The 267,448-nt window shown below is 52.1% G+C and overlaps 3 protein-coding genes and 2 long non-coding RNA genes across 20 annotated transcripts in view; 4 read left to right on the forward strand and 1 right to left on the reverse strand.

The window, feature by feature from the left end:
• AMER1 (APC membrane recruitment protein 1) overlaps positions 1-1,381 on the forward strand; it is a 7,812-nt gene extending 6,431 nt beyond the window's left edge. Inside the window, exon 1 of the mRNA XM_040084076.2 lies at positions 1-1,381. This exon is cut by the window's left edge and continues 6,431 nt beyond it. The gene's annotated coding sequence lies outside the window, so the exon portion shown is untranslated.
• Positions 1,382-15,840: 14,459 nt separating this feature from the next.
• Positions 15,841-17,543, forward strand: LOC120762072 (uncharacterized). The gene is made up of 2 exons (XR_005703811.2): positions 15,841-16,072; positions 16,782-17,543. It is a non-coding gene; the product is annotated as an uncharacterized LOC120762072 (long non-coding RNA).
• A 658-nt stretch (positions 17,544-18,201) lies between these two features.
• On the forward strand, positions 18,202-225,290 carry ARHGEF9 (Cdc42 guanine nucleotide exchange factor 9). 16 transcript variants are annotated; one of them, XM_058423250.1, is made up of 15 exons: positions 18,202-18,218; positions 19,257-19,324; positions 42,617-45,336; positions 51,222-51,369; positions 53,741-53,850; positions 156,834-157,013; positions 167,859-168,050; positions 174,044-174,223; positions 176,225-176,457; positions 181,489-181,618; positions 189,559-189,690; positions 204,726-204,969; positions 205,617-205,685; positions 215,658-215,817; positions 224,774-225,290. In XM_058423250.1, the coding sequence occupies exons 3-15, from the start codon at positions 42,685-42,687 to the stop codon at positions 224,874-224,876; spliced, it is 4,533 nt and encodes a 1,510-aa protein (XP_058279233.1). In that variant the 5' UTR covers positions 18,202-18,218; positions 19,257-19,324; positions 42,617-42,684; the 3' UTR covers positions 224,877-225,290. The 16 variants fall into 16 exon arrangements, with proteins under 16 accessions (XP_058279233.1, XP_039940137.1, XP_039940140.1 ...); XM_040084203.2 differs by lacking the exon at positions 18,202-18,218 and having other exon boundaries at positions 19,208-19,324; XM_040084205.2 differs by lacking the exons at positions 18,202-18,218; positions 224,774-225,290 and adding an exon at positions 216,743-219,534 and having other exon boundaries at positions 19,210-19,324.
• On the forward strand, positions 111,256-111,435 carry LOC131378692 (uncharacterized). Its single transcript, XM_058423255.1, has one exon. It carries the CDS (start codon positions 111,256-111,258, stop codon positions 111,433-111,435), a length of 180 nt encoding a protein of 59 aa, XP_058279238.1.
• Positions 123,169-124,367, reverse strand: LOC120762129 (uncharacterized). Its single transcript, XR_005703826.2, has 2 exons — positions 124,271-124,367; positions 123,169-123,855 (listed from the first exon to the last, which is right to left on the reverse strand). It is a non-coding gene; the product is annotated as an uncharacterized LOC120762129 (long non-coding RNA).
• Positions 225,291-267,448: the final 42,158 nt, after the last annotated feature.

The following is a 267,448-nucleotide window of genomic DNA, read 5'->3' on the forward strand; positions in this document are numbered from 1 at the left end:
ACCACTGCCGTTGGGGTCAGCCTACCAAGAGGTTCTGTGTTGCGTTCTGGGGGCTCTGGGGTTTTCTTTCGTTTGTTTGTTTTTATACACATAAGAAAGCGGTCGATTTTTCTCTATTTTTGTAGAGTTTTGCATTTTATAATCATGGGGAAATTTTACAGACTGTTCTTTTACTTGTGTGTTTTGTCTTTCCGAGTGCTGTGGTTTGCTTTTCCCATGGAGAAAAGGCCATTCCTGCTGCTGCTGTGCCTGGATCTCACCCTGCTCCCTGGGAATGTGCTGGGGCCTCTTCCCAGCCCCTCACCAACACTTTGCACACACCTGAGACGTCCTTAACCCTCCTCTCTCACACTCAGCTGTCCTTTCTTTGCTTTTCAGTGTTGTTTTTAATCTGAATTTGTGGATTTTGGTGGTTTCTCCCTCCGAGTGTTGTAAAAAGCTCACAGGTTTCAGCTGAGGCTTTCCCTGCTGTCTGCTGCTGTTACTTTATCTAAAATTGGGGTTTTTCTTCAGTCCCTGTGCAGGAGATGCTGTTGGCTGGTGCCTGGAAATGCTCTTGGACAGGTTTCCTCTCCCCTTGGTGCTCCCTGGCTGGGCTGGGAGCTGGGATTTCGCCCTGGTGCCTGAGGATTGCTCCTTAAATAATCCTGGGATTAGCAGGGTTCCCCACCTCCTCCTCCCTCCTCCAGGGAGCTCCAGCCCTGTGCTCTGCATCACTGAAACATCTCCCTGGAATGACACTGCCTTGAACTTTGGGATCAGAGGAGAGGAGAGCTGCTGGAATGCTAAAATCCAGCCCAAAGCAGATTTCCCCCCCCTTTTTTCCCCCAGCAGATGTGACAATTGTCACTGATTTGGCTCGGCATAGATTTTTTTTTTTTTTTTGGTCTTTTAATTAATAACTTGTCACCTAATGGTGTTTTTAAAGTTTTTCTGGATTGGTTTGCCCCATTCCCCACAGGGTTGGACGGGAAGTTTTCTCATTGAACATTCCTGGGGCGCTCAGACCCACCTTCCACATTCCCTCTGCCCCGGGATTCTGGGCTCCCTCCTCTCCAGCTGGGGCTTCCTGCCCTTCTCACCCTCATGGAGTCACCCCAGAGCTCCATTTGGGTGCAGTGAGGAATTCAGATCCCAAAAAGCCTCTCAGTTGTAAGGAAATAAGGAATTAGCCCTTGTCCTCAGCTGCCCCATCCCGCTGCCAGGCTGGCAGCTCCTCCCAGCTGACCAACCTGGCTGAATTTGTTTTCTTTTTTTTTTTTTTGTTTTCTTCCTGGTCTCATTGCTACTAGTCCTTTCAAGTTTTTAATGTATTGATTGTGTTTTAAAATGAATGTTCCTTTCACCGAATTCTAATGAATAAACTGCAGATTTTTAGAGAACATTGGATTTCACTGGTGGTTTGGTGTTTCAGTGCTTATTTTATCCTTGATTTAATGTTTTTCTGTCCCCTCCCTCTCCTGTCTGTTGGTTATTTGCCAGTGAGGTGGAATTTTCCATGGGAGAAGGCAACAGAGACCATTTGGAACAGGGTAAGGCTCCTCAAACCCTCATTAAATGAACCCTGGGAGTTATCCAGCCTTTAAGGCTCCAGAGGCAGATTTCCCCTCCCTGGGCTCCAGCAGCGACAGGGAGCAGAGGTTCCCTGGCTCTGAGGTGACCCCAGCTGGCTGGGACATCCCTGGGATGGCAGAGCGATGGTTTTATCTTGGATCCTGCTGGATGCGTTCCTCAGGTGCCTCCCAGGATTTCCAAATGCTTTGGAAGACCCAGGGGAAGAGTCCTGCCCTCCCTGGGCAGAAATTGGATTTGTGAGAAGCCGTCATTATCTGGAGAGCTTGATGAGCTGTTCCCTTAATGAGAGCTGGGGAGGCTCTGTCCTCTCCCTCTCCATCCTTCGGAAATCCAGACAACGGGCAAAGCTCTGCCCTGCCCTGGGGGCTGTGAGCTCCTGCTCCTCCTCCTGCTCCTCCTCCCGTTCCAAACCTGCCTGGAAGTGCTCCGTTTCCATCAGAGCTCCCTCTCTGCTCCCTCTCTTCCCCAGTGCAGAACTTCCCCATGCCCAGCCTGATCCGTCCCCGTTTCCTTTTAGAGTCAAACGGGCTCTGCCATGGCCACGGATTCTGCTCCTGGACCAGCAGCTGGAAAAGCTGGAGAAGCCTCCCTGTGCCTTCAGATACTCTTGAGGCACCTAAGGAGCTTTTCCAACATCCCAGTGCAAATCTCCTCCCGCAGTGACCCACAGAGAGGACTCAGGGCTGCCCCAACCCAGCTCTCCCCTTGAGCAGAGGTTGCTTTTTAATACTTTTTAGTATTTATTAATATAAATATACTAAATATACACATTTACCTTTTTATTTTAACTACGCTTTTACATATTTCAATGTACATGCCTTTAAGTATTTTAATATTTATTAATACATAAATACATCTACAAAATACATAACGACGTACATTTATTTTTATATACGCGTGCTTTTACATATTTAAATGTACGCGCTTTAAATATTTTTAAGACGCTTATTTCATGATATTAAAATGTTCAGTATTTCAGCTGGGAATAACCCCCCTCCTCCCACCGGGGCTCTGCCGCAGAGGGCTGAGGGCTGGGCGGTGTTGCTGTGCCCCTGGCTCTGGCACTCTGGTTTGTCACAGCTCTGGTGGCTTTTACCCCAAGCTCTGCTTGTCCCTGCTCTGTCCCCAGGAGCTCTGCCGGGACCTGCCCGGGGTGGGGACAGCCAGGGACAGGGACAGCGAGCAGAGGGAGCAGCACGGGCCAGAGCCCCGGGCTCCTGTGGGGATGGGGCTCCCGAGAATCCCTCATTCGATTTAGCGATGGAAAAATTGCCCGGGCAGGGCAAGGGCAGAGAGCCTGAGCTGCGGAGGGATGAGCTCTGGTGATTTCCCTTCGTGGCGCTGGGGCAGCACGGCCAAGGCTGGAAAACTCAGCCAGAGGAGCCAAAAAAAATCTGTGGAAAGGCTGGGCAGGGGTGAGCGTTGTGTGCCTGGGGGGTCCTGGGTCATGAGCTCAAAACCCAGGCTTCAAATTCCCGCTCTGGAGCTGTGATCCCATCCAACCTCCCTTAGCCTGCTGCGCTGTTATTCCGAGCCCCCTCCCTGCATCCCAAACGCTTCCTGGCTTAAAGGACATTCCCCAAAGCCCCGGGGTTGCCTTTCCAGATCCCACTATGAGCTTTGGGCCTCCAAAAGCTACAGGGGCGTTTTCTCCCGAGGTGGTGGCAAAGCTGGGGTTCCCTGGCAGGGACTGGGGTTATCCAGGGGATTCCTGCCTCATGCCTGGGGGTGTTTAATGCCCCGTTTCCCGTGGTGCCCGAGGAATATCCCCCTTGGCTGCACCCCCAGCTCTGGCAGGGATGGATTTCACCTCGTCCCTGGGTTGTTTTCTCCTTCTCCCACCACCTTCCCGCTGCTCCAGGTGGCAGTGGAGCGTTGATGATGATGATGACAGTGAGATCAGCCCTTGGGATGGCCCATCCCACTGGGAAAGCTTCAAACCCTCAGCTCTAATTGCCTCCGTGTAAACACAAACTGACTCGTTTGCTGCAAACAAATTCCAGCTGACAAAACCTCGCTGGAAGTCGGTTGTCGTGGCAGGAATCTATCTCACACTTTGAAGTGTTTCTCTTTTTTTCCCCCCCGTTTTTCTCCAAGTTGATTTGAAAAGCGCCGACACAACAGCTCTGCTCCGTGCGAGGGAACACGAGGGGTTCGGCACTGCCGGGGACCCCCGGCCCCTGTGCCCAGGGGCTGCAGGAAAACGGCTCTGGCACAGCCTGGTGACCTTCGTGTCACCCCTGGGGCACTGATCTTCTTCCTTCCCTGTTCCATGGGTCAAGTGGAGCTTGTTCATCCCGTCCCGTCCCATCCCGTCCCGTCCTGTCCCATCCCATCCCATCCCATCCCATCCCATCCCATCCCATCCCATCCCATCCCATCCCATTATCCCATCCCATCCCATCCCATCCCGTCCCGTCCCATCCCATCCCATCCCATCCCATTATCCCATCCCATCCCATCCCATCCCATTATCCCATCCCATCCCATTATCCCATCCCATCCCATCCCATCCCGTCCCGTCCCATCCCATCCCATCCCATCCCATCCCATCCCATCCCATCCCATCCCATCCCATCCCGTCCCGTCCCGTCCCGTCCCGTCCCGTCCCATCCCATCCCATCCCATCCCATCCCATCCCATCCCATCCCCTCCATCCCATCCCATCCCATCCCATCCCATCCCATCCCATCCCATCCCATCCCATCCCATCCCATCCCATCCCATCCCATCCCACCCCATCCCATCCCATCCCATCCCATCCCATCCCACCCCATCCCATCCCATCCCATCCCACCCCATCCCATCCCACCCCATCCCATCCCATTATCCCATCCCATCCCATCTCACCCTATCCCATCCCATCCCATCCCATCCCCACCTGATTTTATGGGGGCAGTTCCCAGCTGCTGGCTCCCACTGGGTCAGCACAGCCAGGGCCAGCCCTGGGGTCCCTGTCTAGGATTCTTGTCCTGAGACTCCTGTTTGGGATCCCTGTCCTGGGATTCCTGGCTGGGATTCCTGTCCTGGGATTCCTGTTTGGGTGTACCCATCCTGGGATCCTTGTCCTGAGATCCCTGTCCTGGGATTCGTGTCTGGGATTCTTATCTGGGATCCCTGTTTAGGTGTACTCATCTCCTGGGATCCCTGTTCTGGGATTCCTGGCTGGGATTTGTGTCTGGGATTCCTGTCCTGGAAATCCTCTCCTGGGATTCCTGTCCTGGGATTCCTGTCTGGGTGTACCCATCCCGGGATTCCTGTCCTGAGATCCCTGTCTGGGATTCCTGCCTGGGATTCCTGTCTGGGATACCCGTTCTGGGGTCACAGCAATGCCCCCACCTCACCACAGCCACCGTTCTGGGGGTTCAACCACCATCCCTACAGCCCCATCCCCACAGCCCCATCCCCACAGCTCCATCCCCACAGCCCCATTCCCTCAGCCCCATCCCCACAGCCCCATTCCCTCAGCCCCATCCCCACAGTTCCATCCCCACAGCTCCATCCCCACAGCCCCATCCCCACAGCCCCATCCCCACAGCTCCATCCCCACAGCCCCATCCCCACAGCTCCATCCCCACAGCCCCATCCCCACAGCCCCATCCCCACAGCTCCATCCCCACGGCTCCATCCCCATCCCCACAGCCCCATGCCCACAGCTCCATCCCCACAGCCCCATCCCCACAGCCCCATCCCCACAGCCCCATGCCCACAGCTCCATCCCCACAGCCCCATCCCCACAGCCCCATGCCCACAGCCCCATCCCCACAGCTCCATCCCCACAGCCCCATCCCCACAGCCCCATCCCCACAGCCCCATCCCCACAGCCCCATCCCCACAGCTCCATCCCCACGGCTCCATCCCCACAGCCCCATCCCCACAGCCCCATCCCCACAGCTCCATCCCCACAGCCCCATCCCCACAGCTCCATCCCCACAGCTCCATCCCCACGGCTCCATCCCCATCCCCACAGCTCCATCCCCACAGCCCCATCCCCACAGCCCCCATCCCCACAGCCCCATCCCCACAGCCCCATGCCCACAGCCCCATCCCCACAGCCCCATCCCCACAGCTCCATCCCCACAGCCCCATCCCCACAGCCCCATCCCCACATCCCCACAGCCCCATCCCCACAGCTCCATCCCCACAGCCCCATCCCCACATCCCCACAGCCCCATCCCCACAGCTCCATCCCCACAGCTCCATCCCCACAGCCCCATCCCCACAGCTCCATCCCCACAGCTCCATCCCCACAGCCCCATCCCCACAGCCCCATCCCCATCCCCACAGCCCCATCCCCACAGCTCCATCCCCACAGCCCCATCCCCACAGCCCCATCCCCATCCCCACAGCTCCATCCCATCCCCACAGCCCCATCCCCACAGCTCCATCCCCACAGCCGCTCCATGCTGCAGGATTATTTCTAATCCCGCTATTTTTAGAACAATGCTGGAATCTGCTTAATGCGGGAGGGATTTGGGGAAGAAAAAGACAACAAAGAAAGAAGAGGTTTGCTGGGTTTTGTTTTTTATGGGTTTTTTTTTTCTGATGCAGGTGCTGTCAGTGAAGGGGTGTTTCAGGTTTTTTAATTTTGTTTTTTTGGGATGGTGTCTCTTTGTTGAATCATATTTGTCTGTCAGAAGGGAGGGAAGGAAGGAGGAATTGAAGGAAAAGCTCCGAGGGGTTGTCCTGGCTGTTCTGGGCATGGAAAATTTCACAGCAGCAGCAGTAGCAGCAGGACCAGGTCATCCTGCTCCCCAGAATGTGGAGCTGGCCAGGCTTTCCCCAGGCAGGGGGATCCCCGGGCTCGGAGCAGTCCCTGCACGGCAAGGAGCAGAGAGCAGCCGGGAGAGCTCAGCTTTTGGGAATATCCCCTGGCAGCAGGAGGGGAGCGGCTGCGGGCGCTGGGGACCATCCCCTGCCCACCCGGAGGGGCTTTGGTGACCAAACCCCGGCTGCTCGCGGGGATCGCATCCACCCGAGGGGAATTTCGGGCCAGTTTTGGTGCTGGGCTGACCTCTAAGGGAGAGCTCCGTTATTGCAGCTCATGGAATCCCAGAATCTCGGAAAACCTTGGATTAGAGAGACCTTAAAACCCATCCATGGCAGGGACACCTCCCACTGCCCCAAGCTGCTCCAAACCCCAATGTCCAGCCTGGCCTTGGGCACTGCCAGGGATCCAGGGGCAGCCACAGCTGCTCTGGGCACCCTGTGCCAGGGCCTCAACACCCTGCCAATTCCCGATTCCCAATCTCCCATCCAAATCTCTCCTCTTTTAGTTAAAACTGTTCCCCCTTGTTCTATTATTATGTCCAGTGCCGAGCTGGGTCTCCCCAAAATTCCCCTGAGGCAGCCTGGGGCACTTTTTGGGGACGTGACAGGGGAAAACCAGAATGAGCCAGAGCTTCACATCCCCTCCGTGCCCCGAGCCTTCAGCATCAACAGCTCCGAGTCACACCCCAGGGTGAGGTGTCAGGGGGCTGTGACACACCGGGCACAGACTGGGGGGGGGACAGGAGCTGCCAGAGGGCAGGGCTGGGTGGGAGATTGGGAATCAGGAATTGTTCCCTGGCAGGGTGCTGAGGCCCTGGCACAGGGTGCCCAGAGCAGCTGTGGCTGCCCCTGGATCCCTGGCAGTGCCCAAGGCCAGGTTGGATGTTGGAGCAGCCTGGGACAGTGGGAGGTGTCCCTGCCATGGCAGGGGTGGCACTGGGTGAGCTTTAAGGTCCTCCCAATCCAAATCAACCCAAATCAGTCGTTCTGTGACCCTGGAGGGCTTTGGTGGCTTTGGTGCCACCTGAATTGGCCCCTGGCTGTGAGGGCACCGCAGGCTGAGGGGGTTTGTGGGGTCTCACACCATGAGGGGACCCTGGGTGCCAAATCTTTGTGACTTCCCAGGGGCAGGAACCCAGGCAGGCAAAGCCAGCGCTGCAGTGTGCCCAGGAACCAGGGGCACCAGAGAGCCCAGTGCGCTCTGCCCCGGGGACTGGGTCACTCCCGTCGTGGGGGGAGCTGCAAACCTGCCCTGTGTTCAAGCCCCTTGACCCCAGAGCACATCCACACCGCTGGTGCGTGCCCGGCCCCCGTCCCACAGGACGGTTCGGGATGAGTTTGGGATGGTTTCACGGTTACGTTGTTTTTATCCCCCGTGGAATCTGGCGGAGGTTGGGTTCTGAGGCAGGTGGGATGGGGCGAGGACGCGGAATCTGACCCCACCCCAAAGCCGCAGGGTGGGACCACGGGCTTCACTGAACCCAGCTCCGCTCCTCCCAGTCCCACCAGTCTGGAGCTGGGAGCGTGTGGAAATAACCCGACGTTCACCCGGGAAAGTTTGGCTTCCCCGGCTGCCCCGGGACGTCCCGGAGCGGAAGCAGCGCAGGAGCTGCCGGGCACCGGCTCCTCGCGGGTTTCCTCCCTTTCCGTGCTGCCGGTAAAAGAGAAAATCCTGTTTTCCAAAGGAGGGCAGGCTGGGACACGGAGCGCCTGGGGCAGGGCGGGCTCGGCACGGATGGGAGGGAGCACCAGGAAAATCACAACGAGCGTTTGATGGCCGAGCGCTGCCCGTGGTCAGAGAGGGATGGGTTCAAGCTGAAATTTGCCATTAAGGACCCACCCCAATAAATGCGGGGCTGAGTTCCTCAGGAAACTGCTAGAGGAGGCCATGGAGCCCCTCTGGAGCCAGCCTGGGAGGGTTGGGAATGTTCACCTGGAGAGGAGAAGCTCCAGGGAGAGCTCAGAGCCCCTGCCAGTGCCTAAAGGGGCTCCGGGAGAGCTGGAGAGGGATTTTGGGTTTTAGGCACTGGTTCAAGAGCAGGAAGCAGTGATGGAAATCTCCCTGGATTTTCCAGGGCTGGAAAAGTCGCTGCAGTGAAGGTCAGGATTGTCTGGATGAGACCTGGAGCCTCCATGTGGGAGCCCTGGGAATGTTTTGTAGGAAGAATCTCCGAGATTAAGGAATGCCAAAGGCAGAGGAGACTCAAATCTGATTAAAGAGTGATTTAAGGCTGAGTCTGAAAAACAAGACCAGAGGAAGGGATTCCTACAGGATAAACAGAGGGAATTCCCTGCAGGGTCAGCCTGGGGAAAGGCCTCGAGCCCCTTGAGAGCCACAAGGACCCCAACAGTGGCCAGGCTCTCCCTGAACCCCAGCTTCATCCATTTTTTGGATGAAGCTCATCCACCAGTTCATCCATTTTTTGGATGAAGCTCATCCATCAGTTCGTCCATTTTTTGGTCATGGCATCTCCCCTTCCCTCCTTGCCCACGGGATGCCTTTGGAGCCAGCAGCCCCGAGGGCAGGGATAGCCCTGGGACCACCTGGGACCCCCAGGGATGAGTGAATTCCCGGCCTCACCATCCCTGATGTGCCCTGCTTGGCGGGGCCACCTTCCTTGTCCTGCTCATGTCCCCTGGCCAGTGCTGGGAGTGCCACCCCTGCTGCCCTCCAGCGTCCCTTGGTGTCACCACTGCTGCCCTCAGATGTCCCCAAAAGCCCCTCAGGGGTGTCCTGGGGCCGGGCCAGGCTGGAGCAGGGATGTCACAAGGGCAGGGTGGCAGGGAAAACCTGACCCTTCCCAAACCCCTGAGCCTGGCTCTGTTCCCGTGCCAGGAACCGGCTGAGGAAGGCTCCCTCCTCTTCCCCACGCTTTGGGAAGCACAGGAAGCATTCCTGGGCATCTCCCAAAGGTGGGCAGCGATTTTCCACCACCCTTTCCCCACTTCCCTCTGCTCCCCGTGGGATTTCTCCTTCACTCACTTTCCATAAATTTGGCTCTGCTCTGATTTGGTTTTTTTTTCCCCTTGGGAATACCCTGCCCATGACAGGGGGGCTTTGGAACCTGCTGCTTCTGGAGCTGTGCTGGGAGCTGGGACCAACCCCACCGGGACCAGTGCCACCTGTGTGTCCATGCTGAGGGCTCGGTGCTGGGATCAGCTGGGGATTCCTCCCACAAAATCAGGTGAGATTGGGCAGAACTCCCGTGGCAGTTCCCACACGTGTTTTCAGCACACCTGAGGCCTTCCTCCTCCTCCTCCTCCTCCTCCTCCTCCTGCTCCCAGTCGCTGCCGTGGGACAGTGAAGTGTGAGGCTGTTCTAGCTTTGATCCAGAGGTTTGTTCTGTTTGATCTGAGCTGTTTGATCTGATTCCTCCCCCCCACACTCTGCTGCAGCTTTCCCTGTGCTTTTGTGCAACCCAGGGAAGTTATTCCGTGTGCACATGAACAGCTGTGCCAAGGATGTGCCGCTATCTCCCATCTCCTTTTCGGATAAACTATTTGTTTATGATAATAAGGTGCCTCTTGGTGTGAAACCAGGGGGAAAAAGAAAAATCTGGCATCGAGCCAGGCCCAGGGAAGGAGGAGTGCTGCTTTCTGCTGCTGTTCCTTCCAAACCACCGCCAAGAGCCAGTCTAAAACACCAAACTCCCTGGCGTGTGCCTGTAGATTTTCATCAACGGTGACACTTGGAGCTGGGAAGTGCCAATGTTTGAGTGCCTGGAGCAGAGCTGGGTCTTGCTGCTCCTATTCCACGTCCCAAAGCCGTCTCCTGCCCCTGTGGGGTGTTGGTTTTGCGGGGTGGCTCCGTGCTCAGGTGCCCTGGGGAGGCTGGCACAGCTCAGCTTCTCTGGGCTCCTTCTGCCCCAGCCCGAGGCCCCTCTGGGGATGGGCTTGTTGCACTGTGCTGAGCTCCACTGGAGAAAATCCCTCAGATTCGAGCCCAAGCAGCATCAGCTCAGGAGTTTCTGAAGGCAGGAGCTCTGCAGGACCCTCCCTGGCTGGAGCAAGGATGGATTTGGGATCAGGGCACTGCCCTGGGTGTTTTACTGGCACACCTCACCTGTGCAGTGCCCATTCTCCATTTCTTGGTTCCTCTTACACCCCTGGTTGCCCTGGGAATAGTTTCTGCTTTCACACAGCATCCTCAGCTCCCTGTTTCGGGAGTTTTGAGGCTCAGGAGAGATCGGTGCCCTGGGGGTAGGGGATGCAGTGAGACCTGGAAAGAGAAGATCAGGCGGATCTGTGGGTTCACCTCTGCTCATCCATTAAACAAAAACTGCCCTAAAGTTTTCTGGCTTCTGGGTCTAGGGGGACACTGAGCTCTGTGGAGCAGGAGAGTGCAGAACAGAGGCTGTGACCAGGAGTTTTTGGGACCTGGCTGATTTATGGCTATGACCCCGCAGTGGGGAATTGTTCCCAATGTTCCCAGGGGTGTTATCTGTGCCTCAGGGTGTGTCAGTCACCACGGCTCCACACTGGGGGGCTGGATGTGCCCTGGGATGGGATGGGGTGGGATGGGATGGGATGGGATGGGATGGGGTGGGATGGGATGGGATGGGATGGGATGGGATAATGGGATGGGATGGGATGGGATGGGATGGGATGGGATGGGATAATGGGATGGGATGGGATGGGATGGGATGGGATGGGATGGGATGGGATGGGATCCATGGGATGGGATGGGATGGGGTGGGATGGGATGGATGGGATGGGATGGGGTGGGATGGGGTGGGGTGGGATGGGATGGGATGGGATGGGATGGGATGGGATGGGATGGGATGGGATGGGATGGGGTGGGATGGGATGGGATGGGATGGGATGGGATGGGATGGGATGGGATGGGGTGGGATGGGATGGGATGGGATGGGATGGGATGGGATGGGATGGGATGGGATGGGATGGGATGGGATGGGATGGGGTGGGATGGGATGGGATGGGATGGGATGGGATGGGATGGGATGGGATGGGATGGGATGGGGTGGGATGGGGTGGGATGGGATGGGATGGGATGGGATGGGATGGAATTACCATCCTGCTGGATGAGGGAGCTCCATCCATCACCTGCAGCCACCCCGGCTGCTGCAGCTCAGCAGTTCCCTTCCTCCACGAGCCTTTCCTGGGGGTTGTGGCTCCATCTCCCCATTCCAGGAGGAGCTGCCAGGACTGCAGGAAACCCTTCCAAGTGGGAGTGGTCCTGCTGCCACTGTGGCGTTGGAAAGTTTGCTCAGGGGAGAGCCAGGGCTGGAAGCTGTGGGGCAGGAACCTCCCCAGACACGAGGTACAGGATTTGCAGAGGGTTTTGGCAGCTGAGGGCGCTTCCCAAAGGGGGTGGGAGACTCCCCATTGCTCCCAAGGCTTTTATTTGAAATCAGGGGTTTTCTGCATCGTGGGTTCTACCTCCAGCAGCATCTCCAGGGCAGCAGTAGGTGAAACTCCACGGTTTCAGAGCGGGTTGGATAAATAAAATCATTTCTTCCACGCTTAAAACCAGCTGCAGTATTTTGCAGGGGTACTGGAACTTGCAGTTGTGAAAACCTCTTTTCCCTGCTGGAGCTGCACCACTGCAGAGCCCATGGAGGAGATGGATCCTTGGGGACATTTCCTGGGGATCCGGAGATGAAAGGGCTCTTTGCCAGCATTCCATTGTGTTTCCCACCTCTCTGCCCTCCCCCGGAGCTGGCCGTGCCCTGTCCCGAGCCCCGGTGTGCCCGTGCCCGGGCTGGGGCTGTCCCTGTGGCTCTGCCCAGATCCCGGTGTGCCCGTGCCCGGGCCGGGGCTGTCCCGGGTGTCCCTGTGGCTCTGCCCGGATCCCGGTGTGCCCCTGCCCGGGCTGGGGCTGTCCCTGTGGCTCTGCTCAGATCCCGGTGTGCCCGTGCCCGGGCTGGGGCTGTCCCTGTGGCTCTGCCCGGGTCCCGGTGTGCCCGTGCCCGGGCTGGGGCTGTCCCTGTGGCTCTGCCCGGGTCCCGGTGTGCCCGTGCCCGGGCTGGGGCTGTCCCTGTGGCTCTGCCCGGGTCCCGGTGTGCCCCTGCCCGGGCTGGGGCTGTCCCTGTGGCTCTGCCCGGGTCCCGGTGCTGCTCCGGAGGCACAGCGTGAGTCAGGCTGCAGAAATCTGCCCGGGGCTGCTGCCGGCTCCTGCCTTTGGAGAGAGAGCGTGCCCGTCTCCAGCGAGCTGGGACTGGTTGGGGCAGAGCCGCTGAACTGGGTTTAATGGTTTGGCAGCCCCGGCTCGGAGTGAGCGGGGCTGGGGAGAGCCCTGGGGGCTTCCAGCTCCAATGCCCAGCCCGGCTCAGCGGGGTGGTCCCACAAATGCCACCCCTGGGCCTGGAGGCTTTGGGATGAGCTGTGGCAGGAGGGTGTCTCTCCTCGCAGGGAGCACAGCCGAGGGTGGACGCCGAGGTGGGAAAATGGGGCTTTGGTGTCTCTGAGGGGTGGCTTTGGCTCCTTCTGCCCTGCTGGGTCCCAGCAGCATTTGCTTTGCAAATACAGGAGAGCGCAGCTTCCTCCTCCCCAAAGAGAAATGGATGAGATTGCAGGAGGTTTGATGTTAAAAGCGCCGTTCCCAAAATCCCGGGTGGAGGAAATGGGGAGAACTTGGGTGTTTCCCTGATCTTCCCTCAATGCTGTTTTCCTGAGAGGCGTTTGCGGGGCAGCTGCAGGAGATGTGGGTCGGTGAGTGGATCTCACGGAGGAGCGATTTGCTGTGAGTGCAGTGAGTGGATCCCACCAGGATCATCCCCTCCTGGCTACAGGGGGGTGTCGGGGCAGGCACTGGGATCCTGGAGCCCCAGCCACGGCTCTCATCCACCCTGTGCTATTAATAACCCCCCGTGAGGCTGCCAGGCCGGAGGAAACGGAGGAAATGAAGTTAATACATGGAAATGTTTCCTTGTTTTCCCACTTGTTGCTCGGGGCTGGCCTGTTGCTCGCTGTCACTCCCAGGCTGTGGCTGGGCTCAGGGGCTGGCTGGTGCTTCTGAGGGAACCCACTTTGGGAAGAAGTGTTGAGAATGGGGATTTGGGGATACGAGAGGGGAAAGGACAGTTCAGGTGTGCTAGAGCTGCTTAGAAACAGGGATGGGACTATTCCTTGGGGGGAAAAGGGGAAAAAGCAGGAAAAGGCGCCATTCCTTGTTGATTTGGGGCCAGCCCCGTGCGGGATGTGGAGCCTGGAGAAGGAGGCCGGGCTGTGCAGGGCCGGGGCGATGCTCTGTGAAAGCCCCGCTGCCAGGTCCCTTCCTGCAGCCCCCGGGACGGGCTGGGCCCCCTCAGCCCCCTCCCCACGTCTCGGCGCTGTTCCTGCCCCTCTCCAGCTGGGTGCTGTCCCGGGGTTCGGGGGCTCTGACCCCGGCACAGCTCGGGGCTGCGCCTCGGCAAAGAGCAGCTCCTCCCGCACATCCCCGAGCCTGTGTTTGCAGTCCATCCCGCACATCCCGAGCCTGTGTTTGCAGCTCCTCCCGCACATCCCCGAGCCTGTGTTTGCAGCTCCTCCCGCACATCCCCGAGCCTGTGTTTGCAGTCCATCCCGCACATCCCCGAGCCTGTGTTTGCAGTCCATCCCGCACATCCCCGAGCCTGTGTTTGCAGTCCATCCCGCACATCCCGAGCCTGTGTTTGCAGCTCCTCCCGCACATCCCCGAGCCTGTGTTTGCAGTCCATCCCGCACATCCCGAGCCTGTGTTTGCAGCTCCTCCCGCACATCCCCGAGCCTGTGTTTGCAGTCCATCCCGCACATCCCGAGCCTGTGTTTGCAGTCCATCCCGCACATCCCGAGCCTGTGTTTGCAGTCCATCCCGCACATCCCGAGCCTGTGTTTGCAGTCCATCCCGCACATCCCGAGCCTGTGTTTGCAGTCCATCCCGCACATCCCGAGCCTGTGTTTGCAGTCCATCCCGCACATCCCCGAGCCTGTGTTTGCAGTCCATCCCGCACATCCCGAGCCTGTGTTTGCAGCTCCTCCCGCACATCCCGAGCCTGTGTTTGCAGTCCATCCCGCACATCCCGAGCCTGTGTTTGCAGCTCCTCCCGCACATCCCGAGCGTGTGTTTGCAGTCCATCCCGCACATCCCGAGCCTGTGTTTGCAGTCCATCCCGCACATCCCCGAGCCTGTGTTTGCAGCTTGTCCCGCACATCCCGAGCCTGTGTTTGCAGTCCATCCCGCACATCCCCGAGCCTGTGTTTGCAGTCCATCCCGCACATCCCGAGCCTGTGTTTGCAGTCCATCCCGCACATCCCGAGCCTGTGTTTGCAGTCCATCCCGCACATCCCGAGCCTGTGTTTGCAGCTCCTCCCGCACATCCCCGAGCCTGTGTTTGCAGTCCATCCCGCACATCCCGAGCCTGTGTTTGCAGTCCATCCCGCACATCCCCGAGCCTGTGTTTGCAGTCCATCCCGCACATCCCGAGCCTGTGTTTGCAGTCCATCCCGCACATCCCCGAGCCTGTCGCAGGGCAGAGCACGGGCTCTGCCTCTCCTCGGCGTGGGGCGGGTTTGGGGGATGTGCTAACTCTCCGTGTTTGTTGTTTGCTCCGCCGCCAGTCGGTTTCTTGTTAAGACAAGATCCTCGGCGCGTTCCTGGGCGGAGCAGGGCCAAAGGATGGAGCTGGAGCCAAGGACACGCTGCGGGATGGAAGGAGAGCCCTGCAGTGGATGCAGCACGTGAAGAAAACCTCACAGCTGGAGCAGCACATCAGCCCTGCCGAGCCCAGCCGGAGAAATGGAGACACCAAGGAACACATCCTGCAAACTCTCTGCCGAGTTATGGAAAACCAGCCCGGAACTGCAGCAGGAAGGATCTCCTGGAAGCAGAGCAGCTCCAGGGATGTGCTCAGCTCTCGCCTTGGGGGTTTCACCCTTCCCTCCAGGTTTCCCTCGCCGGGTTTGTTCCGGGCTGTGTTTGTGTCTGGCGGTGTGGGTGAGGCTGAGATGGCTCCTGTTGGTCAGGAATGCTCTCCCAGGCTCTTTCCTCTCCCTAGAAAATCACCCTCGAAGAGAAGGAATAAGCAAAGCCAGGGCAAGGACAGGAGCACAAAGAGCCCTCATTTCGGCACCAAACCGGGCGATAACGAGCGTGGTTTGGTGGTGAGCAGAGCTTTTCTCTGCCCCATCCTGCAGCCATCAAAACCTTAAACGGAGGAAAAAAGAAACAGTATCTCTATCATGGGCCACTTAATGAATTAATTGGAGGCTCTGAAAGTGGTCCCTGCCTGCCTCCCGTGAGTGCACACACCACGAGCAGCTCAGCTGCTGCCTCCCCTGCCCGGGTCCAGGCGTTTGTCCATCCTGGGAGCCGGAGGGAGCACCAGAAGAACAGCCAGGTGGGAAATCGCCCGGTTTGAGGAGGCTGTGCTTGGGTTTGACTCCCAAGGTGGGGTGCTGGGGGTTCCTGGGATTGCCTGCCCGGATCAGGCCATGGCACCAGCTGCTCTAGCCGGGAAAAACTCAGGCTGTGCCCACCTGGGAGCTCTGATTTGATGCCCAGCTCTGGTGGGAGCGTGCTGGGACCAGGTGTCCTGCCTCAGCTGGAACTATTTGAACTAAATGTAACAGAAAATGAAAGGAGGCAAGAAACGGCTGGGACCCAGTAAAGGCTAAGGAATAAATGGGGAGTATGGAAGTGCTGAGCCCTTCTGGGCAGGGAAAGGAGCCTGTAGCACCTGGCCACGGGGTCTGAATTCGACATGAGGATGAAGGAGTCCGTGACCATGGGTTTCAGTGAACGCATCAGGTACGGAGCGGTGTGAGACCGACAGCGAGTTGAGAGTGGCAGCGACTGCAGGGTATGGGATGGGCTGACACCCTGGGCCCCTCCCTGTGGCACCTACGGGAGAAGCTTATCAACACCCATTTTCATCAGCCTGGGTGTTTTGTAACCCAATCCTGACCCGGCCCAGCCGTAAATCGGAACCCCTGCAGAAGCCCGAGGTCTCCTGGACAAGGCAGCTGCAGTTCTGTGGGGCTGAGCACCCCACAGGCGCCCCAGCAGGGAGAGGTGGGGATGCCTTAATCATAGTCAATCACATTTTCTGACTCTTCCATCGCTGCAGAAACGTTGTTTGGGTTTCCAAGAGGCTGCTAATTCCTTATCGCTTCTGTTTTGTGTTTTTTTTGCACTTGAGAGATATTTCAGGAGCCGTGTTTGGATGGCCCTGGGGGGGTTATGTCCTTGGATGGCAAAAGTGTCTTCTGGGGGAGAGGCGAGGAGGGAGGAAGGGACGGTGGCTGGGGAGGCCACCCCATGGGCTGTGGCCCCGTCTGGTGGATTGTGTCTGAAATTTCAAGGTTGATACCTCATCAAATTGGGGTTTAGGGAGAAAAAAGGGCTGGGGGTTGTGAGGTGTTACCCCCATCCTGTTGGGCACGTCGGTGTTGCTGCCCACGGATTTTGTGCGTACTGTGATTTTCCTTTTTCTTTGTTTTCTCTTTTATTTTTCAAGTGCATCCAAAGGTTATCTTCAAGCCCAGCTTACACAGCTGTGTGACCCCTCAGACTCTCCCCTTTCCTGGGAAAAAGGAGCTTTTAGCGGCTTCCCTCGAGGAGGAAAACGGGAGACGGCACAACTTCGTGTTCCAAGTGGGAATATTAAACACAGCTTGGAGCAGAGCCCCCATTTCCCCAGTCCCGGGTGCCTGATCCGCAGAACGGCAGCTCAGTGGGTGTTTATGGGATGGGGAGGGGGCTGGATGTGACCCCTGTGTGGCACCAGCAGGGCTGAGCTTTCCTTGGGGGATACCTCAGCCTCAGACGCTGCCCTGCCACGACACTGCTCCGGCAGATGTTGGTTCCTGGGAGGAACCGGGATGGAACTTTGCCCCTCAGATTAGCTCCCCATCAATGGGCCATTGACACAGAAGTTAAGGAGTTTCTTGCTGCCCCTGGTGAATTTCAAAGCTTTTCTTTGGTTTTGCTGCATCATTGAAGCCATGGGAAAAGCAGCCGGAAAACTCCGCGCCTGTGCTGCTCCAAAGGAGTGATTGATACGGCGCTCCCAATTACTTAATTGTGGTTATCCTATTAATAACAGCCTCGTTCTGTGGCACACACCTGCCTCTCCATGGGAAACGCTGTTAAACGTAACTTAAAACACCAATTACATGCAAAGGAAAAGCAGCAATTAAATCCACTAAGCCTTGTCCAAATAATTATTTAATTTCCCTGTAATATTTTAATGTTATAAAAAGGCCGTTTCTTCAAAGCAGTTCTTTATTTGTGTGATCTCCTATTTGTCCACGTGGGGACACGGATGGAGAGCCGGATGGGGAGAGCATGCCTGGATTTGCAGGGATTTATGGAGGGGCGGCATGCACGGTCAGAGTGGGGAAACTCTGCTTTGTCATTTTCAGCGTTCAAAGAATGTGTGGCTGTGGCCCTTGGGGACACGGCTCAGCGGTGGCCTCGGCAGTGTGGGGGAATGGTTGCACTCGGTGGTCACAGAGGGCTTTTCCAGCCTTCACAATTCCATGCTTCTGTGGGGGACAAGCTGGTAACGCTCAGCGCTGCTTCCCCAGGTGTTTCTGGTTCCCTGGAGTGATTTGAAGCCCCTGGTCAGACCCAATTCCTCAGGTGTTTCTGGCTCCCAGGAGTGATTTGAAGCCCCTGGTTAGACCCAATTCCCCAGGTGTTTCTGGCTCCCAGGAGTGATTTGAAGCCCCTGGTCAGACCCAATTCCCCAGGTGTTTCTGGCTCCCAGGAGTGATTTGAAGCCCCTGGGCAGCCCCAAAGGAGCTGGGTTTGGGGCTGTGCAGGCCTCCTCTCCCAGCACGGGAAAGAAGGGATCTCCCTCCCAGAGACAGGGAACACAAGAAGCTGGAAGGAAGATAATAGCCTGTGATAGCAACCCCATTCGCGAGTCAGAAACCTGGATAACATCAAGGTAAATTTAATTGCTGCCATGTGGGCTGCTCAGCAGCGATGGAAGAGTCGCCGTCGGGTGTTCTGGGTGTGCCCGAGGGAAGGCGTCTTCTTGTCACTCTGGAGGAGCCCTTAGGGATGGTTTGGTTCCAGCCCCCGGCAGGGGCCGGAGCGGCCGGGCACCTCAGGGGGAGAGAGCCCGGGGCCCCTCGGGCTCCTCCTGCGGCTCAGCCTCCGGGGGTGCCGGGGGTGCGTGGGACGGGCCGGGGCCGCGCTTCCTCCGATTGTTCTTCCCGCCGGAGCGGGGCGGGGACACGGCGGGGACACACAGCGGGGACAGCGACCCCCGAGCGCTGCGTGCGGGCATCGCCCCCAGCCCCGAGCAGCCCCGGCGGGACAGCGCGGGCCGGGCCGGGGCGGTGCCGGGCGGGCGGGGTCCGGGCCCGGCGGGCGGGCGGGCGCACGGCGATCCCGCGGGGAGAGATCCCGCAGCGATCCCGCGGGGAGAGATCCCGGAGAGATCCCGCAGCGATCCCGCGTGGAGAGATCCCGCAGCGATCCCGCGGCTCGCAGCGCGGCCCGCCCCGCACGGAGCGGCCGCTTTGCCTGGCGTCGCTCGCCGTCGGTGCCGTGTGCGCAGAGCGGCGGCGGCGGCGCCGGGCGGGCCCCGACGGGACGGGGCGCGGGGGATGCGCGGAGCAGCGCGGCCCGTGCCGGGCCCCGGCGGCCGCCCCCCGAACCCCGCTGCCCGCGGGCGGGCGCCGGGGACGGCCCGAGCCCGGCTCGGGGGGGCCAGCGCCGCCGCCCCCTGAGCGCTCCGCCGGCCCTGCCGGGGCTCCCGGGCCGGGGCCGGCGGGGAGCGGCCGGGAGGGCGGCGGGAGCGGGGCGCGGAGCGGCGGGGCTCTCCCTCGGCCGCCCGCTTTTGCTTGAGTCCCTCGCACCTTCGGGCGCTTTTTATTTTTTTTTTTATTATTATTTTTGGTGTTTTTATTTTTTTTTTTAATTTGTAAGGGTTTTTTTGTGTGTGTTTTTTAAAAACATTTCAACTTTCCGACGCCAGCGCGGAGTTTTTGCCCTGATCGCCGGGACCGCGTGAGCGTGCGGCGCCGAGGCCATGCGGTGAGCGAGGTAAGAGCGGGGCTGGCACCGGCACCGGGGCTGGCACCGGCACCGCCACCCCCGTCCCGGGATGGGGATGGGGCTGCCCCCGGAGCCGCGACTTTAACGGGAGTAAAGTGTCGCATCGCTTCTCTTTGTGTTCTGCGCCCACAAATCCGTGTCACCCCCGCGCAGGTACCTGCAGGACAAACCCTCCCTCCCGTCCCCCAGAACGGTCACAAAGCCGCGAAGTTGGGATTAGTTTCGCAAAACCTCCCTCTTTTTATGTAACATCACGTGGGAATCTTTTCTTTGTTGGGGTTTTTTGGCTGTGTTGGAGCTGCTGAGGAAGCACCGGCTCGAAGCTGAGCGGGGCAGTTCCTGCCGCGGGCCCGGGTCCGGGTTTATTTTCCGCCGCGTGTTTCGGAATCGAGCGGGTTTGAGCTCGGTTTACGCCCGTGTGAGCTCCCGGAGAACCGGGTCACTGCTGCCCAGGCTGATCCGAGGCGCGTTGGAGCGCAGGGGAACATTTCTGTGGGCTCTGGTGGGAGTTCCGTGGTTGGGAGCGTTCCCTTCTTACTGGTTTTAGTGGTCTTGGGGAGGCTGATGGAGAGAAAGTCTCACTCGGGTATTTACAGAGCCTGGCTGGAGGGTTCCTCTTCCCATCCCCCCCTTGGTGAGTTTGTTTTACACCTGAAAGTTTATGAGATGGGAGATTTCAAAATGCGGGGATTAATGGCTGCTATCACCTCCCTGCTCCTCCCTCGGGTTTTGTTACAAAACGAGGCACGGCTCCTTCCCCGAGTGACGCCCGATCCCGGCAGGAGCTCGGTGTTCCTGCGGCGCCCGGCTCCCCCCTGACCCCGCTGGGCTGGCTGGTTACGGGCTGTTAAACCCTCGCTCCGCTGGATCCCAACTGCTGTCACTGTTCAAATCAAGTATTTATGGAATGCTGCTCGCTCCCTCCCCGCTATCGTCTCTGATTGGCTTTGGGGAAAGTAAAATCGCCAAATTTAGGTGTGTTACAGTAAGTGCTGGAGCAGGTGGATGCCTTGCTGGAGCTCCTGCACGGGGGGTTTGGGTACCCTGCTCCGGTGCTGCCAGGAAGGCTCATTCCAGTGGCATTCGGTGCCCCGTGGACCAGACAGGGACTGGGAGTGCTGAATTTCTGCTGTGCCGCCTCGTTCTCCTGGAATTAATTTGATTTCTGTGCGTTGCAAGAGGAGCTGGCCGGGTGTTTGCGCTGGGGTGGAGAGGGGACGCCGTGCTGCCCAGCATCCCTGGTGTGCAGGGAGGTTACGGACTCAGAGCCGCTCCGAGTCCCCCTGTGTGACACCGAGGTGCCCACTGTGGCTTCAGGGAGGTGACAGTGACCTCCTCCTGCCGATAGTGCTGTCCCAGGGCTCAGGAGCTCGTCCAGGTGGGACTCCCAGGGGCTCTGGGTGGTGCCATCGCTGGCACGGGTGGAAAGGGCTGGTCCGGGGGGAAGAAGCCGCTGGTGGGGAGGAGGAAGAGGCAGGTGCATTATCACAAGGGGATTGAAAATCCCCTCCTTTGAGAAGCCTCCTGATGAATTCAGCTGGAAGTGCTGCAGAAAGGTCTGCTTTGGAAAGATGAGTCTGGAAACTACGCTTGAACTCGAAGCCACATGTGCAGCAAGTTGATTTCTGGTGCTTTGCTCCATTTTTGGTTCATCCCACACCTGCTTTAGACGTTGTTTCTTCCCATCCTGGTTCCCAAGCGCTGGAGGCTCCTGCCCTCTGTTACCGCTCCTTTTCCTGAGTGCTAATTGCTCTCAGCCATCCTGTTCAATGAGTTTTTGTTCTCTCCAGCTTGCAGGATCCTGTGAAACTTCCCGGTGAGGTTCAAGAATGGGTTTGCTTTTCAATTTACCTTACTAAGCCTCGGAAATAGTCTGGAGGATCTCAAAGATCTGAGTCCGGGAGCTGAAAACCCCACAGTCAATTACTGCAACCCAGCAACGCTCAGAGCAGTTATTCCTGCCCCTGTATTTTGTGTCTTGTGATCCCAAAGACTTCCCCAATTTTTGCACTGGTATCAGCTGATTTAATAAAATTCCTGTGCCTCGGGATGGGTGGGAGCTGCTCCCACCCGTGCCCCTCCACGGGCCGGGGATGTCACCACGTGTGCTGCCCCGTGGCCTCGTGCCAGCCTTGTTTCAGGGCATCAGCTTCACCAGCTTTGAATTCTGTGGGGTGTTTTTTTCTGAGAAGTCTGTTGTGCTTGGCTTTCTCGCATCCAGCACGCGATAGCCGTGGGAAGGAGGTTATTTCTGGGTTGGCGCTGACGTTTAGGACACAGTATTAATTTTCCGTTAAATGACAGATTTGTTGGAGTTTTCTTCGTCCGCACTGTCCGTCCTGAAAACCTGAGCTGGAATTTGCCAGAAGGGGGCATTTTGCAAACATCACAGAGGATTTTGGTGGCGGGGAGATGGGCAGGGTGAACCCGGCTGGAGAATCAGGGCAGCGATGCGTGTCTGGGAACCGCGGAGTTTGGGGGGAAACTCTTGTGCAAATAAACACTAACAAATGAATTTTGGGTCATTTAGTGCTGAGGGCTGAGTGCCCCTGCAGACCAGTTCCCAGTGCCACTGCAGCCTGCTGGCTCCAAGTAGTTGTTAAAATAAGAAATTGTGGAGTAGCCTTGGATTTTTTTTTTCCCCCGAAGAAACTCTTTAAAAATGCCTCTTCCAGTTATCTCCCAGCAATTGTTTCGTGCTGTAGGTTGAGATCTGAGAGCTCTGGGGGTCTTGTATGAGGTTTCTGTGCTTTTCCTCTCTGGAAGGAGGGTGTGGAGCCCACAGCTGTGTGTCCCTTCTGTTGGGAGGTGTTGCTGAGCCGCCCATTGCTCCTCCTGACCCAGTCCTGCCCAGTAAAGCCAGTCCTACACTGCGGCACACCAGGAGCTGGGCTGGAGCACTGGGGGTGGGTTTTTTGCGTGGGGGGTGTATTGGATTTGGGGTCCCAGGCAGTGTGTGCTTTCCAGCCTCACCACCTCTGTCCCCATGCCAAACCCAGAGCCCTGCTTAATCCTGGGGTTGAGGCTTGGCTTTCTCTGCCCTTCGACATTTACCTGCTGCAGTTAGAGGCTGCTTGGGGTCAGCCCTGCCCTGGTGCCCACAGCCTTGGGGAGACAAATTAGGGGAGCTGATGGAAGAAATGGGGTGAAATCCTTGTTTGTGTTTCCCTGGTTCCCTCTTTGATGTCCCAGCTGCTTGGTTACCGTTTGTGTGCTAAATCCAGTAGGAAGGGACTGAATTTGGCCAGTTGTGTTCATTCCAGGAGATCTCATGGAGGTGCTGGAGCATCCCCCGTTGTTCAGGATCGCTGCTAAGCTTGGCTCAGGTGCCATCACCTGCTTCCTGAGCTTTTCCCTTCTGCAGTAAGTGCTGATCTCTCTGCACATCCAGAGTGATGGAATTCCTGAGGTGATGAGGAAGGTGTGCAGAAATAAAGCCAAACCTTAAAATCACCCTCCTGCTACTCTCCCTTCTTCCCAGGCCTGACTTCTCTCCCAGTCTCTTCCCTTTCTCCCCCTCGGTGGTGCAGGGAGATGGAGAGTGGTGGCTGTGGCCAGCTCATCACACTTTGGCTCTGCCCCTTCTTCCTTCTCAGGGCGCTCCTTGTGCTCTCCCCCTGCTCCAGCCTGGGGTTATCCACCATCCCTGCTTTGCTGTAGGAGCTTGTCCTGGGATTTTCTCAGTGTTTGGAGCTGTGCTGATCCCTCATTCCAGGGAGAAGCTCCAGCACTGGAGCATTTTGGCCGCAGCTGCTGCCTGATGCCACAGCGGCTCTGTCCTTGCTGCCTCCTGTGCCACCTTTCCAGGAGAGATGGAGAGATTTCCATGAGCCTCCCGAACCCCAGCCCTGCAGGATATGAAACATCCGTGAGAGAAAAGCCAGGGCCAGATGTTGCAAAGGGCTGCTGTGATAATGGATTACCCACAGCCGGGGTAGGATGTCCTCTGTTCCAAGCCGCTGGGGTGGTTTTTTCCCCTGCTTCTCAGCCTGGGCCCGGTTGTGGTGCTTTCCCTGTTTGCAGAGGAGCATCCCAGCACGGGCAGGAGGCTGGAGGAGCTGCCCTGACGCCGTGTTCCTGCGGCAGAGCTTTCCCAGGGTGTTTTCTCCCGGGAGCTGGCGCGCGCCGCTGCACAGGAAATTCTGGTTGCACCATTATTGCGGAGCCTATTGTTTGGGGCAAGGGCAGGATTCGGGCTTGCTCACATCCTCCAGTGTCTCGCTGTGCTCAGAGGATGTGGTGGGGTAGCCAGGGCTGCAAGAGGAGCACAAAGCTCCGGGCTGGTTTTGTGCAGAGTTCACGCTTCGCCCAGATCCCTGCCTTTCTGCCCAAACCCGCCCCTCTGGTTTTTCATGGGAAACCTCAGGGTTTAGGGAAGCTTGGAGTGAGGATGGAGCGGGGCACGGTCCTTTGTTGCAGTTTGCAGCGTTTTGCTGCTCAGCCCGCTCCTGTCTGCGGATGGTGTGTGGTGGAGCAGGCTGAGGGGTGTAAAATCAGCGTTTGGGGGGATACAGAACCCACCGAGTGCTGCCTCTGAGGTGCCAGCACGTGGACCGGATCTCAGGGTGTGTGTAGGCAGCAGAGCACATGGCAGCTCTGTTTTCACCTCCTGGCTGCCCGTTCACCTGGCCTTGGTTTGTTGCTGCAGTGAGCTGCTCTGCCTGTGTTGGCTTTCGCTTTGCCTCTCTCCCTTCGCTAATCTTTGTGGCTTCGGTGGTTGGCAGCGATAGCCGCCCTTCCCAGGCTGGGCTCTGCTCCTCGCTCGCCTGTGCGAGCCACGGCTCCTGTCAGGCTGCCTGGGATGTTCAGGCAGGAGCAGGAGGATCCCACAGCTCCGCTGTCCAGACTGCTGCTCGCCCTCCTCAGGTTTCTCATTCCCTTTTGGCCGCCATCCCAAAAGAGGGCCAGCACTCAAGCGGGGCAGGTGTAAGGAGCGAAGCTGCGCGTGTGACGTTCCTGCGGTGCCACACGCCAGGGCAGCGTTCGGTTCGGAAGCTCCCGGGGCTGTTTCCTGAGCTCTCCCTCAGCCCAGCCCGTGCAGGGTGAGGCTGTGCTGGGTCTGTGCAGCAGGGTGCCTGGGCAGCTGTGAGCTGGCACGGGGAGGCCCCGCGGTCGGCTCTGTGCTGTGCCCGTGCTGCCACGTGCCTGGCAGAGGGACCGGGAGCCTGGCAGCAGCCGTGCCGTGTCCCTCAGCTGAACAAGCCGCACGGGCCGTGGCTGCGGCTCGGCTGCTGGCACCGGGCACCGCCTGATGCCGTCCTGCTGCCGCTGGGCTGGCATTGTGTGCCAGGGGCCTCCCGCACACTCGGGCCTTGTTTGAGAGGACCATTAATCAGTTTAAAGCTGCCCCGTGTCGCTCGTGGCTCTGAGAAGTGCCTATTGTGCGAGGGAACAACGGCGGCGATGTGAGCGGCTGCCCGGGCACGGGGACTGCGTCACTGCACGGGAGGGCACATGCGGAACCTCTGCTGTGTCACTGCACGGGAGGTCACATGCGGAACCTCTGCACCTCTGCTGTGTCACTGCACGGGAGGTCACACACACAGCACCTCTGCTGTGTCACTGCACGGGAGGTCACGCACAGCACCTCTGCTGTGTCACTGCACGGGAGGTCACACACACAGCACCTCTGCTGTGTCACTGCACGGGAGGTCACACACACAGCACCTCTGCTGTGTCACTGCACGGGAGGTCACACACACAGCACCTCTGCTGTGTCACTGCACGGGAGGTCACATGCAGCACCTCTGCTGTGTCACGGCACGGGAGGTCACACACACAGCACCTCTGCTGTCACTGCACAGGAGGTCACACACAGCACCTCTGCTGTGTCACTGCACGGGAGGTCACACACAGCACCTCTGCTGTGTCACTGCACAGGAGGTCACACACAGCACCTCTGCTGTGTCACTGCACAGGAGGTCACACACAGCACCTCTGCCGTGTCACTGCACAGGAGGTCACACACAGCTCCTCTGCTGTGTCACTGCACAGGAGGTCACACACAGCACCTCTGCTGTGTCACTGCACAGGAGGTCACACACACAGCACCTCTGCCGTGTCACTGCACAGGAGGTCACACACAGCACCTCTGCTGTGTCACTGCACGGGAGGTCACACACACAGCACCTCTGCTGTGTCACTGCACAGGAGGTCACACAGAGCACCTCTGCTGTGTCACTGCACAGGAGGTCACACACAGCACCTCTGCTGTGTCACTGCACAGGAGGTCACACACAGCACCTCTGCTGTGTCACTGCACAGGAGGTCACACACACAGCACCTCTGCTGTGTCACTGCACAGGAGGTCACACACAGCACCTCTGCTGTGTCACTGCACGGGAGGTCACACACACAGCACCTCTGCCGTGTCACTGCACAGGAGGTCACACACACAGCACCACTGCTGTGTCACTGCACGGGAGGTCACACACAGAACCTCTGCACCTCTGCCGTGTCACTGCATGGGAGGTCACATGCGGAACCTCTGCTGTGTCACTGCACGGGAGATCATGTGCAGAACCTCTGCACCTCTGCCGTGTCACTGCACAGGAGGTCACACACAGCACCTCTGCTGTGTCACTGCACGGGAGGTCACACACAGCACCTCTGCTGTGTCACTGCACGGGAGGTCACACACACAGCACCTCTGCTGTGTCACTGCACGGGAGGTCACACACACAGCACCTTTGCCGTGTCACTGCACGGGAGGTCACACACAGCACCTCTGGGCCGGAGCTTTGGCCAGGATTCACCACGGCACCCTCTGGCCTCCTCCGGTTCAGGGCTGGCACCAGGGTCCTGCCTGAGCCTGGCAGTGCAGCCGAGAGTGAGAGGAGGAGGAGAGCATCCACGGGGTGTTTGAGCAGCGGGAGGTGTTGGGTGTGCACTGGAAGGGCGCTTCCCATCAGGCACCCCCTGAGCCTGTTGCCACCTTCCCATCCCTCCCTCGCGCTGGAGGGAGCTGGGCAGCGTTCTGGGGGCAGAACGCATCCTGAACTGGGTTTCCACACCGTGTGCTGGAGCTGGGAAAAGGCTCTGACCACTGAGAGAGCAGGAGAGCAGCGCACCCCGTGTCCTCCTGCAGTCACCCCGGGAGCATCCGCTCACGGATAACGGGGAAAGTTGGGGGAAACAGCAGGGCTCAGGTGGAGTCTTGGCATTTCCGCAGAATGCTCTGTGCTGCACGGTGCGGGTGATGCCAGCAGGGTGAGCGTGCCCCCGTGATGTGGGAATGCTGACCGTGGCCATGGTGGGTGCCTGGGAGCCCACCTGAGCCTAGGGGATGCTCTCTGCACCCCGTGCTCGCTCTTTCTCTGTGTTTTCCAGGGAGATTTTCACACACCGCTGCTTTATGTGGTGTAAGTCCTGCCAAAACAATTTCTTCCTGTTATTGCTGCTCCGGTTTTAGAGAAGTGATAAGAACTATTTGCAGGGACCTGGTTTCTCCCAGGGGCTCTGCTGCTCTGAGGTGGGAGCTTTGAGCAGCAGCTCCCAGGGTGACTTTCCCTCGGTCCTTCAGTTAAATTCTGAGTTAGATTTAGTTAAATGGTTTAAGGAATATCTGAGTAGAGTGTGTGTAGGGTCTCTCCACAGCCAGATGGATCTGGTTCATTTTGGGTGATAACTCCTATAAATTATCTCTTCACATGCTCATGGAGGTGATTAATGAAGGGCAAAGACTTTGAAGAGAAGCCTTGTGTTAAAATGAAAGCTGAGACAATGTGAGGCTGTGTTTGAATCTGGACTGGAGCTGTGGGACCGTCCCAGGTCTCAGCCCTGGTGCCTTCAGCTGATGGTTCCTCTTGTCACACCACTTTGTTTCCATTCCTGTGAAGGCTGATTTTTAAGGCCAGACCTTAAATGTTCCAAAAGGAATGAGGGTGGATCTTAAAGCCTCCTTCTGCTTGGTTTTTAAATTGTTTTGAATGAACAAACTGAATATAAAGCAGAGCCACCAGAAATACAGAATCCTAGAATGGTTTGGGTTGGAAGGGACCTTAAAGAACATCTTGTTCTGAGCCCTGGCTGGGCAGGAACACCTTCCTCTGGCGGGTTTGTAGGGCTCCAGCGTGGGGCTGTGCCAGGCGCTGCTGGGTCAGCTGTGGTGACTTACGATAAAGGAATAATTCCGGGTTTCCCGGTGGCAAACAGAGCTGGGAGGGCTCCGGTCGCTGCCGAACAATCAGGATTGAGCAGGCTGTGCTCCTGTTCCTAAGAGAGGGCTGCTGGAGGAAGGAAAACCGGGAAAAGAGGCAATTAGTCACTGGGGCGAGGTGCTGCCCCTCTGCACAGGGCGCCAGTGAGAGAAATGGGGGCCACAGAAGCCCCTGGTAAATGCAAACATTGGAGCCACGAGGGTTCTGCAGGGAGGGAGGGAGCTGAACTCCTCACCTGAGCTGTCCACAGCGACCTTGGGCCAGGTCTGATGCTAGGAACTGTGTAGATGAGCTGGTGCTTGCAAAGAGGGGTTCTGCAGAAGGGATCTGCTGCAGCAATTCCCAAATCTTCACTTCTGACTCTTCAGGAGTCGGTTTTCCCACTCTGGGATGCAGCAGCAGTGTCTGGAATTCTCCAAGGGCAGGAACTCCTCAGTGGCCTCTCTCCAGTCTATAATTGGTCCCTGCGACTTCTTGCCACGATAATTAAAGCCAAGTATTCAAATAAACTTTTGTAAAGATAATGAGTTGCATTAGGTAGAAATATTTGTATAAAATGGAAGTAAATAGAGGACGTAACCCAGCCCATGTTTGACACAGGTAAAAACAGTTTTCTCCAAGCCACAGATTATTCCGTAATTGCTCCTTAATGAAGTTCTTGCCTCTTTCCTCTGAAGGGTTTGCCCTTGTCCAGAGCACAGGAGGAAGCAGCAGGTTATATATATATATATAAAAGTTATATGATCCAGGCTGGCATATTTGTACTCCTTATAGCTCCTCTGTGGTCGGTGGGTTTCGCACCCAGAGGGATGAGGGCAATGCCACAAAAAAGGTCTGTAGGAAATCCAGGGAGGGTCTGTTCCTGTGATTTCAAGGTGGAACACTTGTGATGATTTTGTGATGATTACTCTGTAATCTTTGCAGGCACCTCGCTCTGATTCCTGGAAAATCTCACCTTTACTTACAGCTACAGTGTAAGCTGTGTTAATTAAGACAAAGTCGAAAAATACAATTTTTTTCTTTTTTTTTTTGGGGGAAGAGCTTTACTGCAGGATGCTGCAGGATAGCTCCATGGAATGTGGATTGATTGCTGGATGCTCCTTGAGGCACCGCTCAGAAGATCCGAAGCATTTCCCGTCTTCCCTCAAACACGCAGAAGGAGGTGCAGCTTTGGCTGGGAGCAGGAGGGAGCCATGCATTTAGGTGGTGTTGGAGGATCTTCCCTGGCTCTTTCTATCCCCTCCACTGCATGAGGGTAACACGTGGCAAGGATGAATACTGAGATCCCGAATTTCAGTTTCGTTTGGGCACCTAAATACATGTTGGTGGGAAATGTGATTTTGGGTGTTCAAGGCACAGCTTTCCCCTGGGAGGGAGCTGGGTTAGGGGTGTCTGGGAGCATTTCCTGAGCGTGCAGGAGGGTTTCTAGAGAAGGAACAACCTGGGACAGGATCTTCTGCGGAGCCTGCTGGTAATCTGCTCTTTTGCTGGTGGTAGGGTTTGGATTCAGCCTCACGTGGTTTAAATTGTGATTTCTGACTGTGGAGGTGTGGGGACACCACATTTTAAGCTGGATAAATTGCAGCTGGGTTTGGTCTGGGGGCTGTGGATTGTTGTAGGGATGGGTCAGAACTTTGTGTTCCTGAGTTGGAAGGGACCCACAAGGATCACTGAAGTCCATCTCCTGGCCTTGCACAGGACAGCCCTCAAAATCAGCATATAACCCAGCTCCCAGGCTTAATTAATTTCTCTCTTCCTTTGCCCCTTCTCTGCTCATACACACCCAGGGCAGGGGCAGCTTGGGAGGGGAGTGCAGCACGGGCTTCTGCCAGGATTAGAACAAATGAAAGAAGGCTGATGCTTTGGGTGTGAGGGTCACAAAGATTTCAGTGGGTTTCACCGATTTTCACTGGCTACTTCATTCCTGCCTCATTCCTGCCCTCCTGGACCTGTGGGGCAGAGAGTCCCTGCCTGACCCATGTCTCTGTGTTGAGGAGCAGAGCTGAAGCACCCGCCTGCCCTGTGCCAGGGACGGCTCCTTGCAGCCCTGCCTGGCTGCTCTGTCCTCTGCCCTGTGCCAGGGACGGCTCCTTGCAGCCCTGCCTGGCTGCTCTGTCCTCTGCCCTGTGCCAGGGATGGCTCCTTGCAGCCCTGCCCAGCTGCTCTGTCCTCTGCCCTGTGCCAGGGACGGCTCCTTGCAGCCCTGCCCGGCTGCTCTGTCCTCTGCCCTGTGCCAGGGACGACTCCTTGCAGCCCTGCCCGGCTGCTCTGTCCTCTGCCCTGTGCCAGGGACGGCTCCTTGCAGCCCTGCCTGGCTGCTCTGCCCTGTGCCAGGGACGGCTCCTTGCAGCCCTGCCCGGCTGCTCTGTCCTCTGCCCTGTGCCAGGGACGGCTCCTTGCAGCCCTGCCCGGCTGCTCTGTCCTTCAGGGAGATTATTTCTGGCACGCTCTGTCAGGTTTCTTGATTTTCTTGCTGCGGGTAGTTGTGAAACGGCAGCTGCTCTGCAAGTGCCACTGCTGGGCTGGCACTCGTTTGCCTGCTCCTGTGGGGAAGAGGGAGTTTAGGACAGACAAGGAAAAAAGGGGTTGAATCAATGGAAGATCCCTCTGGGTCTGTGGGAGTTGAGTTTTGCTCAGGTTTTCTGCTGGAGGAGCCCATAATCTTCAGGGTTTTTTTGTTTGTTTAAGTCCGTCTGTTGTTTCCTCAGAAGGAGGAAGGGGTCACTTTTTCCACACTGCTGACGTGAGCTGTGAATCACAGTGGTTTTGGGAAAGTGCTGTCACTGGGACCAGTCACCTGTCAGAACATTTGCTGCCCTCACCCCGAGGTGAGGTCCTGAGGTGTTTTACAGTCCTTGTGCCCGATGGTTGGGTGTGAGCACAGCTCAGAATGCACTCCTGGTGCTTCTCAAGGACGGTGGGCAGGAGGAATTGACTCCTCAAAGGTTTGGATTTCCAGGCAGCGCTGGAGCCTGTGGATGGGAGGTGGTTTTATTCCAGGGTGGAAATGTGTCAGCACGTAGCAAAGGTCCAGCACATGGCCTGGAAGCCAAGGGGCTTTAGCAGGGCTCCAGCCACAAGAAAGGCACAGCTCTGGAGGGACATGCAGAGAGCTGAGCAGGTTTTGTGGATGCTGGGGAGCTCTTGGCAGCTGGGGCTGGTCCTGCCCTGCCTGTGCAGGCACGTGGAGCCTGCGTGGGAGTTCCTGCAGCTCCTGCAGCAGCTCAGCAGGGTTTGGATCCCAGCACTGAGGAAACACGAGCTGGGGTGCCCTGGCTCACTGCACCCTCCACAGGGTGCACATCCTTGCAGAACTCCTAGCCTTGACTTTTCCTAGGATTTGCAGCCCCGCTGTGGAGCTCCAGGGCTTTCCAGAGCTGTGGAAGGGGATCACTGCTGCTCAGCGTTGGCTGAACACTGTCACCTGTAAAGAATTTAGGTTTGTGTGACATGAGCTGGCAAATCGAGATGTTGTTTTTTTGCCTGATGGCAATGTTTGGATATCCACGCCGTGCAATTTCCTGCAGAAACTAGATATTGCCTGCACATGTTCCCAAACTATTTGTGTTTTAAAGCCTGGGTGAAGCTGCAGGTGTGCTGGGCTCATCCTTGGATCTGTACCTCGGAGGGGATGGGCACTTTCGGGGTGACTGGTCCGGTCCTCCCCTGCTTGTGGCTTTTGCAGAGACTTTTTTCCACACGTGGCAATTAATTTGTTTGCTGTTGAAAAGGAGTCATTGGAGAGAATAAAGAATGTAGAAAAGTGCCTAAGACTCAGAACACAATCCCCAGCTCCTCGTAAAAAACGCAGGGTTTGTTCCATAAATAGGGACAAAGGGAACCTTTAGCTGCTCCTGCTCTGCTGGCTTTTGATCCCTAAAAAAAAAAAGAGGTGAGCAGCCTTGGGGAGGGCAGGGTGGGCAGGCAGAGAGGAGACAGGGCTGTGGCCGGGGAGCACGGCAGGGCAGGAGATGAAGCAGTGCTGCTGACTTGGATGCAATGCTGGCTCCCTGCGTGGCTCCAGCAGGCGCTGGAGCGTGAGCAATGGGAGCTGCCAGCCCCTTTGGCAGGGCAAAGCCACGCTGGGGATGCCAGGCACGGCTGCGCTGGTTTAGCGGCCCTGTGGCATCGTCCCGTGGGCTGGCGTTGATCAGCCGGGGATTTGGAGCCTTGGGTTAGGAGATGAGGAGCAGCTGGGCTGCACAAATGCAGGATAACTCAGCCACAGCGTTCCCACCAAGTTTGGGCTCCAGCCATCACTCACCCACCTGCAGTTCCTGCACATCATCTCTGTGCCAGCCTGGGCTCAGGGTGTGCTGCTGGTTGGTGTGCAGTGGCTCTGGATGGAGATGAGGGTGATTTGGGGTTGTTGCTGTTAAGGGGGAAAGCAGCAGAAAGGTGTCAGCCTGGCCAGGAGGCACCTTTTGAGTGTTCTGCACCAACCTTGTGAAGGAAAAGGAAAGTGCAGGCAGGTGTCAGATCACTAAAAGTTCTCTGTGTGACCCCTAAAAGTGCCTTTCTGAGCTGAAAATCCCCAGCCTGAGAGCAGGCCAGGCACGTGGCAGTCACTGTGATTTTCTAGAAACTCCAGAGTAGTTTTTTTCACGTGCCTAAAGGCAATTTAGTGCAAGGCCACTGCCTTCCTGAGCTGGATGTCCCAGAATGCTGCGATGGACAGAGGCACAGCAGGTGTCACTGGCCTGTTTGGGACATCAAACCTTCCAACAGCCAGAAACTGGACTGATTGATGGAAAAACAGTGCAGAAAACTCTTCAAGGAATTGTTTGCTGCTGAGGGCAAAGACATTTGTACACTTGATACCCGAGGGTCTAAAGTGAGACTTGTCAGCAATTTCTAAGCAGGGTAGGGAGATCCCTCAGCTTGTACTCTAAGAGCTGTGCTTGATGAGTTGGGTTTTCCACAACGAGGTGTTTGGAGAGATGAGAGCCAGCCAGCCCCTGTGCTTATGTCCAGCTGCTCTGAGGAAAAAGGGAAAGGAGAGCAGGGTGAATTCCACCCATGCTGCCTGAGAGGAGCAGGTCACCTGGGATCTTTTGGGGGTGGAAATCGGGCTGGAAGTGAGACAGTGACGCAGAGGTAAGGTGTTTGACATCGCCAGGGCCGCGTCGGGGAGTTGCTGAGTAACCTGCTGAAATAACCCTTGGAGGTGTTTGAGCAGAACGCGTCGCTGCCTGAGTGCTCTGAGTCCCTGCATGTGAATTTGGGGCCGGCCTTGGCACCCAGCTCTTTGTTTCTAATCCTGATCTGAATGTGCTGAACCTACATTAGCGCAGAATCCCAGACTGGGAGGTGTGTAACTGTGGCAGTGTCCTCCAAACGTGAGCCTCTGCTCCTCATCTCAGCGCTGGCATTGGCGAGCTGCCCTGGAAAGGTGGCACTCCTTTTTTTTTCCTTGTAGTAAGTCCATGTCAAAGAGGAAATATAAATAAACTCCCCAAACAAAAGAAGCAAGGAAAAAATAATTCTTTCAAACATTTGAGCAGGAACAATAGGGTAGGATATGCACTCTCTGGGGAGGGCTAATGGCTGAAACCGATAGGAGCACAGTGCTGCCTTGGTCTGTACCTAACCCAGAGCTTGGCTCAGCGAGGATTATTTATAGCAAATGTTATGGCAGAAGCATGTGTGACCTGCAGGCTCCCAGCGAGGGGAAGAGCTTTCCTGTGCTGTCTCTGGGATACAATAGACAATTATTTAGACACTATCTTTGTCTCAAGATATAAACAATTAAACGCTGGCTACTGATTTCTGCTCTGATGTTCAGGCCACGCTTTCTTGCTTAGGGATTTGTGGAGAAGGCAAGGATTTTTAAGAAATGTCACAGCTGTAAAGTTCCTGAGCATCTCTACCAGACTAATTGGGAATGCAGAGTAATGCCACAAGCGCCACAAAGTTGTTGCTTCCCAAAGTATGGCAACCAGTGGTTCAGTGTTGTTCAGCTGACATTAAGGGGTGTGGATGGGTGTAGACCCCAGAATCTGCCTGTTCTATTGTGTTTTGGCTCATCACTGTGGTATTAAAGTACCTACAGCTGCTACTGGATAGTAATTAAATGTTCTTACGTATAATTAACTACTTTTAACTGACTGCTGAGCTGCTTAAATAATCTGCATGTAATGGCAGATATTTTGGTGTTAGATTGGTGACAGTTGGTGCCAAATAGCTGGAGAGGTTGGGGAAACAGCTGTTGTGCATCCAAAGAACAAAAGGTAGATGACTCCTTCTTCAGGCTCCTTCCTTTTCCTGGGGTCCCTGTCCATCCTGGGTGCCAGTACCAAAAGGATCCTTTTGGATCACTTCAGAAATCACCTCAGGTTTATTTTCCGTAGAGCAGAAGAATTTAGAATTGCAAAAAAGGGGAAATGTGGAGGAGCGTGCGAGGGATGATGCTGCCGTGGCGCGGTGGGCAGAGGGTGAGCCTGCAACTTCAGTTCCTGGGTCAGCAGTGTGAGTCTGGAGGAACATTTAGCACGGGCACGGTGCCAGCGGTGTGTGGGCTTCGTGAGAGGCTTGGTCTGAAAGAACCGATCTGTCACGTGTTCATTGCTTCGTTCCAGTTGTATTCCAGGGATTTTATATCTCTGTGTTTTTAACCTCGGGTTTCTCGTGCTCAGTTTTGCACAAGAGCTGGGTGCTGGCTCTCTCCCTTCCCTGTGTATGTAAAGCTGCTCCTGGCTTGGTGTGAGGTTTTAGGACTGGTGCCTGCTTCAGCTGGCTGGCACCTCCCTGCAGTGCCAGCCCGTCTCCAGCGTGGAGCTGTGGTGTTTGCAGTGAGCTGCTCCCTGCCTGGCAGCGCCAGCACCAGCCCAGTTTGTCTGACAGATGCACTGGAGCAACTCTCTCTCTCTCTCCCCCTCGGCCTCAGGCAAGATGAGTCTCCTGCTCTAATTTCATTGTGTTTAGCCACTGCACAAACTCTAAAGCTTCCTGAAATGGGAAGGAAGTAATGTTTAAATTATACATGAGTGAACTGATTTACTCAGCCTGAAGTTTTGAGTTCCGTCCTTATGAATACAGGGCTGGAGCTCTCATTCTGTGCATCCATCCGTCTGCCCGGTGAAGATTGAATTAGCAGGAGCACAAATGCAGGGCCAGGACTGTAAAAGCTTTGGCTTAAACCAGTGCAAACCGTGTGGGGCAGATGCTGCTGCCGCAGGGAACGTGGTGTGTTTGCCTGGGGTTATCTTGTCTGGTAGTCTGCCCTCAGTGATGGAGGAGACCATCGCTGCGGGGTCCCTTCTGCTGCTGCCAAGCGGTGTAGTCACCGTCCCTGGAAATACTACAAAAATGTGTGGGTGTGACACCTGAGGACGCTCAGGTTTAGTTGTCAGCGTGGTGGTGCTGGGTTGATGGTTGGAGTCGATCTTGGAGGTTTTATCTAACCTTGATGATTGTCTGATTGTAAAACTCAGTGTTTTGATAATGTCTATCCACTCCTGACTGGGAAGGGATTCAGACTGCTCCCCTGTCTGCCTCCTGCTCCTAATGAAGGGCTTTAGCTTCCTGTGGAAGGGATTTTGCAGAGCATGTGAAATGCTGGTTCAATTCTCTGGTCGCTTCCTATGGGCACGGGCCCCGCGCTCCTTGGGGAGCCCAGCGCCGGAAAGTCGTAACTGCGCTCGCTGATGGCCTGGAGATCCCTTTTGCAGATGTTTCACCCAGCTCTCTCCTTCCACCTCTATTGAAATGAGCAATCAAGCTGCAGTGCTGCCATGCCTGGCTGGGGCCCAGTAGCAAACTGTCCTCCTTGACCCAGAGACAGGACGCTGGGTTTTTGTGGGCGCTGCGGTGGTTTGTGGGGTAGCGATCTGCCAGGTGGCCAAGGACTTGATCATCAGGCTGCATCCTCAGGGTGTGCTCCGTGAGCAAACACAGCTCTGCCCTTGGTCCTTGGATGTGGCACCCAGCGAGTCTGAAATGTCTGCGGAGACATAAACAGAAAGGGGGAGAAGTCACGATTCTCTCCCTATTTGTTTGACCTAAATACACTGAAGTAACTGTACCCCCATGAAAGAGATAATTTCCTGATGCTGGAGAGCTTAACATCTGTTTCCTCCCATTTTTTTTCAGTGGTAGAACATGGTAACGGAAGAGCTGGCGGGGTTTTCTTTCCTCTTTTTCTTTTGTATAGCGAGAGGCGCTGCATGCTTGGGCTAAATACGCTCTCCGAGAGCAGACAGGTTTCTCTCAAGGGTTATATGATCATTTGTTCTCTATTTTCTCTCCTTCCTGCCTCCCCCCACCCCTCCTGGAGAGGAGCGGATACAGCGAAGCCCAGGCAGGACTTCCTTAGCTCAGCCATGCCTTCTGGCAGGCCGCGCCGCGTGCCCTCTCCCCGTCACCCCCCTCCCCCGAGAAACAATGGCCAAAGGCTCCTTCTTGTTTGTTATTTTGGATCCTGCAGAGGAAGAGCCGAGTGGAAGATCGCGTCCCCGGGGGCCCTCGGTGCATTCCAGCTCCGGCAGCGCCCGGCGAGGCTTTCGGCGCCTGGGCTGCGCCGGCCCTGCGCCTTTCGCTCCGGCCGCGCGGTGCAGGGGGGGAGCACAGGGCTTGGAAGCAAATGTAGCGCTGCTGAGAGGTGAGGGGAGGGATGGAGAGCCTTGGAGGGGTGTCCGGAGTCGCTGCTCCGCAGTGAGCGCAAATCCTGTCCTTGGAGCGTGCGGCACAGCGCGGGATGTCGCAGTGCCGGGAGGAGTTCTGACGTCGTTTGAACCCCCCAGCTTCTCATTTGCACGTGGAGTGCAGTGAGCCTTAGACCCTCTCCACCTCTGGCTGCAAACCCCTCCAGGACGACCTTGGGTCTCTCCAGGTGCGTTGAGCCCGTGGCTCTGTGGTGGAGAGCATGTTTCTGGCACGTGATCCTGTCTAGTCTGCCCCAAAGGCAACCCCACGGCCAATTTCCTCTTTGTTCCCTTCAAAGGTTTATTGTTTCTCAGGGCCCCAGTCAAAATAGTTCTTTCGGGTCACTTGATAGAGGGGATTTACCATTTGCCTGCAACTTGGAATATGTGTGCTCCAGGATCCCACAACACCAAGGGATTCTGGAATCACAGAATGGTTTGGGTTAGAAGGAACCTTTGAAATCATCTTGTTCCACCCCCTGCCATGGGCAGAGACACCTTCCACTACCCCAGGTTGCTCCAAGCCCGGTCCAACCCAGCACTGGAAACTTCCAGGGATTCAGGGGCAGCTGCAGCTGCTCTGGGCAGCCTCTGCCAGTGCCCTCCTAATGTTTAAGAGCACTAAATATATATTTTTAAAAAGTTACTTCTGCTTGTTGCCCAAAACCTGCAGTGATCTGAAGAAGATTTCAGGGATTTTGTGGTGCCTGCCTGGCAAACAGCCTGAACTGTGCGCTGTTAAATGAGCAGTTTCTTTCCATCACTGGGGTCTCTTGAGAAAACTCAGCCTGGTTCAGACCTTTCCTAATCTATGCTTCCTTTCTAGCAGGTCTTGCTACCCTGCTGCCTTTGGACCTGGTGTCGTGATTTAGCCTGGTTTAACAGCCTGGTTTTGCTTTGCTTGTGGATAACTTGTGTAGGGCAGCCCAGCAGCAGGAGGTTGCCTGTGGAAAGCGTCACTCCCTGAGGGGTGGCTTGTGACAGTCCTGATTGCTTGGGCTTGATTCAGTGTCCTTTAAGTCTAAGAGAACTGTCACCTTCAGTGGGTGTTCCCTGGGTCCATGCTGTTATTTCTGCAGGCTGTCTGCTAAATCACACTGAAAAGGAGCAAAATTGCTCTTACTCCCACCTGTATCATGCAGGAAGAGCCTGTTGCCAAGGGGATGTTGTGCAATCATGAGAGAGATACAGAGCACCTATTTTCTTTCTTAGAGATTGGGATAACACAAAAAATATGGAAAGAATTTGGAGGGGGAATCATGGCTGTAGATGCAGATGTTTGTGTAACACACCTGGTGCCCTTGGCTGGGGATTTTATTAATCTCGGTTTATTCATCCCCCTCAGTGACCTGGAAAGGGAAAATGATTTTTCAGAATGAAGGGCTGCTGCTTTTGTGACGAGGAGAGCAGAGCAAGGCAGGGACCCACCCAGCCCCTGTACACTGATTGCTGGAGTTTTATAAAACCATCTTCCCCTCCAGGTGAGATTCTGTGTGTTTTGGAGAGCAAACACACGAGCCTTTGGTCTCCAAACCTGGCTGAGCCACCCTCCTTGGGCTCAGGTAATCTGAGGGCAGTGGAAGAGGCAGAAGGTAATTGTGTTTTCTATGGTTAAAGCCCAGCTTTAGGTGATGATAGTCCCAGCTCAGCTGCTGGGTGGTAACTTGCCACGACTTGACATCTGCAACTGCAGCTCAAGGAGGGGAAAAATAAACATGTGGTTGACAAGTGGTGTGGTTTTCTGACTAATAGCTGTTCCCAAAGTGTTACTTCAAAACCTCTTTCCCCTGCACCCCAGAAAGGTGAGCAGCGGTTCATCAGACACTCTCAGGGCTGCTCTCTTCCATGCTCAGATTTCATTTTGTCATGATGGGTCTAAATGCCCCCAAGGCCTTGTGGTTCGGTTGGTAAGGTCACCTTTGCCCTGCTTGGCTGATGGGAAGCGCAGGTTTTCCCCCAGGCAGCTGCTGCAGGTGTTGGCACGGCGGCAGATCGGCGGCTCCAGCAGGCGGTGGAGCGTTAGCAGGTTTTGGCTCCTGCTCAGGGAGGACAGGAAAGCTGGCTGGAATTTGCCTCGGTGGTGGGAGGCTTTGCTCTGGGGGAGGCAGTGCCAGTCCTGGGGCTGGAGCTGGCTCGGGGGCTGTGCTGGGACTGTTGGGCACTGAGGAAGCTGCGGTGCTGGGAGTTGGCTCCTGCCAAGGTCACCTTGTGGTTTCAGTGTGTGCAGTCCTGCAGGGGTGGCTGAGGGGAATTCAAACACCAGCAAGGTGGTTTTGAAGATGAGAAGAGGTTCAGGTGAGGCTGTGGTGGAAGGGGAGATGGAGAGGAGGAGCCAGACACTGGGCACAGGATGGGTCTCCTCTGCTTAGAGAGCTCGAGTCTGGTTTCGTGGTGGCAGCTCTAATTTACATCTGCTTTAAAGCTGCTTAAAAAAAAAAAATAATACAACCCCCTCACATTTAATCTTAAAGCCACCCATGTGCCCTGTGATTCTGGTTTCTGTTGCTTCTCCAGGGCGGGCTGTGCAGGATCTGTGCCTTGTTATGGGCTCTCTTTTGCCTGCTACATGAGGAACAGCCTGTCTCCTCTGTGCTAGCATCCCTCCAAAGACTTCACAGGCAAGCCTCTTCCCTTTGAATCTTCTTTCCTCATGCAGGATCCACCCAGCCAAAAACAATAAAACATAAAACTGGAAAGAGAAAACAAACAAAAAAAGAGGACCATTTGTGATTTCTGTCTTTTGCTGCCAGTTGGCTGCACGACTTGAAACGACTGAAGTGCTTTTTTTTTTTTCCCCTCCCCTTCCAAGCCATTCCAATGTGTTAGTCTTTAAGTTGCAACAGGAATGTCTGGGAATAACTCGCATCCCAAAGCGACAGCCTGAGAAATGAGGAGCTGGTCTCCTCCTCAGGCACCAGATGGAGGAACTGTCCTGCTCAACCCTTGATTTTTTGGGAACAAAAGCTTCTGTGGTCTCTGCTGGGACCCATGACAACGCAGCTCCCCCATGAGTTTCTGCTGCAGGGTTTAAATGGAGGCAGGTGGTGCTGAGGCCCCAAAAGTGCCTGGGGAAGGAGGTTCTCTCTTCAAACCTCCATGGTGGTGGGTACAAGAGGCTGAGGAAAGGGATGGCTGAAGCAGAGCAGGACAGCACATGGAGCATCATCGCTGTGCTTGGGCTGGGTAACTCTGGGGTGTCACGGGGGGTACCGCTGTGGAGCTGTGTGGCTGCATGGGCTGGGGAGCAGCGGGGTCTGTGCAGCGCACATTTAGGGTGTGTGATTGCAGGCTGTGTTTGGCTGTATCCAGTGAGGCTGTGTGACTGTGGGGTGTATTTGGCTGTATCCAGTGAGGCTGTGTGACTGTGGGGTGTGTTTGGCTGTATCCGGTGAGGCTGTGTGACTGTGGGGTGTGTTTGGCTGTATCCAGTGAGACTGTGTGACTGTGGGGTGTGTTTGGCTGTATCCCATCAGGATGTGTAGCTGTGGGGTTTATTTGGCAGTGCACGTTTAGGATGTGTGATTATGGGGTGTATTTGGCTATATCCCATCAGGGTGAGTAGCCATGGTGTGTATTTGGCTATATCCCATCAGGATGTGTAGCTGTGGGGTTTATTTGGCAGTGCACGTTTAGGATGTGTAATTATGGGGTGTATTTGGCTGTATCCCATCAGGATGTGTAGCTGTGGGTTTATTTGGCAGTGCACATTTGGGCTGTGTCACCATGGGGTGTATTTGGCTATATCCCATCAGGATGAGTAGCCATGGGGTGTATTTGGCTATATCCCATCAGGGTGTGTAGCCATGGTGTGTATTTGGCTATATCCCATCAGGATGAGTAGCCATGGTGTGTATTTGGCTATATCCCATCAGGATGAGTAGCCATGGGGTGTATTTGGCTATATCCCAACAGGGTGTGTAGCCTTGGTGTGTATTTGGCTGTATCCCCCCAGGATGTGTAGCTGTGGGGTTTATTTGGCAGTGCACATTTAGGATGTGTAATTATGGGGTGTATTTGGCTATATCCCACCAGGATGTGTAGCTTTGGGGTTTATTTGGCAGTGCACGTTTAGGATGTGTGATTATGGGGTGTATTTGGCTATATCCCATCAGGATGAGTAGCCATGGTGTGTATTTGGCTATATCCCATCAGGATGTGTAGCTGTGGGGTTTATTTGGCAGTGCACGTTTAGGATGTGTGATTATGGGGTGTATTTGGCTATATCCCACCAGGATGTGTAGCTGTGGGGTTTATTTGGCAGTGCACGTTTAGGATGTGTGATTATGGGGTGTATTTGGCTATATCCCATCAGGATGTGTAGCTGTGGGGTTTATTTGTCAGTGCACGTTTAGGCTGTGTCACCCTGGGCTGCGTTGGGCGCAGCGGGTGCCACCAGCGGCTCCACCACAGCCCAGAGCGGAGCCAGCACCAGTGCTGGCAGCCCCTCACGTGGTTAATAAAGGGCAAAAATAGCCAGGAGGAGTGATGGGGGGATAGAAGAAGGTGAGAAGCACCTCTGTGAGCCCAGAGGTTGGTGAAGATGGTGAGGATGAGGTGCTGGAACAGGGGGATGATCCCTGGCAGGAGTTGTGGCCTGTGCAGGCCCCATGCAGGAGCAGATTCTCCTGATGGGAATGGGACCTGTGTTGGCTCCACAAGGCAGAAATGGGACAGCTGGAGGCTCCACACAAGAGCAGGGAGATGTTCCTGGTAGGAATTGTAGCCTTTGGAGCTGATCCCTGGCAAGAATTGTAACCAGTGGAGGCCCCACACGGGAGTAGGTTCTCCTGACAGGAACGGTGGCCGGTAAAGGCCTCACTGGAGCCTGGGGCAAGTATGAGAATTAAAGACAACTGCTATGTCCCAACCATACCTCTCCCAGTTCCCACTCCTCCTGCATCCCTTGGTGGGAGGTAGATCCCTCAGAAGGTGGTGAAATTGAGCCATGGTGGGAGGGGGTAAGACATCGTGTTAATTTTATCTTTGATTCTCGTTATACAGATCAGTTGGTGACAGATCAAATTGACAGTGGTTAGAAAGGGGTCACCCTATTCTTAGAGCTGCCCATCAGCTTTTTCATCTTATTTCTCCCCTTGCCTCGGCTGGCAGCACAGTGAGTGGACATCTGGCAGCCCACCACAGCAGCAAACGCTCATTTCTGCTACCCTAAGCACGGCTGGTGCCAAAAGTGCTTGGCACAACCGCTGTGATAGGGCTCATGGAAAGCCAGATGACTTGTCCATAAAAAAGAGGGATGCTGGTTGTTTCTGTTGGCTGTGCTGTCCTTTCGTGGTGTCTCCGCCATCCGTGGGGGTCTCACGGTTATCCCTTGTTGATGGCAAGGTATAAACGAAATTAGTTGACTGAATGCAAGGGTCATGAGATGCCCAGGGCAGTAGCTGCCACATTAATGACCTCAGTTTTGGCAGCAGTAGCAAGTTTAAATGTTTTTAGTAGATACGGGGACTGTTCACAGCACTAGTGCGGCTCTTCTGCTGCTTGGGGGAAGTGGAGACTTTCTCCATTGTCAAACCCATGTCTTGGGGGCTCACTATTTCTTCTTTCTTCCTTCTAAGAGTAGGATTGGAAATTAAGGGAAATTAACCCGACTGAATGCCTGACATGTAGCTCTGCTTTCTAGGCAGCAAACCCAGGACCAGCAGATGCAGCCCCAGGAAGCTGTGATATTGAGATAGAGCAGATGTGTTCCAGTGGAAGGGAAGCTTTAGGAGCTGAGCAGGAGTTTAGCTGTATTCTCACAGCTGGTTCAGGGTGGTTTCCATTGCTGCTCCGGATGGGGGAACCGTATTTTTAATCCTGTCCACTGGAACTCACTTGAGGGGGAGCGTGTTTTTCGTGGCATTGAGTGGTGGCCAAGCAGCTTTCATTGAGCAGACCGGTGCCAGGAGGGATTCCCGTGCTGGTGCCATCGCTGCTGTGTGAAAAACCTGGCTTGGATATTCCCTGAGTTTTCTGATGTAGTATTTTAGAGTTTAGAGTTGCATTGCTTCCAGGAAAAGGCTCATCCTGACTTCTCTTTGAATGGCTGCCTGGAGAGACTGAGCTGTTGGGAGCATGGTGCCAGCTTCTGGCAGATGGGGATGGTAGAGATGACAGCGACATGTGCAGGGACGCTCATTGGAATTTCCTCTCTCATCTCTGCCATGAACTTTGATGCATTTAGAATCTCCACAGCTTGCAAAATGACGATGTGATTCATGGGATTCTGAGCATACTTTGTGGTAACTTTATTAGTTCAGGAAGTTTATTTGTGGTCACTAAATGTTCAGTCGTTTAAATCAGATTTAAGTAGCTTTAAAATTTGTATGGTTTGGAAGCAAAATTTCAGCCTCCCCGGAATCAATGGGGAAAACCACCACAGCCCACTGGGAAAAGGTTTGACTTCTGATGCTTTAAGAAATGCGTCTCCTAAAAGTTTTCTGCTCCTAATTGCATTGCTTTGTTCTTTTCCCTTAAAGTCTTGTGAAGAAAGCAATCTGAAGGCCATGCATCCTTGACTCCTGGAACCAGCCTGTGAGCCAGGGCGATGGAAATTCTAGAGGGCCGCCAGCGTACTGCTTCCATGAGCATTCCCAATGGATATGCCAACAGGATTTTCCAAGGAAACATGGAGGCAGGGAGCACCGATGCCTTGGAGGCCTGTGGTGCTGAGCACTGCGCCTCTGGGGACGCGATCCCCAGCGAGCAGGAGGAAACACACAGGTATAAGAAGACAACCAAGGGCAATCGGATCTGGAACTTTGTCAGACGAAGGAAAGGACTCTCTACGAATAAAGACAGACCCCAGTCCATGATTCTGCTGGGAGTTGCCTCTGAGGTCTCAGAATTAAAAAAGCCATCCTTCATGGACAGGGTACGCTCATCGAAGAAGGGAAGATCCTCTAGGACACCCAAGAACGTGGATTTGAGAGCATCCAGAGCGCAGGATGTGTGTGACCCTGAGGAGGACCTTCACTGCAGCGGGCAGAGAGCTGTCTACAGGGTTAAGAAGCTGGGCGACGGCCGGAGGCCCTCCCGCCACTCGTACGCGGGCTACATCGAGGATTTGGACTCTTCTTTTGAGGACATAGAGCTGAACATCAGCATTCCTGAACTTGACGCCACTGACGGTAAATGTCTCAGGGATATCAGTGGCAGATTACACGGCGAGGATAATGATGGTAACTGCCACAGAGCACCAGCCAGGAAGAGCGAGTCTTTGAGTTTTGAACACGTTAAAAGTCCTGCGGTTACAGAAGGGGACAATCAAAAGAGGTGCGCTGTGCTCCCACAGGAGAGCAGGAGAGGAAGGAGCTCCGATGTCTGGAGCTATCTGAAAGGAATTTCATTAGCTAGCAAAGATAATTCAAAGCTCCCAGATCAAAGGGCTGAAACCAATTTCCAGAACTTAGAAAATACAACTGAGCATTATGCTTCTTACTTTGACTTTGATACGAGATGTGAGGAGAATCTCGGCCAGCGAAAAAAATCAAACGGTGCCGCCAAAGCCACTCACTTTGGGGGTGTTGTGAGGTTCTTAACCAGCGTGGCTGAGGCAGCTCGGCGCCTGCGAGGCTCCTCGAGGGCTTTTTCCCCCGATGAGAAGAGGCCGCAGCGCAGTTTCCGGGGCCGCAGGCAGGATGTGGCCTCCCCCAAAGAGGGCTTGGTTATCGAGAACGAGAGCGCCAAGGCCTTTTGCACGGTGGGAGCCTGTCTGCAGTCCCCGGATTCGGGCACGTGGGAGAACCTGAGCTTTGAGAGTTTAGCGGGGAAGGAGCCCGTGCAGCACTGCAAAACCGCGGACGGGCTGAAAGGCCTCGGCTCCTCTGGCCTGGACAGTGAGAGGCTCAATGAAACCTCACTTTCTCCCTTTGGGCCGGAGCCGTCCGTGTCGCAGCTGGCAGAGCTGGCAGATGGCCCTTTCACTGAGCTGAGCAGCAAAGACCCCTCTGAGGATCTGGCTGAACCTCCACGGGCGACTCTGGCTGAACCGATTCAGGACTTGGGCACGACTCCAGAGGAGACCCAGGTCATGGCCAGGGACCTGCCACCTTCTCATGATCTTCCTGTGACTAGTCTGGATACTGTGGACCTGGGCTGTTCTCCAGCTGCCAGTGGGGACTTTTCTGCCGAGAACGAAGTGCAGACCCACCTCCCACAGGCACCACCGACTAAACTTGATTCTGGGGACATGGCTTGTGCCCCAGTGGTTGCTAAGGACACGGATATGTCTCCAGCAGTTGCTCAGGAGCTTTCAGAGACAGAACTGGATAATCAGGACTTGAGAAATCCTGAGCTGCCTTTGCAAAACTTGCCTGGAGATGAGCTGGAGATTCAAGACACTGGCAGTACCCTGGAGAAGGTTGTGGGCAGGGACCTGCCACCTTCTCTTGATCTTCCTGTCAATAATCTGGATGTTGCAGATCTGGGCTGTTCTCCAGGTGCTGATGGTGCCTTTCCTGCAGTGACTGAGGCTCAGACCCACCTTCCACAGACATCACTGACTAAACTTGATACTGAGGACGTGGCTTGTGCCCCAGTGATTGCTAAAGACTTGCATCCATCTCCAGCTGGGGCTCAGGAAATTTCAAGGACAGAACTGGATAATCAGGACTTGAGAAATCCTGAGCTGCCTTTGCAGGACTTGTCAGGAGGCGAGCTGGGGATTCAGGACTCGGGCAGTACCCCAGAGACATCACAGGTTGTGGGCAGGGATGTGCCACCTTCTCCTGATCTTCCTGTGAATAAGCTGGCTACTGTGGACTTGGACCATTCCCCAGCTGCCAATGGCGACTCCTCTGCAGCACATGAGGCTCTGATGCACCTTCCCCAGGCAGCTCTGACTGAAGAGGTCCAAGACACTGTCAGTGCTCTGGAGAAGGGTCAGGTCATGGGCAGGGACCTGCCACCTTCTCTCGACATTCCCGAGAACATTCTGGATGCTGCGGACATGGGCTGCTCTGCAGTTGCCGACGTGGACTTTTCCGTAGTGACTTTTTTAAAGTGTTCCACAGTGAAGAGGCAGGGTTTGGAGCAGCCTGGTGGCCGCATTAAAAAGCGGGGAACCGCTTCATTTGTGGAACAAAACTCCGTGGAGGTCATGGACAGAGTGGACGAGTTTGACTGCAGCACGGAGCACAGGCCCTTCCAAGTGCACGTCTCGAGGATTGTCTCTTCCGGACGCCTCAAAAACAGAAAGGTAGGAGCAGCTCTGTAAGGTTTGCAATAAGGCCGCGCTGTTGTACATCTCAAAAAGCTGGTTTGCGCTTGAAAGCATTTTTTTCACATCCTTCATTGGGATTTTCACCTTGGGAGGTTGTTCTGTGAGTGGTGGCAGCAGACACAGCTTTTAGATCAGTCTGAGTCTCAGCTCTTAAACCTCCACAGCTGCTTCTCCTATGACCCTTCTGCGTATCAGTGTCTCTTGGAGAGGGTGTAGCAGTTTATGTATTCCTAGACACTACCTTTAGTTTTTTTGCTCTCTGCATTTAGGTTCATTTGAAGTAGAAGCTCCTAAGAAGAGGGGTTTTAGCCAACTGGGAGTTTTTAAGCGTGCTACGGGCCAACAGAATTCAGCAGTTGCACTTTGGCCTCTGCGTTTTCTTACATAAAATAGTTGTAGGAGTGATGGGGTGGATGATGAATGACAAGTGGGCAGTGCTAGTGGCTCCAATCATGGCAGGATGTCCCTGTCTGCTACAAGCAAGTCTTTCAAAGCCCTTAAAATCCTCAAAACATTTAAGTGGACGTTGCATTTTAGACTAGGTTCTGGGTGTTACAAATCTGTCTTGTCCAGTTTATTGCTACGAAACCTCAGCAGTCGTGTGGAGCCAGTGTGAAACCCAGCTTTAGGTTCCTTTTGGGTACCTCCTGGTAAGCTGAGGCTGGAATGAAGACTTTCTCTTTTTTTCAAGGTGTCAGGTAGAAAAATTAGGTTGATTTGTGAAGAAACTTTCTCTTTTCCTTTTGGGTTTGGAGAGACTAGAGATATTCCAGAGGTGGTGACACTGTTGTCTGGTGGAAAAGGGGTCACAGTAACTTCTGAGCCAAGAGGGGAAGTGTTTGAAAATTGGCAGCAGATTAGAAATGCTGGGGGGGAAAAAAATCTGAACTTCTGACTCGCAGCTAAAACAGGCGGCAGTATTGTTAGTTATTCCTGGTTTTGTTTTTCTGCTCCGTTTTGCGTAATGCAAAGAGTTACAGAAGCTCTCTGTAATCCCAGGCAGCCCAGAGGAGTGAGCAGTGGTTGGTCACTTCTTGGGGTTTCTGGAAGAAACATTTTTAGGAGGAACTTGAGAGGGCTGTGGTTTGATATCCCTTCACAGCGACCAAGCTGGAAGTATTCTGGGCAGGGGCAAGATGAGAGAGGCGCAAAAGGATGGAGCGGAGCAGAGGGGAATACCAGCACTCCTGTGCCAGAGCAGCCACATCCCTGCTGCGAGGGCAGGGGCTGCCTGTCTGATCCCAGCGCTCCCAGGGCACAATCCCAGCGCTTTCCCAGCTCAGCTGTGTGAACAGAAGATGCCCTAAGTCCCAGCTCAGCTGTGTGAACAGAAGATGCCCTAAGTCCCAGCTCAGCTGTTGCAGCTGACTTAACACGACCGAGAAACTTAAATATGGTGCTGGAGATAACTGGGCAGGAAACCTCCCCCGAGTTCCCGTGGAGCGTGGCGATAGCGCACGACCTCCGGGCTGCTGCGGCTTGCTCTGGCAGGGGAGCGGGAGCTGCAGCAGGGTGGGAGGGAAAGCACACAGCCCCTCCCGGGTTGTGGACACCCCCTGCACCCCAGGAACTCCTGCTGCAGGTTTGGAAATGCACAGCTATCTAGGGGTGGCACCAAACCCGGAATAAAGGGAGGCTGAAGAAGGGATCTCGTGGACAGGAACAGCCCTGGAGAGTCTGCCAGCAGCAACGAATGACCTGAGATACCCCAGGGATTTGCTCGCCTATCTCCCATCAGGGAGCGGCACTCGGAAACACTTCACCGAAAATAAACATGGAAGAGGAGTAGCTTCGGCCTGAGCGTGACAGTAGCAGCAAACTCCAGGCTCTTATTGTTTTAGGGCTCAATCCATCTCTGCTGGCACCTGTTCCTCAGGACAGTTGGCCCTGCTGCCTCCACTCCAGGCTGCTCTGATTAACTGTAGGGTTTGTATTTCAAGGGAAGTGTTGAACCACAGGCAGGGAAGAGGTGCTGCCAGGATGGGGTGGCTTGGCCAGGCCAGCTGCTCTGAGCAAGTTCCTCAGCAGTTTTACAGTGTGCGAGCAGAGCAGGGCAGAAAGCATTTCCCAAACAACTTAAACATTGCCCCAAAAAAAGCATAAAAGTGCCTGTTCCCACTGAGGCTCCTGTGTGAGAAACTGAGACTGGTGTAGCACAAGGGATGCTGGAGAAGGATTTAGGGCATCTGTGCATTGGTTCTCTCAGTAAATAAATCTGTTTAGTTGCATCTGCAATTAATGCCTGTAGTTTTTGCTTTCCTGGTTTTGCCGCTTAAAATTCTAATGTCTTTGGGCAGGAGCTGAGTGATATTATGGGCAAGTAGTTTGGCAGGATTTGATCCTGATGCTTTAAAGGAAATAGCATTGCAGCAGCATTTAATAAAAGCAGATGCAGAAAAGTAGAAAAGCACATCCCTGAGAGTTGTCTTCAGACCCCGTCCCAAATTCTCATCTGTTCTGGGAGCTTGTGAAACAGTGGAGATAAAATGTTTTGAAGAATTGGAAGGACACTAAAGGTCAAAACAAATTGTCGGTGGGAAATGCACGATTCCATTCACGCTGCTGCAGCTCTGGAATCACAGTGCCATCCTTACCCTGAGATGTGAGAAATGGAGTGAATGATGACATGGAGGTTTCACTACTCTTTGGACAGTTTCCATTTTTCATGTCTTCTCTGAAGTGAATTATCCTCCTCCAACCTCTGAAAACACCACAGCACCCCAACAGGGAAACTTCTGCTGCAGGAGTCAGGCATAGCCCCAGGAGTTGTCTTTGAGCATTTCCAGTAGCCTGAGGTGATGTTTAGATGGAAAGCAGTTTTGATACCATGTATTTTGCAATTCCAGCCTTCCATCAGGGTTCCAAACTGGCTGGTGTGTCCATGGACAGGGTTTGTGGGTGATTTGATACCCCCTTTGGAGTGACAGGAGGAAAGGTTGCAAAACAGGCATCTGATTTCATATTTCACCTAACAGTTTGGAGTTTTTAGGACCCAGAAACAAGTGTCAGGTTTATTTCTGGCAGAGAGATCTGCCATAGGGTGGGGTCCCTGCTTGTCCCAGGGCCACGACTGGGAGCATCTCGGAGTCTCTGGGCTCGTGTCACCCTCGCGGTGACAGAGCAGAGGGATTTCACCGCAGGCTTTCTGTGCCCTCTGCTGGCTTCTTTGGGAAACAAGAGGTTATTTTGGTGGAACAGAAAGCCTAATCTTTTTTCCTTGGGGTTCAGGATTTTATCTCCAAAGGGTTTGCAGGCTGCAGCTTGCTTCTGGCTGTTGTGGCTGCTCACAGACCCCAATTGGGTTTGTGAGGATGTTCTCTGGGGGAATTAGGATTGCCAGGAGTGTGAAAATGAGATTTCTACAGCCTCGTCAGCCTTGGTAAAAGCTGTGTGTCCCATAGGATGAGGTGCCATGCTGATGGGATGCTGTGCTTGGTTTCAGGGCTCTGTAAAGGACAGTGTGCCCAAACTCCTGCCTCACTTCAGATGTTCCTCCAAGCAGCTGTTGAGGTTGCTCCTCTGAGTCCTGGACTCGGGATCCAAACTGTCCCAGTGCCACAAAGGCTGTCCCTGGTGCAGAGTGTGCTGTTCTCCGAGCAGCCCACGTGGAGATGGGCGCTGTCAGGGCGTTAGGAGGTTTTTGGGATCCCTGTGCCGTGGCTGCTCCGTGTGGGAAAGCAGGAGCCTCTCCCTGCGGTGGGTCCGACTGGAAGTGCAGGATTACTGATTTGCCTGAGTGTGCACATGCCAGGGGATGGGTTTGCAGATCTGCCTGATAGCTGGGGCATGGCTCAGATCCTCCCACAGCTTCGGGGTTTGGCTTCAGTGCAACTCCGAGCGCCTTTCCACAAGAGGAAGATCCAGCAGAGTTCCCTTTGCTGTGTTCGCTGAGAAGTTGCAGGTGATGCCCACGGTGAATTTTAGCTTGAGATCGGTTTATTGTGGGAGCAGCTGCAGAGATGGGATTGCTGAGTGGATTTATCCCTCCCCTCACACTGCTGCATGACGCTGACCAGGAAATGCTATCTGTGAGAGTTGATCTTCAGAGCTTTCTTCATCTCCTGGTTATTCAGCTCCTGGGCTGTGTCTCAGCCTGCTGTAACAAAAGACTTTATAGTCCTTCCAGATTAAGAAATAGCACTTTACTTTCTAAATCCTGCTGTTTGCCAAAAGAGTGCTGTATTCCTGTCTGCAGCGAGGTGCAATTTACTTGCAGAATGAAGGTTTTTTTGATATTTATGGCTTTTAATATGGTTGTGTCTGACAATCATTTTATTTTTAGAGGAGATAAAACCTCTAAAGCCTATCTGCAAGCTGTTCAGATTCTTGTATTCATAATAACCAGGAGGTGCTAGCAAAATCCTTGAATTAAAGCCTATATTTAGTACTATCTCTAGTGGGGTGGGGTTTTTTGGGAAATGTATTTTTAACATTGTCAGGAAAAGGCAGGTCGAGTTTGCAAAGCTGATAGGCTTTGCACGTATATAGAACCAGCCATGGAACACATGGATAATTCAGATTTCCATGTGTTTTCTTTAACCACGTGGTGTGTCTTTTCCTTTATCCCATTCCCAGCCTCAAAAGTTAAAAACAAACAGTGCAACAGAGCATGGATGGGAAGGGGAACCTCTGGTCCTTATCCTAAAGGGACTCTGTGTCCAAAATTCCCTGGATGGAAGGTTTTCTTTGGATTTTACCTCCTCCCAGCTGGTTTGCAGCCAAGAGAAGTGTACTGGTTCACTGGATTTGATGCTGCTGCTGGGAGATGGAGCCTTAATTCATCCACAGCTTTCCTGTGGGGTAATTACAGCTTGTCTGCTTTGTTCTTTCACCTGTAAATGAAAATAACAGCTCATCAGTGAAAATGAGCTGTTGGAGTCTTGAGGATGGATCCACCAAACCGTCCCAGGCACCCAGTTATTAGCAGGTTCCTGGAAGTGTGACAGATGTGTCTGTGATTGAGCCTCGAAACCTCCCAGAGTGGAACACCTCCCGTTTGCTTCCCCTGACCTTTGTCAAATGATTTTTCTTCTGATTTCTTGACTCGATTATACACAAGTCTTCCATGGTGTCACATGTCACAGAGAATAAAATGAAAAGTAGGAGTTTGAATTGTGATGTTTTAAAAAGAACATTCCATTCTGCAAAATGTCACGGTATAGTTGTCATTTTCAGGAGCTTTTCCTCCTGGAATAGAATAATAAAGGCTGGAGTGAGGAAAACACCAACATTTTTCTCCACTTACCTGTAAATGCCAGTTCTTTGGATCAGTGCTACCAGGCATTAATTTATAACTGGGGTATTTGACCATTTTATGGGTGCTTCAACCAATTGCAGCTGTTCTATTCAAGTAAATATTTTGTAGGCCATAGATTCGAGGACGTGTCTGGTTAGCTGTTGTCATCAGCAAGCTGCCAACCCGTTTGGCTGCTCTTTGCTGACCCTTGGAAGCAGCCAGCCCTTGCTGGTACGGGGTCCTCAGCACCAGCTGATCCCTTCCCTGTGCGTGCTCCTGCTGGGACTCGGCAATGGGAGAGCAGCCTCGCCCCAAAATGCAGAGCAGCAGGTGGGTCTCCATCAGGGTTACTCCCAGAAGTTCCTGGGACACTCAGTGCTAACTGGAAGCGTTGGGCTCAAAGCTGTGCAAGGTCTGAGCCCCCTCAGGAGGGGAGCTGCACTGGGGGCTGCACACCAGGGCCAGCAGGTAGCGAGCCTGCAGCCAGCAACGCAGCGGGTGCGGATCGCAGCGAGCCGTGCTGCGCTGTCTTGGAGATTCTGTGCGTTGCCGTGTGTCCTGCGGTTGCTTCGCCCGAGATTTGAGTGCGGTCGGTAAAATTCTTCTGTGCCCCTTCTCTTGGCAGCCGACGTCCCGTGCTCCGCAGCCGTCCCCGCAAGCTGAGCCCTTCAAGGCGCTGGTGGAGCGCTGCCGCTCCGAGCCCCTGTCGCAGAGCACCCCCATGGGGCTGGACCAGCTGGGAGGGCGCATGCAGCACCTGCTCCGCAGACGTGGTGAGTGCCTCTTCTCTGCCAGCCTCGGCTTGGTGGGTGCCAGCCGAGGGCAGCAGGGGTGCAAAAGTCAGGAATGCGGTTTGCATCCGTGCTGGTTGCATCCCTGACACCAGGTGAGGGAGCTCCGAGAGCCGCGTGCTGAGGAGTTTTCTTGCTGGCTTATAGGATCTCCTTGTGGGCGGTGTGTTTATGCAATAAGGCTGTTTTCTCTCTTTAATGTCTCTGAACGTTAATCTGGTTACGAGAGGATGAGCAGGGTTAGGCACGTGAGGTGTGAAAGCTGTTCAGCAGCTGCCGTGTGAGTTTATGTTAGGCGGTTTTTCTCTTGAATTTGTGTCCTCTAAGAATCCTCTGTGGTGAGTACTCACCATTTGGAGGTGGTGAGTGATGGTAGATACTGAGCTCACAACTCAAGTCTGATGTTTGTTTGGAAACACAAGAAGAGGAGTTTTTTTTTTCCTCCGTGCTTGGGTACTTTTTGTGATGAAGGAGGGACTCTCATGAGCCAAAGACTGGGGTGACCTCTCTGCATTTGTCCTGCTCACAGTGCCACCAGAGAGAGCACCCTGGAATGTATTTGCTGGCAAGGTCTCGTGCTGGCAGGTAAATTGGCCGATGGCTGAATAGATGACATCACTTTTTTGAACCTCCTAATTAAAAAGATTGATAATGAGAGAAAGGAAATTATTTCCTGAAAGGCCACTGCTGGCATGAAGAATCCTGTGATTTAGCGATGGGCGAGCACGGAAGCGCTGCCAGATTGCGCTGGCATCGCTCGGGAGCGCTCCGGGGATCCGGGCGGCTGATGGATGGTGGCAGCACATCAGGGTTCAGCAGAACTGGGGAGGACAAGGCCAATTAGCTGCCTGTGCTGTTAATTGCAGGCTCTGCTGCCGGGGTGCAGCACAGGGGGGGTCACACACCCCTCAGAGTGAGCATTCCCCGTTTGCACGCCGCTCCCAGCGCTGCTCCATCCATCGCCTCCGGAGCCGCCAGCAGCCTCCCGCTGTCAGCGGCACCATGCTGCAGCCTGGCTCTCCAAGAGTCTCCAAAGTGAAACGTGGGCTGCTAAAAATAGCAGCAGGCTGCCTGCATCAGCATTGAGGAAATAGGTCTCAGTGCAATCTCTCTCCCAGCAACGCTGGAAGAAAATCAGGATGGCTGCCCAGCCAACCTGCAGCGGCATCCCAGCCCTGCTGCGCTCTGGCCTGGGCAGGGCAGAGCTCCCTCCGCTCTCCCAGGGCCTGGAAGCATTTATTCTGGTCTCAAACCCCTCAGGACTGACAGAGTCTGAAACCTCTGCCTGGTTAGAGGTACGTCAGAAGATAGGAATAGAGCGTTGTGCATCTTTTAGGGAAGGATCCCAGATTGTGGCTATTTTCTGTAGATCCTTGCTCTATGACTGTGATGAGGAGCCTCCAGGTGCTGGAAACACTTGTGGGGATGCATGTACCATGCATGTGCACTGCCTGGATCACATGTACCTGTGCTGGCAGCTGCTGTGGGGACACCAGTGGTGCTCAGCTCTGTTTCCTTCCCTCCAGGTCAGGGGATGTGGAGAACCTGATGGAAGACGGGATTAAAATCTAAACTTGCCAAATGTGGGAGGGAAAACTCCGGTCTCAAGCAGAACGGCAGCTTCACCCCAAAAAGAGAGGGATTGGATGTGGAGCTGAAAATTTCGGTTGATTGGAACAGTAGAGCTCATTTTCCTCTTTTCCACAAGCTGCCTTGTGCCTGGGTAGTGCCATCTGCAGGGCCAGGCTGGGCTCTGGTGTGAGTGGTGTGTCTGGTCACTCAAAGCTAGAGCAGAACTGCATCTCTGAGGGACTGGCCTGAAACACTGGGGGTGAGAACCAGCCCAGTTTCCTTAAAAAACTAGCTTTGATGGACTTACCCATTTCTGTTCTGTGTGTAAATTGGAGGAACAGTTTCTTTTCCAAGGCCTGGCATCCTGTGGACCGCAGTGAGCGTGCAGCTGGCATTGCTGCCGGTGCTGCTGCCGGAGCAGTTGTGTCCCAGGGAGCTGCTGCCCTGTGCACACTGGTGCAGGTTGATGAGGGTCTCCTGCTCCTGGCTCCACACCCAGCTGGGCTGACCCCACCTCGGGATGTGGCTCCCGCCTCTGCCTTTTTGTAGTATCCGAGCTGCACTACTTCTCTTGGATCCCAAGAGCGCTGAATAAAGCACCTAAATATACTCTGTGCTCTCTTTTTTCTAAAGGAGAGGTTGAATGAGTCTCTTGCAAACAATTTTGTTTCTTTCATTTAAAAGAACAGCCTCCGCCCCCAGCCTGAGCTAAAGCACAGCATTTATCTTTTGTCATTCCTTTTTTTTTTTTTTTTGTTCCCGTGGATTTTTCTCCTGGCAGCTGAGAACGAACAGGCTTCAAAGACCCTGAAGGTGCGCGGGAACTGCAGGAACGGTGGCCGTCGATGGAACCTCTTCAAGCCTGGAGCTGAGAAGCTGCAGATCAGTCGGGTAAGGAGCAGTGTGGAGCGTGCCTCTGCCTGCCTCCGGGCTGGGATTTGCCTGCTTTGGGCTTTGTGTTTGTAACAATCTGCTCGACTAACAGCTTCCTCAATCCCTGGGTCCTTCAGCCACGGATGGGGATTTTTTTGGTTTGTTGCTGTTTTGTGGCAGTAAAAGCTTAGGTGCGTTGTCTTCTCCCCAAATCAGTGTCCCTTCAATGTGCAGCAGAGGTTTTGGAGGGTCACTGGGCCTCCTGTGGCTGAGTGCCCCTTGCAGGTGGAGGGAGCTGTGACGTTTCACATCGCCTTCAGATCTGCTCCATGGTTTTGATGGGTTTATTTTTTTCTCCTTCCTTTTTTTAGCCCTGTGTCCTTTGGGTTTGGTGCTGCTCCCAGCACCATCTCGGCGACAAATTCATGTCACTGCTTCTTCCCCAAAGTGTTTTGCAAATATAGGCACAATCCACTCGGTTCTTTTTTTGTGAATGATGCTTCTAGTGGGGGAAGTAAAAGCTGTTGTGGGCCCGGGGATGTTCATTTTTTCTCTGAGCGAAATTCAGAAAAGATGGCAAAAATGGTATAATTTGTCTGATACGTTTCCTTGCTTGGGTGGTGGGTTGGATTTTTTGCTGTGCCCTGTGTTTGAAGTCTGGAGGCTTTGGTTATTTCATGGTCTTGTTTTGGTTTTGTAGCGCTGGTGGGTCTGGTTTCACTGGTACCCAGCAGATCCGGATTGTCCCAAACCCTGGAGATTTCCCAGCTCGCAGTGTGATGCGGGCAGAGTTTTCTACTGAGTATAGCAGGAGAGGTTTAGCCCTTGTTGTTCCTCTAGAGCATGGGAACAAAGGATGATCTGGGAGCCAGGAATTTCCCTGCTGGAGTGGAGAGGGGAACTGACCTTCTGTTGTGTCTCTGTGGCTCTATCCCGCCCCACCGCTGTCCTTCCTTGCCAGACCTGGATTGTATTCCTTTTCCCTTTGATACTTGGTGAACTGCCTTCCTGAAATGTGATTTCTACGGGGGCCCTGGCCTCTGTGTGTGTTTTTCCATCACAGGAGCAGTAAGTTGGCAGTGAGTGACGCCGACTTCTGCGTCCTCCTTGTGTCGTGTGTTGGTTTCCTGGGAACACGTGCAGGGATGCGCTGCTGGATTTTCAGTCGCTTGTGACTCTCTGGAATTCCATCTTGCATCACTTCTGTGCTCTTTGCTGAGTTTTTGTGGGCTGAGGTACAAAGGCAGAGGAGAGATAGGGAGTTGAGCTCTTCTTTTTCTCTTCCTTCCCTTTGGGTCTTACCTCGCTGCCAAGACACGAACTGCTTCTTTCAACTCAGGAAAGCTGTTCTGGTTTTAGACAAGCTGAACATCTGAAGCTTTGAACAAAGTTTCCTGGAAGATAAAATGATCCAGACCCAATAAAGCTGTTTGTCCTTGGGGCCAGGATAAAGGCAGGTGACTGCAGAGCAGCAGAGCAGTGAAATGTCCTGTTGTGCAGTGTGCTAGCCCTGCCTTGGAATGTCTCAGGTTTGTTATCCACCAGCTGTGTCCATGTTCAGGGTCTGGTACTGACCAGTGCATGGATCTGTTTGGTCCTTAATTAATCACTTTATTACACCTTAATTAATCACTTTATTCATCCTTTAAGAGGAGCCTTTTGAGCTTTCATAGCTGTCCTGGAGGCCCTCCTGGGAGCCAAGGTGCCGTTTTGACACAAAATTGCTCCCGAATTATCTGTGCCCTGAGCATCCCGATAAAGCCAGGCCTGTTTCAGATTGCAGACAGAGCCTGGATTGCATCAAAGACCCTTAGAGAAGCTGTGGGAAACTGAAACCTCAGCAAACCAAACACCCTGCTGAAGTTTGGGAAAGGTTAGCTAAGAAACTGCTGCTGCTGTGGTGATAGCTGGGAAGGATGTGGAGCTGGAAAGGGAAATGAGCTGCTCATGACCCCAGAGATCTGGGGGTGCTGTTTGTCTCAGACACGACCATGCCAAAGACCTGTGCACCACTGAGGCAGAGAATCGGCTTCGGGGAGTCCTGTTCATAGAGCAGCTTGTTTTTAAATTGTGGCAAACAGGCAGCTCTGAAAGCTTTGCTGGGGTTTATAAATCAGAGATGCTGTGCAGGTGCTGCAGGAGCAGATACGTAAATGTGGCTCCCAAAATCAGTGCTGGAAAACTCATCTGTCACCTCTGCCCCAAGCTCAGGGAAGATTTACTGGGTTGCAAATCACCTCTTGGCCAGAAAGAAGGTTCTGTTCTGGCAAGATGTGTAAATTTGGGTGAGATTTGTGGGCAGGGGTGTCTCTTGTCAGGTGCTTTCATTGACAGCTGACACCAGTGAGGTGGCAGAGCAATGCAGAAAGAAGGGATTTATCCTTCCAAGCAAGAGTGTGTGAAATCTGGGCACAAGCTGGAGAAGTTTTTTTATGAGGTATTTAAGGTCATTGTTCCCACTTTGTAGGTGGGAATAAGAAAAACTGAAGCACTGGAGGGTGGTACGTGTGGAGCCATAACAATATTTTATTCTATTTCTCTCCTAATTTAAGAAGCAGGTAAAAATAAACAAGGTCAGACTTCTAAAGTTTTCAGTCTTTAATTTCTTTTTTCCAGAGCACACTCTTCAGCCTGGAGAAAACTGTGTTGAAGCAGTTTATGTGCAGAGCATTTTGGTTTAGCACTGAGGTCACTTAGAGCCTTTGCTTTTACGGGAGCAGTCTGGCACAATCAAGCCCAACTTGCAGGAGACCTCAAGGTGCCCCGAACTGCAGGCTTTGCTGCAGCAGAGATTGCACAGAGTGCCCTGAAAGGCTGCCCTGGCAGCACCCTCAGCATCTCCATGCCTCTGATTTCCCCTCGGGCAGGTCCTGCCAGCTGGGACGTGGCTGATCCTTGGGGCTGGGGGAGCAGAGAGTTCCTTCCTGCAGCCCCACAGCGGCGCTGGGAGAGGTTTTATGGATGTCACAAGCAGAGGGTGACAGTCCCATCCTGACCCAAATCACTGGCCTCTGCTGCCCTTTGGGAGGGAGCTTTTTTGCTTCTTGTTAGCTGCCCAGCCTAAATTATCTCAGCTTTTTCCAGGCAGTTGCTCTGGGGATGTGCTCCAGGAGGAATCACAGAATCACCAGGCTGGAAGAGGCCTTGAAGATCATTGAGTCCAACCCATGCCTTAACACCTCAACTAAACCATGGCACCGAGTGCCACATCCAGTCTTTTTTTTAAAAAAGGGAGATTCAGCCATTCCTAAAACAGGAAGCCTCCTCTCAATGTGTGGATGTGTGTTAATTCTCTGTCTTACCAGAGAGAATTAATTTCCAGCCATTCAAGCTGACTGCAGTCATTCCTGTTCTCTGCTCCTTCCCTCCCTTCCTGCCCTGTGTGCTTGTGTACCAGGGACTAAAACCCAAATTTATATGCTGGAGGAAGCCACTGTTAATTAGCTAGACTGGAAACTTTGCATGAGAGGAGCTTCTTTGACATCCCCTATACTAATAATAGGCAGGCCTGCTGTGCAGAGGTGTTGAATATTCACAAAAGCCACCCCCCCAGCCCGTCCTTTCTCCTCTGGAAGTCAGGAGCTCTTCCCAGAGCCTGGTGGGGGGTTGCCAGAGCGATGATGGTGGATGTGCCAGTCTGCAGCTCCCCAGAGCTAAATCCCCACTGGCTGTGTTTATGAGGAATAGGAAATTCAGGCAGCGTGCAGCCTGCAGGAGAACAGACTGAAGGGGAAGTTGATTTGGGTGGGGAATGCTGCTTGATATTCAGGGCCAGCTCTCCTGCCTGCTATTTTTATCCTCTCACATAGTGCTGAGTGGGCAGTTTGGGCAGAGGGGGGATGTTTTTTCCCTTTACCAAGCGTCCTGCCCCGTGTTCCTGCGTACTTGGGCAGGAAGGGGGGTGTGCTGGGGGGCTCCTGGGCTGCAGCATCCCAGGATGTGAGTGGGATGTGATCACAGTCGTTTTGGAGCCCCCATGTCCCTGGGAACAGGCTGGGGGAAAAGCACAGTCCCGAGGCTTTCCTGGTGCTAATTAGTTTAAATATCAGTGTGCTGCTACAAGAGGTTTATGTGCATGTATGGAGGGCTGCCAGGAAAACAAATCCTCATTGAATCTCTCTTCCCTCATCTTAAACATTGAGTACTTTTGCTGGCAGGGTATGTCTGAGCTGTATGTTTAGGGGAGGGCTGCTTTATATCTTGATAAACCTATTATGTTGCTCTACTTAGCAGTGCTCTGAAGTCTTTATGGAGTTTTTTGGGGTTTTTATATATCCATCCATTTATGAATGGTTTTTGCAAGTTCTGAAAAACTCTGTCTGTGAGCTGCTGTTGAAATAAATCAAAATTGGCTTGCTCATTGGAGGGGGAAATGGATTGAGGTTCAGAATTATTGCAGTGCTGCCATCCAGCCCATCTGTCTGCGTGAGCCGTGCCCAGCCGGGGTCCCTGCACCCCTGGCTGCAGCTCTGCTGCCTTTTCAGCACCTGAGCTGTGTCTGCTCTGCTGCGTTTGGGAGCTGGGCAGAGCACGCAGAGCTGAGTGTGAACTCCAGGTCAGCCCTGAAGGGCCCTGCCCTGGGCTGCCTCCCCAGGGACTGGCACGAGGAGCAGTGCAAAGCACACCTCAGGAAGCCTGCAACTAGAAATGAGCGGTAGCTCCAAACTTACCACGCTCTGGGTATTTAGAAAAACATTCAGAAGTGCTGTGGTTTTGTACAGAGCAGGGCTGGGGGACACAGAACCCGTGGTGACTTGGGTGCTGCTCCAACAATGCCATAACACAGGTGTTCTCCAGCACTCCTGGGGACAAACAGGGCTTCAGTGACTCTGGATCTTGCAGGAAGGAGAGGGTTGAAATGACAAATGGTCACTTTTGGGTTGTGGGTTTATGTGCTGGGTAGCACAAGAGAGATTTGAAGTTCCAGACTTCTCAGCTCTTCAGGAGTTATGTGTAAGTCTATATTAAGAAGAATCTCAGCTCCCAGTTTGTGATGGTTTTTATAGTGCCATTGAACCTCGGGGTGTCTCAGTGCAGCTGCAGGTGGTAGGTACTGCATCCTACACGGCATTAAATGTGTGTGCAATGGTGACTGTACATAATCACTTCTATAGTTCAAATGGAGCTCTCAGCCTCACTTTAAATAGCACTTTTGGAGTGGCTCCTTTTTCCTATTGCTCAGTAGTTCCACCTTGATTGCTCTGCTTCAACTCATTACTCAGCTCTGTCACTCTGTTTCGCTCTGGGATATGGTTTATACAAAAGAAGCTTTAATGTAAACTCAATTTGTGTTGCATTGCTAAAACCTTAATGACATTTTGCTTGGCAGCAGTATAGACTCTGTGGTTTGCCCTTCCCCAGTGCACTATGTTCCCAATAAACTAAAGGCCGTGGTAGGTGTAGCATGAAAAATCCCTGAGTAAATATTGGAACAAATGCTTTTGTAGTGCTTCCTAAGCCCTGGCTGCGCTCGTGATTCGAGGCCACTGTGGTGGCACCAGTGTTTAGCTGAAAAGGAGCTAAATTGGGAAGGACAGGCAAAAAAGCACAGGTCAGAGCTCCAAAATATCTCCTCTAGCTGCTGAGATTGGATTCTGAGATGCATCGGGTTTGAGATGCATCACAGAAGTGCTGCTGAAGCCGCTGGGTGGGTGGATACAGCCAGGGAGTCACCAGGGGATGGCAGGGAGTGGTCGTGTGGGGTTCCCTGGACTCAGAGATGAGCTCAGAGATGAGCACCAGCCTGATGTGGCCAGGGGCAATTCCCTGGGGATCCTGGAGAGGCTCCTGTGAGGAGCTCTGTGATCCCACAGTGTCCAGAGCACTGGTTTGGTTCTCTTGGTGACCTTGGAAGGAACATCTGGGCCATCCCCTCTGCTGTTCACCCCCAGCTGTTCAAATGGGATGATCCTCATGCGGTTTTGAGGGTGTGTCTTCATGAACCCCAAATTCAGAGCACCCACCCACACTGCTGAGATGCTGGCACCTAAACATTTGGGCTCACAGGGAAACTGCAGCTGCTCTGACTTTTGCTCTGCCCTTGGCATTCAAGAAGCTGAAGTGGATTTGGTAACAAGCTGTGCCTGGTAACCAAAGGTGGCAATAAAAGGTCTAATTTTGTTCCTGGTTGTGTCCTGCAGAATGACAGTGGTTTTCACACCTGAATTGAACTGGGATATTGACCCAACACTGTGCTTGTACTCGGAGGAGACTGAAATGACCAGGATAAGAGGCTGCAGAGGGAACTTGGGTATTGTACCAGTGCAGTCACATGGCCTGCAATGAGCTCCTTGATGGAACAGGGAAAGCTTCATGTCTTAATGGACTGCACAGAACACAGAGAATAATTCCCCTAATAAATCTCTTTCAGTCTCTAATATCTAGGGAAATATATTATCCTGTTGTCCAAAGACCTTGAGAGATCAGTCTTTTCTGAACAAGAATAGACATTTCACGGTAGCTCTGCCGTGATAGGATCAGGGATTGCACTGCTGTGCCATTGGAAAAGAGATGGAATAACAACTGGCTGCAGTGCTGCTGTTCCCAGTGTGAAATCCCATTTTCCACCCAGGACCAGGACAGACTGGGCAGCAGCACATGCAGGGAGCATCCTTTGGGGAGTGGGAGGGCTGCAGGGATTGCACCGCTGTGAAGCAGCAGCAGAGACACAGCACAGAGGTTGTGGCCAGTGGGGACCGCTTTTGGAGGGCCTTTGGCCACTGGCCCTGGACCATTGTTGCCCTCAGCAGTGGCTTTGACTCTTCTGAGTGCAGAGAGCTGCTTGGGCACAGGCTGCTTCCCAGGTGAAGCTGTTTTCCCTGCAGATCTCCAAGCTCACCCGGAGCTGTCCTCGCCCCACCTTGCTGGCACTCCATGTGCTGGTGTCCCGTGCAGGGCTGTCCCCAGGGATGCTGTGTGTGATCTGGGGAGAGACAGGGAAGCAGAACAACTTCTGCAAGCTGCAGCTGGAGTGGGATGCCCAGGAAGCACCTCCCAGAGGGATGAGTCCCTGTGGGATGATCCCTTTCCACTCCTCCTTGTGCAAGGACTTCACCTAAAGGCAGGAACAGCTCCGCTGCTTTGTAAGATGGGTGCTCCTTAGCTCTGTCTCTTGACACGTTTCCAAATTCTGGGTTTAGCCTTGCCTGGGGACCCAAACACGTCCCACTGCAGTCAGGAAGGGATTTGTCTGCCTTTTAAAGGGGTCTGGCTGTGCTCTGGGGTACTTGGTGTGCCTGAGGTGCTCAGACGTGGCAGTGGATGTGTCACATCAGTGTCAGCATCGTGCTGGGAGGGGACTGAGTTGGATAGTGAGCAGCACAGTGCAAGCAGGGCCAGGCCTGCTTTGCTGCAGTTGTCTTCCAGGCACCTGAATAGGCTGCAGTCAGGAGAAATCCTCCAGCAAGCAGGAAAACAAAGTGACAGAGGTAGATGGAAGTGTTTGGAGCCCTCTCCGTGGCAGCGATGCCATGGGCTGCCCTGGCCATGCTGTGTGCTCTGGAACGGCACAGGCAGCGCTGGCAGCAGCTGTGCTGGGGCATTGCCTTTGCCTTGGGGTGCTGAGCTGTGTGTGCCACTGCTCCAGCACCCCTGGAGATTCCCAGGACAGGCCTGGACTCGCACTGGAGGCTTCCACCCCACAGTGACGCCATGGAATGGTTGGGACACCAAAGCAGGGCTCTGTGCGCAGTGGGTGTTCTGTTGCCATCAGAGCTGCTGCACCGTGTGCTGTCAGGTGTTTGCCTGGTGCTTGCTCTGTGATTCCCTGCTGGAATACAGCACAGCACAACGCTGTCCTTCCAGTGCAGGGCGAGAAAGATGTTTCTGGACTCCCCTCCCATGCCTGGCAGCTCAGGGATTAGTGCAGGTGAGAAATTCCTTCCTGGAAGTGAGGAGGGAAAGCTGTTCCCCACCACACCTCTGTCCCTGCTCTTCACTGGGCTTTGCTGGGGTTGAGCTGCTCTTGTGTGGCTTCCCCTCATTAATCTTCATCTTTGGACTCCACACGTTCACTCTGACTTCCCTGGAGCCAGTGAGTGTGGGAAGTGGGAAGTGAAATGCCTCAAGCCCTGTTCATGTTGGATGGAGGGGTGGGTGAGGGATGACGAGGGGAGACAGTCAAGGGAGATGTCCCACGTGGAAATGAGCAATAATCCTGCCCAAATGTGGTTTTCGTGCTTGGGCAGCACCATCCTGGGCGGGAAGGAAGAAGCTGCTACTTTCAAAAAGTCTTGTGCTAAACCAAAAATGGCCAATTCCCCTGGCTCAGTCGGCTGTGCAGACTGGGACAGCGTTCACCCCACCTTTACAATGTTTTACAGTGGCAGAGTTCTTGTAGAAGTGGATTTTGTCCCTCTTTTGCCAGGAGTTGGGATTTGGACAAGAAGAACCAGTGGCCGATTCCTTCTGTACGCAGGATTTATTTCCATACATTCTTTATTGGAGCCATCTCTTTCTTTTCGAAGATACCTCACATTTTATTTTTAATACTGGCCAAATCCCAAATATTCCTCAAGAGAGATCTGTGATTGCAGCTCAGTTCTGACAGTTGAGAATAGTCCAACAGACGTATTTGCCTCATCTGAAATGCTGCTATTTTGAGCTGTGCTTTTGTTTTTAGCCATCAGTGATAAGTTTGCATTTCCTGCAGATGATATTTTGGGTTGACGTGAGTTGTTAAGGCCCCACTGTGTAAAGTGGTTTTCTTCCTGTGTGACTTTGGGCTTGTCTTTTCTGGTTTGCTACCCTCATCCAAACCAGAAGCAGAATGAAATCCCCACATCCCAGCTGGTCACCACTAAATAATTTGTTTTACCTCTTGCTGAAGCGTTTTATAAGCGATGCTGCAGGGAGGCTTGTTTCCTGTTTTGTTTGTTTGGTTTTTTTTATTTTCCTTTATTTTGGGCCTAAGATAAAGGCGAACTGAACTTTGCAGGCACTTCTTTGGGAATCAGACATTTTCCAGCTATTATTTTGCAAGCTATTAGAGCGGCAGAGCATGAGGTGGGAACCCAGTTATGCAAACAAAGCCACGTCACTCCTGGCCAAAAATAGCTTCAGTACATGTGCAGTAAGGTGGAAACGAAGGCCTTTGGTGTACACAGAGCAAACAGGAAGGGAGGCAAGAGGGCAAGCTGCAGCTTTTTTTGTTTAGAGCCTCTCATATTTGGAGCAAAGTGTGTTTTCCAGAGACAACGAATTTCAGTGGGATAGGAGTTATTCTCTTCCTTACAGATAAAGGGGGCTGAGGGTTTGAGAGATGGCGCTCTGGTCCCAGAGGCGTTGGTAATTTTAACATCCAGGTCCCACATAGAGTGAAGAAATACTGCAGAAAAGTTAAAAAATGTTCCCTTTCCTTCCTCTGCTCAGCACATCTCCAGCACAGGGAGAACCTGGTCCTTGCTGTGTTCCCCTGGGATTCTGAGAGAGCTCTGAGGGCTGGCTTCACATCTCGTGCAGAGATGCTGCCTGGGCTTAAGTGTTCATCTCCTTTCATTTCAGCCTCATCCAGTACTGCAGTGCCCTAAATAATTTTGAGATCACCCCAGTGGCTGTTTCCTGTACACTCAGGGACTCGCTGCCTGAGAGTTTTCTGGGTGTTTGTAGCAGGGCTGGGCTCTGGCTTCCTTTAAAGTGCTGCGAATTACTCTCCACCAGGCTTAAAATAATTTTGTTTCTTCTTCTGTACCGTCAGCACGCCAAGCTCCCTTTGCAGTGATGTGGTTAATTGCAGTTTGTTATCGAGCTGTTAGGAGATTGTTTTGGGCCGAGAGGGGAGATAAAGCAGGAGCTCAGCGATGGAAAATGCAGCTGTAGGTGTGCAGATGCAGCTTCCATTGGATTAAAGCCTCCTTTGCGTGAAGACTTGCAATTTCTTATCTCACAATACTTTTCTGGGACGAGGCGGAAGGGGGCCGTAAAGTTGAGCAGAGGTTTGATGCCTTCTGTAATGGGCAGAGTTATTCCCAGGCTCATTCCCTGTTCCTCACAGACAGCTTTCGTCTCAATTAGAAATCGTGTTCAAATTATCTCTGTATTCATCCAGAATTGCACGTGCTTATCAGAACGTCTTAATGGCTTCAGACGGGAGTTCTCTGTTCCTGCTCCTCCCCTTTCCAAAGGTGTAGGTAAAGCTTTACTCCCGTCAGAATTCCCAAACAGGGATTTTTATTGCTCACCTTCCCCCTCCAAGCTTTGTCACGGGTTTCGAGGTTTGCCTGGAGTGTTTTCCACGCAGGATTCCCGTGCATGTTGCCGCTCAGGTTGTGCCGGTGGGACGCTGCTGTGTTCCAAAACAGCTGCACATCAGCGTGCACCGAGAGGGGAGATCGGTGCTGATTTATTGGCCTGTCAATTAAAGAGGAGCACGAGGATTCTCACTGCATGGCTGAGATGAAGCGTTGTGGTGGCAGCAAAAGATCAGCTTTCTTAAACCTAACTGCTGGTTCCTATACATTTATGTTTAATTAACGCGTTCCCACATCCTGCACTCCTCAACGTTAATTCGGAGATGTATTTTGAACCAGTGCCAGGGGAATACATTGTTATGGCATCCTCTTTCCACATCTATTAGCAGGAAGGGGATGATTGAGGAAATCTCACACGGATTTAATTGGGGACTGAGGGCAGGAGTGGGGAGGGGGAGAAACACGAGGCAGAAGTAGGTCAGAGGTTGGGTAACTCTGGCTTGGCACGGAGCAGTGAGCAGAGCTGCTGGAGGCACCGTGGGGCTGCTGCGCGTTGGGGGTGCCCAGGGAAGGGTGGGGTGCCAGAGGAGCTGCTCCCATGCTTCTTTATAGCACCCTGCAGGTCTGGGCACCTCTGCTGGGGTCCCAGGGGTGCTGGTCCTCTGGGGAGTTGTGCAGGATGGGGAAGGAATGGGGGCTGGGAGCAGGATTTTGCCATTTTAAGCTCTGATCTGGAAGGGGGACAGGCCCAGGGGAGCAGGGTCCTGTCAGGGCTGAGCCCAGGGGAGCAGGGTCCTGTCAGGGCTGAGCCCAGGGGAGCAGGGTCCTGTCAGGGCTGAGCCCAGGGGAGCAGGGTCCTGTCAGGGACGGGCCCAGGGGAGCAGGGTCCTGTCAGGGCTGAGCCCAGGGGAGCAGGGTCCTGTCAGGGCTGAGCCCAGGGGAGCAGGGTCCTGTCAGGGCTGAGCCCAGGGGAGCAGGGTCCTGTCAGGGCTGAGCCCAGGGGAGCAGGGTCCTGTCAGGGACGGGCCCAGGGGAGCAGGGTCCTGTCAGGGCTGAGCCCAGGGGAGCAGGGTCCTGTCAGGGCTGAGCCCAGGGGAGCAGGGTCCTGTCAGGGTTGAGCCCAGGGGAGCAGGGTCCTGTCAGGGCTGAGCCCAGGGGAGCAGGGTCCTGTCAGGGCTGAGCCCAGGGGAGCAGGGTCCTGTCAGGGCTGAGCCCAGGGGAGCAGGGTCCTGTCAGGGCTGAGCCCAGGGGAGCAGGGTCCTGTCAGGGCTGAGCCCAGGGGAGCAGGGTCCTGTCAGGGCTGAGCCCAGGGGAGCAGGGTCCTGTCAGGGCTGAGCCCAGGGGAGCAGGGTCCTGTCAGGGCTGAGCCCAGGGGAGCAGGGTCCTGTCAGGGCTGAGCCCAGGGGAGCAGGGTCCTGTCAGGGATGGGCCCAGGGGAGCAGGGTCCTGTCAGGGATGGGCCCAGGGGAGCAGGGTCCTGTCAGGGCTGAGCCCTGGGGAGCAGGGTCCTGTCAGGGCTGAGCCCAGGGGAGCAGGGTCCTGTCAGGGCTGAGCCCAGGGGAGCAGGGTCCTGTCAGGGCTGAGCCCAGGGGAGCAGGGTCCTGTCAGGGCTGAGCCCAGGGGAGCAGGGTCCTGTCAGGGCTGAGCTCAGGGGAGCAGCAGGGTCCTGTCAGGGCTGAACCCAGAGGAGCAGGGTCCTGTCAGGGCTGAGCCCAGGGGAGCAGGGTCCTGTCAGGGCTGAGCCCAGGGGAGCAGGGTCCTGTCAGGGCTGAGCCCAGGGGAGCAGGGTCCTGTCAGGGCTGAGCCCAGGGGAGCAGGGTCCTGTCAGGGCTGAGCATCCTTGAAGGGATGTGGAAGCTTGGTGCGGGCAGTGGCAGGGAAGGCAGCGCTGTGACTGGCAGACTCCGGCAGACACATTTTTGGTGTTGCCAGCCCACCCTGCACCATGCTGGGTGTGGGCAGGGCTGGGTTAGAGCCCCCACAAGCAGCAGATAATCACAGCAAATGGGGCTGGTTTTTGATGGAATTTTGCTGACTCACTGTGATACAGGAAAACTCCCGGCTTTTGGTGCCCTTGGGCATTCCCATCCCTGGCAGGGGCAGCGCAGGGCAGCACCTCCACTCATCCCAGTTTCTTACACTGAGAGTCACTGGGTACAAGATGTTTTATTTGGTCTGTGAGTTGGGGTTGTGGTGCTCAAGGCAGTTGTGTCCCTTGGGGATTTTTTGTGACACTTGAAGGAAGCACGGCACTGCTGGAGAGGTGAACTCAGGCCCTGCTGGCTGGGATCACCGAGCCCAGGGATGCTCCTGGAGCAGGAAGAGGCTGCTGCAGGATGGTCTGGGAGCAGGGGATGGCCAGGAGCAGAACTGGCCTTGGGAAGAGGCAGCTGAGAAGGGGATTTGATCAATCTGTCCCTGTGTGCAGGGAGGGCTCAGAGCAGGACCTTGGGCAGGCAGACCTGAAACAGAGCCTGGACAGAGCTAGAGAAGGAATCAGATATTTATTGAAAGGCTTTTAGGGTACACCTTGGGCAGGACAAGAGCCTGACCAGGGTTATACTCAAGATGGACCCAAAATGGTCACAAGGTCTGACACTTGGATCAGTTTTGGTCCATTTGCACATTGGGGTTTAATTGTCCAATTCCATCCCCAGGCTGTGAGGTCCCATCCTTCTTGTTCCTCCCTCCAGCCACCTTTGTTTGTGCTTTTGAGTTGAAAGTTGTCCTCGGTGTGCAGCAGGAACAGGATTTGTTTTGTGTCCCTGCTCTGTGCAGAGAGCTGAGTGACCCTGAGTGTGAGCTCAGAGCTGCACCGTGGGCAGCACAGAACATGAAATACAGCAAAGATAAAACTGAAGGCATCAGTAGCACCAAAGGAGCGGGCAGGGACTGATCCCAGCAAGTTGCACCTGGACATGAGGAGGAAATTCTTTCCTGTGTGGGTGATTGTCCAGAGTGTTTCCCTCCCTGGGGCTATTCCAGTGCAATCCCGTGCCCTGGGATGGCCCTGCTGGGGCAGGCAGTGGGACCAGATGTTCCCTGTGCTCCCTTCCAGCCTGAGCCACGCTGGGATCCCACGAGCCAGGTGCACTTTGCCGTTGTCCCCGTTACTGGAGGTGGGATAATTCCATGCCTGGTGCCTTCTGCAGGGCTGGCCCCGTGGTTTTGCTCCAGGCTGGAAGCAGAGCAGCCCACGGAGGGGTGTCCATGCTGTGTGTTGGGTTGGGCAGAGCTTGTGGCACCAGGTCTGTTGTTTTGAGCTTGTGCAAACAGCAAGAAGCAGCATTTGCCCTCAAGAGCCCACACTGCAAATACAAACACTTTCTAAGAGATAAAACATGAGGAAAAAAGAGCTTTAATTACAAATCTTGCCGTTGAATATTTTTACTGGCTTTCCTGAAAGCCTCTTCCATCAGCACTGCCAACCTGAAGCATCAACAAATACAGTTCTAACTTAGAAACTGGTGTAATTAGGAAAGGCAAACACACAGAAGAGGGTGGGGGCTATTTGCCTCTGAGCCTTGAGCGAGGCTCTTCTCAAGCTTTTACATCCAGTCACACAGAGCAGAAATATTTTCAGCTTGTATTAAGGTAAAAAAAAAGAAAAAAAAGAAAAATAATTCTCACAACAGCAGCAGGTCAGAGGCTGTTTCTCAGGCTGTACCGTGGGGCACAGCCCTTGTGCCGCTCAGGGCTGAGGCTGCCGTGCTTCCCGGCCAAGGTTTGGGGTTTATTCCCTCATTCCTGCTTTCTAGGATTCTCCCCCACGGCAGGGTGCTGCTGGGATGGGTAACCTGTGCATTTTCTCTGGGATGAGTTCTTCTCCCCAGCTACCGCTTGTAAAACCCGCTGGGGCTGCCCATGCGCCGGCTTGTGCTGGAACAGAACGTACAAAATAGCCACTCCTCAAGGACTTGGCTTTGTGTGTGCTCCAGTGGCTGATGTCAGAGGATGGAAGAGGTCTTGTTTTCTCCGGAAATCTTTATTCTTAATGTGCATTCGAGACGGAGAAGCGAAAAAAAAGTGTGTTCTTCTAAACCTAAGTTAAGAAGCTTGTTCAATTTTTAAACAGTTACATAAAGCCATCAAGGTCTGACAGGAGAGAGAGATGCATGTTGGTGCAAAAGAAAATGGGAAAAAGAAGCTGAAATGGAGTGTTAAACGAATTCCCCCAGGTTTATACCTAAAACAGCCTTAACTCATCGATGAACCTGCTCCTGTGCTTTCTTTTTTTTCCCTTCCTTTCTCATTTTTTCCTCTTTCTTTCCCACTGTGAACTTCACATTGCTGAACCTTGGCTAAGTGTGGATGCTTCTTGAGCCAACACTGCTGCTTTTAGCTGGCCAGCTCTGGGTCCAGATGAGCATTTCTGGGCTACTCTTGGGGAGACAAACCTGTGCACACAAGTGCTGGGAATGGGGTCTGGCTGGAGCACAGGAAAGGATCCTGGGCTCCTGAGTGGTTTTGCTGCTCAGCAGCCAGGTCTGGGTGAATTCCCTGGTTTTGCCTCTGTAAGGTCTGGGTGAATTCTCTGGTTTGGCTCCTGCCAGATCTGGGTGACATTCCCTGGTTTTGCTCCTGCCAGGTCTGGGTGAATTCGCTGGTTTTGCCTCTCTAAGGTCTGAGTGAATTCTCTGGTTTTGCCTCTGCCATGTCTGGGTGAATTCTCTGGTTTTGCTGCTCAGCAGCCAGGTCTGAGTAGAGATTCCCTGGTTTTGCTCCTGCCAGGTCTGGGTTGAGATCCCCTGGTTTTGCCTCTACCAGGTCTGGGTGACATTTACTGGTTTTGCTCCTGCCAGGTCTGGGTGACATTCCCTGGTTTTACCTCTGCCAGATCTGGGTGAATTCCCTGGTTTTGCCTCTGCCTTGTCTGGGTGAATTCCCTGGTTTTGCTCCTGCAATGTCTGGGTCAATTCCCTGGTTTTGCCTCTACCAGATCTGGGTGAATTCTCTGGTTTTGCTCCAGACATGTCTGGGTGAATTCTCTGGTTTTGCCTCTGCCTTGTCTGGGTGAATTCCCTGGTTTTGCCTCTGCCAGGTCTGAGTGAATTCCCTGGTTTGGCTCCTGCCATGTCTGGGTGAATTCCCTGGTTTTGCCTCTGCCAGGTCTGGGTGAATTCCCTGGTTTTGCCTCTGCCAGGTCTGGGTGAATTCCCTGGTTTGGCTCCTGCCAGGTCTGGGTGAATTCCCTGGTTTTGCCTCTGCCAGGTCTGGGTGAATTCTCTGGTTTTGCTCCTGCCAGGTCTGGGTGAATTCCCTGGTTTTGCCTCTGCCAGGTCTGGGTGAATTCTCTGGTTTTGCTCCTGCCAGGTCTGGGTAACATTCCCTGGTTTGGCTCCTGCCAGATCTGGGTGAATTCCCTGGTTTTGCTCCTGCCAGGTCTGGGTGAATTCCCTGGTTTTGCTCCTGCCAGGTCTGGGTGAATTCTCTGGTTTTGCTCCTGCCGGGTCTGGGTGAATTCCCTGGTTTTGCCTCTGCCAGGGTGAATTTCCTTGTTTTTGCTGCTGCCCAGTGAACATTTGGGTTACTCAGCAGCACCGAGAATCAAGGGGGTGGGGACCAAGTGCTGCTTTGGCCCATGGCTCAAAGCCAGCTGAGCCTTCCCAAAAACATCTGCCAGTTCCTGATGGAGGTGTTTTCTCAGTGAAAGAGGAATTTGGAGGGTTAGCACAGGGAGCTCGGTGCAGGGTTCACTCTGAGCGCTGCTGAGAAGGAGCTTGGGGCCCGTTGGTGGGGGTCCCAAGGGAAGAAGGAGGGATGGTGTGCAGGGATAACATTACAGTCACACTGTGGGAGTCCCTCAGTCAAATCTACCTGGGAGAGAGCACAAGGAGCAGCCATCCTGTGACAGTGTGTCTTTAGGAGTGAGGCCTCTGCCCAGGCCCCAGTGAACCTCTCCTGTGGAAAAGCTGCTTGGAGCAACTCAGGTGAGTGATGGAGCTCTCACATCCACACACCCCACGAGGCTGGCTCAGCAGAAGAGAGGCAAGAAGGCTCTTTGCATAAGATCAGCTTCCAGGAGGGTTTATTCCAGTTCCAAAGGGTGCAGAGAAGGGACGATCGTGTGCCTTGCTCAGGTTTAAGTGTGATTTGCAGCACCCAGTGACCTCGTGGCACAGGGCAGGTGTGCTGGCTTGAAGGCAAAACCAGCGAGAGACTCCAAGTCAGAAAAAAACAATTTAATAGGAGAGGAAAAAAAAGTAAAATAAAATAAAACACATGCAATGGTACAAAAGATCACTGACAGAGTCAGAATACAACCTGAAACCGTGGTGGTGGCAGTCCAGATGAAGTGGTCTTGTTGAAGCAGTGTTCTTGCAGAAAGGTCTGGTAGCTCTTGTCCTCTGGGAATCCAGTGGGTAAGGCTGCCTGTGCTGTCCCAAGGCCCCGATTATATCCAGGTGGGAATGCTTGGCTCCTCCCCCTGGGCGGAGCATCTCACAATGGACTGATATCATTTTATCAGTTTTGCAATGGGTCCTTGATTGCCTATTAAACAGAGATAGCTCCTGGGGAGAGTTATCTATGAGTCATGCAGGACGGTATTGATGGGCCATTAACAGAAGATAGTCTGGAGGGAGGGGGCACGGGAAACAGTGGTGCACAACAACATTTCATGTAGATGGTGATAGAATACATACTTTGGGCACATTTTACATTGTAACCTAGGACAGCAGGTAAGGTCAGTGTCCTGTAGGGAACACAGCTCTGGTCACCGGAGTCCCACAGCCGAGGGATTGACGAGGAGAGAAGAAACCAGGAGAATTTGGGTATCAGGGAGAAGAGGCAGGGGCAGAATTACAGCGTGTCCTTCCAAGGCCAAAACCTGGGGGTTATTTCAATTGGCTTTAGGGACTCCACACAATCACACGAAGTTTTGGTGCTGTTCTGCCCTCAGTAGCCTGGATGCACCTGGAGCTGAATCCCTTTGGATTCCCAGGGGCTCTGGGCACAGCAGCCTCCACTGGCACTGGGGAGATGCTGCAGGAGCTCAGCTCATGCCTTGGCCGGGCTGCTGGCTGTCACAGCATGGAAGAAGAATTGCTTAGGAGTTCAGAGTCAGGAATTCACCTGCTGCCTTTGAGGGTTCTGGAGCACAGCCATGGGCATCAGACCCAGCTCTGACCTGACATCAGGTTTTCTTGGCCACTGATGTGACTGGAGCAGTGAGGTTCCTCTCTGACTCAGAGGGTGGAAGGGCTCTTCGCCCACATTCTTTAGATGCCATTTCCTCATCTTTAAAGTTTACTGAGCTTCAGTTTTGTTGTTGATTCTGATGGTGTTTGTCACTGCCTTTACCAGAGCAGGAGAAGACTCTGAACAACTCCCCTGCACCCTTTGACCATTTTCTCCCAGATACTTCCATGGAACCCCAGAATGGTTTGGGTTGGAAGGGACCTTAAAGATTCCATTATCCCAGGGTGCTCCAAGCCCCACCCAGCCTGGCCTTGGACACTTGCAGGGATCCAGGGGCAGCCCCAGCTTCTCTGGGAGTTCTATCCCAGCAGCTCACCACCTTCACAGGGAACAATTTCTTCACTTTTCACTAGACAGCAGTTATTAATGAAAGGCCATAGGATCACACCTCTCTGGATAATGCATAGAGACGTTGCAGGCCTTTGAGTAATATTAATCTATTTGTATCTACTACCTTGATCCTAGAAATCCATTATAGCTGCTCCTGTCTAGACATGATCAAGGACATACTTTCAACTGCCATTATTTTTCGCTGGCATTAATATTCAAGCAGGTCTTTGTCTTAAAAAATGTCTTCTGAAAGCTGCGGTTATTGAGGAAATTCATGGAGAATAAAAAGAAGTCCTGTGATAGAAAGGATGTCACCTCACAGAAAGTATCCGCAGAGGGTGGCTGGCACGGCTGCTCTCACAGAGCTTTTCACCCCAGTGACTCTGAGCCATCATTCCTGCGAGGCTCAAGAGGCAAATGAAACTCAGAAAAGCCTGATGATTTCCTGCAGGTCACGGAGGAAATGAATTTCCTGCTCTCCACTCCTGCCCTCTCCGTAGGTTATGAGCCTTTTTATTCAGGTGTTGGCATTTCTGAGGTCGCATTCAATCTGGAGAACCTGGCTTTGGTTAACCCCAGCCACTCACCTCCCTCACAGGGGCTGGGAAGGAGATGTTCAGCTGAAAATAGCTCCCAGGGTGTAATTGTGCCATTGAATCTTCAGGGAGTCACGGTTTAGTGGTGCTTGATTGGAACTGGGAGCCCTGGTTTGCCCCTCTTGGGAGAGGGGAGCAGAGGTGGGAGCCAGAGAAGCTTCCTTACATAAAGAAGCTTTTGTCAGGAATGGATGCATCTCCTTTCTCATGTACAACAAGGCTTTGTTCTCTGAGAAGGATTCCAAGAGAAAGCAGCTGGGAGGAAAAAAAAGCTCAAAATTCAAGGTTTGCATAAGTCTGCCCTTTAAAAAAATGAGCAGCGTTGGAGACTCCCAAGTGCTTTCTGTAAATTGCAGTGTTTCCTTCCTGTGTTTGAGCAGTGCCTGCACCTCCTCTATGCTCTCCTCAAGCTGCAGGACATCAATGTTTACTTTAGGGTCCCTGACTCTCTGGCTCCAGCCTGAAGGTCTGACCAAAAAAAAAAAAAAAAAAAAAATCTGTTTTCAGCACATTCAGAGCATGAAAGCTTCTGTGTTCTCTGTTCTTCTGAAGAGCCACCCCTGTGTCCGCATGGCAGCGTCCCAAAGGCACTGCCTGGGCTGGGAGGACTCTGCTGAAGGTCTCGGTGATGAAAAGCAAGCTCTATGAATTTTTTCTTTTGCCTTCTCGTCCCAGGCTGGGAAAACTTCCCTCCTCTCATGCCCAGGTCGCTGTGTTGTGTTAGAGGTGCCACCTTGCATTGCTGAGGTGGCTGCACTTCGGGGATAAATAAAGTGCTCTTCACAGTTCTGGGGGGTTCTTTGGCATGGGAGTATAGAAACACAAGTAATTGTCATTAGAAAAACTCAAAATATTTCTGCTCACACAGCCTCAGGTGAAGGACTGATAATGAAGGTGGGTCACAAGGGAGCCAGTTTTGGTATAATTAAATCCACTGGTGTTTGCTGACACACAAAGCAGAAATATTTTATCTGCTCAATGTGGGTGTGGTCACTGCTCAGTCAAACATCCCGGGATCCTGCTTGGGTCTGCCACACAGACTCTCCTGCTTTCAAACACCACCAGTGTCCCTCATGCTGCTCCTGGAATCTCCATTTGTTTCCTCCTCTCTGTTTTTTCGCTGTTAAGAGGAAAAGGGGAAGTGTGGGGGAACAGTTCTGTGGCCTCAGTAATTGTTGAAGCATCAGCAGTCGTAAAGAAGAAGAGAATCTAAATGAAATATCTTTCTTTCCTCTCCTGCCATGGCTCAGTTTATCTCCTTTGTCACCTGAACTTCCAAGTATCCATCAGTTAAGAGGATGGAGATTTGCATAATTAGTGTTTTTGAGGTACCTTCTGAAGTGCAGAAGAACTCTTGTCTAATGAGGTGCTGACAGAGGTATCCATGGAGATGTCCATTATAAGACACTGTTCTGAAATTGGTTTTTTCCAATGCCTGTTAAAATGCCAAAGGGTTTTCTTGAGCATAATTTATACCATTTTTTTTGCTCTGTTTGTAAACCAGTTATGCCTAAATACGATGAGAACTGTAATTTCTAAAATGAGGCTTGCAAGCTCTTGTTAGGAAACAGGGATAGGAGTGGGTTGAGAGGAAAGGACTGAGGTTTTTAAGGTATCCTTCAGTGTACTGATCACAGAGATCTGCAAAGGGCCAGGCCAGGAAGCCTGCAGCCCCTTAGGCTGAAGTGCTGAGCGTCTCCTGCAGCCTTGTGGAGCTGCAGGTGACCAAATTCCACCCCTCCAAACGGGTCCATCCACGCTGGTCATGGAGATGGTTTCATGTGAGGACACCCAGACATCCTCCAGGGACTTCCTGGCCTCTTCCTGCGGGGCTGGAGTGGCTTCAGTCACTGGGTGTCACTTCAGTCACTGCCTGCTGGGGTGTGCCAGCCTGGTGGGAATGATGCAAGTGTTCAGGTGGGGAAATAATCCTCTCTTTGTGCGGGCTTGGCAGAGTGGGGAGGCAGGTGATCACACCAGCGTTGCAGTGCTGTGTTTTCTTGAATTTCGTCTCTTTACTCCCCTCTCTGCCATTGCTCCACTCACAGCACTTTGCACTTCCACAGCTCTTTCCAGGCCTGGAAAAGTTGCATGAGGAAAGCTGTGTGCTGTGACTTTCCTGCTGTAAGCCTGGAGTTCCAACCTTCCTCTGTCAGACACATCATTCCAGGCTTTGCCAGTGTGGTGCTCTGGGATCCTGACACTGCACAGGAGTTGTGTAGGTCTCTTACCTGTTATTACAGCCATATGCTGTAAAAAATGAAAAAAAAAAAAAAAATCAATCTAACTTCACCCTTTCTCCTTGCCTCTCCTGTTTTCTTGGAGGGTGAAAATAGGAGTTTGCATATCTGACTTGGTTATTTATAGGTTGAAGCTGTTGGGGTTTATTTTTGAGTTCAGCTAATGGGTTGTTCTTTGTTGGAGCTGTGAAAAGGATTGGAAAAATCTACAAAATGTTAGAAAGCAGACTGAGGTGCTGATTAAGGTGCGTGCACACCCCTTCTCTGATCCCTGATTCTGTGTCCACATGAATACCTGGAGTCGTGTGTTCATGAAATAATAAATCTCAGTCTCTAAAGAGGAGGATTCTCCCCAAGGGAAATCTGGCCCGTGGTTTAGGCAGCATTAACTGCTGCGTGCAGCTCACATTGTGCTGCTTGCTTATGTAAGGACTCTAATTGTGAGCACCCCCTGGGGAGGCTTTCCCAGGGATTTGGGGGCTGGAATTGTGCTCCTGGCAGAGCAGGGCAGCCCCATCACCTCTGCACGGCTGCTGCAGAGCCACATTCCACCAAATGCAGCGGCAAGTGGGTGAAATGGTCCTGCAGGGGTCTGAGGGGGGTGGGATGGGTTGTTCAGCACTGAGTTGCAGCAGCTCAGTGTTTGCACAGAAGGGAGATGTGCTCCTCATGAACACCCGGATTAGGGGGATTCTTCACCCAGGGGTTCAGGCACTCCTTGATACCTGAGCTGAGTGTTAGGAGATAATGGACATGACAGTTAGGGAGAAGTTACAGCCTAAAACTGTAACCTCTCCTCTGTCACCCCAGCATCCCCTCCCTCTCTCTCCTGGAGCTGAGGTTTGCTGGGCAGCCCTCAAGCCCTGGAAATCTGCCAAGCTCCAGGAGCTGGTGCCTCAGGTGAATAATTTCAGGCTGTGGTTCATGAGCTGTGCTCCCTGTGCTGCCTTGGAGGGATCTCTAAACAATAACCGAGAGAAGTGAGTCTAAATAATGGGCAGCTTAAATTCATCTTGGAGTGATCTGTTGCCCTGTGCTTCTCTCTGTGGAAATTTGTTAGGGCTCTACAAGCCAATTTGGCTGGATAGCACGAGGTGAGGCACCTGGAATTGAGCTGCCTGCTCAGGCATGGCCGTTGTGGAGCAGTCCAGCAGCTGGAAAGGTCTGGAGAAAATGAAACCAACAGCTGCCCGCCTCTGGCAATGGGAGCTTTGGGGAGGGTGGCACCACGATCAGGGAAGAGACAACTCCAGCACCTTTTCTGCATAAAGTGACTGCAAGGGCTCTTCAGAGATTGTCTGGTGGTGAAATTAGTACCCAAACCCCAAGTTATTTTTTTATTTTGGTGATCATATCAAAGGAGTGGGAAGCAGGGCTGGGGGGGCAGGGGAAAGGAACTTGGCTGTTGAGGAAAACCAAAAAGGACCTGAGCATCACTGGGCATTTGAAAGAGCTGGGCTTCTCTTTTCTGACAGTCTCCTTTCAGCACGGACTGGAGGCATCCCTTTCTGTTATCTGAGCTATCAGAATATTCAGGTTGCTGTGGATAACACAGACTTAAGTGGAAAAACAAAACCACGAAAACAACCGCTTCTGCCAGTAGATTTCAGCCTGACATCAGTCTCAGGCTGACACTTTGGATACTGAGCAGAGCTGGTGGAGCCAGGTTTGTGCTGAGCAGGAATTCTGGAAGCTCGGAGGAGCTGCAGCATCCCAGATCTTTAAATACAGTCTGACAAAATTCTCAGTGGGGAGCTCCCCCTACGCCAAAGCAGAGCCCGTGTCACCTCTGTTGTGCTTCTTCCCTCTCCATCCCTGCGGATGCTGTGGCTGCAAGGGCTTTGATGTGCAGATCCAGTGACGCACGTCTCAGTCCCTAATCACAGCCTGGATGGTTTTGGAATAGGGTGAATATTCAGGGTGAATATTCTGGATTGTACTGCGGCAAAGGCAGGAGGAGGGAGAGCGAGGGGGGCACTGGAGTGGGTGGGAGAGTTGGGGTGAGGGGGAGCAGCAAAATGTCACTGGAGACCCCTCTGGGGTGGTCCCCTGCTGCTCTAGAGGCTCTGCAGTTCTGTGCTTGCAGGAATACTCTCCAGAGTTGAGACAAAGGACATTTCATGGTGGTTTCCCCATCCCTGCAGCACTGCCAGCCTGAAGCATTCATGAGTCCTGAGTCAGCCCTCACCACCTACCCCCAAATTATAACAGTGAGGGGGGAAATTGCATCTTTGTTTTGAGTGGAAATAGAAAGAATATGTTAGTTTGGGGTTGTTCTCCACAGTGACCTTCGGGCTGGAGCTGTTGTGTTGGGTTTGGCTCGTGTGCCTCAGTCCTGTGCTTCCCTGCCTCGGGTTTTGTTCACATCAGGTTCATGCAGACGGGTGGCACTTGAGAGAAAGGAATCAAAAATGAGCACTCGGGAAATACAGGAGGTTTAGGGGATCCATGACTTGAGATCAAAATCTCTCATACCCTGAGACCCACAGGCAGAGAGTTGGGTGCTGGCAGAACTCAGCTGGGAACACCCTGTGCTGATAAAAGACTCCAATAACCAGACTGAGATTTCGATTGCGAGGCAGAGAATTACTACAGATCTGTGGGTTTGCTTGAGGCCCTTGATATCTTTCATGAATTAGTCAGACAGAAGTGTCAGGACTAGATGTACCACAAGGCAAGGTACTGTGTTCAGCACAGGAGTGATCCCTGTGCCTGCCTTCAGCTCCAATCTGCAGTCACTATTATTTTTTGACCCCGAGGAGTGTGGCAGAAGTGCTGTGGAGCACCTCGCAGGGGAAAGAGAGCTCCCTGTTTTCTTGCAAATCTGTCCGTAAATACAGGAAATGTCAGATTTTTTGACCCTTAGTGCTGCTTGTTATCTGAGCTCACAGCTTCCACGGGACTGGCGCGGCGGGGACTGAGCAGATTCTTGTTGCCCACATCCCAGAGTGGATGGCTTCGCTCCCCCAGCTTCCAGTGGCACGGGAAAAGGGATTTTCCTCACTGCTCAGAGCCCTTCTGCACCACCAGCTGATGGCTCATCTGTCTCTCACCAGCTCAGCAGCACTGAATGGGGTTTATGTCCCATTTGTGGCTAATGTTAATTTAGAACGTCTTTTCTCTCTCTGGCAGCTTCTGGTTTGGAAATGAAGCTAATAGCATTTCAGGTAATTTAAAGACTCTGTATGTGAGTGTATGCCTGGTGGGAATGTGCAGCAGGTAGTTTCCCACATAAAGAAGGTTAAAGGCCTTTATGAAGGCTGGAAATTTCCTCTGCTTTCAAAACAAGCTTCTCATCCAAAAATAGCAGCGAGCTGATAGCTTGGCTTCTCCTTATTTATTAGCAGCAGATGCTGCTGATAGATGCAGAGAGTTGTTTGGAGGAGTGATGTGTACCAGGGCACGGAGGTACCTTGCTGATTGCTGATCCAAATCAGACACTCATCAGAGGATCAGATCCACGCATCTCTTGTGGGATTCCCAGGCCTGCTCCCGTTGCAGAGATGATGCAGCAGTGACAAGCCGTTATTTGCTCTCAGCTGTCCAAATCAGCAAGGGAAAAATCCACCCAGAGAAGCTCCTTTCTTGTGTAATGGTGATTAGCTCCTAGACCTGTGCAGGCAGTTGTTATGCAGGAATTGGGGCCAGGGGTGGACTTTGAGTTTTGCAGAATTGTGCAGTTTGCAGGAACACAGAAATGAGTGAAACCAGGCTTGTGTTCCTGAACAAAGCTGCCTTTCCCCAAATGCCAGCAGTGCCTGTGTAGCCTCTGCAGTTCCTGAGGCTGAGGTCAGGGCAGCACCCCAGAGCTGGTGTGCTGTTACTCTCCATAAATGAACACTGTAGCATTGGAAGCTGCTGCTGTGCTTGCCGGGGTTTTTTTGGGGGGTGATATCCATGTTCTGCTCCGGGGTGTTGCCTTCCTTGGCTGCTTTTGAGGAAATGAGGGACACAGCACTGAGGTCTCATTTTGAGAAATTCAGAGTGTGCCGTGGAGTGAGCTCACCTTGCTCGCTGTGGTAGAACTTCCTCTCCTGGCTCCTTGTCCATGGATATAAGATGGAGTGTGGCCATGGATATGGGATAGAGCAGGGCCATGGATATAGGATATGGCTATGGATATAGGATATGGCCATGGATATAGGATATGGCCATGGATATAGAATAGAGCATGGCCATGGATATAGGATATGATCATGGATATAGGACAGAGCATGGCCATGGATATAGGGTATGGCCATGGATATGGATAGAGCATGGCCATGGATATAGGGTATGGCCATGGATATGGATAGAGCATAGCCATGGATATAGGATATGGCTATGGATATAGGATATGGCCATGGATATAGGATAGAGCATGGCCATGGATATAGGGTATGGCCATGGATATGGATAGAGCATAGCCATGGATATAGGATATGATCATGGATATGGATAGAGCAGGGCCATGGATCTAGGGTATGGCCATGGATCTAGGATATGGCCATGGATCTAGGATATGGCCATGGATCTAGGATATGGCCATGGATATGGACAGAGCATGGCCGTGGATCTAGGATATAGCCATGGATCTAGGATATGGCCATGGATCTAGGATAGAGCAGGGCCATGGATCTAGGGTATGGCCATGGATCTAGGATATGGCCATGGATCTAGGATATGGCCATGGATCTAGGATATGGCCATGGATATGGACAGAGCATGGCCATGGATCTAGGATATGGCCATGGATCTAGGATAGAGCAGGGCCATGGATATAGGATATGGCCATGGATCTAGGATATATGGCCATGGATATGGATAGAGCATGGCCATGGATATAGGATATGATCATGGATATGGATAGAGCATGGCCATGGATATAGGATATGACCATGGATCTAGGATATATGGCCATGGATCTAGGATATGGCCATGGATCTAGGATATGGCCATGGATTTAGGATGGAGCAGGCTCGGCAGACAAGGGGACGGATCCTGCCTGGGTGCCAAGCCAAGAGCACACCTCTCATATAATGGGATCCCCAAACCTTCCTTGTACCCCTGTTGGATGTCCTGACTGTTTTTGTCACTGTTAATGTCATCCCTTTCCACGAACAGCCATTTCTCACTCTCTTGTGTGGTTCCTGGAAAACGTTTTTGTGTCTAGTGGTCTTTCATTTTCCATTTCCTCCAGCTCCCTGCTTTATTAGCTGATAAAACAAAGCACCCTCTTAAATTCTTGTAATTACAGTCATCCAAGCAGACACATTCAAGATGGGCTTAATGTGTCAAGCCTTTCATGGAATCATTCAGGTTAGAAAAACCTCCAGGTTCATCATTCCAGCTTTTGTTTCTGAGAAAGAGGGAAATAAAGTCCTTTAGTACTTCAGTACACTTTATGATTATTTCTGTGTAATTTGCAAAGCATTATAGCCAGGCCTGGTGGTGGCCCAAAAAGTCAGAACGCGGTTGTGAAAATGGAACAAAATTATGCAATTATGCAGTTTCCTGCTCTTATCCAGCTCTTTGAAAATGAAACATTCAGGAGGAATTTTAACTCGTGGTTTTTGATGCTTTAACTTAGTTGTAGCAGGGCTTTTGCAAGGCAGGAGTTAACCCACTTTGTTTCTATTTGTTGTGGAGCTGAGTCTTTCCCTCTCCTGGCCAAGGTGAACCAAGAGCGAACACTGAGCCATCAGCTGATTTATAGTTTTAAAATTAAACAAATGGGTGCACAGAAAGGGTAGCAGTGATTTCATCCCAGGGATCCCGTGCTCAGGACGGCGTGGTGGGACCAGAAATGGGGACAGCAGGAGCCAGACACACCCAGAGATGACACTGGAGCTCAGGGTTCCACTGCAGCTGTGTGGGCTGCTGGGGTTTGGGTCAAGCCCACCTTTGTCTCTCTGGGTGGCAGAGGATCTGCAAATCCACGTTCAGTTCCCTGAACCCCCTGGGCATTTTGCAGTGAGGGCTTCCAGGGGAACACAGAGAGTTTCACCCCGTTGTTCCCCACCTGGGCCTGCAGTGATGTGTGGTCAGTAACCAGGTGAGTTAGGAAGAGCCACCTGGGCTGGCCAGAGGTTCTTCCTTCCTTATCTACACATCTATTTGGAGAAGGCCCAAACCCAGCAGCGTGATGAGCTTTGGCTGATGTGCATCACTGCTGTCCCCTCTGCCAGTGGGTGTCACAGGGCTGACCCAAGGGCTCTGTCCAGGCTCTCCAGCAAGTGACAGCTGAAGGCTTTTGAGGCTAACAGACAGACTGGAGGAATAAAACCTGCAGCTGCACAGACAGGCTGTTTTATCACCTTTGTTCTCTTTTTAGCCACTGAACTATTCCTGGAAGAGCTAATATTAGCTCCCCCATCTCTTTCTTAGAAGCTGGGAAAACAAGAATCCAACTGAATGTCCTGGTTTCCAGGTGAACTGCTGGCTGCTGGGTGCAGTGAGCTCTGAAAACCCTCACAAGCTCTTGCATCACTAGCTCATGGTGTGGGGAGCCATTGAAATCCGTGCTTGTGGAAGTGGCAGCATGAGAGGGATTAAAATTGTCGAGCACTGTGTTTAATCCTAGCAACAGACTGTTTGGGAGGCGCTTCCCGTGCCATCCCCAGCCGGGTACCGATAGTCAGGAACGCTCTTGCTTCGTTCTGCTGCACAGAAACAGGTCTTGAGATGCTTTTAGTCAAGGCTTGGTGCTAAAAGTCAGAATTTTGGCAGGATATTTATCCAGGATTTGCCAGCTTGTCTTGTCCTTACGCTCCCATGCCATTGTGTTCGGATGCTAAAGGGCAGATTAGAGACAGGGAAGCGAGAGCGGGAACGGATTGCAGAGGTTGAGGTTTATTCCCTGAGTGACGTCCACGCTCTGATTCCAGGGAAGGGATGATCCTGCTCACTGCTCACTGCCACTCCAGGCTCTGAGTGGGACCTGGCAGGTGAGCTTGCTCCTGCTGCATGTGCACGTCACAGTTAAAAAAAGCCTTTTTGTCATCCAGACCCAGGTGAAAATGAGCTCTGCTGTTCTCCTGAGCTGGGATGTTGCTGGGGACAGAGGGGATTGAGCAGTACTCCGCATCCCTCTGGCTCTTGGGGAGGTGGGAAGGACTCGGTGTGGAAGGGGGGATGCGTTGTCCCGGGTTTGAGGGAAGGACAGCGAGGGCTGATGTGAGATTTCCCTTCCCCAGAGCCAATGGGCTGCACTGGGGCTGCCCTGGGTGCAGAGGGACTGGGGCAGCACAGCCTGGGCTGGCCGTGGGCTCCATCAGCACGTGACTGTGCTGGCAGCAGTGCTGGAATGCTCAGGGCATATTCAGGGAGCCTCCAGCTGCGTGCAGAGAGCGCCAAACCCGAGGCAGATGTGGGACAGACCCGTCTTTGCTGCCTGAGGAAGGGTTGGGCTGCTCCCAGGGTGTGTGAGCTCAGGGGAAGGTGTTTCTCCTCATGAACGAATCATGAGTGGCAGTCAGGAGCAGAGGTTTTAATTAAACAGCTCCCTGATAGCTGGCACCTTGAAAAAACACAGTGTGTGGCATCCCTTGGTGAGCAGTTGGCATTGGAGCCACCTGAGGCACTGGGATCAGTTCTCAAGGACTCTGCAAAACCAGCTAAATAATTAAAACTAATAATAATAATAATGAAAAAAAAAAAATCCCTGACAACTCCGGTATTTAAAAATTCAACGTTTTGATGAAATATTAAATGCTAATTATTTCCTTGCACTTGTCCTGGCACCGCTTCTCTTGATGTTGGCAATTTAGCATCACACAGCAGTAATTGAAGTGTATTGTCAGCTTTCGTGTTACATTTGCCACCCAGGCCCCAAACCCAACTCTCCTAAAGGCTCTGTTTGATTTTAAGTGTTGAATACTTTGAAGTCTGCTTTAGTGGATTGGTCATACTGCTGTGAATACCAAAGCCAGCTGGCTAAATGGCTGTTGAAAAATGCCCCGGTGCTTGCTGCGAGGAGCTGCCAGGCTCATTTCAGCGGTGAACGCAGAGAGATGGGCTCAGTCGATACACCAGCCACTAAATGAGATGCAAAGTGAGAGGGCAAAAGGATATTTGGAAAGCGTTTTACTGCTTTCATGTTTTATGTGTCATTTTAATTTCCACTCGCTGTGGTTGAATTAATTATTTGACGCAAAAAAATGAAAGGTGTTGAACTCGGCTCGGGGTGGGTAGATGAAAGACGTGACTGGCAGGGGAAATGGTGCACATACTCCTTTGTTTACCTGCTTTCCTTCCTGTGCGAGGATGCATCAGTGCCTTGGTTTTTTGGAACGTGGAGAGGGCACAGGGTGTGGATAGAATCAGTCCAATCATAAAACTACAGAACTGCTGAGGCTGGAATGACATTGAGAGCAGTCCAACCATCAACCAGCACCACGCTCACCACGAGTCCATGTCCTCCAGTGCCACATCCACTTGTTTTATGAAGACTCCAGTTTTTTGAATACTCCAGTTTTTGGAAACTGGAGAAATGCTTGCATTTGGAGGTATTTGTCCTGCTGTTTCATTGTCTCTCAGACATCCAGGCAGCTTTCATGGGCAATAAAGCTTTTTTCCCTCCTACCGTATCAGTTTCTGAGTCTTCTGGGTGTTCTGGCATGCAGTTCCAGCTGGGCTTTCCAAAGCAGGCAGGAGATGCAGAGGAATGCACATCTGGGAATAAGAGTGAGAGCCTCGTTGAAGGAGAAGGACCTGATGCTTTGTTCGGATGTGCCTTGTTAAAGGCATCTCTCAGCTCTGCAAGAGCAGCTCCAGAAGACAGATCAGAGTGGGAGAGGCAGTGAGAGCCCAGGGACGCTTTGGGAATCCCAAAGCTTGGCTCAGAGTCTGGAAGTGATATTGTGGGACGTGTTTGCAGCTTGAACACTGAAGGTTGACTCTAAATGCTGAGCTCTTGGGGAGAGAGCAGAGGTTCTGGGTGAGGATTCACACTCAGCTCCTCCCGCTGTGCACAACACAGCAGGAGCAGCAGCTCCCAGCTGGTGGCACTGGACTGGGCAGGTGCTGGTCACCATGTTGCTGAGGAAAAATGCTGCTGAAAGGGAAAAGAAACAGTGATTTATTCTTGGAAACCCAAGTGGGGGTGGCACAGGTGGGACAGATGGCAGCTCCTCTGTGGTGGGGGTGGTCGTGCCTCCTGTGCAGATGCCCAGTACCAATATCTGTGCCCAGATGGGGACTGGCAGTGCTTTGAGGGCACATCTGCGTGCCCAGGGGCACTGGAGGTTTGCTCTCGAGGAGGGGCAGGGTCCTGCCGTGGCTGGGGTTGTGATGGCAGTGTCAGGGGTGAGGAATGGACTGGCTGTACTTTGCTTTTCGTGGGGGTTGGTCTCTCAAAGCCCTGATTAATGAAGGGTGCAGGGAGGCTTCTGGTGGTGTTGCTTACCCAGTACCTGCTTTGGAGTCTGGGGGGTGATTAAATTAACATCTCTAGCCAACTCTAAATTCAATAATAACTTTTAAAAGCACAGACAATTAGCAGACTCAGTGGGAGAAGAGCTTTCATGGAGAAGCAATTTAATGTGCTGCCAGCCTGTGTTTCAGTGGACTGTATGAATATACCAGAGGTGCTTTCCCAGCAAGCTTCACATACACTGAGTTTTCAGGGTTCAATAATCTTCCTGAACTCAAGAAAGCACTAATCTCCTTCAGGGACCAAAGCAAGTGAGGGGAAAAAAAAAAAATAATCTAATTTTATCAAGGATAAATTGCCCTGTTGTTCCTGCCTCTGTGCTCAGAGCAGCTGCAGTCACAGAGCTGATCCTCAGGGAGCTTTGCAGGTACCTTGGTGGGTGAGACCCACGAAGCTCTGCGACTGGCACTGCCAGGGATTTAGGAGTGCTGCTGGATGTATTCCCTAGGGAATGTCCCTGCTGGCACCATTGCCCATCCTGGGCTGCTAAACCAAGAGCCACTGGGTGAGCAATGCAACATTTTGGGGGGTTTGCAGTAAATCCCAATGTTAAACTCCTGCTGGAGGCAGTGGCACCACAGTGTCCAACATGACATCTGCCCATTTTCTCCTCTTTATTCATCACTGACACTGCAGGGTCAGACCAGTGGACTCCCAGGCTTTTGCTGCTGAATGTTTTCCTTAAGGGCTGTTTGAACATTTTCCATTGCGGTTTTTGGTCAGAAAGCCAGATTGACAATGAATTTTTGTTTTCATTCTGCTATCTGGAAGTTTTCCCCCTTATTTTTTGAGGGTGAAAGCTCAAATAGAAAAATCAGAAAGTTTTAAGGCTCTGAACTGTAATCAACTCTCCACACTTTGCTTTCAGGTGAAAATTTTCTTCAGAAAGCTCATTTAAAAAAAAAAATAAAATAAATCCCTCCACAACCAAAGGCAGCTTTAACGTCTGGGAGTGTTTTGTGCAAAAGGCACCATTTAGTGATCAGCCCTGTGCTGGCTGGGATACAATGGATGTTTGAATGCTCTTTACTTTGGGGCTTAATCTATTTTCTGTGGGCAGCCCTCAACAACCAGCTCTGTTTCAGCGAAAGAGAAAGGGGATATTGTAATTCCTGCAAATGAGTGGAAAAACGATTTGAGCTCTTACAGGATTGAACATTAAAATCATCACAAAGGAGCGAATGCTTGAAGAGCACTAAAGCTCAGCCCCTCTGCCTGGGCTGGTTTGTGTGGGAGCAGAGTTAATGGGGGCAGAGAGCTCCTGGGGTGTCCCAGGGGTTGGCCCCATCAGGGGTGGGGGAGCAGAGCTGTTAATGATGTTAAAAATAACACTGCAATACAAGAAAAGTGAAGGGAAGGGGAGAACAGAAAAAGAAAAAAACTCATTTGCGGGGGGAGAGCTCCTAACGAGCCATTTTCCCTCTCCATGCTTTTTTTTGTTTTTGTAGCCATCAAGTCCAAAATGTTCTGGGAAGTTTATGTATCACCAGGAAGCAGAGGCTGGGCATCAAGTAAGGAATGAAAGGAGTGTGGCTGTGAATGGAACAGCAACTGGCAGGCCATAAGGGCTGAGCCTAAATATCAAATCCAGGCTTGCTGTTCTGAATGTGAGGTGTGCAGGGCCAGCTGGAAGTTCTGTGTGAGTTTTCTGTGCCTTTATGACAAAAATTCCCATGTATTAGCGAGGGATTAAGAGTCATTTAGAGGAGCAGAGGAAGCTCCTCCCTCCTTCCTCTCCATGAATTGCATGGGATCAGTGTGTTCTTAATGCAGGAGACTCCATCAAATTCCCTTTCTGGCAGAGCTGAAAGCATTCTGAGCATTCCTAAAATGCACCTGAGCATTCCTAAAAAAATGGAGGTACTGGCAGAAATCAAGGATTTCTGAACCCAAAGCTGTGCTCAGCCAGACGCCGAGTGGGATATTAATATAAATATCTGAGCTTATTAATAGAACCCAGCAGCCAACATATGGCTGCGTAGTGGAAGCAGAGTAAAGCGTAAGCCACACGTTCCTTTTTCAGAACACGCATTCACACCTTTCCCTCCACGCAGGATATTTTTGGGATGCCTCCACAGTTAGTCTGCTCTCCCCAACAGGTTATTTTTATCTCCTCACAACACGGCTTAGTTAAGAAAAACGGTGTTTTAGCAACAACCCTGTACATTTCAAACCCACTCCCTTCCGAAATAACCCCGCCCCGGCAGATGCAGGTGGTCGATGGCAGCGGAGTGCTTGGATCAGCACCAGGCAGGGGAATTTTCTGGCTGCGTTTGTTTCCAGCCTCGGGCACAGCTCGGCTGAGCCGCCTTGTGCTTTTCATGGATTTCAAATGCCATTATAGGACCCATCTGGCAGAGTGCGAGCAGGCAAGGGCCACGCTCCCATCGTTTATCTCAGCACCTCTTTGATTCTGGCTTGGCTTTTTCACCAGCTGAGGCTTGAAGGAGTCTCAGGGATCGTTTTTAGCCACGTGAGCCGCTCGTGTTTCCAGAATCTTTTAGCTCTGGGGGGAAAATCTCGACACCTGATCTTGCAGCCTTGCCTGGCTTAGGCAAAAAAATCTCGGTTTTCTTTCTATGTCCGTCTGTGTTTTGTGCAAATTGAGGGTAAACCACGAAATCTGTTGTCGTAGGTGGAAGGCAGGGAAACTTCCAATGGCTGCCTGTATCGCTTATTTGTCATGCCATATTCTTAACAGGGTTAAAATTGGCAGTTTACAGGAGCTGCAGGCTTGGAGGCGTTAGGACACTCAACCTGCTTGCCAGCATCCCTTTCTAAGAACCTGGGAAGATAAGTGGAGCGTCGATTTTTCCCATGTTGGAGTTCATAAGGATGAAAAGCTCCGTGTGGAATATATCTGTGCAACTTCAGTGGCAAAAAAAATTGCTAAGCACGTTATATATAGATAGCAAAGTGCCTTCTTTAGGGACTGCCACAGACTGCTCCTGAGATAGCTAAGCAGACAAGTAAATAGTAAAATATGGGTATATTTAGCACTCCAGAAGGAGATGGATGGTGTTCAGACTTCACATCACACGGGCTCTTAAAGCCTTTACCTCTGTGTAATCCCTTGTAGTCAGCACTGATGTGGTGGCACGTTTGGGACCTAATTACAAGCTCTGCTGCCAGTGCAAGTGCCAAATGGTGAAGGACGGTTTTGGAAGGTAATGACCAGAGGCATCCTGACTCATGGATCATGAGTAGCGGGGAAGGAGAGGCAGGAAAAGGCCGCCGCCGTTTAATGGGATTTGGATTAAATGTGGTTTAATGGGATTTGGGTGTAATTGTGGCTTGGAATGCCTGCCTGCCTCTCTGCTTCGTGCAGGCGCTGCTTGGGTGGATGCATCCTGGTTTGCATCCACTTCAAAAATCCCACTGGAGTGCCTGTGCTCAGACTGGGGATCTGATTTCACAGGAGCCCCTGCCAGGCTTGTCACAGCTCATCCCCCTGGGCTGGTGGGAGAGCAGTGCCTGAAAGGATGGCCAGAGAGCTCTGCTGAGCTTTCCCACCTGAGTTCAGAACAGCTTTTTTCTTCTGGATTTTTTTTTTTTTTTTTTTTTTCCTTCTGGATGTTTTTTTCTTTCTGGAATTTTTTTTTTTTTCCTGTTTGTGTCAAACTTGAGGTCTTCCCACTTCAAACCCCTCCTGTTTTCCCGAGGCTGTGGAAAAGGCTCAGGTGTGTTTCTGACTGCCACGCCAGCCTGGAAAAACTGCAGAGAATATTTGCAAGTGTTATCTTTGAATCAAACCCACCACCTCACTTGGATAGCATCCATCTCCTCTTTTTTTCCCTTCTTCCTGGCTTTTTGTTAGAACATTTCTGCTGTTGTTGAGGGTATTCATCCACATTCATACCCACAAACAAATTCTGTGGTGATGGTGCATTATTGACAGAAAGTCTTGGGATTTTTAGCTAAAATCCATGAAATGGTAGAGCTGTATTGCAGTTAGTGGAAAGGAGCTGTGTTGAACTGGTTTTGATGTTGTTGTCTTCCTTCCAAGGATGATGTCCTAAAAACAGTGCTCAGTTTTGCAAATGGAGGTCGTGGACCCTTCTGGTTGTCCTTAGAGGAAGGGTGAGGCTTTTGTGGAAACAATCCCAGCACTCCCATAACTGGAGTAACCACATCACCAAATCTGGGAACTTCAGGTGTGGTGCAGAGTTTGGTGTTTCTTTAAAATCCTCCAGAAACAGTTGATTGAGGAGCTTCTCCTCCTGTGTCACACCAAGTTACTCCCTTGGTTTGTCTCGCTCTGTGATCTCTGGGTGACTTTCTGTGTCTCCTGGTTTCCTGTAAGCTCGGAGGTGTTGGAAGGGGTGAGCAGAGCTGGCAGCCTGGCTGGTGTGTGACACGGTGACAGTAATCCTGAGTGTGTTCCTGGCAGCGGGGCATGAACAAGGAGCAGTGGGGACATTGCAGGGAAGTGACTGGTGCAGTAACCCACAGGTGCCCGGTGAAAGCAGGGAGAGCTTCAGCCCCCCGCGGTGCTGAGGGCACTGACCATGGCACAGGCTGTGATCCCTTCTCTGGGCTGGCTCCTGGGGCTCTGGGAGACAGGCAGCCCGGGACAATCCCTTTTGTTCCCAGAAATTGCGGGGTCCTGTTCCATCTGTTTCGTTTCCAAGCCTCCAGCCACTAGAGGGAGAAAATGCCACATATTTATGGCTTCGTTTGCAGTGTGGGGATGTGTTTAATGAAGGAATTCACCAAGGCTTTCCAGGCAGTCCCAAAGCTGGGTTTAACCCCTTCATTTATCCGGGGTAGTTTTATAACTGCTCCTGAGATCTGACTCCCGGAGATCTCGGCCGGCGCGCAACCTCAGCCTGCAAACGCTCTGGGTGATCCCTGTCCGTGTTTCACACCCTGTGCTTTCTGTCGAGCATCCCTGCTGGGAAATGGCTTGGTGGGGAAAACCTTGGGCTCCCGCTGGAGGAGGCTGTCCGCTCGCGTTACCCACAGACACCCAGCCTCCTTCCCCTGCTTCCTGGTGTCAGGGAAATTCATCCACGAACACCAGAGGTTTATGTCCAAAAAGGAGACAGAGGAGTCCTTTTCCTTTATTCGAATAAAGGGAGAGGCCATGGGGCGTTTCCCCTGGGGTCTCTCAGTTTTTTGGAGGACGCAGCCTCCTTTTTATCCCAATTTCCCGGCCGCATTTCCCTCTCTCTTTCCCCATTGGCTGAGGCACTAGAGAGATGCAGACTTCCCAAAATGCCTAAGACTTAAGATTCCCCTTTTAATGTATAACCCCCCACTAATTTTTAATTTTATGGGATTTATGGGTTTTCCCCATTGTTGCTTTCATCTTTCAATATCCAATTTCATTTACAAACAAACTTATGGTTTGTTTGTAAAGGCAAGTATCTTCCATTCATCAATCAGTAGAATCCTTCCCATTGTTTCTCTTATCTCTCAGTGCTAGTTTTATTTAACAGCAGACCCTGGGCTTGTTTGTAAAGACAAATCTCATTCCTCTCACTGGCAGGCCTCACGCTCCTGGAGCCCATGGCCTGTTCCCTCTGACAGAATCAAACAAGCCCAGGAGGGATGTGGTTTCATTTGGAATTAAAGCACCGAGTCAGTAATTATTGCAGGCAGATGAGTTTTAACAATTTCAAAGGACACCAGCAAGGAGCTGTGGGTTGAGGGGAGGGAGCAGGGGTGGGAGCTTTAAGGCAGCAACGTCAAAGTGAATTTTATATGCTTTGGAAAGTGAGACAGGATTGAAACTTTGTTTTGCAGATTGAGCCCGGTGGGGAGGACCCGTGGAAGTCTGAGGAGGGGACTGTGGGATTTGGAGTGAGAGCAGCACGTTCAGTGGTTTGGAGAGCCACAGCCCTCTGTGGTCTGCAGTGCTGCTTATCAGGGGAATTCACAGCCCTCTGCACGTGGTGGGTGGGGAAGAGAAAATCTCTTTGCTTTGATTTCGATTCCAGAGGGTGACTCAAGGCCAGGCTCTCTCAGAAGGGAAGCCTCACGATGCTTTAGCAGCCTGAAGTATTGAAGGAGAGCATTTCTCTGAGAAATGTTCCTGGCTCTAAAAGTGAATGGTTCCAGTTAATGGAGAGGCTGAGCAAAGAGGTTTCCTTAGGCTGATGGAGCATCCATGCAGATGATGCCCCAGCTCAAAAAGCTCTCCTGGTGAGGTTGGGGCTGGTCTCAGCTGCTGCTTTCCCCTCCTGTCTCTCTTGCCCAGATGTGCCCTGGCTGGCACAGCTGATGGCACAAGGGGAAGCAGGGAGGGAAATGTGCAGGAGGGCACTAGAAACGTTGAGATCGACCTGACCCAGGCACACTGGGAAAATGGGCATGTAGGGACTAAATGCACATCACCCTGCTCAAAACACTCCTCGTTGTCCTGGGTGCCCATCACTGCTCACCCCACACTGGGAGGGCTGAGGTTGGGCGGCTCCAGGAGCCCTCCTGCTCTGCTCTGTGCTCCTCCCTGCACCCCTGGGTCTCCCCACACGTCCTGGTAACTCAGGCTGACTGAGGCCATGGAAACAGGGCTGGGAGCTGAGCTGCTTCAGCTCAGCATCCAGGGCCAGGGGTCACAGCTTGAATGAAGTGACAGAGCGAGAGGAGCGCTGAGCGAATGTGAAGGGCTCCTCGGATGGCTCCGTGCGTTCCCATGAACTGCAGCCATAAGTACGGGCTGCTTGTTAAGCCCTCACGTCCCTGGTGGGGATGAGAGGTCCTGGGGGAACAACCTCCTTGCCTTGTGCTTTGCTGGTGGAGAGCCAAGCTGTAAAGTTGTTTTTGAGGGAGGAATCCTGTGGGTTTGAGTGGGAGCTGTGCCATGCCTGCATCAGGCCATGTCAATTCACTGCTGTGCTTTCCACGGCAGGAAAATCAGCTCTGTTCCAGGGCTTTGTGTGTGTTTGTGGGTGTAGGACCAGGGGCTGCCTCCTCCAAAGGCACCCAGCTCCAGTGACATCCCCACGGGCTTTGGGTGGGGGAGAGGGGACAGGCAGGAGCTGTGTGTGAGTCTGGCTGTTGGGTTTGGGACAGGCAGGAGCTGTGTGTGAGTCTGGCTGTTGGGTTTGGGACAGGCAGGAGCTGTGTGTGAGTCTGGCTGTTGGGTTTGGGACAGGCAGGAGCTGTGTGTGAGTCTGGCTGTTGGATTTGGGACAGGCAGGAGCTGTGTGTGAGTCTGGCTGTTGGATTTGGGACAGGCAGGAGCTGTGTGTGAGTCTGGCTGTTGGGTTTGGGACCGGCAGGTTTTTTTGTAGGACAGGCAGGAGCTGTGTGTGAGTCTGGCTGTTGGATTTGGGACAGGCAGGAGCTGTGTGTGAGTCTGGCTGTTGGATTTGGGACAGGCAGGAGCTGTGTGTGAGTCTGGCTGTTGGGTTTGGGACAGGCAGGAGCTGTGTGTGAGTCTGGCTGTTGGGTTTGGGACAGGCAGGAGCTGTGTGTGAGTCTGGCTGTTGGGTTTGGGACAGGCAGGAGCTGTGTGTGAGTCTGGCTGTTGGGTTTGGGGACAGGCAGGAGCTGTGTGTGAGTCTGGCTGTTGGATTTGGGACAGGCAGGAGCTGTGTGTGAGTCTGGCTGTTGGGTTTGGGACAGGCAGGAGCTGTGTGTGAGTCTGGCTGTTGTTTTTAGGACAGGCAGGAGCTGTGTGTGAGTCTGGCTGTTGGGTTTGGGACAGGCAGGAGCTGTGTGTGAGTCTGGCTGTGAATTTGGGACAGGCAGGAGCTGTGTGTGAGTCTGGCTGTTGGGTTTGGGACAGGCAGGAGCTGTGTGTGAGTCTGGCTGTTGTTTTTAGGACAGGCAGGAGCTGTGTGTGAGTCTGGGTGTTGTTTTTAGGACAGGCAGGAGCTGTGTGTGAGTCTGGCTGTTGGGTTTGGGACAGACAGGAGCTGTGTGTGAGTCTGGCTGTTGGATTTGGGACAGGCAGGAGCTGTGTGTGAGTCTGGCTGTTGGGTTTGGGACAGGCAGGAGCTGTGTGTGAGTCTGGCTGTTGTTTTTAGGACAGGCAGGAGCTGTGTGTGAGTCTGGCTGTTGGGTTTGGGACAGGCAGGAGCTGTGTGTGAGTCTGGCTGTTGGGTTTGGGACAGGCAGGAGCTGTGTGTGAGTCTGGCTGTTGGGTTTGGGACAGGCAGGAGCTGTGTGTGAGTCTGGCTGTTGGGTTTGGGACAGGCAGGAGCTGTGTGTGAGTCTGGCTGTGGATTTGGGACAGGCAGGAGCTGTGTGTGAGTCTGGCTGTTGTTTTTAGGACAGGCAGGAGCTGTGTGTGAGTCTGGCTGTTGGATTTGGGACAGGCAGGAGCTGTGTGTGAGTCTGGCTGTTGTTTTTAGGACAGGCAGGAGCTGTGTGTGAGTCTGGCTGTTGGATTTGGGACAGGCAGGAGCTGTGTGTGAGTCTGGCTGTTGTTTTTAGGACAGGCAGAGCTGTGAGAGCCCCCAGGCCATGAGGCAGGACCATTCTGAGGGCCCTGGAGGCTCTGGGCTGCTGTGTGGAATGTCCCTCCAGGCACCAGGGAGGAGCTCAGCCTCAGGGTTTATGGATTTGCCAGTCCCTCTGACCTCAAAATGCACGACCCAGGGCAGCCTTTATTGTTTCCCTGTCAATCTTCTCACAAACAGCAATGCTAAGCTCTAGTTTTCTTTTTAAAAAATTACCTTTTTTTTGGCCACAGATCTCTTGGTACACAAATGAAATGAATTTATATATGAGCATTGTGCTGCCTGTAAAGCCCTTTCAGTTTCAAATTTAGTTTTATTCCTTTTTTTAATCTCCACAGGATTTTCCCTAAATAAGCAGAACTAGGGCAGTGCTAGTGACAGATGGATAGAAAGAAGACTTGGATGCTGGAGAGACTTTACTGGGCTTGGGGATCTGAACTGGGGTGCTTTCCTCATCACCCAAAGAGTTTAATTTGCCTGCAGGTTATTAATTTTCCCCTCTAAAGCAGAGGGCATGGCAACAGAGAGCGTTCCTTGGCAACAGACTCCTTGGGTTCATTATAGCAGAGGTGGGAGGTTTGCAAATGGAAAAAGTTGAGCGATATTAGCAAATCAAATGGGCTGAGACATCAGGAGCCTTGTCAGTCAGGCGGGGGTGACAGGAGAAGGAATAGTAAACAACATGCAAACCGTCTTGAAGGAGATGTTTTGGAAGGAGGCAGATGCAGGATTTGCCTGTTTTCCTGCCTTCCCAAGGGCAAGATGGACTGGGGAGTGCTGGGAGGAAGCTCTCTGTGTCTAGCTCACTGTGGGCAGCGAGCTGAAGAGGTTACTTAATAAAAAAATGGCTTTTTACAAACAGGTTTCCAAACTCTGGTTTCCCACGAAGGCTTTCATAAAAGTTCCAGTTTGTTTTGATCTTCTCCAAAACTGAAGCTGGCATTTTTTTGGTATAATCCCAGAAAAAGCCCTTTGAGGGGAGTCTGTGGGAGCGTGGCCATGCCCAATCCATGCCCAGTCCATGCCCAATCCATGCCCAATCCATGCCCAACCCATGCCCTCCCTCCTTTCCCATGGAGCAGGCTGTGTGTGTGCCACACACCTCTGCCTGGAGCCAGATGGGGGCTGTTTGCACTGTGACTGCTAAATATAAATACTGCAATTAATTAATAATGCCCAATGCACATAATTAAATTAGAAATAACTCAAGTTTTACCAGCATACAGAGCGTGCATACAACTGATCCGGACTGGAGAAGGGGTTTTGGAGCAGAGGCAGACGGGTTTGGGGGTTTGAGCTGCCCTGTCTGTCCCTGCCAGTGGCCTGTGTCACTTTGGGAGGTGAGGGGACTCCCCTGGTTCTCAGGTGGTGATGTCTCTCCCTTGCTGTGGTAAACAGCCAGATCCCAATCACAGCCATCAGAGCGAAGCATTTCAGGCACTAGTTCCAGTCCTGTGGTTCTATGATTCTGTAATTTATGACTGAAACTGTCTTTGTGTCGGAGTTAGTTCAGGAGGACACTCGTATCTGGGCTTCTGAATATGTCATCTCCTATTAAAGAACAAACAAACTCCCTTGTAATGTACCATAAATAATAATAATACTTTGCAAGAGCCCGAAGCGCTGTGTTATTGCTGTGCTAATCAGAAAGGCACTGGGCCATTATGAGAGCATTCCATGGGGTTTGGGCTTTCTTTTCTTGCAGGAGGGGACGTGTTTCATAGCTGTGTAGCGTGGCTGATTGGTTTATAAAGCCAGGCTGCAGAATTCCTAGTAGAGGTTAGACAAATTCCCCTCCTTTCTCATTAATTAACCTGTAGGATTTGGTGCCTGTTCTTTGCAGTTCAGTAGAGACAATGACTGCAGGAACATAATTTGTGCTCTCTGGTATGGAATGAAGAACATCTGCCTTCTGCAGCAGTGAAATACCAGCGTGTGACAGGGCTCTCCAAAGGGCACTGCCAGCCTCTCCTGCCCCAGTGAGGAAATTCCAGGCTGAAATTTCCATGGGGAGGTGTTGGCTGGGGGACGTTGTGCAGTGCAGCATCGTAGCTGGGGAGGGAAGGCACTGGGTGAAAAGCAAAAGAAGGGAAATCCTCTCATGAGAACAGCAGCAGGGTGAGGAGAGAAGAATTTTGGGAAAGGTTCCCACATCCAGAGAGTGGTTTAGAGCAAAACTCTGCAGTGGGATTAAGGAAGGGAGGCCTTGAAGACCTAAAGGAGATTTCAGAGGTGATGTAAATCAACAGCAGGAAGAAAAGACAGGAGAGGCAGGTGAAATCCTGCAATGCTGCTCTCACAGGCTGCAAGAAAATGAACCTGCATGTTTGGGAGCCCAGGGCTGTGTTCTGGGTGTCTCAAACCAGGGTTCTGCTCCCAAAAGCTGCCCTGCAATAGTGTAAATAATGGTGGGAGAGCAGGACGAGTCCTGAGGATTGGATTAGAAATTGGATTGCAGTGGGAATGTTGGTTAAAGTCTCCTGTGAGTTATTTCCATGACTCCAGATGTGTTGGATGAGGCACAAGGATGGAGGTTATTTTTGCTGTTTCACTGTGATGTGATACTGAGCGTCCTTCTGCTCATACCCACTTGCTTGGCTTTGGAGTGGCTCTCCAGCTGCAGGGAATCAGGAGAAAATAAATTACACGTGGGAAAGCGGCATTAATCAGATAATTTAGGCAGTCAGCGCTACTGCAGAGGTAAACACTGCCCCTTCCTTCCCCGCCTTCACTTCTCTGCTCCCCTGGGAGGTTCTTGCCCGTTACTGGTATCACTGGCAGTCACAAGGAGACTCCAGACTGGCCTGGGCTGTCTGAGGGTGAAGCACACCAGCTGATTTTGGTTCTCGTTCTGGAGAAAGACCAAAATTTTTGGAGGCTGTGACAGGTCAAATATGACCAGACCACACCTCTGCTGAAACTGCCTGCGTATTGTGTTATTTTTGAGCAATCCACAAGTTCTTCCTGGGGATTTCCTCGAGTGATGCCCCAGACAGACCACCTGAGGAAAGCCTCCTCCCTCCCTCCCCAGTGGGACGTGCTCAGGCGGTAGAAATCCCTTTTTTTTGCAAGCTGCACCCCAGGGCAGGAGCCTGCAGTGCAAGCTGTGTGCCCAGCCAGCACACACTGGAAGCTGCCCCCGTTTCCCTGTGGGCAGTGTGGGTTTTCCTGCCAGAGCAGTGCCCGTGGCACAGTCCCACAGTGCTCTGTGACTCACAGCCAGCTCGGGGGTGTGCTTGGGGATATTCCCTGCCTGGGGTGTGCTGGGTGGGCACAGACCCCGCTGGGCTGCAGCAGCCCCTGGCACGCCTGGCACGGGAGCCAGCACGTGGTGCCCTTCCCTGGAAGATGTTTTCCTCCAGTGTGGGGAATTGAAGAATCAGAGCTTCACTGAATGTGCTGAGCTGGAAGGAGCCCACAAGGAGCATCACAGCCCAGCTCCTGGCCCTGCACAGCACCCAGGAGAAGCTCACAGGTGGCTTTTCCCTGCTCCCCCTGCTCTGGCAGGGACTCTGGGCTTGGTCCCCTGCCCGCTGGCTGCCTGCAGAGCGCTTTGCATTGACAATGAGGCAGCAGAGGTGCATTTTCTTGGCAGGGAAATGCAGCTGGGTTCTCTCTGAGGTTCCCTGTGCCAGAGAGAACCGGCTGCCCCACCGCTCTGGGCAGGATGGGATTTGTGTGCAGCCTGCTGCCCATTCAGAGTTTTGGCTGCTCTTGAGCTTTCTTGCCTTTCAGCACCTTCGCAGGGAGCAAGAATTAACCTGGCAACTCTTGGTTTGCTTCTCAAATCAGCTTAGTGTAAACAAGGCATAGGGAGTGAAGCAGTGGAATGTGAGCCTTATTGACAGGCCTGATCAACAGCCGGCAGGAGGAGAGGAACTGGGATCGCTGTGCTCGTGTGTAACAGTCCTGCACAGAAATCCTCCTCTTCCTCCTCCAGATCCACGTTCCCAATTGGAGCAGCAGGGTGGGGGGTGCCAGACAAATCCCCTCCATTTGCACTGCCAGGGTGCAACTTTGACCAAAGTGAGTGGAGTTACTGGGACGATGCAGTGCGTGGTTTGAAGCTGAACTTGTGCTTGAGAGGGTCACTGCTGTATTCTCTGTGTGTGCTGACAGCAATGCAGATCTCATTTCATATTTCCTGGTAGAAAAAAATATTTACTCTTCAGTTAGAGATAAGCTGATCATTGCTGGTTTTAGTCCAAGTTTCTGAAGCAATGTCCATTCAGGATGTCTGTCTGTCAGTCAGTTCTGCTGTCCCAGCTCTCCCAGCCCCTGCAGCTTTTGATTCAGCAGGTGAGGTTGTGCTGGCTCTGTCGGACATCCCAGACAGGTGAGGTACCTGTGAGATCTGAGTCCCAGGGCTGTCCAAAGCCGTGGCCATCACCCGCTGCAGGAGACGGGGCTCTCCCTGGAGAGGACCCTGATGGACAACACATTCCAGAATGGCTGTCAGAGGTGGGAGTTTCCAACTGGAGCCCTCCTGTGGACGTAAATAACTCACCTGGTGTTTGTGTAACTCCAAACTTAGGCAGCATTCCAAAGTTTGGACAGCTATAGGCATTTATAGCCGACTCCTTCTTTTGTCAGCCATCCCTGGGAATAATGATGGCTGTCAGTGCCTGTGCAGAAGGTGATGGAATATGGCTTGATGGAACTGGAGCAGGCTGTGTGGGGCCCCGGCAGCGCAGGGATGCTGGGCAGCATCCCTTCAGTCCTGCCTGCACTTCTGCTCTGTCCCATTTCGATAAATAAGTGAAGACACCTAAGCTCGGATCCTGCTGAGTGGGCCAGGACCAGCAGAAAGTGGCAGTCACGAGGAGAGCTGCGTGTTGTTCCCTGACTCAAAATCTCCAGCTGCAGGAAAAATGTTGACTCCTCCAGAGGCCGGGAGCGGGAGATCCAAATGCCCTTGAGGCGTGGAGAAAAAACCGAAGCAAACACAACCCTAAATCCTCTGCAGCTGTAACTGAGGAGATTGGAGCTTCTCCCCAGATTTTAGAGCGTATCCTGTGCGTGGATCCAGCGTGTCCAGTGTCCCCAGTGTCCTGCCTGTGCCCAGAGCACGCTGCCAGCCCTTCCCCACGTTGTCTCCACGATTCCTACCTGCCCTCTCCTGTCCCTAAAGCCAGCTGCGGGCTCAGCTGCCAAAGAGGGGATTTTGGGAATATCGGCGGGGCATTTTCCTGTACTCAGGGGTGTGTCAGTCCTCCGGGCTGCCCCTTCCTGTGGGCACCGAGCCCCGGGATGGCGGCAGGGGCTGCGGCAGCGGCGCCGTGAGCGGCCTTGGCCAAGCGCTGCGGGCCCTGCGTCGTGTCCCCGCCATGGGGAGAACCATGTCGACGTGCGTGTCCCAGCTGGAGCATCCGCCAGGATTCAGCCCCGTTCCCAGTTGGCTCTACACATCCCATATGCTGCCGCCGCCTCTGCTACCCAGCGCCAGACACCGCGAGCTCCTCTCCCTCGACGTGGTGGGTGGCCGGATCGATGAGCAATGCTTAAAGGAGAGTGTTTGCTTTCTGAGCTGTGCAGGACGGCTCTCGTTTCCTGGCTGTGGCCAGAAAGTGGGGAGAATCCGGGGGAGCAGGCAGGGGATGAACCCCCCGAGTGGGGAGCAGGGCGCCGGTGCTGGGGGAGGATCACGCCGGGCAGGTGCAGCGCTGGGCTGGGCTGGGAGCTTCTCTTTCAGTGGGAAGGGGACTCATCCTTCATGTGGAGAGCAGAATGAGGACCTGGTGCCCTTTGAACGTCAGCAAAATCCCCAGCCCCTTGCTGAGCGTGGAGCATGTGCTGGCTCTGCAGAGCTGGCGTCCTGCGGCGCTGGGGGCGAGGGTGACCGGCCACTGGCAGGAGGGCACGGCGTGCCCGGGGTGCCTGCGGGGACCCTCCCCAAGTTCGCATCGGTCCCCCCTCCCACCCCTCCCTTCCACTCCCCTCCCCTCTTGCAGAGTTTCAAAGCACGGCAAGGAAAAAAGAAAAAAAAAAAAAAAAAAAAAAAGAAGGACATCCCCCTCCCCTCAAATCCCTCGGTCCGTGACTGAAATAAATAAGCACAATCCCAGGTAGTGAGGAGGCTGCTAATAACGTGCTCCTGACAGGCACGGGATTGCCGGGCTGAGGGATGGCTGACTGAAAGCTCCAGGCTAGGGTGGGGGTGGGGGGCTTCTTTTTTTTTCCTGCCAGCTCTCGCCAGGCAGTAGGGATTTTTTTTTTTTTTTCCCTTCCCCTCCCTGATAATAAGGACATCATCAGAAGCAAGATGCAGTGGCTAAGGGATGGAACAGGAATGGTGAGTTCAGGTAGCTATGTCTTTCTCTTTTCCTCTTATTGCAGTACTTTGACAGGGAAATGAACCTCCGTCCTATCTCCTGACTCCTCCTTTACTCCCCGTCCTTGAAAGCATCGATCACTCTGTAGCCATTTTATAGACTCCGCATTCCCAAACTGCTGAGCAAAAGAAGGAATTAAAAGAAAGGCAGGAGGGTGGGCTTGCCTCGGGGCGTGGGAGGGGGTTCGCGGGGCGAGCCGGGGGTCCGGGGGGGGGGCAGGCAGAGGGTTTGCCCGCTTCCCCGGCGTGTGGGGCGTGCGGTGGGAGAGCGCTGGAGCAGAGGAGAGCAGAGGAGAGAGTGGAGTGCCGGCACGGGGCTGGCTGGGGCAGGCGGCACCTGTCAGATGTGCCCCTCCGCCGGATGATGAGTTGCGGTGCGGGGGGAGCCCGATGTGCCGCCGAGCCCCAGCTGCCCGCCCGCAGCCTGGCAGACCCTGCTCCGGCGTGGGGAGCTCCGGCTGAGCCCCGCCGGCTCCAGAGCGGCTCCCGCCTGGCTGAGCCGCCTCGGGGGGCTGCGTGTGCCGGGGGCAAGCGGGGAAGTTCCCCCAGCTCAGCGGGCCCCCCCCCCCCCCCCCCCCCCCCCCCCGTCTCACTGAGAAACTTCCCCGGGAAGCGATGCGGTTGTTACCGGGATCCTCCTCCTCCGCCCCAGCTCGCCCTCCTTGCCCGGCGTGCCTTTGCAGCGCATTTCCCCCGCGGGGCTGGGCCGTGCGGTGTGTTGGGGTTTGTTTGCCCTTCCCTGCCTTCTCCGTGCTGCGGGAGGCTCCCGGGTCCGGAACCGCCTGGGCTCAGGCCGAGCCGGCGTCACCCGGCTCAGCCCCCGCGTTCCGGCTCCGGGGGCACCGGCAGATGCTGCTGGCAGCGGGGGAGCCTTTGGGAGGGATCGCTGCCCGTTCTCCTGCCGCCCCGCATCCCCTCTCCGATGCCCGCACAAATGGGCTCTGCGCTCCCGAGAGGCTCCGGCGCTGCCGTGTGCGGTGTGGGCAGCAGAGCACGCGTTTGTTCAGCTCCCGGCTGAGGCTTGTCTGGCACCCAGCAGCACCTCGGGGGCTCTGCTGCCGCCTCCCACCCTGGGAGCATCCGGAGGGATGGGATTCCTTCCTCCATCCTCCTCGTCCCGCACTTTGCCCCTCTCCGCCCGTGTCTGAGCAACGCCACTCGCCGTGAGCCGCTTCCCATTGCCAGGGAGAAAAAGTGGTGCTGGGAAGCCGGGTGAGGCTCTTGCCTCCTTTTCCCTCTTCTCCCAGGTGGCTGCCGAGCCCCGGTGGGGAGGGGCTGGGGATGGTGCAGGACAAAGTGCTTTTCTAATTGACACGACACTTTCTTGACCTCTCATCTCCCCAGATTCCTTCCTTGCTGCCGGCTGTGTTATTCTGTTCTCATTAGTCTAATCTTTCTCTTTGAGAGAAATTGCAGCGGTTACTGTAGTGGTGAACAGCCTGTAATATATTTCTAGGGGAAAGTAAAACTCCATTAGTTGATTTTGAAGCAGGTTCTATCCGGGAATTTCCCAATATTGCTCTTTCTAACAAGGGAAAAAAAATGAAAGAGAGAGCTGTGGTTCCTGTATTTCATACAGCAGTTCAACAGCCTCAGCAGCATTTGGAGATACTCCACGTATCTCCAGATATCTGAAAATAAAAAAAATATTTCAAACCAGCAAAGTAAAACTGAACCAAATAAGATAAATCCAGCAGAGGTGTTTGCAGTCCCTGGTGGTGAGGAGTCTGTTTCCCTGGGGATGGGTGGCCAAGGGTTCAGGGGCTCCTGCCCTTGGAGTGCAGGGATATTGGGAGCACCCAAAGCCGAGGTGCTGCCAGCACTTGGTCCCTACAAATTCTGCTCCTTTAGCAAGACAAGATGTGTTGGTCCAGGTGTCCTGGCCAAGTGCCAGTGTGGATAGCAATATTCCCTCCAATGCAGATTTTCCTTGCTGTCCCCGCTGGTAAGTCATTTGAAATTTTACTACTTTAGATGTGGATCATTTGGTGGACTGTGCTAAACAAGGGAGTTATTCCACACCAGGAGTAGCTGCGTTTCAGCAATTCAGTGGGAATGTGATTACCTCAGTCTGCTGGCTAAAATGTGCTGTGGAACTATCAACCAGCTCTGTTTGCTCCTGAGTGAAGGTTGGCTGCCGTGCTGTGCACAGCCTCAGCCTCTCATCCACAGCATCGCCGCACACATTTCCATGGGCACTGGGTCTCTGTTACGGTTTTCCAGGTGTCTTTTTTACCCCACTATTATTTTCTGTGTGCTGCTAAAGACCAGCAATATACGTTTATTCTGGCAGCATCCCTGGACTTTGTTCTGCTGAAGCACGTTGGTCAAAACCTAGATTTTAGCCTGATTTCCCCCAAGTTCTGCACAGCACTGATTTATTCAAAATGCTGTTTTCTGTTGTTCTCAGCTTGAGTTCGAGACTCAGATCTGCTCCCTTTCAGAGTTACTCATCTTTAAGAAGCGTGTCACTAATGCTTTACAAGTGATAGTACCTTTTGTTCTCGTGGCAGGTGGCTTTTCTTTTTTTCCCAAATCAGCCCCTAAACCCAAGCTATTATTCCATAATATTAAGCTGTCGGAGTTTCTTTTTTCTCTCCTTTGCATGTGCTGCTTCCCATTTTTTAAACAATTAATCTTTTGCCAATTATGCTGGCATCCCACGGGGGTGTTTTCCATGCTTCACTGGTACCACGTTGCTAAACTCTCTAGGATCCGTTCCTAACCTAGAAAAATTCAACTAATTGTCGTTGGTAGTGATGAGAATCAATCCGCACATCTGAGCAGTGTGTGAGTGCAATGATTATTTGGTTTGGCATTCTTCAGAGGGTATTGATCCAGCATGGTAATTAGATGAGTTGGATTAAATCAGGACAAAATATAGCCTCTTCTGGAACAGTTAAGGGCAGAGTTTTTTTCCCCAAGTCTTTGACTGTATTACAAGTAACACAAGTGGGAATGTTCTCTAGTATTTCCTCACAAAGGATCTCCTTTTGGGTTTAATGTTGTGCCTGTGACAGTCCAGGTGGAGTGCAGCCATCACCTTCAATAGATACAGTCCCAGCTTTTTTCTTTTACAGCCATAAATAGTGATATTTTTATGCTGCCTGTTGTTCAAATACTTAAAATCAAGCTGCTGGTGATATTTTCCATTTCCCCGCGCAAGCAAAAAGTAAACTCTTGTAAATCAGCATGACCTAAAATATGGTGAAAATGAATTCAGTGAATTAAAGGGCCAAATGCTGCAAGTGCTGGAGATGCCCGAGTGGGGCAGGTCAGCGGCATTGTTCCTCACTGATTCTTTTCCACTTGTCAGTCTGAAAATCACAGGGTATTGGAATTACAAAGTGCTCTTCGCAGTCTGTAATCCTAAAAACCTCAATGCGAAGTCTGGAAAAGAGAAGTAGGAAAAAAGCGCTTTGGGTTTGACTTTGGTTTTTGAAAGTTTTGGATAAGCAGCTGGTGGAGAACAGCCAGGCCAGGGCGGCATGGAAAGAGGAGCTTGTGGTATCCAGGCATTAGGGAAAAATGGGACTGAAGAGGCCCAGAGCAGTGTTCCTGCAGAGATGAAAGGGAGCAGGGAGCGCTGGCTGCTGCTGGAGCAGTCCCAGGGGTGCTCCTGGGTGCTGTGGGTGTCCTGCAGGGCGTGCTGCCCGGTCCCCATCCCTGTGGCCTCAGCACGGAGGGCTTTCCCACGGCAGAGTGGGAAGTTTGGAAGTTTGTTCCTGTTCATCCGGGTCTCCTGTCACTGGAGGTTGATGCTTGGCTTGCCTGAGCTCTGCATGCACTGGAGAATTCCGTGGAGCCCTAAAGCCCAAAGTCCGTCCCATCAAATGCATTTCTTTGTGGGATTTTTCTTTCATAGTTGCTGTTGTTTTCCATTTCTCTCCCGCTTTGGGGCTGCTTTAACCTTTCAGTTACAGCCTCCTCCTAGTGCTGCTGTGCCAAACATCCAGGTTAAGAAAGAGCTGATGTTGTGGTAAATAAAAATGTCTGGATAAGTCCCTGCTCCATGCTGATGGTTGTCCTGTGTCAGTCCCAGGAGGGGCTGGGAGGAGGCCTGGCTCCATTTCCATGGCTCTGGCCCCAGTTCCTGCTGGATAAGGGACACGCCGATAGCTCCTCTGTCTCTTGAGATACATCAGGGATGTCTGGAAAACCCCAGGAGGGTGCCATAGGCATGGGAAGCAGGATTTCATGGAGCTCAGAGCAGGCTGTGCTTGCTGTGAAGCCACACGCCCCATGTGGTCACCGTGTCCATCTGTCCCTCCTGCTCAGGGTTTCAGTGTTGGAGCACCTTTGCAAACCACAACGTTTTTATAACTGTCGAGAACCCGATTTCCTTCTATCTCATCAAAGGGTTTTTCTTTTTTTAAACACTTCTTGAAAAATCTCTGAAATGCTTCAAGCTGACATCTTAATGTATTTATGACATTAGCTGCTTCTGCTCTGGAATGGTTGCTCTGAATCTCTTTGAGCCTGGCTGTTATTTTGAACATGACTAATTCCCTGAGTGACTAAGCTCTTAGATAATAGGAAAAATTCATCAAGTTATCTCGGGCTCCAATAGTTTCTATTGTTATGAAAAGACGACTTACAAAAAAAAAAAAAAAAAAAAAGCTTATTATGTAATATGGGCAGGGAGAGCAAAGAGGAGTGTCAGTAGGGACTGGCCAGAGTGCTGTGTGTGGGAAAGGCAGGAGTGCCTTTTCCAGGAGCCAGGCTCAGGCTGTGGAATCTCCAGCTTAGTCTGGGTGAGAGGTAAAGAGTTCCTTGACTGGAGCTTTGGTGACTCCCACCGAAGCCAAGGAGTTGTGCTCGTGTACAGAAGTGTTCAGAGGGGATCCCAACCCCTTCCTCCCATTCTGCCCTGCTGCAGCATTCCTGGGATGCGACCCAGGGTAACTCTGGGCACGCAGTGAATCCCAGTGCACCTTCTCTGTGTTATTTCAGGCAGCACCTGAAGCACTCACCAGTCCTGCAGGGCAGCCCAGCAAACCTCAGCTCCATCCCATCGGATTTTCCCCTTGGTGCCGCTGATCACCAGCACAGAACTGGCAATGTGCTGCTTGGAGCAGGCAGCACAGCACCAGGTGCCTTCCTGTGCCTGTGTGTCCCTCACAGGGGGGTTTGTTTGTGTGATCCCTCACAGCCAGGGTCCCTCTGGCACAGCTGGGGTCCCCTTGGCACAGCCAGGGTCCCCTTGGCTGTCACACATTGTCACAAGCTGCAGGAGGGCAGCGCTGCCCGTTCCTGGAAGGCAGCAGCCTGAGCTCACTCTCACTGCAAGGAATCCCTCTGAGCTGGGAGAGGGAATGGAGCCTGCTGGCATTCACCTGCCTCACTTGGAGAAAGGGAAACAAAACAAAACAAAAAAACCCAATGTAGAAAAAGGCCATAAACTTATTTTTTAATGCTGATACCGCTGATAAAAATGAGTGCGCTATGTTCTATTCATACACCTACTGCTATCCATCTGGAATTCCGACTTCATTAGGTTGGCTTGCACTGTTGTCTTCATTAAAAGAGTGCCAGATTCAATAGGCTGTTCCCTCTCCTTTTTTTGGGAGGCAGAGAGAGGGGGAGAAAACGATTTATATGAAACACATCCAATTCTCTGGGTTAATTTGTCTGAAGAACATGAGACCCATGGGTCAGCTTCTTAATGAGATGGTTTTTTCCTTTTCTCAGTGTCTTGACAAGGAGAAGCCCAGGGAAGCCAGAGCCAAGTGTGGCAGGAGGGGGGTGAGGAGGCTGCAGGGAGCTCTGGCCGATCGCTTTTCGTCCTCATTCCCTTGCAGGTGCAGAAATGCACCCTTTGATTTTCATGCCAAAGAGTTTCCCCGTGCCTGTGCAGCTGAATTTCTCAGGGGCCCCACTGGGGACACTGACCCCGAATTCTGAAGGGTTTAGTTTTCGTTTCTAGCAGGTAATATTTTTTTTTTTCACACACCACTTTGCCCAGACATGTGCTGATGTGAAGATTCTGCAATTTAATGTCAGAGTGCCTGGAGGGAGCACTTCTCTTCCCACAAGGAAAAGGACTTGGCTTGGATTTTTCTGCACTTTGGGCTTTGCTTTCTTTACCTTTTCCCAGGCTCCACAGTGAGCTCAACAGCTGAGAAATAAAACTGGGGAGTAAAGGTCTCTGTGCTCCTTTAGGCCAGGGGCTGGGGTTTTTTTTCAGACAAGGAGAGCTTACATAAGGTTGAAACGAGCATCTGAATTGGATGGGTCCTTTTAAACAGAACAAACTTGTTGGCCCCTGAAGTCTTTCTCTGTGACCAGGGTAATTGGTGTTACCACATCTGATTTCTGCAGGATATGAGGGGGTTTTATTTTCTTTTTCATCAGTGGGAATCCGAAGATGCTTCTGAAGTGCAGGCTGGAGTGTGCGGCAGATGCAAGGAGAGCAGAAAGCACTTGCAACACCATTGCCAGGGGCAGGAGATTTTAGTCTGTCTTAATGCTTTAAGTTCAAGTAAACTTAAAAATAGAAGATTTGTTGTTCTCACTGCAATCCAGAGGAGCACAATGGACTCAGTGCCCCCAGACAGGCTCTGTGTGCCGTTTCAGCACAGTGGTCTGTGTAGTGTCACAGGGGCTGTGACACTGGTCCCGTCGGGACAGCTCTGCTGTGGCTCAGCAGCCCATCTCCTGGTGAAATTCTTGTGGGTTTTTCTCCTGGAATGCTTGGAGCAGTGACCCCGGCAATGCTCAGGTCCTCCCCCGTGGCCTCTGAGCTTTGTGCATCTCTTGGCCAGGTGTTCATGCAGGTGCAGCTGAATTCAACCTCCCTGTGTGCTCTAAACATTGCAGAAGTGGGCTTAGAAACTTAATTTCTTCTCCTTCCAGCACTCCCAGCCTTGCCACAAGGGTATCTTCTTCATGTGGTCCTTCCCTGCTCCCTCCCACTTCACTGCTTTGCTGGCTCTCAACTTACACAGTCCTTTAGAAAGAGGGAATACTGGAAAAAAACTCCCAAGTTCATGGGGACAGTGAGGAAACTTTCCATTTGAGGGATGGAGTGGATAGGCAAGGAACTGTGAGTGACTGGAAAGTTAATTTTTCACAGCCAAAATGAGGCCCAAATCCAGGTCTCTACAAGTATTCCTCCATTTTGCAGTTTGGGTAAGGAATTTTAGGGTGTTTGGGGATTTTTGAAGCTTCCCGTGAAGGCATTCCATAAACATACAAGATTATGGAGATTCTTGAGGAAAAATCTGCCCTTTGCAGCAGCTCTGCAGCTCGCAGGCTGGTGCTTTCCATCTGGCCCAGGATGAAAAACAGGGCTCTGTCAGGCATTCCGTGAAGAGAAAGGAAAAAGAGGCAACTCCCAGCTTAAAGAAATCCTCCTTTTTGGAAAGAGCAAATCATAATCTCACTGGCCTTTAATCTCTGAAACCCCCAGCTTAATTCCTGCCTAGATTTAGGGGGAAAAAAAATAATTTAATGGTTTTCTTATAATCTCTGATGGAGTCTGTGAGTCACCCCCCACATGGTGTCCGACGTCACAGCAGCGTTTGTGAGCGCCTGGCACGAGAGACTGGGACTGGAGGAGCAGGAGCCCTCACATCCCTGGGTACCCTGGCTGGCTGTTCCTTCTCAGGGACAGGATTAATTCAGCTGGGAAGTTTAAATTTCCCTCATGGTGCCATAAAGGTCTGGGGTGAGTGCTCCAAGGGAACACAGAGGAGCCAAAGCACTTTGGGCCTGACAGTCACCAGCAGTGTTTTCCCCTTGGCAATGGGTTTCATCCATGCAGACCAATTTTATTCCTGCTCAGTCACACTGTTTTGTGTGAAATTTCCCCCAGCTCAGTGAGACTCATCTCCTTTGGCCACAGGGTAGCAGGTCTGGGCTCCTCCTGTCCCATCCCAGAGCTCTGTCACACCGCAGCATGGTCGGGAATTCTCTGGTTCATTAAGGTTAAGAGTTACTGGTTCATTTTCCCAGTTAATAGAAGGTGGAGCTGGCATGTTGGGAAAACAGAGATGCCTCTGCCTGTCCAAGGGTGGGGGCTGTTTCTCTGCACAGGGATTGACAGCAGGACAGGGCACTGGAGCTTACACCCTGCACAGCCACACACCCCTGGACTGTCCTGGCACCTCGTGGGGAGCAGCGACCTGTCCTTGCACGGGGAATCCGGGAGCTGGACGCATTCCAACCCCAAACGCCGGCTGCTGAGTGCGAGCTGTGTTTGCTGAGCTGCGAGGAGTGAGATGTGCTAATTCCTGGAGACATCCATTGGAGGGAGACGTGGTCACAGGGCTGAGCCGGGTGCGTTCTGCACGGGAGGATTTGGCATCATCCGTTTCCTTGGCTTGCTCCAGAATTCCTGTCTTGTGGCTGATGTCGGTGTAGGGCCCCTCTGTTTGTTCTCTGGCTGTCCAGGATTCGCTATCCCGTCCGTGTGTCCGTAGATGGATGCGGATACAAAGCTGGATGGATGTGATGTGATGTGATGTGATGTGATGTGAGCCCCGGCTCCTTCCCTGACTGCTGTCCCTCCGGAGAGGTGCTGAAATTCCAACCTCCGTTCTGGTCCAGCACAAGCCCTCGCTGATCCTGCATCACAAGCTGTGCTCCCCAAAGCTGCCGTGGTTCTGCGTGTTCTGTGCAGTGAGGGACGCGGTGTTTTATGTAACTGGCACAAATATTCCCGTTCCTCGTTTTGCTCAGTACAGAACGTTAGACCAAACTTCCCAGGAAGAATTCCGTGAAGTTCAACTTCACCGTGGTTTTACATAAACCCCTGCTGTGTAGGTGTTCCTTTATCAGGAAGGCTTCTAAGGGAAGGTACCATCCATTTTCGTAGTGAAATTAACATTTAGCGCACGCAGAAGGCATGGGAAATTATATAAAGCAGCAAACGCTGTTGGGAGCGCTGCGAATATAATTTCAGTCGAAGCTTCTCTGCAGTGAATCTGTTTGTGCTGCGGTTACACACACAGAGCCTCCTCTGGAGCCCCAGACCTGTCTCTGGGTGAGGCACCCAGGGCTTTCCTGCATCTTTCCACAGGGGCTGTTTGACCTGGGGAGGGGGATGCTGCAGCTCAGCTCCCGGGATGCAGCATCCTCCGGACTCCCCGGGGCAGGCAGCCCAGCAGTGGGGTCCCCACAGCCTGCCGTGCCGGGGGTTTCGGGGCCGGCAGCTCAGGAGGGGCTGGCTCTGTGGCCGTGTTTGTGATCCGTGCCCTCCCCCGCGCTCTGAGTGGCTCAGCTCTCGCAGAATGCCAGCCCCAGCCCTGGCAGGCTCGGTGCTGGCAGCGAAACCCTCCCGCTGGGCTCCGGAAGCGGTCAGTGAGCATGTGTGAGGTGTGCACCTTTGTTCTGGAGGTTTCCCAGCCTCTGCTGCTCCCCCTGCCCTGCTCTGGCTCCGTGCAGAGGCTCAGGGCTTCTGCCTTGAAACCTCTCTGGCGCTTCCAGGAGACGGAGCCGGGGATGGGCTGTGCCTGCTGAGGGTCCCCAGGCCCTGGGGGATGTGGACCAGCAGAACATCTCCATTGGGCTGCTTCTAACATTTCCTCTGGGCTCCACACCCAGGCTCCCTCTGTGCTCCCTGCAGTTTAGAGGAAAAGATAAACTGGCCGTAAAATCCCTCTAAATTCAGGCTGCTTGTGTGTTCTGGGGAAGTCGTTGCTGCTTCTGAGACTGAAACTGGAATTTCCTGGCTGTTTCTGTAGGTTCAGGTTTATGTTTTGGAAAATTGCCTGTGTTGTTTTGGGAAAGGATGGTAGCAATAATAATAAATATCCCACATCTATTATGTGTTGGAACTAAACGATCTCCGAGGTCCCTTCCAACCCGAATCGTTCTGTGTTTGCTATTCTGATTAGTCTAAAATTACATCAGACAGACTGGCTATCCTAAAAATGGATCCTTGGTAGAAAATGCAGGTTTGGAAGCTGGGGATGAGGCACATCCATCACCTGGATACAGGCTTGGCATGTGTGCTCATGGGGCAGCCTGGGGCAGCTTTAAAGCAGCTTCCTGTGATTGTACAGGTGAAAAAGGACTTTTCACTGTCCTCCTGAACGAGAATCTCCCTGCCTGCACAGGGCAGGGGCCTCACATGCTGGAGAGAGCCTCTGGCTGGCACGTACCACCCAAAATAAACCTCCTGAGGAACCCAAACCGTTCTTGTTTCTACTGCTGCTCAACACGCCCCACCCTCTGCATCTCCAAACACGTCACAGCCCACACGTGCTCCAGAGCTGGTCAGAAATGAGCACGATGGTGCTGGCTGAGTGTTGGTGTGGCAGAAACCAGTGGCTCTGAGTGGAGGCCATCGAGGAAGATCCAGTGCTGACATGGGCTCTCCTTTGGTGGTGGTTGGGGTGGATACAGCACCCTCCTGTTTTTGTGAAGATCCAGTGCTGACATGGGCTCTCCTTTGGTGGTGGTTGGGGTGGATACAGCACCCTCCTGTTTTTGTGAAGATCCAGTGCTGACATGGGCTCTCCTTTGGTGGTGGTTGGGGTGGATACAGCACCCTCCTGTTTTTGTGAAGATTCAGTGCTGACATGGGCTCTCCTTTGGTGGTGGTTGGGCTGGACACAGCACCCTCCTGTTTTTGAGGGAGCCCTCTGGCAAAGGAAGAAAATGAAAACAAGGCTTGCTTGGGTTTAGTGTTGATGTGAGGAGCATCACGGGCTGCCCTTCCCCAGACGCTGGTGCCCTGGAAGGACGCTGCAGGACAGGCTGCCCCTCGTTGGTGGGGCTGAGGTTAAAACAGGGAGCTGGCCAGGTTTAAAGTCCTCCCCAGCTCTCAGTGTTTGCTGCAGGAGAGCAAACGAGGAGCTTGTGTGGTGCCTGTTGGCCTCGTGTCTGTGTGGGAACGTTCGGAGGCGCAGCTTTCCTGGAAGGTGCCGTGCTCAGCCCCCGGATGCACATTTTTGTGCGTTATGCATATGCATTGGCAGCATTTCTATATTTGTCTTTGTCTGGAAAATCATTTGCTTTTTCCAGCTGAGTGTATCTGGTTTGTGTGCACTGTGATGCCTCTCCGAGGTACCTGCTGGTTCTGGGAGCTCGGATTGGGATTTGGGAGAGCACCTGGCACCTGGACCATGAATTCTGAGTGTGTGTGTGTGTGATTTTAATGTAGGAATGAGCATTTCTGGCTGCTGTGGAAGGAATAAAGATCCTCCATCTGTCCTGCCCCCCTTTTATAGATCTGTCTGTAGAGTCAGAATTCAGTTTAACTCTTCGATGGAAACAGCGAGTGCAGTGCTGAGGAGAGGTTACAGGATTCGTGACGGGAGGATGATTGTACAGAGCTAAACCTAATCCCCCCTACCCAATTCCCACATTTCAGGCTCACGGCCAATTCCCAGGTTACCACAAGTCACCTTTTCGTTATTTTGGCCGCTCTGCTGCTGCTCCCTTCCCTGCTCCGAGCGGGCTCCGGGCAGCACCGGCTCTCGGGGTTCGCCTTTCCCAAGGACCGCATCCCGGGGCGGTGCGGAGCGGGATGTGCGCGGCTCGGAGCCGCCTGGCCGGAGCATCCGAGCAGCCTGGCCGGAGCATCCGAGCAGCCTGGCCGGAGCATCCAAGCAGCCTGGCCGGAGCATCCGAGCTTCCTGGCCGGAGCATCCGAGCAGCCTGGCCGGAGCATCCGAGCAGCCTGGCCGGAGCATCTGAGCAGCCTGGCCGGAGCATCCGAGCAGCCTGGCCGGAGCATCCGAGCAGCCTGGCCGGAGCATCTGAGCAGCCTGGCCCGGAGCATCCGAGCCGCCTGGCCGGAGCATCCGAGCCGCGTGGCCGGAGCATCCGAGCAGCCTGGCCGGAGCATCTGAGCAGCCTGGCCGGAGCATCCGAGCCTCCTGGCCGGAGCATCCAAGCAGCCTGGCCGGAGCATCCGAGCCTCCTGGCCGGAGCATCCAAGCAGCCTGGCCGGAGCATCCGAGCAGCCTGGCCGGAGCATCTGAGCAGCCTGGCCCGGAGCATCCGAGCCGCCTGGCCGGAGCATCCGAGCCGCGTGGCCGGAGCATCCGAGCAGCCTGGCCGGAGCATCTGAGCAGCCTGGCCGGAGCATCCGAGCCTCCTGGCCGGAGCATCCAAGCAGCCTGGCCGGAGCATCCGAGCCTCCTGGCCGGAGCATCCAAGCAGCCTGGCCGGAGCATCCGAGCCGCCTGGCCGGAGCATCCGAGCCTCCTGGCTGGAGCATCCGAGCAGCCTGGCCGGAGCATCTGAGCCGCGTCAGGAGCGCAGGGCAGAGCCGCGGCTGCGTGGCGCTCGCTGTCGCGGCGGGCGGAAGCCTCGCGTATTTATGGAGCAAGCGCTTCCTTCTGCGTTTGAGTGACAGCCAGGATGCCGTCGCTGCCTGGTCACTGGAGCTGATTAGTATGCGCCAGGGTCCGCCTCGCTCCGAGGGATGCAGCCGCAGCAGCTTGCAGAGCTGTCACACTCACACGGGCTCCGTATCTGCACTGGCTTGACGAATTAAAAAGCGAGCCAGCCAGCGAGAGAGAGACCCGGAGAGAGAGGGGGGACGAGACAGAGAGAGAAGCTCGCAGACAGCGCTCGCTCTTTTCCTAAAGGAAGGATTTTGCGTCCCGAGTGCTCGCTGGTTGTGACGATGCTTCACTTAGCGGGCTCAGAAATGAGCTAGAGACAGCAGATAGGGGAGAAACTAAAGGCAGAGCACAAAGCATTACGAACCAGCCCAAAACCGGGAACAGTTTTCTCCTCTATTCTAGCATGGTGGATGTATGGACAGTCTTACAGAGCAGAGGTTGACTTCTCCAAATCTGCCAGCCCCACACCTCGAACACTACAGTGTTCTGCATTGCACCATGACCTTGGATGTTCAAACGGTGGTCGTTTTTGCAGTGATTGTGGTGCTATTGCTTGTGAATGTCATACTCATGTTCTTCCTGGGCACTCGTTAAATGGATTTTTTCTCCTGAGCTGTTGGGGGCTACTACTACCACTAGCAATTCAACAAGAGAGCACGAGCGGGAGAGAGAGAGAGAGAAAGGCGAGAGAGAGAGAGAAAGAGAGAGAGAGATTTCTTACTGAGGGGGGAAACGCGTTGAGCTTCAACATGGCCTCGCTGTGATATGTATGACGTTGGTATTATTATCTCTCCCTAAATCTTTTGTTATGTCTTGTCTTTTAAGTATGCCTGTAAGTGTAGCTGCTTTTGCCGGGGTTTTAAATGTGATAAATAATAACAGCGATCCAGTCCTCCGTGATTCTGTGCTAGCGAGATAGAGCTGTGCTTCTTTAGGCAGCAGCAGAGTGAAAATGATCTGTCCGTGGTGAGCTGTGGCTGTGTTGTTTTGCTTTTCTTTGAAATAGAGGCTCAAGTTGATAATAAGTCATTTTGTGTGTGATTTCTAGCAAGCAGTTAATGTGCAGTGTCTGTGAGAGTAACCATGTAGGTGCCAGGTGAGAGGTGCCGGTGTGCGCGTCGGAATCGAGCTGTGGGCTTTTTTAAGGGGTGGGGGGGGTGTTTGAGAAATCCTATTGAAGGATTAAATCTTTGCTGAAATAACATTCGGCCACCAAAAAAAAAAAAAAAAAAAAAAAAAAAAAAAGGGATAGACAAATTCTGCTTAGTGTATTTGTGTATTTATCTGTGTTGCCTTGATGATCTGATTTGATTTCTCAAGATTCAGCCCCAAAGCCTCCAAATGCTGTGTCCACGCTGATGTAACCCAGCTGCTTTTCTTAGAGATGTGAGAGGGAGCGGAACATAACCTGCTGGGTTTTTATTCTGGTTGTACGTGGTTTCTGTCTCTGCAAATTGGGAAGGAAAGATCAGAGGGGGAAAGAGCAATGCAAGCTTTGTTTTTCTTTGCTAAAGCAACAGATACGGAGGGGTTGGGTTTTGCTTTGATTTTCTAGAAATTTGATTTTGGCTTTCTTTTCTTTCTTTCGTGTGTGTGTGTGTATATCAAATTTTGGGGAATGTATCTAAGAAAAATCTTTGCCCACCTCAAGGATAACGAGCTTTTAAGATGGGTTGCTTCGCATGACTTTATTTACATTGATTTTCTGGAAAATGAAGTGCTAAGTTGTGTATTATGGGCTTGCTGGAAAGGTGTCCAGCAGTTAGAGGTGCTTCTAGCCCGAAATTGCGGTGTTTACAGCTTGGAAGCTGGGCTGGCTGGGGGCTCCAGTGGCAGCACCAGAAGTTTGGAGAGAATACGAAGGGAATGTCTGGAAAGAGTAATGCCTTTTCCTCTGGAAAATATGTCTCTGTTCTGTGCTTCAGTTAGAGGTCTTAGGGATTTTTTTTTTTAATATATTATTTCCCCCTCCAGAAAAATCAGAATTGCTAGAAACAAACAAACAGAAAAAAATACCAGTTTGAAAATGTTTTTATCTTTGCTGATGGTCACTGGAATTTTATTGCCTTGATAATTTAATTAGTTCATGCTCATTCCAGCTGTGTGTTATTTATTTGATGTTCCCTGAAAAAAAAATAACCGTGTAACTGATGGCTAAAGAGAAAGCTGGAGGTTACAGCTGGAGACATGGAGTTATTTCCCAGTGAGGGTTTGTGTGCTGGGAGTTAAATGCCGAGCAGGGTTCGGGAGCCGATGGCTTTTCGATGGTGGCACGATTGGAAACGGAGTTAAATCTGGCAAATTTGGCACTTTCAAAGTGCTTTAAGCTCTAAATAAAACAGAAATAATTTTTTTCTGAGTCCCAAGGTGGGAACAATCGTCCCCAAAAGCGTTATGGGGCACTAGCCTGGTTTAGTGGGGAGGAAAGGCAGGAGCCAGGGATGCAAGCCCAGCAAGATGCTCCGGTGCCTGCTGGCTCCGTTCCCCCTCTTCACTTGTAGCTATCTGCAAGAAGGTACCTGCTTCACTTCACAGGAGACTGAGTCAATCTTCCCTAAAAAAACCCAAGTGAATAGAATTGATGCTGAGGACGGTCTGGGCTGTTAAACAGCTCAATTTTGCTCTATTTGCCTGTTGGCCATCCTGTGTCATTAGTTTTATAGGTTGCAGAATCTCCTGGAAAGGTAATAAATGAGCTGAGATCACCATGGAGAGAGAATCAATCAAAGAGCGGCCAAAAGCATCCTTTCAGGGGAACAGCCTTGAGCGACAAAGGGATTTGGAGGAGAAAGGGTGGGAAAAGGAGCAAAAACCCGACCCCAAAACTGACCAGCGAGTTGCGTCGGGCTGTGGCTGTGCCTGGATGTTTATTTTCTCTGGGCTCTCTGGCACTAAGGTTTACCTTCCAACATGAGGAATGCCCAGTACCTCCCGCTGTTCCCTGGGTGCATTCGTTGATGCAGAGCTTGTACTCCTGGGGAGATATTTGGGAATCGTGTTTGTTCGGTGGTGGATGTTCCTGCCATGCCCAGCTGCTCGTTCTGCAGTGCCCCTCTGGTTCCATCCCTGGGCTGGGGAGTGCCGGGGCTGCATGGGGAGGACGGGGGGTTTGCACGCTCAGCTGCCGGGAGGGAGCGCCGGGAGCCGAGTTCTTCCTGCCATGGAACGTGCTTGGGAGAATTCATGTGATTTTATGACAACTTTTTTTGCCTTTTTATCCTCCTGAAGGCTGGTGGAATTAAAGAAGGGGAGTTAACGCAGAGCAGTAAGAAAGTTGGCAGCAGCAAACTTAGTTATTGTAGCGGCAGCGTTCTTGTTGTCTCGGGCTTCCTGTTGGAATTTTGGGGGAAAAGAGAGGAAACGAGAGGTGAAAGAGTGAGCGAGGGCTGGGCTTGCTGCTTGTTCAGCTTGCTCTCCGTTTCCCACCCCAGGCCTCAGTGCCCACCTCTCCAGCCCCTGCCCCAGCCCCAGTTTGGCATCTCCAGGCGTGCAGGAGCCTCTCCGTCCTGCCGAGCTGGGCACGATGAGCTGGGAGCTTTCTGGGCTGACAGCGCTGCCAGTCCCCTCTAGATCCCTGTGCCCCAAAGTGGCTGTGCCTGCAGTGCTCTGGGTGTCACTTGCACGCTGTGAAATATCCCTGGGATTGGAGCTTTCCTTGTCCCGGTGCTCCGTGGGACCACCCCGGTCACGCTCGGGTCCCTGGGGGTGCTTCAGCCCCGTCACTCCCCCGGGTTTCTTCCCCTTTGTGGGGATGCTCAAACCCAGGGATGAGGCAGAGGGATCATTCCTTTAAAGGAATCAAAGCGCTGACCCTCTGGAAAATACCCTCCCCCCCAACGTAAAAAATACGAATTTATCTGCAAAAAGGGTATTTGTGATGCATATAATCTCTTTCAGTGCTCGCTGCTGTGTGTTTGCTGAGGCTGGGTGATGGGAGATCTGCCTTGCTGTTGTCTGCTTAAGCTGGATTCAATGTTATTTGCCACAGGATTCATGAAAATGCCTCTGCCTGTATCATAGCAACCCTGTTTCCCACAGTCCATAAAAAAAGTCCATTCCTCCCGAGCAGCAATCCGCCGTCTTAAAGATTCAGGCGCCCTCCTCAGCGTGGGGAAAGCGTGATGTGCCCCTGTCCCAGTGCACCCCAGAGAGCTGAGCAGTCGGGATGATCCCGGCTTGCCCTGCCCCGCACGGCGCTTTTAACGCTCTTTCTTTAGGGCAGCTAAAATGCTTTCCTTTCGGGTTTCTAAAGGCTTCCTCCCCCCACCGTGGCTATTTCCCACCTCTGTTTAAAACCTCACATGACAAGCTGGAGGGGCTGGGGCAGCTCCGAGGGCTGTGACGCGGTGGCTCTGCCCTGTCCTGCCATTTGGCTTTTCCCCCGGGATGGCAGCGGCGCAGCGCTGGCGTTTGCTGTGCAGGGAGTGAAGATCTTCCCTCCTGTGGGAATGCAGAGGTGCTTTCTCAGCCCGTAGATGACTGTTATTAAGAGCTGCATGTTCACCTGACTCCTGCCCCCATCTGTTTGCATAATGTGGTTATATTTCTTTTTGGATCAGGTATTCAGTGCACAGCCCAACTGCTGTGTATAATGTCTGAAGGAAAATTGCAAAAAATCCATGTAAGTTTGTTTGGGTTTTTTGGTTGTGTGGTGTGGTTTTTTTGGGTTTGTTTTTTTTTTTTTTTTGGTTGCTTTAGTTTCGATTTGTGGCTAGAACCCCTGTGTGTGTGTTGTCATTTCATTTTGTCGTGGTGCTTGGCTCGTGTGTTCAGTGAGCGCCGGAGTGCTCCGTGTGCCGTGCCTGCCTGCATGCGTGTCTGTGTGGGAATGATGAGCTCTCCCGGGGAGGCTCCTGTGTTTTCCGTTGCTGATGTGGATTTTCTCAGCTGGGTGTGATAATCATGCTCACTGTGTCTCCCCCAGTGAAACGTTGGGACAGCTATTTTGGTAGAACGCAAGGATTTGTCTCGGAGCTGCGCAGCCTCCAACGAGGAGAAGTTGGGAATCGCGGGGAGAACTCCCAAATGTTAATAATTGTGTGAGGATTGTGCTGTCCTGTTTGTGCAGCTGTTCCAGGGCTGGCAGAGGACAGTTCTGCCGGGTCCTGGCTTTGCCACTGATTTACTGTGCGGCCTTGGGCACGTTCCTTTGTTCCTTTGTTGCCTTGTGACTTCTCTTTTCCATCTGGGATAGAGGAATATCATGCAGTTCTGAGGTGTAGCCACACCTGATGTTCTCCTGTGTGTCCCCTTCCAGCCTGGGGGGCAGTGGCAGTGCAGGTGGGGGGCGTGTGCATGCCCACGTTGGCCCAGCTCTGCCTACCTGGGTTTTGCCTGTTGGAGCTGTTGTAGACAGCAGGAGCTGTGGTGATTGATGCTTCCCACTAAAAATAGATGCTCCTGGAGGAAGAGCTGCTGGAGGAACCGTGATTTATTGTCTTTATTTTATTAGTTGTGGTTGAATTTCTTTCCTGAGTGGAAATGAGTCTTAATCTGCAGGCACCCACAGACGCTGTGTTGGCTCTAACCAGCAAAGCCTCGTGGCCTCTGCTCCTCATTCCTGGTTTTCCTGGGAATTACTCTGGCATTGTCAGAAACACCGCCGCAGGGGGATGTTCACAAGGGCAGGAAGCCCCCAGTTGCTGGTGGGGGCTGTGTTGGGCAGCCTGAAAGCTTCACCACCTGAATTAAAGAGAATTTGAGGGGATGCAGGGAGTGTGTGCATGCAAGGATTTAAAGAATAAGGTCTGGATTTCAACTGACTCTAGTTTATGGATATAATTTCACAGGAGTGTGCTGCTTTGGGGAGCTACCCCTTGTGCTATCACAGACCTGGGGAAACTGAGGCACGCAGAGCGGCACATTTTGGGATGGGGGTTAGTGGGGCTGGGATCTGGAGCAGGATGCGGGACTGTCAGTGGGGGAGGGTGTTTGGCACCATGTTTGGGGTCTGGCTCATTTATTTTTCTGCCAGCCTTGCCGTGGGGCAGCGTCAGAGGGCCAGGCTGGTGCTGTGTGCTGTGTGCTGATCCGCTCCAGCGCGGCCGAGGATGCATTTGGGGGATTTTGGAGCCGGGAGCAGCGGAATGTGGCCGTGCCCGTGTGAAGGGCTGTGTGGCTCAGCGCCTGCCCCTTCCTTTGCATCAGCTGAGACATACATAACACAGCGTATGTGCTGCTGGCAGCCCGTGTGGGGCTATTTCCAGCTGCATCTGTGCCTCAGCGGAGCCGGGGCTGCGCTGAGCCCACCCTGCTCCCGGGCTGGGCTCAGACTCCAGGGATGAGCTGTTCCCTTCCCCTCCTCCAGGACCTGTCTGGGATAAGCACTGACCCCTGTGGGTGCTGGGGACAGCCAGCAGCCCTGCCCTGGGTGCTGGTCCCAGTAAGTAGCATCACCCCGGTTAAAGCAGCCCGGCTCTTTGTTTTCCCTTTTTGTCCTGGATGAAGCCCCGAGCGGATTTCTAGGCTGGTCACTGTGGTGAGATGAGCTGTGTGTGCTCCAGTGTCCTTCTGGAGTGAGGCTGTCACTGCCCGGCGTGCCCGGGGCTTTGCGCTTTGCCGGAGGGGCTGAGACCGGGATGTCCTTCCCGCTGCTCCTGCTTGGGGAAGCAGCGTGCTGGCTGTCCTAGTGCCTGCCAAGGCCTCTGTCCCCAGCCCTGCTCCCCTTCTGTCCCTCCTGGAATGATGGGCACAGTTGTCTGGATTTCAGGGATGTCCTGTCCTGTGCCGCAGAGAGCCCGCAGCCTTGCCAGGCATCCGGGAAAATCCCTGCGTGTTGCTGGCTGGGTTTGTTCACTCTCAGTACTTGGGATGTTTATCCCAGTTTCCAAAGGGTTAAGCTGCTGCTGGTGCCAGTTTTGGGGGTTTTGAGCCCCTGCACGGGAGCTCAGAGCTGTGAGAGATGCTGGGAGAGGAATCGGTGGCCCAGCTCAGGGGCTCGGAAAGCAGAAAGGACAGAACCATGCGAGGAACTGTTCCCTTGTAATGGAGCAAATGCAGTCTGGTGTCAGCTACACAAACAGGAGTGCAGAGCAAACCCCTAAGGATCCGTCTTTTACCCCAACAGGAGTGGGTTAATTTGCTGGGCATATCTGAGGAAAAGTTTTGTCAAGTCAAATTGTTCCATTTGACAAAAGCATCAGCTCTTGCTGGCATAATCAGAAAACAGAGTTTTTTCAAAGCATTTCTATGGACCACATTCCCCTGCTATTTCTGCTGCTCCACTCCCCTGTATTTTGTTCAGTAAATCTGACAAGGTTCTCTCAGTATGTCGTGCACTGAAGTTTCTGTTCTGATACCAAATTTAGGGAGGGCTTGTTATCTACAGTTCTTTCTTCCTGGCTCGATAAGGTGCTGATTAATTTAATGCAACTCTCTTTCCTTATCTAGTTGAGCTTCAGTCAGTTTTAGTATAATCTTGAAAAAGCGTGATCAATCTTTAATGTTTGTTTTTAAGGTTTATTCCAAAGCCTTTTAGGTATGCTGGATGTTCGCTCTTTTGTGAAGTTCTAGGAGAATTAACTTAAAAAGTAACAATTATAGAACCGGTTTTAAATGCAGATGAAACGTTTTAAAGCTGCTCTAAAAGAAGAAAGAGCAGTTGGTTCTGATGAAGTTTTAGGTGTTAAAATAGATTTGTCTTAACCCTGGTGCTGGATGTGTAAGGCAGGGAATACCACCAGCGCCCTTGTATGGGGATGAGGATGGTGCAGGGATGCAGGAGAGGGTCTGTTCTGTCCCCAGAGGTGTGTGCGAGGTGAGAAGGGACAGGAGCACTGTCACCTGTCCCTGTGTGGGGAATTGTTCCCTGCTTTTGCCCAAGCACACAGGTACGAGGAGCAGGCAGTGCCAGGAGACTGGGCTGTCATCGGTGCGGAGCTTCTGTGTCATTTGGTGATCAGGGGTTGACATCTGGATGGATTTTCAGTCTCCTCTGGTCCAGGGGAGATGGATGTCTGTTCCAGTGCCCAGCAGCAGATCGATCCTATCTCCTGCATGCTGAGGGTTTTGCAGAATTTTCAAGAAGTCTTTCCTAAGGAATTAAAAGCGCACCCAGGCACGGAGCAGAGGAGCTAAACCTCCCAAACCTGCAGGCTGGGAACAAATTTGCTTAAGACTAACGGGCTGCCTTAGAATTAGAGATCTTCAGCCAGGAGAAGCCTGGCTTCTTCAGTGCACACCCAGAGCCTGGGAAGTGTGTTCCCAAGCATTAACAGGAGCCAGACTGCAGATTTTGGAATTCAGGGAGCACTGGCCCTGCTGCCCCCAGCAGCCCCTTGTGGGGCTGGGTGCTGAGGCCACCCCTGATGTCCCTTTCAGCCCACTGCCATTTGCATATCATCACTGTGGCCCCAGCTGCCACAAACCCCATTCTCCCAGCTGGGTTTGAAGCTCGGTACGAGTCTGTGTCTGGTCCCCGGAGCCCAGGTTTGGCTGGAGGTTGTCGGCAGCTCACGCTCGATGCTTCTCCCTTTGCCATCTCCCTCCGAGGCTTCCCTGTTCCCTGGTCCCTCCTGCACTGTGTCGGGTTGCTGTGCTCTGCCCCAGAGAGCTGGTTTAATCTCTGTTTTGCAGCAGCTGCCAGGCTGTCCCTGTCCCTCCTCCCCGCACACGTCAGGGCACACGTGTGTACACGCGTGTGCAGGCGGCGCTGCACCTCCCTGCGGATCGCTCCGGACATGGGCAGGGAAACCTATGGATTAAAACACATGTGCATGTGTTTGCCTTCCCAGATATATTTTGGAAAATATGAGTCAGCAGCAGCAGCAGGCAAGAACATATTACATAATCTGTGAGAGCCAAGGAAACCTTGCAGTTTATTTGGAGGGAGGCTTGCTGCAAGCAGCGGCTTTTACCATCATTTTGGGGCCACACATTGGCCTGAGCCCCTCGCTCAGTGGCCTCATTTCAATCATATCCTCTTGTGTCCAATGCAGGGAAGCAGTCCCAGCAGCCTTGGGCTTTGTTATATTTTTAAACCCCTCCAGTACTTGGTAGAATCTCAGGGCCGTGCTTGTTGGTAACTACTTTTCTCTCGTTCCTTAACATGTTCTCCTGCACAGAGTCTGTGATTTTCTTTTTTGGTTCCCCCCACTCCCCACCTCCTGCTGTTTTCTCTCAAATCTCAGCACTGAGAGAAATGGCACATGAGTGCAGCTGGAAATAGCTGCTGCCCCCTCCGCCTCCCCTCTGCTCACGGCCACCCACATCCTCCACCTACTCCCCAATGGGAGAGTGAAGTCAACATCCACTTTTAGCCCCGGGCTGCTGCTCCTCGGCTCTCCCCCTCTCCCTCGCCGTGCCTGCCCTGCCCACACAGGATTCAGAAGGGCTTCATCGCCGTTTGAAGGCTCCTGCAGCTGGACAAGCGCTGCTCTGGTCCCGGAGCATCAGGGATGAGAGGGGATGCGCGGTTCGCTCCGTGCTGGCCGGGCAGGGAGGCGAGAGCAGCAGGAATTACGGACGCAGAGGAGCACAAACAAAAATCCCAAGAAGGCAGACAGCAGGAATGTCCTGGGGTTGAATCCTCCATCCCGGGCACATCCGTGTGAGCGCTGGCACGGGCAGGGATGGGAGCAGCGGGCACCGAGCCCGGCGCGGTGGGTGAATGCTCTCAGCTCTCCACGGTGCTGCATCTCTGCCTGGAAAGCCTGGGAAGGGAATGGGCATTAGCAGAGTGAAAGGAAAGGAAGGAAAGGCCTTGTTTGTTTTTAATTCGCCCGACAAAAGCGAAAGGTTTTGAGCTCTTTGATCTCTCAGGGCGGTGCAAACGCTTCTGCTGTGGCCGAGCCCGTGGGTGCCTTTCAAGCAAAGAGAAAGCTCGGTTGTGGTTTTCCAATATCAAAGCCTTCCCAAGGAGGCAGGGAATTGCCACGCTGGCTGAGAGCAGGAGTGCAGGCAGCTCCATGCCCTGTCTGGGACAGTGCCTGAGCCACTCGCTGCAGAGCACATCGAGAGAGACACAAGAATTGATGGTGACAGAATAACCTGTTTATCCAGAGCGCTCTATCTTCACCCCCATTTAGCTCTCGAGTTTCTGGTGTTTGGACACAAGAGAATTTAAATCTTTCATATTTTTAAAGCCACAAAAGTCTCTGTTACAACCAGAAATTCCAGTGAGCTCAGCAGAGGGGATGGGTTTTTCTGTCCCTCATCCATCGAAGCTCTCCATATTTTATTGAAAAGCCTGGTTTGAGCTGTGTCTGCCCTGTGTTTGGAGCAGTCGGGGAATGATGGGGCCCTCCAAGGGCTGGGATCTGGGGGAACTGCCCCCATTCCCCACCTCTTGCAGCTAAGATGATGCTGCAGGGGCTGTTTCATCTTTCTACGCCTGTGTTTCTCTTTCTGTAAAATGCACAGAAGGAAATTGCCCCTTCGTGTTCAAGGGTTTGCCAAGTGAGGATGAAAAGTGCTGTACTGGAGGCTGGTGGGATTGGAGCAGATGGATGAAAAATGCCTCTCACCCTCTGGGGCTTTGCGGGGGCCCCTGGCAGAGCAGAGCTCCCACCCAGGAGCTCCCTGCTTTCATTTAAAGCAACATCTTGAATTCCACCCGAGATCCCAACCGTGATGTCAGCAGGGCTCCACCAAAGATTCGTTTGGCCTCAAATATTTTGCATATGCAGCGTCAGAGCTCAGCCTTCTGTTTTTGCAGCTAGAGAAAGGCTCTGTCTGCACCTCGTTAGAGCCTTCGCCAATAATACACTTGCTCTCTGTTATTAATTCATCTAAATGAGGCTTTTTTGTTTCTCTAAGCCTTTTGTGGTATTTCTGTGCTGTCGAGAAATTAATCTGCATTAAGCAGAAATACCTCAGTAAAACCAGGAGCTTTGGAGAAGCTGCTCAGCCTCTTGTGACGTGAGCTCTGGGGCAGAAGCACTTGGGGTATCCACAATTCTCACCCCAAAGCCAGCAAAAAGAGCCAGGAGAGGCTCATGGTGCACAAAGAAATGTCACCAAAGCCAGCCAAGGCAGCCCAGCCATGCTCTGGATGGGCTGTCTCTGACTGAGTGACACAAGCTCACATCTTAATCCCCAAATCTTTCCTTTTCGAGCCTCTGTGTTTGGCCACCCTCTCCCCAAAAGAAGGATTGTTCCCTGGGGCACATTGCTCCTGTTCTGTAAGCACTGTCTGCAGTGGTTTTCTCAGCTGGTCAGGGAAGACTTCTGCTCCTCCTTTGAACAGGTCTCCCACAGTTGAAAATATCTCTCTATCACTGCAGCGAGTTTTGCTGCCCTTTTTGCCTCTCTGTTTCTCCTGCAGACAGTTTTACCTTTGCAGGGTTTTTCCAACTCAGGTTGGAATTCAAGAGATAATAATATTTGACATTCTTCATTCTGGCATCTTAGAAATCTTTTCTGAAGTTTTAAAGCCTTTAAAGCCTTTGTGCTGTATAAATACTTGAGTTCTTCTTCTATTTTTAAATGAAAATGGTGCCTGAAAACCCTTAAAAGTCAAATGAAGATCAAAGGCTTGGGAATACCAGCAGTTTTCTGTATTATTCACAGCAGCCAGAGACTGAGGTTGTATTGGCTAAGTGCAGAGGGGCTGCTGTGCTCATAATGATGCAATCATGGAATGATGGAATGGTTTGGGTTGGAAGGGACCTTAAAGCTCATCCCATTCCACCCCTGCCACGGGCAGAGACATCTCCCACTATCCCAGGTTGCTCCAAGCCCCATCCAGGGGGCATTTCCAGGGATGGGGCAGCCACAGCTTCTCCGGGCACCCTGGGCCAGGGCCTCACCACCCTCACAGGGCAAGATTTAGAATTTCTTCCCTATATCCCCTCTAAACTTGCTCTTTCTCATACGTGTTAATCTGTCCCAGGTACTCTGTAAAGCCCAGCCTTGGTGCTCAGGAGAGCTGAGCTTGGTGTCTGACATGGCTGCTGCTGGCTGGCTAATCCGTGTTTTATCATCTTGTTTTCACATCCATCCCAGTGCAGGAATGGCCAGCAAAGGGCTGGAGCAGGGATAGTGACAGCACTGCTCTTTTCAGGGGGAGCTGGCCTGGCTTTACAAGGTTTCAGCAAAGTAAATCTTTTCCTGTAGCCCAGCCTTCCTCACCATTTCGTCCCTCCCTGTGGCTTCTGAGCAGGAATGAGGACAACAGGTGGAAATTGATGTCCTGGAGGCATGTGACAAGGGGATCCTGAGGGCTCAGGGCAGCTCGCAAAAGAATTGCCTCTGATAAATGCTCAGAGGTTTCTGTGGGTTGGCTCAGCAGCTGCAGTCAGGGCTCACGGTGGGGATTTTTACCACTGCCCAGGGAATTGTTCCAGGGCTGTGTGAGCCACCACCAGCATCATCCTTGCTGGAATAAAGGGTAAAAATGGATGCAGAGCAATTTGGCCAGAAGAAGAGTGGAAAGAAAAAAAAAAAATTAAGATCCAAGGCGTGGCATTGAAACGCAAAAGGATCTAGAAAGCAAAGATGCAAAAATAAAATCTGAAGCGGAAATGAGTGATGTTTCACCAGCATTGTGTAACTCATTTTAATTGCACTCCATCTAGAAATCTATTTGAGGCAAGAAATCAATGCAGAATTGTGGAGCAAAGCATTGGCCTTGCAGATGTTTGCAGCTTTCTGCATTGTTATTTTCAGCTTCCTCCCACAGTTTATTGGAGTCCATCCTTCCTGGCAGTGGCCAGGGAAAGATGTCCCCCTGATGTGGCAGGTGGGCAGTGAGGGCTGTGCTGGTGCTTCCTGCTCCGAATTTGCATCTTGTTGTGTCTTGAGGAACACCTTGGAGTGGTTTTGGTGGTGGGAATGGGTTGTTGGAATGTGGAATCCCCAGGGTTTCTGTAGGATCACCCCACATCTCCCACATGTGACTGAGGGGCCAGGGCAGGCTGGGCATTAGAGCTGCCTCATCACCCAGAAGTTCCTTGCACCAAATGGATTCCCAGCTTAAGAGACCGGTGGAAGTCCATCAATGCTCAAGGCTTCTGGTAATCCAGCAGAATGGAATCCTGACTCCCACAGATGTCATCCATGTCTATTGCAGCAGCCCTGTTGTTAGAGGGTAGAAATGGGCCAAGACACAGACTTCTTGTTAATCACAGCGTGAAAAGGGTCCTGGTTTATTCCTCTTCGTGGTTTAGTTAACTCCAGCTGTTCACTGACTCCTGCTGCAGGTTTCTCTTGCAGCCTCTGACTGCAGGCTTTTACCCAGCTAGACTGTGACTGCAGGCTTTTACCCAGCTAGACTGTGGCTGCAGGCATTAGTTTGCAGACTCTGACTGCAGGCTTTCACCCAGCTAGACTGTGACTGCAGGCGTTAGTTTGCAGCCTTTGACTGCAGGCTTTTACCCAGCTAGACTGTGACTGCAGGGATTAGTTTGCAGCCTCTGACTGCAGGCTTTTACCCAGCTAGACTGTGGCTGCACATTCCAACAACAGGCTCTAACTGCAGACCCAGCCTGACCTCACAGCAGTGATTCTCTCTCCCCAGGATCCTACTTCCACATAATTCTCTTGCTCCTTCTTCCTCGAGGCTCTTCCTCCTTCATGATTGTCTCCTCACCAGCTAACCCACTCTCTTTTCTCACACTCATCTTTATTGGCTGTAGGTGTGACTCAGCAGGGGTGAGGCTGTATTGGGTAATTAACACACCTGTTTCCTGTCAGGGACAAGGTCAGCTGTATTCCCTTCTACACTTGTCATTCCCAGCAGTCTCCTGAAAGGCCAGCATGATATTTCTCTTGGATTTGCTGGCATTTGTGAGGGAGGTTTTTTCTTGTTCGGGTCCATCCTCAGCATTCAGGGCTGCTGAGGGTGCCTTGCTTTGAATCCATTTTTGGCAAGGACCATGTGGAGACTGACCAGGGCTGTGTCTGGGCAGCGCGGGGGCTGCAGGAGGATCCCTGTGCTCCTGGAGGGAGGGAGGCTGTGCTGCCATGACCTTTGGGATGTCCCTTTGCTCTGCTCCTGCCTCTTGTCCTGCCTGAGGATGGACTCAGGCAGGGACAGAGTTCCCCTGGAGGCAGCCAGGCTCCTCAAAGATCACACAGCAGCTTCACAGACTGGTGAGGCTCTGAGACAGCAATCCAAGGAGATCCTGACAGCCAGACACTGGCATTCCCAACAGAATGGCCCAAAAGCAGTGGACTCCCGGTATGGAATATCTGACCTCCCTCACCGTGTCGCTCTCAGGCTGTCACTGCAGCGGGTTAAATGTGTTTGTGCTTAGAATACTGGCTTGGAGCAGCAGAGAGAAATGGGAACAGAGTTTGCAGCAGGGTAGGATGAGTTGGGATGAATCTGATGGGATTGCTTGCGAAGGAACCATCCTCAGTCTGGGCAGGAGGCAGGGAAAAGGAAGATTCAGGCTTTTTCAAATCGAGAGAGTGCAGCTGAAAGAGGGGGAAGGATACAATGCAGGAGGTAAAACTAAGAATAGAGGACTGTGTTATAAAGGGAAATCTGGGGCTGGAGGTCAGGACAAATTAGAACATGCAGAAAATGTACTCCACTAGGCCATGGATTTGTATTTCTGGAAAATAACTGAAGTAACTTCACATCGGCAGTTCTCATGGGATTGGAGAAAGTACCAGAACACGTTCTCAAAGAGACAGTCTTCCTTTGGCTTGTGAGCAGAACAGAGGATTCAGAGCTGGTTTTTGGAGCCCAGAGCCCCTCGAATTCCGAGAGGCATGGCTTTTCCTGCAGGCACCTCTGGACAGCACCAGCAGGATGCGCCCAAAATAGAGTTTATTCTGATGGTAATTGCAGAGAGGGGCAGCGAACCTCCCCAGAACAGATGGAGTCAGGAGTAGAAGGGCTCTGGAAGTGGGCCATGGGTGAGGCTGGAGCAGGGGAAGGCAGTGTTTTATTGTTATTACCTGGAGTGGATCCAAGCCTTTAACAGATGGGAGGATTTGCCAGTTTGGCTGTGCTGGAAAGCTGGGCGGTGGAGCCATCCATCCATCCATCCATCCATCCATCCATCCATCCATCCATCCATCCATCAGTCCATCCCTGGCTGCAATGTCCCGTGGCCACCAGTGCTTTGGGAACCTGCTGGGTTGAAAGGTCAGGCTTTGCTTTGGTGGTGATTTGGTGCAGACTGTGCTTAGAGGTGCCAGGAGCTGCACATAAGTCTTGGGTTTGGCACCGGTCCTAAAGGAGGAGAAACAAGTAAGTGAGATCCTGCAAATCAGTGTTTGGATTAGTGCTTTTGAGAAGATTGATAGAGGTGGATTGGCTGCAGGAGCAGGATTTATCTTGGCAGTTCAGCAGCCTGTCCCGAACCTTCCTGGTGTGGCCAGAGGTGCTCTGGATTTATGGATCACCTTAGGAAGCACAGGCAGTGCTGTGGGAGCTGGGGTGCTGCAGAGACGAGGCCACGGAGCCTTATCTGTGTCCAGTAGCTTCAAGGTCTGATTTTTAAAAAGGCTCCTGTATCGATTACCAAGAGCACTGGGTTCTTCTTCTAACATAAAATAGGCCTTAATTCTTAGATAATTCTGTTGCATCCTGTGCTACTTATTCCGAACCTCTCCCCACCCCATGTTGGTGCATAAATACAGAGCAGACTTTCCCCCCATTTTCTTTCCCTGCAGTAGCTCCAGCCATTTTAAATCTGTGAGCTGGAACTCCAGGGATCTTGGCTCATCCTGATGGACCTAAAAGTGGAGTACACAGGGGAGATTCTGGGAGTTTGGCCATGAGCTCAAAACCTTTAAAATCATGAACCAGATTCTTGGTTAGTTAAGACTTTGGAGCTTTACAATGTGTTAGGAAGTCACAAGGTTTTTTCAGCTGTCAGGTTTTAATTTTTTTGTCCTACACTGTCATGCATTGACATAAGATACCAATAATTTAAACTAATCCACTTCCAGGAGAATTCTTTTGAACTAAAAGTAAATATGTAACCAGTTTTTGGAGGCAAACACAAAGGCTTAGTTTCTTTGGCGTCTGTATTAACGAATATGGCCAGGCACTTGTAAGCTGCGTTCTACACACACTCGCTGCCCATCCACCACAAGAAAAGGTCTTTTCTTTTACTACATGATGTATTTATAAGCTGAGAATATAAAAATTCTGTTGGCTGTTACATGTTGCAAACACACACAGTGTGAGCAAGACGCTGATTTGCAGCCCCACACATCAGAAATGACCTGCCCGGGTGCTGGGGGATCCCAGGGCAGTGTAGAGGTGACCCTCTGTGCATGTGAGCGTTGAGCTGTGTGCAGCTCCAGAGACCCAGATTAGAGGGTTTGGACACCTGGGCTCTCGGGTGGCTCCTTTGGGCAGGGATGTCGCACGTCCAGACGGAGCTGGCTGCTCCCAGATTCCCACGGAGGTGCTCGCATCCACTCTGACTCACATCCATGGCATTTTATTGTTGGGTTGAAGGCTGTCTAAAAATTCCCTGGCATTTCTCCAGAGAGAGTGCCAGCAGCCCTTAAACTCAACTCATTTCCTTCCCATCAAACCACGGAGCTCATCAATAGCAATCTCAGGCTCCAGCAGGGAACTCGGAGGTGGGTGGGATTTGCCACCCTCCACAGGCTGGTGGTAAATAGGTCATTACCAACACAACAGCAGGAATAAAGCACAGAGGAGGAATTTGGAGGGGGAGAAATGATGGTCCTTTCCCTTTGGTAGCAGGTATTTTTTTTGCTGGTGCCAGCAGAACGATTTAAGGAAATTTTGCTGGTTACTTTATGGAATCGATGAACAGCATCTTATCGTGGGTTTGTGTCTGGGGATTGACAAATACTCGGGTGCTTTTGCACCTCTGTGGTTGCTTTTTTTAACTAATGGGAGCTTAAAAGACAAGGTGAAGCCCAGGAGCTCCCTGCAGGCTGGAGCTCTTGCCATTGGAGCCTCTTCCCAGCAAGTTGCTCTCTGAGCCCTTTTCTTCCAGCAGGAATATCATGTATGATAGAGGGACTCTAAGGGACCAGTTTTACCTTTAAAGTCTAGGTTTATTTTTTTTTTTTTTCTGTTAAAAAAAATGTGTTTCGACAGTTTGTCACATCGGCTCAGCCTGCCACGTCGTGGGCAGTGAAGTGTTAGGAAGGAAAGGTAGAAAGTATTTTGATGAAGGATCAAGTCAACTCACTAATGTTCTTTGAACATCTCCTGTGTTGACCTTGGTCCACACAGACACCCGCCTGCTCCTGCAGCTCTCCTGGCTCCGGGAGAGCTTCTGGAGGTGCTGAGGGAATTGCCAGGCAGGATCTGGGGAGATGGCAGGAAAAGTTCTTGCGGGAGGTCTGTGCTTTGCAGCAGAGGCATTTGCCAGCTTCTCCCAAAGCCTCCATCCTGTGTTTATTTTGGAGTTGAGGAGGAGGGAAGGAGGGAGGGAGGCAGCATCATCCTTTTGGTAGCTATGGAGAGAGGGGAGGGCAAAGCCTGTGGAGCACAAGAGCCCCTGGATCTCCACACTCAGCTTCCAGAAAAGCCCAGCCCAGTCTCTCCTGTTGGGTTTGTTTCTATCACCAGACAAACATTTAATTATTTTACCTTCATGCTGCCGCTGAATCAACTGAGAGAACTACAAAAGATAATGCACTTCTATTTTTATATCTTATACTAATGAAGCTCAGGCTGGAATTTTCCCCTGCACGGTTGCCTGGAACAGGGGAGGAAAAATGCTGAGGGAGAGGAGGAGGGAGCGAGACGCTCAGCATTTAGCAGCGAGCACGGCTGTGGTTGGAGCAAACCTGCAGCACTCCAAACAGTGCTGGGAAGTGAGGAGAGCAGCATTTTATCCCTGTGCAAGGATCACAGAGGGTGTTTCTCTGTGGTGAGGGATGGATGGATGGATGGATGGATGGATGGATGGATGGATGGATGGATGGAGGGAGGGAGTGAGGGAGGCAGTGACACTCCAGGACTGTGCTGCTGGCTCTCCTTTCTTGGCAGGGCTGAGCACCAGGGCTGGGCTCACTTGCTCCCTGGGAAACATCCCCTGGGACTTGGCAGGAGCCGAGCGCTCCATCAAAAGTTCATTAACATGTTGAGTTGGAGCTGTGTGCAGCCTGCTGGGAACACCAGCACGGGGACAGGGTGGACCAGGCCACATCACAGAGAGTGAAAAATGCGTAGGGACTGTAGTGGGGGAGGCAGGTGCTCGGGGCTGGCCTGTGGTGACACGTTAATCTGAAGTGGCGTGACGGCAGTGACTGATGGCCCCTGAGCTGGATGGGTCTCTGCAGAGTTCGGCTTAGCCAGAGCTGGTGTTTGCAGCTCAGCATCGAGGTGAAAATCCAGCCTAAAGTCTTTGTATCTGATAAGAATTTCAGTCCCAGGCAGCAGAGATTTGGCCTCGCTGCTGGGAGTCAGCCTGGCAGGATTTGGATTGCAGCTCTGCTGGATCAGCAGTGGGATCCGGGGCTGTGTGTGGAGCAGCCCCTGTGAGCCGGTTCTTTTTGAGGTGAGAAACTGCTCCTCAACTGCTCAAAGGCTCCTGACAAAGTCAAATTAAAGGCTTTGACATTTTCTTTAATAATAAAAGAGAGGGAATAATCAAGGCACGGTTGTGCATGGGTTTGTTAATTTGCTGAGCCGCAGCGCTGTCAGTTGGTGGGAAATAAGACATTGGGTTTTATTTGGGAAACACGAGGCGGGGAAGTAAAGTAGAAATCCCAAAGAAACAGCATTTACATAGATTTTCCAGCAGCTGATTTGAGCTGACCCAAAGGATCTGAAGGCCAGGGGTCCTGAGCATCCTTGCTTGCGTTTTGGGGGTGGTAATGTTGAATATCTGCACCCTAGAGAAAGCAGCTGCAATATTTCAATACCTGACTGCGTGTGTCACAGGTTAGACTTCCTTTGAAGGGGACAAAAAGGATGTGATCCAGCGAGGAAAACCAAGAATGTGCTTGAAGAGTCACCCTCAGATCCCAGAAAGTCCCTGCAGAGATTTATCCTCTTAAACAGCGCCCAAATGTGGAATGGTGCTTTACAGTGCCCATAAAAAGAGCTGTTAACAAAATTAATCTGGGAGGGAAGGGCAGCACAGAAAGAAAGATGAAATTTTACAGCCCCAGGACTGAGTAGGTGAAAAGTGTAAATCCACTGGTAGTGCCTGGAAAGCCGCTGCTTGACCCCGAGGAATGTCACAGCTTCAGTCCAGCTGGACAGGCGCCACCAGCACCATCGCTGCCGTAATTCCTGTCCCTGTTTGCAGGTATTTGTCAAGGCCAGGGATGGCCTGTGGTGTCCAGCAGCAGATTGGTTTGGCAATGCCCTGGGCAGGGCTTCAGGCTGCCAGGGAGGAACAGCGTGGCCACGAGGGCAGGAGGAGGCAGAAAAAGATAAACCGCTTGAGTCCATTCCAACCATGCTTATGGGAAATAGGGACCTGCATGGAGGAGATGCGGGGGAACTGTACAGCCCAGGGAAGTGGGCACCATGATTCCGTGGGATCCTATTCAGCCTGAAGGGTCCCATGACAGGCAGTTTCAGATTTTTAAGAGTTTTATCTCAAAAATGCAAAAAGAGCTTTGGATGTTTGGAACATCGTTGCTCAGAGCAGCTGTGGCTGCCCCATCCTGGAAGCGTCCAAAGCCAGGTTGGAGCAGCCTGGGATAGTGGAAAGTGTCCCTGCCCACAGCCTGAGCAAGGTGAGCATTGAGATCCCTTCCAACCAAACCATTCCATGGTTCTGTGAGGAGGAAAGCTGAAAAAGAGTGAATGGCACCAGGTTAACGTGGGAATCAACTCTTGTGCACAGGGAGGACAAACCTTGGGAGCTGGGAACGATGGTTGGGTCTGTGATAGAAGCGGATGGCTGAGGCTTCCCTGGCTCACAGGAACACTTTGTGCCTCTGGCCTTTTAAAAATTGAACCTTGAAAATCTGTGAGAAATAGACTTTTTATTTGGTTAGTGTTTTGAACCTATAAAACTGAAAGTCATAATACCCTGTAAAACATTTGAGGCAATTTGGGAATATGGCATTCCTTATTAAACTCCGTGGGTTTTAGAGACTCCTTAGGTTTTCACAGTGGCGTAGGCTGTGACCTCTGTAATGTTCAACAGGATCCTTGAAAAACTGAGACCAATTTAACAAGAGTAGCTGCTGCCTTGGTGCTCCAGCTCTTCCAATTCTTTCCTGGCTGGAAAGTTCATAATGGTTTAGCAGCACCTTTTTAGTTGCTAAAAAAGATTATTGTGGTCTGGGCATAGGGGACTACTTTGTGACAAATATTTTAGCAGAACCATTTGTCCATGGCTGAAATAACAAAGCGAAATGTCACAACTACAATATTTTGAAGGTCAGAAATCATAACTCTTTGCATATTTTCAAGGTTATTTTTGGCCAGGGTAGCAAAATATACTGTTATGTGGGAGTCGGAGGGAATATAAACCTCTGTGGGCAAAGAGGAGACCTGGCAGTTGTTTACAGCTGATGTTTCCGGGTGTCCGGGTGTCAGACTGTTTGTACCAGACCTAGAGAGAAGTCCCAGACTCCAGCAGCAGGGATGTTGTTCTGTAGCTGGAATTTGTGTCTGGAAATCCAAAGCCCCTGTTGGTTTAAGCTGAGAGCTGGTGCACATCAGAATTCTGTGGCACTGAGATGTTTCCTCCTCCGGGATGCCAGGCTTGTCTTTTATCTTGTTTTCTCTTTATTTCTGAGTGACCTTTGCCCAATTTGCTGCAGCAGGCAGAGGATGTTGGTGCTGTGCTCTCTGCAGGTGGGATGCTCTGTGTCCTGCAGTCTTCCCTGGAATTCTGCTCCCAAATCTCTGCGTGTTTGCAGGGCGAGCAGCATCCCTTCTGCGGACCTGCCCGTGGCACTTGGGAGGAGCAGGCAGAATGAATATCCTTCACACACACTGTTCCCTGGGGAGGCACAAGGATGTGGCTGCATTTCTGCTGCAGGACACTGTGCTACAGGAGCTTTTGGCCTTTAACCTTCCTCGGATTGATGGATAATTCCTTGCTGTTCCATGCAGATGAGAGGGGTTTTAGGGATCCCGTAGCACCTCCCTCTTTTCATTATTGCCTAATGAGGAGTCTGAGCTGAGCATTCATTGCTCCAAGACTTTCTCCCTCCAAAGCCTCCATCCCTGAGGCTGGACCCTTGCAAAGTCAGAGGGTGAGCAGCAGTGATTACTCAGGGCTGGGGTGTGTTTAGAACACAGAAAGTATGAGTATGTAAGAAGTGAGAGTGATTTCTCCCAGGTCTGGCTGTGGTTGTCCCAGACCTATTCCCGGGAATGCCCACAGAAGGACACGGGTGGGAAATGCAGTGGAAAATGCAATGGAAATTGCAGAATTGCAGAAGCTGCTCACGTTATCTCTCAGTTAAGATACCATCCTCTCCTGACATCCGTGGTCTTGGTGTCAAGGTTGGAACGATGGCGTCGAAGGAGTGGCCTGAGCTGCAGCCTGTTGGGGCAGAGATGCTGTCCTGGGAGGGGTGGATGTGCCAGGCTGGAAAGGGATGGATGCTGGTGCTGCTGCTGACCCCAGTGTCTTCCTTCTCAATTGCTTAACTCATCTGCACGGGCTGTGGGAATTCTCCACTACTCTGGAGTCAGTGTGACAATCCCAGCCTGGCCCAGGGAGCTGAGCTTTGGTTTGGAAGCGGGGATTTAAATGATGTTCATTAAAACTTGACCAGGCAAGGAAAACCCGCTGGCCAGGTTGTTTGGGGGAGATGGGACTGAGCATGCTCTGGGGTGAATTGCTCTTCCACGGTGTGCAGTGCTGCACACTGTGAGGTCCTGTGGTGGTGGAGAATGGAAAGATCAATCGAAGATTGCAGGGAGCCCTGGCCAGCCCGCTGTTCCTCCCTGGTGGAGGCTATGTCCTCTCAGCCTGTCCTGGTGCTCACAACCACCACTACACCAACATTTTTGTCTGGTTTACCATCCACCTTAACTTCTCCTTGTCCTTCCTTGTCCCAGCTGGTTTTGAGCTGGGTTTGCTCTGGATTTGAGCATGGTTTCCTCTGTGTTTAATAATTTGCGAGGCTGCTCTGTTTCCCTCGCCAGGCTCGTGGCTGATGCTGTGGGTGCTGCAGGGAGAGGCCATGTCCCTTCTGTGTCAGCAGCACAGCTCTGAGAGGGTGGATCTAGAGGCGCAGAGCTTTTGGAGGTGTGTGCACCCTTTCTTTGGGCTCTCAGTATGCTCTGTGCCAAACTCTCCAGCAGTGAATTGAAGCTGAGTGAGGAATTGCTGTTGTGGGACTTTCATCCCACTTGTGGTCCTTCAGAACCAAGGCGCACACAGACCCCAAAAAAATCTTCAGTGTTTGCAAATTAATGCAGACAGGAGCCTACAAGCTCAGAGCAAATCTCTGTTGCTAATTTTCCAGAGGCACCACTGAAAGAAAGCGAATTTCACGCAGGACACTAAAAAAAACTACTCAAAAAAGCCAGAACAAAGGAAAGTCCCTCCAGCTTTCAGTTCCAGAATTACCCCAGTGTTTCAGCTGCCCACGGTTTTCTCTACAGAATATCCCTTGGGTCCCTTTGAGTCTGGAATTCTTTCCAGCACTGAGGATGGGGTGTGGAAGAAAGCTGGGAAAAGCTCCTTTTCATCCCGAGCTGTGCCACAGGAGGCTGAGCATGGCTCTGGTGCCTTCCCACGGGCACCATCCCAGCTGCCAGCTGGTCTGCAAAGGTTGGCATCTGTAAGGGCTCCAGTTTAAAAATAACAGAGAGAAATCTCCCTTCTACAGGGCACAGATAAAAAGAGGATGGTTGAGGTAACAGTGATTTAAAAGCTCCTGGTACTGCCTGGGGCTCTGCAGGGAGGCAATTGCAGCGCCATGACAGCTTTTCCCATGGACACCAGGTGCTTTCCTTGTTGTCCAGCTGGGGGAACCCAGTTTTCAGTTTCATTTTTCTTGAGGTTTTCTTCAGTTGCTGTGTTTTTCTTTAGAATTCTTAGGCTCACTCTGTTCTTGTCAGCCCCGCTGCGCTGGGTCTGCAGTGGGGTAAAAAACAAGTTTAGGAGGCTATGGGAGAAGGTTGTGTTGTGTTGAGCTTAATTTCTGTTAAAAATCCAAGGTGCTGGAGAAAAGGACTCTCTGTGCTGGTTGAAGCAAGAAATTTGGGATGAGGTGCTGTGAAGTGCTCAGAAGCTGAAAATGCAGGGTTGGTAGCAGCTCATACATCCATGACCTGCTGAGCTGTGTGCTTGCAGCACCTTTTAGGAGAAATTTGGTGGATTTGGGGGTTGAAAGTTGGGATAAGTAATGCCAAGTGATGCTTTGCAGCCCTGAGGGAGGCCAGACACAGGCACGGTGCTGCTGCCTCGTGGCTGGGATGTTCTCTGTGAGCCTGGAAAATCAGATGGAAGGATGGAGGGACGGATGGAAGGTAGGATGGATGGAGGGATGAAGAGATGGATGGATGGATGGAAGGAAGGAAGGATGAATGATGGATGGATGGAAGGTAGGATGGATGGAGGGATGAAGAGATGGATGGATGGATGGAAGGAAGGATGAATGATGGATGGATGGATGGAAGGTAGGAGGGATGAAGAGATGGATGGATGGATGGATGGATGACTCTGTGAGTGTTTTCACCCAGGTGGAGGAAGCATTGCACACACCTTGATGGCCTTGGGAATGAGGAGGTGGTGGAGGCAGCCCCTTCGGATCCTGCACAGTGACATTTCCAGAGCAGCCTCGCACTGCAAACTCCCGGCTCTGTCCGAAGCAAGTTCCTGCACGCTGGCATCATTTGCATGCATCAGGAGAAATCTGCCTTGCCCAGGAAAGCTCTGACAGCGAGAGCACTGCAGCTCCCAGTGCGAGGCAATGCTCAGATGAAAGCTGCTGGGGAGAAGACGAGGGAAGAGCAGAGAGGGGAGATAAGGGGAGAGCCTGGCGGCACACACGGAGCTGCAGCCCCAGCTCGGGGGGCTCACAGCTCTGCCTGCCCAGCACGGGGGGCTTGGAGAGGGGCAGTGACTGGCAGAGCATCCAGTCTGCCCAAATAAAAGGCATTAACTCCTGGAGGGAAGGATCAGGGCCATGTTTTGTCTCTTATCCAGGAAGTTTTCAGTGGAGGTTGTCGGACACGTTCGGTAGCTCTGAGAGGCACCGAAGCAGAAGTAGCGGTTGAGGCAGAGCAGGGACGGGTTTTGGGCATGTGGCTGGTTTTGCTGTGCTGCTTTTCGGTGCTCCTTCCCCAAGCATGTCCCTCGTCTCCTTGGGCTGCTTAGTTTTGGTGGCATTCAGAGTTCCCAGGTTAGACACCGGAGCAAGAATCACTCGTGGAGATGGGCAGTCCCAGAGCTTCCCACATTTCCACGTGTTCCAGGGCTGCAGGAGCCTGGCCACAGCAGCACTCCTCAGCTGTTCAGTGGGTTACAGGAGGGAAGAGATTTCTCTTGGGAGGCAGATCCTCGGATCTGTGCTGAGGACCCAGAGCAGCTGTGCTGTGTCAGGTCACTGATCTGAACGCTGGTGAGCCGGCAGTGACGGCCCCTGCAGCTCCTCACATCGTGTTCCTCTGCTTTAACCTTTGTCTGCCTGTCCCCAGCCCTTCCTTCGGGCAGGTCCTGGCCCCCGTCACAGCAGTTCCAGCTGGGGTGAGAGCTCTGAGGATGTGACACAGCTCTGGCTCCGAGGGTGGCAGGGGACTGTGTCCAGAGCAGGGTGTTCTTGGCCCCTGGGTTAACCCAGGCTTGGCTCACAACCACTCACCCACTGAGCAGTTCACAGGAGGTTTTGGGTTCTCTCTCTGTAATAAAGACATAGAAAGTCTATAAGCCCCGTTCTGTATAAGGAACTAATGGCCTGGAGCAGCTGGAATCTGATCATGGCATTGTTGTGTGTGGGCTGTGCCTGCACCTCTGCATGTGCAGGGTTGGTAGTGCATGGCTGTGGCCCCTGGGGCTGTGTGCATGTTCACTATTTTTTTCCTGGATTTATTTTTTTGGCTTGGATACTCACGAAATGCCTGGGAATTATCCAAGTATAGTCATACCTTGTTGCAAATTTGGATGACCTGTCTACTTTCTTCATTCCCCTTAATTCTTGATCTCCTTTGTTATTCTTCCCTTTACCAGGAATCCTGCAGGAGTAGGTAACCCAATCCTACCCTGGCGCAAGAAGACCCAATCCTGATCTCATTCACTCTCCCAAAACTCAAAACTTTAAATCTACTGGATTTAGCACACTGACATTGATTTCCCAGCTCCGCTGGTGCTTTCTGGATTCCCATCTGCTTGAAACTGGACGGAGAACTATTAATTCAAGAAACAGCAATTTGAGCTTGATGGGGATGTACTGACCTTAATGCCTTCATTAATATAATTAGTGCCCTTGGTTTGAGGAGGGCTCTCTCCACTTGGACTGTGTGACGTGAAAGCTCCGAGTCCCTCTGACCTGAGGTAGAGCAGCGGGCGCGGGGCCGTGGGAGATGCTCCGCGCTGTCAAAAAGTTGTTTTTTTCCAGAAGCTGAGTCTCTCTTGCTTGAGGTTTTCCATTCAGCTGGGCTTTGGAGACCAGCCTTGGTTTGGCATTTCTGTTCCTCGCTGTTCATGTCTTTTTTGGGCCCTTGAATTATGTAAGAGGAAAGCGAGTCACTGCAGAAACATCAGCCTGTGAGGGAAAGTTTCTGGAGCTTTTAGCACAAGGCCCAAATTTTTTTTCCCCAGAGTCTGGAGAGTATTTTGAGGAGGGATTTGAGCTTGATGGAGATGCCAGAGAAGGTTTGGAAGTATAGAAAATGTTTTCGTCTTCCCTTAGGTGCAGAAATGACTATTTATTCAAGATGAGAAAAACTCCTGCGGGTGGATTGCTAGAAAATTATGTGAAGGGCTGGAGAAATTTGGCAGTGGGGATCTTTTTCTGCTTGTTTTCTTTCATGGCTTGGTGAAATTAAATTTTCTTAATGTGGCTACTCCTCGAGAGGCTGAGCTTGCCTACATAACTTGCTCTGGTGAACCTGAACATCTCTTTCTTTCACCTAAAATCCAGAGGTGTGTGGGTTGGTTCTCATTACACTGATGTGCTGAGCTGTGAGGGAGGAGGAGGATCTGCTGAGTGGGAAGCAGTCCTGGAGTAGGAGGAGGTGTTTGGAGGTGGGATTATGTGGGAAGTCACTGCACCTTCTGCAAGGACATCCCTACTCCTTGAGGATTTGACACAAGCCCTTGTGCACCCTTCTGCAGAGAAAGAAAGGGAAAGGGGTTAAAAATGTCCTATCTGGCTCCTCCTTCCTGGTGAAGCGTTTGTAGGCGCAGGGGGAAGGTGGGTGCCCTCAGCAGGGTGGGCTCTGCCTGGCGTCTCTGCTCTTTCACACGATGGAAAAGCCAAAATTCTTTCTCTTCCAGCAAGCGGAGGAGAGGGGAATTGGCCTTGACCTTCTGGTGGGCACCTGGCCTTGCATTCCTCAGGAGCTGGACAAAGTGCAGGCAAATCCCTGCTTTATTTCAGGTTTTGTTGGCTGGAGGAGACTGGGATCTTGTTCTGCTTCTGGAATACCTTCCTTATTACGGTGCTGAGGTTTGGCTCTAATTTCACCCCGAGAGTGAAAGTGGACTATTTAGAGAGGTGCTTGAAGCCTTGAATTTTCCTGCAGAGGAGGATGTGGATTATTCCCAGGGCTCCAGAGAAGCAGGCAGCAGGTCTGAGGTCCCTGGCAGCACAGGGAGCAGTGTGAGGCTCCCAGGGAGAGCAGTGCCTGCTGCAGCTTCCAGCCTGTGCCCAGGACAGAGCCTGGCATCCATCAGGGGCTCACAGGCTGACAGGGAGCTGACAGTGGGCAAGGTGTGATCCAAGCTGCATTAGAAAATGGATTTCCAGGAGAAATTGATGCCCTGTACCTGAGGTGCAGCCTCGCTCAGACTGGGGCAGAGTGATGGCCAGCATTCCACAGGAGTGTGTTTGAGCTGGAACAGGGGTAAGGGAATGAGGGATGTGCCTGTGAAGGTGAGCTCAGGGAGCCTTGGCTGGCCTGGCAGGGCGCTGGCGGAGCAGGAGCTGCTCTGGGGACAGAGCTGCTGAGCTGAACTGCTTCAGAGGTAAAAAACAGCAGGTGTGGGATGATCCCAGCAAAATCCAGGCTCTTAGGAGGAGTACTTGGTCACCAGGCAGGAATGTGTTGATGGAAAAACCTCCCTTGGGGTGTCACAGGGCTGCAAATGCAGAAGGACAGAGGCTTGGGAGGGAAGATCTCTCAGGCAGGGGGTGTTTGGGACCCCTCCAGAGCAGCCTGGTCACTGCCACGGGCTCACGCTGCTGCTGACAGCAGTTTGTGCCACAGGCTTTAAGCTGGACAAGGTTTACTGATAATTATTGATAATTACTTGCAGTGAGTGCCTGGGGCTGGGCACATGCCTGATCTTTTTTTCATACACTCTCAGCTTATTAACCTGTTTTGCTTCACTTTGATTCCTGCTGGGGTCCTGTGTTAAAATACAGGAAAGTGGAGCCTGTGCTCAGACACCTCCTCACAGTAACTGGTCCTGATGGCACAGAATCCCAGAAGGATTTGGGTTGGAAGGGGCCTTAAACCCCAGCTCCTCTCACCTCTGCCGTGGTCAGGGACACCTTCCACTGTCCCAGACTGCTCTAACTGCAATGTCCAGCCTGGCCTTGGGCACTGCCAGGGATCCAGGGGCAGCCACAGCTGCTCTGGGCACCCTGTGCCAGGGCCTCACCACTCACACAAGGAGGAATTTCTTCTCAATATTCCCTTTAAATCTACTCTTCTTCAGCTTACAGCCATTCCCCCTTGTCCCATCACCACAGATCCTTGCTATATCCAGTTTGTAGGAATTTTTTCCAACTTAACGCTGGGCAGAGAGATGTCAAAGCCTCCATCAGAGGACCAATGTGGCTGCAGCACGTCCCCAGCTCTGGCGCCCGTTGTTGCGCCTTGGTGCGCGGCTCTTGCCCACGTTCATTTCCAACGCGGTGAATTCTGTGGTGCTAACGAGTGTTGCTGGGTTCCCATGGCAACCCTTGCGCTAATTAACGCACGGTAGCCACGGGGAAAAAAAATAAAAAAAATCTGTCCTTACTGATGGATTAATTTGAGAGGATTGATAGGGGAGGAAGAGTTGGGCACGGCCGCGCCGAAGGTGCGCGCGGGGACGGGAGCTCGCGGCGCGTCGGATAGCACAAACCTGCGTTACTCTGTCCTTGCAGCTTTCTCACTGGAACCTTGCTCACCCTTTGGAAAGGGTTTGTGCTTCCGAAGGAATGAAATTATCCTGACAAATGTCTAAGAGCGTAACTCAAGCAGTTAGGCTTTTTTGGTCCTCTTTTTTTTTTTTTCTTTCCCTTGCTATGACATTTTAACTCGGTGGTTTTTTTGGCGTTTAAAAGATTAAATAAAGCCCAAGTCAATTTTAGAAGTTATATGCTTGGAAGAATCAGAAAATGTACATTTAAGGACTACATTATTTTATGTCAGGAAAAAACCTCCAGTTCCTGAGGACTCCTCCCAAATTCCAGCCCCCACTTCTGGCTCTCGCTCCAGTTCCCCTGGTAGCTGGAGCTGTTAGAGATGGACCCAAATAGAAACTGTGGATCCAGGCTGGTGTTCTGAAAGGCAGAGGAAATTGCCTCTTCCAGCGTGGTCCTGGTGGTGGAGTGGTGGCCTTGGACATAAATCAGGAGTGGGAAAAGCAGCCCCTGTGTTGTGTGCTGGGGATGAGTCACGGAGTGACTTCCCATCAGTGGTGACAATTAAACTCCTTCAGCGCTTCGTGCACAAAGCACTGGGTTAAGTCACAGTGTCCTGGCGAAATTCTTCCTTGGATAATTGTCCTCAGACTGGCTGAATGCTCCCCTCCTGCAGTTTTAATTAGCTGGAGCTGTGGCTCACCAGCTCCTGTGTGGTGATGGCTACGACCTAAGGAGGTTTGGTGGAGACTTGTGATCCCACGACTGCCTGCCTCGGTCCTCTTGTGCCTGCAGCAATTACCTGCAGCCAAAAGGAGCCTTAGGAAATAATGACTGTGCTTTAGGGCTCTTTAATGAGATTTCCAAACTCTCTGCTGCCTTCAGCACCGAGAGGTCCTGGAGTCTCAGCTGTTGGCACTTGTGGGGTTCAGGCATTTGCAGGTTTTCCCTGGCGCTGTGGCTCCAGGATGGAGAGGTTGTCACACTGGGGCTACTGCAGGAGAATCTGGGGTGTCATCAGCAGGAGCAGCTTTGGTTTTGGCTGGTTGCTTGTGGATTTGGCTGCTCTGGTGCATGTCCCTGGCTGGAGAGCAAGGACTGAGGGGGCAGCGCTGCCGTCCCGAGCGGCTCCGAGCAATCCGCCTTTCCCTGTGTTTGAGCAGGACAAACAGGAGAAGCGCTGAAGGAGGTTCTCCCATGGCACTTCAGCCTCTCCTGGTCTCTGGGCGCTGCAGGGTTGTGCCTTGCCTTGTGCCAGGTCTGTGCTCCCCTGGGAAGTGTGTCCTTAGGTACCGGTGCCAGGTGACAGCGTGCGCAGGGCCCCTTTGGTAGCCACAGGTCCCCCAGCCTGTGCACACTGAGCAGCTTTGCATGGACACGGGAGCTCCTGGAAAATGTGTTCCCAGTGCCCAGAGCTCACAGAAAAATAGGTGCATTTATTTTTTCTTTCCACGGCTGGCCCTGTTAAGCAGGAGTGCTTGCATCCAGGAAAATCTGCCTTTCCCCAGGATAGCTGCTGCTCCCCAAATACCCCTGTGCCAAAGCCTGATACCAGCACCTAATCTGGATTTTAATTCCTCCAGCTCTAAGTGCAAAAAAATATTCCCACTTCTTCCTCTGAGTGACCCCAGGGGCATTGAGCAGTGCAACAATGCTCTAAGCTGGCACTAGTGATAGTGCAGACACCTTTATTGCAATATTCTGTAGTATGTATATATATTTTCTTAATTAAGGCTATTTTGGGCACTAAGGTGCTTTGAAACATTGACAAAAGTCCTCTGGATTTACTGGCTGTTGATTTGAGTTGTTAAAAGTTGTTTGAGGAGTGTAATAAATAACAGAGATGGGATTATTTTGCCTTTTTATGGAGAGGAGGAGGATGTGTCCAAGTACTTAGATACCTTTTGGGACAAGTGAATTCCCAGAAGGGTGGAAAAGGTGAGGCTGAACACCCAAACAGGCACAGGCTGTTGGCACAAAAGCATGAAGAGTTTGAAGGAATTGTCTCAAGTTTTTGGCAATTTTTGCTGTGTTCCTTCCAGCAAGGAGGCTGGGGCTGCTGGGGCCAGGTGGATCCAGAGCTCTCTTGGCTTGGAGAGTTCTGGTTCCTGATGCAGAGAGGGGCTCTCCCCTGGCTCTGCTCCCTCCAGCCTTCCTAGACTGCCTTGGGAAAATTCCTAAATTATTTTTTTCGTTTGTTTCTCACCTTGTCGATCGTCTCTTTGAAATCCATTGTTGGTGTTTTCCTTTCAGATGGTTAAAATGGAGCCTTTCTCCATTTCAGACTCCCAGCTCTCCCCATTTTACATAACTAATACCTCTCTGGAACTACTGAAGCTGTGTTAGCAGGCTCTGAAATGGGAGTTTAGCTCAGCTTTTAACGGGTTTAATCTTTTCCTGGGTATTAATCCTTCCAGAACCTCTGATAAAATTTGTTGCTTTTTCTCTGAATGCCTCCCACGCTGTCGATATCTGTCTGCAATGAAGTTGCTTGGTGCAGAACAAGCCATGGAGGAGGGAATGTTACAGCCTCCCATGGATCTTGCTCTCATTTCAGTGCATTCCCGACTCCTCTCTGACTCCCTGCTACCAGTGCTCCTGTGATTCCTTGCCCTGGGAGCATCTCTCCCATTGAATGTGGGGTTGGGATGAATTTGCTTCCTGTTTATCAGCAGTTTCTCAGTTCTCAGATGTGTTCCTGAGGTTTGCCTGTTTGATATCAGCAGACAATGTCAGGGAGGAACATCACCTCTTCCATACTGCAGTAGAGATGGGAAGGTACTAACTAAAGACCACAAAAATGTTGGCTTTGGTTTTTTGCACTTGCTTTCTATTGCTTTGTGCTGCATCACAGGATCCTAAACCTGTGTGACAGCAGACTCAGACTGTGATCCAGGTTATCAAAGACGGCAGTGAACTGGAGGGGAAATGATCCTTTTTTCCATCACGTTAGTGTGGAAGCAGCACCATCTCCTGTGGGGTAACAGCAGACTTGGGACAGCCTCTTCCACCTGTGTCATCTCTGGGAAACGCAGGGTCCGAGCCAGGAAACCAACCCAGCAAACGTAAACCCAGGGAAAAAATCTCTCCATGCTTTTGAGACGTGCAGGTTCTCCCTGACTCCAGCTATTACAGATGAAATAAGAAGGAGAAGGGGTTTTTTCCACTATGCCTGACCACGGAGGCACTTGCCCAGTTGCTCCTCCCACCCCTTGGCCACATCTATTGCCACTGGCCCCGTTTCTCCAGTGCCAAAGAGTTGACATCCCATAGTTCTTCCTTCTGGATACTCATCCTGGCTGCCCCAGCTGTGCAGTTCCAGGAAGGCAGCTCCTTTCTTGAGCAACGCTGACCATAAAAATCCTTGTGCAAATTGGTGAGAGTGGGATAATTTATCGTTTCCATGGCAGTGCTGGAGGAGAGAAGAGCACTGAGGAGTGAGGTGTGGAATAGCAACAGAAACCTGGGAGACACAGATCACATTCCATCTTCCCCGTTTCTTTTCTTCTGAGTGGGTCATAAAACAAAAGCAAATGAGGCGATTGGAACTCCCTGTCCATTTTCCTGGGGCTTGTTTAAATGAGGATTTACTTCAACTAAAAGCTCCTTAGAGCCACTTAATTCTTCCAGGTGGAGTAAATATCTAGGCCAGTAGTAAAAATTCCTTACGGATGTCTTCAGGAGGGCACTTAGCAAGCACTTTGCTGAGAAGAGAACATCTTGGAAGCCTTCAAAGAGCAGAGTCAGTTCTTAATGATGGTGCATTAGATAGTGGGGCAGGACTTGGCATAGCCTTGGGAGTATTTGGAAGTTGCTCCAGTGGCAGAGGAATGAAATGGGCTGCAGAGCAGTGAGGGTACATGCTCTGATTTTCAGCTATTAGTCAAAATAACTCTAGCTAAAGTTTTATTTTGGAGATCTGGGCATATTTCACGATCAGTTAATGTTGTCTCCTGTGGTAGTGCATTGCAAATTCCTGTGAATTCCCTGAGTGGATCCCTTTGCCGTGCTTGTCCCATCCCTAGCGTGGTTAGTATGACCTGCCCACCACATGGACCACCTGAGGGAAGCTCACACACTCAACTTCTGCTTTTAGCTGAAAAAAAACCCCACACTGAGAAGAGCTGGAGATTTCCCATTAGGTCAAAATTTCCCACCTTCATTATTTGGTCTCTTTTCTGGATATTGCTATCCTAGAAGTACCAGTCCTTTAAGGCATCCTTTCCATGTTCTGGATTGGCAAAACCTATGTCTGAAAGGAATAATAATTATGCACTGGATATAACTGAGTGTGGACTGCTTGCCAGGCAAATAATATATGGAATAGCTGAGCCTGAGTGGATCCTTGGATGGGAATTCCTTGGACTCAGCCTTGACAGCTCCATTTGGGCACATTTCAGTCCACACCCAAGCTCTGTGTGCTCTCAAATCTCTCTGTACCTGTGTGTGCCAACCTCCTGGGCTGCCATTCGTGCTTTACTCCGGTTTTGCTCTAAAAAGGGAGAGCAGCACTGGGACTGTCCATCAGCCTCCAGGGTTGTGTGTTCCATGCAGGAAGAGCCCGAGGTGTTGGATGAACGTGGGCTCCCGGGTGTTCCCGTGGAGTTTGGTGTCACTCCGCACTAGGGACAGAGCCTCACGCAAGGCTGGCTGTGCTCACTCAGCTGCAGGAGGATTGCAGGGAAGTCCCAGCCTCTCCCAGTCCAGTCTCAGAAGGGAACAGCAAGAGCCTCTTGGAGTCTGGGCAGTCCTGGGGAGGGATCAGATCCGCACTGCCCCAGCCCAGGAACGCATCGCTCCATCCAAGGGCTGCCGCTGCCCACCCAGCGCTGCTGCTGGAGGCACCTTGCCACCAGAGGGAAAGTCAAGATGCTTTAGGATCTGACTGAGAGTGAAGTTGGTTGCTTTCCTTGAGAGCCGGAGCCCAGGTGTCTGTGAGGCTCCTGGATCATTTCTGAACTGAAGCCAGAGCAGGGCTCGTGTTTAACCTGCTCCTTCCTGGCTCTCGGTGGTGTGGTGGCATCCAGCCAAAGGTTGGGTTTGATGACCTCAGAGATGTTTTCCAGCCTTAATGATTTGGTAACTCTGGGACTGTGAGTGCTCCTGGGTCGAGGGCTGCTCTGTGACCAATTTACTGCCAGTGGTTATCCCAAACATGCAGGGAGGGGAGAGCCCAGCCCGGGCAGGAGCTCTGCACAGGGAGCCAGGGAGGACGAGCAGAGCTCTGCTGTTTCCATGGACGGCAGCTGGGACTCAGTGCTGGGTTCTGTAGGTCAGGCAGAGGGACAGGCCAGGGGAAGGACACATCTTCCATATCAGCACAGCCAGGGATCGGCTTCACATGGGCTCTGCTGCTGCCAGTTCCTCTGGGGTGAATCGTGTCCCAGAGGAGCTGCTTTCCACCCAGAGGCTGTTAGGGATTTTATACACACTCCATTTGCCTTTCCCCTCAGATTGGACAGTTGAGGTTTTTTTCAGGTTTGGGGGTTTTTTTGTTTCTTTTTTTTTAAGCTTAGGTGTTTTAAAAGTAACATTTTGGTTCGCCTTTGGAGTTGCCACTTGACTTCTCTGTAGCACGTCGTGATTAGTGATTAATTGCGCAGGACATGTTGTGGCTCCAGCCCGTGTCCTGGGGTGCTTGTCGCAGCAATGATGCACTGGGTGATTACTCACTCCCCTTAACCTGACAGCTGTATTTCTTCCCCTGACTGCTTAATGACCTTGGCCAGGTACGTGCCTTGTGTTTTGTTGGAGGGCGTTGGGGATGTGCAAATTGTTCTTTCCCTTGCGTGACCTTCATCCTGCCTCGGTAAGAGAAGGGAACTGTTCCATGAACAGATGGAGCGTTATTTCTAGAGGAAGGTGGATAACACAGGAAATCATTCATTCAAAACCCCTCCAGACAACTCAGATGTTTGCCCTGAGAGGGTGTTGCAAATCCTAGTGCAAGTACCTGCTCACACAAACTGTCCATCTATCTTGAAAATTGTGTGTGAATGTGCAAATCATCCGGTCCTGGAGCAGAACAGTGCCAGGGCCCTTAATTGAGCCATTAAGGAAATTAGGAATAAGCTGTAGTTACAGAAGAGATGTTTTCTAAGCCATGTGTGGGCAAGTTAGACTAAAAAAAGTTGTCAAGTCATAGCAGGTAAAAAAGAATGGTGTGCAAACCAGTCTGGGGACAGATAATTCACTGCTAAAAGCAGCAAACCTTCCTGCAAGTGGTGCTTGGCTCTTGTTATTCCTTAATGAATCGAATCTGTTAGCCAGGGAAAACATCATGTTATCTTGAAAAACAAATCATATTTGGATGCCTCTTTCCCTGCATTTGTACCCATTTTAACACGAGCACACTAATTATGCCGTGGAGATGATTTTGTTATGGCAGAAATGGAGCTGAGTTTGCAGCTGTAACTGTGGAGCTCTGGAGTGCTGGAATAGGTGCATGGGGAGAGATGCTTTTAATTCCATTGCCTTTCTCTTTAATATTTGTATCCCTGTGCTTCACGTGCAGCTTCACAGAGTGTTTCTGCTCCCTTGGGTGCAGAGGCAGGGGTCTGACTCAGGGGGCTCAGCAGCCTCCAGACTCCCATGGATGTGGGAATGGTTTGAGGAATCGTGTCCACGGCCCAGTTTCTACACAGATGGCCACAAACTCACAAATTCCCAGGCTTCCTGACATGTTTCCCGTTGCACAGGGAGCTGCATGAGTCATATTGCTCCAGCTCTGGTCCTTTTGGATGGAAATTATACTTTTAAATACATTCTGTGATTACATGCAGCAGCGATGGGCTCGTCTGGAGAAGCTGGAATTCGAGCCATTAAGTTGAGTGGCTGCCATTATGTCCCGTGTTTGCCAACAGATAATACACAGACATACTTCATCTGTGACAGCTTTGCCCTCTAGACTTCGAACAGAATCATCTTGGTACAGAGCTGTTCTCTCCAGCTCCATCCAGGTGCTGGTTTCCTTGCACCAGGCAGCAAATGCGGCCTCACGACGAGGTGGGGTGGGACAGGGAAGGGACAGCACCTGCTTGTGTCCTGTGCAGCGTGACCTGGAGAGAGGGGAGAGGGACACAGTGGATGAGGTGACGCTGATGTGTCCTGGTGGAGCCCCTGTGTCAGGGCTTTCGGGGCTCCTGCCAGAGCTCCGGGCTCGCAGGGTGTGCGGCCGTGCAGGCAGCTGTGGGTTTGGAGATGGGAGCAGGAAGATGCGCGTTCTCACGGCTCTTCTCACTGTGCCTGGGTCGCTGCTGGCTCCCTGAGCAGCCCGGGGGGCTGGGGGGCACTCCTGGGTCAGAATGTGGAGATGGCTTGGGATAACAGCGAATAGTACCTTGCCACCCTGTGGAAGTGTCATCCCAGCCACGGCCCAGCTGAGGGAGCGGGTTGGAGCCGGGTGCTGCCCTGAGTTACGCCTGTGGAAGGGGACATGCTGGCTGTGGCAGATGTCCATGAAATCTGAGAAGCCATCAGCCGGTGACTGCCGTTCATTCCTAGGCTGAGGTGAGCAAAGCAGCTTAGAGGTGCAAGGCTGCATATCCCTGTGCTGATCTGGCCAATCCCTGGAATGGGCTTACAGGATCCCATGGCAATCTGTGAGACATTCCCGTGCCTCTAACGAGCATCCAGTCATTACCTTCCTGTCGAGACAGCCTTTCCAGCCAGCACTGTCCCTTCAGCTTTCGTTCTGGGAATAAGAACACGATGCCAGATCCCACCTGGAGTGTGACTGTTGGAACCAAGGACAAAGGTGGGGGTGTGACCCAGCCCTGCAGTGCCACCCCTTTGCTCCCCACTGCCCCAGGGGCTGCTTCCCCACACTGGCAGGAGAGCAGGGTTTGCTCTGGGAATGTCCAGGGCTTCCCAGCTCTCTGAGTGAGTCAGGGCACGGGGCAGGAGGTTCTTGGGCCAGTCCAGGAGCCCGGTGGGCTCAGAGGGCTCAGAGAGCCAGGGTGTGCCACAGGCTCTGGCTCAACAGGGGTCTCAAGGGGAGAATCTGCTTTGCTCTTCTCTCCTGGCTTTATCCTGTTGAGGTCCTGCCTGTTTGCCCTCCCAGGAGCTGGGGGATGGAAGGTGAGATGTGAAATGTGGTTGCTGTGAGGACCTGAGCTGTGCCTGGCTGGGTTTGCTGTGCTCTTGCTGCCAGGGTGCTGGATGGCAGGGACTGCTCATCCCTGTGTTCCCTCAGGATGCCCTTGGCTGCTTTTTGGTCCAGGTGCTGGAAGTCATGAAGAGGACTTGTGGTTTTGCTGGGATAATTCTCAAGAATATCATCACTTTGGTGGCAAAAAGCTTTGTCTGACCATTTCTTATTCTGGGTGCTCATCCTGGTTTTCCCTGTTGCTGCTGGAATTGGAAGCAATGGGATTTTTCCGTGGGTGGCTCTTGGTTTGCACAAGAGCAGCTGGATGGGCTCTTCTTGCCCCTGGCTTGGGAGGAAAAGCTGTCACTGCCCCTGCAGTCACCCAAAGCCCAGGCTGGTTCCTGGGGCCAGGTGTTGCTTCTCCAGCCATTGCTCCCTTTGTGCTTCCTTTAATTAAATTTTCTGTGAGCTCAGGGTCTGTGAAACTGTTTGTAGATGTCGTTCCCCTCCTCTGCCAACAAGCCCCTCCTGGACTGTGTTGGATGGGAGCTGCAGGGACTTACCCTGAGAAACCAGGAGATGAGAACAGCAAATAAGGAGCCCAGGTGGTGAATTTAATCAGTGTAATACATTCAGCTGGACTTTAATGCAGCCTGGGCATTGATTCGCACTAATAACAGCCACCACTTTTCAAGTTCTGAGTTCTCAGTACTAAAAATATCCTTTTTTTTAAATATTATCGTGATGGCCTCTTACTACAATACCAATATATGGGAGTTATGCATTATTGAGGATTCCTGGGGATGTGTTTAATGCATTGTGGTTCAACATGACACAATCCAGGCCTCTGCTTCATTGTTAAATGGGGTTTTAGAACACACTGCAGTGACTCAGTCACGAAGGGGCTCTTGCTGCTGCTTCCCTGCTCTTGGCCCTCCAGGAGTGATGTTCCTGGTTTGTATTATTAGCCTTGCATTTGAATTCATTTCCTTCCATGATTTTTAGACCTTGTCAACTGTGTCAGCTTTTAGAGGACGAAGTATCCACACAGAATTTCGTGAGTTCTGCTCCTGTCACTTTCTTCATTTCCCTGGGAATTCCTGGATCTGGGTGAGGGAAGTGGCTGCACTGGGTGCCCCTGGTGTGTGTCCCTGTGCCATCGCTCCTGCTGGGGACAGCACGGCTTAGCTGTGTGTCACCAGCTTTGGGCTGGCTGGTGACACTTCTGCAGCTGCAGGGATACAGATCCCACATCTGGGATGAGCAGATCTGTGTGTTGTTCCCTTTGTGAGGAGTTGTGTTAAATAATTCAGTCCACTGGGAGTCATTTGTGTGATTTTCACCATAATTCCTTTCTGCTTTGGAAACTTCCACATCCAGAGCAACAGGTGATGTACATTTTAACATAAATATCCTTTAAAACGTGAGTTACTCTTGCTTTCCTCAGAGCAATGACAATTTTATCTCCTCTCCTTGCAAAAACCATTTGGTGGCTCAAATGAGCTCAGTATTCCCACAGTCTGCTCCATGGCAGGGAAGTTGTTTGCATTCCACTTTGAATAAGGACAGGCTTTTGGGGTAAAATGAGCCTCGATTGGGCATTCCTGACATTTCCAGTCAAGTCTTGGTCACCCCTGGAGGAGTTTGGAGGCTGTGGATTGGCTGCAGCACAGGCACAGGGATGCTCAGGATGGTGTTGATGCTGTTTGTCCACGCTGTGTCCCTTAGCCCAGGGCTCGGCATTACCCAGCAGCATCTTGTCCTTCTCTGTACATTGCCAGAGCCGAATTTATATCTCTTCTTTAATATTTACTCTGTAATATTTATTCTGTAATATCCTCTTTGCTTATCTTACTCTGCCCCTTGGGTGACTGAGAGAGAACCAGATCCCTCCTCCCCCGAGTGCTGCTCTGGGCTGTCCATGATGCCTCGATGTTACCGGGCCCAGTGCTTGCTGGGCTGGGACTTTATGGAACTGGGAACACTGGGAACACTGGGAACACTTTGTGGACTGCTCCCACCCAGCCAGCATCCTGCAGGCTCAGCCAGTGAGACTGGGCTGGGTGTAAAGCAGAGCCCAGCTCCAGCCCCATGGTCAGGGGGGATTTCAGTACAACTCCAGGTCCTTGAGGCTGTTGTGGCCTTGGCTTGGGAATGTCAGGAGTCCCTTCTGGGGGCAGGAGGCTGGGATTTGTGTGAAACCTTGGATCTTGGAGCGTGTTTATTGTTTGTTGCTGAGTGCTGCAGTGAGGGATCCGTGCTGACAGCCCCTGCCGGCCCCGAGGGCTCAGCACTGGCAGCTGCCCTGGCTCTGCTTGCTGAAGGTGCTGCTTGCCCTGGAGCAGTTCAAACTTGGACTTCCAGCCCCAGTCTCATCATTTATCTGAGTTTAAACATGATGGCGAATGGTTATTTGTAATTACTCTACATGAAAGGTATGTCATGAGGCAAGGGGAGGCCCAGGAGGGCTTGGGAAGCGATTAGGGTGACATATGCTTCATCCAGACAGCTCAAACCTGCACGGGCTGTGCTTCACTGGGGTCCCTCTGCCTTGTTACCACCTTCCATTCTCCTCCTTTCTGCTGCCAGGGTTTTACTCAGCTCTCCCTCCGTGGCCCTGCCTTGTGGCTGCTGTTATTAATAGGAATGACATGGGCAATAATCATAATAAGGTGGAAAATGAGACTAATGCCATCCCCTGGGCTCTGCTGCTGCAGCCTGGCTGAGGCCAGGTCATTTCCTATCTGCCAGGTGAGATCTTCTCAGGAAAGAGTAATTCAATGAAAAACAGAGCAACCTGGCGCTAAGGAACCTGGTGCTGTCTGTACGGACTCTCCACATAACGTATAGATAAATAAAAGATAGATAAAGCTTCCAACCAAGTGTGGCAGCCTTCCCAGAATATGGGATATGGGAGACTCTCACTCCAATCAGCCTCTTTCAGCTGAAATCCAGTCATTAGTTAAATTCATCAAAGGGCTTGAAAGCAGAAAAGGAAATTGCGTGACTTGTGCTTAACCTTTGGGTGATTGCACCTCGTGAGAGAATGAGCAAATCAAGTGGAGCTGCCCTCCCCTGTGTTTGGTGAATGAGCCGTGGGGCCATTCACTGAGATTGGGCATTATTCACTTTGTATAATTCCTGATGAGAGGTTTAAAAATAAACACACCATCAAAGGGACTCCAGGGAGATTTTGCAAGAGCAGGAGTGCAGCGGGATGGGCTGGGGTGTTCTCTTGTGCTCTTCCCTTTGTCTGCTCCATCAGCTGAGTGAGCCTGTCCTGGCTGGGAGAAGCAGCAGGATGTGGGACTGAAGCACGGGATGCACTGCTGCCCTCCTCACCCCATGGGCACGGGAGTTCATCCCAGCAGAGCTGTGCAGGGATCTGGGAGGTGACAGCAGATTCCCAGTCCCACCAGGACCCTGTCCTGGCTGGGAGAAGCAGCAGGATGTGGGACTGAAGCACGGGATGCACTGCTGCCCTCCTCACCCCATGGGCTCAGGAGTTCATGGGAGCGGATCCCAGCAGAGCTGTGCAGGGATCTGGGTGTTGCTGTTGGACGCGAAAGAAAGATGAAAGACTCCAAGTATTTCAGAAGGCAAAGAGTATAGAAGGCTTTATTGTCTAATTCTTACCACTTGATGAGGTGTTCTGATACAGATTTAACATGATTGGTGAATAGGAATAACACCTGTCTAATCCCATTGGTGAAACCAGAGCAACAGCAAAACCCCACCTGGAGAAGGATTGTTTTGGGAGAGTTTTTCTGCCAGGATTGTTTTGAGAAGAGGCTTTCTCGAGAGCTTTTCCCTTGGGAAGCAATCAGCACTGCTAGCAGGCTAAAATCCCTTCAGACTTAGAGATGCCAGGCCCACATGTGGGAGGTCCCAGCGCATTCCCAGCCCCAGCAGCCTGTGCTGTGCTGCTCTGGAGCAGTGTGAGGGGATTCCCTCCTGGATCTTGGGGAACAGAGCGGTGCTCTCCCTTGGCCGGGGCTCTGTGGAGCTCTGCTGTGTCCTGTCCTTCCCCCCAGCGCTGGTTCCTTTGAACACCAGCTCTGTGTGTCCTTCTTGGGAGCTGTTTGGGCTGCCTCCGTTGTGGAAGGGCCTGGTGAACGCAGTGTGGGCAATGCTACAGTGATTTTACAGGGCTTTTATGTTGTCGGAATAAAGGGCATCTCTGTACCAGAACAATTTGAACAAATGGCATCCACTCACCACGTTTCTCCCTCTTCCCCTCACAGCCTGCTCCTGTTCCTGCATCCTGCTCCTGTGGAGGAGGGCACAGTTTATGTAACGCTGATTTGGAAGGGAGCTACCCAGAGCTCTCATTTTTTACTGTTACAACTCTACTGATGCAGTAATAAATAGAGAAACACTTTCCTGCCTTAAGTTTATTCGTATTCCCAGAGACCATGGTCCTGGAAACTTTGAGGTCCTTGAAGTTTTCTAAGCGGATGAACAATGATAGATTTATTTAGGTTTTTTGGGGAATGTGACTCTTCATAAAGTGCATTTTGGGTTAGTGAGAAGCTCTGTGCTGAAAACTCCGGGTGGAATCTTGTGGGCTTGCGGTGATTATTTATCCCTGGAAGAGGCATGGACAGGTGAGAGTGGTTTGAATGGCTCTTTTGTGCCCATTTCAGTCTCCAGGAGCCACTAAGCTCCTGATTTCTTCTTCAAGTTGGCCCATAAGAAGCCACTAAGTGTTGATGAGTTGGGAATATTTATCAAAACGTTGCAGTAGTGGCTGATTTCACTCAAAGGTGTTCAATCCTCGACTGCCTCACTGCAGGCAGGGGCTGAGCTGGAGCAGGGTCAGACAGATTCCACCAGGCCCTGTAACAGGGACCTGTTATTCCTTTTATTCTTTATTTTCCTGCTTGCTTTGATGGGGACAGTTATTTGATCTTGATAAACGTGCCACGAAGGCATGGCTGGGAAGGAGAATTGTAAACTCTGGAGTCAAACTCCCACTGGGAGCGCCTCCTTTGTATCACTTGGAAGCTCCCCTGTGGCATTAACGACGCATTAAAGCCCTTTGGCTTTGGAAAGTGCAAGGAGAGAGGGAGGCAGTGGGGATCTGTGGCCAGATGGACCTTTCTGAGCATTCCCAGCACTGGTGAGGACAGAGTTCAGCATCCCTGGCTGCGCTGTCAGGGCTGCAGAGTCCCCTGAAAGCCTTCTTTTACTGTTTGTTGATGTTGTCATTTTATTTTGGCACCACCTCCAATGTAATTCTGTATTTCCAGTGGCCACATTCCATCCTGGAAACGACACCAGCTGGGAAGAGAAAGCAAATTCCTCCCAGCCCTTGAGCAGGAATGGTTTCATTCCTTCCCGCTGGCTTTGCTCGCTGTTGTAAAGCATTCACCTGTTGCGCTGGAGTGTTGGGAGCGTCTTGAAGGAGCAACTGTCGAGGGAGGGTTTGTGACTGAGTTACTGGAGGTTTGCTGTGGAAACCTGGGGGGAAAATCCTTGGGAAGGCTGAGGCTCTGATCCTGTTCTTAGTGTGCTTACCACTGTGCATGGAATTAGAGAGAGCCGTGTCTTTTCCCCCTTTTCCTTTTCCTCATGAAATCCATTTGTTTGCGGCGCTGGGATGTGGAAGTGGCCCCTCCTCTCTGTGCCCTGGAGTTTCCCTTTGTCCATGGCCAGGTGTTTGTTGGAGCAGTGCCTGGTGCCCAGCCCACACAACGTCCCCAGAGTTAATCTGCTCTTCTGCCCACTGAGAAAGTTTTTCCTCCACCCCAGAAAGTGCTCTGCAGGCTCCTGTAAAGCAGGAAACATTATTCTCAGGTCTGTAGTTCCCAAATGCTCCTGGGCATCTCTGCACTGATGTTATGAGGTGAAAGCTTTGAGGAGATTTCTCTTTGGGCTCTTTACTTTGAGCAAGCAACTGACAAGAATAATTGATTTTAATAGGAAGTAGGACTTGCACCTGGCAGACAGGCAGTGTTCAGGGGATGTCACGCTGAATGTCCTTGTCACCTGCTGCATTTCTTCTCCCTGCTTCTCTTTTCCCATGGATAGGACACTTTCCCAAATATCTAAGTTCTAATTTTTGTCCATTTACAAGGCTAAGATTTTGTGAATTCTTCCGGTGGGCACAGAGAACATAACTTTATTCCCATCAGCCTTCACCATCAGAAAACTGCTGTGTCTGGGAGAGTGTGTTTTAATATTTCACTATTCCTATAGCCATTATTATTCTTACATTCCGTTCTTTGGTTTTGGCAATGGCCAAATCGTAGATGGGATGAACATTAAGATGTGGGAAATGTAAACTTCTGCCTCAGCCGGTTAAACACAGAGCGATTTCCAGGGCATGATTCACCTGGCTGGAAGGTAGATTGCTGAAATAGCTGGGGTGAATCACACTCCAGATGTGTCTCTTTCTCTTCAGCGGCTATCAGGGAGTCCAGATGACTCCCTCAGCTGCAGTGTGGGAGAATCTGTCTTCATGGCAGAGAAGTTCCTTTCAAGGTCTTTGGCTGAATATCTCTGGCCGCAGCGCTAAGCCCAGCTTTGAAGCCGAGAGGAGTGAACTTTCTGGAGTGAGGAGCTCTTGTGATGAATTCTCTGAGAAAATAATATTTCGTGCTGACCTTTCTCCAGTCTGTCATTTCCCGCTGCTGCAGATGTCAGGTTCTGTCTCCATAACCCTGCTCTGAGAGAGCCAGACGGCTCCACGGATGCAGCAAGATAAATTAAACTGGATCTTTTCATTTTGGGCCCTGACATTCCCTCAATGGGCTCAGCACTTGGGATGCCTGAACTCCAGTTCTCACGGTCTTTCTGGTACAGGCTGAGCTGGATTTTGCGTTCCAAAAGGCCAAGGCTTGCTTGCAGGATTCCTGGGATGGGGATCCCATCCTGGGCTGAGAGCAAGGACCAGGGCTGGGCTGGAGCAGCTCGTGCTGGCGCTGATCACTGAGAACCTCGGAGCCTTTCTCCTTGAGATCGAGAAGCAGCTTGCAAAGCCACCCCAGGTCCTGACATGCCCTGAAAGCACCTTCCAGACCTGTTAACAGCGCAGAAAGGCCGAGGTGTGACCCCTCTGTGTCCCTGGGCAGTCCCTGCCAGCCCTCGCCGCCGGCCAAGCCCTGGGATTTGTGCCTCGGGCTGGGGAATGGATTTTTGCAAAGTAGGCTGGGCGGGTTTGAGGCACAGTCCCTCTGAAGTTTGGGCTCAGTGACGTTTCTGTGGCAGTTTGTGCCCAGAACTGGCTGTGTGTGAAGTGACAGCGGAGTTTCTGTCAGCTGAAGCAGAAGCAGCAGGAACACGGCTCCTGCGTAATAGCTCTGTTCCTGGTTCCTCATCAGTGCAAAAGGGACTAAAATACCCAATGGCATTAACAAAAGGAACAAGTGTCAGGCCAACCCGATTCATTTTTTGACAAGGAAACTGATTTTTCGAGCCAAAGAGAACGTACTCTGCCGCATTTACTGAGAGGAGCTGAGTGCAGGATCGCTGTGAGCCACGGGGGGAGGTGACCGTGGGGAAAGGGGGACACGTGAGGAATTACTGGGAGATCTCTGTGACACCAGAATAAATATTTCATGCTGTTCCACAGATCTCTGCTAAGGTGCCTTTGGGACTAGTATTTGCAATTCTGGTCATCTGTGTTCCAGAAAAATGCAGGCAGGGTACGTGGAAGCCTGAGAGGGCTGGTGAAATGCCTGGGGAGGGAAAAGCTGGGGGCTGGAAGGGCAGAACTTCCTCACCTGGGAAACCACAGCTGGACAGCATCTGGAAATATGGCAGCTGGGAAGCACTGGTGAGGGAGAAGAGCTCAGTCCTGGCAGAAGAACAGATAAGTGGTTCCTGGTACATTTGATACCTCAAATGTATCGTGTATTTCTCCAGCTCTGAAGTCTCATCCCTCCCAGATCTGTCCTGGGGTTCTTTGTGCTTTAAACTGATCCCTGTTTGTGAGAGCACCCAGGAACCTTGGCTGGGAGCAGAGCAAGGGCTGTGAGAAGGCACTGAGACACCTCTGAGCCTCCAGCTGTTGCACTGGGATCAGAAATCAGTCTCTGTTACTTCTCCAGATGTGGCTCCCCTGCTGTGCTGAGCCCAGCCCTGGCGTGAGCTGGGGGTCCAGCACCGTCTGACTGCAGCTGCTGCTGCTTTGGGTGGGACCCTCTGGTGCCCAGCTCCCTCCAGCTCTGTCCCAAAAGCCCAGATGTGGGCTAAGCCCTCTCTGAGGCAGGAGGTGCCCTCTGCCATCAGAGTTCAGCCATCACCTGAGGGCTCCTTCTGTGCCTTGGCTTTCTGCATCCCAGGACCTTGTGAGGCTGGTGTGGACAGGTCCCCTGTAGGACACACAGAGGGGACAGCTGTCTTCTGCAGCTGATTTTGAATTAGAAGGGACAGTTTGTCAAAGTGAAGGTGGGAGGAACACAGCTTTGCTTTACTGCCCACGGACTGGGTCCAGCTGGGTTTTGAGGATGAAAGGCACTGCCAGGTGAAACCTCATAGCTCTTGCTGCTTTGTGTGGCTAACTCTACAGCTGAAGGGCTGGAGCTGCAGCTGTGATTGCCCCAAACCCAAGGAGGTCAGGTTTTTAAAGGAAAGCCACTCCAAGGCACATGGTAAATCAGGCCCTTTAATCTGCTGACTGGATTGTCTGTATGACTTTAGTGTTCTCTCCGTTGATGCTGAGAACCTGAAGCTGTGCTGGAAGGTCTCCTTCAAGTTCTCACTGTGCAGGTAGTGATTAACAGGGGTTTGGGCAAGGCAGACTTCCACTGAGAGCTTCTGCACTTGCACACCCACAGCGAGGGGTCACTGTGTGCTTTGTGCTCCTCCCCGAGCTCAGGGGCCTCTGTGGCTCTCAGGGCCTCGCCACAGCAAGGTCTGGAATGGTCACAGGGTCGAGCTCTGTCCCTGTGAGCTCAAACTGGGACTTGGAGGGAGCCCAAGCCCGTGGTCAGGGTGTCAGTGGCAGAAGGGATGAATGAGGCCCAGGATGGTTCTGACAGGCTGCTTGGCTTGTGGGGAAAAATCTCTGTTTGCTGGGGCAGAATTCCTGCAGTGGGTGAAACACAAACACAATTCATTACTCTGCTAAAAACCACACAGCTGTCAGTCAGAGGAGCAGGGGGTGTCCTGGGCACGGGTGGGGGGCTGCTGGTGTGGAAGCCACCAGTGTTGGGAGCGTCCCTGCTGCCAGCACGGAGCAGGAGTTCCATGTCTGTCCCAAAGGAGACCTGAGCTGTGCTGGTGCACTTCTGAGGCTCCATGAGCTCCACGGGCAGAGATGTTCCCCAGGTCCTGTCAGACACCAGGCTGCCATCAGCCCAGTGTCCGGGGCGCACGATCTGCTCCGTGCAGACTGGCACCACTGCCGGGACGGCCGTGGGCAGAGCCTGGGCTGGGACAGGTCAGCAGCGTGTCAGGAGTGAGGGGTGTCAGTACATCACCAGCACTAAAATGGGCAGCCTCCAGTTTCAAAAAGAGCCTTCTCAATGCGTGCATTAACTTTGCTGGGATCTGCATGGAAAAGCCTTCCCCAAGCCTCTGACATTTCCACCCAAGTGAAAAATCCCTTTGCAGGACGCCAGCGCTTGTTCTCGCTGTTTTTGGGAATTGTCCCTGACACGGGTGCATGTTTGAAGGTGGGAGAGGAGGTGCCAGGCCCCGGGGGACACCGGGGCACGGCACCTGGAGCTTGCCCGGCGCGGTTGGGAGCAGGATGAGGGCGGTGGGAACGGCCGCGGCGCGAGGGCGGAACCGGCGCGGAAATGTCGCTCGGCTGCGAGCTTTGCTGCGTGTGCTGCTGTGCATGTGTGAGCCTGGGGCTGCAGCCGTGCCCTGACTGTGCTTTTCTCTCCCCAAGCTGATCAGTGGTGGTTCCATTGTCAGTGCTGAGGCAGTATGGGATCACGTCACCATGGCCAACCGGGAGTTGGCGTTTAAAGCAGGAGACGTCATCAAGGTCCTGGATGCTTCCAACAAGGACTGGTGGTGGGGTCAGATCGACGATGAGGAAGGATGGTTTCCCGCCAGCTTCGTGAGGGTGAGTGATTTTTCTGCTTTTTACCGCTCTGAGGAATCATTGCCGATGCTCAGGACATCAAGAACTGAGCTCTTCCTCAGTTTTTACTGTGTGTGTTCTCACTGATGCTGATTCCCACTTCTTTGCCTATTTTCTGTCCGAAAAAACTGGGGAGCAAAGAAGGTTTCTGCTTGCTGCTGCCTCCCCAGCACACAATTTTCCCCCCTCTGGTGCAGCTCTTGTGTCTCCCCCAGGTGTGCCTCCCCAGCACACAATTTTCCCCCCTCTGGCGCAGCTCTTGTGTCTCCCCCAAGTGTGCCCAGTGCCAAGAGCGAGAGCTCCGTGACTGTGACTGGAGCTGGGCTGCCCAAAAACGTTAATGCAGTTACTGCGGCCTGGGATAACAAATTGTGTTTGGTGTTTTGAGTCTGACCCTGCAGCCGGTGGTGGCAACAAGTCTGGAAAATGGATTTGTGTCAGGTGTGATTGAGGTGAAAACCTTCTTGCAGAAACACTCTCACCTGTGTCACTGACACGTCTCCTCTGTGCTGCAGCTGGAAAGGCTGAAGGAGAGCAATCTCGTTTTGTTTGCTTAATTTAAACACTGAAATATTCTGGGCCAGTTTAACCTCTCGATGCACTGACCAGTGCTGATTTCTTTGTGGTTCTGGGGAAAAGATTGAACAGCCTTTGGCCAAAAAACCAAATGAGCCAGTGTCTTTAGGGCCCCAGCCCACGGATCACTTGTCTTGGCCGAGTTCCCCGTCTCTCCCTACACTTTCCAGAGGCTGAGAGGATGCTTTTAGAAACTTTGTGGGGAGCAAAGGAGAGGGGAATCAGTGAAATGTCTGGAACAAATCCTGGCTCCTCGGTGCTGAGGGTCACAACAGCCTGACCAGGAAGGTTTCTTGCTTGTTCTGTCCAGTATCCCAATGAGACCAATCCTTCCATCAGCTCTGCAGGAGCCTGGCTTGGCTATTCCATCTGAGAATCACTTATTGAGGGCAGGCAGGGACCAGACACCAGACACCTGCCCTTGCCCCTCCCAGAGAGGGGAGCAATGCCTGGCTGTGCTGCCTCAGTGAGAATTAATATTTAAAAACAAGAGTTCTGGCCCGTTTTGTCTGCAGGTCTTGAAGGGAGGTTGGATGGGAAGATTTGCCCCTCCGGTTTCCAAAGCCCCTGAATAAGAAACGAAAGAACTGCGAGAAGAGCAGGTGATCACTCACATCATGAGGAGGCTGCGTTTTTCTCTGTTGTACTTCGAGCCCTGCTTTTTTTTAAGATGACGCCAGAAAACTGCCTGATTTAGCCTGGGTGGTTCTAGTTTTACTTGCAAAATAATCGCTTTTCTTTATATCTGTATTTCTTTTCTGCAAGCAGAGAAGGAAAAGGGAGCAGTATGTTGCATAGAATATGAATAGCATTCAAGTGAGGGATGTCAGACAGACCAGACAGGTATAAAGCCAAATAGGATTAATTTCAGGATGTTTTAGGCTTCAGGCCTCTTGGAAGTACTAACAGAAGTGCAGGAGAAGACCACTGCACAGCTGGGTTCCTCTCAAAGTCCTTTGAATCACTTCTGAGGACAAAACTGGGCTGGGAACCCAGTTTGCAATGAGATGTCTGACACTTCTTGCTCTGCAGCCAGATCATCTGAAAACCTTTGGCAAAGCATTTGGCACTCACGAAATCTCATAGCAGGGAACTTCACATTTGCAAGTGGAGAGGAAAACAGGAACCTGCTGATTCCCTTGGCCTCCTTTACATGACAGCCAGGGGTGACAAACAAAAACGCTGCTGAATTCCCTGCACACACAGCAATCGTCGTCTGCCTGCACTAATCCTGTTAAGTAGCTTGGGACTTGGAGAGAAGGAAGGTGGGGAGAGGAAACCACGGAGGTTTGGGGGCTCAGGAACTTTCAAGGAGAAACTGGATGATAAAGCAGTGGGTTTTGGGGAGAAGCAGCATTGGAGAAGTAAAATTTGGAGCCAGCAGGGAATGGTGAATGATTTCTGCAGGGAGCTGCTGCAGTCAGGGAGAAGGATCTGAAAACCCCCAAAGTCAGAAAGGTGGATAAGAACTTCAGAACTAAATTTAAAATCCAGCCACAAGCTGGGTTTAGACAGGGAAAGGTGTCTGTGGTGTATTTTAATGCCTGCTTTGAGCACACTGGACACCCACAGGGTGCAGCCGTGGTTGCTGCACGGTGCCTTTGAACATCCTGTCAACTTCCAGTGGTCTGACAGGTTGGGAGGTACAGCTGGAAAAAACCAGCAAGAATTTCAAACAAGATTTCACATTCTTGTGGTGGTAATGCCACTTTTTCCTCCTCTACGGATGGCAGAGCCTTGGGCTCTCTGTACATCATGGGCTACAGATGAGTTTTTGCATAACCAGCACATTGACACTGGCTCAGCGTTGGGAGGGAGGGATTTATAGCACAAAATAACAGTGCAGGGCTGCCCATGGATTCCACTGTTACACCCTGAGGTCTCCTTTAGAAAGCACAGCATGCCTCAAAACAAAGTTTGGATTGCAGAGCCCCTCATGAGGGCTCCAAAACAGCCCAGGTGAGACGCTCCAAACACAGGAAATCAAATGGCTTCGTGTTTGGGCTCTGACATATTTCCACTGCAAGGGGGATGAAAAGAGGAACGCTCATGGATGTTGTGCAGTGGAATCTTTCCTCAGAGACGTGACAGAGTGCCCCTGTCCTGGGCAGAGAGGGGGATTTATTCCTGTGTAAAGCTCTCCTTAGTCTCTTTGGATACCAGACTGAGCTTGCAGAATATATTTCTTCTCACCTCAGCGGTGCTGAGTCTCCCTTCCATATGTTACTAAGCCAAAGCAAAGAGCAAAACTGGGGCTGAGGAGCTTTTACTGCGGCTTCTTGTAATACCTGGTGACTGAAGAAGGGAAGAAATGGTGCTCCCAAGGCCTGAGCAAGGAGGGGGTATAAAATCTTCAAGTTCCTCCTGCAGGAGAAGGTGCAGGGGTGGAGAGGTGCAAAGGTGGCAGCGCTCTGTGTTCTCTCTCACCACTGCCTCGGTTCCCCCAAGTGTTGTAATTTTAGATTGATTTTCCTGCTGAAAAGCTGCCTTTGACCCACTTTATTTTCTGCTGCTAAAGGAAAAGTGCTGGATAAATTGGAGCAAGCTTTTAAGGTGCTGTAGAGAAGGAGACTCTGAACCCAGAGCCTGGCCCCAGTGCCTGGCAGCTTTTGCCTTTACTGGGCAGGTGGGTTTAGCTTTTAGTTGTGCCTGCTCTGTATTGCAGGTGTAATTCCCCATCTTGCTGCTTTTTGCCTGTGAGATCTGACTGTGTCTCGTTGAGCTCATCACTCACACGCTTTTCCGCCACTGCAGCCCTTGCATTAGCATTCCCTCAGAGCCAGGGGCATCAAGGTGAGATTTCCCAAAGAAAGGCTGGAGCTGAGGTGTTGGGTGGACAGCCCAGGATGTGCTGTAGTGCCTTCTAACAGAGATTTGATTCTCCCATGGCAAATCCAGCTTAAAAACAGCTGTGCTGGACGCTGGGGACAGGCTGAGCTGTGCACTTTGGGGTTTCCTAAAGGCCAGGAGCATTTCAGCATCCCAGGAATCTCTGTGCCACCTGCAGCTCAGACAGGGCCCCCAAAGGGTCACACTGTGCCCTTCCCTGGACAAGCTGCTTTGGAGGTGCAAAACCAGAGTTTTGAGGCCTTTCTTTGAGTCAGGCACAAACCTGCAGAGCCCCTGCCCTGCCCTTCCTCAGCCTGGCTCTGCAGTGAGCTCGGAGTTTTCTGCTCTGCCCAACTGTGTGTTCCAGTACCAGCACTCACCTCGGCTTGGGCTTTTGGGAGATGGGAGAGCCGAGCCCTAATTCCCAGAGTTCTGATGGATACAGCGGAGCACATCCAGTCTGCTGCAGTGTCCAGGCAGCTTTTGGTCCCTGCTGGAGCTGCAGCCCCTGGGAATCTGCATTTGGATTGCAGGGAACAGGGAGTGAGCACAGGGCCTGTTCTTGGAGCTGCTCTTGTTCACCTTTTGGGGATACAGAGCCTGAAGCTGTCCCTGTAGAATCCCCTGTTTTCTCCTCTTCCAGAAATGAGTAAAGGATGTTTCTCACCTTGGGTAGAGGGAATTTCTGAGGCTCGGAATGGAGAGTTTTAGAGAGGAGAGGAAGAGCTGAAGAGGGTTTGCTAAACTGGGGAGTTGGAGGGAGGAAAGAGAAGGTGTCAAAGAGCCTTTGGGCTGGAGGGTGTGAAGGACACTGAGGCTGGAGCCAGGCTAGTGAGGGGGAAATTCAGGCAGTGGGAGAAAAGAGCAGTAGGAACTCAGGAGGGGAAAGCAACGTGCTCCAGCTGCCTTTTCTTCTGCTGCTAAATGTCCTGTTCGTTGTCCTGGAACAGGATTCAGGAGATGGTCTGTGCTTCCCAGCAACCTGCATCCTACGCGGATTCCCAGCCCTCCCATGGCTGCACAGAGGCTGGGGCTGGCTGGGACAGCTCCGGGGGCACACAGCATCCCCTGCCACCTCCAGGGACACACAGCATCCCCTGCCACCTCTGGGGGCACACAGCATCCCCTGCCACCTCCAGGGCAGACACAGCATCCCCTGCCACCTCTGGGGGACACACAGCATCCCCTGCCACCTCTGGGGACGCACAGCATCCCCTGCCACCTCTGGGGGACACACAGCATCCCCTGCCACCTCTGGGGGACACACAGCATCCCCTGCCACCTCCAGGGACACACAGCATCCCCTGCCACCTCTGGGGGACTCACAGCATCCCCTGCCACCTCTGGGGGACTCACAGCATCCCCTGCCACCTCTGGGGGACACACAGCATCCCCTGCCACCTCTGGGGACACACAGCATCCCCTGCCACCTCCGGGGGCACACAGCATCCCCTGCCACCTCCGGGGACACACAGCATCCCCTGCCACCTCCAGGGACTCACAGCATCCCCTGCCACCTCTGGGGACTCACAGCATCCCCTGCCACCTCCTCACCCCTCCTGGGGGCTGCCAAGGGGCACAGGCTGTGCCGGGCTGAGCCTGGAGGCTGCTGCTGCTTCACTGCTGCAAAGCTCTGCACCACGGGCTGCAAGTGAGACACCGATCTCCTAATCCAGCACAGGGTGCAGCGGAGCGGGAGTGGGACACTGCTTGGGATGTGACAGTGCTTGGGAGTGGGACACTGTACTGGGGTGTGACACTGCACAGAGTGTGACACTGCACAGGGTGTGACATTGCACAGGAGTGTGACACTGTACTGGGGTGTGACACTGCACAGGGTGTGACACTGCATGGGGGTGTGACACTGCTCAGGGGATGTGACACTGCACAGGGTGTGACACTGCACAGGGTGTGGCACAGGAGTGTGACACTGCATGGGAGTGTGACACTGTACTGGGGTGTGACACTGCACAGGGTGTGACGCTGCATGGAGGTGTGACACTGCACAGGAGGGGGACATTACACAGGAGTGTGACACTGCACAGACTGTGACACTGCTCAGGGGATGTGACACTGCACAGGGTGTGACACTGTACTGGGGTGTGACACTGCACAGGAGTGGGACACTGCACAGACTGTGACACTGCACAGACCGTGACACTGCTCAGGGGATGTGACACTGCACAGGGTGTGACACTGCTCAGGGGTGTGACACTGCACAGGGTGTGACACTGCACAGACTGTGACACTGCATGGGGGTGTGACACTGCACAGAGCTGCAAACAGGGCACAGCCCTGGAAGCAGCTGAGGGGACAGGAATGGGGGCAGCTCCTGCGGGAGTGGAGCTGCTCTGCCGAGCAGGGCAGTGTCAGTGGGTGGGGGAGAATCCTGGGGCTCTGTGCTCACAGGGATTCCTGCAGGGAATTGGGGCCCCTGGCACTGCCACCCACTGCACTGCCACCCACTGCACTGCCACCCACTGCACTGCCCACACTCGTCCTGTACAATCCAGATTCCCTGGAACGGCAGCAGCTCTCTGCAAGGATGTGTCTGGATCATTAATCTGCCACGTTAGTTAATTGCGAGCGAGAATCCGCGATGGCGTGTTATCTGCTGGTTTTGTCCTTGTGCATATCCAGTGGAAGCAGGTTAATAATCCAGCTGGATGGTAAAACGTTTGGGTTATTGTGGTTTCTGATCATTATGAAGTGATCAGGCCTCTCCATCCAGTGCCTGCACTGAGCAGGGGAAATCTGCAATAATTGCAGGTCACTGCTGCTGGCCCAGTGCCATTGGGTGATTTCATGCACCATTTGGGTAAAGCTTCAAGCTGATAAATTATATTTATAGAAATTTTGTATCACAGAATCCCAGACTGGTTTGGGCTGGGAGGGACCTTAAATCCCATCCCATTCCACCCCCTGCCATGGCAGGGACACCTTCCACCGTCCCAGGCTGCTCCAAGCCCCGAAGTCCAACCTGGCCTTGGGCACTGCCAGGGATCCAGGGGCAGCCACAGCTGCTCTGGGCACCCTGTGCCAGGGCCTCAACACCCTCACAGGGAACAATTCCTGATTCCCAATCTCCCATCCATCGCTGCCCTCTGGCAGTGGGAGCCATTCCCTGTGTCCTGTCCCTCCAGCCCTTGTCCCCAGTCCCTCTCCAGCTCTCCTGGAGCCCCTTTAGGCCCTGGAAGGTGCTCTGAGTTCTGGATCCACTTTGTCACAGGTCACTGAATGTGTCAGGCACGCTCTGCCCTCAGTGAAGCTGTGGTGGCTCTCCCCAGTCACCTCCTTGTCTTCCACGTGCCTGAACGCATTTTCCAGGAATCTGCTCCGTGCTGTGCCGGGCACTGAGGTGAGCCTGCCTGGCCTGTGGTTCCCTGGCTCTTCCTTTTTCCCCTTTCTGAAAGGATATCAGTCATAGAGAACATGCACAATGCAACCGTCAGCTCTCCCTGGCTCCCAGAACTGGTCCTTAGGGAAAAGGGCCTTTTTCATTTGATTATTTCACTTTTATCTGCCTCTGTGAGTTCTTGCATTACACAAGAGCTGGTCATGACTTCCCAGTTAGGGCTGAATTTTGCAATAGGACTGGGAGCCTCATGAAAAGCCTGTTCGGGCCTTTCAATGGGAAATATCACATAGGACCAGCATTACGCAACTTGTTGGGGTTTTTTTCTGTAGTTTTCACTGATTTCATTAATTCTTGACACAGAGTTCTTGAAATGGCTCTCAGGGCTTGGTGGTTCCACTGCTGGGCCTTTCTCCTGGCCTGGGGGAAACCCTCCCAGTCCTGGTTTGTTTTACAGCCCCTGATGTTTTGCATTGTGGAGGTGTTTAAAGAGACCCTGGATTTCTTAATGTGGGGATTTATTATTGTATTGTATTATTTATTGTTGTTTATCCTTAAACCCACTGGATGCAGGAATTCAGTGGGGGATCCCAGTGCTGTGCCAGGCCACAGCCCTGAACTGCTGAGGAGCTCAGGACGGGAGCCTGGAGAGGCTTTTGGGGATCCGAATGAGCAGCAGAGCCGAGAAGCTGCCAGGGAACCCCTGTCCCATCCCTGCTCCCTGGAAATCCCCACAGGGACAGCAGCCACCCATCCTGAGCTGGGAGTGCAGGGGAGATGGGATGAAACTGGGAGAAAACAAGAGTTTTGAAGTTTCTTTTCTAAAAATGCAGATATTTGCAGTGAGAGGGAGGGGTATTTGTGTATTTGTGTCCATTTGGAAAGATGGGGAGCAGACAGACCTTGCTCCAGGAGTGTGATCTCAGCTGTTCCCCGCAGGAAGGAAGGAAATTCAGGCATTTCAGGCATTTTTGGGAGCCCCACATGTGGGAAACAGAGGGAAACACCTCTAACCCTGTTAGAGGTGCTGGGCTAGATGGAAACAGGAGTGTTTGAACAACACAGTGGGATTCATCCTTCCATCAGCAGAGGCTGGAGAGAGAGGCTGGAAACACCTTCAGCTTCCTCTGGAGCTGATCAAACTGTTGCATTTGTTTTTAATATAAGGCAGAAGTCATCTAGACTAGAACTGTATTTTTTTCCCCTTTGGGAACACGGATCCTAGCAGGGAGAAGCAAAAAATTTCATTAAGGAAGAAAGCAGGACTCCTGAGATTCGCAGATGAGGGAGGAGGGAGCGTTCCTGCAGTGCACAAAAGGCAGCCTGAATTTGAGGAATCACAAAAGTTTGCAAGTTTGCTATCTGCCTTGGAGTTTCAAAGCTTTTGGGATTCATGACTCAGGCTTACACACACATCTTGTAATGATCAGATCTTTCTGGCTTTTTTCTAAGTGAAAATCAAGTTTTTTTCTCATGATCACCTGACTCCAGGAGGCAGAGCTTTAAAAATACGCCCTGCTGCCAGACTGGCAGGAATGTCATCAGACTTGGTAACAAGCTGTTCCAGTTGGGTTTGGGAAGGCTGCAAAATCCCTTTCTGCAGGAGAAGAGGAGCAGGGTGGGAAGTTATTTTACACTTCAGCCAACAGGGTTTAATCCCCACACTGGCCCTGCTGGGTTTTCCACTTCTGTTTGGTTTGGAATGCCGATGAAGCTGTCACCAGGACATATCCCTTGGAGGACTCCCTGTGCCTTTCTGTCCTTCCCAGGGCCCATTTTCCCTTCTCAGGGAGCCCCCAGGTTTTCCCAGCACTGAAATTGGTGGCACTGGTGTCAGTAGTTGACCCCCAAGGTCACTTACCCCAACAGGGACATTGCTCAGCAGCAGCACTTGGTTTATTTGCTTATTTTTTATTTATTTTTCAGCATAAACCACTGCTCATGTCCATGGGGTGTTGCTCTGCCTCAGTGGACCCCAAACCTCTTCCAGAGCAGGGTGGGTTTGCTGAAACAGACGCTTTCCTGGCCAGCTTTTGGGTTGTTTTTGTGAACAAGAGACATTTGTTTCAGCGTGCCAGGAGATGTTTTCTGGCTTCCACTGTATTTGGTGGGATTGGATCACCAGCTCCCTGCTTTCCCTCACAGTGAGCCAGGGCTCAGCCAGGCCTCCCAGTGCTGATGGAAATCCTACAAACCCCCTTTTTTATCCCCAAATTTGCAGCATCGTTAACATCCTGCTAAAGAGGAGATGGGTGTGGGCTTTTTGTTCTTTTCTTTTTTTTTTTTTTTCTTTTTTGGCCTTTACAGCTCCCTGTGGAAAGGCAAAACATTAGTGCCCTGCAAGAGGTGGTTTAGCAGAACAGCTGTTGGTTGGGAGAGCAGGGAGGGAGCAGGGACAGGCTTGGAGGTTTTTCCTTTCCTAATTTACAGGAACACTGCCCTTTACAATCTGTGCAAAGCCCAATTTGAACTGAATAATGGGAAAGCAGGAAAGACTATTAACACTGAAAGGAAGCCTGAAGATCAGGTTAATGATGCTGCCTGCTTTCCTTGTACTCTGTATGTGGACAGTTCCACTGCTCGCAGGAAAATGTATTTTTAGGTTTGAAAATCCCCAGGATTTGAGGACTTCAAATGCTGAGGAGAGAAGTTGCTTCATTTCCATCACAGCTGAGGTGGTCTGTGAAAGACAGGGATATTTCTATCGGCTCTAAGCTTTATTTAATGTTTGTTTACAAACCGCCCTGAGCCCAATTTGAGTCAATCAGAGTTATCTTAAGCAGGTTTTGTGGGAAAAGGTAACAGAAGGAGCCCTTGATCCGTATGGCGTGTGCAGAGCACAGGCTGGTTCAGGCACACAGGAGAGAGCTGGAATTTCGATGGATGTTTTTTTATTTGATACTGGAAGGAAGCTCCAGTGTGCTGAAAGCACAGAGATCCTTTTTCAGTGCTTTCTATAGCTGTCAGTGCCCCGTGCACCTGTCCCCAGCTGCCCCGAGCCCCCAGTGTCACCGAGACACACAAAGCAGTCACACGCAGACAAGAGATTTTCGCAGAGGTCCTTCTGATCCAGCTCCCAGCTGAGAGAGCCGAGAGAAGAGACCCCTTTGTTTATTTTTTTACTTTTTATACATTTGTTGGTCTAGCAGAACATTGGCTTTTTGGGGTTTCCACCCCTCAGCCTCAGTGGCCAGACCAACTGTCAGTTACAATTGTTTTCAGGTTAGAAATATGCAAACAAAGGACAGAGAATGAAAAACAAAGGATTTGTTTATGTTACATCTGTGAGAAAGGTAGAAAACTGCTCTTAATATTGTACAATAACTAAAAAGATCTGACTCCATTTAAGAAAATCAAAAGGCTTAGAAAAACTCAGAAAAACCAGGGTACCACCCCCAGGTTTTAGGAGACTTGCTCAGGGGCGTCCTTTCCATGTGCTTTGGGGGATCCCAATCCTGGGATGCTGAGATGTGGGATTTGCCTGAGCCAAGAAAAGCTGTCCCTGGGAGCTGATGGGGAAAGCTGCTGAGAAATGCAATCAGGGCTCCTTCAGAGCCCCTGGCCTGGGAGGTTACAGAGCTCCAGAAACGCAACCCAGAGCTGACGTGCACTTCACATCTCTGAACCAGCCACATCTCCACCTCAAATCAGTCCCTGGGGAAAGGCTTATCCCTGCTCCCAGGGGATCTTCCTGTTCAGAGGAACCCCAGCTGGAGGTGGCAGGAGCTGGGACAGCAGTACTTGCCACCAGTAGCTGCAGTTCTCCTCCGGCTGCTCTGTTTCACTCGTGTCCATCTCAGTCTGGAGCTCTTGGCAGCATCCTTTCACCCTGCCACAGGATGATTTTATATTTGGGATCAAAGCAGCCAGCCCTGGCAATCCCCTCTGAGATTGTGTGTGGGGAGCGTTGGGGGCTGGTTGCACCAGTTTGGAACTGGGCAGTGTGGGCTGGGAGCTCTGTGGGGTGAGCAGGGGTGCATCCAACATCTCCCGGAGCCCTGCAGCCCTGAGCCAGCCCCCTGAGCTGCTGCTGGCAATAGTCCCTCTGCTGTCCCTCTGTCCCGCAGCTATGGGTGAACCAGGAGGATGGCGTGGAGGAGGGAACCAGCGAGGTGCAGAACGGCCACCTGGACCCCAGCGCCGACTGCCTGTGCCTGGGCAGGACCGTGCAGAACCGCGACCAGATGAGAGCCAACGTCATCAACGAGATCATGAGCACCGAGCGCCACTACATCAAACACCTCAAGGACATCTGCGAGGTACCTGGGGCTGGGACACACCTGGGGCTGGGGCTGTACCCACTGCATCAAACACCTCCAGGACATCTGTGAGGTACCTGGGGCTGGGACACACCTGGGGCTGGGGCTGTACCCACTGCATCAAACACCTCCAGGACATCTGCGAGGTACCTGGGGCTGGGACACACCTGGGGCTGGGGCTGTACCCACTGCATCAAACACCTCCAGGACATCTGTGAGGTACCTGGGGCTGGGGCTGTGTCTGTGTGTCCCCATCACATCAAACACCTCCAGGACATCTGTGAGGTACCTGGGGCTGGGGCACACCTGGGGCTGGGGCTGTACCCACTGCATCAAACACCTCCAGGACATCTGTGAGGTACCTGGGGCTGGGGCTGTGTCTGTGTGTCCCCATCACATCAAACACCTCCAGGACATCTGTGAGGTACCTGGGGCTGGGGCTGTGTGTCCTCACTGCATCAGACACCTCTAGGACATCTGTGAGGTACCTGGGGCACACCTGGGGCTGGGGCTGTGTCTGTCCCCACTGTCTCAAACACCTCCAGGACATCTGTGAGCTACCTGGGGCACACCTGGGGCTGGGGCTGTACCCACTACATCAAACACCTCCAGGACATCTGTGAGGTACCTGGGGCTGGGGCTGTGTCTGTGTGTCCCCATCACATCAAACACCTCCAGGACATCTGTGAGGTACCTGGGGCTGGGGCTGTGTGTCCTCACTGCATCAGACACCTCTAGGACATCTGTGAGGTACCTGGGGCACACCTGGGGCTGGGGCTGTGTCTGTCCCCACTGTCTCAAACACCTCCAGGACATCTGTGAGCTACCTGGGGCACACCTGGGGCTGGGGCTGTACCCACTACATCAAACACCTCCAGGACATCTGTGAGGTACCTGGGGCTGGGGCTATGTGTCCTCACTGCATCAGACACCTCCAGGACATCTCTGAGGTACCTGGGGCACACCTGGGGCTGTGTCTGTGTCTGTCCCCACTGCTTCAAACACCTCAAGGACGTCTGTGAGGTACCTGAGGGTACCTGGCACACCTGCCCATGGTGGGTGCTGGCAAGGGCTGAGCTGGGTTTGTCCCTGGGTGATTTGGGAACAAGTTGAAGTGTCTGAGGGCTGTGTCTTAACGGAGGAGCAGCATCAGTCAATATGTATTGACGGCTCCGAGAATTTCCTGCTGGATCTGATAATTCCTTTAGTTTGTATTAACCAGAAGTGCAATTTCCTGACCTTTATTCCATAGCTCTTTGACTAAAACATGATGAGGTTGAGATCCTTCAAGCAGTCCTCTTAATTAAAACCCAATGCCATCTACTTTTGAACTTGTGATTGAGGAAATTAGGTTGTAATTAAACCAATCAGTTAGCCGTGTCATCTGTGCCTTTCGTGTCGGGTTCACAATTTTCCCTGGCTCAGGATGGCCCCCATTTGCCTTTTTTATGGCGAGACCGAGGGCAAAACGTTTCCACCATGGGAAATGATGAAGGGAACCAAGCAAAAGCAAGCACTGGAGTTTAGTGACTGACTCCACAAATCCCCAACTTGGTTCTTCTTCATTAGGTTACAATTAACCTCTGTGACCCCTTAAGTCAGGATTAGTGCCCTGAGCTGAGCCCAAAGCGCAGCGCCCGTGGTGCTGGGTGTTTGGGAAGGGGAACATGCGGCTGGGCCGGAGTTTGGGCGCCGTGTGTAGAGATGTCCTTATCACTGAGAGGCAGAAGTTTGTTAGCACTGAGATCAAGGTCTGGGGATGGCTTTCAGCTCATCCCTCGCAGTGTTTAGCATTTAGTGAGCCTGTGCCCAGTCAGTCTGGGGAAGCCCCTTGTGAATTGTGCTTAGAGGAATGTCTTCCTCCCTTCATCCTTGCTGCTTGTCTCTCGGTGAGGCAGAGCAGCCGTCCAAAAAGCATCCATGACACTTTTCAAATAGGGAAGAGCCTTGGGATTTCAATTTGGAAACAAATGAGCTCAATTTCCATGTGCTATTTCGGTCAGAGAGCTTTGCATTGGAGAAGGGATGAATTGCAGGCGCTTCTCCACAGATCGTTTCTTTTCCTACATTTGCACTTTCCTGTTGGAATCTAAACAAACCCTAACTTGTATCTCCAGCCATGTCACTGTGTTCCTGCCGGCTGGGATTCTCAGGAGGTGCAGACAGGTGCAGCTGCATTGGGGGAACACTGAGTTACTGCCCCTGATGATATGTCCCAGACAGGAGAGATCCAGGAAGCTCCTTCTTTGCCCTGTGTGATGCAGGCTGGGATTGAGGGGATAAATCTTGGCTGCAGGTAGAGCACCAGGAAATGATTCAGCTGAGCAGAGAGCAGGACTGAAACGGGCGTTCTCATGCGTGGAATGATGGGCTGATGGAGAGAGGCTCATTATGCTCAGCTTAATCACAGCGAGGCCTTTGCCTGGGGAACCTCGGAGAGCTCCAGCAGCCAGGCACTGACACAGAGGGATGGGAGTGGGGATGGACTGGGAGAGGTGGGGCTGGACTGGGAGAGGTGGGATGGACTGGGAGAGAGGGGCTGGACTGGGAGAGGTGGGATGGACTGGGAGAGCTGGAATGGACTGGGAGGGAGGGGCTGGACTGGGAGAGCTGGGGCTGGGCTGGGAGAGATGGGAAAGGACTGGGAGAGATGGGGCTCGGCTGGGCTGGGAGAGCTGGACTGGACTGGAAGAGCTGGACTGGATTGGAAGAGCTGGGGCTGGACTGGGAGAGCTAGACTGGACTGGGAGAGCTGGACTGGACTGGGAGAGCTGGACTGGACTGGTCTCCAGGGCTCTTGTTTGTGCCACGCATGAGCAGGCAGCAGACAGCCCCTGGTGAGCTGCTCTGACAGTGGCACGTCTCCTTTTCCCGGGGATCTTTGTTTTAGGGTGCCAGGAAGGACGAAGGATGGGAGGTGTGAGAGGGGGTGGCAGAGCAGCTCTGGCTGGGCTGAGCCTGGTCTAGTGCTGAGTTTAGCAGTGCGTGGTTATTCTCTTGTTTCTGAGCTGCAGGCAGTAACAAATCCTGATACCAGTGAGGCACCTGAGCATGGGAGGTTCTTTCTGGAGGGTGGGGTTTGAGAGCCCTCCCACTGCTCCCCTCTGCTTCAGGATGCATTTCCACTCCCTGCTCCTGTGTCATTACACACCATGTTAATTACTCCCAGCACCCATAGCATGAGTCTGGCCAGGCAGGGAGCTCAGCAGCTGGCCTGCACCAGGATGAAAATCCGCTGTGCCAGCTGTGGGAAGCAGCTGGATTGGAGGCAATTCCTCACCACAGCAAAGCCCCACTGCCCCCATAGCTTGCTGTGGAGCAATGTCCAAATCCTTGCTGCCAGCCCTGCCTCTGGTTTTCCTTTCCAGTTCAAATGAGCTTTGCTCCTGTGCTGATTGTGGCTGTTTGCCCTTGAGCACCACCCTGCCCTGTGTGCTGGGAGCTCTGCGCAGGGAGCGCTGCCTGACAGCCCGGGTGGTGCCGGGCCCGGCTCAGGGACGGTTCCAGCGCCGTGTAAACAGCCCCAGACTGGCCCAGAGAGGAAAGAATCTGGAATGTCAGCACAGCTCCCTTTGGAGTTACAGCCTGCAGCTTCCTACTCTCCTTCATCCTGCTCTCAGCCAGACAGGATGGATGGAGGATGGATGGATGGATGAGGGATGGATGGATGGATAGATGAGGGATGGATGGATGGATGGATGGATGGAGGGATGGATGGATGGATGGATAGATGATGGATGGATGGAGGATGGATGGATGGATGGATGGATGATGGATGGATGGATGATGGATGGATGGATGATGGATGGATGGATGGATGGATGATGGATGGATGGATGATGGATGGAGGATGGATGATGGATGGATGGATGATGGATGGATGGATGGATGGATGATGGATGGATGGATGATGGATGGAGGATGGATGGATGGATGGATAGATGGATGGATGATGGATGGAGGATAGATGGATGGTGGATGGATGGATGGATGGATGGATGGATGGATGATGGATGGATGGATGGATGGATGATGGATGGATGGATGGATGATGGATGGATGGATGGATGGATGGATGGATGAATGATGAATGGATGGATGATGGATGGGTGATGGATTTAGGGATGGATGGATGGATGGATGGATGGATGATGGATGGAAGGAGGGATGGATGAATGGAGGGATGGATGGATGGACCGATGGGTGGATCGACTGACCACCTCTCCTGTCTCTAAACCCGCTGTGGGGTGAAGAAAACTTAGCACTTAACCTCCTGCAAAGCCTGCCCAACTTTGGCCTATACTTCAGGGACTACATGGAAAAGTACTTCAAAGACAGACAGTTTGGCAGCTATTTTTAGGTGTTCATTGAGCAAAACACTCTCCAGCATCTGCTCATCAGTCAGCTCTCCCTTCTCTGAGCAAACCTGACGGGATGAGCAGAAGGAAGATGACATTGTTTTATGTAACAGAAGTAAATTTACTGGAAAAACTCCACAGCAGCCTCCTCTGCTGTGTGTTATGGGAAAATGTTCAGTCTCCTTTTCCTGGCTTGTGCTGGAAACCACCTTCAAACACACAGAGAGGATGAGGATTGGGAACTCCTCACATTCCTTTATTCTCCCTGTGCTTTCAGAGGTGCCTGCACAGAAATGTGCTGCTTCAGCTCCTCCAGACACGTGATTCCAGAGAAATGATGAAGCAGCACAGGGAGTGTGGGAATAGTGAGGATGGGAATCGCAGCCAATGGCAATTCCGGAGCTGGGAGATGTTCCTGTGTTCAGGAAGGGACGGATGTCATGGAGCAGAGTGAGGGACACTGCACCATGGGCACAGGGCTTTTTCCTGGCTTTTTCCTTGGTTTTTTTCCCAGGCTGTTCTGAGATCAGCAGATAAACAGGAAAACCTGCATGGAGAGATGCTCTGTGTTGTTTCTCCCCAGTTTGGATTTTGGTTTGCCCTGTGACCATCCCACAGTGTGGGAAACAGCCTGCTCCCATTCCTCGTGGCCTTGGAGAATCAGAGAGGGAAATCCAGGGAAATGAGTCATGAAGGAACTCCTGGGGGAAGAGAGACCTCAATTAGAAAGTGTAGAAGGTGTTTCTCAGCTGAAAACACCAGGAAATTCAGGGTGACAGCGTCCTCCGAGCTGAGCTGGATGTGGCAGAGGTTGGGTCCAGGCCAGGTTGGCCAAAGTTGCATTTCTCATTCATGTTTGAAGTTCTCCCTGGCAGGAACCACATGGTGAGGCTGAAGGACAGCTCATTACAGGGTTCCAATGCTCATTGTGGCCCAGCAGCTGCATGTCACCAGCTGGCAGCGTGGCTGTGTGACTAAGCATCCCGAGTTCCCAAATTTAGCCATTCCACTGGAGCTGCTGGCATTTTCTTCCCTTCATTTTTTCCCCTTCCTATATAATAAAGACAAGCAAAGTAAGCAAATTCATCTCCTGGTGACCTCTGTGCCGATTCTTTCCAGTCAGGACACTCTAGATGGGACCAAGCCAGTTCCAGCTTCTGAGATTTGGTCTTGCAAAGTTTCTAGTCTAAATCATTCTGGTTGGACATGATGATCTTAAATTCTGTGATTTGGTGCTGATCATGCTGACAGGTGAAGTGTGGGAGGATGGGGGGGTTTGCTCAGAGCCTTCCACCCTCCAGCACATCAGCTGCAGGCTTGTTGGGGGTGCACTTGATGCCCTCATCCAGGCTGTTGATAAAGATATTAAACAGAACTTATGATGGTATTAAACAGCTTCCTTGTCCTGATTACTGGGCTGAAAGGAGAGATCAGAGCAGGCTCAAACAGCCCCTCAGAGCTTTCTGTGGAAGCTGTGCCACTGGAAGGACGTGGAGATGCTTGTAGGAGACCTGGCTGTGAGGTGCTGGGGGCAGTGGGGTTTGCAGGACCAGGCACCCAGCACTGAACACACCTCCCTGGGGCTGCCCCTGGATTTTGCTGCTCTCTGCAAATCCTTCCTTCTCACTCTCACAGGGTTACTTAAAGCAGTGCCGGAAGAGGAGGGACATGTTCAGTGATGAGCAGCTGAAAATCATCTTCGGGAACATCGAAGACATCTACAGATTTCAGATGGGATTTGTGCGGGACCTGGAGAAGCAGTACAACAACGAGGACCCCCATCTCAGCGAGATTGGGCCGTGCTTCCTGGAACACGTGAGTTCACTGGGCATTCCTGGGGAGCTGGGCTGGGGAGAGAGGAGAAAAACACAGAAGGCAGGAACTCTGCTGGTAACAGCGGGGACTGCTCCGTGGTTCTCCGTGTACTTTGTGAGATACAGAGGAGGGAGAGCTTGGATATGCATTTGGATAATCCCCAGTACATCTGAATCACATGGATGAGAACACACTGGTGGATTTTGCCCAGCCCGTCCTACTGTTCCATAAACCACCTCCTGCAGGAGCTGATAAATTGGCCAGTGTTGTAAATATGTCAGGAAATGTCCAACAAATGCCAGTCCTGGCGCTGGAGGCTTTCCTGGAAGGAGAGGGGAGCAGGGTGTCAGAGCTCACAGGTGCTGCAGCTCCTGTGTTGTGTCAGGGCGACAACAGTTGACTGCTTGTCAGGGAAACTCCTGATAAACATTCCTGAAACTTCAGCAGGACATCCCTAAAGAGCTTCACAGCATCTTTTAAACATCCCTGGGTCTCTCGTTGAGGTTTCCTCTGAGAAGGTGCATGAGGTGTTAACGTGGCTGGTTCTTATCAGAGCCAGTGAAAAGCAGCATCACATTGCACCTCTGTCCTGGGGAGATGTACGAAATCTTGGTGAGAATCAGTAGCTCAAATGTCATGACTTGAGGCTATGCTGTCAATTCGTTGCTACTGACAATGGCAGGAATTGCTGCTTCGATTCAGAGGAAGATCTGACACTTGCCTGTCACCAGACAGGGGCTGAAAGCTGCCTGATAAACTCCTGATAAATTATCCCTGCTTAGCCATTTGGCAAACCCAGCGGTGAGGATGTTAAGATCCTGTTCAGGGATCTCCAAAGGATCTTGTTCCTCATTTTCTTCAGGAGGAGAGAGCTGTCAGTGTGTGGCTGGTTTGGCTGTAGGGATGGGAAGGACACTGGATCCCTGCTCCCAGAGAAGCAGCTTGTTTGGACCCTCAGGGACTGAGAAGTAATTGCTGGGCAGGCGTGTCTTGGCTAAATAGAATCTGTCCTTTCTTTGGAAGGCATTGGCATTGGTGCAACTGGCTGGTTTGCAACACCTGACTTTTACCTGGGCTGTCTCAGAGTTAATTTGTGGTGCTGGGCTGTGTCAATCTCCTCCCCAGTGAAATCGTTCTCTGCCTTTTCATCGCCCTGTCTGCGTGGCCCAGGTCAATCCAAGTTAAAGGTGACAGTCTGTGGTCAGCGAAGGCAGAAAAAGGACATGCCAACAAAACAGACACCAGAAAATTTGTTAGACCAATCCAAAAGGTGGAGGGGCACACGTGTGAGTGGGTTTTTTGTTTGTGTTTAGTGTTTTCTGGGGTTCTGTTCCTGGGGAAATCCACGCAGTGCCCTGGGTTTCTCGTTGGTAAAGGGAATTTCAAACATACCCAGCCCCCAAACACTTGCCAGGTGTTTCAGGATCTTTCAGGGAAAGAGCTCTGGAAATAACAAGGTTGTCCTCTTGTCTTACCAAAAATGAGAGCTCTGCTGGGTTGTGCCTCTCAAACCCTCCCTGCACAATTTGAAGGTGAGAACAAGCCCAGCTCTGTGCAGGGCTCACACTGACACACCTGTACCTGCACAGACCTCGGCCATGTGTCACAGTGCAGGGCCCTCTCTGCAGTCCTGCCTTTCCCAGCACCTCTTCCAAACAGGAGAGGCACTGTGGCATCTGTCCTTCCTCCTGCTTGGGCTGTGCTTTCCTAGAAATCCAGGCTGCTTTGGGTTGGCAGGGTTGGGTTGGGAAGATCATTTTATTCCAGACCCTGCTGTGAGCAGGGCACCGTCATAGACCGCGATGCTCCAAGCTCATACTTGAGTACTTCCAGGGATGGGACAGCCACAGCTTCTCTGGGAATTCCATCCCAGAGGGCCTCCCCACCCTCCCAGGAGGAATTTCTCCCGGTATCCCATCGAACCCTGCCCTTCCCAGCCCTGTTGTGGCGTTGATCAGCTGGGTCTCTGCCTGACCTGTCCTCCTGACTCTGCCTTCACAGCAAGACGGCTTCTGGATCTACTCCGAGTACTGTAACAACCACCTGGACGCGTGCATGGAGCTCTCCAAGCTGATGAAGGACAGCAGGTACCAGCACTTCTTCGAGGCGTGCCGCCTGCTGCAGCAGATGATCGACATCGCCATCGATGGCTTCCTGCTGACACCCGTGCAGAAGATCTGCAAGTACCCCCTGCAGCTGGCAGAGCTGCTCAAGTACACGGCCCAGGAGCACAGGTAACACAGCGGGCACGGGGGCCAGGGCTCCTTCCCAACAGGACCAGGGGCTTTCTGTCCATGGCTCCTTCCCAACATGGCCTGGATCTTTCTGTCCTCTGCTCCTTCCCAACATGGCCTGGGGCTTTCTGTCCTCTGCTCCTTCCCAACATGGCCTGGGGCTTTCTGTCCCCTGCTCCTTCCCAACATGGCCTGGAGCTTTCTGTCCTCTGCTCCTTCCCAACATGGCCTGGAGCTTTCTGTCCCCTGCTCCTTCCCAACATGGCCTGGAGCTTTCTGTCCTCTGCTCCTTCCCAACATGGCCTGGGGCTTTCTGTCCTCTGCTCCTTCCCAACATGGCCTGGGGCTTTCTGTCCCCTGCTCCTTCCCAACATGGCCTGGGGCTTTCTGTCCCCTGCTCCTTCCCAACATGGCCTGGGGCTTTCTGTCCCCTGCTCCTTCCCAACATGGCCTGGGGCTTTCTGTCTCCAGAACTCCTTCCCAACATGGCCTGGGGCTTTCTGTCTCCAGAACTCCTTCCCAACATGGCCTGGGGCTTTCTGTCCCCTGCTCCTTCCCAACATGGCCTGGAGCTTTCTGTCTGTGGCTCCTTCCCAACATGGCCTGGGGCTTTCTGTCCCCTGCTCCTTCCCAACATGGCCTGGAGCTTTCTGTCTGTGGCTCCTTCCCAACATGGCCTGGAGCTTTCTGTCCCCTGCTCCTTCCCAACATGGCCTGGGGCTTTCTGTCCCCTGCTCCTTCCCAACATGGCCTGGGGCTTTCTGTCCCCTGCTCCTTCCCAACATGGCCTGGGGCTTTCTGTCCCCTGCTCCTTCCCAACATGGCCTGGGGCTTTCTGTCTCCAGAACTCCTTCCCAACATGGCCTGGGGCTTTCTGTCCCCTGCTCCTTCCCAACATGGCCTGGGGCTTTCTGTCCCCTGCTCCTTCCCAACATGGCCTGGGGCTTTCTGTCTCCAGAACTCCTTCCCAACATGGCCTGGGGCTTTCTGTCCCCTGCTCCTTCCCCCTCAGGACTTGGAGTTTTCTGTCCAGAGCTTCTTCCCATGAAGGGTTGGGGTTTTCTGTCCAGCTCTTGTCCCTGTGACATCCTGGATAAAAGGGGGCAGGACAAAGGGTCAGCAGCCAGTTCAGTCTTCCCAAAGCAGCAATTCTCGCTGGAGACACACTCAGCTCTGTACTAATCAGACATGTGAACTAATTACCCTTGGATGTACTTTCTGATGCTACCAGTTACACTGGCAAAGTGACTGGTTAGCATTCAGTGGTCTGCGAGGCTCCTGCCCTGCTCCCGGGCAGAGCCTGGGCACACAGGGAGTGCAGGACCAGGGTCTGCAGCTGGAGCCTGATGTGGGGGGAGCTCCAAACCTGCTCAGCTTTTCAGCACAGTCCTGCCTCTGCTTTTGCCACAGGGTTTAGGTTCAGAGGGGCACTCGCAGTTTGATTGCTTCCCAAAATTTCCAGGATCTCTTTGGCTGCTGCTGAGGACAATCAGCCTGGCTGCCTGACAGTGTGAGTCAGGGGCAGTGCCTGTGATACCACTTGGGATTTACTCCTGCGAAAAAAAGGTGAAAGAAAAATCAGGCCCTGTAAGGGCAGGTTTTTTTCCTGCCCTGCCAATTTTCTTTCTTTTTTCAAAGCCCATTTAAAACCAAATGAGAACAGAAAAGAGCAGAGATATTTCAGAAACTTCTGCAAGTTTTTGATGGGTTGTTTTTCCTAAGCCCAGCTCTAGAAGAGCAGGAGTGTGATGTGAGCAGAGATGCATTGATTTACTTCGACTGACCCACAAGTCTGAGTGATTCAGGGTAGCCAATGCCCCAAATCACCAATTTGGACAAGCCTTTGGCTTCAGATCCAATTCCTGCTTTTCCAAAGACCAAATCAAACTTGGAATAGACTCATGGGAACTTCGGGGTATCAGAGAGCAGCTCTGGGATCCCACAGGTTGTGGGTTTTCCCTTCAGCAGCCACATGAGGACCCTCAGCACTGCCTGGGAGCTCAGATGTGGCTTCCCAAGAGGAGGATGTCTAAAATGACCCTCTGTGAGTTATTTTGGAGCCAGAGCCAAGGGGATGTGGGCAGTGTGATAACACCAGGCTTGGGTTATTTTGGGAGCACGTTCCTGTTCCCTTTGGGATGTTTTAAGCTCACCATGTTGTTCAGTAATCACACAGAGTCATGTTCTTAGAGGCCTTGGGAGCTCTCCTGTGGTTCAGCAGCAGTCAGGTGACTCAGCCTGAGAGCTCTGTGTCACTGGATTGCCATGGACACTGTTTCTCTGGTTCCTCCATGCTTTGGGAAGGTTTTCTCACCTTGCATTAGGAGGAGTAACCCCTGAAGCTGTAACAGCACGGGGAGGAAACCTGTGGCTGCACACAGCCAGTGCCATATCCCAGCCCTGGAGGGAGGTAAAGCGTGGAAAAACGCAGGGCAAGCAGGGACGTGAGCTTCATCTGACAGAGGAACGTGATCCTCTTTTTCTTTTTTTCCTTCCTTTTCACTGCCTCCACACCTGCAGAGCTGTGGATTTTCCCTGCACCGGGTCAGGACAATGCTGAAATCAGAATCCAGGCCACACTCCCCAGAGACAGCAATGTGATGCTTGGCAAGGATCTGGGCTTGGATTCTGATGGAGCGCTGGGAAGTGGCCACTGCAGCCCCAATAGAATTGACAAACCATTTATTTACCTTCATCTCATGGTTAATGGGATCCTATTATTGCCTCATGGCCAAATGCTCTGCTTCTGTTGCTTTTTTCTTCTAAGTTTTTGCCAGCTCTGCCACAGACGCGGGCTGGGAGCCCAAAAAGTTCAGTCCCGAGTCTTTTCTTCATTACAGCGTGACAGGCAAACACTGCTGGGGTTTTCTCACTGGAATTAGGGAATTAGCATTCCCAAGATAAAAGGCTGGCACCGTCCCGCTCGGCGCGGAGGCAGGATGGGGGCGAGCTCAGAGCCTGCCTCCCTCCAACTGCTGCCTGTTTGCAGCCTGCTTGGTTTGAATTTTTCACAAAGCCACATCTGTTCACCTCTCTACTCCGGCTTAATGTGAATTAAATATAGGCAGGTCCTAAGTGCAGCTTGCTGGAATCCTGAGCATTCCCAGAGCAGAAGGGAGCTGGAATGCAGGGACACGTTCTGCCAGGGAGTGCTCTCCCTTCTGAGCATGAGCATCACTGCTGGGAGATCGCTGGTGACTGTCTGTAAACCCTGCACCTCTCCTGCCTCTCCAGAACCTTCCTGGCCATAGGGACTCCCCTCTTTCCCTAAAGAACTCCTGGATGTTCTGCAGAGCGCCCCGGTGTCCCCCTGGCACAGCTCCTTTCCTTGCACAGCCAATCTCCCTTCACACAGACTCTCACACGAAGGGAGGCACAAGCAGTTCTTTGTGCAGCACGATCCCTTCCGCCCCTGGCAGTGTCCAAGGCTGGGATGGGGCTGGGGGCAGCCTGGGACAGTGGAGGGTGTCCCTGCCCGTGGCAGGGGGTGGAGCTGGATGGGCTTTAAGGTCCCTTCCCACCCACACCTCTCTGTGATGGATATATCAGGCAGCCCATCCTCTGTTTTCCTTCATTTTGCTGAAAGCCCAGTCCCGCTGTGCTGGAATTTGTGGGATTATTTTTAACAGCGTCCAGAATTTTGACTTAAGAATTAAAGTAAAAATGAAAGCTCAGCTCAAGATTTCATCCGAGCCAAGGATACCAAAATGATATTTTTTGTGTATCACAGTGTGTTTGTTTCTTAGTATTTATCCTGTTGGGAACACATGGAGAGGGGATGTAATTCCCAGCATCTACCCCTCTTTTAGCTGTCACCAGCACAATCCTTAGCAATAATCAATAAAGCCATTCCCCCTGCAGCTGCCCAAGATGGCAGTTTTTCTCATTAGTCAGCAATCAATAGCAGCCCTTAAGTTAATAATACATCGTGGTGGCGGTGTGGCAGCTGGCCTTGCCTGTCTTCCCAATGGAAATGAACATTACAGCTCCTTGGAATGGAAAAGCAGGCACAGGGCAGGAATCAATGGCATTGATTTCAGCATCACTTTTTGAAAAGACTGATCATCGTTCTCAGTGGCCCTGGCAGGAGCCTGTTCTCACTCTGTGTCACTGCACTCACAGGGCCACGCAGGGAAAAAAAAGAAAGAGAGAGTTGCTTGATTTGCTGACCCGAGATCTGCAGTGAGAGTGAATTCCATGGGGTGACTGCTCCGGGAGTGGCTTGGAAGGTGCTCTGGTCTCTGTCTAAATGAACCCTTCTCCGAATGTTCATTTTAAAACCAGAAAAATCCGTGCCCAAAGACAGAGGCTGTGAAGGCGTTCAGCCTGTCTCCAGAACGCTTTTCAGCTGGGCACCTTGGGGCTGTAAAGGGCTCACAGTGCTGGTGGCAGAGGCCAGGCTGGGCTCCCAATTCCAGTTTCCGTCGAGCTGCTCTGCTGTGACGATGCAGATGGTAAACGGTGTAGATAAATGTAGACGAGAGATCTCTGAAGTTAGGTTTTAGAAGATGAGGTTTATTGTAAGGGATGTGAGGCCTTGCTCTGAGCTGCCAGGCTGCAGCTCGTGGCAAGGCCTAGGAAAGTGGGGGAAGGGAGAAGTAGGGAGAGGAGATTCCAAGAGAGGAAAGTCCTCGGGGAAGGGTGCAAGCAAAGAGAGCGTCCAGCCCCCCTGGGACCCCTTATCAGGGGTCTTCAAGGTGGGCTGGAACAGGACTTGGGCCAATGGGGTTACAGATACCTGATACTTCAGGGTGGTGTTACAAGTGTGGGATAAATCATACATTGGGGGTTGTTTTCCTAGGCATCCAGCAGCTAGGACATCTCAAACATCAAAACTTACTTTCAATTCTATCTCAGTTACAGGTTTCACATTCTCAGAATCTAAGCAATCATATTTATAGGGTTTTTTGGCTTCTTCCTCCCCAACAGTAAAATCCCGTCAGAGCGCTGAGGGTCACCCCTCCCCGTGTCCCTTTGGTGAGGTTGTGACAGCCTCCTGCTGCCTCTGACAGCCTTTCCCTCTGTGTGCAGCGACTACAGGTACGTGGCCGCTGCCCTCGCCGTCATGAGGAACGTCACCCTCCAGATCAACGAGCGCAAGCGGAGGCTGGAGAACATCGACAAGATAGCTCAGTGGCAGGCCTCTGTCCTGGACTGGGAGGTACGGTAAATCTGGGCTGGGAACCGGGCAAGGGCAAATTCCAGGCTGTTCTTGAATTATCTTAGACCCCATAGTTCACTGCCCACAGTTTGGGACTAAGCCTGGGGCGGAGAAGGCGCAGTCGTGACTTGAGGGTGGTGCTTAAACGTTAACGGTGCCCTGAGGAAAATCCAGGGTCCAGTTCCAATTTCACCACTAGCAGCCTGCAGTGACTTCTGTGATTGCAGTGCTGGAAGCAGGTGAGAGTTGGAGCAAACTCTGCGTGCATTCTGCCTCTGTGCTGTGTCACCGGGGAGGAAGAAGGGAAAGGCGTTAAGAAAATGAAGAGAATCCTTCTGGTGGTTGTTTCGTGACTGGAAGCCAAACTGTTAAACTGGAGTTAGAGATGCTTTTTTTATTTGCATTTTATAAATGACATCCCACTTAAAGATATTTCTGAACCAGCCCCGTGTGTAGTGATGGTGTAATTAAGGAGCTGAGAGGCACAGGGAAGGCAGAGTCAGCAGAAGGATTCCTCACCAGCGGGCCTTCAGTCTCTACATTTGTGCCATGTGTTTGGAAGAAAAGCCATACTAAAATTACGTCCTCCCTTTTCTTTTTGTCCCTGATTTTTTAAAATCATTGTGTGGAAGTAATCCATAAATAGGGTTTTGCAGCAGATTGAGGACGAACGGTTTTGTAAATCCTCTCGCTGTTGTCATCAGCCCATGTGTTCAGCAGGGAGATAATCAGAGTGATGGAGCAGCCTTCCTGCTTCCTCACTTGTGAAGTCTGAAATAACTCCACATTCCAGTCATTGGGATCATACTGTGTAAATGGGTGTATGAGAAGGAATTAATTAATTAATCCTTTAACTGTTTTATTTCTGGCAAAGGTCTGTGAAGGCTGGAAGGAGAGGGAGAGAAATACAGGTGCATCACCTGTGTCCTCCTTGGCTGAATTAGTTTCATTGCTGTGATGGAGGTTGGGTTTAGCCCTGGATCTGGTGATAAAACACACAATAAAACATAAATGCAGCAATCAGAGCTGGGATTGTGGCTGGCTGGGAGAGCACAGAGCACAGACAATGTGTCTGATTGTTTCAGTGCTCAGGAACATCTCTCTCTGCCACAGACTCATTTCCAGAGTGAGGAACCTGCTCTGCAGGAGGCACGGGACCATCAGCCCCACGCTCAGCCCTGGAGTGTGCCGTGGGATGAGCTAATGGGGGTCATTTGTGAGCAGCTCTGAGACTCGGGCTGTAAATAAATCTTAACTAAGGACAGATCCATTCCAAGCCAGTGAATATTCATGTGTGAGAGGGAAGCCAAGGTGACCTCCGCAGAGGATCTATGGAACAGCAGTTCCTTTTTCTCTTCCATTAGCTCAGTTGATAATTCATTTTTATTTAGCCCTATCCTTGATAATCCATTTCTGCTCAGCAGTACCCATTCTTTATCTCCATCCTATCCTCAGGAACTTGCCAAATGATTCTTCCAGGCTTTTTTCAGCTATTCCAGATTTTGAGCACATTATTGCGGCAACATCCTTCAGCTTCTCGTAACATAGCAAAGCCTGCTGTTGGTACACTCAGAAATCCGATGGGAGCACAGCCCCTGCCCAGAGGAAAACACACCCCTGCCCTGTTAATTCTGGATTTTGGGTCGAGAGGAGTCACAGAGTTTTGATGAGAAAGTCGAGGGTGAGAGCTGGACCCAGCCGAGGATTTCATTGCTTGATTCTTTCCTCTGAAGCAATTCTGAATCATCAGCTCCAGCCCCCACTCCACAGCTGTCCGTGGAACAGCCAGAAGGATGCACAGAAACCCAAAATACCCAGAAGTGAGCCACAGTGTAATACAGGAAGAGAGTGGGAGCAATGAAAAGATTGGATCTTTGGGAAGTGCTTGGATGTGCTGAGATGTGTGCAGGTGTTCCTTAGGCGCTGCAGACCCCAGATCCCACTCGGGGGCTGCAGGAATGTCCCCAGCGCATGGAGCACCGGGCTTGGCTCCTCACCCAGCCCCTGAGGGCTCAGAGCTTTGTGTCCTCTGCAGTTTTGGGGTACAGGAGGGACCTCCTGGTGTGTGTCCCCAGCCTCTCCAGGCTGTGGGGAAGGGACAGTTCTGGTTTGAGGAGATCACAGCTCCCAGTTTGCTGTCCCTGCTGTGCTGCTGCAAGGCCTGTCCAGTCTGTGGGAAGTTCCCTGAGCGGAGAGAAGAACCCACAGCTGGAATTCCCGGCTTTCCTGGCCCTGCTCCTGCTCTGCTCAGACCTTTCTGTACCAGTTCAGTCCATCCCAGTGGCTCCAGAGCACTCCTGAGATGCCCTGAAAACAGCGCTGACCACAAGAAAACAGGAACCAGGCATAAAAAATTGCCAGATCCGTCTTTTTCCACCAGGCAGGGCACAGGACAGAGCTAATCCCACATTCCCACCGCTTGGTGAATGATTTCAGAGCCTGAATGTTTCAGCACATGGAAATATTTCATTTGGAGGAATGTCTGATTTTCCTCAGCATCTCGAGACTGATGATGCTGATTCTGTGCTCTGAAGTTGCGTTTTTTTGTTTCTAAATTTACCCACGTTTTGTGAGGAGATGGTGGAAAAAGATTTTTTTTTTTAAAGAAGAAGGAAAAATTCCCCACCAAAGAAAAAATACTTAGTGAGGGAATATTTGAAATGTTCTCATTTATAAAATGTGTGCACACTTATACAAGGAGAGGTGTTGTTGGGAATGCTGATCCTAAAACTCATAGGAGAAGTAAAGGCTGCTTTAAGCAGAGGGCTTTTACTCAATCCCATGTTTTAGGAATCATTTTTATCCCTCTAAGGGATAAAAATTCATCCCACGTGTGTCCCCACGGTGGTGAATTTCAGGGTGAGTATTTGAAAACCGCGGATATCCTTGAGTTAACCAAAGCCAGGGGTTTTCCCCAAGAAATTCTGCAAGCGGGATCTGATTGTTTAAATCGCCAGTGGCACCAGGAAAGGGTGGCTTGGCAGGAGGGCCAGCCAGGCCTGGAGTCTTAAGGAATTATTGGCAGCTTTGGCATCTTCAGACAGGTAATGACTGAGCAGAATCTTCAGGGAAGATTCTGATCTCAGTGACTGCTGTAAATCAGGAATAATCACAGTTGCTCTGAGATGAGCCCCTGTGTGATTTGTGGCGTGTGGGTTTGACCGAGGAGCCTGCCTTGGTCTGTTGCCACGAGTGACTCACTTCTTTATTTTGTAACCTGAATTCCTGGCGTATAAACAGACCCAGAGAGGTGCTGCCCACACCAGTCCTCCAGTGCCTTTTGTCCTTTGAGCTGCTAATGGCTCACAATTTGGGGCTTCCACCACCTCCCACCGAGCCCTCTCGGTGCCTTTCAGTTCTGAAGCGTTCCCTGATGTTCCAGCTCCGTTTCCCCGGCTCAGCGTCGTCCCCTTGCTCGGAGTGAAACGCCCTCAGATCAAACCAGTGACATTTAAAGGCAGCAGGGCAAACCAGCACACGGAGCTGGCTTCAAAGGGGGCAGCCAGAGCCCATCCTGGGCAGCCTTTGCTGCTCTCTCCCTCCCCTGTTCCTGCCCTCTGAGGGAGCTCCAGCCCTCAGAGCTTGGTGGGAATAGCTCCACACGCACACAGAGCAGGATTAAAAGAGATTTCCACAAAGCCCATCATCATTTCCAAGTCCTTGCCGGCCCCAGCGTGGGCAGGGCTGTAGTTACACTGCTCAGGAGTGCATCCCTGCCTTCCCCTCTGCTCCTGGTCCCTCTCTCCTGCTGCCCGTAGGGATCCTGTGGAGCCCTGTGCCACCTGTGCCACCTGTGCCACCGTGCCCAGCTCGCTGGGCTCTGCTCCTGGGCAGGATTTGGGTTCTGTTCCCATGGGCAGGACTCAGCCCAGCCTCCCCGAGTGCCCCGTGTGGGTGATGTGGAGGTGGAAAACGAAACAGGTCTGTGCTTCAGCACACCTGGAGTTGCTCAGTTTTATGCCTTTTCACACAGCTCTTGAACCGCATCAAAACAAAACGAAGCAGAGATCACTGCAGCAGTTCAGGCTCCCTCTCCAGCCCTCCAGCAACACTTTGCTCCCTTTCAGCACAGTTTTTTCCTCACAGGAGGGCGGTGATGTGGCTCCCGTTTCCTGGGAGATCTCTGGAGGTCTCTGAGCCAACAGGGGCATGTTTGGCACGGGACAGAGCCTTGCTCATCAGCCTGGATGGCTTTGAACTTGCTGTTTAAACAGATTCCTTTGTTTTGTGTAGATATTTAGATATCTCTACCAAAGATTCCCATGGGGTGCCACTATGGCAGCTTCCAAGAGTATCAAATTTCCATGAAGGGAGAAATACATATATATATATTTGAGACATTTAGTGAGTACTGTCCTTTTAAATTTCTTTTTATTCTTGTTATTTGTGAGTCCTTTAAATCAAGACTTGCTGCCCTTAATTATGTAATCTATAATCACTGGCCTCAGCCTGGTACTGCGTTAGTGAATCCGAGAGTGCCACGAAAGGAAGCTGCCTGCAACCACCAAAGTGAGCGCAGCCTGATGAGAAATCCTCCTGGGGAAAAAAACCACGGCAGGGACTGAAACGGAGCCTTCTTTCTTCTCCTTCTTCCTTTTTTTTTCATTCCCCCCGGCAAGAGAAGGTATCAAACCCGAGCCTGTTGGAGAGGACAACATTTCGCCGGCGTTCCTTTTTGTGATCTCAGTGTAGCCCCGGGTGCTGATCAGCCCGTCAGTCTCTAATTGCAGAACAGCGGTGTCAGGCACGAGAGAGCCCTGCTGGCTCCCTGCAACTGGGGAAGGGCACAAAATGCCCTCCTGGTGCCCAGCAGGGACAGCAGAGGGCTGTGTGGGGGTGGGCTGGGGGGCAGCGGAGCAGCTCTGCTGGGCTCTGAGCGCTCCCGAGCCCGGGGAAGTGTGCGGCTCTCGGGAGGGGCAGCAGCTCTCAGTGCCAACCCTCCCTCCGTATCCTGGTGCTCCCAACAGCGTTTATTTCACTCTTCAACCTCTTTGGTTCCTCCCAGCTGCCCCTTGCAGAGTGTGGTGGTCACTGCAGCAGCTCTGGGGAGCTGGGGATCCACATCCTTCCAGGCAGCAGCAGCAGCAGCAGCAGCAGCGCTGACCCTGTGCTGTCACAGTCAGGAGTGGCCGGGGGTCTCAGTGTGTCACTGCAGGGCTGCAGGGAGCTCACATCCAGCCCAGATCTGGGTGACCTTCTGCTCCCATTACTGCACACGAAGGGCTGGGGCTCTGCCTGGCACGGCGTGAGGAGGAGAGGGGTCAGCTTTCCTTGGGGCTGCCCTCGGGATGCTGCAGCATGTGCACTGGAAACCCTGGACGCATCTGGGGAGGGTTGGGGAGGGGGTTTTGGAGGCTTATGGGACAAAACTCAGGTTGGAAAAGGCGTCAGGAGTCAGGGCTTCTCTTGGCCACTCCGCTGCGAGCATCTGTCAGTTCAGGTTCACAGCAACTAAAAGTTCAGCCTCTTCCTTTTTCAGCAGGGTTTATCTTAACTTACAGAAGGATACAGATGATGCAGCCTCTGTGGGAGTTGGAAAAAAAAGCTGAAGAAGAAGAAGGAATTTTTTTCCTGGTTCTGTACAGATTCAGAGGTGTGGGACTGGGACAGAGATTTGGGGAAGGGTGCCTGGAGCAGGGATCGAGGCGTGCTGGGGAGCCATGGTGGCAATGGAGCTGAAAAGCCAATGTCCCTCTTTGCCCCCCAGCCTGCAAACGCCCCCTGAGCCCCTCAGTGGGGACCAGGAGAAGACAGTTTGTGCTCTCCAGGGAGGTGCAGCTGTGTCAGGACAAGAAAAGCCTTTGGAGGTTCAGAGGTTCTGCCCTGAGGCTCCGCTGTGGAATTGGCACAGCAGCCCAGGCTGGAGGAGCAGGGCAGGACCATGGACACGCTGCTTTTGGCCAGCCACGTGCCACTCCCAGACTCTGCAACCTGTATTTCCCCAGTTGCTCACCCCAAGTGGGAAATCAGCTATTTCTAGCCTGTAGACTGGATATAGAAATTGTTTTCCCCCCATAAGAAATGCAATACAAATCCCATCATTTCGGATCTGGATGTTTTTGGGTTATGTTGCTTGCAGGGACTACACAGTTTGGATTCAGCTAATCAAGTAGAAGTGTTTACAGAGCCCTCTGTGTGTCCTCAGGCTTCAGATGCTACCACAGGAGTAAAAGACAAAGCTGGCTTTCTATTTTTAGCAGCCAGCCTCTCCTAAGCTCGCCCCCTCTCCTAAAGCTCCCATCCTTACGCTGGTGGGAATCTTCTTCGTGTAAGCTCACGTGTAGCCAGGAAGGCTCACGGTTTCTGGAGCTGGTGTGCTCTCCTCAGACACTTCTTGTTCTGGGGCTCATGTCCCCCTGAGCTGTGGCAGCAACACTCGGTCCCTGGGCTCTGGCCAAGCTGAAGCAGGACCCTGCTGAGGCCCTGGGTGGTGACAGCCCGTCCCTTTGGGCTGTGACCCTCTGTGTCCCTGGGAATTCATTGCTCCTTAGCCCCTGGGACGGCACAGGCACAGGAGTGAGGCAGGGAGGTGGATAAAGCCCTGCCTAAGGCGATTTGGAAGTCTGTGCTGCAGCCCGAGGATGCAGTGACTTAATGAAGCTGCTGTTGTCACAGGGCCCGGGGACACGGGCGGTCACTCCCAATCAATGCTGAGAGGTTAATTACACATTTACCTGAGCAGCACTTTGAAATCCTCACCTCGGAACCAGGAGCGGGGGGCGCTCCTGGCTGCCTGGGCACCTGCGAGCGCGAGCAGCACCCGCAGTGTGTGTCCAGCTAGATGCCCCCCGTCGCTGGCTGCACCTTGGCAAGCTGTTTGCTCGGATTTCTGGGATGCTCTCGTCCCAGATATCGGTTCCAGCTTGGCTTCAAAGCCAGAACTGCAGTAGTTCACAGCCAATAAGAAAAAAAAAAAGCTCTTCTGTGTCTTGCTCCTGAGTGCTGCTCCTGAGTGCTGCTCCTGAGTGCTGCTCCTGAGTGCTGCTCCTGAGTGCTGCTCCTTACCTTTCAGCTGGAGCCATCCCGCCTCCTTCTGAGATGCCCACAGGGCAGGTGGTGGTGACTTCACCCATTTTTAATAAATAGATTTTAATTAACTTTTTAAAAAGTCCAGCTCATTCCAATTAGTGGAGGGTGACTGCATTTGTTCTCTCAGAGAGTGGGAGAGAGAGAGAGCTCTGTGTTTTCAAGACCATCTGCTCATGAATCCTTAAAAAAAAAAACTCGGGAGAGGAAAACAAGCATTAGCCAGAGGCAGGGAAGGGTGAGGGCACTCTGGCAGCCAGCAGGGAGGCCTGGCCAGCCGGGGGGACCCTGGGCTGCCACAGGAGCCAGGGTGGTCCTGAGAGGGTTTTGGAGCTGGAGCTCTAATGAGCTACGGGAGAAGGGACTGGCAGTGCCTGGATGAGCGAGAGGAGAGGCAGCAATCCAGAGGGCTGAGTTCTGGCAGCCTCAGAGATGGGGAACTGATCTCCCAGTGTGTCCCAGGCTTTTGTAGCTGGCTGGAGATTTCAGGAGGGGAAGTGCTTTGGGATGCTGTTTCAAAGGGAGGGGGTGCAGGGAATTTGGTGCCCTGAATTCAAAGTGCTTCTGAGGTGGGCAGGAGGAAGGGGCTTTGTTTTCTTGATGCTACCAGCACCTGCAGCAAGATCCAAGGGTCTGGGGGTACCTGGAGAGGGGAGTGGGGACAGCGTCTGGGGCAGCTCTTGGCCCATTGCAATGTGAGCTGTAGTGACCGTGTTTCAAGCATCCCCACCTCCTTCACTCATTCCCCTTCCTTCAGAATTATCCCCCAATCCCAGTTTCTCGTCTGAAACCAGGTAGGGTGGCTTTGAGAGCTGCAGAAGGGCCGAAATCTTACTAAATTGCTGCTCCTCCCCATCATGCAAAGGCAAACTCGTCAGTGCAGTTGACCCAGCCTCGTTCCCTATGCCCTGCAGGGGGACGATATCTTGGACCGCAGCTCGGAGCTGATCTACACGGGAGAGATGTCCTGGATTTACCAGCCTTATGGACGGAACCAGCAGCGAGTTTTCTTCCTCTTTGATCACCAGATGGTTCTCTGCAAGAAGGTAAGGACACGGCTAAGGGCGTGCTGTGGGCAGGCTTGCCAGTCCAAAGTGGTTTTTCAGGGCACGGTGGCTGTTGGCTGCACGTGCAGAGGAGGATGTGGAGAGCCCTGAGGAAGGGCAGTCCGCGTGCTCGGGGTGGGGAGCGCTCTGTGGTAGAGGGATTTTAGTGCTCGTAGCAAATCCAGCCTCCGCTTGCTCTTTTCATGCCTTTATCTCATGTGCCCCAGGTTTGGCTCGGCGCCTCCCGTCTCGTTTTAGGTTTTGGCTGCGGTGTATGATTCGGGATTAGATAGCCCTGCAATTCCTGTGTGAGCTACAAAACCTGGCACGGGGGCTGACAGCCCAATTGCTGCATTGAGATGGTGATGAGCAGCAGCCAGGCTGTGCTGGGTGTCTGTGCTGGTGTTGGGGGAGAGGCTTTTTGAGCCTCATCCTCCCTTCTCTGCCATGCTGGGTTTTACAGGGCCCCTCCCTGCCCTGGAACCCCTGGAGAAGGTGGGAGGGCAGTGCAGAGTACTGGTGTGCTGTGGTGTTAATAGCAGCAGGCGAGCTGTGATCCACAGAAACTGTGTCCAGCAGCAGCTCTGGTAGCCCTGTGTCCCACCGTGCTGCCACCACGCCCGTGTGGTGACACGAAGGGACAGAGCTCCTCGGTGCTGCCCGTGACAGCTCAGGATTTGCTGTCACTGCCTGCAGCCACCCTGAACTGTGCAGGGGTGTTCCTGGGACAGCACAGGGCTGCATTCCTGTCACAGCTCCTGGGCTCAGGACAGGCTGAGCCTGGCACCCTGCGAGGAAGCCCTGCCACCGCGGGAAGGGCGTGGGTGGGGACGTGGGTGGCTCCTGAGTCAGCGCGGCATCACTGCCCCCTCTGCGGCCCGGGCACGGCAGTGGGTGGCACTTTTCTTCTCCTGAGTCATGGCTGACTGAAATTGTGCCTTCTGGAATGCCTGTGCTTGCTTGTCCCCTCCTCGCTGGTGTGCCTTTCCCTCCTTGCCCAGCCCTGTGCAGAAGCAGCCACGGAGCAGCAGTGAGAGCTGCAGTGAGTCCAGAGGTGCACAGACAGTTTCCTTCTTAATGCTGACCTCCTCCTCTTTGATTGTGACCCTGAATTTCCAGTTCAGAAGGCAGCATCCAGTCTGGCCTGCACTGGCTCTGGTCTAGAGAGGTATTGAGCATTCCCTTAACTCCGGGAAAATCAGGGCTGGGATTTCAGTGGTCATCAGCACGAGTGGAGAGTGGTCAGCGATTCACTGCTGGGGCCCTGCAGGGTTCCATCAGAGCTCAGACAGTGTTAGTGTGACGCTGTCCTCCTCCCTTCTGCATGGAAAAGGCGTTTTGGGGGGTGTGGAGGCGCTGCACCAGAGGTGCCTGCATGAAAAGCACCCTGTGGATTGTGCTGGGGGGGGTCTGGGCGTTCCTGGCTCCGTGTCAGGACCTGCCAAGGCCTCATGGCACACTGTGTGTCCCCCCAGGTGGCAGGGCACAGGGTGGCAGCCCCTCTGGTGACCCCGTGGGCACAGGGCTCAGAGCCCACTGCGGGTTCTCCTCTGTCTCTGTTCCCAGCATCAAACTGCACCTGCTGCTCTTCTGCGCTGGGGTAGGAGGGGAGATGAGCTTCCAGCTGATCTGTGCTGATCACACTTTCCTGTACTCAGAATGAGCGTGCAAATCTGAAATTCGGAGGACTGTTAGCTCACATTTTGGGCCCACGCATCCCATATATAAAATAAATGTGAGTGGCTGGTAGTCTGTGCTGTCTTGACCTCCCTGAGAGATGCCAGGAGGCTGGATCAGCTCTGGGGCCCTCAAGGAGGCACCCTCAAGGTTTGGGAAGCTGGGACCAGCCTCCCTTACACCCTGCTCTAAAACTGAGGGATGGAATGTGATCCACACACCCCTGAGAGCGGCTTTGGAACCACTTAGGATGGCACATCTCAGTGAATCTTCAGCAAATCCGCATTTGTGGGTTTTCTCCAGGTGTAATAATCTGAGAGGTATGATACAGCTCTCGTCATGACACAGTCTACATGAAAATACTTTTGTTAAAATTATTATGGTTGAGTTTTATCTCTTTGTTGGCCCAGAGAGATTTTTAATAGAAATAAGGAGCTAATTCCATATTTAAATATGCCACAGATGTCTCAGTTTGGTGAAGGCATGGGAGATATCCCTGGTGGCTTTAGAAGGCAAACACACATTTCAGACAGGATCCCTCACTCCTCCAGACCTCCACTGCAGTTACATCCTCCTCTCCTTGCTGACCTGTGGAGGTGTTTGCATCCCCTGGTAATTCAGATGGATCCCGTGGCTGGGGAGGGTGATAAAGGAGTTCCTGTGGGACAGAGTTTGATATCAGACTGTCCCAGAGCCCTGTGACAGTTCTGCTGTTGGCATTCCCTGTGAGCTCCGTTGTCTCCAGACCTGTGGGCTCACCCTGCAGGGTGCTGCTCACAGTTGATGCAGTGGAAGATGAGGATTTTTCCTGCTGGCCCACCCCGTGTTCCCTGAGTAAGGAATGCTGCTGGCTGTGCAGGTATTTCCAGTGCCCAGCCCCCTGCTTTCAGCAGCAGGTAACACGTTTCCAGACAAACCCATCTGCTCTGCTCGTGTCCTGCTCTCCAGAGGCTTTGCCATCCCTTTCTCTTAGTGTCTGAAAATGTTTCAAGGTTTCAGGGCCTTTTTTTTTGTTGGACACCTGGCCAAGGCCTTTCTGTGAGGGGGAATAACTCTCAGGGTGATTGTTCCTGACATTATCACCTGGATGTTGCCTGCTTTTTACACCTGCATGACCGGGAATTCCTGAATGCATTTCCACGACCACTACACCTTCAGACAGAGACCTGGGTTGGAGAATGAGTGATTACCCAGGGCTGCACTCGAATGTGCTTGGCAGATGTTCTTTCCACCACTGTGGGTGTACTGAAGCCTTTCTTCCAAGCAGGAAAGCTGCATTTAGGTTTCCAAGGGCTGCAGCAAATGGAGAAGCTGACACCACGGCAGGCACCTCTCCGTGCCGGCAAACACCTTGCAGAGCAACTTGTGTGTGATAATGTTCACAAAAATAGTTTCCAGGCTTTACAGATAAGCCTCTTTGGCTTAGAGACAGCACGGGTCACTTCCTAACATCACCACTGAATTCTTTCCTGGTGCCAGGCAGTGAGGAGGGGTTTGATCAGATGAAATGGCCTTGTCAACTATTTCAGGGTTCAGCAAACTGAAACCAGCTTGGATGCTACAGTTCTGACCCAGAGCCACAGGCAGAGCTCAGGATCCGGGTTTTCCTTGCAAAGCCAGGTACCTTTCAGCTGTTGGATCAATGTGAAACTCTCCCAATGAGTTTCTGCCCGTGTTTCCTGAACCACAGGCTGGGACACTGCTGTGGGCACGAGGTGCCTTTTCCAAAGAGCTGCTTGGATACCCTGATTCAGAACTGCCTTTTGGGAAGGCAGAAGGGAATAGGCTGGGCAGGAAGCAAGCAGTGCCTCAGTGTGCCTTGCCATATGTGTATGATCAGGAGGAAAAGGCCTATTCTGGGATGCTGGCCATAATTACCAAGAAATGAAGGCAATCCTGGATGATGGTAACGCTAAAAGATGTTGCCTTAAAGGCACAGGGTCCCCTTTCCTTATCACCCTGAAGTTGAGAGAGTTTGACACGGAGATGCTTTAGATTTGCAAATCACGGTACTTAACATCCAGGCCTGTGACACGCAGCATTAATTATGATCACTTTGGGGATGCTCGAGGTTCTTAGCAGATGAAGATCTTTTTTCTGTTCTGGGTAATAATTTGAATTCCCCCAACGGGCTCCAGGGCAGCGTGGCACGAGGCTGGGAATGACAGTGTGAAGCAGGAAGGGTTAAGAGAGCTCTAAATTCCCCTTTTCTTTCACCAGCAGCCGAGCAGTCCTTGCCGGGCCGCGGTGTTCAGTGTTTTCTGACAGCGCAGGAGGATCGGCGACTGCATGAAGCACGTTCAGTTTTCATCTGTGCTTTTATGTGTCTCTTGTAATCAGGAGGCAATGCAAGCTCCAGCTTGTGGTTTATTGCTGTTGCTGTCTCCCCTTGAGCTGTCTGAGCGAAGCAGGTTGGATGGGAAGCAAAATGAGACCGCTTTAATAGCAGTAGGCAGCCAGCCGGACAGAAATAGCGGTGCTACAGGAGATGGAGTAAATAAAACAATCCAGTCAGACTCCGCTGCAGTCCAGGTTTCCAAATGGGAAGATAAAAGAGACGTCTCTGAGTCCTTTCAGTGGAAGAAGGTCTAGCTCCCGTGTAGCTTCTGTTGGAAACGCCGAGGAGATCTCTGCACCAAAGCAACAACCCTGATTTTATTACAGGCTGAAAAGGGCCTGTGAGACCAGCCAAAAACCTTGTTTGCAAACACACAGCAGCCCTGGGACAGTTCTTACTACTTTAAGTGGGTTTTGACTTCATCGGCACCTCCCAGCTGTTCTCTTTTTCTCCCAGTAACGCAGATCTCCACAAAATGCCACGTTTTGGGTCAGGCCTGGGCCCGGCCTGCAGCGGGGTGGGGAAGTGGCTCAGGCTGGGTTTAGCAGCTCAGGAGAGGCTCAGTGCTGCCCTGAGAGACAGAGCGTGCGGCTGGAGCTGGGGTGATTCCTGGGCTGTCCTGTGCAGGGCCAGGAGATGCACTCTGGTGGTCCTTGTGGGTCCCTTCCAGCTCAGGATATTCCATGATTCTGTGAGGTGGGCACAGAGAGGACTAAAGAGAGCACAGTGGTTTGGTCACAAAGTGTGAAATGAGGTTTTTGGAGAGCAGTGTTTCCCCAGCCCCACTGGCCCCTGTGCTCTTGCCCAGCTGGTGCTGTCTGCAGGCAGCAGGTTCCTGTGGGACCACAGAGCTTGGAAGGGAATTTGGATGCTCAGTCAGGCCCTTGGCCAGCAGATAGCCGAGGAAGGCAAGTCCAGCAATCAACAGGGTACATTCATAATTAAAACAGATTATGAAACAGCACTCCAGCTTTCAGACAGGGGTACTCCGGGGAAGAAAACACTCCTGAGAACGGTCCCACAGCCTGGATGAGCCTTTGCAGGGCTGTGCAGGTGACGTGCCCTGAGCAGTGCCACAGGAGGCTCACGGCACAGTGTCACTGGGGGCTCATGGCACAGTGTCACTGGGGGCTCACGGCACAGTGTCACTGGGGTTTCATGGCACAGTGTCACAGGGGGCTCACGGCACAGTGTCACTGGGGGCTCATGGCCCAGAGTCTCGTGTCACTGGGGGCTCACAGCACAGTGTCACAGGGGGCTCCTGTCACAGTGTCACAGGGGGCTCACGGCACAGTGTCACTGGGGGCTCACGGCACAGTGTCACAGGGGGTTCATGGCACAGTGTCACTGGGGGCTCATGGCCCAGTGTCACAGGGGGCTCATGGCACAGTGTCACTGGGGGCTCACGGCACAGTGTCACTGGGGGCTCATGGCACAGTGTCACAGGGGGCTCCTGTCACAGTGTCACTGGGGGCTCACGGCACAGTGTCACAGGGGGCTCACAGCACAGTGTCCCTGGGGGCTCACGGCACAGTGTCACAGGGGGTTCATGGCACAGTGTCACTGGGGGCTCATGGCCCAGTGTCACAGGGGGCTCATGGCACAGTGTCACTGGGGGCTCACGGCGCAGTGTCACTGGGGGCTCATGGCACAGTGTCACAGGGGGCTCCTGTCACAGTGTCACTGGGGGCTCACGGCACAGTGTCACAGGGGGCTCATGGCACAGTGTCACAGGGGGCTCATGGCACAGTGTCACTGGGGGCTCACGGCACAGTGTCACTGGGGGCTCCTGTCACAGTGTCACAGGGGGCTCATGGCCCAGTGTCACAGGGGGCTCATGGCCCAGTGTCACTGGGGGCTCTTGGCACAGTGTCACAGGGGGCTCACAGCACAGTGTCACAGGGGGCTCATGGCACAGTGTCACAGGGGACTCATGGCCCAGTGTCACTGGGGGCTCATGGCACAGTGTCACTGGGGGCTCATGGCACAGTGTCACAGGGCGCTCACAGCACAGTGTCACAGGGGGCTCATGGCACAGTGTCACTGGGGGCTCATGGCCCAGTGTCACAGGGGGCTCATGGCCCAGTGTCACAGGGGGCTCATGGCACAGTGTCACAGGGGGCTCATGGCACAGTGTCACAGGGGGCTCATGGCACAGTGTCACTGGGGGCTCATGGCACAGTGTCACAGGGGGCTCATGGCCCAGTGTCACAGGGGGCTCATGGCACAGTGTCACAGGGGGCTCACGGCACAGTGTCACAGGGGGCTCATGGCCCAGGGTCTCGTGTCACAGGAGGCTCATGGCACAGTGTCACAGGGGGCTCCTGTCACAGTGTCACTGGGGGCTCACGGCACAGTGTCACTGGGGGCTCATGGCCCAGGGTCTCGTGTCACAGTGTCCCTGGGGGCTCGTGCTGACCTGGACCTGCTGCCCTCCCACTGCCTGGGGACAGCAGGGAGGGAAGAGCAGGATCCAGAGGGACTGGAGGAGCCAGCAGGAGGAGTGCTAAAATCCAAAAAGGGCTGAATTTGGAGTCCTGCGCCATCTGTGTGATTGTCTGGGCAGGGATCAGGTTCAGCCTCCTGTGACCATACAGATTTGCAGGATGCTCTGCAAAACACTCTGTGCCTCACCTGCCGCTCCTGGAATTGCAGTGGGTGGGAATGTGGCCCACAGGCAAACCCCCAGAGCTGGAAGCTTACCCCTGCTGCTGTGGCCTCTCATCAGCACCGTGGGAGCAGCTGGGGAGGCCAGCAGAGCCGTGACGGGGCTGCACAAGGGTTTCCCGTGCTCTCCCGTTACCAGCCCTTCAGAAAGGCACTCACCCCGGCCTCGCTGCTCCGCAGCCAAAGGGATTGGGCTCAGGCTGGAGCGAGGCATCAAAATGCCAGTGCTGTTGCACCGAACCCGTGGAATGAAAATAGCATTTCCACACAAACGCTCTGAGCTCCAGCCCTCCCCGCCTCGGATCCCACGCTGCAGCTCCGAGGATGAATCAAACGTCTCTTCCCAAGCTCAGGAGACAGACAGTGCTGAATAATTTGGCAGGGATCTGCCGACCTCCCCAGCGCAGCTGTCCTTGTGCAGGAGGAGTTACGTAAACTGAAAGCGCCGGCACCTCGGCTCCCCCAGGGGCACTCCTGGCAAGTTTGGGCTGGGAAGCCAGTGGCTGAGGGGGTTTGGGGGAGTTGGGACATCCCCCTGTCCCTGATAGGATCCATCCTTCAGCTCATTCCTGGCAGGGCTGGGCAGATCCCACTTCCCTCAGCCCCAGCTGCTGTGTCCGAGGGCTCAGAGCAAAGCTCGCAGGCTCTGGCATCCAAACTCTTAGCAGGGCTTAGAATTATTTTCTGATATCAAGAATATTTAGGAGAAAAACACTCCAAAGGGTTCATTGAGCTTCAGGGTTTCATTTGGACGAGGAGAGGCCCGGTGTGGTGCTTCACTGGGCTCTGCCACGTGTCACTGTCACTGTTCCATCTGATCACTCAGCCCGCTGTAGGGTTAAATTAAATGTACAAATGCTGCAGAAAACTGTCCCCTTGGTGTTCAGGAAAAGCAGGCCAGGCTGCTTTCGTCAAAGGGTCTCTTTAAGGTAAATTAGACTTTAAAAATGTAAGCTTGGAATCTTTTTTTGAGAAGTCAAAGAACGTTGAAAGCCCTCATGACTAAAGATACCCAAAGACATGGCAAAGTGGCAGCGTGCCATGCTCGCATTGCTCACGGCAGGTTGGGCAGAGGGAAGAGGGAGAACAGGCAAGCAGGAAAATCAGGACAGATTTCGGGAGTATGTTGGAAAACTCTGCTCCTCTGCTCTGCAGTCAGCGCCCAGGCCAGTGGGAAATCACAGAGAGGGGTCTGAGACCCACCCACAGCTCAGTGCAAAAGGCAGCTCAGCCTCTTCCAAACCTCTGCCTTTCCCAAATCATGAGCTGGTGTTTGGGTGCAGTTCTTGTGAGCCCTGGCTTGGTCTTTGCCTAATTCCAGCACCAACTGTTCACTGCTCACCCCCTGTTCCCATGGCAGCTGCTGGCCAAGGGCAGGGCTGGGGTGGGTCTGTGTCCAGCCTCGTCCTTGGCTGGCTCTTCTCCCCTGGACACTGGGGAGTGCTCGTCTCTGGTGAGGTGACCTGCAGGGTTTGCTGCTTTTCATCCCTGCACAGACACCCCAACAATCCCACCCTGGGCCTCGGGGCCGTGCCCATTCCCTGAGAGCCTGGGCAGTGCCAGCACCCTCTGATGGAAGAACCTTTCCCAAAATCCACCCTAACCCTGCCCTGACACAGCTCCAGCCCTTCCCTGGGTGCTGTCCCTGTCACAAGTGAGGAGATCAGAGCTGCCCCTCTGCTACCTCTCGGGAGCATGTCAAAGACCTCACCGAGGTCACCCCTCAGTCTCCTCCAGCTGAACAAACCAAATGCCCTCAGCTGCTCCTCCAGTCCCGTCAGAGCCTTCCCCATCCTCATGGCCTCCTTTGGATGCTCTCCAATGGCCAAATGTCTTCTTTATTGTTGTGCCCAGCGCCTCCCCAGCACTGGAGGTGAGGCTGCCCCAGCCCAGGGCAGAGCAGGACAATGCCCACCCTGGCCCCAGGACAGGGATGTCCCTCGTGGCTCCAGGGCGCTGCTGATGTTCTGTAAAGCTGGTGGGGATGCAGTGATGATCCCCATTGGAAGAGCCACCCTGCTGCCTGTTCCTCCTGCTCCCTGTGCCTCTCAGGGCTGTGCTGTGCTGTCCTTGCTGCCCACAGGCCTCCTCTGCCTCCCTTGGCTCTGCTGGCTCTGATCCCAAGGCATGGGAAATGCTGAGCTCTTCCCACACAGCTTTGAGCTGTTAGAGGTCCACCTTCAGAGCCCTCCAGTGCGTCTCTCACCCGTTCCTTAGAGCTCCCCACTGATCTGTACAATAAATAAATAAATGCCCTTATCCCATGGTAGAGATGGGGAAGGGCTGAGGGAGAAGTGTCATTGCACCTGGAGCCCCAGGAGCTGCCCTGACATGGATGCCTGGCTGCATCCATGCCCTCAGAGCACCTCATTCCTCCCTGAGTCATTCTGAAACTCCTTTGGCACTGGAATATGCGGGCTTTGATAAACGGGAGCACCAATAACCTACATAGGCAGTGAGGAGCTTGTAATGGATTATTCTGTGGCTGGCATCTCCTGTCCTGTCAGCTCCGAGGAGGGATCTAATGACTCACAGCTGGAAATGGCTCTTCCTCCATTTGTGTTTCATGGATGATTGGTTTTACGCATGAGAAGTCGAGTGTGACCGAGGAAACCACAGCTCCTGAGAAAAGGCACCATCCCAAATCCAAACCCTTGCTTGAGGCCTCCCCACCCACCCTTGTACACCACACACTCAGGAGTTAATGGCAGGGATACGAAACTCCTGGAATGCTGCACACAAGGGATGAAGGTCTGGGACCAGGCCAGGTCCTCTCAGGAGCTCAGTTCCTCCTCGGGTGCCCTGTGCTGCTGAGAGCCCTGGATGGCTTTTGGTCGTGATGCCATCTTGCACTGGTGACTGCACACTGCCCTCCTTGTCACTATTGTTCTTTTTCCCCTTGAGTGTCCCAGGGTGTTACTGAGACACACAAAGCAGTCACACGGAGAGAGAGGCTTCGCAGAGCAGAGGTCCTACTCCGATCCAGCTCAAAGCTGAGACCAGGCAGAGAGAGCCTCTTTGTTTTATTTCTTACTTTTTATACATTTGTGGGTCTAGCAGAAGATTGGCTTTTAGAGTTTCCACCTCTCAAGCCAAGTGGCCAGACCAGCCGTCAGTTACAATTGTTTTCAGGTTAGAAATATGCAAACAGAGGACAGAGAATGAAAAACAAATGATTTGTTTATGTTACATATGTGGGAAAAGTTAGAAAACTGCTCTTAATATGGTGCAGTAACTAAAAATCTGACTCCATTTATGAAAATTCAAAAAGGCTATAAAAAACTCAGAAAAACCAGGGTAACACCAGGGGTTGGACCTTTCCTCTCCCACAAGCAGTGCCAGGCACAAGGAGCTGTGCTCTGGACTAGTGGGGCAGAAGAAAAGTTAGAGATGAAAACTAGAGAGCAGGAGAAGCAGTACAGAAGGCAAGTAGGAGTCCAAGAGCTGCTGAGCAGTGATTTACAGGTGCAATCCTTGCTGCAGGTGTCCAAATCCACTACAACAGGAGCACAATTCGTTGTGGGAGCCCATCCCACCTTCCAGGTTTTCCAGTAAAGCTCAGCCTTGCTTTCCTGATGATGGCCACCTAGGAGATTTCTTCCCTTCCAAGCACAGTTGTACTAGGTCACCTTCCCCTTCCAGGAGGGGACAGTGCTGATGGTGGGAGCAGAGGGGGTGGCCCAAGGCAGGGCCCAGCACCCCGAGAGCAGAGCTGTGGGGGGTTTTTGTAACGTGTCAGAACCTCGCTTTGTGCTCCCGTCACACCACTTTTTCTGGCTTCGTCTTCTCCTTGTGAATCCTTAGTACAGATTACGTGAACAGACTGCCGAGCATTATTCACAGGAGCTTAATTAACCTCAGCGAGGGGAAGAAAAGGAAATCGTGGAAGCTGTAGGGTAAAAAAAGATCATATTTAGACAAATAAGTGCAAATGACCCAGATGCATCAATTTCCTTTGGAGCCAGGCGAGCAGGCTGGGCGCTGTGCAGAGGCTGCAGGTCTGTGCCGCTGCTGCTGCTGCCATCCCCACACCGCCCCAGGTCCTGCCCGTCCTACCTGCTCCCAGCCCTGCTCCATCTGTCCCCTCCTCTCACACACCATCCAGGACCCCAGGAGAGCAGCTATTCCCTTTGCAGGATTAAGCACACTCAGATCATCTCTGATGGATGTTTGTCTAACCTTCTTTTGAAATTCCCCTGGGAATGCCAGTCCTGAGACTTCCCTAGTTTTTCTGTTCTATGGTTTAACTACTCTTCTAGATAGAAACATTTTTTTTTTTCCCCCCAGGTTTCTTATCCTGTTCTCCCTTGTGGTAAATTAAGCCTAGCCACAATCAAAATGGAGAATAATTGATCACCAGGAGCAGCTTTCACATACTGGAATACCAACAGCACCTTCCTTTTTAGTTACGGCCTTTCTAGATTAAACAGCTCCGTTTCTTTGGCCTTTCCCCACTGATAAGGTTTTGTGAGTCTTTTTTGGGGTTTTGATATTTTCTTGCAGTTGCCTGATTTAACTACAAGAGATAACCTCGTGTGACATTCAGAACTGCGCAGAGCAGCCGATGGTCGCCCTGGCTGAGCCACGGGCAGGATGGTGCCCAGCACCACACGAACAGAGCCAGCCTGTGAACAAAGCTGTATCCCAGAGAGTAATGAGTTCTTCATTTCTCTCATTCCAATTCTCTTTTTTATCCCTGGATGACCAGGAGCAGGAGCAGCGTTCCTATCCCCCACAAAGCCAGAGCTCCTCTCAGCTTCTGTGGCAGATAAATCTCCATTTTTGTGCACGGGTCTGCTTTGTCCTCCTGCCAGGCGGTACTCACACCAGGCTGGTGGAGCAATCCACTTCCCTCCTCAGCTCACAGCTGCTTGTGTTAATCTCTTGTTCCCTTTGACTCCCTGGATATGCTAGGAAAGGACAGAACAGTGCTGGCAGAGTGGTGTGAGGAGCAGCTCCTGTCTGAGCACTGCTGCTGCACCTGGCACACAGCACACAAGCAGTGTCCCTTCATGGCCTCAGTGCTCTCTCGATTGCTGTCCTCTTGTCCACATGCATAACAAGCTCCTTAGAACAAGGGTTTGGCCTTGTTTGCTGTCTGCTGCATTTTCTTGAGCTCAATTACAGTGCAAGGCGTTTGGAGAGGGCCCTGCTTCACTAAGGAGCTGAGCAGTGTCTGTTATTCTTTAAAAGCTGTGATAAAATATCCACAGATCAAATAATTACTGTGCTTCTCATATTATGGGCGTTAAAATTTAGTCAGTTGGGAAGTAATATCCATTCACTGAGTGTTGGCAAGAAGGAGGGAGAATGATAATAGGAAATGCTGAGCCCATTAAAAATGAAATTATGCAGTTACAGTTGTTAATCTGTGGACTGAACTTTCTGGAACCAGCTGTGGGCAGAGTCCTCCATGTCCAGGCATGTGCTGCCCATGAGATGTTTGTGTGGGGAATAAACTGTGTCTTCTAAATTCAGGGTACCAGTGTGGAGTTCATGGCCAACAAGTGAGGAATGGTCCTACTTTTGAAGGAAAGCGTTGGGAGAAAAGATGATCCAATTCTTCTGGAGTCTTTGTGGAATTTCCTTCTCCAAATGACAGTGGAAGTGGCAGACAGGAAGGAGCTTTGTGCTGTTGTCTTTCCCTTTGGCTCAAGGCCAAAGTGCAGCAGTTCCTCCTCTGCAGCTGAGCTGCTGCTTCCCACCCCTGCGTTTCACCAGCAGCAACCTGTGGGGCCATTTGGTCTCCAGAGGCACTGGAGATTCCGTTATCTCCTCGCTGCTCCTTCAGCAGCCCCTGGGCAGCACCTTTATCTTCACATCCAGCACCATCCAGTGCTCAGGAACCTCGGAGCCTCACCAGACACAGGGACAGCTCCTGCTGCATCCTGGGAGGGGAAATGTGTGGACCAGCTCAGTCAGGCGTGTTCAAACCCATGGAATGTCCTCTGGAAATCCAGCTTGACAAAGCTGCTAAAGCAGTCACTTGGCAGTAGTTATTAAAAATAGCTCATAACGTTTTCTGAGTCAAAACTTGGGGGGTATAAGAGGGGGAAATATATTTCGTGTGTGTAAGGAAAGAGGGATTTTCAGGGCTTGTGATTGTTGATTCTTGTTAATACCTTTATGGACAAATCTCTCCCCAGTGGTGAAGGTTGCCTGGGGAGGTCCACTGGATCCATCCTCGCAGGAGCAGGGTCTGCTGGGGCTGGTTCTGGAAGCCCTCAGCAGCAGGGGGAAGGGGAGCGGCTGCTGTGCAGCTGATGGAAGGAGCGCACCCTCGCTGCTGTGAGATTTGGTGTCAGGTTTTTCGGAGAACGCGGTGCAGGTAAATGTTCTCTCCAAGAACAAGCCCCAGCCTCCCATTAAGCACCGTGTGTGGTATTGACCTGATTGATCAGGCTCCGTGTGGCTCCTGCAGCCTTTCCACAGCACCGAGGGAAAGAAGCGATTTCCTAGGTTAGGACACGACTGGAAAGATTTTCTGCTGCCTTGTTCAGCCTGAAAAACATTTTTCTTAGGTTTCACGCTCCCACAATTTCAGGCCTACACCAGAGGAAGGTTTTTGTACGAGATATTTGTTAATGGAATTCCCCCTCCTCACCTCCCCCCCCGGCCCAGAGTGTTCCAAAGGAAGGAGTCGGGATTTAAAGCCAAGATTTTGGCCAGTCTTGTGACAGTTAATCCTGTCTGGCAGATTCATGAGCAAGTTTGGTAAATCATTATGATGTAGAGTTTATTTTCCAAGATTAATTTGTTTAAAATAGTACCTGCTGCTTATCTTGAAAAAGCCTCACTGCTAAATATTATTTCAATAAAAAAATGCTGTACATTGCCTTCATTTTTCCTCTCAAATGAATCCTTTGACATAGCATTTGTCTTTTGGGCATGCTGAAAAATCCAAAGGTATTTAGGTTAAATTGATTTAATATACCTAAGTATTGCTTTTGAGAGTGGTTAGAGGAAGGAAATCTTGATTGTGTGTTGCCGAATTTGGTTTTAAATAAATGCAGTCACCTTGTGTGGCCACAGCTAGAGAATTAACATTGTTTTCTGATGATCATCTTCTGTTATCTGAGATAACAGGCACAGAAATGTGGGGCCAATGGGGAATTTACTTTTCCCTTCCCAGCGCAGAGAAATGAGCTGTTGCTGAAAAACAAGGAAAAACCAACTGAGAAGGGAGATGAGCATGAACAGGTTTGGTTGCAAAAGTTATAATTATCAGGGACGGAAAAGGAAAAAAAAAAAATGAAGTGGGATCAAGAGGTTAAATCCAGGGTGGAATTAGACCAGAGGTAGGTTGGGGGTGCTTGGAGCTGAAATCAGGGTGGTTTCTCACCAGTGAGCTGTGTTGGGATGGGAAATGAGCCCCAGGGAGAAGGGGCAGAGACTCCCTGGGTGTGGGAATGTGTGTGGAAAACAGATCTGGGCTGGGCACCCTGTGCTGCCAGAGCAGTGATGGCTCCAGAGTGGTGCTGTGCACAGCCTGGGGGCCCTGCTGGGCCTGTGCCTCACATTTCTCAGCCCATGGAGCAGAGCCTCCCACCTGGAAATGCTGGAGCGTGTCACCTACTCACAGGCATTTCTTTGTGCGACAAACTGAACTTTGCGGCTCGGGCATGTGTGTTTTGTTCCTCTCTGCCCACGGTCTGGCCTGTTTGGCCAGCAAGAGATGCATTCACAGCAGGTGAGGCTGGGAGGATCTGACCAGACTTCACCATCACTTCTTTCTCTTCCACTTCTCTCCCAGGAACTGAAGGATCTGACCGGGTTTCACCATCACTTCTTTCTTTTCCACTTCTCTCCCAGGAACTGAGGCATCTGACCAGGTTTCACCATCACTTCTTTCTCTTCCTCAGCTCTCCCAGGAACTGAAGGATCTGACCAGATTTCACAATCACTTCTTTTTCTTCCTCAGCTCTCCCAGGAGTTGAAGGATCTGACCAGGTTTCACCATCACTTCTTTCTTTTCCACTTCTCTCCCAGGAACTGAAGGATCTGACCAGATTTCACCATCACTTCTTTCTCTTCCTCAGCTCTCCCAGGAACTGAAGGATCTGACCAGGTTTCACCATCACTTCTTTCTCTTCCTCAGCTCTCCCAGGAACTGAAGGATCTGACCAGGTTTCACCATCACTTCTTTTTCTTCCTCAGCTCTCCCAGGAACTGAAGGATCTGACCAGGTTTCACCATCACTTCTTTCTCTTCCTCAGCTCTCCCAGGAACTGAAGGATCTGACCAGATTTCACCATCACTTCTTTCTCTTCCTCAGCTCTCCCAGGAATTCCCTGCTGAGCTCGGGCTCTCCATGAGATCTCACCATGATGCCTGTCTCCCTTTCCCTCTGCAGGATCTGATCCGAAGGGACATCCTGTACTATAAAGGGCGCATAGACATGGATAAATACGAAGTGGTGGATATAGAAGATGGGAGAGATGATGACTTCAATGTCAGCATGAAGAATGCCTTCAAACTGCATAACAAGGAGACAGAGGAAATGCACTTATTCTTTGCCAAGAAACTGGAGGAGAAGTTACGGTGGCTTAGAGCTTTCAGAGAAGAAAGGAAGATGGTAAAAGAAGATGAAAAGATAGGTGAGGAATGTGGAAGTGAATCTGAAAGGAGGTTGTCGGTAGTGTTTAATTTAGCCCCAATGAGTGGAGGAGCCCACGCTTTCTTTGTGGTAGAATTACAGCTCAACCTTGTCAAAATGTCCTTGGTTGCTCTCCTAGTCATAAATAGGTCTCTTTCCTAATTTCAGTCACTGTTCTTTTTGGCCCTCAGTAAAGAAATTCTGCCCATAGCTCAAGCCTGGAGCTCCATGGGTGTGTGGGAGAGGGAAGTCTTCGGCCATCCACCTTCAGGGTTTCCTGGCTGCATCCTCCTGCTCTGGTTACGGGTGTTTCATGGAGAGGGGAGGCAGCAAAGTCAGTGACAGCCCTTCCCTTCCACCAGCCCCCAAACTGTCTGTGACCAGTGTCAGTCCAGGCTCAGTTCGTTGCTCAGCTCTAAAGCACAGAGCTTATTTATGACACTGTATAAATGAAAATGGCTCTAATCTTACTTTTCATCCAGCCCCTGCACAAGTGAGATTAGGAGGAGGCCAAGAAAGAGTTGCTTTTCAGAGGAACACTCGTAGCATTCCGTGTTTGGAAACAGAGCAGAGCATCCCCCTCCCCAAAAGGAAACGAGGCTTTGTGAGCAACCTTCTGAATTGTGTTTGCCGTGTTCCCTTTTCCAGGCTTTGAAATTTCTGAGAATCAAAAGCGGCAAGCGGCAATGACAGTAAAGAAAGTCAGTAAGCAAAAAGGTAACCGGCAACACGCTCTGTGCCTGGTGATGTGAGGGTGGAGCGGGCTGGGCTGAATCCTGCTGGGTTAGGATCCAGCATCCCCTCAACTTCCCCCTCCCTTCTCTTTTTATATCAAATACCGTTTGTGCTTTGTATCCTTCCTTATTGTATCTGTGGGCCAAATTAATCTCTGGTCGAAGGTGGTTGAGAGCCAGTGGAACTGCACCAGAGATGAATTTGATCTCGTGTCTCCAGTCTGATGTCCAGAAGCTGTCCCTGGGGGCAGAAATCTATCTCAGTTGTTTATCTCAGGCTGAAATGGGAGCGAGTGCGGAGGTGTGTCGAGGTTCTGCTAATTCCCCAAAGTCTCCCCTTAGCAAAATAAAAAAGAAAAAAAAAAAAAAAAGGGAAAAAAAAAAGCTAAAATGCTGGAACTGGGGAAGGAGTACCCCTTTCCTGCTGCTGGAAAGGAAAGGGACACTCTTGTTTCCTGGGGCTGCCTGGAACTTTTTCAAGACAGCACAGTAGCATCAACTCTAGGAAATAAAGTATTTTAGTAAAGACATTGTATCTCTGGAATGTCAGATTCATTTCCCCAGCCAGGCAGGCTGCAACCAGAGTCTCGACTGGCCAAAGCCGGCGTTAATTCTCTCTCGCAATAACTCTTGCAGCTACAGGTTTGGAAATGCTCAGCACAGAGGGAAGGTCAGAGAGGTCATTCCTCAAGTTCTCCAAAGCTTCACACAGTCACGGATATATTGATTTGTTACCAAAGTACCATAGCACACGTAGGCCTGCGAGTGGGTTTTGGGAGAGCTCCTCAAGGCTTGGCTCAGGTCAGGTGCAGGCAGGTTGGTCCCCGCTCCGTGCAGGTGTTTTGGGGGGTTTTGCAGAAGTTGAAGGAGCTCTTTGCTTTCTGCCTCACCTGTGTGTTGTCTACTGGCTTTGCTGGTCCAGGAGTGGTTTGCCAGGCCAGCTGTGAACTCCTTGGTTTGCTGTGTCTCTCCATTGTCATCAGTCTTCTCCTCTCTACTAACTTCTTCTGTTGTCTCCTGAGATGTTCTTTACAAACTCTCCTGGCCGGATGTTCCAAGCTCAGAGCGTGCACACCCAGAGCAGGGCCAGGTGCCTGACACTGTCCCCGTGGCCCTGTCACAGCCCCTCAGCACCTGCATGTCTGTCCCTCAGCACGGGAGCATCCCCAGGGCTCGTGGGACTGCACAGTGAGAGAGCCTGACTTGCATGACTGCCGCGACAAAACCAGGGTCAGTTACTGCCAGCTGTTCGGTTCATTATGTTATTAATTAATAGAGGTATTAATTAATAATTGGGCTGTTCAGCCAGTTAGTGACACGGTTCAGAGGTGCCTGAGCATGCCTGCCAGCATTCCCACGTAAATCACTGGACTTGCATCCTGACAAATACAATCTGCCTGACAGGGCTTGTGTCTTACACAGCAATTGCTCTGTCTGCTCTCTTTGTCTTTCTCTCTCTTTCTCTCTGAGATGAAAAAGGAGGGGTTGTTATCTTGGGCTTCTCGGACTATGAAATTCATTAGCTCCTAAAACAGCAGTCAGCATTTCTTTAGTGAAGAATGAGCTTGGGCTGTGGCACTGGCAGTTCTTTTTATGGGATTGAGTCCTCGAGCCAGACAGAAGTTCAGTCACACCCCAGCACCGAGTTAAGCACAGCCTGGTTGGTTTTAGGACGTGAAATCTGAAAAACAACAAACAGGGTCGTTAGAACAGTGGCTCTGTATGCTTTGCCCTACACTGTGGTGATCCTAGCCCAGTCTCAGGATGATTAAATTAAATATTGACACTGAGAACTCTTAGTTCTGTTATTCTGTAGTTTGTCTTGTGCCCAGGACCCAGAGAGAGGCTCAGGGCTGTCTGAGCAGGGGGCTGCTGGCGCTGCTCAGAAGAGGGAGGCGGGAGGAAACTCCTGAGAGCTGCCTTTCGGTGTCTGATTTTTGAAATCTTACCCTAAACGTTTTACAGATACTGACACCGTTATATTTTGCCAAGACCTCGGCAGCACTTGGGGCTGCAGCTGTGCCCGTGCCAGGGCAGCACCACAGGAGAGCGGGAAAGGGCTTGGAGCTGCTTTTGCAGCATCAGCTATACCTGAAAAGCAGGGAAGCCCTTCAGAGGGAGGACCAGGTCACTGTATTCAATAGAAGTATTTGTTTATTTAAATGCAGGATGCTCTCAGCGGCTGCAGCAGGGCTCAGCAGCTCGAGGTGCTGCCAGCCTGGCTCCTGTGTCACAGGATGCCTATTACAGACTTGTTCCTAGATTATCTCGCTTGTTCCCTGCACCTCTTAAATGGGAAACCATGGTAATTCCCCTGTCACAGAACACTTAAGGAAGAGAGAAAAGCCGTGAAGGAGGTGAAATGGAAAATGCAATCAACTTTGTTAGAGGTGAAGCAGAAAAACATTTTTCAAATAGTATGAACTGCTGCTTATTTCATGCACTGTTGTACCACACCTCCCAGAAGTATTGCTCTGGAGATGGCTGTCATGTGTTTGAGGAGGAGGCATTTAAACCTCTGCTGGCGGCAGCAGGAGAGGGGGAGAGCAGCTGAGAGCAGCAGACGAAACCTCAGAGCTCTGCTTTTGAAACCAACAGGAGCTTTATCCCGGTGATTGAGTGAGAACACTCTCCCAGTGTTTTGAGAAGCATTTGATGCCCAGCTGAGGGTGCTGTGTGGGGCAGCAGCCCCTCGTGGCTCTCAGGTGTGTGCAGGGCCAGGCTCCCTGCCAGACCCACTCAATGATGGGCACTATCCCAGGATTTGCACTCCTTATTGGATTGGGCAAAACATAACGCTGTTAAACCGGGTGCCTTAAGACAGCATTAAACCAATTTTTGGCCTTCCTTAAGTCCATTAGACATCCAGTGAATGGGTGTTGCTGGCTCTGCACCTCGCTGACAGAGAAAGGGGCTGGTTGCTGCTCTTTGCCTTTTGCTCTGGTTGTGGAAGGTTTTGATTCTTGGTTGCTGCCCTTCAGCTTCCTTGGGTGGCAGTGTGGGAACTCGGAACAGACTTCAGTCTGGTGTCTCCTGAAAGTGGTGAAGTAAAGGGAGAAATTTATTTGTTTTATCTTAGGAAAACAACCAAAGCCCCTCCCAGGAGGGGAAGGGTAGGAGGGGCAGGTTCTGTGCAGAGCCTGGGTCTCCCCAAGGGACATAAGGGTGGCACTGGCTTCTTCTGCCAGCACCATGCTTCTCACTGACTAAAGGAGTGGGACCTGCCTAGAAAATGGATCCCTTGTGGATCTCCAGGCCATCTAATGTAGACAAAGGTCAATCCAGGGTAATTTTCCATTTCTAAGCATTTGAAAACGGAAGCTGGTGGAGTGCCTCTCTCCATGAGGGGCCTCTGTTCCCCGGCCATTTGTGATCCCCTCTCCAAGGGTTGGTGCCTGCAGCCCGAAGGAACACTCCGTTCCTTCTCTGATCCCCAGCTCTGTCCATCTGGCCCCTTGCAGGACAGCCTGTCCACAGAAGGGATGTTTGTTCATCTTCCTAGCAGCTGCCAGCCAGCGGTGTCAGGGAATTAGAGGCCCTTCCAGGAAGGAGACTCCATTCTTAAAGCACCTCTTCCCACTTTTGGAAAAGGAAATGTCTGCTGAGATTTAAAAAAGTGACTTAGTGTGAGCTGGGGGTGTTTCCCACCCCAGGAGAGCTCTGAGCTCCACACCACATCCAGCTCCTCTCCCTGCCCTGTGCACACTTCCCCCAGGAGATGCCTTCAGCCCTGACAAGCCTTTGGGGTGAAGTAAGCAGAGATTCAGTCAGCATCACCTGAGAAAGATGCTGTCACTAAATCTACCCGTGAACACTCAGCCATGCAAACCCAGCAGGGGCGAAATCATCAGCCAGCATGAACTGCCTTGGCCCCTCACCAAACACCCTCTGAATCACTGGATTTTCCTGTTAATTTATTCCTTTCTGATCACTTGAGCTCACAGCCAACTATGTCACAAAAACCCTGACCCAGACACGCAACGGCTTCTCTGGCTTCCCACACTTGTGCACCTGAGGCTCCCCCGGCAGAGCTGGGCAGGACAGGGCTGAGCAGGGTCCCTCCCGTGGTTCTCCCGGCTGTTTAATTCCATTTTATTGCATCTTCCTTGCCGACAAGATTGACATGGCCCTGCCGTGTTTCCCCATCGATTCACATGTGTAGGCACGGCCTCGGGGGATTGCAAGAGCCCTGCACAGCCCAACTGCTTGAAAACAAAGAGGGGCATTTGCATTTTTGGATAATCAGGGTCATTTCTCTTTTTTTTCCCGAAGCACAGGAGGTGAAAGAAGGGAGCTGATGGTGTTGTCAGTTGTATTTCCCCACAGATTCGGGGCTAGCTCAGAGCTTAGCCCATTTGTAAAACCCAGACCCTACCAGCACTCTGTGCTGTGGGTCCACGAGCACCATCCCACTGGTGGCATCCGGAATCCAGCTGGAGTCCTCACTGTCCTCCAGGAACCAGTCAGATTTCATTAAAAAGATTTAAACCAGCTGAATTTAAAAGATTCTTACCAGCTAAGGCAGATCAGGAATAAATCCTCATCTGGGGGGCCTCTGAGGGTGGTGCTGGTGACATTTGCTGAGTGAGCCCCCCAGGGCAGTTTTTTGGTGAGACATTAATGGCCCTGGTGGGAAGGGCCAAGGTGATGGCATCAGTGACATGTTGAGATTCCCACTGAAATAAGTTTGTGAGCCCACAAACTCCTGCACCTTGAGTTTGGTGAGGGGTTCTAGGAAGGATTTGCTCCCCAGAAGCTGTGGCAGCATTCCAGGGCTGAACTAATCCCTTCTCTCAGTGCAAGCCACGGAGTGAGCTGTGTGATCAGCTTGCAGGCTGCTGGAGGAGAGGGAGGCTGTGCAAACACAGGGTGGCAGAAATTAGTTTTCACCCAGCTCTGATGGATAAAGCCCCGGTATCATTTATTCCATCTTGCCTCGATTAGCTTTTCTTATCACACGAGGAATCATTATCTTAATGTCTGCTCTAATGACATCAGCCTGCAGTAGCAGACTTGATGAATAGACTCCAGAGGGTCGGTTTAGCTCCGTGTGTGTAGGTAGATGTTGTGGTTGTCTGGGGAACATCAGGACATGAGATGACTGCTTCCTCCTGCATTTCTCAAGCTGCAGCCAGCCCCCTCCCTCCTGAGCAGAGAAGGGAGGTTCGTGGTTAGAAAAGGGAGCCCAGGCATGTTCTCCTCACTGGTGCCATCCCTGGAAATAACCAGGGCCTGGAATGGAATCCTGGGCTGTGTAAAGAGCTGTGACTGAGGCACCACTGACATTCCTCTGGAGCTGGGCAAATATGACAAAGTGAGAGTTGGGTGATTCAGCAGGGAGGTGTAAAGGGAGGGAATCCAGCTGATCAGAGGGAATCCTGTTCGCAGCTCCATCCTCACCTCGAGGACACCCAGCTCCAGACCGTCCTTTGCCAGCCCTGCTCGTGGCCCAGGGAGTGGTGGGGCAGTGCTTTGAGATCCTCTGTTGAAATGTGCTGAAGAGGGCAAAGGGCTGGACCCACACAGCCAGTTGTGCTCATTTCTTTAACTTAAACTCGTTGCTGTGACAGGAGTAATTAACCATACCACAGTTAGTGCTCTGGAGGCACGTGCCTGGCTCCCCTGCCTGCGGGGGCTACGGTACTCAGGAGGAGCCTGAATTTGTGGGGTTTTTGAGCATTTCCTGGAAGATGCGAGTTGGCTGAGCTGCTGTTGAGCTCTGAGGGAGCTGGAAGGTTCCTTAGGCAGCGCTGGCCAGGGCAGGACTGCCAGCAGGGCTGGCGATGTCACTGTGTCCTCCCCAGCTCGGGCTAATGAGCAGCGTGAGACCTGGACAGCACGGTGGGGGCAAAGCCGGGGAAATAACTGCTGATCAAAGGATAAGCTGATATCTCCTAGGTGGAGGATGGAGTAAACAGCTTGTAAGGCAAGTTTCCATGGTTATGTGGAGGAGATGTGCGTGTTCTCCGTGTCTGTGTCGTGTGAGCCCGGGGAGGGGCCGTGTCCTGCTGGATGATCCGTCTGCACGCGTCCCTGTGGGTTGCCTGTGGGTTGCCAGCATGCTTCACGTGCTGCTGAAATTGTGTTGGAACCTCAAAGAGAAGAGACACTTTGGGAAAAAAAAAAAAAAAAAAAAAAACAAAACAAAAAAACCCAAACCACAGCCCCCCCCAACCTAGAAGGGAAAAACGAGACAGTTTTAAATCTTTTTAATTGTTTCCTTCTGAGCTGAGAAATCCGAAGGGCTCCGAGTGACGTTGCCTGGTGCTATAAAAAGACATTATTCCAAGTGACAGCGCAGCATCTCTCACCAGTTTAGTCTAGCCAGATTATGAATCTGGGAATTTTCTTGCTCTCCTCATGAGCAGCTCTCCCTAGCCCCTCCCTGGGAGCGATCCCTCCGTGCCGCTGCAGAATGAGGCACGAACCAGCAGAAGGAGCTCCAGCTCTGCCCGTGGGGTGGAGTTGGCTGCTGTGCCTGGAAATCGTTACTTACCCATCGATTCTTCCCTTTGTGCTTTGAATTCCGCTCGCCACGCTGCCCAAAATTGCCTTGGAAAAGAGCTTTGTCCATTTCTTTCTGGCGAATCGCAGCGGAGTTATGGCTTTGCATATTAAAAAAAAAAAAAAAAATCCCTCAAGAGACAATTTTGCACGATGGCCCCAAGTTCTGATGAGGGAAAAAAAAACCCCACTTCAGAACAGAACAGAAAAATACCTGCCTGCCAGACTTTTCACAGAATTGCTCTTTCTTAGGATTTGAAGATGTGCAGATTACATGAATCTTCCCTTCCCAGTTTCTGTTTTCCAGAACATGAGTATGTCCAAAAAAAAAAAAAACCAAAGATAGAGAATTCATTCTTGGGGCACCTCAAGCTATGGCAAAGTGCTGCAAGGAAATGCATTCTGGAATTACCAGAGCACATGGTCTTATTTGCATGTCCCACACACGGCAATGGTGCATGTCCTTGAGATCCACAGGTTTGATGCTTCAGGCCATTGGATGAGTGAGAGAAATGGGAAACCTTCAGCTGCTAGGAGATGCAGGTAGAGCCAGCCAGGAGCTTTTGGCATTCATCCAGCCCAGATGTTGGTGCCAGTGGCCCAGATGTTGATGCCAGGAGTCCAGATCCACAGGCCACACCCGCAGCTGTGGGAAGAGCTGCTTTACTGGTGGGAGGGGCAAGCTGTGCATGGGTGTGTTTCAAGCAAGGGCAGGACGTTTTTCAGTTGTTTTGGGAAAGAACTGAACGGGTTTTGGTAGTGATCTGGCCAGGGGAGTCTGCCCTTTTCCCTTTTGGAGAAGAATCCATTTTGGATTCCATTCCTTGCAGCAACTCCATCACTGTCAGTGGACATCAGCCACGCTGGCCTTCCTCTACTTCTTCAGCTTTCCAAGGGCACAGCATTTTGCTGATCCAGGAGATTTCGTAGCATTTTGTATCTCGTTAAAATACATTAGTTCACCCTCCTCGAATCGGTTTACAGTGGAGAGCCCAGCCACAGGGTGCCAAAGCCATGTGGCCATCTCCCTACAGCAAGGTGGCTTTAAGGATGTCCAAAGCTAAAAGTTTCTGTGTTCCCTCCCCAGTAACAGCTTTAGATTCACAGCTCTTCTGTTGCAGGACACGAGTAATTTTAGTGGCACAGGGACTGTTTGCCTTTGAGGTAATTCCTGGTCAGTGTGAGAGCCAAAGCAGATTTATTTCCCAACTCTAGCCGTGTAAGGGACCTGCAGTGTATCCTAACATTCCCACAGATCCTAAAATCCCTCACCGGTCTCTGCTGGGAAAATTGGCCAAGGGCTGGTGGCCTCCAGGAGAAAGCTGACACTCCTGGATGGGCTCAGGGCTGGAGTTTGTCCTCTGCACTTGGTCACATTGGCCAGCCTGGAGATGGGCAGCTCACAGCAGGACAGTGCCAGGAGAAGGGATGGGAGAGGTGGGCAGAGAAGAGCTCAGTGCCCTGCCCTTGCGGGTTTCAGTCACACGGTGATTGAAATTCAAAGTGTTCCTTGGAGTTCTGTTCCAGCGAGGGTGGTGCAGAAGTCGTGTCAGGTTTCCTGTAGCTGCCCCTGCCCAGGTGTGACCCCAGCACAGCTCTGGGGCTGCCCTCGGCTCTGCAGGAGCTTGGGAAGACAGAGTAGAGAAGTCATTGATGAGCAGCAATTCCAGCATGCAGGTACAGATGGAGAACATCTCCAGGTCAATCTGTCCAAGTAAGTTTGAAATGCTAATTGTGATGAATTCGTTAAAGGTTAATGAGCGTGGATCGCAGAGTGGTTTTTGCCCACTGTGAGGAATGATCCTGATTATTCTCTACAGTGGACAGAGAGCTGCACAAAACACAGTAAAGAAGGAGAAATCAGTTAGACATACTCAAGACATCTCCATTTGGTCTGAACCTTTTGAGGATTTTCACCCTCCATCGCTAAATTCCATAGCGGGGAGAAGCGACTCGATTCTCTTCCCTAAAGACACGCTTTAGCTCCTAACCCCAAAGAGGTCCTGCCGGACCAAGCAGCACCTGGCCAAGCTTTGTGGTGAGCTCTGTGGGTGCCCTCGTGAGGCTTTCCCTCTGTGTCAGTGCCCGTCGTGTGCCGCCGTCCGTGCCCGGCCAGCGCTGGTGTGTCTGTGTGTGGTAGGAGCCGCATTGCTGTGCACACCTTGCTCTGGTACCTGGGTGCTAATCACCGTATTTTGCCTTCTCCAGCACCTTCCCAGCCGAGGATCTCAAAGTGTTTTACAAACATTAATTAATTTAGCTTCACAACCCTCCTGTGAGGTAGGTGGGGGATGCCACGCTGTCCAGATGAGGACACTGAGCTGCTCGGGGACAGCGGCCTCGCTGCTGTGGTTAAAGCCCGGGGAGGCGACGGCCCCCTCCTGCAGAAGGAAGAGCAGTTCTGCATGATCCAGAGATGGCCAGAGCTTACAGCGAGCTGCTCCACAGCCCTGCTCCTCTCTCCTCCCCGCAGTCGTGGTTTCCAGCCAGCCCCGCTGCCCCGAGGCTGAAGGAGGGGTTGTCCTTGTGGGGAAGGACATCCCGACTGTCACTGTGCCCTGTGGGCTGCGCTCTGGTGGTGACACACATCCCTTCTGTTCCACTCCACTCACCCAGGGCCACCTTTACACGCCATCCTTTACAACAGGATGCTGAAGGCCCCTCGTTCCGTGGGAGAGCCGTAAGGGCAGCGTCCCCTCTCCCTGTTCCTGCAGAGGAGCTGTGGCTCACCTGTGTGGGAATTGAGCACCTCAACCCTGAAAGCGTAGCCTTGCCAGCCCATCCGTTGCTGCCAGTTTGGTTTGAGCAGAATCGGCCTTTTCTGCGTTGTGCGCAGCCGTTTTTGGGCTGAAACCAGACCGGGTGAATTGAGAACAAACCCTATGGAAAAGTCCTAAACTGTTCCTAAAGGACGAGTTGCCCTCTGTAGGCTCATCCCTGCGGGGTAGGGCTTCTTCCACAGCAGCTCTGCTCCGTTCCGTGCGGGAACCGGAGCGGGCGGCGCTCGGGGTCGTGCTCGGGGCTGCTCAGCGGGGCGTGTTGGGGCGAGGCTGTTCTCCAGGGAGAGCTGGGGAGGGGAGGGTGAGCAGGGGCTTGGAACTGACCGGTTAAATCGGAGCGGGATGAGCCGGCCTCGGCGGGGCAGGGCCTGTCCCGGCTCTCCTCGCTCGCACAGGACTTTTCCATGAGGGCGGGCAGAACCGTGCCCGACAAATTAACGGATCCTGTCCCAGCCTTCGGCGTAGGGAGGCAGCCTCGGAGCCGAGAGGTCAGGCAGGCAGCGTGTTCTGGAGAGTGGCCAGCCCTGGCACGTCCTGGCATGTGGGACCCGGTTTTGAAGCGATAAGGAGAGCTAAGGAGCGATAAGGAGCGGTAGCATGACGAAGAACGACTATTGACCCGATTGCTCTTTGACTGATCTGTTTCTTTTTCCCCCCAATCATCGATGCAGGTGTGAGCTACTCCAAGTCGGTTCCTCCAGCCTACCCACCACCCCAGGATCCATTAAATCAGGGACAATACATGGTGACAGATGGCATATCCCAGTCCCAGGTCTTCGAGTTCACCGAACCCAGACGCAGCCAGGCACCATTCTGGCAAAACTTCAGCAGGTTAACACCATTCAAAAAATAATACCTAGAGAGATGGAGAATTTTAACTTAAAAGAACTAAAATTTAAAAAATAAAAATAAATAAAATTATATTTATAGATGGACCTTTTTTCGGAGAAGCACTGTTGCAACTAAATATATATACATATATATATGTATACACACATTTTAAAAATAATAATATATATACATATATGTATATATATAGAAGGACCAAAAACTTTTTTTTGTTGTTTTTGGGAAGTAATCTGCTACTAGATACTAGGAAGCACCACTGATTTCAACCATGTGACCTGTTTTATTTTATTTTACTCCATTAGTCGGACATCTCTTTTTGTTGGTGTTTTGGTTTTTTTTCCAATCCCGTTTTCCTTCATTTCCATCCAAGTCGTCATTGGCATCCCAGAACGCTTTCTGGCTTGTGTGACTCCGTCATGGAACTTCCTCACGGACTACATCGGTGTATATTTTCTTTTGATTTTATTTATGGGGGGGTGTTGTTTGGTTTTTTTTTTGGAGTGCTGGGAGGTCTCAGCTCCCTCTCCCTCCTCTCCGTCCCGCATCCCCTGCTCTGACTCGTGCCTGTCTGGATGTGCTCCCCGTGCTCCCGCTCCGCTGCGCAGTATTTCTCTGGCTTTAACTGTTCTCTGGTGGGCGGGTGAAACCCAGCAGAAGGGCAAGCAGCTGTTTAGGAAGTGAGAGATGGGTTGTCCTCGGTTCATCTTTTGCGGTTTTTTTTTTTCTCAAGCACTTGTCTTTTTCTCAATTCGGTGTGATTTGTTCGCACTCGGAGTAAGACTGAGAAAAGAGAATCAGGGGCTTTTCTTCTTTTTTGCTTTGTTTCTGTGGGCTTGTCTTTGATTTATTTTCTTTTCAAGCTGAGAGACTTGAAAAGCCCACTCCTATCTTTGTTTTCCATGCAAAGATAAAAGCTTCAAACCCAACGGCTTCATGCCTCCGTTGCAGAGAGGAAAATTGGCTCCGAGGCTCCGACAAGCGGCCAGTTTTCTGTCTTCAGGAACTAAGGTCCCATCCTTTGGCCGCGCTCAGCCGGCCCAGCAGCACCCTAACGGAGCGCTGATTGCCATTTGCGGGAGCAGTGACCCCAAAAGCGCTGCCCGTGGCTGCTCTCGGTGCCCACCCCAGGCCGAGCTCTGCCCCGTTAGCGGAAGGATCCCGGGAGGGCCCAGCTGAGGTTAAACCCCAAGCTGCAGAGGAGCTGAGAGCTGCCCTCCTTGCAGGGGCTCTGGCTGTGCCTGGGCAGTGTGGCCGTGGTTCTGTGCCCAGTCCCAGCTGGTGCTGGTCCAGTCCAGGCCCCTCGGAGGGGTCGCTGCGGTGGGTCTGCAGTGACGGATCAGCCCAACCCTCCAGGTCTCTCTTTCTCTCTCTTTATCTCCCTCTGGAGAGTCACAGCTCTATTTTTAAAGACCCTTTCCTACAATTTCAGCCTTAAGTACATTTGTTTGCAAGTGCAGGAGCTTATGGTTAAGCTTGTAAAACAGACCGTTGTCAGGAGGAGGATTTTCTTTTTTTTTTCCTAGGGCAAATGAGACTGTTTAACCAGATTTAGAAGATGAACTTGAAATCTTTGCAGAGCTATTCTGCAAGCTCCTTTGAAAATGTGGGATGAAGTGATTGATCACGGTATTTGTCATTTTCTTTGGGATCTGATCCACCACATAAGCACCCCGGGACAAAGAGTGTGTAGATTTTTTTTTATTTTTCTTTTTCCCCCTAAGAAATCCAAGTGAATGGGAAGAGCAGAGAGCGTGGTTTCATTGTTTCCATGGAGCCTGTTTTATTTCAGGGCATATCACAAGGGTGGCATTATTTTTATTTAAATCCAAAAATAATCTCTCTTATACTTTTGAATAATCTAGAAACTATCAATAGCCAGCAAAGCCAGATTAGTATTTTGGAGAGGAGGAGTGGCCCCTCTGTGACAAGCAGCAGGCAAACACCAGGATTCCCGAATAGGAAGCAACCCAATTTTATATCAGAAATTATTTTTATGCTCTTTTGTATCTTTGCATTTTTATGGCTAGATTTTAATATGGGATACGTAGCAAATATTGGTTTGTTTCTTTAACAGAATGGGTATTTAAAGCAGTGCATGAGATGGGTTCTTGTCAGTTAACTGAAATGTTTTATTCTTTCTGAATGGCTGGAGAGAGGCAGAGAGAGAGAGAGAGAGAGAGAGAGAAGGAGAGAGAGATTCCAAAATGTTGTCAACATGATGAAAATTTCACTTACTCCTTTTGCCTTTTTAACTGCTTAGGGAAGGAAAAAAACAAAAAACAAAAAAAAAAAAACAAACCAACAAGTAACAAGCACATTAGTTAAGCCTGTTCATTTACTGTTTTGTGCCTCAGAGAGTGAGAATGAGACATCCATAATTTTTATGAGAAGATGCTTCCTAAATATTCAGCACTAGGAAAAAAGAAACACCACCGCCACACCATTATTTGCATCATAAATCAAGATCTGACAAGGCCACTTGTTGGACTCGCAGCTCCTTTGTTAAGTGGGAAGCCCGCCCGGGGCAGCGCTGCTCGTGCTGGCGCTGGCACAGCGGCCGCAGGGACGAGGGGCTTGGCTCTCGGGCCTTCAAGAAAGCTCTTCCCCTCCATAAATTGCCAAGGTGCTGCAGGAGATGGAGCATTGGCACGGAGAAGAACCGGCACTGGGTCCCGCTGAGGCCCTGCTGGGGCTGTGCCAGCAGGGAGCGGGGCCGGAGCGCGCGTGCGACAGCGCTGGGAGCAGCGCCCGTGCAGATGGGGGTGACTTGGCTGAGCATCCGACACAGACTTTTCATTCCAGTGCCAGACAGGAGGAACCCACTTCCCATTCCATACGCAGAAACGAGAGAGTTGTAACAAACCTACATGTTTACGGTATTTCTCTGGCTGAATCTATATATATATATATATATATATACAAAAATAAAAAGAAACCCTCTTCCCTAGGTAAATGACATGCATTACCTTTAACCTAGACACTAGAACAGAGGATCTAAATTCAAGACTTTCGCCTCCCCACCCTCTCCAAAAAGTCAAACGAGAACCAACCTAGGTGCATCTAACAGTTGTAAATAGAAAATACTACATAGAGAAATATATTTGAAATTTGTTTCAGTTTCTGGACGGGCACCAGCCGTCCATTGCAATGTTATTGATAGTACACTGTGGTGCTTTGGGTTTCTGGTTTTGTTCTCTTTATGCTCTGTCATCTTTTCATTGCAGCTACATTTCAGGGAACATGTATATTTAGTAGCTATTGTAAGTTCTGCATGGCATCACCAAGCTTATTTTTCCTTAAGAAGAAAAGAAGAGTCTGTAGGAGCTTAAAGGCACTATGACGACAGGGACTTGTAGCAGAGAATTTAAAAAAAAAAAAAAAAAAAAAAAAAAAAGGTTTTTAAAATTCTAGTTTGAAGCCAAATACTGATATTTTAGTGCTTTTGGGGTTTTAACAGTAAGAGAAAAAAAAAAAAGAAAAAAAAAAAGAAAAAAGGATTTTGGTAATCCAGCTGATCCGCACTTGCCAGTTTTATTATTTTGTTTATATTGGACTGTTTGACCCTGTCAAACAAGTGTCAAAGTTGTGTGTATAAAACAAACAAAAAAAAAAAGAAGTGTTTAAAAAAAGTGTTGTAAAGACACTGAGCCTTATGAAAATATTTATGGAATTAAATAAAAATAAGTGAAAAGGCATCTGAAGGCATTTTAAATCATTTTCCTCAGAGCGGGGTCACCCTTCTCCCAAGGCTGAGCACGAGGTGGGGCTCCCGTGGCCATCGAGACATCCCACCAAAAAGTAGGATTGTCCTGGAAAAGTCGCCCTTGCCTTGCTTTGTGCCCTCCCTTGAACCGAGCAGATTGACTGAGGACAGAGTCCCTGGCAGGGGCTGCTCCGGGTGGAGCTCGGCTCACACGTGGGGGTTCAATCCTTTCTGTCCCTGCGCTTTGCCCGGCTGGATGGAACCCGCTGTGCTGGGAGCAGCCCCGGGAACAGAGCAGGGTGGGTTTGGAGGGGAGGGAGCCCGGCCGCACCCGGCTCTGCTGCAGAGGGTCCTGTCCTGGGACAAGGAACTGTTCTCCCTGAAAAGCCAGGTGCTCTCTCCAATGCCAGGGGCATCTCCCAGGTAAGGCAGGTGAGCTGTGTACTCCTAGATAGCCTCAAAATGCGATTATAACCAGGAGAACGGGGCTGGGAGCGGTGCTTGCCGTCCCACAGGCACAGGGTGACGGGAATAATCCCAGCCACATCGCTCCTTTTACAGCGAGGACTTTTCCTCTCTGCCCTCTCTGCCCTTTTGGTGGTGAGGAGTGACCAGGGTTCTATCACACAGGTGAGGGAACCAGTCAGGGCAGAAAAGCCACAAACCCCGAGGAACTCTGCTCTGAGAGAGAGAGAGAGAGAGAGGCGAGAGGCAAAGCTGCACCAAGGCTCCTGTGGGGCCGCAGTTGGAGCAGGTTCAGGAGCAGACTCGCCCTCAAACATCACAGCTTCACATTTGCCTCCTGCTTCAGCAACGCCCCCGGCCGAGCTTTTTTCTCTTGCTTGCATTGCTTGCAGTGGAGAGGACGCTGGGGCTGTGCTGGGGTCACCTCTCCAAGCGATGCTCTTTCCCTCAGGGTGTACCTGGAGTCCCTCGGGCGGAGGAACAGCAGGGACAGCACACCCACAACGGTCTGTATCAAACCTTCCCTGGAGAACTCCTCTCCTACCACAGCACGGTCTGTGCGGCCAGCAGAGTTATTTGCCAGCATTTGGCACTCCCCAGGTGTGGAAGCACTGTGGGCAAGGATGGGAGAGTGCAGGACACCCTTGGGATGGGCCATGCACCCAAACCGGGAACCCGGGCACCCAGCGTGTGCTCTGGGGGCAGGAGCGCCACCGGGGCTCCCTCAGCTTCAAACGAGCCCCCTCCCTGCCCTGCAGCCTGCTCCCACCCTGGCTTGCTTCTCCAGCGGTGGGAAGAGCCCTCCACGGCCGGGAATGCTGCTGCTGCCTGTAGTTGATGGCCAGCTTGTGTCTTTGGTGTGATTTGGTTTCAGCTTTTCCAGCTACCCAGCGTTCAGCTACTCCAAGCCTTGCTTGCATAAAGCAAAAGCCAAAACCAAAGAAACCCGTTTCAAAGCCCCTTCTCTTGCGGGGAGGGCTGGGACGTGTTCCAGGGTGTGTCTGTGCCTCACCTGGAGGACAGGAATGTTGTGTAGAGCTGGAAGCATCCAAGGGCAGGGGTGGGCTCTGGCTCCTCTTGGAGTGAGTGATGTGTTTGTGGCAAGGCAGGAGCGTGTGAGGGGCTCGGTGTCAAGGCCATCTCTGGGTTATCCCTGCGTGCATCCGTGGTGTTACAGACCAGCTTTTGCTCTTTAAGGACTGAGACTGTCAATCTGGGTGCAGGGATTACACATCCCAATCCACCCCAAACAATCCGTTTTCTTGTTCCTCTGGAGCTAAGGTGCAGCACCGGGTTCTGCACTAAGTGCATTAGCAGGGCAGCATCCCAAAGGTAATGCACCATCTGTCCTGGTTTGTAAGGAACAACTGAAATTCCATGTGCTGGCGAGATGAAATGGGAATAACTGGAATTTTCGGAGTGTTTCCAAGCCCTGTCCACCAAGGGTTCCAGAGTCAGCTGCTAAGGAAGGACAGCAGCTGTTAAACTGCAAATATAATCCCCAAAGCTGCAAGTACAAATTGTAAAACTCTCTTTATTTGTCTGCACCTCCCACCTTTGCTACTGGAAAGAGGCAGAAGGTATTTCTGAAATGCTTTTAATGTTCGCATCTTTTTTTTTTTTTTTTTCCAGCTCTCTCTAGGCAAAATTCATCCTGGTGAAGATTTGCACCTTCTCCTGTCAGAGACACAGGAGTATGTCACCTCTTGGAGGTCTGACAGATCTCTGTGCTCAGCCCTTTCCCCAGGCTGGAAAAGGCTCAGAAGTTTTCCTTGTTTCAAGAACCCCCCAGGGCACATCCCCAAATTTCCCTCCAGCCCCTCCCTGTCCAAAACCAGGGCGGCCTGTGTGTTGTGTAAGGGACACGGGACACTTTCCTCATCTCCTGGGACCGACAAAACAGCAGTGAGACAGGGAGCACTGGGGAGGGTTTATTTTCCATGCAGGGGAGCGTGTTAAAGGTGCAACCCCTGCAGGAACACGTGTCTCACAAAGAAATCATCAGTGCTGCGAGCAGTGCATGGTCTGGGGCATCCTGCCAGATGTGACACAGCTGTGTCACAGCTTGGGGGGAGCTGGGAGTGACACTTTGGGGGAGAGAGGAGGGCTGGACACAGAGCTGGGGTCACACGTGGGGTGGACACAGAGCTGGGGACACACACATGGGGCTGGGGACACTCACACAGGGCTGGACACAGAATTAGGGACACACACACACGGGGCTGGACACAGCTGGGATCACACACGTGGGGCTGGACACAGAGTTAGGGACACACACACATGGGGTGGACACAGAGTTAGGGACACACACGTGGGGCTGGACACAGCTGGGATCACACACATGGGGCTGGACACAGAGTTAGGGACACACACATGGAGCTGGACACAGAGTTAGGGACACACACATGGAGCTGGACACAGAGCTGGGGACACACACATGGGGCTGGGGACACTCACACGGGGCTGGACACAGAGTTAGGGACACACACATGGGGCTGGACACAGCTGGGATCACACACATGGAGCTGGACACAGAGTTAGGGATGCACACATGGAGCTGGACACAGGGACACACACACGGGGCTGGACACAGAGTTAGGGATGCACACATGGAGCTGGACACAGCTGGGATCACACACACAGGGCTGGGCACAGCTCCTGGACAAAGAGCCCTGCACACACAAAACTCTGGACACACAGAGCTCTGCACACACACGGACCCAAACCATACACCTGTCCTTTATAATTTCTCTGTCCTTTATTCCTGTTTCACAGCTGGATGGGAACAGGGACACATTTTTGCCAGGATCTGGTTTTTCCACAATAAATCCTGGCATTAAGTTCACTTATAAATAACCTCTGAGAATCAGCTCCAAGACATCAGGACTGCCTTCGTGGCCAGCCCTGGAAGCCAGTGGAGTTAACTTCAGAAGAGAAATTTCATTCTGTTTTTGATCTGGAGAAGAAATTACAGGATCTGTTGGTGTATTTGCTTCTCTTCTTAGCTCACCTTTACAAAAGCTGTACAGCTTTTATTCAGTAAATCCTCAGAGGGTGTGGATGTGCATTCAAACCTCAGCAGGGTCATCAAAAAGCAGCTGACCCTTGCCCACAGTGTGGTGGAATGGGTGGAAATGGTTTAAGACTTAAGAGGTTCCTCATCCTAAAGACAGCAGTCTAAGTCTGGTGTTACAGGGGCTGGGTTGGTGCCCTGAGCGCTGCAGAAATGTGAGGGGATGTCTTGGTTTGAAGGACAGGTGTCTGCTGAGGAAGGCAGGAGCCCCCCTTGGAACAGGGAATGTAAATCCCGTCCCTCCAAATTATTATAATTTTGAAATTACGGGCCTCAGGCAAAGATATGGGAATAGGAATAACAGTTCTTTACTAGGAAAATTAAAATTTAAAAAATGCAGTAGTACAAAAAAACCCACTGACAGAGTCAGAACACATCCTGACACGCTGTTGGTCAGGGTGTTGGAGCAGCCCAATCCAGTCCTCCTGCAGTGCCAGGTGTGGTTCTGTTGGAGCAGAGATGATCCTGTAGAAGCTCCAGTGGTGCTGAGATGGCTCCGGTGTTCCTCTGGCAATCCCGTGCACACAGCCTGTGCTGCTGTTCCCAATGCCAGCTGTGATCCAGCTGGGAATGCCGGGCTCCTCCCCTGGGTGCAGCATCTCCCCATGGATGATGGAATTGTCTCAGCCCTGCAGTGAGCCTGGATGGGCCAGGAACAGCAGAGATCCCTGCAGGGAGGATGGGTCCTGGAAGGGATAAAGAGCACTGCCCCAGATGAGAATAGAATAGAATACCTACCTTTGGTTACATCTTGCACTGCAACCTAAGACAGGGGAGCAGCAGGTTTGAACACAGAAGTCGCTTACAGGAGTGGAGTCGCCGCTGTTGTGTCACCAAGTCCTTTGTCACCGCTGCTGTGTCACCAAGTCCTTTGTCACCGCTGTTCCCCAGCCTGGTGAGACCTGGCCTCTCCAGATGAATGGTCTGGGCAGAGCTCTGCTGAGCTGCACTGCCCAGGCTGGTGTAGCATCAATCTGATGTTGGCTGATTTGGACACTTGGTATCTTTTCCTTCATCACTCACTCCTGCTCCGGGAGATTTGGGTGTGAGGAATGGTAGCGCGTCTCGAAGTGGAATTGCTTTCCACACCTTTGAGCTGTTACACAAGTCCTCTGTCCTCTGTTTGGAAGCTGGATAAAGCAAAGTGCCATTTGCCTTGGTTTAACTCCTCAGCAGCCAAACTGTGCTTCTGTGCCAAAAAAAAAGAGCAGCCTGGCAGGACCCAGGCTCAGGTGACAGGAAAGCAGGTGCTTTTCACAGAGCCTGGTTTTCACACGGCCCTAAATCAGCAAAGAGCAAGACAAGCAAGTTGCACTGACAGTGCAATTGTCAAAATCTCTGTCACTTGCTGCCTTATCTGTCCCAAACCACACTGTATTTTGTGATTTGTTTTAGCTTATTTGTGATTTATTTTTTGGCCTGGCTGGGGCCCAGCTCTGTGTGTCGGTGTCCATGGCCAGCTGCAGGGGGCTCTGGCATTCCCAGGGGACACCCAGGTGACAAGCGCCTGGGACAGTCCCCAGGAGCCCTCCCAGTCCCACGGGTGGTGTCATTGCTGGGGTGGGGCTGTGTGGACAGGCTCGGGGAGGGTTTTTCCCTGATCCCACCTGCCTTAACAAAGCCTTATCCTGCAGGCTGCTTTTTCAGGGAATGTGTGACCAGCACTCTGCTTTCCTCAAAGTTTCGCTCCCCCACAGATCCAGGGCAGCACGAGAGGAGTCCCTGGCCAGCCCTGCTGCTGCGGTGGTTTCACGCAATTCAGAGGAAATCCCGACTCTTTGGACCAGGAAAGGAAAATAGGAGCACATACAATAAATACCCGTGACGGTGCTGGGGGCGCAGAGGGGGCCGTGGCCTCTGGCTCTGCCCCAGCAGGGATTGTTCCCGCTCCCCAAGGACTGGGCAGGCTCCCCACAGCCCCGCCGTGCCCGCTCCTGCTGGATCTCCTCCTGGAGGCACCTCCAAGAGACTGTGGTGGGGATGCTGCAGGGCTGTGACGCTCCAGGTTTGTACCCCAGCCCCTCCCTGGCTGGCATTCCATGGCTGTGGAATGGAATCCCAGCCTGCTGGTCAGCTTGGGGCAGAAGGAAGCGGAGAGAGAGAAGCAAGAAATGTCGGATGTCCCAAGGCCTGACGTGTCCCGGTGCTGCCAGAGGGCCTGGCCGCGTTTCTCCTGTCTGGATGCTCCATTAAAACGTTTGATTTTGCTGCCTGCTTACATCTGAGTGGTTTCGGCCTCCAAAGGGCTCCATTAGAGACACCCCTGGCTGTGTGGGGGTCCCAGGTGGGTTTGTGGAGCAGGGGGGGTGACAACGCTTCCCTGGCAAAGGGAAATGGGTGTTGGGTTCTCCCGTCCGCTCCTTGCCCCTGGGACACGCTGATTTCCAGCGCAGGGGACACCAGCCTGGCAACCTGAGGTGGCAGGGGCTGAGTTCTGCCACCTCCTGCAGGGGGGAGAGGAAATCAGAGCCCGTTCCCAGAGGCTGCCCCGCCACAGCCCCCGCTCACCCCCGGCGCTCATCCCAGTCCCGCACGGACCCACCGGCCGTGAGCGGTGGCAGCAGGGTTATCGGGGGTGGCTGACACTTGGGGAATAACCAGCGCCCCAAAATCCAGAGAGAACAGCCGTGAGGGAGAGAGAAAACCTGCTCAGCACTGGGGTTTGTCCTGACTCTGAAATTCTTCTGGTTTCTCGTAAAAAGGCACATTTGGTGATGGGTGAAGGGGGGTACAGGCCCCACTCCTGCAGCAAACACGAACAAAGGCTGATCCAAACTGCCGTAGAAATGCCAGTTGGGATGTCTGAATGTTTGAATTCCACCCCCCACCCCCAGTTATAACCCCTCCACCATTCCCAGAGGGCAGCAGAAAAAGGGCAGTGCCTTCAGTGCCAGGATTATTTATCCCTGCACCAAACCACATCAGGAGCTGCTGTTAACACCAGGGGCTGTTCACTTGGAGCTGCCAGGTGTGCCAAGAGCCTGAAAACCACCAGAAATGCCGTGATGGGATCCCCGTGTGCCAGTGCAAACAGATGGTTTGGATAAATAACCGTGGCTGGGAGCGTTCCTGCCCAAAGCTCGCGGAGGGGATCCTTCAGGTGGAACTGAGCATGGAGAACCTGCCAGCAAAGCCAGCAGCAGCTCTGCCCAGCTGTGCTTGGGGCGAGGAGGCTCCAGGCTGAGGGGGCTGGAAAAAGCCTTGGCAGAAAAGGCAGAATTAATGACATGGGAACGTTTGTCTGGGTAAAATATACGGAATTTTAAAAAACTGTTCCTCTTGACTTGTGGCTCGTAAGGAATTAAAGCTGCTCTGGAAGATGCCTCATTTCTATTGGGCTGGACTGGAAGGCTGAGGTGGTGCCAGGGACATCACCCCAGGCCGGCTGGGGCCAGGAGCAGAGGGGCTGGGGGCTCCCAGAACCATCCCTGTGATCCAAGGCAGCGTGTGCAGGGGTCCCAGTGCTGCTGCAGGGGACACCTGGGGGCACAGCACGGGTGAAAGCCCCTTGGAGCCTCGTTCCCACCTGGCTGGGGGTCCCCAAGGGGCCACCAGCCCAAGCTGGGCAGTTGTGACAGCACGAATGAGGCAGCAAGAAGCATTTCTAACCACATGGTCCTGGAGGGATGCACACAGAGCTGGCTTCACAGGATCTCTTCAGGGTTTCCAGACCCTGGAAAGCCACCCTGGATATCCAGGGGGCTGGGTCAGCTCCCACCTCTGGGTTCAGCCTTCAGGAGCAGGCAGTGGGTGCTTTGGGTGGCTCCTGAGGTGCTGAGGAGCAGGGTCGGGGTTCGTTCTTGCTGGACACCCACAGATTCCCGGGATTTAATCATGGTTGTGTTGGCTGCTCCCTTTATCCTCCCTTCTCCAGAGTCAGGGTTTTACTCTGCTCTTCCAGGATTTCAGCCTTCCCCGGGAAATAAAGCTCCAGCCCAAGCACCACAAGTGTTGCAGTGCGGATTTGCTGCTCAAAATCCCACCCTCCCCTAAATGCTCTGGGAAGAACGAGGCTGCTCCGGCATCAGCAAGGCTGCTAGGGGAGGAGGGGATCTCAAGTGCACTTTATTGAGCTAAAAATAAGTTCACTCAAGGAAAACAAAATCCACATCCACAGCAAGGATGCGAGAGGATGATGGCAAAGAGATGAGGGCACAGCAAAGCAGGGGAAAGTCCCTTTTCCCAGACTTTGTGCTGAAACCACAGCAGGGGCGAGGTTCTGCTGCTGAGAAAGAAAAAGGTTGTTGGGAAGGAAGTGTGTTAGAAATGATATCCTCAGGAAAGCCTGGGGTGCAGCAGAGCTGACATTAACGAGGCAGAGTCAAAGAAAGGCTCCATCATTTGAGCCTTACCCGTGCTTCTGCTGGGTTCTTACACAATTAAACTCTGAGCTCGGGGCTGCTCCCGCGGCCTGTTCTTAACCGAAGCTGTCCCACTCTCGCCCTGCCAGGCACAGCTAAAATTAGCTGGGCAAGAATTGCACAACCCAGCCACAAATTAGCAGATCCAGAGCGTGATGCTTGACATTGTCCCAAAGTCCTCGGTTCCCACTGAAAAATAAAGCTGGTCTGAAGACCAGGACTTGGCAGGAGAAGGGAGAGCTCAAAATAGACGTGGCTGCCTGCTCTGGGTACGGGGAGTGCTGGCTGAATGGTTGAATTAGCTCGTGGTGATGAAAAGTAAATTCTGAATCCTCTCTCCTCCAGATTTTCATCCTGCCAAATGTTCAGATAGTGCACTTTCAGATGGCTGAACTGCTCCTAAACCCCAAACCGTTGGAAGCTCCACGGTAGGAGCAGTCCCAAGGTTCAGCGCCTGACGTTCCTTCCATCCCCACCCCAGCAGGTTGTTCTCAGGCTGGGAAACCACGGGAACAAACAATCCTTGGTCCAGGATCGCCTTTGCTTTGTGCTCCGCTGCACAGACCCTCAGTGCAGCCCCATTTCAGCCTCAAACTGCTTCCCAAAATCAAAGTGGGCATGGAGATGACCCAGACTGCTGGGATGGTTGAAAAATGTCCAGCAAAAAATACCTGATAGGCAAATTTAGATTTATTTCACTGGGAGCTGCCCCCATTGCCTGGTAGTGCCTGCCCAGCCACCTCTGCTTCCACCAGAAACAAGGGAGGACAAATCCCTTCCCAGCCCTTTTTTACTGAAGCCCATCCTCACTTAAAATGGGAGAAAAAATAAAATGTCCACTTTCAAAATGAGCAACCTGCACTTTTATTTCTCTTTTTCTAAGGGAGTCATTTTTAACCTCTGGCTGTGGGTCAGAGGGAAAGCAGGGGAAGAAGGGTTCTTCTCTTCCAATCCAGCAGAGCCTTTGGCTTAAGAAATCCAGGAAAAGCTGCTGAGAAAGTGATGCCAAACACCAACCATTCCAGGGGAAACCTCTGAAACTGTTCCCGTTGCTGCTTGGATTCCTCCACTGTCCATCTGTGCCCAAAAAAACACCTGGAAAAGTTCTTCAGGGAAGCATCCACGCCAGAGGAGGACCTGTGCTTGAAATCAATGCAAACAATAAACAGCACTGCCAGTGTTTTTGAGAGGAGACAACAACTCCATCTCATTTTTTTGTCCCCATTCTCTGCCTAGCTGTGATCTCTGACAAAACATTGATGAGGGGGCTTCTGACAATAAAACTCATTTATTTTATTGTCATAAATGAACCCAACAGGGAGTTGGGCTGCTCCCTGTGCCTGGGTTCTGACTGCCCCTTAAGTGCTTTTTGTTAATTGAGAGAAAAAAAGATCGGCCCTTTTCTTCTCCAGAGCGCTGGAAATGCAGAAAATTTGTATTTCTGATGCACGCCAAGTTCAGCAGAACAGGGAAGAATTTGATTTTTGCTTTCAGGCAACGTCTGCTGTATCACTATTTCCATTTATTTGTGCAAGTGTCTCCTCTACTTCTGCTTTGTACTGGCAGCTCATAAAAGGCAGATAAGAGAAACTGCTTTTAGTGTCTGCAAACTAATTTGGCCAAATCAATTAACACATTAATGAATTAAAGAGTGTTACCATCTTCACATTTCTTCCCCTTGATAATGCCAAGCAGTGCAATTGGAGGGCCAAGATTTGCACAGTTTGTTATTGCTGGGAGCTTTGAATTATTTTTTTCCTGCATTTCTGTCCCAGGAAATGCCATCAAGCCGTGGCGAGGAGGGAAAGAACCAAGCAGGGTTTGTTCCCCATGTGAAGAACACTTGAAAAAAATCCAGGGAAAAGGCATCCCAGATGGAAATCAATAATCCACAGCCCTTCTGGGCCTTGCTGCTCCCAAAATGTGGGAGCAGGGATGGTGCTGGGGACAGCAGCTGAGGAGCAGGAGGGGAGGAAAGGAGAATATCCCCCAGCACATCACTGCCATGCTGGTGAACCCTCCGCTGGGTCACTCGGAGGGGAGAAGGGAGCTCAGCACAGGGAGGGCTGAGGAATTCCTGACCCAAACCCAGCTCTTCCCCCTGCTCACCTTCCTAATCACAAAGCTGCAGGACACCCAGTGAATTGTATTTCCCTTCACTTCCCACCTGACGCCACAGCCTCTCTCCAGGTGTTCCCCTCTCTGGGGGAGCAGCAAGACAGATTCACACACGGAATTATTCCTCTGTGGTTCTCACAGACCTGGGGGCTTGGGGTCGCCGAGGGAGAGGGGGATTTGCCTGCCCATATTTATTATTTTAAAGAAATAAAAACTCTCCCAGTGCTTGGAAGAGAGTTGTTTCCATCCTGATCAAACACGTCCAGCGGAGCATCCACAAATGCCACTCAGCTGGAAGGAAGACGCAGGGAATCCAGAGGGAATCCACGGTGCAGCATTATTTTCCTTTCAGCGGACACGCACATCGCATCCACCACACAGGGAGAGGGATCATCCTCTCCGTGGCTCTGAGGGACACAATTCCCACAGTCAATGGCTGAGGATAAACAAACACCTTCACAGCAGCACCAGCACACCTTGGTCCATCCCAGGATCAGGATCAGAGTGAGCAGAGGAGTGTCTGAATTCCTTTCTCCATGCAGGCATTCCCTTTTGCCAAGTGCCAGGCTCAGAGGGAGCCAGGAGCTGCTGTGGGAGAGGTGGGAGGTGGAGCAGAAAAATGCGTGGGGTGAGTGGAGCTCAGCGGTGTTTCACTCCCTCAGCTCTGATTAGGGCTCTCCTGGTTTTGGGTGCGCTTCTTTGGAATGGTTTGGGAGCTGGGAATGGGGGAGATGAGACTTCCAGGAGCCGCTTCCTAAAAGCTGCAGGCTTGGAAGAACTGCCACGGGGGAATTGGGATCGAAACATGGGTGTGACATCACAGCTTTCACCCGAAATAACAGGAAGAAAACCAAACCTTCCAGCAGGCTCGAGGCATCGATGCTGCAGCCGTGAGTGAAGCCAGATCCTGCCCCTCACTCCCAGGAGGAAAAGGGGGCAGGAATTCCTTCCCACACACACAGGCACGGTGTGAATGGGAGCAGCAGCGCAAACCCCGGCAGGGTTTGGGGCCCCCAGTCCCGGCAGGCAGCAGGGAGCAGGGGGGAATGTTCCCTCTGGCTGAGCAGGAGCACACGGGCAGCCCCAGAAAGGGAAATGTCATCGTTTGAGCTCAGAATCATCCAGTTAAATACGCAGGAAATATCCAAGAGAGGAAGGCTTTGCTGGGAAGGGCTGGAAGTGACCACAAAGGTTCCAGGTGCACCAGGCACCACACACTGAAGAGATAAAAAGGTGCAGGGGATTCTCTGGGAGGAGGTTGCAGGTTCAGCTCTGAGGTTTTGTCATTTTTTCTCTTTTTTTTTTTTTTGCCTTGCACCTGCATTTTCTGCCTTTGTCTCTCAGGGGCTCCTGGGTTGGATGTTGGCCCAGTTCCCACACAGGGGAGCAAGGGCAGGTCACAGGCCCGGAGACGACATTTGAGCTCCACTCCAAAGTCCTCCAAACAAGATGAACCCTTTGGTCTCACCTTTGGAGAGGTGAAATTTCTCTTTCCAGCCCCAAGCCAGCAACTTGGTTTTGCAGCTTTCACCACAGACCCCTCAAATCCTGCTTTTCAGCAGGTGAAATCTGCCTTTAGAGGAGGAAGGCTCTGCCTGCACAGCCCGGATTCCACAGGCTCCCATTCCAGAATTTCCTCCCTGCAGGATGCCACATCTCTCGTCCAGGCTCTCTGTCCTAAACCAGCGCTGCTGCATCCCAGCTTTTGTTATCTCCCGGTCCCTCAGGGCTCATTAAGGGCTGAATTAGACTGTCCATGGCCCTAATTAATCCTTCAGCTCTCTGGGAGGCAGCCGGGGCTTTTTTAACCAGCGCTCCTTACCCGTGGCATCCACTCCCTGCCGTGACCAGGAGCGTGCAATCCGCCAGGGCTTGGAAAGGGAGCGAGGCAGGAGACAGGCATCTCCCCCCTGCTGCTCTTAATTGTTATTAATTGCAGTGGCCAGGGCTGTGAGGGGACACCGCAGGACACGGCGGAGATGCAGCTTGGGCTCGGTTTGGGAGGCCGATTTCCCAAAGAGCACTGGGAGGGTTGAGCTGGGATTTCTGGAGGACAGGAAAGCTCCACACAAGGGCAGAGCCGTGGGTAGAACCGGGAAGAGGAGGATCAGGACCACCCCATGCTGAGATCTCGCAGGGATGGGGTTTTTGGGGTGTTTGATCCTGATGGGTCCCGCCCAACGCAGCACATTCCGTGATTCTGTGACTTCAAGAAACCACGGAACATCTCTGCCCCGACAGAGAAATGAGGGCAACAGCTCCATCGGGCTGCAGCTTGGGATCCCAAACAGCTGATCCTGGAAGCTGCTCCTTGGCCTTCGGAGTGTGTGGGATAGCTGGGCCAGAGAGATCCTAAAACAGGACATGTCCGTGCTCTCAGCGCGCTCTGACAGCCTCGGAACACGCTGATTTCCTCACAGACACGTGGCAACGCAGAGAATTAGAGAGGGAGAACTGTGCTCGAGCTGGTCAGGGATGCTCCTCAGATCCCGAGGGACTGGGGTAGCTGGGCCTCACCCTGAGCTCGGCCCCAAAGCTGCCACAGGGCTCTGGGAATCCATTCTGCTCGTAAGAAGGGAACAGGCTGGGGGTACCACAACATCTGGGCACAGCAGCAGCAGCTGTGCAGGCTCCCTGCAGGACAGAGCTGAACAGAGCCGCCACGGCAACAGCAGAATTCCCCTCACAACACCGGCTGTGGCCCAGGAGCCGAGCTGAGGGGTCACCTGGGCTGTGGGATCACCTGGGCTGTGGGGTCACCTGAGCTGTGGGATCACCTGGGCTGTGGGATCTCCTGGGCTGTGGGATCTCCTGGGCTGTGGGGTCACCTGAGCTGTGGAGTCTCTCCTGGGCTGTGGGGTCTCTCCTGGGCTGTGGGATCTCCTGGGCTGTGGGATCTCCTGAGATGTGGGGTCACTTGAGCTGTGGGATCTCCTGGGCTGTGGGATCTCCTGAGATGTGGGGTCACTTGAGCTGTGGGATCTCCTGGGCTGTGGGGCCTCTCCTGGGCTGTGGGGTCACCCCTGGGCTGTGGGGTCACCTGGGCTGTGGGGTCACCTGGGCTGTGGGGTCACCTAAGCTGTGGGATCTCCTGGGCTGTGGGGTCACCTGCATGGCAGGAGGCAGGGGCTGGCTCAGCAGCTGAGGGCTGGGAGCTGTGGGATCCCCCTGGGGTCAGTTTGGGTGGCTGTCACCCCTGGCTGTGACACCCCCCGTCCCCCCAGGGCTGAGGGGTCACAGCCAGGCCCGGGCTGCTCTGACTGCGTTGATTTGGCCACAATCCTCTCCCAGCCTGGCCACTGCTGCAGGCAGCGACTCCCAACACACCCCAACCCCACAGCTCAGCTCCTGTGCACAGGGCAATTCCAGGGAAAGGAGGGGCTCGGGATCTCCGGGAGCCACCCTCTGCCCCCAGCCCCCAGCAGCCCCAAGGGAACAAACCTCTGCTGCTTGACAGCTTTTCCAGCTTATCCTTAGGAAAAGTCTTCCCTCTCCTCTGGAGTGACAAAATCAGGAAGTGATCCCATTCCACAAGTGCACCGAAATCCAGCTGTGGGCTCTTATTGCTGCAGTGGGAAACCTGGGCCTGGCTGAGCACTGCCAGAGCTCAGGAACCAGGCAAATACTCCGTATTTCCACCATCAAACTGAGAAAAACCTGCTGCACCTACTGTTTCAGGGGAATAAGGCTGGTCCAGAGTTGCCTTTTGTTTTTTCTTCTTGACACACCACAGGAGAAGCTGAACTGTCAGAAGTGTGGTGCAGCTTTGGCGCTGCTCACCCACCCAAGAGGCTCCTCAGACCCTGCTGGGATTGTGGAGTTCACCAAGAAGTCTCAGCAGGTTTTGTTAATACTGGAAACAAGTAATGAGCAGAGACCTGCAAGTGCAGCCCCACTTTCTACAGCAGCATGGAGAAAAGTTAGGAAATGATCCCAGAGCAGAACTTGGCTTCTCTTGGCGCTATCACCAGGGTGCAGAAAGCCAAAAACGCAGAGGTGCAGACCTTGTCCTGCCAGTGCTGGTACTCCTGCTGCCAGGTGCATTGACAGCGTCCCTGCAGATCTGTCTTCCAAAGAAAACGCCTGCTTTCATTCTCGAAAATAGCCCTGGAGTCGAAGCTTTGTGCCCTGCAGAGGACACGTCTAAGGAGCCCTGGATTCTCCAAGCAGACCAGGAGATCCCTGTCCCGTGGATCCTACGGCAGCTGTCCCGTTTGCCCAGCAATCCCTCTTGCTTCTTCACTCACTCGCAGTGCGCAGCGGCAGGCGGGGACACTGCTAAGGTGTCACCCTGGTTTTCCTGAGTTTTTTAAAGCCTTTTGATTGTTCATAAAATGGAGTCAGACTTTTTAGCTACTGTACAATATTAGGAGCGGTTTCTGCCTTTTCTCACACGTGTAACATAAACAAATCCTTTGTTTTTCATTCCCTGTCCTTTGTTTGCATATTTCTAACCTGAAAACAATTGTAACTGACAGTTAGTCTGGCCATTCGGCTGAGGGGTGAGAACTCCAGGAGCCAATCCACAGCCAGACCCACAAATGGATAAAAAGTAAGAAATAACCAGGCAGAGGGGCTCTGGGCTTGGCTCAGCCTTGTGCTCTCTCAGAGGAACTCTCTGCCCTGCAAATCTCTCGTCTCTGTGTGATTGATTTGCGTGTCCCAATCACACTAAGTAACGCAAATTATCCGTGCCTGTCTCTGGCTCATGAACTCCATGTCTCTCGCAGCAATTCTCCAAGATGAGAAGGGATTTTTGGTGCAGTGCTGGCAGGATTTCGGGAGGCCGGGCCCCACCTGCAGCCCCGGGTGCGAGGCGTCAGCAGGGCCAGGGCAGAATTGGGTTGCAGCTCACGGGGGCAGCCGGGGCTCGCATTACGCAAACAGCTCTGATTAGCACCACAGCCAAGGCCTCCTGCAATCAGGCCAGCTCATGGCTGGAGGCTTCCCACTTGAAATGAAGTTAAAAATAGTTGGCCTTTGTTGTACCGAGAGCTTGGGCAGCGGTGACCTTTTGCGTCTGCGGAGCCGCTCCCGTAACGCGCCCCTTAACATTTAGAGGATGCGCTGGGCCCCGGCCAGCTGCTCCCTCTGCTCTCTCCACTCTGGATCTTTTAGCTTGTGCTGTTTTCCTCAGGACCAGCCCTGCTGGGGAGCGTCGAGGAGTTCAGACAGGTTTGGAGATATCAAACCACGCAGCCACTGGGAAATCCTCCTCTGGCACTTCCAGCACTCGCAGGTCTGGGCACGGCCCCCGTGCTGCCCCTGTGCTGCTCAAGATGAGTTTGGCTCCCATTTTCTTCTTAGAAACTTGACTTTCCACCCTCTGAAATGCAGAATTCCCACACATCCTTGTAATCCCCTGAGGAATAAGCTGAGGACAGATCACTGTGTTGGAAGAACCCACACTCAGTACTAACACAACACCTGTGGGTGTTTTATTTTCTTTTTCTCTTTTAGGGCTGGGATTAAAGCACGGGAGATGCAGTTTTCTCGTGTTTGGACTCAGTTGTTTATTGATTCTTAGCTATAACACAGTCTCACAAGTTATGACTTCCAGCCAACAAAGTAGAAAATGGCTCTGTCTCTAACCCTTTACAAGGTCTTTTAAATGCTAATTATCCAATAATGAGATGCCACCTAAATTATTTTTACTTTTAACCCAATAACTGACCACCCAAGGCCCGCGATGTGGGCCTTTTTACCCAATCAGAAAAAAACACCCCAAATCCTGAAGAAGGTGAAAGAAGAACTTAGTCAACACACTAAATCCTCCATATTGCTTTATATATATTACTGTATCCTAAACCCTTAAACTCTAAGTTTTGCACCCTTTGATATCACACACTTGTATTCCAGCCACGCACCCACAATCCCAGTGCTGTCACTCCATTTTGGAAGCTGTTCCACGGCCCTCAGGTCCATGCAGTGCTTGCTCAGGGGTCAGTGCCTGCTGGAACAGGAAGCCTGAAATTCTCAGCTTCCAGAGTTCCAACAAACACCCATCCCTCAACCTCCCCACTGGGAATTTTCAGGCCCTTAAGGGGTGAGCTGCCATGCAGAGGATATTCCTTTATGCAGGCTGGGAATATTTAAGGTTTGGCCAAAAGGGAGCATTGAAACACATCAGATTTCAGAAGCAAACACCAAATTTTTGCTGGCAGCACCAAAACCGGGTGAGTGATCCGAAGGAGGCAGGCAGGAAAAGCTTCACACTTTGCGGGGAGCCACTGAGGAGTCTGGTGGAGAAAATGGACAGGAAGAATTTGAACCAAAATCTAGTAATCTGGTATTTTTAATGACCACAGGAAGTGAAATTCAAAATACAAAGGCTCAACAGACAGTGCAGACAGTAGCAGATGCCTTAATTTTGTCACTTTAAAATGTGTGCACAGGAAGAATTTCCTCAAAGAAGCCAACAGTGAGAGAAACATTTATGAGAGCAAAATTGCAAGTCGTCTTCAATTTATCCACCAACTTTCCCAGGAGGCTGGATCTTCTCCAAGCAGCTGGGAGCAGCAGAGACCATGACACGTGGTGGCTTCATGCCCCAATCCATGGCTGGAGTTGGTCCTGCTCCGAGCAAGTGAAGCTTCAGAGGCTCCTGCCAACCCGAGAGCCCTCGGTGACCTGGAGAGGCTCTTAGAAACTCCATCTATTTCTATTTTAGAGTGCTGTGCTCGCCCCACATTCCTCTGGCTTTTCCTGCTCTGCCCTAATGGTCACAGCGAGAATTCTGGAACTCTGTTTCCAAGCAGTTTGTCTGCTTCTCCGGCCCTCTGTGGGATGAGGTTCCCATCATCAGAGAGAGATGGAAGGGCTGCATCCCTGTCCTCTGGAGAAATTTGTCTTGGTTTAGGAGGACAGGTGTCTGCCAGGGAAAGATGGAGCTTCCCTTGGGATGGAGAATGTAAACCTCCTCCCTCCGAATTATTATAATTTTGAAATTAAGGGGCTCTCAGGCAAAGATATGGGAATAGGGAGAAGAGTTCTTTGCTAGGAATATCAAAAATACAAATGTAGTAGTACAAAAACAACAACAACAGAAAAAAAGCCACCCCAGCAAACAAACAAACAAACAAACAAAAACAACCCAAAAAAACAAGGAAGCAAACAAACAAAAGAAGAAAGCACAGACAGAGTCAGAACATGACCTGACACGCTGTTGGTCAGGGTGTTGGAGCAGCCCAATCCAGTCCTCCTGCAGTGCCAGGTGTGGTTCTGTTGGAGCAGAGATGATCCTGTAGAAGCTCCAGTGGTGCTGAGATGGCTCCGGTGTTCCTCTGGCAATCCCGTGCACACAGCCTGTGCTGCTGTTCCCAATGCCAGCTGTGATCCAGCTGGGAATGCCGGGCTCCTCCCCTGGGTGCAGCATCTCCCCATGGATGATGGAATTGTCTCAGCCCTGCAGTGAGCCTGGATGGGCCAGGAACAGCAGAGATCCCTGCAGAGAGGATGGGTCCTGGAGGGGATAAAGAGCAGTGACACACCTGGATTAACAGCTGGCCGTGGACAGAACACACCCAGCCCCTCCAGAGCAGAGTTATGAGGAGTGGGTTACAGTGAAAACACCTCCCCAGGAGGTTTCAACAGATGATAATAGAATCCACACTGCTGGTTACACCTTACATTGCAGCCCAAGACAAAGCTGCATCAAAATGCCTGGGAAATGCGGGATGCAGCCCCAGAGGCAGGCTTGGAGCACGGCATCCCTGTCCTTCGGAGTTGCTGTAAGCCAGTGCCTGGGATGAGGGCTGCAGCCCCACAGCCAAGGCCCCTGAGAGAGCGGCTGCATCCCCCTGTCCCACCCAGCCCCAGCAGCACCTCCAGTGTCCCCAGCTGCCCGAGGCAGCTCTCAGCTCTGGGTCTGGGGTGCAAATAAAGGCTTAAGGGAAGGATCTCCCTGAGCAGGGCAGTGGAGAGCTGGGATGGAGACTGAGCCCACGCAGCATCCTGAGCCGCAGGACCTGTGAGTCAAAGGAAGTGGGAATGACTGGGGGAAGCATTATGAGTGGCTGCAAATGAATTAAATTTGCTGGAGACCGTTGAGCTTCCCTGAGCCATCTTATTTGGGATCAAGTGTGCTGCAGAGCAGTTCACACAATTCTTACTGCAGGTCAAAGCCAAGAAATTCTGTGTTATTAGATTATTTTCAAAAATCCCCATCAAGAACAAAAATCCCGTCCTTGAATGTGATTCTGACAACAACAGTGGCGGAAATACATCAAGCATTTAAGATAATTCCTTTCAAAGAAACAAGAGTCACTTCAGTTTCTGAAACCAGCCCAGGAATAATTTTCTGTGGGAGAAAACAGACGCTGATTATTGACGCAGAAAAATTTCCTCAATTACACCTGACACATGTCAGGCATCAGACAGCACAGGATGGGTCTCAAAAGCAGCTCTAGCACAACTTCTCTGAAGAAAGATCTTCAATTTTTTCCACTCTTAAGTACTGAGAAAATATAAAACCGGGCAATGTATCCACTAGAGAAAAGAAGCAGAACATAATACAAGGAAAAGACACTCGATGATGAAAACAGAAGATGTTGAATTAATTCTGTAATGTACTGGTGCTCTTTTCCAGGAATCAGGGACAGCTCAAGAGATACCCATTATTAGGACAAAGGTTAATGCATGGCAAAGTGTTTGCTCACTTTTCCTTCAGCACAACGAACAGTTACAGGTGTGGCTGAAAGGATTTGTGGCCACCGATGCCCTGAACCATAGAAATGGCCAAGTGGCTCCCAAAAGTGCCTGGCACTGCTGGGAGAGGAGCAGTGTGTGATCCCATGGGATCCCTGAGCGTGGGGACTGCAGGGATCTGCCCCCTCCCAGGGCTGGAATCACCCAGGACATCCTCAGCCCTTGGTTTGGGGTCAGCCCGGTGGCACCTGACAGCCCCCTCTGTGCCCCTCTGTTGGGAAAAACCCTCCCAGGAGGTTTCCCACCCCCCTGGGTGACTCTCCAGATGCAATGAGGATGCTCCAATCTTCCCTAATCATCCAAAAAAAGCTTCCAAACCTTGAAAGGAGGACTGTGCCACACGGCTTATGCCAAAGCGGAGAACAACACAGGGATGGCAAGGGCAGTCACACACAAGGAAGCGACGGGTGACAAAATTATGATCACTTGTGTAAGCAGTGAAAAGCCCATGAGGCAAAGGAGGAGAATGATCAGGGGTTGAGTTTGGTTGGTTCTCCACCCCCTGCCATAAAAAATAAAAAATAATAATAATAATAATAATTAAAAAAAAAATAAAAGGGGGTGGGGGAAAGGGTTCAGAACTACACTGGAATGCTGAGCCTTGCCTGAAAACTGGCCCCAGAGAGTTTCTGAGGGAAGCTGAACTAACCTCTGGAAAAGAGAATGCCTGAGCAGCCACAACCCACCCGGCAGGATTTACCCCGTCAGGCTGCACCTGGGGACAGCCCAATTCGAGGGCCAAAGCATGAATTTTGTAAAAGCAGATGGCAGTGCCTGCAAAGAGCCGGCCTGGTGGGTCCCTTCACGTGCAGCACACCCAGCCTGGCAGCAGAGTGAGCGGTGGCCTCAGCACCGAGGTGCCACCCTCTCCTGTCCCTGCAGGGATGTGTTTTTGTAGGAGCAAAGCCGTAGAGCCAGGTTTTGTGGCAGCCCTTCACTCACTGCCCTGTTAGTGAGGAGCTCTGTGGTTTTTTAGTCCATTAGCGTTGTTTTGGAGAGGAGCAAGCAGTGAAACAGCTGGGCTGGGAGAGCTCTGGGTGGACAATACCGCATCAAAACCCAAAAACCACAGGCTCTGCCACGCACCGCCAAACTCCGCTCTCTGTTAAAATGAGCTCTATTAACTATTTCCTTCACCCTTGGCTGCCTTCCAGAACAGCTGATTGTACAAATCAGCCCTGGAAACAATGAACCTCCTGCAACAAACAGAATTGCAGGACTCAAAAACAGAGAGAGGGGGAAAGAGAAAAAAACAGATCTCTTTGCACAAATCCTCTGCAAAGTTCTAGGGCCAGTTTGCCCTACAATTCCTTAAGGGAATATCCCCAAAGGGAAATATGTAACTGTGCTCCTAGCAAACCCCTTCTTTCCACATAAACATCTTTGTTCCATCCACATCCACTCTCAGTTTACAAAGGTTTACTCAGCTTATTCCAATTCCTGCCTTTCCATAGGCATACATTGCCTGTTGCCTTGGGAATCCTTGAGCTCTCAACACGCTTTATTTCCCAGAACAGGGCATGGGGACTTTGTGAAATTCACTCATAGGCTGGTAAACAGATTAATTTTTCTTTTATTTCCAAAGTGACTGATAAACACCCACACTGCTGGAAAAAAATTCTTAATTCTGATCTGAAAATCTTAAACCGCTGCTGGCTGGAAGCAGCTCTTGGAGTTTTTGTCTGCCGTTGGTCATTTTGCAGGATGAAAAGCTGTGCTCCCTCCTGTCCCTCCGTGGAACTCTGTGCTGAGCACCCACCGTGCTGCAAGGTGGTTTCTGATTTACAGCATTTCAATCAGGAGCAGAAACTGGTGGGTTTAAAACCATGATGCTGCATTCTTCCAGGAACACCTGGGTGAAGAAATCTCCTCTTTAATTAATAATATTCTTGGGTCACATGCTGCTTATGTGTGTTTATCCATGGTCCACTCTGCACTTTATTTAGAGCAACAGACTGAATATTTTTTTACCATTATCCGCATTTTTTTAAAAAAATATTTCCCTCTTACGTGGATTAGCATAAAATACAACTCAGAATCACGGCAGATCTTTCCATTTTCATCATGGCCTCACCGTCCCTCTCAGTTTTCTCAGTAAAACAGGAGCAAAGCTGTCCTGAGAGCTGTGGGAGAGGCTGGGCTGTTTTGCTGTGGATGGGGACGGCGGTCCTTGCACTTGGCATCAGCAGAGGTGGCTTCACTCCTCTCGCTGCCCTGCTTTTGCAGGAGGGGTATCCATGGTGACAGCTGCATGGCAATGGCCATTTCGGGTTAGCGCTGCCATCCCCTCCCTCCAAACCTCCCCAGCTTCCCCACCTCCCTTGGATTTGCCGCTTAAGGATAGACAGGGCAGAGGAAATGAAGGGTTTGGGTTTTGTCTCCTTGCCCTCTGCTCCGATGCAGCCCTGAGAAGCAGCACCGTGCTCTGTGCCGCTGCGTTCCTCACCATCACCCGTCCTTTTTCCAAAAGCTTGGAAAACAACGATGGGCCAAGCCCTGGGCTTGCCCCTGTGCTGTGCAGCAGGGCTGGGAGCAGCAGCAGCCGGGTCCAGGTGTGCTGCTGAGCTCCCTGATGTGTCTGCACTGGCTGGGTATCGATCCTCTTCCCTTGGCACACCTCGGCTCGGGAAGGTCTCTGAAAACAGGCCTGGCCAGTGAATCACTCTGATTTTCCTCCTCAGCCTCTAAACACATCCATTAGCCCGAGAGCTGTCGGTTCTGTGCTGAACTCACCTCACTCCATCTTTACTAAAGGAGATTTCTCGGAAAAAAAATTCTCCGGCGCATCACCATGGTTTGGTCTGCAATTTCCAGCGTATAAGCACAATAAAAATAGGTGGTTCGTTATAGAGCACTAGACTTCAATATTTGTTAACGGTTCCATGTCTTTTTCTAGCAGGGATTCCAGAAACTTCCTTGAGCACAGTGAACAGCCTAAAGCCCAGACTGAGCAGCCAGGCAGCCCCTCAAGCTGAACACGCTGTTTTGCAGGGACACCTGCTCAGGTGTTTTTACACAGACACAGCTGAGCCATTTCTGAACAGTTTTTGCATAAACCTGATTTGGTCTACTGGAGGAAAAAAAAAAAAAAGGAGTAAAGAAAGGCAAACAGGGGTGTGACTGGGATATGCAAAGCAATCACACGGAGACGAGAAATTTCGCAGGGAAGAGTTGTTCCTCTGAGAGAGCCAAAGCTGAGAACTAAGGCGGAGAGCCCTCTGCCTGTTTATTTCTTGCTTTTTATACATTTGTGGGTCTGGCTGTAGATTGGCTTCTGGAGTTTTCACCCCTCAGCCGAATGGCCAGACCAGCTGTCAGTTACAATTTGTTTTCAGGTTAGAAATATGCAAACAAAGGACAGGAAATGAAAAACAAAGGATTTGTTTTTGTTACATGTGTGAGAAAAAGTGAAAACTGCACCTAATATTGTACAGTAGCTAAAAGGTCTGACTCCATTTTATGAACAATCAAAAGGCTTTAAAAAACTCAGAAAAACCAGGGTGACACAGGGGGACAGCAAGTGCAGTGTAGCTGAGGAGCTCAGCACAAACCCTCCAGTGGGGTCCTGAGCAAACTGCCCCAGCACAGAGGGGACCACCAGCCTCAAATCTTTTAAGTTTTTAGAAAAATGTGGCAGAGCCCAGACAAAAACACCTACTGCAGGTTAATAAATCCCTCAGCAGAGGATGGATGCAGGTGCCTTCCACCCTGTGCTGCTCAGCAAGCAGAGCCTTGGTCCCTCAAGAGATTGCACAACAATTTGCACGTGCACAGCTCCCTCAGGTGCCTCAGTTCTTTATCTGGACAGGTGGGAGGGATGTGGCCCCCAGAAAAACAACCAGAGCCAGGTGTCCACTCCCAACCAGTGCAGAAAAACAGCCAAAGGTTCTGGGAGCCATTCCTGCAGGAGCCGCGGCATTCCTGCAGCATTCCTGGCCTGTGGCAGTGCAGAGATAACCACCAGCACTGGAGTTCTTCGGATTCCCAGCCTGGATTTGTGTCCACCCCACTGCTCACACACATCCCCCAGTCCACCACTCCACAAGGGGCTCCCCGGAGCCGTTCTGGTGATTCCTTAAGTTTCAGCTTTCCTGTATTCCATGTTCTGTGCTGCCCACGGTGCAGCTCTGAGCTCACACTCAGGGTCACTCAGCTCTGCACACAGCAGGGACACAAAAAAAATCCTGTTCCTGCTGCACACCAAGGACAACTTTCAGCTCAAAAGCACAAACAAGGGTGGCTGGAGGGAGGAACAAGAAGGATGGGACCTCACAGCCTGGAGCTGGAATGGGACAATTCAACCCCGAAGTGCAAATGGACCAAAACTTGTAAAAGTGTCAGACCTCGTGACATTCAGCCATTTTGTGACCATTTTGTGACCATTTTGGGTCTACCTTGGGTGTAGCCCTGGTCAGGCTCTTGTCCTGCCCAAGGTGTTTCCTAAAAGTCTTTCAATAAATATCTGATTTCTTCTCTAGCTCTGTCCAAGCTCTGATCCAGGTCAACACCCACAGCTCCTACAGCAGCTCCCACTGCTCCTTACATCAGCCCCACCCCAGCTCGGTTCCTTCTCCAAGCCTCCCTCAAGTGTGGAATTCAAGCTAAAGTTTGTTTTTCACAGCTCAAAGGAGAATTTCTTTCCCAAAGCAGTGTAGAGCAGTACCCCAGGTGCTGGTTATTTGTTGGCTTTTGGATCAAACGCTGCAATGTTCAGCACCTAAACTGGGTAGCAGGGAGTGAGGGTTTGGAGAAGCCCTCTGGAGGCACACGGCCCCCGACATTTCCAGGCAGTGGGAATGGAGCTGCCATCCCACAAGGAGCCCTGAGTAAGAGCAGGAAACCTCCCGAGCTGCAATATCTCCATTTCAAGTGGAATTTATCCCCCAAAATCTGGCTGATCCAGCACGGAGTTCCAGCTCTTCAGGAGCCACAGAGGGTCTGATCTGGGATCACTGGGATCTTTGTGCCGGGCAGTGTGATCCGTGCTGAAAGAGGAGGAACCGGAGCAAATCTAAGGAAAAATTTAGAGCTGAGCCCAGATAAAATATAGAAGCTCAGGATATATTTGCAGTGATGCAAAAAAAAAGGATTCCAGAGGCTGAAATATGTCTGTTAATTTTTTTTTTTTTTTTTCTTATAGGAAACTTCCTTGAACAAAATGCTGTCTGAGCTTTTTTGAAGGTTTTTTTTGTTTTTTTTTTTACTTCAAACAGGATTCATTTCACGCAGACATGGATGCCTAAAGAAAATATTTTCAATCCAAGCTGGACCTCTAAGCTTGCTCTCCAAAGGCAGAGCAAAGTTCTAAGACGAGAGGCAGTTTCCAACCACCCCCTCCAAATGTCACTTCGGCTTTTTGTATCCTCTGTTTTTAAAATCAGCTCTGGGAGTGTAGTACATCAAATATCTGCCCCGGCAGCCCTGAACGGTGCTGAGGTCAATTAATATTTGTGCACTTTCCTTTTCAGTTCATTTCTGCCCAGTGCTGGAGAGGACGAGGGGTGGAGCAGGAATTAGAGGGCGTTTGAAGTGAAGTCTGAGCTCAGAACTGTGTGCATCTGCATTCAGCCAGAGAATGGAAAGTCGTAATGGGTGACCTGAGCCTCCCCTCAAGATTAGCCACTGCAGCAGAAAACCTAAATATAGAACTGAGCAAGGAAAGACTGAGAATTACTCATAAAACTTATCTGATGAATACCTGGTACCTCCCAGGAGAGGATGGGGGTGTTGCAGAAAGCTGGAAGCTGTTTAGAAGCTGCTCAGAAAACTTTCGTGAGCAGAAATGAGGAAAGAGGCAAAGTCACCGGGTAAATTATTCCAGTGACTGAGATTTCACTGTTTGAATCCCTGCAAAACTGGAGCCAGGTTTTAAGGAAATGTTAATTGTGGCCAATTTTGAAGCTTCGCTTTGCAGCTTGCTAAGAAATTAAATGTCACCGTGTGCCTGAATGTGCTTTCTGAGAAACGAAGCTCTCTTGAAGTCATTTAAATTCCTAATCATACTGAGTTTAAATGTTGTTCCTTGAAGAGAAGGAGTAATTTAGTGAAGCACATCAGAAATGTCCAGCTCACCAATCTTTTATCACATCCATTTTCTATTCCCATGCTGGTTTGAAATGCAGCGACCACACAAGGATGGAGCTGAGACCCTTAGGGCAGTGAGCTCTTTATCCTGGATTTCAGGAGCAGATTTGGCCCCGTCGGGAATCTGCTGGGACAGTCCCATGGGACAAAGCCCTGGAGGGAAGAGGGGCTGGGATGATATCCAGGGATCAGCTTCTCCAGGCTCGGGAGCGGCACATCCCAGCAGAGTGCCCCAGCCACACCCAGAAGGCAAAAGCAGGGATTGGGAAAAGGAAGGAGGATTTGAGGCTGGAACATCCAAGGAAGATGAAGGTCACAAATCCGTGGGGCTGATGAGAGGCATCCCCGGCCCCTGAGGGAGCTGGAGCACTCCCCATCATATCCAAGAATTTGTGGCAGCCCAGTGACATCCCCACTGCCTGGAAAAGGGGAGAAGAGGGGAGAAGAGGGGAGAAAAGGGGACTCCAGACCAGTCAGTGTCATCTGTGCCTGGCAGGAGCACGGAGCAGATCCTCCTGGAAACTCTGCCAAGGTCAGGGCACCTTCCACTGGACTGAGCTGCTCCAAGTCCCACCCATCCTGCTCTGCCACACGTCCAGGGGTGGGCCAAATATGTGTATTCCCCATTAAAATCCCTATTTCATTTAAAACCCTCACTGTAAACTACCCATAAGGTTACTGGGGATATTTCTGTGTCACTCGTTCAGTGTCACATGGCCCATGAGTAAGCTTGATTTGATTAATCAGCTAAGCACTTGAAATTAAAATAAAAAAAAAAAAAAAAAAAGGCAACCCAACATTTTCCCTATTTCTCTCATTTTTTTACATGTTTGTTTAAGTCAGAAAATGAGCCAAAGAAGAATGCTGGGGACCTGCCCCCAGCAACTCATTTTTACACTGCAATTTTTCCTCCCCCTCTGACCTGTGCTCCTCAGGAGGGATCGTTTCCCTGCAGTGCCAGGGGGACATGCCAGCGATCCCACATTTCTCACCCTGGGTGGGGCAGCAATTCTTCCAGCCTGCTGTGCTCCTCTCGAGCTCTGCAGCTGGGACCAGAGCACGGGAAGGTTCTGGGATTTATTCCCCACCTGCTCCAGGTGCTCAGCAAACCTCAGGTTCCCGGCAACGTTTCCAGGATAATTCGAGGGGTTCTGCCCCTGGAGTGGGAATTCTGAGGCACAGCAGGCTTTAATCTCGTGGGGTCTCACGGCTGGCTGTGGGTAGCTGTGCTCTCCATGCACCTCACCCTGCTGCCCGGGTCACTTTTGGGGCACCGCGATGGACTGTCAGTCCCAGCCTCACCCAGGAGAAAGCAGGGGAGGTGCTGAGGAGCACAGGATGAGCCCAAAGCAGTTTGCTGGTGATGTGTGTCCTCCCCAGCAGAGAATTTGTGTGTCAGGTACAGGGGAGTGATCAATCCCTGGCACCGTGACTGATGCCTTAGGATTTTAGATTTTGTATTTTTCGTCTACCTGTAATCCTGCAATTCTTTAGTGTAGAACTCTAAACTCCATATCCAGTGCTAGCTACTGTCTTCACATTTTGGTCAGACACAACAATTCCTCTCCAGGCAATCAAGGACACCTCACTGCCTCAGGCCCGAGAGATGGAAACAAAAGTGAGTTGGGTGGAGCAAACTTGGGGTGAATGACTTCATTACCTGAAGCTGTAATTGGAAGATTGACCCCAATATGCAAATGAACCAAACTGATAAAAGTGTGAAAACCCGTGACCTGCCGTCCATCTTTGGGTGTATCCCTTGGGGGGCTTCGTCTGCCCTGAATCTACCTGGAGGCCCTTCAATAAATAGAACTGCTTTTTATAAATAGAACTTTAATTTCATGTGGCCTCTGTTGTTAGGTAGCCCCAGCAAGGCACCATGGCAGCCCCAGCTCCCGCAGCACAGACCAGGGACTGTCCTGCGAGCGCAGGGAATCACCTGGGATGGAAACCACTCTGGAGCTGGAGAGCTCGGGGTGAGCAATTAGCCCTGAGAATTACTCACTGCTGCTATCTCTGAGTTCCCGCATTACTGTCACCATCGTCTGGGCAGAAGAGCTGGGCGCTCTTCAAACTGGAGAAAATCATTAATGAATGTCACGGAAAGAATTACGAAGCTGCGTCGAGCCCCTGGCGCTGTCTGAGCGTGTTATCGGTGGGAACGGGGCCGTGTTGTCAGTCCTCAGCCCTGGGGATTTGCACTCCCTGCCCCTCAGCGCTGCTGGTGGCTCCGGCCCAGGGAGGAGATGCTGCTGGGGAGGGTGGCGGTGCCAGGGCAGGGTGGGCACGGGCAGCAGGGCGCCAAGGAGCAGTCCCACCTCAGCTGATCACCGCTCTGTTCCTGGTTGAGAGCTCAGGAAACTCTTTCTCAGCTGAGCTCTGTCCCCCCACTCCCTGCCCAGTTACCCCTCCAGTGCCAGCAGCCCGCCCTTCCCACCCTGCTTCCCCGTGTGTTGCTTCTTTATCTCCTTTTCCTGTCAGAGATGGGATTAAACGCTTGAGAGACGGTGTTTTGTGTTCAAAATCAGGTGTTTATTAATTCTTATCTACGTTACAGTCTCACAAGCTGTGACCTCTAGCTAACAAAGTGAAAAATGGCCTCTATTTCTCTCTTTACAAGGCCTTTTAAGGATAAAGAGCCCAATTATGAAATGACACCTAAATTATTTTTACTTTTAACCCAATAACCAACCACCCGTGGCCTGCACCACCGTGGATTTTTCTACAAAACACCACCCAGACCCATGAAGAAGTAGGTGGAAAAGAAGGACTGGCCTACACCCTAAAGCCTCCATCTTGCTTTATATATATTACTGTATTCTAAACCCTTAAACTCTCAGTTTTCCACCCTGTGATATCACACACTTCTATTCAAACCACGCACCCACAATCCCAGTGCTGTCACTCAGTTTTGGGAGCCTTTTCCACGGCCTCATGTTGAATGTATTTTTCTCTTGGGGGTCAGTGCCTGTCAGCACAGAAAGCCCCAAACTGTCAGTGCCCAGGATTCCAGCAGCCGTGGGCTCTGCTCAGTTCATCTGTGAAATATTCCATGCATGTTTTGGGCCAGTCCCCACCCCTTCCTTCCGAGCCCTGCTGGAGCCGTGCTGGCAGCCCTGGAAGGAAACTGGCAGCATCACAATGGAGCTTTATCAGTCCAAACCTGGAAAGATTTCCTTTCAAACGTGACCTGAAGTCAGTTCCCACACCAGGCTTCTCGGGACCTCCCTCTCCTCCTCCAAGTCAACCCCGAGGTGTTTGGGGACTGTCGGCCACCAAAAAGAGACATTTTCCCTAAGAAGGCAAAGCTGAGTGTAAAGAACAAGCCTAACAAAAAAACCCTGCCCAGAGACTTATCCAGCTAGGAAGGAACAGGGGGAATGTTGGGTGGTGAAACAAAGGTCAGCTAGATTTCAATTCACCCCTGGATGTTCACTTCATCCCTAGATCTCCAGTTTATTCCGAGATGCTAAATTCATCCCTAGATCTTCAATTCATCCCTAGATGTTCAATTCATCCCTAGATCTTCAATTCATCCCTAGATCCTAAATTCATCCCTAGATCTTCAATTCATCCTTAGATCTTTAATTCATTCTTAGATCTTCAATTCACTCCTAGATCTGCAATTCATCCCTAGATGTTCAGTTCATCCCTAGATCCTAAATTCATCCCTAGATCCTAAATTCTTCCCTAGATCCTAAATTCATCCCTAGATGTTCAATTCGTCCCTAGATCTTCAATTCATCCGTAGATCTCCAGTTTATTCCTAGATGCTAAATTCATCCCTAGATGTTCAATTCATCCCTATATCTTCAATTCATCCCTAGATCCTAAATTCATCCCTAGATCTTCAATTCATCCCTAGATGTTCAGTTCATCCCTAGATCCTAAATTCATCCCTAGATGTTCAATTCATCCCTAGATCTTCAATTCATCCCTAGATCCTAAATTCATCCCTAGATCTTCAATTCATCCTTTGATCTTTAATTCATTCTTAGATCTTCAATTCACTCCTAGATCTGCAATTCATCCCTAGATGTTCAGTTCATCCCTAGATCCTAAATTCATCCCTAGATCCTAAATTCTTCCCTAGATCCTAAATTCGTCCCTAGATGTTCAATTCATCCCTAGATCCCAAATCCATGCCCAGATCCGCGCACAGTGGGGAGGGCAGCGCTTTGCTGGCAGGTCTTGGCTGTAGCCATCCCCACATCCCCACATGGAATGCCAGGTCCATCCCACAGCCCTGCTGGAACAGGAGCACCAAGGCTGGGGAAAGCCCACACCAGGCCCCTGTTCCTATCCTCACCCCTCCTCTCTCACAACTCAGCTTTAATGCAGTTCTCCCCTCTGAAAGCAGCAATTTACTCCCGGATCGTTCCTCAGATCATTTTCTCTCCCGTTAAATGAAACCCGTGGTCCTTGAGCGCTGAATTCCCTCAGACAAGGCCGGCCCTGGCGGGCAGGGATGCTCTGCTAATAGAGGCGCAGGGGTGGAAATTGCCACACAAGTGGGAACAGTTCTCATCACTTTAATAATCTACGAGCAGCACAGGTGGAGATATTCCCAAACTCTGATTCTATCACGATGGCATCGGTGTCAGGGACGTGGTTTTCCTGAGGCTAGACAGCAGAGAATGGAAGACATTGTGTTTCCTTGACTACCGTTCATCTGCCTTAAAAAAACATAATTTTCCTTTATTAGCTGGTTTCTTTGGTTATTGCAACTAAAATGACACATCCTGAGCCCTGGTAATAACTTGGATGTTGGTGGCCTTCCCCGTCCTCTCTCTTCTCTCCACAGATTTCCTGGTTTCCTCCTCCTCCCCATGCTCTTCTCCCCACCTCTCCCTCCACATTTTGAACCTGAAAATATATATTTTTTTGGTTGTTTGTTCATAAGTAGGAAGGAGAAAATATTTAGCGAACGGGTGATGTGCGGGGACAGATTTTGACTAATTGCCAAATTTCTATAAAAGCAAGGATTGTACTGCAGCTGGGGCTGGGCTGAGGAGAGGTTGAACCCTCCAGGCCTGAGCTCCCTCCCTGAATTGCTGCTCATCGATCATCCCACCCCAAAAAATCCCCTCTGTCTCCTCTGTCACAGCCCTGGGAATAGGAAAAGCATGGAAGGAGCAACGAGCTCTGTCTTGTTGACACATATTGAGCTAATCCAAATTCGATAATTCTGTCCAGATCGGAATGTAAAGATACCATCTATTAGACTCTTTTCTGGCGTCTGAGATGAGCGGTTTTAAACAAACACTGATATTGCCCTTAAATGACCATTATCTGGCACAAGGCAAAGCTCCAGGAGAGCGCAGGGGGCATTTTGGGAGTGAAAAGAGGGAAATTAATCCATTTTGAGGTGCTGGGCAGACCCTGATCCTGTCCTGGCCCAGCCCAGATGTGCTGGCACCGCGGCAAGGACAGCAGGTAAGCTGCCACGAGGGAAAGAATCCTTATTTTTGTCCCTCAGCCCCGCAGGAAGACAATCTGCAGATCCACTGAAAATCATTCTTCAGACAGTCAGGTCCTTCAGTGTCGAAATTCTCAATGTTTTGTCCACTTGGAGAGAGGGAAGCAAACCCTGGGTTTTGTCTGTGCTCTGTTAATGCCGGGCACTCCTCTTCTTTCCTGGCAATCTTGGGAAAATCAGTTTCTGTCTGGAGAGTTGATTCCTGCGGCTGCTATCAGCTCCCGCCATATTCCAGGAGGATCAGAGGAGCTGTCCATGTTTTCCATGGCCATGCTGGCTGTCCCAGCTCTGTGCACCTCGTGGCCCTGCTCAGACAGGGATTGCTCTAGATAACTCCTTGATCCCTCATCTCTGGCTCCAGGGACTCCCACACCCTCTTTATTTCACCTTGGAAAAGGTGCTGGTTTTTACACAATGCCTCCAGACTGACCAGGAGCGATTCCCAGCATGATCTTACACTTGGTGAGGTCTTTAAAAATACAATTATTCATAAACAGCGTGGAAATGGAGGCATTTGTTAAATATTTGTTCCACAAGAGTCCCAGATGAATTTGCCATCGTTCCCTTTCCGGTGAGTGTCTAGATGAGAACATGCTGCTGTTCCTGCTGGATGGAATGTCCTTCCTTGGACTTTCTCAGTTGCAGGATGAGAAATCCCACTTTTGGCTCTGGGTGCCTGGCTAGGAAAGACGGATTTTTCCAAAGGAAGGAAAACCTGTCGTGTCTTTGGGGACCTCATCTCCTCCCTCATTGTGTAAGGATCCACCAAGAGGGCAGGAAAATTGTTATTAATAAAATAATAAAGGATAACAAGACCAGGGTTTTGCTCACGTGAGTGTTACACTTTAAATTTCAGACAAGAGCCTTGAGCAGGCTCTGCTGAGGATTTTGTGCCCTGCCACACAACACAGACAATGAGAGGATGTTCCCCACCAGAAGGAGCAGTGGTGGCACCCAGTCCAGGGCTGCACGGGGATGTGGGGATGCAGTCAGAGCATGGAGGAAGATTTGGGGTCCCCAGGACCAGCAGTGGTGCCTAAATCCTTTGTCCCTCCTTTACACCGCTCAGCTGCCCAGCCCATATCACCCCACTGCTCATATGTGCAAAAAGAAAATTAGATGCAAGAAGAAAAACTGCAGAAACAAACCCAAAGCAAAATTGGGGGCGTGGATTTGCTCATCTTCAGCCTGAGAGTGCTTTTCTGTCAGAGGAGTCTCCTCCAAGGCCTACGTGACACTTTTTATATTGCTGTCAAAAGCACTTCATGCTGATTGCAGTGGCACCGAGATAATCCCACAGGAATCACAGGATGGGGGAATTTTCCTTCATAGACCAAAACCTGATCACTGAGAGCAGCTGTGATGCAGACACAGCTGGATGTAAACAGAAGCAGAAGTCAAGCCCGAGGTGAAGGCCAAATACAGGCAGATTTCGAGCCAAAGGTGAAGGTCACTGAAGGAACTGTCATGGGGTTCTTTTTAATAAGTAACCTTTCCACTCAGGAAATCCTCAGGTATTCTCTGACTGAGCACTGGGGTTGTGAAGGGCATCAGCCTTGAACAGGAAGTAAATAAATGCAGGGGTTTTTTGGTGTTTTTTTTTTTTTCTTATAATTCCAAGATCTTGTAGCAAAATCACACATTTGTTTTCCTCTTTTTAAGCTTCCTGAGAGACTTTGTTGAGGCTTTTTAGAAATGCTGTTCAATTCTGTCTGATCTTCTGTCACTACTGCCACAGAAACTGGGGATAAACCTGGCACACAGTGCTCCAGAACAGCTCCTGCTTCCTGAGCCCCACTCTCTTCTAAAAGCTCCCCTAAATCACCCTTCCAGTGTGTTGTAGAGATAGGCTCAGCTTTGCAATGTTGGTCTTCTTTGGGATCCCTTTAATCGCAATTTTCTGGCTGGCAGCCTCCCTGCCAATGATCACAGAGGAAGGAATGGTCACAGAAGGAGGAAATTCATTCCTGTGGCGAGCACAGAGGCAACAGAGCCAAAAGTTTCAAGCCCTCCTCCAAACTGTGCTATACATGCATTTCCTTTTTGCAGGGCAAACCATTTAACCTCTTTACCTGTTTGTCCTCATCTCCAAAATGAGGAAGGCAGAACTGACCCAGTTCTTATTATGAAGTCCAATGGTTTCAAAGCATTTTGAAGCCATGAAATAAAAGGCCTTGCAGAAGGACGATGCGTTGTTCCCGCTGGAACACATAACAAGAGGTAAAACAGGAAATCAAGGGAGAGCTGAAATCCCTCCTGAAGCTTATAAAAGTTCATGCTCTGCCTTCAGAGAGGAGTCCTGAGCATGCCACGCGTATTTAGGATGAAGAAGTAATGGAGCTGACAAAAGAGCAGCTGCTTGTCTCTCTGCTTGCAGGGGCTTTCACACCTCGGTAGCAGCTCTCGCCGTGGTGATGAACAGACACAGGTCTGGGGCAGGTTTGGCTCCTCTCGTGAAGGCTGCCTCGGGTGAGGACCCGGCTCCAGGTTTTGTTCTGCTTTTTCTTTCTCCTTGTACGGCTGAAATTACTACACCCTAAAGCAGTTCAGGAGGGAAGGGTGGTGATGAGTCTTGAGGTGCAAGGGGTGGAATTCAGCCCTTGGACGCCAGAGCAGAGCTGGCATGAACAACTTTTACAGGGTGCTTGTGCCCAGCCTTGCTGGAAAAGGAACATCTAACGCTCCCCTTCAGCATCTGCCTGCTTTTGTCTCGGAACCAGGCATTGCTGCTGCTGCTAGGAATTCATTTAGGGATGTGTGGGCGCTGTTAAGGTGTCTGGGTATGAGGCCTTGACTTGTGGGTACAAAACACACTTGGAAGGGCTGGTAGGAATTTCTAACTGGAGGAAGCTGGAAGAGCTGGTAGGAGCTGGAGAAAGCCCAGAGAGGCGACCCCGAGATCCAGATTTTAACCTGAGAATGAAATGAAATGAAATGAAATGAAATGAAATGAAATGAAATGAAATGAAATGAAATGCTGTATGATCAAATCAAGACCCTGAAATTCAAGAGCAAGAGCCACACAGATATTCACTGCAAGCCCTAAGAGAGCACAGAGGCTTGGTGGAGCTGCTCTGGAGGCATTTCACAGGGGGAATGGCCAATCCTAAAATATTGAAAAAGATCCCAACCTCTTCTGAATGCCCCAGAGATAACCTGAGCACAATTTCCACATGGACACGAGCCCCACATCTCCCCCTCTGGTCTCTGCAGAGCTGACCTGGTGTTTCTCGGTGCATTTATTTCGGTGGGATTTACATTTTTTAACACAGTTCGTTGTTCTCCTGGTGGGATTTCCAGCGTTAAAGCGTTTATCGATCCTGGGGAAAACAACCGGCCGTGACAGAGGGGAGAAAATTAAATGCAACATTGATGCTGCTCATCTACAATCCTCCTGGAGGAATTGTGTCTGTTTTTCTGTGAGCAGGAGGTGTGCTCTGTATCCGTGTCCTCCATCCAAGCCCAGGATTTCATTCTTCCACAAGATGCTCCCTCCTCTCCCACTTCCCCTCTCCCATTATCAGACAGCATCTTGGGCAGTAAAATGTTTTATAGGATTCTGGTTTTTCTTCGGGGAGAGGAAGGCAGTTGTGACTGTCTCTCCAAGATTAAAAGCTTTTCCTGTGCATCCCTGTATTTAGCTCACTGGAGGCTGTTTTGTTTAGGCTTTGGGTTTTTTTTCCAGGATGTTCTGTCTGCCACCAGGGAATCTTGCACACCATGGATCATGCAGCTTGGGTGCTCTGGAAGCTGACCTGGAGCCACTTGGTTCAGACCAGGGGAGTTGCTTTATCCGTTGCTGGAAGGATGTGGAATATATTTATAATCACTGTGTTCAGCAGCATCTCCACCCTGTTCCCCTCAGTAAACACGGAACACGGGGAGTTCACCAGAGAGGGCCTGCCAAAAAAGCAACCACAGCCAGGAGCGACCTCAAAACAGGCTTTTCATGGGAATTCTGCACAGAGCTGGGGGTCAGGCTCTGGTCTCACCCCTCTGATACAAGTTCTGGGGAGCCTCCAGAGGCAGGGCAGTGTTTGGAGCAGGATGGAGAAGGTGCTGGGGTGAGGGGATTCCAGCAGCAAGGAACAGAGCCCAGGGCGGGCTGCAGCCTTGGAGGACTTTCCTGCACAATCCTAACCCATCTTCAAAATCACTTTGATGGACAACACTTTGGGGCTTTTTTCAGCCCAAATGATTTTTAAATTGCTGAGATGAAGTGAGCCAAATACCTCAGATGATATTCCTGGGCAGCTGGAAATTTGTCCAGCCTAAAAAAAAATTGCCAGAGCCTAATATTTATTTAAAGCCTGGCTTTATAGTGCTCGTTATAGCATTTAAATATTTTCTTTCAGTCTCAGGGAAGCTGCCAGCTCATCTTAGCCAAAGGTGACTCCTGCAGCCTGCAGTGATTGCCTGGTGACATGGAGCCCATTTCTGGGGGACAGAATGAGGAGCACACGGAGCGGGTTCTGCACTGAGCAGCTGCTCAGGGCAGCAAGTGCCAACAGGATCCCGTGCTCCAAAGCCAAAATCAGGCATCCAGGAACAGCAGTGGCTGCATCACCCCCGTGGCTGCTGAGGCCTGGCTGACACACACAGGACACCTCCCCAGGGCTGGGAGCCAGGAGCTTGCCCCAGGAACCCCCACCCAGGGAAAAGGGAAGGGGAGATCCAAGTCCCAGGGTTCTGCAGATGAGCTGGGTAATTCCAGCTCTGCTCACCTGTCTGAGCAGCCTCCTGGTGGTGTGGTGCACCTGGGCCACCGCTGATCCCAGGAACTGATCTGCTGATCAATAAACAGTGCCAGGGATTGGTGACCACGGGCTCCTGGGGCTGCTGGGATCCACCAGCAGACTTTAGGGGAGAGACAGTGCCATGGACAGGAGGAAACAGCTCTCCATGGGGGATCAAACAGCTCTCCATGGGGGATCACACAGCTCTCCATGGGGGATCACACAAACAGCTCTCCATGGGGGATCAAACAGCTCTCCATGGGGGATCACACAGCTCTCCATGGGGGATCACACAGCTCTCCATGGGGGATCAAACAAACAGCTCTCCATGGGGGATCACACAGCTCTCCATGGGGGATCACACAGCTCTCCATGGGGGATCAAACAGCTCTCCATGGGGGATCACACAGCTCTCCATGGGGGATCACACAGCTCTCCATGGGGGATCAAACAGAGCTCTGTGCGGGGTTAAAGGGATCTCCATGGGGGATCAAACAGCTCTCTGTGAGGGATCAAACAGGGTTCTGTGGGGGATTACAGAGATCTCCATGAGGGATCAAACAGCTCTCTATGAGGGGTCAGACAGCTCTCCATGAGGGATCTGACAGATCTTTGTATGGGATTAAAGAGATCTCCATGAGGGATGAAACAGCTCTCCGTGGGGGATTAGAGATCTCCATGAGGGATCAGACAGCTCTCCATGAGTGATTAGAGATCTCCATGAGGGATCAGACAGCTCTCCATGAGTGATTAGAGATCTCCATGAGGGATCAAACAGCTCTCCATGAGTGATTAGAGATCTCCATGAGGGATCAGACAGCTCTCCATGAGGGATTGGAGATCTCCATGAGGGATTGGAGATCTCCATGAGGGATCCGACAGCAGCAGTGGTGAGGTGTGATGAGGGGGATCTCCCAGATCAGGCCATTCCTGACAGCTGCCAATCAACCTGCAGACTCTGCACTAGAACCAGTGCCGAGCTCTTGGATGATTGCTTTGTGATTGTTGTGGATTGTCAGGAAAAGTCACCATGGGGCAGGAAGGGGAGGATGGAGCGCGTAAATGGAAATGAACCATGCAGGGTTTTAAGCTCAATACAGGCCTTGTAAGTACTGTGAGCATTACAGACACACTCCACATCTAGAAACAAACAAGCAAAAAGGATGTGCTACAGAAATATCATGGAAGCATGATACAGAAATACCTAAACCCACTAAATATTAAATAGATGAAGTACATCCCAAGCCTCAAGAGGTGTTCTGCAGTCTTGCAGGCCCAGCCCTAGGCTGGGACAGTCCCGAGGGGTCTCAGCCATCTCCAGACCCTGCACAGAGGACAGGCTCTGGAGAAGCCCCTCTTGTAACCAGGAGACAGAGCACTGTGCACAACAGCCCCAAACCTCCTTGTGACCAAGGCCAGAGAGTCTGTGGCTGCTGTCCCCGCCTGAGGAATTCAGTGTTTATTCCATTTCCTCCCTCCATGTCAGTGATAATATTCTGGTACACCTTGGAAGGAAAAGTAATCCCATTTCCCAGCTCACACGGACACAGGGACATGCAAAAACTGGAATCTACCTTGAAACAAACCCCAAAGCCTGACACCAGCACCTGGCACCTCCACGTGATTCCAAGAGCCAGAGTGACCAACACCTGGAGTCAGCTCAGCTCTCACACGGGTGTGAGCTCCCCACTGAGATCTGGGAGGCTCCAGCTGTGGGAACACAAATCCAGCCCTGGCCTTCCCCTCATGCTGCTGGGAACTCACACTGCCATGCAGAACGTTTTCCAGCTCCTGCCGAAACCAGAGGTGAGATCCCAGTGTGGAAACTGGAGTTCCACCACTCACCAGGGAAAGGAAAGGAAAGGAAAGGAAAGGAAAGGAAAGGAAAGGAAAGGAAAGGAAAGGAAAGGAAAGGAAAGGAAAGGAAAGGAAAGGAAAGGAAAGGAAAGGAAAGGAAAGGAAAGGAAAGGAAAGGAAAGGAAAGGAAAGGAAAGGAAAGGAAAGGAAAGGAAAGGAAAGGAAAGGAAAGGAAAGGAAAGGAAAGGAAAGGTTTTCATTCCCAGCTATCTGTGGAACATTATCCCAAAATCCCATCCCAGTCAGGAGCTTGGCAGGGCTGTTCACAGCAGGGGAGGGCCCAGGGTTGCACAGAACTCCATAAAAACCTGGGAATGTTCTGCCCCAAGGTGTCCATCACTGCACATTTGGCTCAGGGAGCAGATGCACCAACAAAGGCAGAACACTGGGATTGATCCTGATCTCAGCCACTGCAGGAATTCCTTTGTTTCTGTGTCTCCACAAGAATGGCTCTGTGTGTCATTTGAAGAAAATCTGGTTTTATTTATTTCCCATCTTCTCATCCCCGCTCTCCACTTTTATAGATCTGCTGGCATAGGAGCTGGATACTTCAGCAAATGAGGTTAACCTCTGACCATAAATTACTGCTCCCTCAGGAGGAAGTGGCCACGAAAAAGGAAACAGCCACAACTCCAGCGGAGAGCAGCAAAGGCAGAGAGAGCAAGGGCTGTACAAATTACAAAACCACCAGCCCCTGAAACCCATACCAGGGCTGGCCATGCAAATAATAAAGTGTGACATAAACACACGCAAAACTGGACTCAGCCCGGCCAGAGCAATCATTCGGATGCCAAGAAAAATAAGCAGCTTTCCCATTTTCCCTGGAGTTTCCTATATAATGGCTCTTGAGGACAGCACGTGGCCAAAGACCACAGGCAGCTGAGGAGAGAAATGATCTAATCATCTGCAGCATTGCTTTTAGCTGTCATAGCATGCAGGAATAGAGGGCAAGACAGCCCTTGGAAACAGCCAGGATAAAACCTGAGGGGTTTCTCCACTCTGATAAGAGTGAAAAGCCAGTCAGGTGCAATATCAGGTGTCCATCGTGATTTCCATGGCAGAATTGTGAGCTCATCCCCCGGTCTGGGGCTGGGATTTACCTCTGAGGATTTACATGTTCATCTCAGTGTTTAAAAAAATGAGAAAGAGATAAACAACTTCTTTCTCTTTCACTGAACTCTGAGGCACCTCAGAGCACGGAGCTTCAGAGCACAGAGGGACCCTGAAATCGCTGCCACTGGGGTGAAAAGTTGCACAGCTCACTTGTAGAAGGGAAAGGAGAGAGAATGGAATTCCGCAGGGCTGTGGCTGGGATGGAGTTTCTGGGTGAGGGGTTCAGGTCTCTGCTTGGGGCTGTCACCATCAAGCACCCTGCACAAAGTGTGAGCGTGGCTGGAAATGAAACCTGAGCTCAGCATGGGAATTAACAGACCCAGGCACCTGGGAAATTTGTCTCAGAGCCTCTCCCAAATAGCTTCAAGAGTGCTTTCTGCTCCGCTTCTCATTTTCTTGGCTGGTGGGAAGCTCCCCATGGTTCTCCTAGAATATGTTATGGGTTTATGAGGGCTAAAACCTTCTCCACATCAACACACAGGCCAGCTCCACCACTCCTTGTGTTTTTCGTTCCACAGGTGCAGAGGAAGTAATTGCTTCTCTTGTCAGCATCGGGTTAGAAACTCCATTGGAAAAGGGAAAAACAAAAAAATAAAGGTGGGATGGAACAGCTTCAATACCAGCAATGGTTAAGGAAACTGTGAGTTTCCAGACTGAGGATGGGGATGACGTAGATCTTTAAATTCAAGGAGGGTGAAGAGGCAGCAGGAGCTGCACTGAGAGCCTTGAGGAGCAGCAGATGAAACCAGCAGGTGACGTGCTGGAAAGAAGGCGAAGGAGAGGTTCCTGTGTGCACCTTGCTCTGGAAAACCTTGCTGTGGGTGTTAAAAGCATCACGTGCCCTCAAGAGGAGCATGGGGAAGGTCCCTGCAAAGAAATCAGGACCCTCAGGCGTCTTGGTTTGGAAAGACGGGTCTGCTGGGAAAAGCCAGATCTTCCCTTGGGATGGAGAATGTAAAGCCCTCCCTCCAAATTATTATGATTTTGAAATTAAGGGGCTCTCAGGCAAAGATATGGGAATAGGAATAACAGTTCTTTACTAGGAATATCAAAAATGTAGTAGTACAAAAAGAAAAAAGTAAATTATGAAAAAAACCCCACTGACAGAGTCAGAACATGACCTGACACGCTGTTGGTCAGGGTGTTGGAGCAGCCCAATCCAGCCCTCCTGCAGTGCCAGGTGTGGTTCTGTTGGAGCAGAGATGATCCTGTAGAAGCTCCAGTGGTGCTGAGATGGCTCCGGTGTTCCTCTGGCAATCCCGTGCACACAGCCTGTGCTGCTGTTCCCAATGCCAGGTGTGATCCAGCTGGGAATGCCGGGCTCCTCCCCTGGGTGCAGCATCTCCCCATGGATGATGGAATTGTCTCAGCCCTGCAGTGAGCCTGGATGGCCCAGGAACAGCAGAGATCCCTGCAGGGAGGATGGGTCCTGGAAGGGATAAAGAACAGTGACACACCTGGATTAACAGCTGCCCATGGACAGAACACACCCAGCCCCTCCCCCTGGAGTTATGAGATAAAAGCCCCACCTCTTTAACTGGTTTCAACAGATGGGAATTAAATACACCTTGCATTGCAACCCAAGACATCAAGCCAAAAGACAACACCTCTCTGGCAGCTTGTGCTGGACTGGAAAAGACAATTTCCTCACTGCCCTCTGGAAAGCCCCAGTCTGAGCCCCTGGCAGCGGGATGGTGGATGAATCTCTGACAGAATCTACTGTGGATGATCTTACGTTCTGAAATGTTTTTGTGCTGAATGGGGACATTACTGGGAGCTGCCTCTCCCTCACCCATTCCTGTGTTCTGTTCCCAGCTGAGTATTTCCTGCTATCCTCAGATATTCCCAGCCCCTCCAAAAGCATCCACAGGCCAGGTCTTAAACCTGCCTGTCCTCCCTCCTGTGCAAAGAGCAGGAGGAATGTGGGAGGCAAAGGGAAGGTTTGCTGCCTTTCTGCGGGGAGCAGCTCCATCCCTGCAGCCAGGGCTGTGGAGGCACGCAGGGAGCGGGCTGCTCCCGTGCTCCTGGCTCTCCTCCTGATTCCCAGCTGCTAAACTGCATTTAAAAAAGGCAGGAGTGCAACTGAATAACAGGACTTTTCAGTGGGAGCACCCGCTACGGCTGCCAGGGGGATGTGACCCCTGGAAAGGAGACTCACCCAGGGTAGGGAAGTGCTCACACTCACTGTTAAAATGAGATCCATGCCTTCCCTCCTTTTCCAAACCATTCTCCTTACCTTGTTTTTGTGTTTGGTGGGGGTGGAGGAGTGACATCAGCACTGCTCTGAGATTGAAGCAGTAAATAATTCTTTATCACCACAACATTGCGGACCATTGCAAAATCCCTGCAACTGCCGTGCAGGCCAACACTTGTAATGAGCTACTGCCAAACTGGATGGCAAAAAGCAAAAATTAGCAGCTGACCCTGGGATATTTCCCTTGTCATCATTGATTGAAGGAAGAGGACAAAGAAGAGTCAAATCACACGGAACTGAGTGGGTATCAGAGCTCTGAGGATGCCATGAAGTCCCCTTGTCAAAGGGACTTCTAAAATCCAGCCTGGGTTTCCAGGGAGAGGACAAGGGGTCTAAAGGATGCTGTTATTCTGTTAAAGATGATATTATTTTATTATATGATTTTGTCTCAGATCAATGCCACACATTCAATCCTGGGGGAAGTTCAGGAATGACATTTTGGGGCTGGAGCGTGTCCAGGGCAGGGAACAGAGCTGGGGAAGGGGCTGGAGCCCCAGGAGCAGCTGAAGGAGCTGGGAAAGGGCTGAGCCTGGAGAAAAGGAGGCTCAGGGGGGATTTTGTGGCTCTGCACAACTCCTGACAGGAGGGGACAGCCGGGGGGGGTCGGGCTGTGCTCCCAGGGAACAGGGACAGGAGGAGAGGGAATGGCCTCAGCCTGGGCCAGGGGAGCCTCAGGGTGGATTTTTGGGGAAATTCCTTCCTGGAAAGGGCTGTCCAGCCCTGGCACAGCTGCTCAGAGCAGCGGTGGATCCCAGAGCCCATCCCTGGGGGGATTTAAAAGCTGTGTGGCTGTGGCACTTGGGGACATGGGGCACTGGTGGCCTTGGCAGTGCTGGGGAATGTTGGACTCCGTGGTCTCCGAGGGCTTTTCCAACCACAATCATTCAATGGATCTCTGATCCTGTGACTGTTCAGCCACCAAGCTCCAGCGCTTTGAACGAAGAGAAGAACTCTTCTAGGAGAATGCTCAATGTTTTAGCACAGGCTGATAACTTCAGGCCACAATTTGGGTCCACACTCCAGCAGCCCATGAGAGACAGCTCCCCTGTCGCTCAATTTCATGGCACAGAGAGGTACAGCAGAGCAACTTCTGATTGTGCCAATCTGCGCTAATAGAAAGCACAGAAAATGCTTGTTTTTAAAAACTATTTCTATAAAACAGTGTTAGATTTTTCTACAGCACCTGGGTGCTTTCATGCCTATTAAATTTTAATACAGCAGATAAAATTGGCAGAAATTACCTCATGAAATGCTCCTTATTCCATCTCTATATCAGCCTCCACCTGCCAGATCCTGCTACCTTGATGCATTTTGAAGGGTCCCTTACTCCTGAAACAGTTCCGTGAAAGTGATGAGGACTCAGGCACCGAAGCCCTGCAGGGCTGGAGCAATAAATCCAGCAGAGGCGGGGAGCAGAGATGTGCTAAAGTGCACCCCCACAACTGCACACCTCCAATAATTATCTGTCTCCTTGCAAAGGAGACGCGTGGCAGTTTTCAGATCCTGCACCTTGCCTTTTCCGCACGAGTTACCATCGCCTTCGGCAAGGAGAGGGGAGGGATACGGCTCTCGGAAACGAGCAGTCAAATCTTCCTGCAGCCTTGGCGCTGCCGACTGTTGGCTCCAGCAAGGGGAAATGGGAAACTTTCCTGGAGGAAAACTCAAAAGGACAACTGATTTCCTTAGTGCTCAGGGATAATGCCGGGAAGGAAGAGGCAGATCTTGGCCTCGGAACACTCCCCTCCACCTACGGGCGCTGGCAGCAATCCTTGGTGCCTCTTTAGCTAGGGCTGCCTCAAAAGAAGCTGCCAGCTCCATCCTTCTGCAGGCTGAGGGTGTCCCCAGGGAAATCCCACCTGCTCAGTGCCAGCTGATGGACTGCGAGCAAACCGGGAAAGTTTGGTCCCCTAAAAGCCGCTCCTGACCCTGCCGGGATGGGAAATGAGAGCACTGCGGCATAGAGTAAGGGTGACACACTGTGTGGACACAGAGAAGTGCAGGTCCTCCCCTCCTGCACAACTTTTTTTCCGAGGTTTGGTCCTTTTTTTTCTTTCGAAATCTGAGTGAGGCGAACCCAGAGCTGTGCCGGTGATGTCCTTTGGGCCCCTCCTGAGAAAAGGCTGAGGCTGCACTTCCACACAGAGCACTCCCACCTTGGATGAGGCCAGAGCAAGGGGCAATAAATCTGAGGATGTCCCCGGACTCTGGAGAAGAAGAGAAAGTTTTCTGTGACCTACTAATAGCTGCCACAAAGCTCTGAGTAACGAGAGGCATGGAGCACCAGAGCAAACGTGAAAAATCCCTCCAGCAGCCACCGCGGGCTCAGCGCTGCCCAGGAAATGCAGCAAGCCTGGATTGAGGCGTTAAAACTCAGAGGAAAAAAAAGATGAAGCAGCAGTTTCATGGCGTGGTTTCATTCTTAAACCAGGCTGTGAGTGTAACCCTTATCTGAAAAAAAGTACAGGCGACAAAGGTGGGTCTCATCCCTCCCTGCCAAACACAGCAGCAGAGGCTGAGACAAACGCTTGGACAAGGAGAAGACAAGAGAAGGAAGCAGAGATGAGAAGTGCACGAGCCAGTCCTCAGAGCCTGCCTTTCTGATTTTTAAATCCTTGTTTTCCTGCTGAAAGCCCTTTTTATTCCACCTCTGTCATTTAGAGTAGGAAATCCCTGCAGCATTTTCATTCTTGCTGATGGCCAGAAGACAAAGAACCTCTGTACAGAAGAGCTCCGTGGCATTGTTAGGGATACCAAGGCTTTCATAAAATCACTGTTTGTTCTTTAAAGGCTGGGAGATGGCAGGTGCCAGGCCAGCAGAGAACACAGAGTTTGGGGATTTAAAAAAAAGAGGAGCAGCATTTTTATTTTTTTTTTAACCTGTGATCTCCACCCGTGACTGAACATCATGGGCAGGAACAAGCAGGATTCCCAGCCATGGGATACAGGCTTCACTGGCCTGCAGATCCAGTTCAGCTTGGCAGGACCCATTTGGGCTCACCCCAGGGTGCCGTGGGAGGCTGCAGTGACATCCTTCTCCTGTTTAATCCCAAAGCACATTCCCTCCTTGCCGGCAAATCTGGGATCCTGCCAGGCTGAGGCTCCTCGTTCAGGAGAACCTCAGCACCCAGTGGCTGTGTCACAGCTCTTCTGGGAACGTGGGGAAATCCTCAGCCCAGCTGTGCGGACGAGGAACAGGACACGGAGACGCGGTGGCTTTCCCAGGAACGCACAGGTGAGCTCTGGAGGAGGAGCAGTGGGAATCCCAGCGCTGAGTCAGAATGCCCTGGCAGGGAGATGGTTCCTCCCATCCCATGTCTGACATCCCACTGAGTCTGAGGCTGCTGAGGGAGAAACTTGGGGTAGGGAAGGAAATGGGAAGAGCATATCTGAGTTTATTTCCAGGCCAAGCAGCAGAATGCAGCAAGGTCCCGCCAGCCTTTTTCTTGGGAAAGAGCATCCAAGAAATGTGTGCTTTATCTCTGGAATTCTTGGGCAGAGTGTGCTGAAGCCAGGGCCTGAGCGGGGCTGGGGACTCCTGGGGGACAAAGGAGGGCCTGTTGTCTCCAGCTCCACATCAGGCTGCTCCTGAGCGCTATTCCTGGCCTTGCACTGACTCATTCACTGACCTTGCTGAGAAAGGCTCTCACATCCAGCGCTGCCTGCCTGCAAAAGCCACCACAGTCTCCTCAGATTTGCTTCTATTCAGAGCATGGATGCTGAGCAAATGTGAAATATTTCTGCTTTCCTTCAACACCCCACCCCTGGGGTGAGCAGGAGCTGGACAAGGAATGAACACTGCTCTCCTCCTGTAAGCTCTCCTGGCATTTTCCTTCGTCATTTTCCAATTAGCTGTGCCAATGTCTTGTTTTTGCTGTGCCCCGGGGCTGCACCGAGTCCTTGCAGCAAGAGGAAACACCACAGCCTTGAGACAGGTGCCCATTTTCCTGAAGCACTCTCAGTTTATATTCAGAGCTGTTCACAGCTGCTCTGCTCAGTGTGACACCTCCACTCCAGGTGGCGGGGCTGGCCTGGGTGGGACGGGGACAGAGGAGGCTGGAAAAGGTGGTGGAGCCAGGACATCTTTGGGATTTCTGCTTTGAGGCTCCAGCCCGGTGTCTGCAGCTGCTGACCCGTGCAAGGACAACGCTCACAGCTCAGCCTTTCTGTTCCATGTGGGACACAGCCACCTTTGGGAAAAAACTGCATCGTAAACAGATTCCTCCTGGCGCTTTACTAATTCCAGCCTGTCCTGTCAAAGGTGAAAGGATTTTTAGAATCCAGTTCATTCACTGCTAGTTATGTTTCTTCATGTAGGTTCAGAGCCAGAACTCATTAAGGGCAGTGGGAATCTCCCCATTCCCTTCTATTCACTGCCACTGGCTCCAGTTCAAGCTTTTATTCAGTCCCTCTTGGCGTGGACAATGCAGATCAGTGATGGCAGCTCCACTATCAGTGTCTTTGTGCCACCACGTCTCGTTTCTCAAACCTCCAGCACAATGTCCACTTGTCTTCAGCAACTGCTTCCTTTCAGATCTCGAAAATAAAGAAGTCCACGGAAGAAACATTTCTTTTGGCCCTGTGCTGGCGGAGAGCTCATGTGCAGACATTTTAGTTTTGGGAGACAGTGTCCCTTTGATTGTCCCCATCATCTCAGCACACCAGCCTGCTATTTTTGCCTCATGGCTGCACTGAGTCATGGAGCTGGCGCTGGTTTACTTTGGAGCCAGTGTAAACCGGGGATGATCCCGCTGCTCGCTCTGTGGAGACCAGGAGCATTTACTTGTGGAATCTGACAGAGCCGTGGCAGAGGAGTGCTGGGCATGTTCCCGTGGCATCTGCAGTAGGGAGGAGGAACAGTGCCATGATTAATGCCGCTCACACCGCTGCTGGGCTGTGCAGCTCTGCTGGGACTGGGACAGCGGGACTGGGACAGCGGGACTGGGACAGCGGGACTGGGACAGCGGGACTGGGACATTGGGAGTGGGACAGCAGGGCTGGGACATCGGGGCTGGACTGGGACAGGGACATCTGGGGCTGGATGGGGACATCGGGGCTGGACGGGAACATCGGAGCTGGATTGGGACATCGGGGGCTGGACTGGGACATTGGGGCTGGACTGGGACATCGGAGCTGGACTGGGACATCGGGGGCTGGACTGGGACATCGGGGCTGGACTGGGACATCTGGGGCTGGACTGGTATACCTGGGGCTGCATGAGGACTGGGACATCTGGGGGCTGGACTGGGATTGGGACATCTGGGGCTGAACTGGGACATTTGGGGCTGGACTGGGACATCTGGGGCTGGAGTGGGACATCAGGACTGGACTGGGACTGGGACATTGGGGCTGGACTGGGACTGGGACATCAGGGCTGGACTGGAACATCTGGGGCTGGACTGGGACACCGGGGCTGGACTGGGACATTTGAGGCTGAACTGGGACACCGGGGCTGGTCTGGGACATCAGGGCTGGACTGGAACATCTGGGGCTGGACTGGGATATCGGGGCTGGACTGGGACATCAGAGCTGAACTGGCCTGTCCCCACTGGCCTTGCTGGGCAGTGCTGTGGGGAACATCTCACCCTGCTCCAGAGGCTGCTCTGTGGTTCCTGCAGTCACCAAGGGCTGAGGAGACAGCCAGGGAGGCTGATCCAGCTTGGATTAGGCAGCAGGAGCAGGGGCAGCATTTATAACATTTTAAACCCCTTCAGAATAAGCACCGGCACCTGGTCAGAGCTGAGTGATCAACTGGTGCCACCCTGGTGCCAAATTCAAGAGTCCACAGCACAGCACTCTGGCCTCGTGCTGTTGGCTGGATTAACCCCAAAACTTCTGGGACCGACATGGGTGGGGTTGGATTAATGCAAACCACTCGTGGTTCTCCTGCCTTGCCGCTGTCATGGCCTATCTGTGCTTTTCCCGCCTCCACTCCCGTTATTTGAATCAGGGATGGAGCCCTGGGGACGTGAGCAGGAACCTCCAGTGGGAAGGGAATGTCTGCAGAGCACCAGGACACAAAACATGCTTTCTCATTCCCAGTCCGAGCGGTTAGAAAATCCTGCTTTATCCCCACGGAGGGAGAAAGAGTAAGAAGGGAATTAGGATCCAAACTAAAATAAATAAAACGAGCATTCCTGGTCGCTGGCTGAAACCCATTTTTTCTCACACTTTGAAGTTCACACTCTGGCAAAGGAAAACCCTGCTCACGAAATCTGGCCTCTGACTGAGGAAGCTCAGGGCTGGGAGAAGGTCTGCATGAGGGCACTCAAAGGGCTGGAATATTTTCCTTACCTGAAATGCCGTGTGTGGATGAAACCTGGCTCGGGAATTTCTTCCCCATTAGGTGGATATCTTTGTCTTCCCGCCACAGACTCTGGCAGAACAAAGCAGATCAAACCCTGGGCCTGTCTGCTTTTGTCGATGGCTATTTATTTTCCTTACCACTGCTCTTGTTTTGTCCTCTTGGCTCAGCAGTCTGGCTGCTGCTCCAAACCAGTTAATTCTCTGTAAGAGCTGTACGGGCCCAAGGCCTACATTATATTTATAAGCTGTAAGGATCTCCCCAGGCAGACTCAGAAAGAAAGGATTCAACAGCTACAAGGAGATGCTCCAAAACAACCTCAGAGAGGAAACACGAAGAGAAGGAACATCAGCCATTCCCCCATGCTGAATTTTAGAGGAACACTCCAGCTCTTGCAGTCGTGGGAGGGGAGCTGAGTGTTCTTTAGCCTTTAATCTCCCACGTTTCCAGCACGAGGAGGAAATGTCCTGCTTTCCTCCGCTGTCTGAACCCGTGTTTGAGGAGCTTCTCACTCAGGTCGACTGGGGAAGGAGCAGCAGGACAGGCTGGGGCTGGATGGCCACAGATGCTGCAGGGACAAACCAAAAAAAGGGTTCCTCAGAGGGAGGAACCTGTCAGGATGCCAGGCAGGGATGGAGAAAATGCGACACCAGAGGAAAACTCCTCATTCTCGACAGTTTTTATGCACAAATAAAATTTCTTGCAGTGTATCACTTCACCTATACTTTGTTGTTATCAGAAGCGGCTGCCAGACCTCTCCCAGCTTTGACCCTGGGGATTTTTGGGGTTTTTTTTGCTGTTTTCCCTTCTTGCATCAAGCAGAAGGTTGCAGGGAGGCTCTGTCAGTGGCTGTGTGCTTCCTGTCCCTCCCTGTGACGCTGCCACCCCGCAGAGGACAGCGGCACGAGCCCGTGGCCCCGCTGCTCCCACACCTCCCGTGGTCCCGCGGCCTGAGCGCTGCCCTGCGCCTCAACAAAGCTGGGCAGGAAATGTTTTTCCCAGACAGAGAAACATTTTGTTCCCATTCTGTGCTTGAGCCAAATGGGGTTTTCTTGAGACCTTTTTTTTTTTATTTTTTCTTTTTCTAAACAAAGGAATAAGTAAGCAAACACGTCTGCGAGGAGCTGATTGGAACGGCCGGAGCTCAGCCAGTGGACTCGTTGAGGGCTTTGGCGAGATGTGAAAATACAGTTTTCTGACCCAGGTCAGGCTCATGACTCAAAACCAGGCCTTGCACACTCAGGACATCGCCATGTTGCAGGCGAGGCTGGGATGGTGCTTGCTTTCCCTGGAAAGTCCGTCCCTAGCAGGAGTCACTGCAGCCAGAGCCCTCCCACAGAAGGCTTCTGGTTTGATAACGTGC

Source organism: Hirundo rustica, chromosome 21, assembly GCF_015227805.2.
Source record: "Hirundo rustica isolate bHirRus1 chromosome 21, bHirRus1.pri.v3, whole genome shotgun sequence".
NCBI lineage: Eukaryota > Metazoa > Chordata > Aves > Passeriformes > Hirundinidae > Hirundo > Hirundo rustica.

Excerpts from the sequence above, each read along its gene's own strand:
- LOC131378692 (XM_058423255.1), top strand. The coding sequence starts at position 111,256 with ATGGACAGTCTTACAGAGCAGAGGTTGACTTCTCCAAATCTGCCAGCC.
- ARHGEF9 (XM_058423250.1), top strand. The coding sequence starts at position 42,685 with ATGGAAATTCTAGAGGGCCGCCAGCGTACTGCTTCCATGAGCATTCCC. Across the intron at positions 174,224-176,224 it reads GGCCGTGCTTCCTGGAACAC|CAAGACGGCTTCTGGATCTA; the intron begins GTGAGTTCACTG and ends CTGCCTTCACAG. Across the intron at positions 176,458-181,488 it reads TACACGGCCCAGGAGCACAG|CGACTACAGGTACGTGGCCG; the intron begins GTAACACAGCGG and ends CTCTGTGTGCAG.